This window comes from Pongo pygmaeus, chromosome 6 (assembly GCF_028885625.2).
Source record: "Pongo pygmaeus isolate AG05252 chromosome 6, NHGRI_mPonPyg2-v2.0_pri, whole genome shotgun sequence".
Lineage (NCBI taxonomy): Eukaryota > Metazoa > Chordata > Mammalia > Primates > Hominidae > Pongo > Pongo pygmaeus.
Window position 1 is genome coordinate 5,634,809 of NC_072379.2, and position 217,914 is coordinate 5,852,722.

The 217,914-nt window shown below is 48.0% G+C and overlaps 2 protein-coding genes and 1 long non-coding RNA gene across 4 annotated transcripts; 2 read left to right on the top strand and 1 right to left on the bottom strand.

Moving 5' to 3' along the window:
* Nucleotides 1–10,768: 10,768 nt before the first annotated feature.
* FSCN1 (fascin actin-bundling protein 1) lies at nt 10,769–25,138 on the top strand. Its single transcript, XM_054496085.2, has 5 exons — nt 10,769–11,775; nt 21,309–21,465; nt 21,548–21,669; nt 21,918–22,085; nt 23,747–25,138. The coding sequence occupies exons 1-5, from the start codon at nt 10,944–10,946 to the stop codon at nt 23,947–23,949; spliced, it is 1,482 nt and encodes a 493-aa protein (XP_054352060.1). The 5' UTR covers nt 10,769–10,943; the 3' UTR covers nt 23,950–25,138.
* A 14,607-nt stretch (nt 25,139–39,745) lies between these two features.
* RNF216 (ring finger protein 216) lies at nt 39,746–205,136 on the bottom strand. Of its 2 annotated transcripts, none has more exons than XM_054496092.2 (17): nt 204,956–205,136; nt 184,458–184,593; nt 172,913–173,046; nt 161,024–161,695; nt 159,339–159,415; nt 152,243–152,345; nt 150,960–151,124; nt 146,806–146,920; nt 142,559–142,698; nt 138,262–138,312; nt 136,429–136,566; nt 133,525–133,673; nt 132,705–132,783; nt 72,102–72,199; nt 60,922–61,144; nt 43,834–43,903; nt 39,746–42,898 (listed from the first exon to the last, which is right to left on the bottom strand). In XM_054496092.2, the coding sequence occupies exons 2-17, from the start codon at nt 184,522–184,524 to the stop codon at nt 42,579–42,581; spliced, it is 2,601 nt and encodes an 866-aa protein (XP_054352067.1). In that variant the 5' UTR covers nt 184,525–184,593; nt 204,956–205,136; the 3' UTR covers nt 39,746–42,578. The 2 variants fall into 2 exon arrangements, with proteins under 2 accessions (XP_054352067.1, XP_054352062.1); XM_054496087.2 differs by having other exon boundaries at nt 161,024–161,866; nt 204,956–205,134.
* LOC134739914 (uncharacterized) lies at nt 113,223–124,206 on the top strand. Its single transcript, XR_010127024.1, has 2 exons — nt 113,223–123,122; nt 123,953–124,206. It is a non-coding gene; the product is annotated as an uncharacterized LOC134739914 (long non-coding RNA).
* Nucleotides 205,137–217,914: the final 12,778 nt, after the last annotated feature.

Sequence of the window (217,914 nt, forward strand, 5' to 3'; positions counted from 1 at the left end):
TTTCTCTTTCTTGCATTTGAAGCTATCATGACTGCAAGAGGGAGTTCCTGAAGGGGTCTGGGAATGGCCTAGGGAAATAGGGGTGAGGTGAGACTCCACTGCCCTGACAGTGCCCATGTATGAATTAGAAAAAGTGGGCCAGGCGTGGTGGCTCACACCTGTAATCCCAGCACTTTGGAAGGCCGAGGCGGACGGATCACGAGGTCAGGAGTTCAAAACCAGCCTGGCCAACATGGTGAAACCCCATCTCTACTAAAAATACAAAAATTAGCTGGGCGTGGTGGCACACGTCTGTAGTCCCAGCTACTCAGGAGGCTGAGGCAGGAGAATCGCTTGAACCTGTGAGGTGGAGGTTGCAGTGAGCTGAGGTCATGCCACTGCACTCCAGCCTGGGTGACAGAGTGAGACTTTGTCTCAAAAAAAAAAAAAAAAGAAAGAAAGAAAGAAAAAGAAAAAAAGTGGGCCAGGTGTGGTGGCTCATACCTGTAATCCCAGCAATGTGGGAGGCCGAGGCGGGAGGATTACTTGCAGCCAGGAGTTTGAGATCAGGTTGGACAACACGGTGAGACCTTGTCTTTACAAAAAAACACAAAAAATTAGCTGGGCATGGTGTTGCATTCCTTTAGTCCCAGCTACTTAGGAGGCTGAGGTGGAAGGATCACTTGAGTTAAGGGAGGAGACCACCCCTCATATTGTCTTATGCCCAGTTTCCGCCTCCAAAGAAAGAAAAAGTAAAAACTAAAAGGCAGAAATGAAATCCACAGGCAGACAGCCCGGCGCCGCACCCTGGGCCTGATAGTTAAAGATCGACCCCTGATCTAATCGCTTATGTCATCTATAGATTACAGACATTGTATAGAAAAGCGCTGTGAAAATCCCTATCTTGTTTTGTTCTGATCTAATTACCAGTGCATGCAGCCCCCAGTCACGTACCCCCTGCTTGCTCAATCGATCACAACCCTCTCATGCGCACCCCCTTAGAGTTGTGAGCCCTTAAAAGGGACAGAAATTGCTCACTCGGGGAGCTCGGCTCTTGTGACAGCAGTCTTGCCAATGCCCCCGGCCAAATAAACCCCTTCCTTCTTTAACTCGGTGTCTGAGGAGTTTTGTCTGCGGGTTGTCCTGCTACAGAGTCTAGGAGGCAGAGGTTGCAGCAAGCCAAGTTCACGTCACTGCACTCCAGCCTGGGTGACAGAGCAAGACCCCACCAAAAAAAGAAAAGAGGCCAGGCGCAGTGGCTCACGCCCAGCTAATTTTTTTATTTTTAGTAGAGACGGGGTTTCACCATGTTGGCCAGGCTGGTCTCAAACTCCTGTCCTCAGGTGATCTGCCCACCTTGGCCTCCCAAAGTGCTGGGATTACAGGCGTGGAGGCTCAACTTTTTAAAGAAGAAAAGGACGAATCAGGAGAGGAGACAATTACAAGCTCTGTTCATTCGGAATTCTCATTGGTTTACAGAAATAACTTTGGCTAGTGATTGGTTATATGTTGTAGACAGACCCACAGGGTGGATGGCGTCTGTGGCCACTTGGGCATTAGCTGGTCCAGAGCCCAGAGTCCACGTAGCAAGTAGCTTCAGGAGGTAATTATTTAGCTCAATAGAAAGTGAGACGTGACTGCTGTTACTTTTTTTTTTTTTTTGAGACGGAGTTTCACTCTTATTGCCCAAGCTGGAGTGCAATGGCGCGATCTCGGCTCACTGCAACCTCTGCCTCCCGGGTTCAAGTGATTCTCCTGCCTCAGCCTCCTGAGTAGCTGGGATTACAGGCGTGCGCCACCACGCCCGGCTAATTTTTGCATTTTTAGTAGAGACGGGGTTTCACTGTGTTAGCCAGGGTGGTCTCGAACTCCTGGCCTTGTCATCCACCCGCCTCGGCCTCTCAAAGGGCTGGGATTACAGGCATGAGCCACCATGCCCGGCCTTTTGACTGCTGTTACATTTTTTTTTTTTCATTTAAAAAATAGATCAGTTTATTCTGCTAGTTCCATAAAAGCAACGTAAACACCAGTGTTCTGTACATCTTGCTGGTGAACTCACATAATGCTTAGTTCCCTGATTCTTTGACCTCCTTGTCTTCTCCAGTTATTTTCTGTTTGGACCACTGGCCACAGGAGTGGAGGAGTGGGGTTGAGCTTAAGAGAGAGCGATGTGGCTTTTTGGTATGACTTGTTTCATTGACTGCTGTTACATTTTAAATGCCTTTCTGGGCCTGATGATTTAAGGAGGCTGGCATTTCTCAGATCAAAGGGTTTTTTTGTTTGTTTCTCACTATTGCTCAAAAGCCACGTGTGTCAAGGACAGCTCTTGTTAACAGGCAGAGAAGCTTATAGAACCTTTCCAGGGCCGGCACGGTTGTTCATGTCTGGGGGACAAGAGCGAAACTCCATCTCAAAAAAAAAAAAAGAAAGAACATTTCCAGGCCAGGCACAGTGGCTCACACCCGTAAGTCCCAGCACTTTCAGAGATGGAGGTGGGAGGATCACTTGAGGCCAGGAGTTTGAGACCAGCATGGGCCACATGGCAAGAACCCAGTTTCTACGAAAACATTTTTAAAAAAAATTAGCTGGGCTCAGTGGTGCACGCTTGTGGTCCCAGCTACTCGGGAGGCTGAGGTGGGAGAAGTGCTTGAGCCTGGGAGGTGGAGGTTGCAGTGAGCTGTGATCGCACCACTGCATTTCAGCCTGGGCAACGGAGGGAGACTCTGTCTCAAAAAAATCAAATAAAGAAAAAAGAACATTTCCATTATTGCAGAATGTTCTATTGGACGGTGCTGGGCCAGATGCCTGCCCCTAGCCCTGGGACACCCAAACTTGGTGAAAGTGCCAAGCTCCCATCTGGGGGTGCTTACAGAAGGGGCCAGGAGCTGGGATTACAAGCGTGGAGGCAGGTGCCACCCCAGAGGAGGTGGGTGATGTCTGAGCCAGAGTCTTTGGGATGACCAGGGCTTTGGCAGGCAGCTTTGCTGGGCGGGCAATGGGGCACAGCAGGTGCAATGGCATCGAGGTTGGAGAGGTGGACCGGCAGGGAGAAGAGAAGGGAGGGTGGCAGGAGAGATGGGCAGAGGCCCCGAGGAGCCCAGAGCCTTCAGGGCTTTGGGCCCTGTTGGGGCACTGGGGAGCCACGGGAGACGTGTGGGGTGGAGAGGGGCACCCTGGATTTGGCCACCTTCAAGAACCCACCTTGGCTGCCCGGGTGGGTGGGATGGAGGTGATGAGGGTGGAGGTCGTAGCACTGTCACTGAGAGCGATGCTTGTTCTGATTTTTGCCCCCGTGAGCCTCAGAAATCGGTCAGAACAGTGCTCAGGCTGGGCGTGGTGGCTCACGCCTGTAATCCCAGCACTTTGGGAGGCCAAGGTGGACAGATCACCTGAGGTCAGGAGTTTGAGACCAGCTGGCCAACATGGCAAAAACCCATCTCTGCTAAAAACACAAAAATTAGCAGGGTGTAGTGGCTCATGCCTGTAATCCAGCTACTCCAGAGGCTGAGGCCTCCCTGGGAGGCGGAGTGCAGTGAGCCAAGATTGCACCACCGCCCCTCCAGCCTGGGCAACAGAGTGAGACTCTGTCTCAAAACAAAAAAAACAAAAACAAACCAAAACCAGTGCTCCAATTCACCTTGCTGAATTGGAGAAGAACAGGTGCCTGGGTCCTCTCGGCTGACGGTGACGTCACCATGAGCCACCACGCCTGGCCCGGTGGGTGTTTACAGCAGAGGTGGTTCAGGGAGGAGTGAGTGGCAGATGGTGCAGGCTCTGGGAGGAGTGAGTGGCAGGTGGGGCCTGAGGCCAGAGGCAGGAGGACAGTTCAAGACTGAGGTGTCTTGGGCACTGGTGCCGGGGCCAGGGAGAGCCCTGGCATGCCGGGCCCCGGCCCTCGGTGAAAGCAGGATGGGGTGGCGGCCAAGCGGGGAGGCCAAGGCCTGGCACCAGCCGGCAGCCCATCTCCTGGCAGGGACATCTTGGCAGGAGCCGGGCTCTGCCCAGGGCGCTAATGTCCTCTTAATTAGCCAGGCACTTGCCAAGCACTTGTCGCTGCAGCGTCACTTTGCAGAACACACTTGGGTTTGGAGCAGGACCAGCATCAGCCACCGGGTGAGTAGGGGGGATGGCCAGGTGAGCACCGTGGCCAGAAGGTGCGGCCTCTGAGTCCCCACTGAAGCCAATCCAGGCCCCCACCTCTGGTCATCATCAACAGAAGAGTGACAGAAACAGAAACCATATCAAGGAACAGGTTTTCAGGGCCAGATTCCAGATCCCCCACCTACTTTCCTTTGCTCCAGCCTTGCCTGGCTCTGCCCCCTTGAACTCTTATTCACCCAGTGTAGGCATCACCTCCTCCTGAAGGCCCTCCTGGACTGCACAGTTAACTCTGGAGCCTCCCCTGCACAGGGCAACTCATGTATGGATCCACAGGCGAGTTCCTGTCTTTGAAGGGTTACAGTTTAGGTCCTGGGTCAGTGGTAGGGAGGTCACACCTCCACCTACACCCCTCTTTGCAAATCCCATGGGAACTATGAGCCTGGGTCCCCCAAACTGCATGTTCCCCACTTAAAGCTGGGCCAAATCCTGTTTGCTGTATCCAGGCCTCAGTTTCCCTGCTTGTAACCAGAAGTCCATGCAGCCAGAAACTGGCAGGGCGCTGGGCACGGTGGCTCATACTTGTAATCCCAGTACTTTCAGAGGCTGAGGCAGGACGTTCACTTGTGACCAGGAGTTTGGGACCCCAGCCTGGGCAAGACAATGAGATCCGTGCTTCTACAAAAAAATTAAAAACAATTAGCCAGGCCTGGAGGCATACACTTGTAGTCCCAGCTATTCAAAGGAGGCTGAGGTAGGAGGATCACTTGAGCCCAGGAGTTTGAGGCTGGGGTGAGCTCTGATTGTACCACTGCACTCCAGCCTGGGTAAGAGAATTATACCTTGTTTTATTTTATTTTATTTTTATTTATTTTGAGATGGAGTCTTGCTCTGTCACCCAGGCTGGAGTGCAGTGGCGCGATCTCTGTTCACTGCAACCTCTGCTTCCCGGCTTCAAGAGATTCTCCTGCCTCAGCCTCCCAAGTAGCTGGGATTACAGGTGTGCGCCACCACACCCGGCTAATTTTTTGTATTTTTAGTAGAGACACGGTTTCACCATGTTTGCCAGGCTGGTCTTGAACTCCTGACCTCAGGTGATCCGTGCCCCCTTGGCCTCCTAAAGTGCTGGGATTATAGGCATGAGCCACCGTGCCTGGCCGAGACTCTGTTTTAAAAAAATTAATTAGGTCCGGTGCGGTGGCTCATGCCTGTAATCCCAGCACTTTGGGAGGCCAAGGAGGGCGGATCACCTGAGGTCGGGAGTTCGAGACCAGCCTGACCAACATGCAGAAACCCTAAAAACCTACTAAAAATAGAAAATTAGCAGGGCGTGGTGGCACACACCTGTAATCCCAGCTACTTGGGAGGCTGAGGCAGGAGAATCACTTGGACCTGGGAAGCAGAGGTTGTGGTGAGCCGAGATCGCACCATTGCACGCCAGCCTGGGCAAAAAGAGTGAAACTCCATCTCAAATAATAATAATAATAATAATAATAATAATAATAATAATTAGTAGAGATGTTGGTGGAGGCAGGACAGTGGGAGTGACAGCCTGGTCCTGTCCTCCTGGGCTCTGGCTGACCATGCTGGAGTGTGGCTCAGGGCCCTGGAGGGCACAGCTGTCCTGTGGCCCTGTGGTCAGCCGGGAAGCCAGGCCTGGCAGGACTCCTGCCCCAGAATCAGCTCCTCCCACTCCCCAGGGCCCCATGCAGGGCGCTGGCCGTACCAGGCTGCCTCGCGGGTGCCACAGAGTCAGCGGCTGCACAGCAACAGAGACGCCATTCACAGGCTCTACCACGAGGCCGGTCATTTACAGAGGGCTGCGCCGGTGACATCTGTGCGTTTGTAACATGGACAGCATTTCTGGTCCCATATACACGCCTGCACCAGCCACATTTATCTCCCTTTGAGAGAAGGGAAATGAGGCTTGGGAGGGAATGAGGGATTGGCTCGGGGTCACACAACTTTAATGATGACCCTGGGCAGGAAGTTCCCAGGATGGCAACAGAAACAGGGCGAGCTGGGCATGGTGGCTCACACTTGTCATCCCAGCCCTTTGGGAGGCAGAGGTGCAAGGATCACTCGAGCCCAGGAGCTCAAGGCCAGCCTAGGGAATATAGTGAGAACCCATCTCTAAAAAAAAAAAAAAAAATAGGCCGGGTGCAGCGGCTCACGCCTGTAATCCCAGCACTTTGGGAGGCTGAGGCGGGTGGATCACGAGGTCAGGAGATTGAGACCATCCTGGCTAACACAGTGAAACCCCGTCTCTACTAAAAATACCAAAAACAGGTTGGGCGCGGCGGCTCACGCTTGTAATCCCAGCACTTTGGGAGGCCGAGGTGGGCGGATCACGAGGTCAGGAGTTCGAGATCAGCCTGACCAACATGACGAAACCCTGTCTCTACTAAAAACACAAAAATTAGCCGGGCGTGGTGACATGTGCCTGTAATCCCAGCTACTCAGGAGGCTGAGGCAGGAGAATCGCTTGAATCATTGAGGTGGAGGTTGCAGTGAGCCGAGATCGCACTACTGCACTCCAGCCTGGGCAACAGAGTGAGACTCCGTCTCAAAAAAAAAAAAAAAATTAGCCAGGTGTGGTGGCGGGCACCTGTAGTCCCAGCTACTCGGGAGGCTGAGGTAGGAGAAATGGGGTGAACCCGGGAGGGGGAGCTTGCAGGGAGCCGAGATCGCGCCACTGCACTAAAGCCTGGGCAACAGAGCGAGACTCTGTCTCAGAAAAAAAAAAAAAAAAAAAATTTAGCTGGGCATATAGTGGTGCAAGTCTGTACCCCCAGCAATTTGGGAGGTTGAGGTGGGAGGATTGCTTGAGCCCAGGAGTTTGAGGCGGGAGTGAGCTGTGATCGCACCACTGCACTCCAGCCTGGGTGACAGAGTGAGACCCCGTCTCTCCCTATCCCCTGCAAAAAAAAAACAAACAAAAAAACTCAGGGCTATCTCACCACTGTCCTTGCACAGATGAAGAACCGAAACTTCTAGAAGGAGTGTATTTTGCCCCCAGGTCCCAAATCCTGGTCTTTGGACTACAGTCAAGACCTAGCACAGGGCTCAGGCTTAAAAAAAAGCTGTTGAGGAGGGTGTGAGGCTGCAAAGTTGCAGTGAGAAAGGGGGTCCCCAGGAAGGGTGCAGCAGGAAGCCCCAGGGAAGTGCCTGGGAGAGGGAGGTTGTGCAGCCAGAAGGAGCAGCCCGCAGCCTTTGGTTGTTGACTCCTGCTTTGTAAGTGGCGGTCTGGCTGGGTAGGACAGGGTCCGAGTCCTCACTCAAGGAACCGAGTCCAGGGTGAGCCGAGCAGCCCTTCCTGGTGCCCTCGCTTTCCCCTGCAGAGCCTGCTGCATGGTGTCCAGTGGCCAGCCCGGGAGCAGCTCAGGACTGGCCTCACTTCTTGCCACGCCCTTGTACCAAGGTGGCTCGGATGGCACCTGGGTTCCTGAAGGGCCCAGGAACACAGCGTCTATGTCCCCATCCTTCCCCGGAGGGACCTGGGGTGGGGTCTGCAGGAAGGATCATGTGACTGGCTCAAGGGCAGCTTGTCCTGCCCCGGACACAGAGGTGCCCATCGTAAGCGAGATGCAGGCAAGGTGAGGACAGGGCATGGCGCCGAGCAGGAATGATTTTCGAAAATGCTACTCTGTGGCCGGGCATGGTGGCTCACTCCTGTAATCCCAGCACTTTGGGAGGCCCAGGCGGGCAGATCATGAGGTCAGGAGTTCAAGACCAGCCTGGCTAATATGGTGAAATCCCGTTTCTACTAAAAATACAAAAATTAGCCAGGTGTGGTGGTGTGCACCTGTAGTCCCAGCTACTGGGAGGCTGAGGCAGGAGAATTGCTTGAACCTGGGAGGTGGAGGTTGCAGTGAGCCGAGATCGTGCCACTGCACTCCAGCCTGGGTGACAGAGCAAGACTCCATCTCAAAAAAAAAAAAAATTAGCTGCTCATGCCTGTAATCCCAGTACTTTGGGAGGCTGAGGCAGATGGATCACCTGAGTTCAGGATTTTGAGACCAGCCTGGCCAAAATGGCAAAACCCCATCTCTACTAAAAATGCAAAAATTAGCCAGGCGTGGTGGCAGGCACCTATAATCCCAGCTACTCAGGAGACTGAGGCAGGAGAATCGCTTGAACCTGGGAGATGGAGATTGCAGTGAGCCGAGATCACGCCACTCCACTCCAGCCTGGGTGAAAGAGCAAGACTCCGAAAATAAAAATAAAAATAAAAATAAATAAATAAAACAAATTAGCTGAGTGTTGTGCACCTGTTGTCCCAGCTACTCAGGAGGCTGAGGTTGGAGGATAGCTTGAGCTCAGGAGTTTGAAGCCGCAGTGAGCCATGATCATACCACTGTACTCCACCCTGGGCAACAGAGCAAGACCCCAGTCTCAAAAACAACAACAACAAAAATAACCAAAAAAACCAAAAATAATAAAAACCGAGATACTCGGCCGGGCGCGGTGGCTCATGCCTGTAATCCCACCATTTTGGGGGGCTGAGGCAGGTGGATCATCTGAGGCCAGGAGTTCGAGACCAGCCTGGCCAACATGGTGAAACCCCTTCTCTACTGAAAATACAAAAAACTACCCGGGCATGGTGGTGGATGCCTGTAATCCCAGCTACTCAGGAGGCTGAGGCAGGAGAATCGCTTGAACCCTGGAGGTGAAGGTTGCAATGAGCCAAGATTGCGCCACTGCACTCCAGCCTGGGTGACAGAGCAAGACGCCATCTCAAAAACAAAACCCCGAGATGCTCTTTTCCCCCATCCGGGGCTCTATGGCCATCTGGAGCTTGTCCTGTCCACAGGGACACATTTCCTGGCAGCAGCTGTGGACCCAGGACTCACTCACTCACATCTCTACCCAATCTAGAGCAGGACAAACACCTATCACCTGCATTGGCAATGGACAGAGGACAGTGGCAGCCCCACCACCAGAGGCATTCAAACCAAGTCGTTTTCTATCGTCTGTCTATCTATTTATCTATCTATCTATCTATCTATCTATCTATCTATCTATCTATCTATCTTAGATGAGATCTTGCTATGTTGCCCAGGCTGAACTCCTGGCCTTAAGCGATCCTCCTCCTTCAGCCTCCCAAAGTGTTGGGATTTCAGGTGTGAGCCACTGTACCTGGCTGGAGTGCAGTGGCGCTGTCATAGCTCACTACAGCCTCCACCTCCTGGGCTCAAGGGATCCTCCTTCCTCAGCCTCCTGAGTAGCTGGGACCACAGGCATGCACCACAACACCCAGCTAAACCTTGATTTTTTCCATAGTGTATGGCTCAGGGCAGAGCAAAGAAGCACAGAAACATGTTGGCTTGCAGTTGAGGGCTGATGGGAGGGGGTTCTGGCCAAAGCCCAAAATTAACAGCCACAACCTCAGTGTCTGTGGGAGGGGTTGCCAGGGGCATGTGGGTTCTGGGGCTCAAGGCCCTGCCGGTAAACCCATTTGAAGCAGGATGGCAAGAAGGTGACACCATCTTCCCCTGCTCACTGAAAGCCCCTGGCTGGGATTGCCTGGGGCAGACACAGGCTCAGACCAGCCCCAGCAATCCCAGTTTATCAGCCAGCCGGCTGAGGGCCCGGAGTTATCTCAGTTCCCGGCCTGAGACCTTGTGGGCAGCCTGTGGTCATGCTGGCATTCCAGGGGCCTTTTGGCATGTGGGGAATGTCCAGGAAAAGCCTCAGCCTTTGGTAAGGCTCAGAAAAGGGAAGTGTCCCTAGAGGGGGTGGGTGAGGGCGTGGGAGGTGGTGTCTGTAGGGAATGTCTCCTTTGGGGGAGGAGGATGGAGAGTTGGGATTCTGAGGATGGGGGGGCTGTAGCCAGCACCACGTCCCTCCTGTGTGACCAGCTCAGAGTCCCATGAAATTGGGGCTTGGGAGGGGAAGGGACACTGGCCTGGGAACCAGAGACCTGGGCTGGCCTGGCTCACAGTCGCTGGACCTCTGTGATCCGTGTCAAAAAAGAACACCAGTTCGCGTCCTGCCCACTCACCGCCAGGTGGGACCTGAACCCTGGCATCGCCAGCATTGGGAATGTTGGCCACTGACTCAGCCACTCTCCCGGAGACCTATTTGGGCCACCCGTGGCGGGTGCCTGGGCCACATGGAGGGGTCCTGGTGGTCTTCAGGGCAGTGGCTGTGGGGCTGAAGCCTCAAGGAACCACATCTCTGCACAGGAGGGCCAGGCTGCAGGGCCTCGGAGACAACCTAGTTGGGTGTGTTGGGGTCTGCGGGTCCCAGGTCCTGGCCTCACCGGGTCCCCACCGCGCTGTCAGCTCCCAGCCTCCTCCCCTCCTCTGCCTCTGGGCTTCTGCAAGGCTATGTGCTCCAAGGCCACCTCCTCCAGGCAGCCCTCGGACCCCCACCTCCGCCCAGTACCGATCTGCACAGTGGTCTCTGCAGTCTCCATCGTGACCTCAAACCTGGCTCGCCCTTGCTCCTAGCGAGGCTTGGGGTCCGGGTGTCCGAGGTGAGGGACATCCGGGGGGGTTAGGTGGCTGGCGCGGGGAGCCGGGGTTGTGAGGGGTGATGTCCCCAGGCGGCGCCGCTGCGGGGTGGGGCGATGACACCGGTGGGGTTAGAGCACCGGCGGGGCAGCAGCGGGGGCCGCAGCGCCAGGTCCCTCTGCCCGGGGCCCCTCCCGCGCGGAGCCAGGGGCGGGGCAGGGGCGTGGCCTGGTGGCGCTGGCGTCACCTCGCCTATAAAGCGGCCGGGGCGCCGCGAGCTCGGCTTTGTGGAGCGCTGCGGAGGGTGCGTGCGGGCCGCGGCCGCCGAACAAAGGAGCAGGGGCGCCGCCGCGGGGACCCGCCACCCACTTCCCGGGGCCGCGCCGCGGCCTCTCGTCCACCGCCACCATGACCGCCAACGGCACAGCCGAGGCGGTGCAGATCCAGTTCGGCCTCATCAACTGCGGCAACAAGTACCTGACGGCCGAGGCGTTTGGGTTCAAGGTGAACGCGTCGGCCAGCAGCCTGAAGAAGAAGCAGATCTGGACGCTGGAGCAGCCCCCTGACGAGGCGGGCAGCGCGGCCGTGTGCCTGCGCAGCCACCTGGGCCGCTACCTGGCGGCGGACAAGGACGGCAACGTGACCTGCGAGCGCGAGGTGCCCGGTCCAGACTGCCGCTTCCTCATCGTGGCGCACGACGACGGCCGCTGGTCGCTGCAGTCCGAGGCGCACCGGCGCTACTTCGGCGGCACCGAGGACCGCCTGTCGTGCTTCGCGCAGACGGTGTCCCCCGCCGAGAAGTGGAGCGTGCACATCGCCATGCACCCTCAGGTCAACATCTACAGCGTCACCCGTAAGCGCTACGCGCACCTGAGCGCGCGGCCGGCCGACGAGATCGCCGTGGACCGCGACGTGCCCTGGGGCGTCGACTCGCTCATCACCCTCGCCTTCCAGGACCAGCGCTACAGCGTGCAGACCGCCGACCACCGCTTCCTGCGCCACGACGGGCGCCTGGTGGCGCGCCCCGAGCCGGCCACTGGCTACACGCTGGAGTTCCGCTCCGGCAAGGTGGCCTTCCGCGACTGCGAGGGCCGTTACCTGGCGCCGTCGGGGCCCAGCGGCACGCTCAAGGCGGGCAAGGCCACCAAGGTGGGCAAAGACGAGCTATTTGCCCTGGAGCAGAGCTGCGCCCAGGTCGTGCTGCAGGCGGCCAACGAGAGGAACGTGTCCACGCGCCAGGGTGAGTGGGGACGCTGCCCCCGCCTCTCCCGGTCCGTGCACAAAGCGCACCCCACCCGCGCCCCTCCAGCCTCCCGCCCTTTCTCGCTCGCGGCGCCGCTGCGGTCCGGAGCACTGCCCAGTGCGCCCCCGCTAGGCACGCGGGCTGCCCCGCCTGGAGGGGGCAAGGAGTGGGGCTTTGCCCATCCTCCGGCGCCGCTGCCCACCTCCTACCCCGGGCTGGGGTCGTGGGCTCCCGTAGGCCCCGCGGAGTCGCAACCGTACGTGCACTCTCCTAACCCCCCCGCCCAATCTCGGCTCTCCCCACGCGCGCCGATCCCTGGGATCGGCTGTCCCAGCCCTTGGGGAGCGGGAGCCCCTCACCCATTTCCTCGTGCCCCTCCCCCCGCCGGCAGTCCTGGAGCTCGGGGGTCCGAGGCAAGGGTCGCCACCCGCAAGGGCGCGCTTCCACCCCCACCGGCAGCCTTTCGCGGGCGAGATGGGGGAGGTTAGCCAGGCCTTTGATCCCGGCAGGGCGCGCCTCCACCTCCCCGTCTGCCCGGCCTTCCTCCACCTCCTCCCGCTGCCGGGCGGGGTCGGCCTCCGCTGGGGGGGCGGCGCGCGGGGTGTCAGCCCTTCCCCCCAGCCCCTCCTCCCGCGTCTGCCCCGCGCTCGAGGCCGCGGCCTTTGTGAGCAGGGGGGCGGGTCGCCTCGACTGGGTCCTCCCTCGCCCCCTTTGTCCTGCTCCATCTCTGCAGATGGGAAAACCAGATGCGGCGGGGCGGGGGAGGGGATCGGCTTTTGCGGGTGACCCTTGCAGAGGAGCCCCTCGCGCCGCCCCCGGGCCCAGGGCTCGGGTCCCGAGATTCCCCAGGAGGCGGTCTCCCTCCTCGCGCCGCGGCCCGGGAACGGCGTGGCGCGGATGGCGGCCCTCCAGTCACCCCGCCCTTCGCCCGCCGCGCGCGTCTCCGGGCCGGTGCGCTGAGCTCCGCTCCGCTCCGCAGGCGACCGAGGGCGGCTTCAGCGCGAGCCGGGAGACCCCAGGCCAGCTCCCTCGGGAAGCCCCTACCCTCTGGTGAACCCATCCCCTAGGGCGCTCGCAGGGAACAATTGACTGCAACTCGATCCGTCCCCTCCGGGGCCTCCTGCAGGCACGGCTATTTGCGACCGGCCTGTGCGCCAGAAATGGGCCCCCACTCTTTCCCATCTTTCTCAGATTCTCCCCCAGGGGGTTTCTCTTCCTTTTGGCGTCCTCTTCCACTCCTGGCGGAGAAGCTGTTCCTTGCTTGCAGACAGAGGCCCCGCTGGAGGGAGGGGCGTGGGGGGGATCTTTTTCCCTGGATAGGAAGTCGGACCCCAGGCCTTGGAGATGGCTGGACGGGAGCCCAGTTTGTGTCCTCATCCCTCCTCTTGGGAGGAGCCCTCCTGACGGCCCCCCTCTTGGCTGTGGGCTCTGCAGAAGAGGGAAAGACCCCCCATGGCAGGGGGGGTGAGGGTGGAGGCCTGGGTGGGGTAATGGCCATTTTGTGCCTGAAGTTTGCTACCTTAAGTCCCAGAGAGGTGAAGCTGCTTGTCATGGGTCACACAGCAAGTGACCACAAGGAAGCAGCATGCAGAAGTGGGTGCATTTGGCTCCAGAAACCGCTTTTCCTGTTTTCCGCAGCGCATGGTGGGCAGAGCTCCTCAACTGATCAGCAGGCATTGAGCCCTCCTAAGGGGACCTGCTGAGCCATGAGTGAACCAGTAGGGTTCACGTTCTCTTGGGGACATTACAAAGTGTCAAGGAAAAGGCAGCGGGTACAGGTTATTAGATGGGTGAGTCCTTTCTGAGCAGGACATTTGAGCTGGCCTGAAGGATGAATAGAAGGTGGCAGGTATCAGCGGGGTGTGTGGACCAGCGTTGGAGGCAGTGGGTGTCGCCCGTGCAAAGGTCTTACGGCAGGAAGGTACAGAGAAAGCCGTGTGGCTGGGAGGAAGCTTGTGAGGTCGGGGCCACAGGATCCTCGATGAGAACTTAGTGCAGGGCTATGGTCCTTGCCTTGGGGTTGCAGCCACAACCTCCCGTGGAGAAGAAGTCGCAGAAGTAGGTGGCCCTGGCCCTGGGGGCCAGAAAGGAGCAGAGAGCCTGAGGGTGTTTTTGGCGAGCCTGGGCAGATACTCCCCTCTCCTGAGAAGCTTGCTGGGGGCATCTGGTGTGTGATTCAGGCTGATAGGGTGGGAGGAACCAGAAATTGCAGCCAGGAGAGGTGGTGGTGGCGGCTCAGCTTGGAGTTGAAAGGGATGTGGAACGGTGGGGGCGGGGTGGGGGTACTTGGGGGCCGAGGTTGCGGCTCCTCTGCCCTCAGATCTTTGGGTCCTTATCTCGTTTCTATGTCAGCCAACTCCCGGGGGGCTTTTGGGGAACTGGAGTCTGCAGGGGTGGGCGTGGGGGGCGTGTCTGCAGAGGCCATTTTGGACGGGCCTGCGTGGCAAGGGGGAGGCGTCTGCTTCTTCTTCCGACACACATGCTGGGGAACGCCAGCCAGGAAGGGGAGGATCCGGACTTAGCTGGCAGGGGGGATGTGAATCATCTCTGCAGGCCTGCACGGGCGGGCCCGGTGGGGGCAGGGTGCTCCCCTTTGAAAAACGCTGCCCCCTGCTCTTCAGCCTCAGTTTCCCCATCTGTAAAGTGTGAATTCCAGGCCTCCTTGGGCTGGCCCAGAGCTGCCCTGGGCAGGGGCTTTCAGCCCATCACACCAGAGGCTGGGTCAGCTGAGTGAGTGCTCCTTTGTCCTCCCGCCACGCACCGGGCTCCTCCCTGTTCCCCAGGATCCACACCTGCCCTGGCCCCGACCCTAGGCCATGCCTCACCACACTTCCTGTCTTCTCACACATCTGTTCGTGTCCTCTCCCGCCAGCCTCCTTGCATCTAGGGCTCCATGCCAGGTGTAGGACCTGTCCTCCCTGCTGGCTTGGGACATGCCCTCTCCCAGGCACTCTGAGGATGGCTGACTGAGGAAGGGCTCGTCAAGCTGGGCTTTGCAGGATGTGTAAGAGTTCTCCCCACGAGGCGCAGGGCATTCTGAGCCCAGGGAATGGCTTGTATAAGGATGCAGAGGCATTTGAAATGGCCAGGTAGTTGCAGGAGTCGACTGGAAAGCGGGGTGGTGAGGTGAAGCCACAGAACATTCCAGGCCCCCTCCCCTAAATGAGATGGAGGGACTGCCTGTTTTGAACAAGCCAGGGGCCTCTGGGGACTGTTAAGGCCTGGGGGTGGTGATGGGGACTGGAGGGTGTGAGGCAACCAGGGGGTGCCCCTCTCAGCCACCAGAGAGAATGGTTCAGAAGGCCAGGCGCACTGGCTCTCGCCTGTAATCCAAGCACTTTGGGAGGCCAAGGAGGGAAGATGACTTCAGCCCAGGAGTTCAAGGCCAGCCTGGAAAACACGGCAAAACCTCTGTCTACAAAAAATACAAAAAATTAGCCAGGCATGGTGATGCACGCCTGTCGTCCCAGCTACTCAGGAGGCTGAGATGGGAGGATCGCTTGAGCCGGGGAGTTTGAGGCTGCAGTGAGCCGAGATCGTTCCACTGCACTCCAGCCTGGGCAACAGAGCGAGACCCTGTCTCAAAAAAATTTTTTTGGCCGGGTGCGGTGGCTCACGCCTGTAATTCCAGCACTTTGGGAGTCCGAGGCGGGTGGATCACCTGGAGGTTGGGAGTTTGAGACCAGTCTGACCAACATGGAGAAGCCCTGTCTCTACTAAAAATAACAAAAATTAGCCGGGCGTGGTGGCGCATGCCTGTAATCCCAGCTACTCTGGAGGCTGAGGCAGGAGAATCCCTTGAACCCGGGAGGCGAAGCTGCAGTGAGCCGAGATCGCACCATTGCACTCCAGCCTGGGCAACAAGAGCAAAACTCCATCTCAAAAAAAAAAAAAAAAAAAAACAACCAAAACAAACAAACAAACAAAAAACTGTAATTAAAATAATTAAAAGAAAAAAGTTTAAAAAAAAAGAGAGAGAGGATGGCTCAAAGGCTGGAAACAGGGAAGGCCACTGTGAGGCGAGGACAGGCAGAGCTAGACCTCTCTGGAAGGAGGCGGGAGAGGTACCCATGGGCCCGGCACAGGCGACTCTTAATCTCCTGGCTCCTGGGGGCTTCTGCGGGCCTGTGACTCAGGATTTCTGTACCTCTGTTGATGGAAAGAAAAATCCTGAAGAAAACCCTGTTCCCATAGTAACACAGCTCTAATTAGAGACTCCAAGGCCAAACGAGGGCCTTGGAGCCAGGAGGGGCCCTGCTGGACTGGGGGGACGACTCCCCTTTCCCCTATCCCTCCCTGCTGGGGTGGGGCCTGATGTCTACTTGGCACCAGGCCCCTAAATCCTTTCAACATCCTGGCGGAGTGGAGAGGCTGGGCCCTTTTGACAGGTGGGGAAACTGAGGAAGGTTGCAGGGAAGGCACTCGCCCAAGGGTGCCTGGCCCCCCGCGGTGGGTGCCTCACTGGCTGGTCTAAACCTTTGCATCAAACCAGTTCCAGGATTGAACGCAACAGGCTGATGGGGACTGAGTCGTGGTACAGATGGCGGCAGTTGTGTGGCCCTGGGCCAGGAATGGCTGGGAAGCTCCCTTTCTTCTCTGGCTTGGGGGATGAGGTTAGTGTAAATTTCATGGAGTTGCCAGGAGGATTAAGGCCGATGTGCATTCACGCGTGGCCCCGTCGCTGCCCCTAGTCAAGCCCAGCACAGCCATCGGAAGTCTCATTGAGAAGGAGCCTCCCGGCTTCCTGCATTTGTTCCAGGTGGGCTGGTAAGCGCCCTGCTTATTTGCAAGGCTGTGTGAGGATGAGCCCTGTAAACCCTAGGACGAGGCTGTGCTAATGTGGTTTCTGTTCCACTGTCCCCCCCCTTCTCCTTTTACCCCTTTTTCTGGGGAACCTGGAGCCCCCGATGCCTTCTGTTTTTTTCTGCTGCTGGGGTGGACCTAGAACCTCTCCCTCCGTCCTTTCTGCTGCTGGGGTGGGCCTGCAGGAGGCTGTCCTCTTACCTGGTCCCTAACTTCCCTCCGATCAGCGGAGCCCCCACGCGTGGGACAGGTGGTGCTCTGTGGCCGGCACAGGCCAGGGCCCATGCAGTGGCTTAGAACACAGCAGGGTGCGGCCCCCGCCTGTAGACATGCAGGCCCTTCTGAGCAGAATGAGGGGGCGGTGAGGGCAGCTGTGTGGGTGTGGCTGGCCTGACGGCTCCCTGCAGCCTTGCGGCTTCTGTGCAGTGGGGGTGGAGCTGGGGGTGGAGCGGGCCAGATCTTTGCAGGGCCTCTTGGCTGGTGGAGGGCTGAGCGAGCAGAGGCCCTAGCCCTTGTTGTGTTCCCTGGGGTGTGGCCTTAGGATGGTCCTGGCACCCTGGAGACCCAGCCCCTGCTCACCTCATCCTCCTCCCGTGCTTGGCTGGGGTGTGGTGGCCGAGCCAGCCCACCCAGTGGAGTCCCAGGCAGTGGATGCTGTGGAGGAGAGGGGCTACCGGCTTGAGGGGGCCCAGGGAACCTGGATGGTGGAGCGCAAGGGGTTCCAAGAAGGGGCGGAGCCAGGGACGCATAGACAGGCGGGTGAGGCAGGGAAAGAGTGTGGCAAGAGGGCCACCAACCTCCTGTCCAGAGAGCCAGCCAGACCCTTACTTTCTCTTGCCGTGTGACCTTAGGCAAGGACACGCCACCACCAGCGTCAGTCTCCCTGTTTGTGAAGTGGGATGAAGATCCCCGCCTCTGGAGCGGATGTGGGGATGCATGGTTGGGTCAGGATGGAACAGGTTGGGGAGGCCGGGCGCGGTGGCTTACCCCTGTAATCCCAGCACTTTGGGAGGCAAAGGTGGGAAGATTGCTTGAGTCCAGGAGTTTGGGTAACATAGCGAGACCACCCCCATCTCTACAAAATAATTTTAAAGTTAGCCAGGCGTAGCGGCGAGTGCCTGTGGTCCCACCTACTGGGGAGGCTGAGGCAAGAGGATCCTCTGAGCCCAGGAGGTGGAGGCTGTAGAGAGCCATGCTTGGGCCACTTGCACTCCAGCCTGGGCAACAGAACAAGACCTTATCTCTAAAAAAAATGGAACTGAGGATGTGTCCTCTGGGTGTGGGCTCTACCACCTACCAGCCTCCCTCTCCTGTGGGTGCTGCCTGCCACCCACCGCTGAGGTCCCTGCAGCATCAAGGTGCCCAAACGAAGACACTCTCCAGCTCTGAGCCAGGCACCCATACAGAGCCTGGCAGACGCCTCTGCTGCTGCAGTTCTTAGAATCCAGAGCGCGTGGGGAATGTGAATTTGTGCTGCTGGAGCCAAACATCCCACCTCCAGGTTTTAGCTGGAGGAATCCAAGCGGATATGCAAAGCGATGTAGTTATAAGGAATAGCAATTGTGGGCCGGGCGCAGTGGCTCATACCTGTAATCCCAGCAGTTTGGGAGGCTGAGGTGGGCGGATCACCTGAGGTCAGGAGTTTGAGACCAGCCTGGCCAACATAGTGAAACTCCGTCTCTACTAAAAATACAAAAAACTTAGCCGGGCATAGTGGCGGGTGCCTGTAATCCCAGCTACTCAGGAGGCTCAGGCAGGAGAATCACTTGAACCCAGGAGGCAGAGGTTTCAGTGAGGCGAGATCGTGCCATTGCACTCCAGCCCGGGAGACAGAGCGAGACTCTCTTTCTCAAAAAAAGAATAGCAGCTGCGCTGTAGCTTAGGGGAGCAAAACCCGAAAGCCATCTTAAGTTTCCTGATGACAGAGATCCCTGGGGTCCTATTCTGAGACAGAGTCTTGCTCTGTCACCCAGGCTGCAGTGCAGTGGCAGATTTCAGCTCACTGCAGCCTCTGCCTCCTGGGTTCAAGCAATTCTCCTGTGTCAGCCTCCCAAGCAGCTGGGATTACAGGCGCCCGGCACCACACCCAGCTAATTTTTTTGTATTTTTTTTTTTTTTTGAGACAGAGTCTTGATTTATCACCCAGGCTGGAGTGCAGTGGCGCGATCTCTGCTCACTGCAAGCGCCACCTCCCGGGTTCACGCCAGTCTCCTGCCTCAGCCTCCCGAGTAGCAGGGACTACAGGCACCCGCCACCGCGCCTGGCTAATTTTTTTTTTTTTTTTTTGTATTTTTAATAGAGACGGGGTTTCACCATGTTAGCCAGGATGATCTCGTTCTCCTGACCTCGTGATCCACCCGCCTCGGACTCCCAAAGTGCTGGGATTACAGGCATGAGCCACCGCGCCTGGTCCTTTTTATTGTATTTTTAGTAGAGACAAGGTTTCACCATGTTGGCCAGGCTGGTCTCAAACTCCTGACCTCATGATCCGCCCACCTCGGCCTCCCAAAGTGCTGGGATTACAGGCGTGGGCCACTGCACCCAGCCAGTCCCATTCGACTTTTTAGGGACATGGAAACGTGAAGATGCCATACAGAAAACGGTATGCAAATCCAGAGACAGAGGACATCTGTGCATGTTTCTTTCTTTCTTTTTTTTTTTTTTTTTTTTTTTGAGATGGAGTCTTGCTCTGTCGCCCAGGTTGGAGTGCAGTGGTGCAATCTCAGCTCACTGCAACCTGTGCCTCCCGGGTTCAAGCGATTCTCCTGCCTCAGCCTTCCAAGTAGTTGGGATTACAGGAGTGCCCCACCATGCCCAGCTAATTTTTGTATTTTTAGTAGAGGCGGGGTTTCACCATGTTGGCAAGGCTGGTCTTGAACTCATGACCTCAGGTGATCCACCCGCCTCAGCTTCCCAAAGTGCTGGGATTACAGGCGTGAGCTGCTGCGGCAACCCACATGTTTCTTATGTGTAAGAAAAAAACAGCTAGAAAGTTGTGTGTTCACTGGCTGGGCACACGGTGGCTCGTGTCTGTAATCTCAGCACTTTGGGAGGCTGAGTTAGGAGGATCATGTTAGGCCAGGAGTTCAAGACCACCCTGGGCAACATAGCCAGATCCTGTCTCTACCAAATAGAAAAAAAATTAGCTTGATGTGGTGGTGTGTGCCTGTAGTCTCAGCTATTTGGGAGGCGGAGGTGGGAGGATCACTTGAGCCCAGGAATTTGAGGCTGCAGTGAGCTATGATTGTGCACTGCACTCCAACCTGGGCAATAGAGCAAGACCCTGAATCAAAAAGAAAGAAAGATGTATTTGCCAACACAGGGGTGTTCTGCAGTGGAGTGGGAAGGGGACATGTAGGACTTCATAGTTTCCTTTTTTTTTTTGTTTTAGAGAGAGGGTTTAAAAAAAAATTTTTTTTTTGTGAGGCGGAATTTCGCTCTTGTTGCCCAGGCTGGAGTGCAATGGCGTGATCTCAGCTCACTGCCACCTCCGCCTCCGAGGTTCAAGTGATTCTCCTGCCTCAGCCTCAGGCATTTTGTATTTTTAGTAGAGACGGGGTGACTCCATGTTGATCAGGCTGGTCTTGAATTCCCGACCTCAGGTGATCCGCCTGCCTTGGCCTCCCAAAGTGCTGGGATTACAGGTGTGAGCCACTGTGCCCAGGCCTTTTTTTTTTTTTTTTTTTTAGAAGTAGGGTCTTGCTAAGTTGCCCAGGCTGGTCTTGAACTCCTGGTCTCAAATGATCCTCCTGACTTGGCCTCCCAAAGTGCTGGGATTGCAGGATATACGAGCCACCGCACCCGGCCCTTTTATGAGTTTTCCAAAGGAAAGGAACATGTACCACTTTTTATTTTAACTTTTACATAGAAGCAGGAACAATAGCATGAACCCCCAGACACGGCCCCCCAAGATGCCCTGTTCCGCTGTGCTGCAGCGCCATTTGTCCTTTTCTATACCATTTTTGGTTGTATTTGAAGCAAATCCCTGACATCAGGGCATTTCATCCCAAAATACTTCCATCTGTGTTTCTAAAAAAATGAGGCCATTTTCTTATGTAACCACAACGTGGTCAACAGTAATCAATCCTTAACATCTAATTCTGGGCCACGTTAAGACCCTCCCGATTGGCTCAAGAATGTCTTTTCTGCAGTTGGTTTCTTGATTCTTTTTGTTTTTTTGAGACAGGGTCTCACTCTCTCACCCAGGCTGGAGTGCAGTGGTGCAATCACGGCTCACTGCAGCCTCAACCTCCTGCCTCAGCGATCCTCCTGCCTCAGCCTCCCAAGTAGCTGGGGCCACAGGTGTGCACCACCACTCCCAGCTAATTAAAACAAATAATTTGTAGAGACGGGGGGGTGGGGGTCTTGCTATGTTGCCCAGGCTGGTCTCAAACTCCTAGACTCAAGCAATCCTCCTGCCTTGGACTCCAGAAGTGTTGAGGTCACAGGCACGAGCCCCTGTCCCCGGCCCCTATTATTTCTCTAACTGGGGAAAGTCATATGGGAACAGATGTAGCTGCCCTTGGCCTCTGACCGGCCCTGCCTGCGTTCCTGGGTGCTCTCTGCTGCCTCTGTTGTGTGCCACTGTGGGGTCTTGGCCGCCCACCCCACCCCACCCCACCCCGTGGTGTTCCCTTGAGTGTGTAGTTCTGTGAGTTCTGGGCTGTGGTTTGCCAGAACTAGGGGGCATGGGGCCCCTGTACCAGCCCAAGGCCTCCTCTCTGCAGGTATGGACCTCTCTGCCAATCAGGACGAGGAGACCGACCAGGAGACCTTCCAGCTGGAGATCGACCGCGACACCAAAAAGTGTGCCTTCCGTACCCACACGGGCAAGTACTGGACGCTGACGGCCACCGGGGGCGTGCAGTCCACCGCCTCCACCAAGTGAGTGCCTCGCTCCCACCTGTCACCGCCCCCACCACCTTGCCTGGGCTACCCCGCCTGACCCTGTCCCGCCATCCCCCAGGAATGCCAGCTGCTACTTCGACATCGAGTGGCGTGACCGGCGCATCACACTGCGGGCGTCCAATGGCAAGTTTGTGACCTCTAAGAAGAATGGGCAGCTGGCCGCCTCGGTGGAGACAGCAGGTAACGCCGAAGCCCCAGTTCCCCGGAGCCGTCCTGGAGTCCTGGAGGGTCTGGTCATGCCGTGGTCACTTGGTAGCCCCAGCCAAGGCCTGCTCTGTGCTGGGCATCGCCCCGGACTGGCCCTGCACTGTGCTACCCTGGGGCTGACTGCTGTGTGACCCCAGCTCCTGGCCCTCCCTCTCTGGTCACCCCAGCGTCCACCCCACTCCCTGCCAGGAGGCTCACTGACTCCCCTCTTTCTGGGACAGGGGACTCAGAGCTCTTCCTCATGAAGCTCATCAACCGCCCCATCATCGTGTTCCGCGGGGAGCACGGCTTCATCGGCTGCCGCAAGGTCACGGGCACCCTGGACGCCAACCGCTCCAGCTATGACGTCTTCCAGCTGGAGTTCAACGATGGCGCCTACAACATCAAAGGCAGGTTCTCCTGCGGGCAGCTGCTGGGCAGGGAACCCCTTGGTCGGGGCTGGGGTCAGTGCTGCGGGGAGCGCCCTCTGCACCCACCCTGGACCCTGGCTTGGCTCAGGGCCATTCCGGGCCCTAAAGGGACAGGTGTCCGAAGGCCACCAGGGGCTCTGGGATGCAAGCAGCCCCTTTTCCTCTTGTCTGTGTGGTTGGGGGGACTTACCTTGCCCACCTGACAGAGAGGTGTGTGGGGGGACAGCAGGGAGGGGGAGGAGAGCGGGGGAAGGGAGAGCAGGGAGGGAGAGGAGAACGGGGGAGGGGACAGCAGGGAGGGGGAGGAGAGCGGGGGAGGGGGGAGCAGGGAGGGGGAGGAGAGCGGGGGAGGGGACAGCAGGGAGGGGGAGGAGAGCGGGGGAGGGGGAGCAGGGAGGGGGAGGAGAGCGGGGGAGGGGACAGCAGGGAGGGGGAGGAGAGCGGGGGAGGGGAGAGCGGGGAGGGGGAGAGAGCAGGGAGGGGGAGAGAGCGGGGGAGGGGAGAGCAGGGAGGGAGAGGAGAGCGGGGGAGGGGAGAGCAGGGAGGGGGAGAGAGCCGGGGAGGGGACAGCAGGGAGGGGGAGGAGAGCAGGGGAGGGGGGAGCAGGGAGGGGGAGGAGAGCGGGGGAGGGGAGAGCAGGGAGGGAGAGGAGAGCGGGGGAGGGGACAGCGGGGAGGGGAGAGCAGGGAGGGAGAGGAGAGCGGGGAGCGGGGAGGTTCTGGAAAGGGTGTGCAGGGCAGGATGCGCCTCGGTTATGGGACTGGAGCCCCTTCCCAGGAGGACCCCCAACAACCCAGAGGTGCCTGTTAGGATTCAGAACATGGTTTTTTTTGTTTGTTTTTTTGAGACTCACTCCCTCACCCAGGCTGGAGTGCAGTGGCGTTATCTCGGCTCACTGCAACCTGTGCCTCCTGGGTTCAAGTGATTGTCCTGCCTCAGCCTCCCAAGTAGCTGGGATTACAGGTGTGCGCCACCACGCCTGGCTAATTTTTATATTTTTAAAATTTATTACTTATTTATTTTGAGACAGAGTCTTGCTCTGTCACCCAGGCTGGAGTGCAGTGGCGTTATCTCAGCTCACTGCAATCTCTGCCTCCTGGGTTCAAGCGATTCTCCTGCCTCAGCCTCTCGAGTAGCTGGGACTATGTGTGGGAGCCACCATGCCTGGCTAATTTTTGTATTTTTCCTAGAGACGAGTTTCACCGTGTTGGCCAGGCTGGTCTCGAATTCATGGCCTCAAGTGATCCGCCCACCTCAGCCTCCCACAGTGCTGGGATTACAGGCGTGCGCCACCACACCCGGCTAATTTTTTTGTATTTTTAGCAGAGACGGAGCTTCACTATGTCGGCCAGGCTGGTCTCAAACTCCTGACCTCAAGTGATCCGCCCGCCTCAGCCTCCCAAAGTGCTGGGATTACAGTCGTGAGCCACTGCGGCCAAGCAGAACACGTTCTAGGACCCTCGTTCGTGCGTCCATCACGGGCAGGAGGACGTGCGGGCCATAGGGACCCTGGCTCATTCCGGAGCCCGGACTGGAGGGTGGGGCGTCACCCGTGGGAACACCCGTGCCCACCCTCCGCTGTCCAGGGTGGGGGTGGGGAGCCAGGCTTTGGGCCCCACTTGATAAAGTCCCCTCCCCAGACTCCACAGGCAAATACTGGACGGTGGGCAGTGACTCCGCGGTCACCAGCAGCGGCGACACTCCTGTGGACTTCTTCTTCGAGTTCTGCGACTACAACAAGGTGGCCATCAAGGTGGGCGGGCGCTACCTGAAGGGCGACCACGCAGGGGTCCTGAAGGCCTCGGCGGAGACCGTGGACCCCGCCTCGCTCTGGGAGTACTAGGGCCCGCCCGCCCTTCCCCGCCCCTGCCAACACGGCGGCTCCTTCCAACCCTCCCTGCTAACCCCTTCTCCTCCAGGTGCGCTCCAGGGTGGGAGGCAAGCCCCCTTGCCTTTCAAACTGGAAACCCCAGAGAAAACGGTGCCCCCACCTGTCACCCCTGTGGACTCCCCACTCTCCCCTCCGCCCGGGTTCCCTGCTCCCCTCGGGTCAGCGGCTGCGGCCTGGCCCTGGGAGGGATTTCAGATGCCCCTGCCCTCTTGTCTGCCATGGGGCGAGTCTGGCACCTCTTTCTTCTGACCTCAGACGGCTCTGAGCCTTATTTTTCTGGAAGCGGCTAAGGGACGGTTGGGGGCTGGGAGCCCTGGGCGTGTCGTGTAACTGGAATCTTTTGCCCCTCCTGGCCACCGCCTCCCAGCCCCCCAGGAGCTAGGCACGTGTCCAGCTGGGCACGTGTCCAAGCCTGTCAGTGGCCCTCCCTGGTGCACTGTCCCCGAAACCCCTGCTTGGGAAGGGAAGCTGTCGGGTGGGCTAGGACTGACCCTCGGTGTTTTTTTGGGTGGTGGCTGGAAACAGCCCCTCTCCCACGTGGCAGAGGCTCAGCCTGGCTCCCTTCCCCGGAGCGGCAGGGCGTGACGGCCACAGGGTCTGCCTGCTGCACGTTCTGCCAAGGTGGTGGGGGGCGGGTAGGGGTGTGGGGGCCGTCTTCCTTCTGTCTCTTTCCTTTCACCCTAGCCTGACTGGAAGCAGAAAATGACCAAATCAGTATTTTTTTTAATGAAATATTACTGCTGGAGGCGTCCCAGGCAAGCCTGGCTGTAGTAGCGAGTGATCTGGCGGGGAAGCGTCTCAGCACCCTCCCCCAGGGGGTGCATCTCAGCCCCCTTTCCATCCTTCCCGTCCAGCCCCAGCCCTGGGCCTGGGCTGCCTACGCCTGGGCCAGAGCCCCCGCTGTGATTGGTGCTCCCTGGGCCTCCTGGGTGGATGAAGCCAGGCATCGCCCCCTTTGGGAGCCCTGGGGTGAGCCGCCGGGGCCCCCCTGCTGCCAGCCTCCCCCATCCCCAACATGCATCTCACTCTGGGTGTCTTGGTCTTTTATTTTTTGTAAGTGTCATTTGTATAACTCTAAACGCCCATGATAGTAGCTTCAAACTGGAAATAGCGAAATAAAATAACTCAGTCTGCAGCCCCAGGCCGGCCTGTGTGTGTCTTGGGGCTAAGGTGGGTGGGAGGGCTGGCGGGACAGGTAGGCGCCCTGGCCCCCCAGCTCAGTCCTGGGAGTGTGCAGTGGGAGGGAGGCCGTGGCTCCAGTGGGGGCTCCGGAGCTCATGGGCCCAGCACACCTCCTTAAGCGGGGGATGGGGCGCTGGGAGGGGGTGGACTGTGGCCCATGGGACCCCCAGAGCCACTAGGAGGAGTTCTGTGGCGAGAAGTGGCTGCGGCTCCTCGTAGGCCACGTCCACCATGCGGGGGGCCTCGGGGGTGTCTGGGAGTGGCACACTGGATGTTTAGAAGGTGCAGCCCAGGGAACACTCAAACCAGGAGACCCCGCGTTATCCTCTAGTTGACATGTGCCCTTCGTCTAGGGGACTTGGTGGTAGGGGCAGCTCTGCCCCACACTGCGAGGATCCGGGCCTTCCACGTCCCCAGACACAGCAGGCTGGGGTGCCCCTGGGGCTGGGAGATGCTGCCCTGGGCCCCTCAAGGGGTGACCGTGGTAGGATGGACCGGGCCGAGCGTGCAGACCCTGGGCAGGTGCCTTCGTCGGAACCAGCAGCCCTGGGGATATCTGGCAGATCAGAGGCTGAGGGCTGTTTCCAGACTTTCCCAAGGCCACAATCAGGGCGACCTGGGTTCTGAGCCTCTCTTTGCATCCTAGGCTGCAGGGACAGGGGCTGGGCAGAGGCTCGCGGACCTCGTGCAGCCTCATTCACTCCCAGGTGCCCCTAGGGATAGCAGCTGCGCGAAGACTGAGGGGAGGAGCAGCAAGGCGCAGCCTGGAGCGGAGGGACCAGGTGCCCAGTCATTGTGCGCTGGGAAGGCCGTAATGGCGACGGAATTTGGGACACGCGGGGCGTCCCGGGGGCAGCCAGGGCACTGCAGGCCGGAGCCCCCTGTTCCCCCGCATCCTCCCCGCCACCGGCAGCAGAGGAAGCGCTGATTGGCTGCTGATGACGCAACTGGGAGGGCTGCGCTGTGATAGGTGGTCCCTGGGCGGGGGGGGGGGGCGGGGGCAGAAGTCTTGAGATTGGCAGGGGCAGGTGGCTGCTGCAGAGGGAAATAGGGGTCCCCTCAGCGAGGTTCCGGCGGCCACCCCTCTCCCCTCTCCCATGAAAGCCAGGCTGGAAGCCAGAAAAATCCCAGTGACTGGAAGGGACAGATTAATCCTCCGGAACCAAACTCCTTGAGACCTGGGGAGGAGGGTGGGAGGCACTGGGAAGGGGAGGGGGGGGAGCCCGGCTCATTTCCGCCCACGGAGCTGACCTAGAATGACCCTAAGGTCCCCGGAGCCACCGGCTGATTCCGAATTCCATTCATTCTGCAAAATTTGGCGCCTACCACGTGGCCGAGATTCCCGAGGCTGCAGCCAATGAGCAGCATAGTCCGATGGGGGAGGCTGGAAGGGCCGTTTACGAGATCTCTAGGGAGGAATCGGTGGGAGCTGCCCAGCTGAAAGGGACGGGGGAATAACCCGGGGCGAGGGACCTGCCCAGGCCCTGCCCTCTGGGGGAAAGCCAGGCCAGGGGCCAGGGGCATCTCTGGGGTCCCAGGTGAGATGCGGGTCGAGGGAGCCAGGCCATGATTCTCCAGACTAGCGTGGAGGCCACGAGCGTCTTCCGGAGGAGGGGGCACCGCGCGGACCGGCAGACTCTGGGGCACCCGGGCTCCCCATCTCCTGACCTTTTCCTACCTTCAGGTCCCTCCTGTCAGGACAAGTTCTGGGGCTCCCCGGGGCAGGGAGCCAGGGCAGAGGGTGCAGTTTCCGCTCCTGCCTGAGTCACCTTTGCTTTCTCAGCGATTCTTCATTCACAAGGGCGCGGCCCATCACACGCACTCACACACTTGTGAACTTGCACGCACACACACATATGGACCTATGCAAAGAGCCCCATGCACAGGCAGGTACACGTGCATGTAGGCGTGCACACAGACACGCACAGATGCAGGCAGACCAGATCCCAGGAATCTGTTTCCAGCCTACAGGGATTCAGCACTCAGGGTACCAGCCTCTGTCCCGTGCACCCCCATTCCCGGCAGTTCTCCCAGCTGGGTTGGGGGCCACCAGGGACCCCATACCCATACCCCGAGGGTGGCTCCTCCATTAAGCCTGCCATGGGGTTGGGAGTGAAAGAGTCCCACCTCCCATTGCTCAGAAGGGGACACTGAGGCTTGAGAGTCCCCAGTGAGTCAAGGCAAGTGCAGCCAGGGCTCCAAGATCCTTGTTGGGATTCACTGTGATCCCCAAAGATCATGACTTAAGGGAAAACATTCCATTAAACTTGTTAGAGCAAAGAAAGGAGAGACCGGGCTGGGCACAGCAGCTAACGCCTATAGTTCCAGCTACTCAGGAGGCCCAGGCGAGAGGACTGCTTGAGTCCGGGAGGCTGAGGCTGCAGTGAGCTATGATGGCACCACCCACTGCACTCCAGCCTGGGTGACAAAGCAAGACCCTGTCTCAAAAAAAAAAAAAAAAAAAAGGAAAAAGAGGCTGGGCACAGTGGCTCACACTTGTAATCTACTAAAAATAAAAAAATTAGCCAGACATGGTGGCGGGTGCCTGTAATCTCAGCTACTTGGGAGGCTGGGGCAGGAGAATCGCTTGAACCCAGGAGGCGGAGGTTGTGTGAGCCGAGATTACACCACTGCACTCCAGCCTGGGTGACAGAGTGAGACTCTGTCTCCAAAAAAAAAAAAAACAAACAAAAAAAAAAAAAAGAAAGAAAGGAGAGACTGAGCTATATTGCCCAGTCCAGGCATGTGGGCAGTCTGGGGGACAGTGGGGCATACTCTGTGTCTCAGGGTCCCAGTCCTGCGTGCCCCCAATGCTATCTGCTGTGACCTCCTCACTTAGGAGGCCTCATTGAGAGGGACCCTGGGTCCTGCGGGGAGCTGTGGAGCTGTGGAGCTGTCGCCAGCCCCAGGAGGACTCGGGCAGGTCCCTCTGGTGGGCGAGGCCTCTGAGCTTCCCAGTGTGTCTCCACGGGACCCCCCCTCCAGACCTTCTGCCCCAGCTCAGCCTCTTCCAATTCATTATCAGGGGTGGGGGAGGGGACAGGAAGCCCCAGACCCAGCTGGGCCCCATTTCTTCCACGGCCAAAGTGGCCTCTCCCAGAGTCACGAGGATGGGGGCTGATCTCACTCTTTTTTTTTTTTTTTTTTTTTTTTTTGGGATGGAGTCTCACTCTGTCGCTTTTTTTTTTTTTTTTTTTTGAGACGGAGTCTCACTCTGTCGCCCAGGCTGGAGCACAGTGGTGTGATCTCGGCTCACTGCAATCACCACCTCCCAGGTTCAAGCGATTCTCCTGCCTCAGCCTCCTGAGTAGCTGGGACTACAGGTGTGTGACACCACACCCAACTAATTTTTGTATTTTTTAGTAGAGATGGGGCTTCACCATATTGGCCTCCCAAAGTGCTGGGATTACAGGCATGAGCCACCGTGCCCGGCCTTGACCTCACTCTTTTTAGAAAGTCAAATACTTGGTGCTTGGAATCCCAGCACTTTGGGAGGCTGAGGCAGGAGAATTGCTTGAGTTCAGGAGTTTGAGACCAGCCTGGGCAACATGGTGAGACTCCTGTCTCTGTAAAAACTACAAAAATTCGTCAGGCATGGTGGTGCGTGTCTGTAGTCCCAGCTGCTCAGGAGGCTGAGGTGGGAGGATGGTTTGAGCCTGGAAGGTTGAGGCTGCAGTGAGCTGTGATTCCACCACTGCACTCCAGCATGGGCTGCAGAGCGAGATGCTCTCTCAAAAATAAATAAAATAAAATAAAATAAAAAGTCTAACACTTTTCTTTTCTTTTTTTTTTTTGAGACGGAGTCTCGCTCTGTCGCCCAGAGACTGGAGTGCAGTGGCATGATCTCGGCTCACTGCAAGCTCCGCCTCCCAGGTTCACGCCATTCTCCTGCCTCAACCTCCCGAGTAGCTGGGACTACAGGCACCCGCCACCACACCCGGCTATTTTTTTGTATTTTTAGTAGAGATGGGGTTTCACCGTGTTAGCCAGGATGGTCTTGATCTCCTGACCTCGTGATCCGCCCGCCTTGGCCTCCCAAAGTGCTGGGATTACAGGCGTGAGCCACCGCGCCCGGCCTAACACTTTTCTTTCAAACAACGGCTTTTGGGGCTCATAAGGTGCGTGAAGATGGAAAGGGGGCCCGGGAGTGCCCATTTCGGCTCCCTGGGGACCCCAGCTTCCCTGAAGACCCCTGAGCAATGGGTGGCTGGGTGCCTGGCCTCCCTGAACGGGCTGTGGGCAACAAGGTTGTCTGGATGGGGGAGTGGCTCTGAGACCCTTGTGGGCAGCAGAGGGAGAAGGGAACAGATGGGGTCTCCCAGACAGAGAGGCCTGGAGGGGTGGGGCGGGGCCGAGCATTTGGCTTGAAACCCAAGCCCCTTAACGGGGCCCTAGCTTAAACCGGGAGGAGGGGCCTCTGTGATGTGCAAATAATTAACACAAAAGCCTTCACTGTGCTCCCCTCCTCATCCCAGGACCCAGGTCTGACCCTCAGGAGGGGAGGAGGTGAGCAAGGGGGAAACCCACCTTCCAGGGACCCCCAGCTAGTGCCAGGCACCAGGCAAGTGCTCTAAAAGGCTTTACTAATATTATTGTTATTTGAAGAAACTAAGCTAATAAATAAATAGGGTATAAAATCAAAGGGTACCCACAGATATAAACAAAAATCCACAGCTGCCCCGGCCCCAGCCCTCTTTCCTTTGGATGTAACTGCGTTAATGGTTTTTTACACCCCTCTGGAATTTTTTTTTTTTTTTGGGACGTAGTCTGGTTCTGTCGGCCAGGCAGTGCAGTAGTGTGATCCCGGCTCACTGCCACTTCCACCTCCCGGGTTAAAACGATTCTCCTGCCTCAACCGCCTGAGTAGCTGGGACTACAGGGGGGCACCAACATGCCCGGCTAATTTTTTTTTTTTTCTTTTTTCTTTTTTTTTTTTGAGATGGAGTCTTGCTCTGTCGCCCAGGCTGGAGTGCAGTGGCACAATCTCGGCTCACTTGCAAGCTCCGCCTCCCGGGTTCACGCCATTCTGCCTCAGCCTCCTGAGTAGGTGGGACTACAGGCGCCCGCCACCACGCCCGGCTAATTTTTTGTATTTTTTTTTTCGTAGAGATAGGGTTTCACCGTGTTCGCCAGGATGGTCTCGATCTCCTGACCTCGTGATCCACCTGCCTCGGTCTCCCAGAGTGCTGGGATTACAGGCGTGAGCCACCACTCCTGGCCAAAAATTTTTAAAAATAGAGACAGGGTCAGACTGGGCACAGTGACTCACTCCTGTAACCCCAACACTTCGGAGGGCCGAGGTGGGTGGATCACCTGAGATCAGCAGTTTGAGACCAGCCTGGCGAACACGGTGAAACCCCGTCTCTACTAAAAATATAAAATTAGGCGGGCGTGGTGGTGCATGCCTATAATCCCAGCTACTCGGGAGGCTGAGGTAGGAGAATCACTTGCACCCAGGAGGTGGAGGCTGCAGTGAGCCGAGATTGCACCATTGCACTCCAGCCTGGAAAACAAGAAGGAAACTGTCTTAAAAAAAAAAAAAAATATATATATATATATATATATAGAGAGAGAGAGAGAGAGAGAGAGAGAGAGAAAGAGAGAGAGAGAGACAGGGTCTTGTTATGTTGCCCAGGCTGGTCTTGAACTTCTGGACTCAAGTGATCCTCCTCCTGCCTCGGCCTCCCAAAGTGGTGGGATTACAGATGTGAGCCGCTGTGCCCAGCCCTTCCGGAATTTTTTTTTTTTTTTTTTTTTAGAGGGAGTCTCGCTCTGTTGCCCTGGCTGGAGTGCAGTGGCGCGATCTCGGCTCATTGCAAGCTCCGCCTCCCAAGTTCACACCATTCTCCTGCCTCAGCCTCCTGAGTAGCTGGGACTTACAGGCGCCTGCCATCAGGCCCGGCTAATTTTTTTTTTTTTTTTTTTTTTTAGTGGAGACGAAGTTTCACCATGTTAGCCAGGATAGTCTCGATCTCCTGACTTCGTGATCTGCCCGCCTCAGCCTCTCAAAGTGCTGGGACTGGGATTACAGGCGTGAGTCACCGCACCTGGCCTTTTTTGTTTTGTTTTTTTTTTTTGAGACGGAGTCTCGCTCTGTCGCCCAGGCTGGAGTGCAGTGGCGTGATCTCGGCTCACTGCAACCTCTGCCTCCCGGGTTCACACCATTCTCCTGCCTCAGTCTCCCGAGCAGCTGGGACTACAGGGGCGTGACAACACGCCCGGCTAATTTTTTTGTATTTTTAGTAGAGATGGGGTTTCACCATGTTAGCCAGGATGGTCTCGATCTCCTGACCTTGTGAGCCTCCTGCCTTGGCCTCCCAAAGTGCTGGGATTACAGGTGTGAGCCACCGTGCCCGGTCTTTTTTTTTTTTTTTTTTTTAGACTTCTAAGGAAAGCAACACTAAGAAAATATCTTTTTAAGAAATTATTTGGCCAGGCACGGTGGCTCACGCCTGTAATCCCAACACTTTGGGAGGCTGAGGCGGGTGGATCACTTGAGGCCAGGAGATCGAGACCAGCCTGGCTAACATGGTGAAACCCCGTCTCTACTAAAAATACAAAAAATTAGCTGGGCACAGTGGCATGCTCCTGTAATCCCAGCTACTTGGGAGGCTGAGGCAGGAGAATCCCTTGAACCAGGGAGGCAGAGGTTTCAGTGAGCCAAGATAGAGCCACTGCACTCCAGTGTGGGTGACAGACTGAAACTGTGTCCCTTTGTTTTTGGAGATGGGATCTTGTTCTGTCACCCAGGCTGGAGTACAATGGGGTGATCTAGGCTCACTGCAACCTCAAACTCCTGGGCTCAGGTGATCTTCCTGCCTCAGCCCCTGGAGTAACTGGGACTACAGGTGCACGTCACAACACCTGGCTAATTTTTAATTTTTTTTGTGTGCAGACAGGGTCTTATACGTTGCCCAGGCTGGTCTCCACCACCTTCTTGGCTCAGCGATCCTCCTGCTTCAGCCTCCCAAAATGCTGGGATTACAGGTGTGAGCCACCATGCCCGACCCTGAGGGATACCTTAATGTTTATTTCTCACATTTCTTCTCGAACAAACATTTCCAGAGCATCCCAGACTCTGAACTATGGCTGGGGACTGCAGCACGGAGGTCTTTCCCGGAGTCAGGCACTCTGGGAAACATGCCACAAGCAGGGAATTAACCCGAGATAGTCAGTCCCTCCGATGAGAAAAAGGAGCCGAGGGACTGCGCATGCCTCAGAGCCAGATGCGGCAGAACCAGTGGGTTGAGGGGGCACTGAGTGCCTGGTGCCTCCTGCTGCCCCCCACCAGCTCCGGCAGTCCTCATCCTTGTCCTCCCCATCAGAAGGGAAGAGTGAATTGTCTGTGGGATGTGCCAGTGTCCCTGGTTCTGAGGCTGGGCAGGCTGGGGAGCCCCAGACATAGCTTGCTGCCCACTAGGGAGTCTCCTGGACTTAGTTCCAGGCTCTGCCTGATCCTCTGAGGGCGCGGCTTCAACGGCCTGCTTGGGCCTAAGGCCATCCCAGGGCAGTGACTGAGGGTAGACTGAGATGTCCCTTGGGCGCCAGTCCTAGGATACCTGGGCTGGGGGGCTTCAGCTCAGGCCCCCTAATGCCCGTCCTTTGGGCTGTGGGCGGGTTTCCACAGCACCGGCCCTTTCTGACCTTACACCTCTGTGCATCCTCACTGGGGCTCTGGGAAGGTGAAAGTCACGCTAAGGACTGTGCCTATGGTGGCCAGGGCACCCCGCCGGCAGCACACCTCAGAGGCCTTATCCTAGGTGCTGCTCACTTTTTTTTCTTTTTTTTTTCCTTTTTTGTTTTCCAGACAGAGTCTTGCTCTGTCGCCTAGGCTGGAGTGCAGTGGCATGATCTCGGCTTACTGCGACCTCCTCCTCCTGGGTTTAAGCAATTCTCTTGCCTCAGCCTCCCGAGTAGCTAGCATTACAGGTGCCCGCCACCACGCCCAGCTAATTTTTGTAGTTTTAGTAGAGACGGGGTTTCACCATGTTGGCCAGGCTGGTCTCAAACTCCTGACCTTGTGCTCTGCCCGCCTTGGCCTCTCAAAGTGCTGGGATTACAGGCGTGAGCCACCGTGCCTGGCCCTGCTTATTTTCTTACCACAGCTTTCCAGAAATAAAGTGAGGATGGAAAGAGAGAGGGAGAGATTGAGAGAGAGAGAGAGAGAGAGCACCACATTCAGATAGAGACAATAGAGTTCTCAGCAAGAGAACTCAGCTCAGAGTTGAGAATGTCTCAACTCAGCTGTCTCCCTGCTGAGACGTCCTGGGATCAAGTGTCCCCTCACCCCTGTGGGGCTGTGACTGCACACTGCACACATGGGTCACAGCAGCGCTTGGCGTTTGGAGCAGGCCGGGTTGGTGGCTTGTCCTTATCTCTTGCCTGGCGCTGTGCTGACCTGTGGTTTGCTTTGGCTGCTACCATGTGGAGGGAGAGGTGCTCGTGTCCATGCCTGGCCTCTTGGAAGGCCACCGCTGTGATGGAGAGAAGCTGGGGCCAGACCGATGAGGCATGGGGCAGGGGTTGTGGTCTTGGCCAAACCCCAGCTGGCAGCTGGGGTCCTCAGATATGGCACAGCTGCCTGGCTGAGCCTCGGCAAAGAGAAGCCTTGTGAAAAATAGCAACTCAGGGATGTTGTGAGTAGTGCACTGGCTGAGCTGTGGTTTATTTTTTAGAGACAGGGTCTTGCTCTGTCACCCAGGCTAGAGTCCAGGGGTGTAATCATAGCTCACTGCAGCCTTGACCCCCCAGGCTCAAGTGATCCTTACGTCTCGGCCTCCTGAGTAGCTAGGACTATAGGTGCTTACCACCATGCCTCGCTTGTTTTTTTTTTGATAGAGATGGGGGTCTTGCTAGGTTGCCCAGGCTGGTCTATAACTCCTGGGCTCAAGTGATCCTCCTGCTTTGGCCTCCCAAAGTGCTGGGATTACAGGCGTGAGCCACTGTGCTGGCCTTGGGGTGTGGTTTTATGTGGCCACAGATGACTGAGATGGGTGAGAAGCGGGACCTAGGGGAACATACAGGGCAGGGGGGATCCGACAGGGGGACAGGAGGGCAGACAGCTCCTGGAAGGCCTGGGAAAGAGATATCAGGGCTGGACCCTGGAGAAGTGAGGGTTTGAGGGAGGGGAGGAGATGCGGCCTGGCGGGGTGTGGGCGCTGCTCCTAGATCTGAGGGCATCGGTGGTCTGAGAGCTTGTGGGAGGGCGGGCTGCCTCCCGGTGCTCAGTGCCCTGGCTCTCCTCTTTGCTGCTGGCTGGCCTCCTCCTCCTCATGCATCTGCGTGTCCTGGAACATGGGGCACTGTCCCTCTGCCTGTCCAGAAAAGCACGTGCTCCTTGGGGCCTGGCCTGCTCGGCCCTGTGTCCCACCCGCTCCTGCTGCTATTCCCAGGCCTTCGGGCCTCACTGCCTGGGGTGGCCATGCTCAGCCCCACCCCGTGGTGCCATGGCCTCCCCACCCCTGCCCCGAAGTGCCCCTGGGACCGGTTCCTTCAGCTCCCAGGACGGGGCCTGGCCATCCGTGTGTACTCTCCCTATTCGTGGACCCCCACTGGTGCCCAGTCTCCTTGGACTGTCTTCTAAGCCTCTCTCAGATGTACCCTCAACTGTACCCTTTCACCCAGAGGCCACTTGGCACCGTCCTCCAGGACTCCTGCCCTTGGGGAAGTCTCCGCCAAGGCCAAAGCATGATTGCATCCTGAAGAGCTGATTTAAGATCTGGTTCTCAGGAACACCTGGAACTGGCCAGTCAGCGTCCCCGGCCCTGGGGTCTGCACTTGGACAAGGGTCAGGCAATGAGGATGAGGGGCAGGCGGGGCTTCTCCTGGAAGCCTTCCCAGCCTCCTGGGCCACCCCAGTGGGTCCCCTCCACGGACTCAGCCTGTTCCCTGCCACCTGGTGCCGGTTTCTCTGTGGCACCTACTAGGCGCCGAGTGCCCCGGGACTGCCCAGCTGAGCAGCGCCGTCCAGGTCTACACCCAGGTACATTCAGGGCACATGCACAGGTGAGCAGCCGGGCACGCAAGCACCTGCCAGGTGCGGGTGTGGACTAGGTGCTCCCGGGGGTCCCAGGTGGGGTTGACAGTCTCAGATGACCCTGAGAGGTTGGTCTGGTCAAAGGATTAGGCTTTTATCCACAAGGAGTCACTGGAAACGTGGGAAGGGACAGCACAGCTCTGTGGGACGGCGCAACCACCACCATCACAGCTGCTCTGCCCTCCCTGCCGTCCTCGGCCAAGCACTTTTCCCGTCTCCCCTCCTCAGTTCTCACAGCCCGAGGAAGAAGATGCTGCAGTGATTCCCGCTTTACGGCTAATGCCAGGCCCAGGCGTGCCATGCCGCTGCCAGGGCTCTCACCACCCCACCTCGGATGACTCACACCCAGCAAGATGGGGAGCATGGGACCTGACCCAGAAGCCGGTGCTCACCCGAGTCCCTTTCCTGCGGGTTTAACTGGCACCTTCTCCTGGGGAGAAGCAAAGCCAGAGGTCAGTCCTGGGCCATCTCCTCCAGACATGTGTGCGGATGAAGGGACAGGAAGCGACGACGAGTGGAACTGATGATCGGACTTCATCCTGACCAAGAGGCACACACAGCTAGTGATTGTAGAAGTGACCACGTCCCCCCCCAGGGGTCCTGAGAACAGAGCTGGTGGCCTGGCCTGCGTTAGCTTCACACCAGCCTAGATGACTGCAAGAAATTCAAAGAGAAGGCAGATGGAACCTGCTGTGAGAGGTTCTCAAAGGCAAACAGCTAATTAAAAAGCTGTTTTCAGAAGCACTTGCTCCTGTCTTGTAAATGCTCCAGAAAGGAAAAGCAAAGCAGAATGAAAACCTTCATGTCAGCTGGGTGCGGTGGCTCACGCCCGTAATCCCAGCACTTTGGGAGGCTGAGGTGGGAGGATCATGAGGTTAGGAGATCGAGACCATCCTGGCTAACACGGTGAAACCCCATCTCTACCAAAAATATAAAAAATTAGCCAGGCGTGGTGGCGGGTGCCTGTAGTCCCAGCTACTCGGGATGATGAGGCAGGAGAATGGCGTGAACCCGGGACACAGAGTTTGTAGTGAGCTGAGATCGTGCCACTGCACTCCAGCCTGGGCAACAGTGAGACTCTGTCTCAAAAAAAAAAAAAAAAAAAAGAAAACCTTCATGTCTGGTTCACTAGTTTCATGAGTACTGTATATATCACAGTAAAAGATAACACCGGGCAGAAATACATTGAGATGTGATCAGCAGTTATCTTTGGGTTACAAAGCATGTCTATTTTTGCTTTATATTTTTGTTTTCAAGATTTTCCTACTTTGCATATACATTTTCTATTTTTTGTACACTTTGATTGGCAAATGTATTTTGTTTTTAGAGGGAGTCTCGCTTTGTCGCCCAGGCTGAAGTGCAATGGCATGATCTCAGCTCACTGCAAACTCCGCCTCCCGGGTTCAAGTGATTCTCCCGCCTCAGCCTCCCGAGTAGCTGGGACTATAGGCACCCACTATTACACCCAGGTAATTTTTATATTTTTGTAGAGACAGGGTTTCACCATGTTGGCCAGACTGGTCTCGAACTCCTGACTTCAGGAGATCCGCCCACCTCGGCCTCCCAAAGTGCTGGGATTATAGGCATGAGCCACCGCGACAGGCTGGCAAACGTATTTTTTAAGATATTTTTAATTTTTTTTTCAAGACAGAGTCTCACTCTGTCACACAGGTTGGAGTGCAATGGCGTGATCTTGGTTCGCTGCAACCTCCATAAAAAAGACACTTTTTATTATTATTTTTTTGGAGATGGAGTCTCACTCTGTTGCCCAGGCTGGAGTGCAGCGGTGCAATCTCAGCTCACTGCAACCTCCGCCTCCCATGTTCAAACAATTCTCTGCCTCAGCCTCCCGAGTAGCTGGGATTACAGGCACCTGCCACCATGCCCAGCTCCATTTTGTATTTTTAGTAGAGACGGGATTTCACCATCTTGGCCAGGCTGGTCTTGAACTCCTGACCTCGTGATCCACCCGCCTCGACCTCCAAAGTACTGGGATTACAGACGTGAGCCACCGCGCCCAGCCAAAAAAGACACTTTTTCAGGATGGAAAAATAAAGGAGGTGGCTCACACCTGTAATCCAAGCACTTTGGGAGGTTGGGGTGGGCCGACTGCTTGAGCCCAAGAGTTCAAGACCAGCCTGGGTAACATGGTGAGAACCCCCTTTTATTGTTTTTTATTTTTTGAGACGGAGTCTCGCTTAGCTGCCCAGGCTGGAGTGCAGTGGTGCGATCTCAGCTCACTGCAACCACTGTCTCTTGGGTTCAAGTGATTCTCCTGTCTCAGTCTCCCGAGTAGCTGGGATTACAGGCACCCGCCATCATGCCCAGCTAATTTTTGTATTTTAGTAGAGACAGGGTTTCACCATGTTGGCCAAGCTGGTCTTGAAATCCTGACCGCATGTGATCCGCCTGCCTCGACCTCCCAAAGTGCTAGGATTACAGGAGTGAGCCACCTCGCCCGGCCGTTGAGACCCCTTCTTTACAAAAAATACAAAAATTAGCTGGGCATGGTGGCCCATGCCTGTAGTCTCAGCTACTTGGGAGGCAGAAGTGTGATCGCTTGAGCTGGGAGGTTGAGGTTGTAGTGAGACGTGACTGCACTCTGCACTACAGCCTGGGAGTGCAGTCTTAGATATTTTTCTAAGACAGAGTGAGATCTCATCTCAGAAAGATGGAAAAAAGTAGGCCAGGTGCGGTGGCTTACGCCTATAATCCCAGCACTTTGAGAGGTCGAGGCGGGAGTGGATCACTTCAAGTCAAGAGTTCAAGACCAGCCTGGCCAACATGGTGAAATCCTGTCTCTACTAAAAATACAACTGGCTGGGCGCGGTGGCTCACGCCTGTAATCCCAACACTTTGGGAGGCTGAGACGGGCAGATCACAAGGTCAGGAGTTTGAGACCAGCCTGGCCAACATGGTGAAACCCTGTCTCTACTAAAGACACAAAAAATTAGCCAGGCCTGGTGGTACACGCCTGTAATCCCAGCTACTCGGGAGGCTGAGGCAGGAGGATAGCTTGAACTTGGCAGGCAGAGGTTGCAGTGAGCCGAGATTGCGCCACTGCACTCCAGCCTGGGCAACAGAGCAAGACTCTGTCTCAAAAAAAAAAAAAAAAAAAAAAAAGTATTATGGAAGACATAAAAAGAACAAGTTGGATGCAGACAGAGCTATAGACCTGGAGGCCCAGTACATGACTGTTAAGGGACAAAAGCAAGGTACTAACTTCTTTAAAACCAAAGGCCCCCAAGTCCTGATCAGGTGTGTTGCAATGTGCTGGCCAGCGCCTGGGGAAGGTGGGATGAATACCACCCTAGTCACTTTGGATGGAAAAAGGATAGCAGCAGAACGGATACATAGCTTTTACTTATTTACTGAAATTGCAGAAAATTTTATGATGTTGTTGCAAATATAGAGGAGGAACAGGAACAAGGACTGCATGCCATGAACAAATTAAAAATAAACACAGATTGGGCCGGGTGCGGTGGCTCATGCCTGTAATCCCAGCACTTTGGGAGGCCAAGGTGGTCAGATTACCTGAGGTCAGGAGTTCGAGACCAGCCTTGCCAACATGGTGAAACCCCATCTCTACTAAAACGACAAAAAAAATTAGCAGGGTGTGGTGGCGGATGCCTGTAATCCCAGCTACTCAGGAGGCTGAGGCAGGAGAATCACCTGGGAGGCAGAGGTTGCAGTGAGCCGAGATCGTGCCACTCTACTCCAGCCTGGGTGACAAGAGCGAGACTCCCTTTCAGAAAAAACCAAAACCGTATTGTTTAGAAGCTGGGAATGTGGGTAACTTTTTGGGGGATGTAACTTTTCTCTTGAAGCTTTTAGTATACTTTTTCTCAGACATGTGAAAAACAGGTAATTGTTCCATAGAAAGTTGTATACGGCAGGAAACCCCATGTTTTATTAAAGCGAGCTGTAGTCTATCTGCATTTGGAGGTCACAGCTTCCCCTGTGCCCAGGGCCCCCTTCAGATCTAGGGTCCAGATTCCTGCCTGGCCTGGTACATGGCAGGAAGGACTCCGGAGGAGAAGAGGCTGTGCCAACAGCGACGGTAGCAGGGCCCTGGCACTGCAGCGTCTCACCAGTCAGGGAAGGGACTCAAATGCCATGGCCTCTGAGCCCGGGACTTCCTGTCCTTAGAACCTTGTCCCCTCCTCAGCTGGGCGAGGCTTCTCCTGGTTTACTTGACCTTTAGGTGGGCAGACTGAGGAAGGGCCTGCAAAAGAAACTGACTGCACCTTTCTTGCAGGGGATTCTGTGCCAAAAACAGACAGATAGACCCTTTGTGCCCAATCTGGGCCTTGGTAGCCACCCTAGCGGGATTTGCCTAGCAGATCACCTGATCTTCCTCCCTGGCAGGGGAGTGGTGGGGGATCTTACTACTGGGCCTTCCAGGCCTGCTCCTGCCAGGACCCAGTCGGGGAGGTGCGGATGCTGGTTTATTTCCAATCACTTGGAGGAATCTGTCAGCTACCCCTGTAACTTGCTGGCTGGCGGGGTGGAGAGACGAAGCTGGAGGGAGCAGAGCGCACAAACATTTATTTACAAAAGTCCCAGTTACATATGATACAGGCTTTTTACACACAGTAGTTGAAACGGAATTATTTTATCTATTTTCACTACCAGAAGGTAAAGAAAAAGTTTAATGAACTAATCGTTTTTTCTGTTTTTATACAAAGTGACAGATCATGCACATTTTTTTCAGTTTTTAAATATTTTGCTAAGTGCAAATACTAGATTCCTCTCTCCAGTTTTAAGGCAAGTAAGAGGGGGCTGTGGCTGGGGAGCCTCACGCCTTGGGGCAAGCCCTGCAGGGCAGAGAGAGGGTGCCAGCTGCCTCAGGGTTGCCTGTGGTCTGACCTGCTCTTTGGGCACTGGCACGGCCCCTTGCTGGTTGGTCAGAAGACCCCCAGTGCTTCTCTCCCCAACCCTGTCACTGGTCCAGGCAGGAGCCCGAGGTCCAGGCCCTGCCTCTGGACAGGGGGGCCTGGAGAACCAGGGTGGGTGCTCACGGCAGCCCTGTGGTCCCCCGTGCCTGGCTCGGGGAGGATCCTCAGGAATCAGGGACCCTCCAAGGAAAAAGGCAAGCAGCTCCTTCCCCACCAGCTCAATGTGGCCAGAACAGCTGGAACTCCTCTCAAACGACCCACCCTTGGGGTTTGGCCTTAGGAGAAACATCACTCTGGGCTCCCCCTCCCCTGCCAGGGTTGAGGTCAGCACCTGTCTAGGGCTGTTTCTGCAGCTGCTGCCTGCTCCCTTTGTCCTGCCTGGGCCTCTTGCTGGAGCCACGTGCCTAGGGTGCAGGGCAGAGGGAGCTGAGGCTCCCAGGGCCTGAGGTCACCTCTTCAGCTGTGATGTCTACAGCCGCCCTCTGCTCCCAGAGATCCTCCCTGGGGAAGCACAGGGAGCATATTTAAGGTACTGAAGACAATCCTGTTGCTGCCGCATGGAGCCCGCCTTTCCAAGGCACTGTCGTTCAGGCTAGTAGCAAAGTTCAGGCAGTCCAACATGTATGGGCGCCAGCAAGGACATAGCAGCAGGCTGCCCCCAAACCCGGCCTCCCTGCGCACCCTTATCCCATGCCCAGGTGACCACCTGTCTTCAAAGCCTCCATCCTGGGCAAAGGCAGAAAGAATGGGTATCTTAGATCTTTTTTTTTTTTTTTAAGATAGAGTTTTGCTCTTGTTGCTCAGGCTGGAGTGCAGTGGCACAATCTTGGCTCACTGCAACCCCCGCCTCCCAGGTTCAAGTGATTCTCCTGCCTCAGCCTCCTGAGTAGCTGGGATTACAGGCATGCGCCACCTCGTCCAGCTAATTTTGTATTTTTAGTAGAGACGGGGACTCAAACTCCTGACCTCAAGTCATCTGCCTGCCTCGGCTTCCCAAAGTGCTGGGATTACAGGCGGGAGCCACCAAACCCGGCCATCTTAGATCTTAGTGCCCACTTTAGTTCTTGAAATACATCTGAGAAGCCAATGGCAGCGAATAATGGTGCCCACCTGCCCCGGGCACCTTGGGTGGGCCAGGCCCTGCTGCAGGAGGTGGCGGGCCACTCCAGAGGCTGATGCAGCCCCACCCCAATGGCTGTTGGGCTCAGCTGTGTCTGAGGTCTGTGAACTCCCAACCTCTCGGAACCCCGTGGCAACACGACAAGGACAAGGCAGGGCACGAGGAGGAGGAGAAAGTGATGCCTGTGGCCAGGAAGGCTTCAGGCCTCTCATCTGTCAATGGGCCGGAGTGATGCCTCAGGCACGGCTAGAAACCCAGGGCTGGACAGGAGGCGAGGAGGGTGAGTGGGGACATGGCAGGGCTGAGCTGATGCTCAGCTGACTCCATGAGAAGGGAAGTGGCCCTCACATGGGGGGCACTGGACAGCACCCTCTCTCTCTACCTGCCTTCACCAACCACTGAGAACACCCGGGGCACACACGGGGCAGGGGCGGCACCCAGGGTCACCTGTCTCCCTAAAGAGGCCCACTCCTCCCCCAGAAAGCCAGGGGGGAAAAGCTGTTCATCACCCAGGGTGGCAGAAACATCTCACCCAGCAGCTGGGCTGCCCGGCACGGCAACCAGGCCTCTGTCCCAGCTACCTTAAGAGGCTCTTTCAATGGGCCAGCTTCAGAACCATCCAGTGCACCGCAGCGGCCTGGCCTGGGAAAGGATTTCTCAGCCTGACTTTCCAGAGACCGAGGGTGAGAAAGTTAGACGGCAACAGAACAAAACCCCTGCTGTGAGATGCGTCTGCTGCTGCCTCATCTGAGTAGGCGTAAAAGGGGAGGAGAGGTGCCCTCAACACTCACTGCAGTGGCACATGAGTTCTGGATGGGGGGACAGCATCTTGGCCCTCACAGCTGTGGCAGTGCCTCTGCGGGCCATGGTCCCAGCCCCCCACCCTGAGCAATGCTTCCCAGGCCCGCAGATGCAGCCCCCTCTGCCCTTGGCCCAACCGTGGGCCCCTCCAGGGAGATGCTCTCGGCTGCCTTGCTCCCCAGGGGTCGGCTCCGAGGAGAGGCCCAGGTGTGAGCAGCAGGGGCCTGGCCTATGGCCTATGCCATGGAAAAGGCAGAAGGGCTGCCGTTGGTGGCCTGGGGGATGCAAGGGGAGGGGCAGTTCACATCGCAGCTCTCTCTGAACTCCACCATTTGGGACTTCATCTTTTATTATGGATCCGTCCACTCTTCCACGAGCAGTAGCCCTTCTAGGAAAGGGGTGGGAAGAAAACCAGCCTACCCTTCAACCTGACTTAGGATGCAATGGTACAGCCACCAGCCTTGGGGGAGGGGTGAGGGAGGGTTCTCCATCCACACTCCTACCCCAAACGGGCTTTGTGCTGCTCAATGGGGATTCGGGACCATCAGAAGCGATGCCGTGGTTGGGGGCCAAAGTGCATGGGCAGGTTGTGCTCCAGGGGCATGTGGACGGGACCGAAGTCATAGTTGACCCGCACGTTGGGCAGAGGGGGCACGTACGGGGCTGGGATAGGCCCCATGTTGAGTGGGAAGTTGTTGAACACAGGCCGCACGGGAGGCAGGGGGAAGGGTGGGTGCGCAAAGGCGTAGGGTGGCATCTGTGGCTGTGGCAGGTTCTGCGGAACGGGCCTCGGGAGGGCCTCCACCCTCTGCACCTTCTCCACAGGCTTCTCCAGCGGGGGTCCAATGCGTTTGAAGGTGTTCTCTGAAAGGGATGTGGGGATTAGTGGAGAAAAACATTAAACCAACCTCAATGGAATCTAGCCTGGGACCAGGGCAGCGACCTCTTGACACAGGAGTGGCTCCACATGCTAATGAAAGCACAAAATGTGGACACCCCGCAAATGCCACTGCAAGAAACCAAGGACAAATCTGTACTTCCACCAGTGTCTTGCTCCACAGTGACGCCTTGGAAGGTGGCATGTCCACCTACCCAGCCAGACATCCTTCAGAGCCAGGGCCTTGACGGGCCACCTCAGTGACTCAGTTACTTTTTTTTTTTTTTTAAATAGATGGGGTTTTGCCATGTTGCCCGGGCTGGTGTCAAACTCCTGGGCTCAACTGATCCACCTGCCTGGCCCTCCCGGACTGCTGGGATTGCAGATGTGAGCCACTGCACTTAGCCTTTTTTTTTTTTTTTTTTTAAAGAAAAACAGATGGGGTCTTGCTATTTTGCCCAGGCTAGCCCCAACCTCCTGGGCTCCAATGATGCTCCCACCTCTGCCTCCTAAGGAGCTCGGATCGCAGATGTGTGCCAACAAGCCTGGCTTCACTGCTTTTCAGCCTCGGAAGGGTCAGCTGGGTCTACTTTTCTTTAGCCAGGTGTGGCTTGTTTGATTCCTGAGCTAAAACCCACCCCTTGGGACTTCCTCACCATCAAGGAATCAAGGAGATGCCAAAACTATATTCAAGGCGTTGAAGGCCTTTCCACAGGCCTGAGATGTGGCCGCGTGGGTGAAGTCAGGTCTATAGCCATCTGAGGGACAGCATCCCCTCCTCTCCTGTGCTGGGTTGAGTGCCAGGACACCCAGGGAGGCCAGCAGAAGCCTGCATGGCTTGTGGTCCTCTGCTCCCTCGGCAGTGCTGTGCTGCAGGGTGGGGCTGCTGCTCCATCCTGGGGGCCTGGGGAGGGGCACTTGCCTCCATTCTTTCTTTTCTGTTCCTCTTCAGCCTCCTTCTGGATTTCCTCAATAAGCTTCTCATCATCTTCCTAAAACGCAAGCAATGAGAAGGATGAACCTGTAGCTTCATGCAGTGCTGAGGCCCCGTGGGACAGTGGGGAGGCCGCCTGTTGCTGGTGGCCATGGAACAAGTCCGAAGCCTGCTGCTGGCCAGTGGGGCCTGGGCTGCACACCGTTCCTTCCTATTTCCCCGAAGACCTCCTTCCTTCATCAGCCTGATGGCGTTCCACAAGGAGGCCATCCACAAGGCTGGGCAGAGGGGTCTGAGCATGGCAGGCAGCTGCCTGGTAAGGTGGGGGGATGGAGGGCCTCCATGCACTGAGCTGCGTGCAAGTGGTGGATATGAGAAGGGTTTGGAGAGGACTGGGTCTGAGTGGGCACAGCCTGAAAAGTTTCAGATCCCAAGTCCACAAGCGCTGGGCATGGCAGCCTGTCTGCAGAGCCTGAAGAAGTCCTGCAGATGTCCTCAACTGAGATGGACAAATGTCCATTCGAGCCCTGCTTAGCCCCCAAGGCTCGCCTTGGCTCCTGGGCCAGGCCTCAGGGAGAGGAGGAAGGTGAGACAGTGAGGATGGTCCCCCCTAGATCTTGCCGTCTCTTCTCCCAAACCCCATGCTTGGTAGGCCCGAAATAACAAACACAATTCACACTTGGGTTATCCAAGCCTCAGATAGGAACCGAAGAGGCACTGTGGGTGCAGGCAGATGTGGGAGCTGTGCTGGGAAACTCACGGGCCACGCTGGGCAAGCCCCAGAGGTTTGGTTTTTGCCACATGCACCTCCCACACCCCCGCCTGCCAGCAGACACCATGGTGGGAGGACCGGGCTGCTGCCTCAGGACAGACCACCTGTGATGCCTGCTTCATGAGTGGCGCTGACCTTAACTCTCGTCCTCAGTGACCCACAAAGCAGCTGTGCAGTTTGTGGGACTGAAAGAAGACTAACTGGATTTAAAAACCCACCAAGTGGGTGCCCATCTTTCCTGGCTGGCTGCAGGGCCAAGGGGCTAAGGTGTGGGCCCGAGAGGGCTGAGGCTCACAAGCAGCAGAGTGGGAACACCGTGGCAAACCCCAAACACACCAACTGCCGGCTCAGCAAGCAGGAAAGACAGAGCTGACTATAGGAGGGCTCTGTTCCCTGAGGTCCTCCAGGAGTTAAGAGCAGCCGAGCTGGGGAGAAGGATGGGGAGGGATGGTGGTCCCTGATATCGTGAGAAGATTAGCAAGTCCCAACAATGCAAGCAGTCTAATGAAAGCACATTTATTTTCCTAGACACGGCGTCAGAGCCTAACCATCTGGCCAATTTCTTTGCTGTGGGTTGGAATATTAATAATGATCAGTTTGAATTTTTTCATGCCGGTCTGATGACACCCAGAGCAGCAACTGGAAGGAAGATAATCCTTGGCCCAGCAGAAGACGAGCAGCCCCATTGAGGGCTAAGCAACGGACAGTTTGCAGGTTTACTTACTAGGTTACTAATGTCACAGCCAAGACAGAAATGAGTGATTTCCCCACACAATTGTTTGTGAACCGCAAGGATTCTGGAATTAGGAATTTCCTTCACTAAACGTGCACTGAATGCCTACTCTGTGCTAGACACTGTTCTAAGTTTACTGGTTAAACTTCAGATCAACAATGAAACAGAAAGGCAGATGGACTGAGTAAGTAATTAGATAACACATTCCCTTGGTGTGGTATATGAAAGATGCTTAGAATAGAGTCCCCAGAGACTGGTTCTGTCTGCAACAGTGGATGACACTATTAAATTCTCCTACATTCTCTAGGCCTCAGATGCCAAGTGATGGGTTTGGACTAAAAGGTCTCATAAGCTTCTTTCCAACTCTGACACTTGGACATTCTTAAGATACTCAAGTCTGTTTTCAGCAAAAGCAGCCTCCTTGCTGCTGCCTGGCCAGGTGTTCTGAGCAAGGCATGAAGAGAGGAGAGGTGACAAAGGTTAAGTTCCCATCATGTATTTCAAGAGTTGCAAAGTGCCCAAGCATACCACAGAATCCTATGTCTGGAAGGAAACCTGAGGGAGCTGTCTCTCTCCAGGGTTAACACATAAGAATTCTCTATCAAAACCCCGAGATGAGGTCATCCAGCCTCTTTGTGAACACTCCACAAGGGGGAACTTACTACCCTCAACATAATCACTAAGTGAGTCAACATGAAGGGCTCCAGTAACTCAAGAGGGTTGGGTGGGCAGTTTGAAGGCCTCCATGTGAATATCAAGATAGATTCTACCAACTCTCTAGACTGGGAGTTGGCAAGCCTCTTCATTTTGGAGCCAATGGCAGGCCTAAGAAAAAAGATTAAAAAAAAAAAAAAAAGAAATGAACCCTAAAAACCCCAACAAATTTAAGGAAGTGATCCACAAAACTGGTGGGAGGATCACCTGGGCCCAGGAGTTTGAGACCAGCCTGGGCAACAAAGTGAGATCCCATCTCTACAAAAAATACAAAATTTAGCCAGGCATGGTGGTGTGAGCCTGTAGTCCCAGCTACTTGGCAGTGATCGTGCTACTGCACTCCACACTCCACCCTGGGCGACAGAGTGAAACTTGTGTCAAAAAAAAAAAAAAAGAAAGAAAGAAAAAAGAAAGTTGTGCAGCAGGACAGCTGTGGGCCTACACCTCTTAGATAAGTGAGCTCGGCAGGTTCCTGAGTATCCCTGCATCCAGGCAGCTCATCTGTAAATGGGCTGCTTTGTTAAGGACTGAATGAGCTCAAGTATGTAAAGGATGTAGCCCAAAGTAAATGCTCATGATTAGGACACAGGAACACTGAAAAATGACAGGTAGAGAAGTTTCATGAAGAAGTGGTGCACACTGGGAGACACCCACAGTATTTCTTTCAGGGGTCCTCACTCTGGTCCGTTATTAATCACAACCAATAGGACTGCACAACCACCACTCTGCCTCACCTCAACCTCTGCCGCATCTCCTTGATGCAGGTTACACCATCAGTCCCCGAGGGACACTTACGGCCTTCGACGGCACAAGGAGGTACCTTAGGAATCATCCATTCCAACCTCTGTAACACAGAAACTGAGGTCCCTGAGAAAGTACCTTGTTCAATGTTATGGATAGTTGGCGGTGAACTGGGACAAACGCACACACCGGGCCACTCAATGGTCCTCCTGGAGGAAATCCACAGAAAAGATATCCTGAAGGTGTCCCTGCCCCATTCAGAGCACCCACACCAGTCAGGACCGTGCTGGATGCTGCAGACACAGTGAGGAGTGTGGCAGCCCTGGCCCTCCTTGTGAGGGCCTCACATCTCTGCTATGAGCACCGTTCCAAATGGCACCTCTCTCTGAAATTCCACGTGGATAGAAGGGGCAATTTCACAGCATTAAAGACTAGACACTCGGTGGTTCACGCCTGTAACCCCAGCACTTTGGGAGGCTGACGCAGGTGGACCACGAGGTCAGCAGATCGAGATCATCCTGGCTAATACGGTGAAACCCTGTCTCTACTAAAAATACAAAAAATTAGCCGAGCATGGTGGTACGTGCCTGTAGTCCCAGCTACTCGGGAGGCTGAGGCAGGAGAATTGCTTGAACCTGGGAGGTGGAGGTTGCAGTGAGCCGAGATCGCGCCACTGCTCTCCAGCCTGGCGACAGAGGGAGACTCTGTCTTTAAAAAAAAAAAAAAAAAAGACTAGCCACTAACCCCCTTTTTTCCCTCAGACTCTCCCCTGATAAAACACCAGGGACAAGAGAGGCTCTCTTTTGGGGAGAAGAGCTCTGGCCCCCTGTGGCACTGCTGAGGCTGAGAGCATGCAGGCCACTGCCTGATTTTTATCAATAAGCTTCCGCGATAAATCCCAGTGCTCCTGAATAAATCCTATTTCAGAACTCCCTCAGAAGGGTCTGAGGCATCTGCACAGGAGCGTGAGCCCGGGTTTCTGATACAGATCGGTGTGGTCTGGAGGACAGCGCAGATAGAACCTTCCCAGGCTGCCATTCAGAGTTCTTCCTGGAGAGGAAGAGGGAGCCTCAGAGTCCCAAGAAAATAAAAGTGTCGCATCCTCACCCTCTGAAGACAGCCACTCCGGAGCCTTTCTTCCGATCCCTCCCTCTGCTCTGATCACTCTCCTGATTGGCAAGTGGAATCAAGACCATTTGCCCTTGAGTCCTGTCTTGGGAGTCAAGCCCTTATGAGTCTAAAGACAGTCTGGTTTGTATTTCACCCAAAATGATGGCACTCAGCTACAATGACCTACAATTTTATCATAAATCATGAGCCAACTGTCAGTTATACCTAGATATGGGTTAGGTGTTTCAGATTTCAACTGTCTCCAACTGGCTAGAGTCACAGGACACTGTGCTTAGTAACTTTAATAAAACTTAAAGGTTTTTTCTTTTTTAAAATAAAAAAATTATACGTTTAGCTAATATGTTAGACTCTAAGGGGAAGATTTCTTTCCTTTTCTTTGAGACAGTGTCTTGCTCTGCTGTCCAGGCTGGGTGCAGTGGCACCATCATAGCTCACTGCAGCCTCCACCTCCTGGGCTGAAGAGATCCTCCTGCCTTAGCCTCTTGGTAGCTCAGACTACAGGCGCCCACTACCACATCCGACTTTTTTTTTTTTTTGGTAGAAATGGGGTTTCACCATGTTGCTCAGGCTAGTCTTGAACTCCTGGGCTCAAGCGATGCACCCAACCTTGGTCTCCCCAAAATGCTGGGATTACAGGCATGAGCCATCACACCCGGCTGGAAGATTTCTTTCTTAATTTGGGGTGGAAGTTCCTTCCACAATCAGTTTCTCTGAAGCATTTGAAATTCCTCAAGTCAAGAGTGAAGACAGGCCAGGTGCAGTTGGCTCATGCCTGTAATCCCAGCACTTTGGGAGTTCGAGGTGGGTGGATGACTTGAGGCCAGGAGTTAGAGACCAGTGTGGCTAACACGGCGAAACCCCATCTCTACTAAAAATACAAAAAATTAGGCAGGTGTGGTAGCGTGTGCCTGTAATCCCAGCTACTCTGGAAGCTGAGGCAGAATTGCTCGAAGCTGCAGGTGGAGGTTGCAGTGAGCACAGATGGCGCCACTGCACTCCAGCTCGGGTGACAGAGCGAGACTCTGTCTCAAAAAAAAAAAAAAAAAAAAGTGAAGACAATTCCAGTGCTTTGGGAGGCTGAGGCAGCAGGATCGCTTGAGGCCAGGATTTTCAGACCAGCAAGGGCAACACAGTGAGAACCCAGCTCTACAAAATTTTAAAAATTAGCCAGGTGTGGCTATTGGGGGGCTATTTAGGGGGCTGAGGTGGGAGGATCACTTGAGCCCAGGAGGTTGAGTCTGCAGTGAGCTATGATTGTGCCATTGTACTCCAGCCTGGGCAACAGGGGAAGATCCTGTCTCAGAAAAAAAAAAGTGAAAATAACTGAATTGTAAACCTAAAAATGGCAAATTTTATCTTATGCTTCATCACAATTAAAAAGAGGGAGGGGCCAGAAGCGGTGGTTCACGCCCGTAATCCCAGCACTTTGGGAGGCCGAGGCGGGCAGATCACGAGGTCAGGAGTTTGAGACCGGCCTGGCCAATATGGTGAAACCTCGTCTCTACTAAAAATACAAAAATTAGCTGGGTGCAGTGGCAGGTGTCTGTAATCTCAACTACTCGGGAGGCTGAGGCAGGAGAATCACTTGAACCTGGGAGGCAGAGGCTGCAGTTAGCCGAGATGGTGCCACTGCACTCCAGCCTGGGCGACAGAGCGACTGTCTCAAAAAAAAAAAAAAAAAAAAAAGAGGGAGGGAGGGTTTAGGATTGATTTTGAGATTAAACATGAGGCCTAGTCCCTCATCAGATACTTCTTGGACTTGGGCTAAGTGACAGATGGGGTATTGAGTCCTTTCTGGAGTCAAGTCCCTCAGGAAACATTCCAGGCATACGAGCATCACCGTCCCGTGAAGAGGACACTTGGAAAAAGGCCACGCTGCAAATCTAGGACACACCTAGGCTGCTGGGAGAGGGGAAAAATAGAAGGAAAGAGGATGAGGAGGAGCCAGGGGCTGAGCTGGATCATAGCACAAGTGTCCTGCCCTCTTGGGGCTGAGTTACAAACAGGAAACCCTGGTGGTAGAGCTGCCTGGATGGCAGGGTGAACTCATTTTAAAGCAGTGCTGGCTTCTTCAAGAGAGGCTGCTGGCGTCACAGGAAGAACTACAACTCTGGGGCTCCAGACCTGGCTTGAGTGCATATGCAGCTCTACCCCCACTACCTAACCTGGAACCCACTCCTTTCCAAAACAGGTTAGGGTGAGAAGCCAATCATTTCTTACTTTTTTTTTTTTTTCTCGAGACAGGGTCTTGCTCAGCCCAGGGTGGAGTGCAATGGCGTGATTATAGCTCACTGCAGCCTTGAACTCCTGGGCTAAAGTGATCTTCTCACCTCAGGCTCCCCGACTAGGTGGGACTACAGGTGTGTATCACCATGCCCAGCTAATTTTTAATTTTTCTTATAGAGATGGTGGTGGAGGGGGAGTTCTCACTGTGTTGCCCAGGCAGGTCTCAAACTCCTGGCCTCAAGCCATCCTCCCGCCTCTGCCTCCCAAAGTGCAGGGATTACAGGTGTGAACCACCGCACCTGGTCTGATCACTCTTATAAAGTGCGAAGCACAGTGACAACAACAGTAGTTAACATGCACTGAGAGATTACTATGCACCAGCCCCTGTCTACACACCTCACATGGACCTCAATTTCACCACAGCTCCCTGAGTCAGGCACTATGAACTGATTACCACGTTGCAGATGAGGAAACCCTGGCACAGCAAGGTTGTGACCCAGGCAATCTAGTCTCAAAGCCTGAGCTGTTAACCACATAAACCCCCGGGTTTCTGTATTAGAACTTCTAGCAAACCTGACTGGGGGCCTGAGAACGCTGCTGTCAGGCTGGGATCATGTGCAGGGGCAACTGTTCTAAGGTGTGCTTTATTCTAGAAAGAGTGCAGAAACACAAGAGGGTTCCTTCTGAGAAGGGCAGAATTCTGAAACCTCCTTTCTCCCCTTACAAGACATAATAGGGCAAAACAAAATAAAACACTTCTACTCAAGGAAACAGCCAAAAAGCAGAGCAAGGGGCTATGTGTGTTTTGGAAATTTTTAGGGAACAATCCTCCTTTTCTCAGGCTCAGCTTACCCAGAAGTGCATGTGCCATCCCCTGAAACAGCCCACTTGTCGGTCTCTGGTTCCTGGCACTTGTCCTTTGGGATGAAAGCCAGTAGATTCCTCTTGCCCACAGCAGGAGTGGGGAGCTTGGGAAAGCTCATAACCCTCATCTCTTGAGCCAGAAATCTAAGCTGCACATGGGCACCCAGCACCGAGGTGAGAGGCTGTAGTGCCTCCCTGGGTCACTGGTCTCCAGTGGCCTCTGACCAGGTGCTGTTCTCAGCTCACTGGTTTTGGTCTATCTCAAAGGCGGAAGTGAATGCTTCACGATTTCCTTGCCTGACATGTTTTCTCCTGACGCTACCAAGTTACTTGAATCCCATGGGGGTCCCATGAAATTTTCTCTTTCTGTCCTCTTCTTGTCACAAAAATCTCAGGGATTTGGTTCTCATCAACATAAAAAAAAAATGCCATTATTTATTTTCCTTATACATACTGATTAAAACAATCTTGGGAAATGTTGAACAAAACAATACAGCTAAAATCAGCCATAATTCCTCACCAGAGATCAATTCTGGCAACATTCTGATACCTTTTCCATTGGCTGCTTTTATATCCACACTTCACTGTCAAGCCCACTCAGATTCCACTGTAGAAGGTCACGCTCTGCCCCCACGAGGTCCTGCTGCCTTGTATGGATTGCTTAGTTCACACCCCCTTCTCTACACCACGGGAGGCTGGCAAGGATTTCATAAGAGGACCCTGAGGCTCAGAAGATGCAGAGAGTGGCTGGACCACCAAGGTGGGCAGTGTGCTGAGGCCAGGGCAGGAGGTCTGGACTTGTAGGTTCCAAGGATGGCCGGCAGTTCTCAACTCTGCATGGCTCAGGCTGGGTTGCTGGGCTCACCCTGGACAGGGGTCTACAGAGGTTCACCTGAACCTACTTGAGATCTGTGTTCCTGTTCATGCCGTTTGCCCTGGCCAGTGGGGGCAGGAGGGGCTGCTGGCTGCATGTGTACTCGCTGCCACAGATCCCATGACAGACCATGGTGCATCCCCTCGAGGGCTGCAGTCTCTGTGCCTCATCCTTGGTTTCTGGCACAGGCCTTAAGAAGGACCCAGCTGGCCTGAATGAGTTCTCTCTCTGCTCTCCTTCGGGCCCCTCCTAATCCTGGTGAAAACTTTCAAACGAATCCTCAGCACAGCTCCTTTCTGATGAGCAAGGCCAGGCTGAGGTGAGAGGGAATAGATGCTGAGCAGACCAAGGTGTCCCTGGATCAGCAAGGGCTCAAAAGAACAAGCGTAATGACGCCTCAGGCCAGGGTAGAAGTGAGCCCTCCAATCACCTGATGTCAGGAGTTAGAGACCAGCCTGGCCAACATGGCGAAACCCCGTCTCTACTAAAAATACAAAAATTAGCCAGGCGTGGTGGTGGGTGCCTGTAATTCCAGCTACTCGGGAGGCTGAGGCAGCAGAATCGCTTGAACCCGGGAGGCAGAGGTTGCAGTGAGCCAAGATCACGTCACTGCATTCCAGCCTGGGCGACAAGAGCAAAACTCCATCTCCAAAAAACAAAACGAAGCCCTCCAGCGCCCCATCGCTACTCCAGAAGGTGTACCTATGGACCACAGTGGGATCCAATGAATACCATGACAAAGCACGTGAATGGCACCACAGTGGGCAGTGCACCCCAAATGCAGTGTCAAGGACAAAGGGTCAAAACAGAGAGTGAAACGGGAGTCTCACCCACCCAGCGGAACTGGAAGAGCACTTTCTGTTTTTTTTGAGACAGAGTCGCGCTCTATCGCCCAGGCTGGAGTGCAGTGGTGCGATCTCTGCTCACTGTAACCTCCGCCTCCCAAGTAGCTGGGAGTAAAGGCGTCCGCCCCACGCCCAGCTAATTTTTGTAGTTTTAGTAGAGATGGGGTTTCACCATATTGGCCAGGCTGGTCTCCAACTCCTGACCTTGTGATCTGCCTGCCTTGGCCTCCCAAAGTGCTGGGATTACAGGCGTGAGGCACCATGCCCAGCTGGAAGAGCACTTTAAAAAAAGAAGTAAGGCCGGGAGCGGTGGCCCATGCCTATAATCCCAGCAATTTGGGAGGCCTAGGCAGGTGGATCATTTGAGGTCAGGAGTTTGAGACCAGTCTGATCAACACGGTGAAACCCCATCTCTACTAAAATACGAAAATTAGCTGGGCCTGGTGGCATGCACCTGTAATCCCAGCTACTCAGGAGGCTGAGGCAGGAGAATCACTTGAACCCAGTAGGTTCAGGCTGCAGTGAGCCGACATCACATCACTGCACTCCAGCCTGGGTGACAGAGGGAGACTCCCTCTCAAAAAAAAAAAAAAAAGGAAATAAGCAGATTACATTTTAACAGGGAGGGAGAAGATTTGTTTCCTTTCCTTGAATTCCTTTGAGCTCAGCAGGGCGCAGAAAGAACTAAGCCCGACACAGAAGACTCTGGCTTGCTGCCTGCTGCATGCAGGTAGGGTGGGTGGGTAGGGGAGGAAGACGCAGCAAGAGTTTGCGGGGATGGCAAGGACCCAGCCTCTCCAGAAACGTGCTGCAGTCGAAGACGGGAAGTGAGGTAGAATTTACCAGAGAGGTTTTAATTAAGAAGAGAGAAACAAAACATACACAAAAATCCTCCCTTAGCTTGTCCCTCAACAACTAAGCCCCACAGTTCTGTCCACGCAGCAGGGTATATAGACAGGAGAAAACGAAGAAAGAGAAACTATGAGTGATTAAAAACGGAAAAAGATTCAATTTGTTTTCACAAATCAGATATGAACAGTAATCACCAGCCACAGGCTGACTGTTCCCAAAATAACCGTTTGAGTGCCTGGCACAAAATTGTTCTTGCCAAAGCCTTTACGGTCCTTTTGAGCCTGTTTTTTCAACACTTCTGGTCACCAGGGCTGGCTGTCGACGTGCCTGCTGGCCAGCCTCCTGTGACCATGGGGGAAGAATGGGTGGTTTTTCTTCTTCATTGCACTTTTCCTCCCCTTAGAAAGGTGATTGGGAATTGCAAGTCGACTGCTGCTTCCCCTCTCAGATTCTGGGGGTGGGTTGGGGCTGGGATCCAGGTCACGTGTGGCCACAGCTGTTGTTAATAAACTTGCAATGATTTCATGAAAGGCTTCCAAAGAGCTTAAGATTTAGTTTCAAATTATTCCCAGATCAGCCACAGATCGCCTGAGCAACGGCAGACCCTTAGCCCCCACCCCTTGCTGTCCCCAGCAACAGGAAGTTGGGGGAGGGAGCGGCAGAGCTTGGAGCGGCACATGCTGCGCAGCTGTGGCCGGGAAGGGCAGGGAGGCAGGAGAGTGTGCTGGGGAGGAGCAGAGACTTCACGGGCTCAGGGTTGGCCCTGGCTTCTCCAGCCACCTCCTCAGGTCAGAGAGGCCCAGCACCCAAATACCACTATCTGGAGCACTTCCCCCACAAGGACCTGGAGATGGGGGCAGAATGTGGCCATGTTTTGAGTCCCGTCAGGGTCAAGTGCTCACCCAGGGGCCTGGTGGGATCTGTTGAAGACGACATGCAGCAACAAGCACCAACAGGCCGTGTGTACTGGACTGTGCTGCCCTGCTTGGGAAAGCCCTCAGTGACATCGAAATGCTGTCTGGGACACTGTTGGGGTGGCAAAACTGCCAGGGCCCCTTTCTACTATTTGCAGCTTCATTCATCCATGGGGAAAGAGTCCGGCGAGGTCCCCACCCCTCTGCAAGGACTACCTGGTTCACGGGGCTCAGGGACCCTATGGGCACCTAACGACCACGTATGTATATGTGGCAGGAGCCAGACATTGTTCGGAAGACCTGGGCTCACATCCTGGTTTCACCAAGCTAGGGATCCTGGGCTAGTGACCTACACATCATTTCCCTCATCTGCAAAATAGGAAAGCAGTGCCTCCCGGCCCCATGCAGTAAAAATCACACTGCATAGCACGCTCACATGGTGTTGGCTGTGTGGCTATTAAGAGGAAGATGAAGAAACCGAGGTCAGTTTCGATGACAGATCAATGATCACACCCACCAACTTCACTTTTTTTTTTTTTTTTTTTAACACACAATGATATTTATGACAGTGATGAGAAATAACAAGCCAAGGCCAGCTGTGGAAGCTGGGTGATGGGACAACCTGGAGGCTCACTTTATTATTTTGTAGAATAAATTTTGAAGGTTAAGGAAAAAATTCTGAAGCCAAAAATCAATTTCCAACCTAAAAGTCTAAAATACCTTTCCTTACCAGGTTTCTTCATTTCCTCATCAATCCTCCCTTTCACAGCCTTCCTCCCTAATTCCAACAACATCACGTCCTCTCCCCCGCCACTTAAGCAAGGGTCCCAAAGGTCCCCAGGACTTGCTGCATGCCTGACCCACCAGGGAGATGCTGCGCTGGTCTGAGGGGAGAAGGCAGGCCTGGGAACACGCCAAGGACAAATGACCCGGGTGGAAACCCAGGCTACCACTTACTGGCCACAGTCTTAAGCAAGTAAAACTAGGATGATACATCTGCCTTCCAGCACTGCTACAGAACTGAATGTATTAACATCTATAAATGTTAGGCTCAGTCCACTGCTGGTTTGGAAAAACGAGTGTCTCTTAACCAAATGGCTAGGCGATAATTGTACCAAATTAAACTGGCTGTAAAAGCCCTAGGGTTTTATTTGAACTGGACAGGTTTCAAACTCTTACATTCAAAAGACAAAGACATTGTAGAAAACAATTCTCTGTAGTTTCTCGTAGCCAAAACCCAAGACAAACACGGACTTTGTTTTGTATTGAAAGAGAACATGCTGTTTTGAGTTTTGCCATACTCTCGAATCCAGACTGCCAGGTGCCTGTTCCTCTCACAATTTGCTCCCCACCTCAGCTACCACTCCTGTGGCCACGCAAGGACCAGTCAGTATATTCACGTTCAGTAAAGTTCCAGGATCACTCTTCCCCTACTGCAAAATAACGTCTGTTCACTTATGTGGCAAGAGTTGGCTTTCCATTCTGCTCCCTAATCCAGAAAACTGTGGTTTGCTGTGACTGTTCGCTTCTGGTTTTTTGCTTCCTAAAGAAGACATCTTCTTTATAAGACTCTTAGTTGAATGCTTTTGGCTTCATTTTGATAACTAACAGAGAAAGAAAGTTACTGTTCACCACTTGAGCTCTTACTGTGGAGTGGTAGTTCAGGTTCCCAAGCAATCCCTAGTCATTAAGGATGAAAACTCAACTTCTCTCCAAAACCATGACGGGACAACTCCCTCGCTGACAAATAAGAGATTCTTCCTGGCCCTGCTGGTTAATTAAGCCAGAGAACAGGCTTGTGTGACAGTGCATGCTTTGTTTCACTGAACTTCTGAATGGCTTTGTGTTCTCAGAAGCCCCAACAGATGCTGGGTTGGAATTTGATCGGTCTCCTGGTGAGAATCAAGGAAACGGGGCTGATCGCTGTTTTGATGGGAACGGGGCAAACGGAACAGAATCTCCGGCTGTGGCTATCAGAGGAAATTGGAGGGATTTGTATTTGCCTGACCTTCCTTTCGAACTTTATTTTGAGCAAATCTAGAACCTTTCTCAGGTTAGAAGATGATGATCCAACAAGAAAACAACAAGGCAGTGCATGCTATGGCACCCACACGAGGAAAAAGCACACAAGAAACCCACTCCATCAATCCCAGGCATGGGGAGCAAAGGGAGGAGGCAGCAGAAGACACAGAACAAGGAGGAGAAGAAAAAAAAAGCACTGAGAATAGGTCAGACTGTTAACACCCACCCTCACGCTAACTCCCACTCTGCCCTTTGTCTCTAGAGATGAAATACCGCCTGTGGAGCTCTTCACAGCTCCAGCTGAAAAAAAAAATATATATTTTTTCAAGATTCATGAAGTTCCTAGAGATGGCTGCCTCCCACTGTGCTAGTTGCCAGGGGGCTGAGGAGGTGAGTCAGCAGAAGGGCTGTGCCTGGGAATGTCTGTCACAAAGGGGCACGGCCTGCCTTGTGAGCACTTCCCACTGTGGGCTGCACCTCCCGATCACCCAGCAAAAGAAGGATGACTCAGGCTTGGCTTTCTATGTACAAAAAGCCTCCCTTTCTTCCACACATCTCCTCAGTGACAGGAGGGCAGGCTAGCTAAGGGTTTCACTGGGTCACAAGCTTTGTAATCTGAGTGATTTTTAGGGGTCCCTTATCCCAGCTTCCCACCCAGTGAGGAGCTTGTTCCGTGATAGAACATTCTTGAAGTAGAGAACATCTGGTTACCACAGAGGACTCACATCTTTTCAAAACCATGAGTAGCTCTCAGGACTACACATTTCTTTCCCATTTTTTGAGACATGGTCTTACTCTGTCACCCAGGCAGAAGTGTAGCGGCGCAGTCAGGGCTCACTGCATCCCTAACGTCCTGGGCTCAAGCAATCCTCTTACTTTAGCCCTGGAAGGAGCTGGGAACATAGGTGGGCATGCACCACCACCCCGGATAACTTTTGTATTTTTTGTAGAGATGGAGTTTTGCCATGTTTCCAAGGCTGGTCTTGAACTCCTGAGACTCAAGAGATCTGCCCGCCTTGGGCTCCCAAAGTGCTGGGATTACAGGCATGAGCCACTGCACCCGGCCAAATTACGCATTTCTTTTTCTTTCTTTGAGATCAAGTCTTGTTCTGCTGTCCCGGCTGGAGTGCAGTGGCGCGATCTCGGCTCACTGCAATCTCTGCTTCCCGGGTTCAAGTGATCTTGTGCCTCAGCCTCCCGAGCAGCTGGGAGGCCCTCCCCACAGCAACCTGTAGTGGCTGAGCAGCAGCCCCTTGGATGGGCCCCGCAGCCTCTCCTTTGCCACAGTCCCACTATGCCTTCCTGCCTCCTAGACCCAGATGTCTGGATGCTGCATCCAGACATCATTTCTGCTACCACCTGCCCCAGTGGTAACTTGGGTCTGTGACCCCAGCAATCCATACTGTTTGTTTTCGATGTGAAAATCTTCCTGTTTCTTTTCCTCCATGTTTTAAAGTGTAGATATATATAGAATTACTTTTTGTACTATTCTAATGTAAGCATATATAAAATTTGACATATCTCCTATTTTTGAGATATTTAAATGGTGTTTCTAAATTTATACAACTTTAAATAACTCAGTGAACAGTGTTGCAGACAGAACTTTGTGAACCTGTCCAACTGTCTCCTGAAGATAACCTTTTCTAATTAAGTGGAACTCCCAGATCAAGTACACGCACTACATCTTCTGATCTGTACACAGTAACTGCCCACTATGCCCAATTACAGTGTAGCAGATGCCAACAAATCTGAAAACTACCTACCACCAGCCAGGTACTATTTTCATTTCCATTTATTTGATTATTAGGGGTGGCTGTTAGCCAACTCCACCAGATTGTGGCCAGGTAGAAAAGCAAGCAGTTTTTTTTTTTTTTTTTTTGGGGAGACAGGGTCTTGCTCTGTCACCCAGGCTGCAGTGCAGTGGCAAGAACATGGCTCACTGCAGCCTTGACCTCCCAGGCTCAAATGATCCTCCTGCCTCAGCCTCCCAAGTAGCTATGACTACAGGTGAGCACCACCACATCTGGCTAATTTTTGATATTTTGTAAAGATGGGGGTTCTCACTATGTTGCCCAGGCTGTTCTTAAACTCCAGGATGCAAGTGATGCTCCTGCCTTGGCCTCCCAAAGCTTACAGACATGAGCCACTGCACCTGGCCAGCAAGCAGCTTTTTTCCCTACTTACAATTTTTTTAAACTTCCTCTGTCCATTTTTGAGTTGAGGTGAATAGACCATAGAGAGACTCCTCAGTATAACATCTTCCTCCACAGACATTCTGGCTGGGTCTGTGATGGCTACTCCTTCCCGTCTCACTTGCAGTTGAGGAAGCATGTCATTAAGTTCTGGCTGATGGGACTGAAGCAGAAGTGACCTGCTGCAGCTTCTGGAAGCCTAACATTCCTTAAGAGATAGGTAAGCAGGCTCTTTAGCCTCACTGCAGCCCCTTTGCTGCTTGGAATGTGGATTTATCAGCCAGAGCTCCTTTTCAGACAATGACCTCATGTGATCCTTAGCTATGATCTAGGGGTGGCAGAGTAGAATGCTGGAAGCAACTGGATCCCAGATAAGAGCTGCTAGCCCACTCCTGAGCTGTTCATCTCTGTACTTACACATAGAGGAGAAACACACTTCTGTTTTTCTTTTTTTTTGAGATCCCAAAGTGCTGGGATTACACCCATGAGCCACCATACACGGCTCCACATTTTTTTTTTTTTTGAGACAGAGTCTCACATTGTCACCCAGGCTGGAGTATAGTGGCACGATCTCAGCTCACTGCAACCTCCGCTTCCTGGGTTCAAGCAATTCTGTCTCAGTCTCCTGAGTAGCTGGTATTACAGGCATGCAGCACCATGCCCAGCTAATTTTTATATTTTTATTAGAGACAGGTTTCACCATATTGGTCAGGCTGATCTTGAACTCCTGACCTCAGGTGATACACCCGCCTTGGCTTCCCAAAGTGCTGGGATTATAGGCATGAGACACCGTGCCTAGCCTTAATTTTTTCTTTTTTTTTTGAGATAGAGTCTCGCTCTGTTGGCCCAGGCTGGAGTGCAGTGGCGTGATCTTGGCTCAATGCAAGCTCCGCCTCCTGGGTTCATGCCATTCTCCTGCCTCAACCTCCCAAGTAGCTGGGATTACAGGTGCTTGCCACCACGCCCAGCTAATTTTTTGTATTTTTAGTGAGATGGGGTTTTGCCGTGTTAGCCAGTATGGTCTCGATCTCCTGACCTTGTGATCCGCCCACCTCGGCCTCCCAAAGTGCTGGGATTACAGGTGTGAGCCACCGCGCTCGGCCAATTTTTTTTTTTTTAATGAGATGGGGATCTCGCTATGTTAACCAGGCTTGTCTTGAGCTCCTGGACTCCAGCGATCTGCCCACCTTGGCCTCCAAAAGTGCTGGCATCACAGGCGTGAGCCACCGTGCCTGACCCTCTCCCCCAGTTTTTCGTGTATCCCTAATCTTTGTTTATGATGTCGTCTGCCAGTGAGAATTTATGATTTTTTAGTCTGGCCTTGATGTAATGCTACGGAAAACCTTACCTTCTCCAAGATTATAAAAGTCATTCCCTTCATGCTGCCCTCTCTCTCCCCAACGTAGTAGCTAGTGTGACCTTGGAAACATAGCCCCCTACAATGCCCTGAAATGGCTCTCATCACACTCCAGATCTGAGGCTGGCCCCTGGGCCAATCGCTGTCACCTCCCTGTGGCTCTCCACCTGCAAACCTCACCCGCTTTCTTTCCGATCCCCAAACAGACCCTATGTGTTTGATTTCCTTGCCAGCCTTGCTCCTCCTCTAAAATACTGTATTTTTAAAGCTTCAATCAAGAAGAAATATTTGATTTGATTTCTTAAATGTCTTTTCACTATCTACAGATACCACATAATGATTTATGTTAATAGAGTTGTTAATATTAAACCATCATTGCATTTCCGGAACAAACTCACTTGGTCATGCTTTCTATTTGCTAATATTTTATTTAGATAATTTAAAATCTAGATTATAAGTGAGTCTCATAAGAAAATCTGTAGTTTTCTTTGTTAGGGATATCTCTGTCAGGCTTTGGAATCAGCGTTATGCTGGCTTTGAACAGATACATGTATAAGTTTCCTTACTTTGCTCTAGAATATTTCAGAGGGCACAGAGAGTTTTATTTCCTGAAGAATTAAAAGAATTTGCCTATAAAACTGTTAGGGCATGCTGCTTTGAGCAGCATGAGGAGTAGCTGATAATTACTTTCTCAAATTTTCTCTTTGGTTATCAGTCTATGTAATTTCCTATATTCTTCCCCTAAGTCAAATTTTGTTACGTATATTAAAAATATTTGTCATAAAAATATATTTCTATTTTCTCCCTATAAAACAATAGGCAGCCACGTGTCTACTTACAGTGGGATCGGTCCAGAGAGAGCACCTTGAACACTCCTGGCAAGGGGCTCCTGGTGAGCGGGGATGTTGGCAGAAATGGTCATATCCATTAATAGAAACTCGACAGAGGTAGCACATCTGGGCACCACAGCGGCAAGACATGCGGTTGCAGCCTTCAGATTTGATGAGGCCAGTCCCACACTTGTGGCATTTTCTAATGCGGGCAGCAGTCATTTTTTCTTCACTGAAATAAGAAAACATAATTTGGAGCTGGAGGGAAGATGAGGAGGAAAAAAATATGGCCATTAAACATTTATTTATTTTCACATAAATGATCACTTATGGCTTTTTTGTGACATTAAGCAATGAAAAGAGCCTAGGTTTTGGAGTCTGAGAACTGCTTCAAAGTTTTAATTGTATGACCTTTGGTAAATTACTCACCTGCCTGGAGTTCTGAGGATTACAGACAAAATATAAAGCACCCTGGCATAGTGCCTAGTACTTAGCATCTAGAAAAGGACTGCTCTATTTGTTACAGGAATCCCTGTAGGCTTAAAATGGAGAGAACAGGCTGAGCATGGTGGTGCACGCCTATAATCCCGGAATTTTGAGAGGCCAAAGCGGGAAGATCATTTGAGCTCAGGAGTTTGAGACCAGCCTGACCAACATGGTGAAACCGTCTCTACTAAAAATACAAAAATTTGCCAGGCGTGGTGGTGCACACCTGTAATCCCAGCTACTTGGGAGGTTGAGGCAGGACAATCGCTTAAACCCGGGAGGTGAAGGCTGCAGTGAGCTGAGACCGTGTCACTGCACCCCAGCCTATGTAACAGAGCGAGACTCCATCTTAAAAAAAAAAGGAAACATTGTCAAGGAGACGAAGTTTAGATAAAATGCATTTAGTACTATTACGTTAACGAGTCACCTTTGTAGTACATCCGTTTATGGTTTTAGTTACTCAGCAACTGTGAAGACACTACTCAACGTTCTACAACTTAAGGTTCTGTTTTTTTTTTTTTTTTTTGAGACAGAGTCTTGTTCTGTCACCTAGCCTGGGGTACAGTGGCTCCATCTCAGCTCACTGCAACCTCCGCCTCCCCGGGTTCAAGAGATTCTCCCACTTCAGTCTCCCAAGTAGCTGGGATTACAGGCGCCCAACACCATGTCCGGCTAATTTTTGTATTTTTAGTAGAAATGGGGTTTCACCATGTTGGCCAGGCTGGTCTGGAACTCCTGACCTCAGGTGACCCACCTGCCTCGGCCTCCCAAAAGTGCTAGGATTACAAGTGTGAGCCACTGTGCCTGGCCTTTTTTTTTTTGAGACTCATTGCAACCTCCATCTCCTGGGTTCAAACGATTCTCATGTCTTAGCTTCCCAAGTAGCTGGGATCACAGATGCGCGCCACCACACCTGGCTAATTTCATGCCCGGCTATTTTTTATATTTTTAGTAGAGATGAGGTTTCACCATGTTGGCCAGGCTGGTCTCAAACTCCTAACCTCAAGTGATCCGCCTGCCTCGGCCTCCCAAAGTGCTGAGATTACAAGCGTGAGCCACTGTGCCTGGCTAGACTCAAGGTTCTAATGAAAAACTTTTCAATTTGAAAAGCTATGTGCCCAAACACAACTGCAATTTTCTACAGCACAAACCTTCTCTGTAAGAGCACCCTGAGGCTGAGGTGTGGCTTTAAGGTGTGGCACTCCAGTTGCCTGGGGCTGGCTGACTTTCCCTGGGAAGCTGCTCAGGCAGAGAAGAGGCTGTAAAGAATTAAGGTTACAGTCTTTTCACGAAGGCTTGGAAAAAGGGTCTATTTGCTTGCTCATCCGATCTGTCTGGCACTGACATGAAATAATAATGGGTATGGAGGGAGAAGAAAAGGCTCTCCTAAAATGGACAGGGGAATACATAAAGCATGCCTGCAACTCAACATTGCTGAAATGTTAAACAGCTATTCAATATTGCACAAATGTCCACTCAAGTCCTTTGCTTCTGCATTTGTAAGAGTAGTACTGGATAGGGCCAGAATGGAGTTTTATTATGGGATGTGGTGACTACCTAGCCAGTAATATGAAAGTGAAAAATGGAACTGGGGAAAAATCATGGTTGATTCCTTCAGAGGAAAGGTGGTTTGGCAACTAGATTCTCAACCAGGCAGGAAACACAGCCCCGTAGGATGCGCTTCTGGGGCAGGACAGGAAGAGAAGCTGGAGCTGTGACTGTGGTTGCTGACCTTGCGCTCACACAGGAAGGCTCAGGGCCTCTTCTATGCAGCCAGCGACAGCCCACACTCCTGTAGTTATCTGTGCTCACCACCAGCCAGTGTGTGGGTAACTCCTCTCTGGGAGCCATATTCTGATGGTGGCATATGCCATGCCCTTCAGATCTCAGCCCGTCCCCTTCGTGAGTGTGAGGATGCATGTGTGTATGTATTCTTTTGCTGTGGTAAAATGCACATAAAATTGACTTTTTAAACCATTCTAACGTATACAATTCAGGGATATTTTGAGTATTCACGATGTTATACAATCAACATCACTATCTAGTTCCAAGAGACTTTTACAACCCCAAAAGGAAACCCTGTACCCATTAAGCAGGCATTCCCCATTCCTCCCTGCCCTGCAACCCACAACCTGCTCTAGGGCTCTACAGATTGCCATTCTGAGGCTAGGCAAATGCCCATATGCCTCTGATATTTCATAGGAATGGAAATCATACATGTGCTTTTGTGCCTGTCTTCTTTCACTTAGTGTGTTGTTTTCTAGGTTCACCTATGTTGTAGCATGTATCGGTACTTCATTCCTTTTTATGGTTGGATAATATTCCATTGTATGAATATATCACATTAGTTTATTCATGAGTTGATGGATTATTTTTGCTTTTTGGCTGGTGTGAAATGTGGTTAAATGAACATTCTTGCACAAGTTTTATATGGACACTTGTTTTCACTTATGTTGGGTGAGTACCTGAGAGCGGAACTGCTGGGTCATATGGTAATTCTATGTTTAACTTACTGGGGAAAGCCAACTGTTAACTATGGCGGCTACACTATTTTCTATTCCCACCTCAATGTATACTGGTGTCATTTTTTCTATATCCCTGTCAAGACTTGTTATTTTCCATTGCTTTCATTATAGTCATCCTAATAGGTGTGAAGTGGCATCTTATCATAGTTCTGATTTGCACTTGCGTAATGACTAATGACGTTCAGCATGCGTTCATGTGTTTGTTGGTCACTCATACATCTTTCTGGAGAAATATCAATTGATATTGTTTTCCCACTTTTTTTTTTTTTTTGAGACAGAGTCTCACTCTGTCATCCAGGCTGGAGTGCAGTAGTGTAATATCAGCTCACTGCAACTTCCGTCTCCTGGGCTCAAGTGATTTCCCACCTCAGCCTCCTGAGTAGCTGGGAATACAGGCTTATGCCACCACGCCCACTTAATTTTTAAATTTTTTGTAGAGATGGGTTTCACCATGTTGTCCAGGCTGGTCTTAAACTCCTGGGCTTAAGCTATCTGCCCGACCTTGGCGTCTGAAAGTGTCGGGATTACATGCATGAGCCACTGTAACTGGCTGTTTGCCTATTTTCTTTCTTTTCTTTTTTTTGAGATGGAGTCTTGCTTGTTGCCCAGGCTGGAGTGCAGTGGTGTGATCTTGGCTCACTGCAACCTCCGCCTCCTGGGTTCAAGCGATTCTCCAGCCTTAGCCTCCTGAGCAGCTGGGACTACAGGCACGTGCCACCATGCCTGGCTAATTTTTGCATTTTTAGTAGAGACGGGGTTTCACCATATTGGCCAGGCTCATCTCGAACTCCTGATCTCGTGATCCACCCGCCTCAGCCTCCCAAAGTACTGGGATTACAGGCGTGAGCCACCGTGCCCCGCCTGTTTGCCTATTTTCTGATTAGGCTGTTCTCTTACTGCTTTCAAGATTTTCTATGTCCTTGGCCTTGAACAGTTTGACTCTGATGTGTCGCGGTGTGGACTTCTTTGAGTTCATCCTACTTGGAATTCATTCAGCTTCTTGGATGTATAGATTCTCGTTCTTCATCAGATTTGGGAAGTTTTCAGCCATTATTTCTTCAATATTCTTTCTGTTCATTTTGCTCTCTGCTCTTCTTTGGGCTTCCCCTTAATGTGAATATTGGTACATCTGATGATGTTCTACAGATCCCTTAGGCTCTATTCACTTTTCTTCATTCATTTTTCTTTCTGCTCCTCCTCCAATTGCATAATTTCAACAGCCGTATCTTCAAGATCTCTGATTCTTCTGCCTGCTCAAATCTGCTATTGAATTCTTCTGGTGTATTTTTCATCTCAGCTATTGTAATTTTGGGGTACAGCATTTCTGTTGGTTTCTTAATTTTTCTTTTTTTTTTTGTGACAGAGTCTTGCTCTGTCACCAGGCTGGTGTGCGTGGCGCAATCTCAGCTCACTGTAACCTCCACCTCCCGGGTTCAAGTAATTCTCCTGCCTCAGCCTCCCAAGTAGCTGGGACTACAGGCACCCGCTACCACACCCAGCTAATTTTTGTCTTTTTAGTAGAGATAGGTTTCACCATGTTGGCCAGGCTGGTCTTGAACTCGTGACCTCAAGTGATCCGCCCACCTTGGCCTCCCAAACTGCTGGGATTACAGGCGTGAGCCACTGCGCCTGGCTGGTTTCTTAATTTCTATCTATACTCTCTACTTGTTCATATACTGTGCTCCTGGTTTCCTTTAGTTCTTTCCCCATGGTTTCACCTGGCTTTCTGAGCATATTTAAGACAGCTGATTCAAAGCATTTGTTTAGTATGCCCAATGTGTCCTCAGAGATGGTTTCTATCAACTACTTTTTTCCCTGTGAATGGGCCATACTTTCCTGTTTGCTTTATAAATTATTGTTGAAAACTGGGTGTTTTGAATATTATACTAGAAATCAGGTTGCTTTTTGTATGGTTTGAGATTGTTCAGTGACTTTTAAAAGTTATTTTTGTAAATTAGCTGGGCATGGTGGTGCATGCTTGTAATCCCAGCTACTCAGGAGGCTGAGGCATGAGAATCGCTTGAGCCCAGAGGAGGAGGTTGCAGCGAGCTGAGATCACACCATTGCCACTGCACTCCAGACTGGGTGACAGGGCGAGACTCCATCTCAAAACAAAACAAAACAAAACAAAAAAAAGGAAAAAAAAAGGGGGCCAGGTGCCGTGGCTCACACCTGTAATCCCAGCACCTTGGGAGGCAGAGGCGGGCAGATCATGAGGTCCGGAGATCGAGACTATCCTGGCTAACACGGTGAAACCCCATCTCTACTAAAAATACAAAAAATTAGCTGGGTGTAGTGGCACACATCTGTAGTCCCAGCCACTAGGGAGGCTGAGGCAGGAGAATCGCTTGAACCTGGGAGGCGGAGGTTGCAGTGAGCCAAGACTGCACCACTGTACTCCAGCCTGGCGACAGTGCGAGACTCCATCTAAAAAAAAAAAAAAAAAAAAAAAAAAAAGTTATTTTTGTAAAGACTATTCCTTGTTATGTGTGGTCACTGAAGTTTCTGTTGTATTAGCTTAGTGGTCAATGCTAGAAAAAAAAAAAATGGAAGAACCAATCCTCCCATCCTGATCTTTGCAGTTGGGGTACTCTGAGTTGACTCAGCCAGGTCATCTGTAACTTTCTTAGTTTTTGAGTTCCTGTTAATACAGAACCTAAAGCTCAGTCTGAGGTGAAAGCCTAGGGTCTTCGGTTTTTCTGAGCATGTGTTGAGCCCTAGACAGGTACGTAGTCTTCTAGATCTGTCTTGGCTTGCCCATGTGTTACTCATTGCCTTAGGCAGCTGCAGCTGGTATATGCCTCCAAATGCTTTCAACAAAATCCACTGGGAGGCTGTTTCAGCCCTGAGGAAGTTGTGAAAGGTGAAAAAAAAAAGGGGAAAAAGTTGCCTCTGGCAGTTTTTGCCAGGTTAATTCTTGCTCTGGTGGGAGACAGGAGTTTTTGGAGTTCCCTACACTGTCATTTTTTTGTAATGTCACTCCCTTGAGTGTATTTTTTGAGAAGAACTAAAGTTTGGTGAATAATGCAGCTGACTTGCCATGTCCACATCTGAAACCTTCATTTTCTTTCTTTTTTTTTTTTTTTTTTTGAGATAGGGTCTTGCTTTGTTGTCCAGGCTGCAGTACACTTGTACAGTCATGGCTCACTGCAGCCTCAAACTCCTGGGTTCAAGGGATCCTCCTGCCTCAGCCTCCCAAGTAGCTGGGACTACAGGCATGTGCCACCATGCCTGGCTAATTTTTAGATTTTCTGTACAGAGAGGGTCTCACTTTGTTGCCCAGGCTGGTGTTGAACTCCTGGGCTCAAGCAATCCTTCCACCTTGGCCTCCCAAAGTGCTGGGATTACAGGTGTCGCAGCCATTCATTTTCCTATACTTAATCTCTCCCACTCCTGGTTCTTTGGGTTAGCTCGTATAGTTTTATCACCCATGCTAGAAGCCTGAGAATCATTCTAGACTCCTTCCGCTCTTACTTCCCGTATCTATCAGCTACCAAGACCTGTTGATTTTACATCTTAAATATTTCTTAAATTTATCCCCTCTTCTCCATTTACAATACTACAAACCTATTTTGGAGCCCTATGATAGAGTGGCTTAGACTACTGTAATGGCCTTCTAAATTTTCTCCTTTATTCAAGTCTTGCTTTCTTTAAAGCTACTTGCCCTGTAGCCACCAAAATCATGTAACTTAGGCCATGACATTCATTTGCTTAGAAGTATTTCATGGTAGGCCACCCAGACACTGCACAGCTCTGGGTGTTTTGTAATGTGAGATGCACAGAGCCACCTGTGAAATGTTCTCACCAAAAACATTTGAGTAAGAACCTAATCAAGCCTTTAGATCTATTTTTTTTTTCTTGAGATGGAGTTTTGCTCTTCTTGCTCAGGCTGGAGTGCAATGGCGTGATCTCGGCTCACCACAACCTTTGCCCCACAGGTTCAAGCGATTCTCTTGCCTCAGCCTCCTGAGTAGCTGGGATTACAGGCATGCACCACCACGCCTGGCTAATTTTGTATTTTTAGTAGAGACAGGGGTTTCTCCATGTTGGTCAGGCTGGTCTCGAACTCCCGATCTCAGGTGATCCGCCTGCCTCAGCCTCCCAAAGCGCTGGGGTTACAGGCGTGAGCCACCGTGCCTGGTTAGATCTAAATTTTAATTTACAGAAAACGCAAGGGACAGGCCAGGCGCGGTGGCACACCTGTAATCCCAGCACTTTGGGAGGCCAAGGCAGGCAGATCACGAGGTCAGGAGATCCAGATCACCCTGGTTAACACGATTAAACCCCGTCTCTACTAAAAATACAAAAAAAAATTAGCCAGGCATGGTGGCGGGCACTCGTAGTCCCAGCTACTCGGGAGGCCGAGGCAGGAGAATGGCGTGAACCTGGGAGGCAGAGCTTGCAGTGAGCCGAGATAGCGCCACTGCATTCCAGCCTGGGTGACAGAGTGAGACTCCGTCTCAAATAAAAAAACAAAACAAAACAAAACCGCAGGGGACAGAAGAACAAGTTAAATGATAGCAGGAGAAACCGGCCAACTCCAGAAGACATTCTACAGGCCAATTATCAAATGCAATGAATCTCATTTGGATCCTAACCTGAACAAATTAACTGCAGTACACATATAAAGCTAATTTGAGATAATTAGCGGAACTGTGAAGTTGGTATGCGATATCAAAGACTTAAAATTTCAATTTTAGTTTTGTTAGTGGTCATAAAGGTAAGTGCTATATAAGAAAAAAAAGGTTTTATGGGTGAAATGACATGCTGTCAGGGATTTGGATTTGCTTGAAAACACTACAGCAGTTTAAAAACAAGAAAGCGATGGCCAGGTGGGCGCGGTGGCTCATGCCTGTAATCCCAGTACTTTGGGAGGCTGAGGCGGGGGGGATCACTTGAGGTCAGGAGTTCGAGACCAGCTTGGCCAACCATGGCCAACAAAGTAAAACCCTGTCTCTACTAAAAATCCAAAAATTAGCTGGGTGTGGTAGCAGGCGCCTGTAATCCCAGCTACTCGGGAGGCTGAGGCAGGAGAATCGCTTGAACCTGGGAGGCGGAGGTTGCAGTGAGCCAAGGCACTCCAACCTAGGTGACAGAGGGAGACTCCATCTCCAAAGAAAAAAAAAAAAGACAGAAAGAAAGCGAGGGACAATCATCAAGCTCGGGAGGTCAAGGCTAAGGTTAGCTGTGATTGTGCCATTGTATTCCAGCTGTGATTGTGCCATTGTATTCCAGCCTGGATGACAGAATAAGACCCTGTCTCAAGGCGAGAAAAAAAAGTTTTGACATTTGGCAGGATTCTGTGGCTCTTTGGTCCCAGAGGGGCTATACAATAAGGAAAGGCAAGTGGAAGCCCCTGGAGCACCCTCTCTCTAAAAAAAAAAAAACACACCACCAGATTCCTTTGGGCATCTTCAAGACTGGCACCACCATCAAAGACTTCTAAGATGCAGAGGCGATGATTCTCTCACATCTCTTTCTACTTCTCATTTGGCTTGTACAGAAGAACGGCTCTTGGAGGACAGTGTATTACTTTAAGCCTCAACAGATGCTGACTAAACGTGGCTGCTGTTTTAGATGTCATCTCTCACCAGAACAAACAGCCCCTGGCAACTGGTATGCTGCGACTGATATGGAAAATGCTTTTCCTGTCTGTTCGATAATCAGAGAACACCAGCAGCCAGTGAGGACCTTGACTACGTCGTTCAATAGGATAACACACCGTTCTACTACTTGAATGACATGCAGATAGAACCTGGTAAACAGGAAGCAGCAGGTATGGTAGGATGTATTAATATGCTACATGAATGCCAGAAGGTCAGAAAGAAATCCCTTGAATGTAGGAATGTGTAATCTCTATGAAGTTCTGGTGGTCTGGAGGTCAGGCATGTATATATCATGATATCCCTTCCAAAGCTAGGCTCATGACAGAAGCATCCTCTATCACTAAGGAAGAAGCCCAACATTTGGGAGGCTGTTTTTGATTTTTGGAATCAACATATGTCACATCTGGATGTTCTGCTCTTATCCACTTACTGCTGATCTAAAAGGCTGCCAGGTTTAAATAGGACCCAGTGGTGGGCTATGTGTGGCAGACCAAAATGCTGAGCGGAACCAGTGCCAGGAACTGATAGGACAATCAGAATGAAGGCTGTGCTTTGTAAGTAATTCTCCTTCTAAGAAACATCTCACAGCCTGCTACTGAGTCCTGTAGTAGTCCAGATGCCTGATCACAGGGCTGCATTCCCTCCTGGAGGCCTGAGAGTATCTTTGCTGCTCACTGGGGTTGTTTGCAGAATTCAGTTGAGGTTGTAGGACCAGGGTCTCCATTTTCTTGGTGGCTGTCAGCTGAGGGTTTTCCCAGCTTCTACAGGCTGCCTCAATCCTTGGCTCATGGCCACCTTCATCCATCTTCAAAGCCAGCAACAGGGGGGTCAAGTCCTTCTCACGCTTGTCTGACTCTTCGTCCCATACTAAGGGCTCTCTGCTTTTAAGGATTTGTAATTAGACTGGGTCTACTTGGATAATCCAGATAACCTCCCCATCTCAAGGTCCTTAACCATACAACCAAGGGCAAATCACATGGGCCTCAGTCGCCTCATCTGTAAGAGGAGAATAATGGTACCCACCTGTGCTGCATACTTGGGAAACTGCCCAAATTGCCATTGCCTACTTTATTTTCTGAGTACCAAACTCCTTCCATATCCTTCATATTTAAACTGGACATAAAGTCACCTAACTACAGGCTACATACGGTGCTTGCCTTGCCCACGTGACAATCTAGACCAATGCGGTACGAGCGGAAGTGAGATATATGTATATAATTCCTGTATCACTTATAACATAAAGAAAGGCTGCCTGCTTGGCAACTTGTCTATTTCCCACTTTCTTTGGGTTTGAGTGTAAATGTGGCCACAATCTAGTTACAATCATGCAGAAGAGAATACCACCTTCAGGGAAGGGTGAAGCAGTTAGACAACCTTCTCTCTTTTTTTTTTTTTTTTTGAGTTGGAGTCTCGCTCTGTCACCCAGGCTGTAGTGTAGTGGTGCGATTTCGGCTCACTGCAACCTCCGCCTCCCTGGTTCAAGCAATTCTCTTGCTTCAGCCTCCCGAGTAGCTGGGACTACAGGTGCATGCCCACCACTCCTGGATAATTTTATTTTTTTATTTTTTGTAGAGATGAGGTTTTACCATACTGCCCAGGCTGGTCTCAAATTCGTGAGCTCAAGCAATCCGCCTGCCTTGGCCTCCCAAAATGCCAGGATTACAGGCCTGAGCTACCATGCCCGGCTGTGAGACAATCTCTGAATAACATCAGGAGATAGATATGCACCCTCAGCTGCATGGTAAGGCTAGATTGTTACGAGAGAAGTGAAAGAGATTTCAGTATTACTTCAGTCATTGCACTCTTTTTTTCTTTTTTTTTTTGAGACAGAGTCTCGCTCCGTTGCCAGGCTGGAGTGCACTGGCGCAATCTTGGCTCACTGCCACCTCCGCCTCCCGAGTTCAACTAATTATCCTGCCTCAGCCTCCCGAGTAGCTGCGATTACAGGCAAGCGCCATCACACCCAGCCAATTTTTGTACTTTTAGTAGAGATGGGGTTTCACCATGTTGGCCAGGATGGTCTGTCTCAATCTCCTGACCTCGTGATCCGCCAGCCTCGGCCTCCCAAAGTGCTGGGATTACAGGCGTGAGCCACTGTGCCTGGCCTGCATTTTAATTAGTGAGTATTTGTAACAGGCTCAGCCACATAGTACTATACAAGTAATGGTTATTATTATCACAGGCGTATCATTTTGTATTCTGGAGGTGGGCAATTCTACTTAGGTCTCAGGCCAACAGTTTCCCATAACACAGACATAAGCAACACTAGTGCAGTCTAAGTTAATTAAAACACGTTACTTGCTTATTTAGAAAATAAGGAAAAGGGGAACCATCATTTATTGAATTCACATGTGCCAGGCATTTACATGTTAATTTGTCTTCTGAAATAACTCCATGAGGCTGCAGAGATGAGGAAACAGAGGCTCAAGGGTTAGGTTACTTCCCCAAGATCACTCCAGACTGGGGTGGCTCAAGCGTGTTCTTCCCACAACAGTATGCCCTCTCTGCCAAAAAGCAGGTTAATGGGGAAGTTGAGAATCAGCCCATAGCCCCTCTGAATTCTGTTACTCACATAGAGGTACGGTACTTGATGTCATCTTTTTCAGCCAGCTCTTCACAGGTGAGGCCATTATGTTCTTTCCAGAGTCCCTGACACTTCCTACAGGTTTCCTAGGGATAAAGGACAGACACAAAGACAACTCCTGGTGAGTGGACACCACAGAAGTTCCTGTTCAACAAAAGGGATATGAAATGAGCTTTACTTGGCTTGAATTCTCTCAGAGGATGCCTCTCCTTTTCAGGGGGGATATTTCTAAAGACATCTTTTAATAGAAGAGGTTAAGAGGTGGTAGGGCTAGGTGGCTGACGCCTGTAGTACCAGCACTTTGGAAGGCTGCGGCAGGCCAGGAGTTTGAGACCAGCCTGGGTAACAGAGTGAGACCCTGTCCCTTAAAAAAAAGAGAAAGAGTTGGGGGAGGAGAGGGGAGTGGTAGGAATCATTACAAGGATGCACAAGGAAAAACTTCTCTCCCTAGATCAAAAGGAAGTGTTGCTCCCATCACCTAATTTGCATAAGGCTTTCTAAAATGCTCTCGGCCATCTGAAAAAACCAAAGGAGACGGATCTTGGGTAATCTTGGGTTTTTAAAACACAGTAGCATGAGCTGCTTGGCAGGGCCTGTTTAGATCTTGTTAATCTCTGCAAAATCCCTGTGCCCACAAGCTGGCTTCCAAAACTCGCTTCTACCGGACTGAAGAATGGCCTACTTCAGTTCACCAGGGGCTCCTAAGGGAGACTTTCCTCCGCTGCTCATCACTCATCGGCATGGATGTCACCCTTAAAAGTTTCACTTCATATATAAACATGCATCTTAAATAATCACCACCTTTATTCTAGGATCCTTCATAGTTTATAAAATGCTTTCATATGTGCCAGAAACTATCCCACATCAGTAAGAACAATTTAAAGAGCCAGGCGCGGTGGCTCACACCTGGAATCCCAGCAATTTGGGAGGCCGAGGTGGGTGGATCACGAGGTCATGAGGTCAGGAGATTGAGACCATCCTGGCTAACGCGGTGAAACCCTGTCTCTACTAAAAATACAAAAAAAAATTAGCTGGGCGCCTGAGGCAGAAGAAAGGTGTGAACCCGGGAGGCGGAGCTTGTAGTGAGCCGAGATCGCGCCACTGCACTCCAGCCTGGGCGACAGAGCAAGACTCCGTCTCAAAAAAAAAAAAAAAAAAAGAATTAAAAAAATGTTAATCCAATGATCACAGGCATTAAGTGGAAATTATAGGTTTCCTAATAACCTAATAGGTTATAGTGAAGGAAAACATAGTGTCACTTTTAAGTGGGGCCCTGATCTAGTCTGGGGAGACAGTGAAGGCTTGAGGAAGTGAGGCCTGAGATCCAAAGGATGAGTCAACAATGAATAGGGCGGCGAAAACAGATCAACACTCCAGACAATGGACAGCAAGAGAAGACTCTGGCAGGCAAAGTCGGGCATGTTCAGTTCCTATGGCTGGACTGCAGACAGTGAGCATGGCCCTGGAGGCCTGCAAGCACCAGACCAGGCAAGGCCTTGAAGGCCATGATGAGCAGTTTGTTCTTTATCCTATGAGCACTAGGAAGCCACCAAAAGGTGCCAAGTACGGAAGTAACATGATCAGGTATGTCTTTTAAAAAAAATCATTCTGGGTGGAAAACACTGGAGGGAGGAAAGAGTGAATGTGCAAAAGACAGGAGATAGTAAAGCCACTCAGGAGAGAGGCCATGAAGGCCCAGACAAGGGTGGCGGGCAAGGTCAGGAAGAAAAGAGGACTGACTTGAGAGCAAGGGAGGAAGTAAGACTGGTGGGTGTAGAGATGAGTCGTCGTGCCTGGCCCTTTTGCACATTCTGAATTTTATACTATATGTGTACTATCTAATAAAAAGAACTTAAAAAGAGAGAAAAATGGAACAGATTGCTGAGGGAGCTGAGAACCTGACCCTTCTGGTGGGATGTCGTAAAAAGGCTCAATCAGGGTGAGCACAGTGGCTCACACCTGTAATCCCAGCACTTTGGGAGGCCAAGGCAGGCAAATCATTTGAGGTCAGAAGTTTGAGACCAGCCTGGCTAACATGGCGAAACCCCATCTCTAATAAAAATACAAAAATTAGTTGGGCTTGGTAGCTGGTGACTGTAATCCCAGCTACTCGGGAGGCTGAGGCAGGAGAATCACTTGAACCTGGCAGGTGGAGGTTGCAGTGGGCAGAGATGGCACCACTGCACTTTAGCCTGGGAAATAGAGCCAGACTCCGTCTCAAAAAAAAAAAAAAGAAAAAAGAAAAAAAAAAGGCTCAATCAATGGGCTGGGGTGGGTGGGGCAGAGAGGAGCTGACGGGACATACTACATTTAAACGCACTGCTTCCGAGGGACGCGGATATGCTCTGGTCCCCCACCTACATCCCATTCAGTAAACAAAGGTGATATATATTAGTGTGCCTATTACCCACCGAAACATACAGCAGCACGAACCCATTTTTGTAAGACCCTGTGCCTGACTATTGCAGGAAGCTGGAGGACAAACAACAGCTGGAGAATAGATGAGCTGATGTTTGGCTCCTAACCTCTAAAACAATGCCAACCCAGCCCCTTCCAGGAGTGACAGCTTGAAAACAATACATGGCATTTAGATAGTTTTTAGTATTCCTGGCAATCCCGTTATTAATTCATGGGTCTTCCTCATAAGGGAAGAAACCCCATTTTTGAGGTGAGGCACAGGCCCACCAGGGCAAAATGACCTGGCCAAGCTGGAGCCAGGTGTGTGCGAGGGCCGCTGTGAGGCCCTCTGCTCTGCTCACCCTCTACGTCACAGTGCTTCTTCTGTAGGGGAACGTGTGGGTTTTCAGGCAGGGCACTTCTTACTGAAGGGCCCAAGGGCCCCGGAGAACATACCTGAAACGTCTTTTGAAAAGACTGTGTAGCACTTTGGGAGGCCAAGATGGAGGGATCACCTGAGGCCAGAAGTTAGAGACCAGCCTGGCCAACACGGAGAAACCCCGTCTCTACTAAAAATACAAAAATTAGCCGGACGTGGTGGCAAACGCCTATAATCCCAGCTGAGGCAATCCCTGTGAGGCTGAGGCAGGAGAATCGCTTGAACCTGGGAGGCGGAGGTTGCAGTGAGCAGAGATCGCGCCACTGCACTCCAGCCTGGGCAACAGAGCGAGACTCCATCTCAAAAAAAGGGGAAAAAACAAAAAAGACAAGACAAGACTATGTAGCTAGATACAAAACCCACAATTAAAATAAGGCAAGCAAACACCAGGCTGGGGAGTTTAACATTTGGAGCTCTCTCTGTGTAGTGTCTTTAAAATGTACTCTCTCTTCTAAACAGTGTAAATTTTACTAAATTGTAATTCTCTCCTCTCAGGCACAGATAGGCTTTGCTCCTAAACTCAGCAAATGCTTACGCATATTACGAAGAAACGCTCTTGAATGTTTCTTTCTTTTTTTTTTTTGAGCCAGGGTCTCACTCTGTCACCCAGGCTGGAGTGCTGTAGTGTGATCTCCGCTTACTGCAACCTCCATCTCCTGGGCTCAAGCGATCTCTCACCTCAGCCTCCTGGGTAGCTGAGACTACCAGTGATCATGCCTGTAATCCCAGCACTTTGGAAGGCCAAGAGGAGCGGATTACCTGACGTCAGGAGTTCGAGACCAGCCTGGGCAACATGGTGAAACCCCATCTCTACTAAAAATACAAAAATTAGCCGGGCATAGTGGCGGGCTTCTGTAATCCCAGCTACTCTGGAAGCTGAGACAGGAGAATTGTTTGAACCCAGGAGGTGGAGGTTGCAGTGAGCTGAGATCGTGCCACTGCACTCCAGCCTGGGCGGCAGAGCAAGATTCAGTCACAAACAAACAAACAAAATGCTGGGATTACAGGCGTGAGCCACTGCGCCCAGACTCTTGCATGTTTAACATGATAATCACATTCTTCAATCTGTGGTTTACAAGAAAGCCCCAAAGGACCATTTTGGAAGGCAAAGTATACTTTGACAAGTAACCTCAAAACATGAAGAACAGGGTATTGTGGCCATCGCGTGGGACCACACTTTCTATCACCTTGTGCCTTTCCGATCGGGGGAAACCACGGAATTCACCATCACCCCAAATACAATAAGCAGGCAGGCAGCTCCCGCCCTCTCAGTGGGGAAGGAGCATGCATGTTGGGTAGTTTGTTAACAAGTAGCCGCCAGGCCACGTTCTTCATGTCATCAGGGAGGTTGCTGGTTAAGTTTATGATGCCCTTTTGTCCTCAAAATACATTAAGGTGTTTTGACTGTTCATGAGGTCTTCACTTTGCAATATAAAGAAAGCGCTTCTGTCTTCCTTTATTTATTTTCTGCTGCCTGAATAATGATTAATGAATAAAGCAGAAGATTAAATTTAATTTCAGATGACCCTATCATGATGGGAGCTGAAATTTCTTCACATAAACAGCTTTCTCAAGAACCAGTAGACAAATGTATCCGGCCATCACCTCCTCCAAGCCCAGCAAGTGATAATAATCTTGAGACCTTTGGGTCTGCTGGCAAAGAATCCAAAAGAAAATCTGAGCCCACAGGCCAAAGTCACCGGGTTCTGTGTTTGTTTCCTTGCAAAGCCACCTGGAAGGCGTCCGTCCCCATGTGTGCTAGATTTTAGTTGCTGACTTCCATCCAGCCTTGTCTCAGAAGCAGAACAAAGTACAAACTGCTCCCTTACTTTTAAATGGTTCCTCCAGTGAAACCTGTCAACTCACTCTCTAGGGGAGAGAAGTCATTGACATGCCACAGGGCATTAGGTTGTTGCCAATCCAGAAGTAGCTTCAGAAATTTCAGCTCTCTGTTCTGTCACCTCAAAAAATGGTGAGACTGGGCCAGGTGCAGTGGCTCAAACCTGTAATCCCAGCACTTTGGGAGGCGGAGGCGGGCGGATCACCTGAGGTCGGGAGTTCGAGACCAGCCTGACCAACAGGGAGAAACTCCACCTCTACTAAAAATACAAAATTAGCCGGGCGTGGTGGCGCATGCCTGTAATCCCAGCTACTCAGGAGGCTGAGGCAGGAGAATAGCTTGAACCCACGAGGTAGTGGTTGCGGTGAGCCGAAATCGCGCCATTGCACTCCAGCCTGGGCAACAAGAGTGAAATTCTGTCTAAAAAAATAAAATAAAATAAAATACAATGGTGAGACTATAAATCCCCAGCACTCTTGAGGTAAAAGGCCCGGACACTTGACTATTCGCAAATGCTCAGCCAGGGACCACAGGACCGTGGGCTTCCAGGCCATCTGTGTCTTCTAGTTGTCAAAGATGCTGGTCCTCCCTACCCATAGGCCCAAATGACATACAGAAGTTCCAGAAAGACACTGATTTTAAGACAGAACCCCTTAAATCTCAGGGGTTTGTGCTGGAACCCCTGAGAATCAATAAAGTTCAGCAAAGTCAAAGCTCAGGTAGATTCAGTGGACTTTCACTTTCTTTCCTTTCACTAAGGGAATCCAAGAACCTCTATTTTTCCTAGGTCAAGAATGCACATATCAGCCGAATAAGGCTTGGTCCTTGCCCTCAAGGAGTGCATTCTACCGAGACAGTTACATATTGGGCCAAATCAAGCACAGCATAATGGGGGTTCAGTGTAACGTGCACGCACACACAGCAGGGGAGCATGCATGTGCAGGCAGAGGAGAAAGAGGTGAGTCAAACAAGGATTCTTTGAGGAGCTGACATCTTCATGGGATTGACTACAGTAAGTGCCATGAGTAATCAGAACCTCCATGCAACCAATGTAGTGCTTCTCCTACTGGGATCTACATCTTAGTGTAACACTTTTCCAGCAATGATAGCCATTAAAGCCAAGTATCTGAACCTCAGAACCAGATGCTCAAACCAAGCATTTCAACAGCGAAACATAGTTCAAAAGATTCCTATTTTAATAAGCACAAAAAGTTTTCATCTCATTAAATAAAATTATTTTGGGCCGGGCATAGTGGCTCATGCCTGTAGTCTCAGCACTCTGGGAAGCCGATGAGGGCAGATCACTTAAGCCCAGGAGTTTGAGACCAGCCTGGGCAACATAGTGAGACCCCATCTCTACAAAAAATACAAGAATATAGCTGGCTGTGGTGGTATGTGCCTGTAGTCTCAGCTACTTGGGAGGCTGAGGTAGGAGGATTTCTTGAGCCTGGGAGGTGGAGGTTGCAGTGAGCTATGATCAAGCTACTGTACTCCAGTCTGGGTGACAGAGAGAGACTGTCTCAAAAAAAAAAAAAAAAAAAAAATTTTTTTTTTAACTGACTTGAATAAAGCAGTATATTTTAAAGTATGATTTATTTCATTACACCCTTTTAAATTTTCTGTATCTGTGTATGTTTTGCAGTGTTATAACAGTAGCACACATGTAATGTACAAATAAACACATACGCTGGGGGTGTCCTCTGCACAATTTTTCTGATACGGTGAGCAATAAAATCGTACATCTGCCGCTCTCAACACTGAAGGGCCATGGAGGAGGCCTGGAGAGTGCAGCAACGTGTCGGAGTTATGTTTCAGAATACTTCCATTAATTAGTGAGCTTGAGATCAAAGACAGAAAGATGGTTGAGAAGCAACTGGAAGAGTCTATGAAAGAGATGAGGGTGAGAGAGAAGCCTATAAAGACTTCTAGGTTTCTGATGTGGGACACTAGCGAGATTGGTGGAAACATGAACTTAGATCAAGTGGTGCAGAATAAGATCTGAGTGAGGGTGGGAGGCAGAGGTGAGTTTAGTGCCAGACCAGCTTACTTATTCACTCACTTACGTGCTCTTCCAATATTTGCTGAATTTCTGTCATTTGTATGAGACACTGGAGATACAGCAATAAACAAGTTAGGCTCAGTTTCTATCTTCATGACGCTTATGTTTTACTGAAAAACACAGATATTAACTGAGACTAGGGGCCAGGAGAGCCCGTCAGAGGATGTGACATTTAAGCTGAGTCCTAAAGGAGTCAGCCAGGTATAGGTACAGAGGGAAGAGCAAGGGTGAAGGCTTCAGGGCAGGAGAGGGTCTGTCTCATGCTGAGAAAGTCAGTATGGCTGGAGCCCAGTGGGGGAGAGTGGAGAATGGACCACGGTCACTGAGTAGGACTGAGGCTATAGGGAGGAGTTTGGAAAGCCAGGCTGACCAGGTGGGAAATGCAATCATCTGGTTGACATTTCAAAAGATTCCTCTGGCTGCTACTGTTAAAGGGATGGTTTGCTGGGGTTGTAGGACCTTGCAGCACCCCCTTTCTAAACTAAGGCCAAGTAAATAACTTCTAGGGGAACAGGCTCAGAGTCTGGATTTGATTCTTGCTTAGATTTCCTCAACAGTCCTCCATAAATAAGGGCACAGCTTACTTCCTGAAACAAGGTGTGCCAACACCAAGCCTGGCAGGGGCAGGTAAGGCTGACCTGTGATGGAGCAATAGCAGCACACCTGTATTTTTTTTTGTTAAGAATAAGAGAACCACATTTTCTGATATGGCTTCAGAAAGGGACTTTATTACTATTATTCTTAATATTTTAATTACATTAATTAATTTTTTTTTTTTTTTTTTTTTTTTTTTTTTTTTAGACAAGGTCTTGCTCTGTTGCCCAGGCTGGAGTGCAGTGGTGCCATTATAGCTCACTATAACCTTGACCTTCTGGGTGCAAGCAATTCTCCCGCCTCTACCTTCTGAGCAGCCGGGACTACAAACACGTGCACCACAGCTAAATTTTGTTATTTTATTTGTACAGACAGGTATTGCTATGTTTCCCAGGGTGGTCTCAAATTTTTGGGCTCAAGCGATCTGCCCACCAAGGCCTCCCAAACTGTTGGGATTATAAATGTGAGCCACAGAACCCGGCCCCGTTTTAAATTCTTTTTTTTTTTTTTTTTTTGAGATGGAGTCTCGCTTTGTTGCCAGGCTAGAGTGCAGTGGCGCAATCTCGGCTCACTGTAAGCTCTGCCTCTTGGGTTCAAGTGATTCTCCCACCTCAGCCTCTCGAGCAGCTGGGAATACAGGCACCTGCCACCACACCTGGCTAATTTTTCTATTTTTAGTAGAGACGGGGTTTCACCATGTTGGCCAGGATGGTCTCCATCTCTTGACCTCGTGATCCACCCACCTCGGCCTCCCAAAGTGCTGGGATTACAGGTGTGGAGCCCTGTTTTACTGATTGATTGAGACAGGGTCTCACTGTGTCACCCAGGCTGGAGAGCAGTGGCACAATCTTGGCTCACTGCAGTCGCGACCTCCCTGGCTCAAGTGATCCTCCTACCTCAGCCTCCCAAGTAGCTGGGACCACAGGTGTGCACCACCATGCCTGGCTAATTTTTTGTAGAGATGGGGTCTTGCCATGTTGCCCAGGATGGTTTCAAACTCCTGGAGTCAAGCAATCTGCAAGCCTCAGCCTCCCAAAGTGCTGGGATTACAGATGTGAGCCACCATGCCTGGCCTGGGGAACATCTTTAACAAAGGTCTAAAACTCCTGCTTTTCACAGTACTAGCTCAATGTTCCTGAAGTTTTAGGTTTTTTTTTGTTTTGTTTTTGAGACAGCGTCTCGCTTTGTCACCCAGGCTGGAGTAAAGTGGCGTAATTCCGACTCACTGCAACCTCCGCCTCCAGGATTCAAGATTCTCATGCCTCAGTCTCCCAAGTAGCTGGAATTACAGGTATGCACCACCATGCCCAGCTACTTTTTGTATTTTTAGTAAAGACAGGGTTTCGCCACATTGGCTAGGCTGGTCTTGAATTCCTGGCCTCAAGTGATCTGCCCACCTCGGCCTCCCAAAGTGCTGGGATTACAGGCATGAACCACTGCGCCCGGCCCCTGCAGGTTGTTTTTCAAAGGGGTGGGGTCTCACTCTATTGCCCAGTCAGTGGCACCAGCATAGCTCATGGCAGTCTCCTCAGTAGCCTGAACTTACAGGTGTGCGCCACCATGCCCAGCTTGTAGGCTTAGGTTTTTTGTTAAAGAAATGAGACCTGCTAGGACTGAAAACTTATACATCTTCACAAAGGGTGCTTTGCATACACATCTCAATCTTCACAGCAACTCTACAGGGAAGTACTGGAGAATTATTCCCATTTTTAAAAAAGTAAATACGGCCGGGTGTGGTGGTTCACTCTTGTAATCCAAGCACTTTGGGAGGCCAAGTAGGGTGGATCACTTAAGGTCAGGAGTTTGAGACCAGCCTGGCCAACATGGTGACATCCCATCTCTACAAAAAGTACAAAAATTAGCCAGGCGTGGTGGTGCATGTCTACAATCCCAGCTACTTGGGAGGCTGAGGCACGAGAATCGTTCGAACCTGGGAGGCAGAGGTTGCAGTGAGCTGAGATTGTGCCACTGTACTCCAGCCTGGGCGACACAATGAGACTCTGCTCAAACAAAAACAAAAACAAAAAAGATAAGAGAAAAAGCAGGCTCAGAGGGTCCAATTAATTTGGTCGAGGTCACAGAGCTTTAGACATGTGTCTGTCTGATCCCAAATCCACTTGCTCTTTCTACTCTAGTCCCACTGTGTGCCCACATGGTGTCTGCTAGCAAGAACAGGTCACTGTTTACTGGAGAACCCAAGGGCACGTGGCTATGAGACAAGCCGAGGTTACAATGGCATCTTGTGTGAGGAGACCACAGAGGAACAATCAGCAAATCTGGGTGTGAGCATCAGGGCATCAAAGGCATGGCCGTGCAGCTGCAGCTGTGCAGGATGCCTGCTTCCTGGAGAGCTGTGAATGGCTCAGTAAGAGGCAGGATGGGATGGAATCAGACCTCAGGATACCCTTTCTTACTGGTAATGATAGGAACCTGCTAATCACAGGGTGATCTCAGACTGGACATGTGTGAGGAAGTAGCTGTTCCTGCCACCTTTGGCCAGTTGCATGTCTGGCAGCACAGCAAAAGGAAGTCCATTTTTAGATTTCCATTACTGCCTAAACAGAGATAGGCTCCACGAAAGTGTTCCATAGTCACTCCCTCAACCAGCCCCTGGACGCTTACTGGTAAATACTTGCCACTTACCTCCTCAAAGGTGGCCAGGATCATGGCATTAAGATTTGGTAATGGCATTGCTTGAGATTATCACCATCATTGAAACTGCTCTGGGTCAGTTTTGTTCAGAGCAATGCAGGTAACAGAGACAGTTTCTGTACTGAAAGGAATGAAGACACTCTCATGTTCCCACCCTTGCCCCTTCCACCAGTGCCACTGAGAGCCTTCCATCAGTGTTGCTGAGAGCCTTCCATTAGTGCCAGAGAGAGGGATCGGTATAAAACGAAGCCCCTGTCCTCTTAGAGTCTACTCACAAACAGATAACTGTATACTCTGAGGAAGATGGTGAGTACCTCAGAGGAAACTAAAACCAGGTAGGGGGCAGGCAGTGTGAACAGGGAGGGTGCCATCTGACACTGGTTTGTCAGGGAAGGCTTGTGTAGAGCTGGCACTTCTGCTTGAGCCTGAAGGCTATCTGGTAGAGAAGCGTTCCAGGTAGAGGGAACGCAAGCAGGACAGTAGACAGAGCTGGGGCAGGACAGAGCGCTCAGAGAATCCAGCACCCACACCCCCTATGCCCTCAATGGCACAACATTTTGCTGAAGAATGTCTCTTCTCCTCTGGCAACACCTACTCACCCATTCTCCTTTCAAATACCAGTGCCTTGGGAAACCCAAATGACCCGGGAAGAGCTGGCACTTGCTCACTGGGCTCCCAGAGCACTTGGCTTATGCGTTGTTACTGCACTTTTAGTGGCGTCTTGTAATTATCTGATTATGTCACATCTCTTCCAAATGCCAGGTGCTCCTTGTGGGAAAGATGATGTCCTGCTGGTCACTACGGACAGGCTTCGCATGGAGGGCTCAATTCATCCATTAAAAAAAAAGTTCACTTGGCCAGGCGTGGTGGCTTACGCCTGTAATCCCAGCACTTTGGGAGGCCGAGGCAGGCGGATCATGAGGTCAGGAGATCGAGACCATCCTGGCTAACATGGTGAAACCCCATCTCTACTAAAAACACAAAAACAAATTAGCCAGGTGTGGTGGTGTTCGCCTGTAGTCCCAGCTACTCGGGAAGCTGAGGCAGGAGAATGGCATGAACCTGGGAGGCGGAGCTTGCAGTGAGCCGAGATCGCACCACTGCACTCCAGCCTGGGCGACAGAGCGAGACTCCACCTCAGAAAAAAAATAAAAAATAAAAAAAAAGTTCACTTGAGGCCGGGCATGGTGGTTCATGCCTGTAATCCCAGCACTTTGGAAGGCTGAGGTGGGCAGGTCACGAGGTCAGGGGTTAGAGACCAGCCTGGCCAACATAGTGAACCCCGTCTCTACTAAAAATACAAAAATTAGCCGGGTATGGTGGCTCACGCCTGCAGTCCCAGCTACTGAGGAGGCTGAGACAGAAGAATTGCTTGAACCCAGAAGGCAGAGGGTGCAATGAGCCGAGATCCTGCCACTGTACTCCAGCCTGGGCGACAGAGAGGGAGTTCGTCTCAAAAAAACAAAACAAAGCAAAAAAACCCCAAAACAAAAAAAAAGTTCACTTGAGTGCCTATTCTGTGCCACATGGAGATGTGATGGAGATGAAACCTGGAGAATTCCTGACCTGGAGGGGCTCGTAATCAACCACCGTACGTCTCAGGTATCTTTGGATTTCTAGAGCCTAGCACTAGATTTGAGCGGCACAAGGTGCTGAATGTCTGAGGTAGAGGCTGGCAAGACAAAGCACATCCTCTCCAAGCAGAGTTATAAATGTTTTTCGTACTTTCCATGCGCAAAAAAAGCATATCTATCTCCTCCCTGAAAGAACATTATTTCCTCCCTATTGGGTCTTATTCATAATTATGCCAAATACTTTATGAGAAAATGAAATTATTAATATATACGACCCTTTCAGGTTAATTCATTACAGCTTGAGCCTTAAGGATGAGTTATTGTCGTTCCTTTCTTTGCTCCCTAATGTCTTTCCCCAATTTAATGAGTTAAACTACAAACAGCAGTTATTACCAAGCGGCTAATGACCAGATGCTTGCAGATGGTGTGAGAAAGTACTGCATATATTTCAATTAGGATGTTCTTTGTTGATTTTCTCCTATAGTTTCAAGACATGGAAGTTGATCTCTCTTCAATCAGGATAAAAGGAGCTCACAAACAGTAGACCCTGAAAATGTGTGCCCAAGAGAACTTCTGGTTTAGAGGGGTCAGGACTGGAAATGCGCATTCTGCCTGTGTCCCAGCCTGGCTCTCCCCAATACCCCCAGGGGCTGTGGAAGGCCAGTTGCCGCCCAAGGGTAGGCTGCACGCTTCCCCCACTGGCCAGCATTCTCCTCTGCACTCCCAGAAACAAGATAACCCAAACTGCCTGGGTCCAGTTCTTAAAGGACAAACAAAATTCTATTTTTTTTTTTGAGACGAAGTTTTGCTCTTGTTGCCCAGGCTGGAGTGCAATGGCACAATCTTGGCTCACTGAAACCTCTGCCTCCCAGGTTCAAGCAATTCTTCCTGCCACAGCCTCCCAAGGAGCTGGGATTACAGGCGCCCGCCACCACGCTTGGCTGATTTTTGTATTTTTTAGTAGAGACGGGGTTTCACCACGTTGGCCAGGCTGGTCTTGAACTCCTGACCTCACGTGATCTGCCCGCCTCGGCCTCCCAGAGTGCTGGGATTACAGGCACGAGCCACCGCACCCAGCCAGGACACAAAAAATTCTCACATGAATTCTAACAGTGTCTTGTAATGATCTGATTATGTCACATCTAAGAAGCCAAGCTCACCATGCAGGGGATTCCTCTCTATCCTCAAAGTACAGTAAATCATCTCTCAAAGGAAGGAGAACCTTTACATTTCCCAATGCAGAAATTCAAATCTGGGAGTGGCCAAGAGAGAGCTCTGGGAACCATTACAAAGCCTCCCCCACCTCACCCCATAGTCCTGAGGAAAGGGCTTCTTTGGGCAAGATTTCATGTTGTTCTTAAATATTTTTTGTTTTCATACACACTTCACCTACCATTTCTATGTACAGAACCAGGCTTTGAAAAAAGAAATCTTGAAGTGTTATTTCTGTGGATTAGAAAAGTTCTTTCCCTGAGCCAGCAGGATTAGGTGACAAATTGGAATAGAAGCTTTATATGTGGTTTCTGTGCTAATGCTGCCCCCTAGGGATGGAAAGTTACAAGGCACCGAGACGTCAGCTTGATTGCTCTGGGAGAGACCACACATAGCTGCCGGCTTTTTACTATACTATGGGGACCACGGCTTCGAGGACAGAGTGGGATGGTAAAGTCTTTCTGGAATAAATCAAAGTTTAATTTTATCTTTATCATAGTAACTACAAACAAAACTACCAATTCCCTTAGTTATTCAAATACAGACGAGTGTTTCTCTCGAATGGCTGTTTAACAGAATCACCGAGATTATAACAGCAACGCCTAGGCAATGGCAGCATGTGGACATCTATATAAAAATTCCAAGACCAAGGCCGGGCGCGGTAGCTCACGTCTGTAATCCCAGCACTTTGGGAGGCAGAGACAGGCGGATCCCGAGGTCAGGAGATCGAGACGATCCTGGCTAACACGGTGAAACCCCGTTTCTACTAAAAATACAAAAAAATTAGCTGGACGTGGTGGCGGGCGCCTGTAGTCCCAGCTACTCAGGAGGCTGAGGCAGGATAATGGCATGAACCCAGGAGGCAGAGCTTGCAGTGAGTGGAGATCACGCCACTGCACTCCAGCCTGGGCGACAGAGTGAGACTCCGTCTCAAAAGAAAAAAAAAAATTCCAAGACCAATATGTGAGTTCCTACTAAGGACTAGGTCCGGCTCTGCAGTGGGGACACACGTTAAGTGTAATACACAGTTAAGACATGACTGTAAGTGCTGAGAAGACAAAACTAAAGGAAGAATGCACTGGGGTGGAAAGGGGGAAATAGTTCACAATTATAAACTGGTGGTCAGGGAAGGCCTCTCTGCGAAGGTACATGTAAGTGAAGACTTCAGAAAGGCGAGGGAGCGAGTCTGGTGCTATCTGGGGGAAAGAATTCCAGGCACCAGGAACAGGGAGGAGCACGGTGGGCAGAGCTGTAAAGTGGAGAGGAGGGTTGGGTTTGCAGGCTGCCTGGGGCCTGAGCCCAGAGTAAACAGATGCTGAAGAAGAGCCTCTGCAATGGCTGTGCATGAGGTTGATTCCCAAAGAACGCCACCTGCAGGGATCCCTTTCACGGGGAGCTCTCAAGCCCTCTGAGCTGCGCCTCTGAAGGTGGGGCCTCTCCCACCTTCCTGCCGAGCTTCTCACAGCTTGGAAAGGGCAGGAGGGGAGGCTGTGACTAAGCCCCTTCCAAAGGATTTGCTCCCCGTAGATGCTCCATACAATACAGGTTGTGGAACCGAAGTTACTACGCAATGACTTTTTTTTTTTTTTTTGAGACAGGGTCTCATTCTGTCACCCAGGCTGGGGTGCAGTCAGTGGTGCCATCATAGCTCAATGGGCTCAAGCCTGGGCTGAAGTGATCCTGCCACCTCAGCGCCCAGAGGAGCTGTGACCACAGGCACATGCCACCATACCTGGCTAATTTTTTGTACAGACCAAGTCTTGCTATGTTGCCCAGCCTGGTCTCAAACTCCTGGGCTCAAAGGATGCACCCGCCTCGGCCTCCCGTATGCTGGGATTACAGTTGTGAGGCACTGTGCCTGGCCAGCCATGACTTTTAAACTTTAAACTGTGGCCCTTTGGTGGGTTGTAAAGTCATTTCAGTAGATTATGACTAGTGGATTTAAAGAAAGTTAAAACAAAAATACTAGGGCACATTCCATGTGTCAAGTATTTGTTTTATAAAACTGTTTCTGTTACACCTATATTTATTTATGTTTGGATGAGGCTTATGGTAATTTATATTTCTTACTATAGGTCACAAGCAAAAAAGTTTAAAAGTCATTAATTTAGAATTCATTCAGAATTAAAGTTTATTTAAAAAGGCATCAAAAGGCTCATTCTCACAATACGAAGTCCCAAGGATCACTGCCAGGAACTGAAAACCAGCCCCATCTCTAGTTACCCTGGAGGTGACTCTGCTGATAAGGAACAATGCCCGGGAACCAGGGGAACCCCCCAGCCTTCTCCATCCTGCAGGAGCAGGGCCATGCGTAGGAAGCAGATCTAATCATTTCAAACTGTCAAATAGAAACACTGTTATCACTTGGGCAGAAACAAGCCAGGCTGACCTTGTCTTTGCTCACTGCTTGGGCTACCCCTGGGCTTCCCACGGTTTTGCTGGGAATCGTGGCCTGGCAGGAACAGCCAGCAAAACCAGCTCCTGCCTGCTGGAACTCCACTGTCAGCATGCCCTGGAAGAGAGGCTGCAGATTCCAGGAAGCCTCCTTCCAGGTAGGACGAAGGCCATCTTGACACTCCTCATGCCCAGGCTGACAACAGCTGGACTTAAAGTGACTGGACCAGATGGGGGAAAGGAGCCACTGGGGTCTGGGCACAGGGTGGGAAGGAGGAAGTGGAGGCTTCATCCTGAGTCATTCAGCAGAAGTGCTGGTTCCAGGGTACAGCTCAGCTTCAAGTTGAGCAGGTAACTTCACATTGGTATTTTAGGGCGCTGTGTAAAGATGGCAGTAATTCATGTATCCAGGGACAGAAGAATACAAAGCTGTCTGAACTTGGGGTTGACAATACCCCTTTGTGGATATCAGACAGGACATCTTGCAAAGTACTGTTTATATGGCAGGCATAGAAAAGCGGCTGCCCCTGGTAGTTTTTCACGTTCTCATAAAAATCAAATCCCTTCTCAGAGTAAATAGCAAAGCGGACTTTTTTTTTGAGATCGAGTCTCGCTCTGTTGGCCCAGGCTGGAGTGCAGTGGCGCGATCTCGGCTCACTGCAAGCTCCGCCTCCCAGGTTCCCGCCATTCTCCTGCCTCAGCCTCCCGAGTAGCTGGGACTACAGGCGCCCGCCACCACGCCCGGCTAATTTTTTGTATTTTTAGTAGAGACGGGGTTTCACCATGTTAGCCAGGATGGTTTCGATTTCCTGACCTTGTGATCCGCCCGCCTCGGCCTCCCAAAGTGCTGGGATTACAGGTTTGAGCCACCGTGCCAGGCCGCAAAGCAGACTTTTAATCTTTCCCTCCTTGCTAGTGAAATGTGACAAAAAGGGAAGCCTCTCTTGGGGACAGGAGATATGAACTGAGGATGAGGGTCAACGGAGGGAGGAAAAAAGGGTCAACTCGACACAGAAGAATGATAAAAAATATAGGTGGGAGACACCCAGAGTGGAGGGCTCAGACGCAGGGCCAGAGATCCCAGTCCTGAGGAAGAACGCTGTTAGGAAGTAGCCGGGGCCTGCTGTTGCCCTTCCAGGGCTTCATGCCCTTCATTCTCCTTGTTCACAAGATTTGGGTGTTCTAGTCACGGTCTATCTTCCCCATATCTTTACTATGGGAAATAGTGAAACACTATCTTGTTAGCAAACTATCCACCTGATGCCTCTAGATGCGACTACTCTCACACCTTCACTCATCCCCACAGGGCTCTTATCCAGCCGAAATCTAGTCATCTCCCCCAGGAATATGAGCAGGAGCGTAAGTGATTTTTATTTCTGTGGACCTAATATTATAAAGAGCACTAGAGAGTATTTCAACACAGGCAGGTGGCTACAGATGGCCCCCTTGGGGGAAACTATCCCACCCAGTCCCGTGCTATGCAGGATGGGCAGGACTGTCTGCACCTGCCAGCCTGAGAGGAGTATGGGTGGTTGGGCTCCAGCTATACCTACTAAGCAGAGTTGCATCTGACAAGATCTCTAACTGATTCCGACACATAGTAAAGTTGAGAACCTCTGACCTCTTTTGATCCAGGTCTTGGTTTTGCTGATCCTCTGATACCTCTATTTAGAAAAGAAATGATGAGATCTTTAGAAGACCAATCTTTGCCACTGGCAATCACAGGGAGGCTGACACACTCATTATACATTCTTTTCAGTGTGGCTGAAAAGACTGGCAGAGTTTACTCAATGCTTATGAAATCATCACTCCATCTTGCCTCAAGTGAAAGATTATTGACAGATTTAGCAGTAAGAGACCAAAAGATGCTAGAGAGTGAGGTGAGGGGTCTGTTCATGCTTCTAAATCAAGACCTAAACTTTGTATCAAATCTGCCAGATATCACTGTTGAAACTGAGACTGTTGGCCAGGTGCAGTGGTTCACGCCTGTAATCCCAGCACTTTGGGAGGCCAAGGTGGGCAGATCACTTGAGGTCAGGAGTTTTGAGACCAGCCTGGCCAACATGGCAAAACCCCATCTACTAAAAATACAAAAATTAGTCCGACATGGTGGTGTGCACTTGTGATCCCAGCTACTCGGGAGGCTGAGGCAGGAGAATTGCTAGAATCTGGGAGCCGGAGATTACAGCGAGCTGAGATCGCACCACTGCACTCCAGCCTGGGCAAGACTCCATCTCAAAAAAAAAGAAAGTAAGTGAGATTGTGGATGGTGCGTTTGGAAATCCTTTTTTTTTTTTTTTTTTTTTTTGAGATAGAGTCTCGCTCTGCCACCCATGCTGGAGTGCAGTGGTGCGATCTTGGCTCACTGCAACCTCTGCCTCCGAAGTTTGAGTGATTCTCCTGTCTCAGCCTCCCAATTAGCTGGGATTACAAGCACGCACCACCATGCCCAGCTATTTACTTATTTATTTATTTTTAGTAGAGATGGGGTTTCACCATGTTGGCCAGGCTGGTCTCGAACTCCTGACCTCAAGTGAGGCACCCGCCTCGGCTTCCCAAAGCACTGGGATTACAGGCGTGAGCTACCGTGCCTGGCCTGGAAATCACTTTCATAAACAACCTGGATGTGAGACTTTCAGGATGGTGCACATGTACTGCTCCTCTGAGATGACACACGCCTGACCACAGTGCTGCTGCCCGACTGCAGAGGACCCAGCCATGTGGAAGTGGGCTCCTCCGATGTGCATGGAGGGGCTGCCAAAAGGAGACACCCAGAACCAGAGGAGAGTGCTGAACTGGTGGTTGGGTAAAAAAAGTCTTTTATTTCCTTTTTTTGCTTATTCTTGGATTTAAATTTTTGGTACAGTTAATCATGTATGAAACAAACCTTAGGAGATTCCGTCATTTCACAGAAATGTTTATGAGCAAGAAATTAATGGTATGCCCCTCACCATCCTGACCCCAAAGCATGCTTAATCTCCACCCCTACTGGTTCATTAGTTTCTTCATGTCCGACAACCCTTTGGAAGCAAAAGTACAACTAAGGTGGTGTAACTGGGTCTTGTAACACAGTATGTTGAAATGTGACTTCCCCCTCATCTTTTTTGAGTTGTGTTTTCAGCCTTAATCCATAGCCCAAATTCTCAGTTCCAGTTATGTGGCCTACCCGGGAGGAACTTGTAGTGGTGGCCATATAAGGAAGCCTTCTGTAGCCTTTTTCGGGGGTGAGGGTCCACCCCAGGAAGGCAGGACTCAAGGTCTGCCCCAGACGAACCACCATGCCTCTCCCTTCCCTAGGAGGCCTAGAGTGTTTTCTGTGAACTACTTGGTTCCGGGAGAGCTGCAGGAGTGGCGGCCTGCTCTGGTGTTGCCAATATCATTTTTATTCTTTTTTCTTTACAGAAACTGCTCTAAATAACACAGATGGACAACAGGATAAAACCTCACCAGAGGCAATATGCCTTTTGCCAGGCTCCCTAAGCTGTGCTCTAGTTAGGCTCAGCAACTGCTCCATGTGCCCATGTGAAGGCTGGAAATCCTGCTGAACACAGAGGGGACGGACCCAGCTGCTCATGCTTGAATAGACTTGCCTTTGGCTCATCTCTAAGCTCAGTGGTAACTGTTCCTGCTTTCTATTGTTTTCCCAACTGAATCACACGTGCTAAAAAGACACATCATTTATCTGTGGCTGTTATGAACTGAACTGTGTCTCCCTCAAATGCATATGTGAAGCCCTCAACTCTGACACCTTGGACAATGACTGTATTTGGAGACAGGGCCTTTAAAGAGGTGATGATATTAAATGAGGCTGATAGGGTGAGTGCTATTCCAATCTAACTGATAGCCTTATAAGAAGGACAGAGAGAGCCGGGCATGGTGGCTCATGCCTGTAATCCCAGTACTTTGGGAGGCCGAGGTGGGTGGATCACGAGGTCAGCAGCTCGAGACCAGCCTGACCAACATGGTGAAATCCCGTCTCTACTAAAAATACAAAAAAATTAGCTGGGCGCGGTGGCGGGCACCTGTAATCCCAGCTACTTGGAAGGCTGAGGCAGGAGAATCTCTTCAAACTGGAAGGCGGAGGTTGCAGTGAGCCGAGATCGCGCCACTGCACTCTAGCCTGGGCAACGAGACCAAAACTCCGTCTCAAAAAAAAAAAAAAAAAAAAAAAAGGACAGAGAGAGACACCAGAGGAGTGCACAGAAAAGACCATGTGAGAACACAGCACGAAGACAGCCCTCTGCAAGCCAAGGAGAGGGGCCTCACAAGAAACGAAACCTGCTGACTTCATTTCAGATTTCTAGCTCCAAAACTGTAGGAAAACTGACGGCATATATAAGCCCCTAGTCTGGTATTTTGCTATGGCAGCTGAGCTGACCAAGACAGTGGCCACTGATGACTATCAAGGAGTAGATGGCAGTGGATCAGAGAAGTTCCCACCCCTTTGTGCACACGCTGTGCCCTCTGATCTTCTCCATACATGTTGGAGACGTTAAGTCCTGATTCTGGGGGACAGATGGAAAGCAGGCTGTAGAGACTGGGACTAAGTCCCAGAAAACCAAGAATGCCACCGATTTATTTTCCATCCAGAAGAGCACATGGCTTCCTGGAAGCAGCTGCCCCTAAATATATGTTTACTTTGGGGAATGATAATCTTGTAGTTATATCAGTTACTTTGGTCTTTACTAATGTTTATATAAAAGGATCCCACTCTACAAAAACGCCAAGTTGGAGAGTTATGTTTGTTAAATTTAATAACAAGAAGTGAAGCAACCAGACTTTAGAATGAAACTACACACACACACGATGCAGTGCTTGTAGCATCAAGACAATTTGGAGTTTAACCCATTGATGAATTTCAACAGGAGTTGGACTTTGAATTGATGTTCTGGGAATAAAAAGAGGTTTCCAGAATTCATAAAACACACGTTGAATTACATTTTTATCCACTTACATACATTGTCTTGCTGGTACCCGACAATAAATACTCATCACATAAATACTTTTGTGATCACATAAGCACACTGGTGCTGGTATGGAGCATGAGTCTGGAAGAGAGAAGGCCAGTGAGGAGGCTGCTGTGGTCTTCTTGGTGAGCAGCGCAGGGTAGAGGATGGATGTGAGGGAGGACTCGAGATAGGATGCTGTAGAGCACTGGGAGGCGAGGAGCCGGGGCTCTCTAGGACACAGGGACACAGACAGCACACTCCCAGGATAATGCTGAGGAGCCCTACTGGATTCTATCATTTGACCAAGGGGAATGTCTTGAAATTGGAAAATGTACAAAAAAAGTACTGAGATGTCCTGGCTACAGCTCAGGATCTGCGGTTTATAGACGTATTGTGTCTTAACAAGAGACACGGGGCAGGGGCAGGGTGTATCCATCTCTCCATCGACTCAGGGTGGGAGGGGGGCATATGTGCACGGTGTGGGCATTCCTACCACTCTCTGGACCTCCAGAAACCAATGTGTCCTCTACAACACCAAATGCCCCACCTGCGGGCAGTACTGCACTGGTCACCAGCGCCACCCCAAGCGGGGGAAGTCAGTGGTTACTGAGATTCTTCTAGGAAGCCACAAGGTGTACAGCATGGCCTCTGCCCGCCCACCTATCTACTCTGCCTGCTTACGGTAATTAGCGTGGCCTGTCAGTGGAGCTGCTGTTCAAGAACAGGCTCGACAGAATGGAGTGGGCTGGAGATGGCTTTGTGGGCGAAAGCATCTGCAAGAACAGGCAGGCAGGTGGGGGACTGGCCTGGTTTGCAAGAAAAGAAGGGGCCAGACTAACAAGAGTGACAAAGGCTCTAGAAGCCACTGCAGGTTCCAACTGGGGGTGATGTGAAGAACAGCAAAGCTGACCTGTCACGTGGGGCAGTATGCAGGGAAGACAGCAAGTTGCAGAATCAAGTGCAGGAGGCCAAGCCCACAGCCCAGAATGAGGGTCTGCAAGGAATTTCTCTATTTGGCTAGATCTAGAGAATAAAACACCCCATGTCATCACAGCAAATAAAAATATTAAGCCTGAGCAACACAGCACGACCTTGCCTCTACAAAAAATAAAAAAATTAGCTGGGTGCAGTGGTGTGCACCTGTAATTCCAGCACTTTGGGAGGCTGAGGCAGGAGGATCACCTGAACCCAGGAGTTTTGAGACCAGCCTAGGAAAGACAGACCTCCATCTCTCTCTCTCATTTTTTTTTGAGACAGAGTCTTGCTCTATCGCCCAGGCTGGTGTGCACTGGCATGATCTCTGCTCACTGCAACATCTGCCTCTTGGGTTCAAGTAATTCTCCCGCCTCAGCCTCCGAGTGGCTGGGATTACAGGTGTGTACCACCATGCCCGGCTAATTTTCAATTTTTCTTTTCTTTTTTTTTTTTTTACGACGGAGTCTTGCCTTGTCCCCCCAGGCTGGAGTGCAATGGTGTGATCTCGGCTCACTGCAACCTCCGCCTCCCAGGCTCAAACGATTCTCCTGCCTCAGCCTCCCGAGTAGCTGGGATTATAGGCGCCCGCCACCACGCCCAGCTAATTTTTGTATTTTTAGTAGAGATGGGGTTTCACCATGTTGGTCAGGCTGGTCTCAAACTCCTGACCTCATGATCCACCCACCTCTGCCTCCCAAAGTGTTGGGATTACAAGCGGAAGCCACTGTGCCCGACTAATTTTCAAATTTTTAGTACAGATGGGATTTCACCATGTTGGCCATGCTAGTCTCAAACTCCTGACCTCATGATCCGCCTGCCTCAGCCTCCCAAAGTGCTAGAATTACAGTAGTGAGCCACTGCACCCAGCCCTCCATCTCTTTAAAAAAAAAAAAAAAAAAAAAAAGGCCAGGTGTGGTGGCACACACCTGTAGTCCCAGCTAATCGGGAAGCCAAGGTGGGAGGATCACTTAAGCCCAGGAGGTCAAGGCTGCAGTGACCTATGATTGCACCACTGCACTCCAGCCCGGGCAACAGAGACTCTGTATCAAAACAAAACAAATGAAAAAAGTCAGCTGGGAATTCCTGGGGAGACTAGTCCAAAAAGAGGTGACACTCACTCATTTATAGTTGTGCAAAGCAGGGGGTCTTTAAAGCAAATGTGGCTCTGGGAGGCCGAGGGGGGCAGATCACCTGAGGTCAGGAGTTCGAGACCAGCCTGGCCAACATGGCAAAACCCCAACTCTACTAAAAAATACAAAAATTAGCTGGGCATAGTGGCACGTACCTGTAATCCCAGCTACTCGGGAGGCTGAGGCAAGAGAATTGCTTGAACCAGGGAGGTGGAGGTTGCAGTGAGCTGAGATAGCGCCACTGCACTCCAGCCTGGGTGACAGAGAGAGACTCTGTCTCAAAAAAAAAAAAAATATATATATATATATATAAAATATATATATTATTATATTATATATTATATATACTATATTATATATGTAATATAATATATAATATAATATATATTATATATATTATATACATTATATAGAATATATATAATATATAACATTATATATTATATATATATATAAAGCAAATATGGGTACAGAATGGCAACTGCTGAAAAGCCAGCTTCATATGTAACTACAGCAGAGCTCCCACAATTTAAAAGGTGAATTTTTTTTTTTTTTTTCCTTTGAGACGGAGTCTTGCTCTGTCGCCCAGGCTGGAGTGCAGTGGCGCGATCTCGGCTCACTGCAAGCTCCGCCTCCCGGGTTCGCGCCATTCTCCTGCCTCAGCCTCCCAAGTAGCTGGGACTACAGGTGCCCGCCACCACACCCGGCTAATTTTGTATTTTTTTTTTAGTAGAGACGGGGTTTCACCGTGTTAGCCAGGATGGTCTCGATCTCCTGACCTCGTGATCCGCCCACCTCGGCCTCCCAAAGTGCAGGGATTACAGGCGTGAGCCACCGCGCCCGGCCCTGAATTTTTTATTTTAAATAATGACAGGGAAAAATGTAGTAATTCTGGAACACTCAAATAAGGTACCAACTACTAACAGTCTGTTGTATGCTAGTTACTATGCTGGGCACTTCACGGACATCACCTCATTCAATTCTTATCCCTCTGCACAAACGCTAGGTTCTGCACAGACAAGAATTAGAGGCCCCAGAGGGGACAGGCTTTCCTGGGCCATATCCCAGGGGACAGAGGAGGTGTGAGTTTGGCATGGTGTAGTGGCTCATGCCTGTAATCCCAGCACTTTGGAACGCTGAGGCAGGAAGATCACTTGAGGCCAGGAGTTTGAGACAAGCCTGGACAACAAAGCAAGACACTCTCCACAAAAAATAAATTTAAAAAAATTAGCTGGGTGTAGTGGTGCCCATTTATAGTCCCAGCTACTCAGGAGGCTGAGGCAGGGGGATTGCTTGAGCCCAGGAGGTCGGGCTGCAGTGAGCTATGATCGCATCACTGCGCTCCAGCCTGGGTGACAGAGCAAGACCCTCTCAAAACAAACAAACAAAGGAGCAAGGTCATGAAGCCTGTAGCGCTAACTCTATTCAAATTCTTTTTTTTTTTTGAGATGGAGTTTCGCTCTTGTTGCCCAGGCTGGAACGCAATGGTGCGATCTCAGCTCACTGAAACCTCCGCCTCCTGGGTTCAAGAGATTCTCCTGCCTCAGCCTCCTGAGTAGCTGGGATTACAGGCATGCACCACCATGCCTGGCTAATTTTGTATTTTTAGTAGAGACGGGGTTTCTCTATGTTGGTCAGGCTGGTCTTGAACTCCTGACCTCAGGTGATCCACCCACCTCAGCCTTCCAAAGTGCTGGGATTACAGGCGTGAGCTACTGCGCCTAGCTGTCTTCTTCTTTTTTCTTTCTTTTTTTTTTCTTTTGAGACAGAGTCTTGCTCTGTTGCCCAGGCTAGAGTGCAATGTGATCTCGGCTCACTGTAACCTTCGTCTCCCGGGTTCAAGTGATTCTCGTGCCTCAGCCTTCCAAGTAGCTGGGACTACAGGCATATGCCACCAGACCCGGCTAATTTTTTTGTATTTTTAGGAGAGACAGGGTTTCGCCATGTTGGTCAGGCTGATCTTGAACTCCTGGTCTCAAGTTATTGGCCTGCCTTGGCTTCCCAAAGTGGGAGGCATTGACCACCGCGCCCAGCCTCAAGTTCTTACCACGCCAAAGAAATTTCTTTCTCCCCAGCTGTATACCTTATAATTTTATGCAAACTTTTAACACAAAGCTGCCCTTAAAAGTGCTGACGGCAGTTGCAAAAAGTATAATTCTGAACCAAGTCAAGCCCCATCTGTGAGAACAGTCGCTGGGGAACCCCCCCCGGAGCTGCACCTGCATTGAGTACTCGGGCCAAGCCAATGGCCTCTGCTTCCTCACAGTCTCCCGTCCGTCCTGTCTGCCTGGCTGTGTGACCAACACAGCTCTCATGGGGCTCCTGGCACACAAAAGATACCTGGACATTAGAGGGGCACCAGAGGGGAATACACACACAATTGGGAGGAGCAGCTTCCGGCTGAAAAGGCTGGGCCCCCTATGCCCCTATTCTTAAGGAATAATGGCATTTCCGGCCTAACAACTGGGAGAGAAAGAAAACTCATAAACATACAGTGCAACCTGAGCCAGGACACAGAAAAGTCACTGGCCTCAGGTTCCAAACACTTCCTCTCTGGTCATTGTCCCAGGCTAGATTCAAGGCTGGCCCTGGGTCCATGACCAGGTGTGCATCCAGCTGGGGCACTTCAAAATGGGACCAGTGAACACTGGACATAACCTCATCCAAGGCCCATTATTTCCCCTAGGGAAAGGTTATTGTTCCTTAAAAGCCAAACCAAACCAAAACCCACCAACCACATGAAACGAACCTCGTAAGAGAACTAACTAGTAGCCTGACCTAAGAGAAATACCACTACAGACCACATACATCTCCCTTGTTTTTAGGGCACTCTGACATATGGTTTACATAGTGTGGAAAACAGAAGTGATTTCATTTTTCTAATGGCATTAATTCTAAATTGTCCAGGTGTTAATTTTAGAGCAAACACACGTGACTTAGAGAATGCTCAGCACATGCTTCTGCGACATCAGCCAAGGAGTCACTACCTGCTGTTGTCTTTTGCTTCTGGACGTTACATGCTCTACTGTATGGGTGGTCTGGGCAATGCCACCTGCGTTCACTAAAGGTGGGCACTAGGTAAATTATCTCCATTGTAAGACTGGACTGCTAATCACAGAACCATATTCTTTTGGTTTTCTTGCCATTTTCTCAGGCTTTCCTCTATAAAAGGAAAAAAAAAAAAAAGGAAAACTAGAAGAAAAAATGAAATAAAAGATCCAGGCCATATCGAAAGGCCACATATATGGCTTCTGGTAAATTATAATAATAGCAAACCCTTACAAAGGGACCATCCTAAGCACTTTGTGCTTAACCATTTGTCTGTCTTTTACATTTGTGTTAGCATCCTCAGATTGGAAAGAAGTGACTAAGAACAGGTCTGGAATTACCATTCAATTGCTATGAGAGTAGGTGAATCCCCTTCCACTCCTGGCCTGACCTCATTCTCCACTTCCTGTGCAGAGTCCTGGGAGTGTTGCTCAGGAAATCCCAGGAATCAGAATCTGCCCAAGGGGAAGGGTTGTCTGTGCAGAGGCCATTAGAGTAACTAAATCAGAATCCAGTAGAAATCAGGGGAAGGGGGATACCGAAATGTAAGGGAGTTAGAAAAACAGCTCTTTGCTCTCTTCCGGGTTCCTGGTTTACATACACAGCCCCAGCCCTGTTATCACACACCCACACTCTTAACTGGAGCAGTAAGACCACAGTGATCTTTCCAGGTGGTAACCAGATTTTGCGACTGTTCTTGGTATTCTACCTTCTCCTACACACCTGTCTTCGTCTTGGTGGTACTGGGGTTTCCTCCCAGCTCAGAGATGTGCACTCCAATACCTGACGCCCCACTGTGGAGCCAAAGGGCCCCGGCTACATAAATTTGCCAATACTCAGGCATGTGCCCAAATCTAGGTTTACTTCTGAGGCTCTGGGGCCCTCTGCTGACCGCCTGCTGTAACTTTTAGCTCCTCACCAGACCAATAAGAAAACCAGTCTGAAAAATCTTCCCATTTTACTGCCATCTACAAGACTTTCAATTATGTTCTCTGAGCTTCTGCAATGTCAATATATTACCTACATTTCATAAACAGGATCAGAAGAACGTTAAGGCTGACAGGCCCTGTGCAGGAAACTAACCATCGCCAAGGACTGACCTACGTTACCACCTCCCCAAGCGCAGAGAAAAATGAGATTCAGAGATTCACGCCACCTGGCATCCCCACATGACCTGGTGGTCAGGAGACTGGCTCTGGGCCCGCCTGAGTAGTCCACCATGGCTACTTACTAAAGTGACCTCAGGTGAGTGACCTCACCTCTCCCAGCGTCAGCTTCCCTATCTACAAAAGGAGTGCCTGTAAGGAGGCTGGCACTCGTAGTGACAAATATCAGTTGCTGCTCCGCCATGGCTCCAGTTACAACTGTGCCTCCTGCGCTTGCTACCCTCCAAGCACACTTCCAGGAAACCCTGCACCGTGGGAGCTCCAGCAGTGGGACAAGCTGGAGAGGCTGCTCCTCACACAGAAGGTGACAGAGCAGATTTCTGGACACCAGTTCATCAGGGAAGACGTGAGAGCTGGACTGGATAACTTAAGAGGCAAAGGTCTGCAGACAAGCTGAGGAGGCCGAGCTCCTAGAGAGGAAGTGGGGAGCATGGCTGGTTTATCAGCTGCCTTCCAATAACCCTGATCACACAGGGACTAGAAATGGCCTCAATAGAGCAACGAGGAAATTTATGGGAGCCACAAGTGTAGAATATTTTAAAAGTTATTGAGTAAAGTTGTAAAATTTAAGAGTAGAGAGGTTAGATACAGTGGGATGAATAACAGCAGCAGCTATCATTTATTGAGTGCTTATGGATGAAACATCTTAGTTATCAAGTCATTTAATCTTTCTAACAGACTTTTCAGGAGGATCCTGTCACCCTCGGGTGGGGGGGGTGCGTTGGGTGGGGGGTGCACACAGCTAACAAGTGGTGGGACAGGCATCTGAACATGGGCATGCTGCTCCAGCCAGCCCCTGCCAAAGGCACTGGACTAAGGGCCTGTTTGTCACTGTCTAGTGACATATTTTGGGCAAATCCTTCAGCCCTAGAATGGTGCAGAACAGGGCAAGCTGTGGCCCGGCCAGCCTCACAAGGGGCTGGGTTGTGAGGATGCAGGCGCTGAGTGCACTGGTGCACACACACAGTATCAAGTATAACGAGGCTGTTGGTGAGTCCAGGGGAATGCGGTCAAGCCTCTCAGCAGCAGCAGTGCTGACCAGAGTCCCTTGAGGGTCCTCCCTGCCTCACGTTTTTGGAAGCCTAAGTGATCACCAGATGTGCAATTATTTGATAAGGCTTAGCTCCAGGCGCTATGACAACAGACACAAAATCAAAACCACTGAAATAGAGAGTGAGAATAGCCCTGCCATGGAATCTCCCATGGAATGTGCTGCTGCAAGGAGCAATTAAACAAAAAAATAAAGGCAGGCACCACTGAGAGAAGAGCGTATCTGTGTGAGTGCTTGCATTTCTAACGACTAGCCCTGTGGGAATAAGCATCTTTAGACCCTCGGCAGGAGAGACCATCATGCTCCGCCGGGTCCCTCACCCGCCTTTCCGCTAAGCGGCCAGAGTCCCTGGGCAGGTGAGCCAGGCGGCTCCACAGTCGGCTTTAAGAAGCACTATAGGGACCCTGTATGCACAGCGAGTCCCTGAGGGTCCTGGGAGTCTCTTGCTGGGATTGTTACATCCTCAGTCCTCTGCTACCAGAATAATCATGTGAGAAGCTAAATCTGATCATTTCACTACCCTGTTTAATGACCATGGACAGACTTCCTGCTGCAATCAGCAAGAAGTCCACATTCTTCACACAAGGGACATCTCCACGAGTTGGCCCTGAAGCTTCCAGCCTCCTCACTCGCCCTGGAAACACACACTCCCCTCTACTTTAACACTCTGTGTCCTCTTCCGGAAGGCTCTTCATGCTCTAATGCAGCCTTCAAGGTCCAACAGGGAAGTGGTTCCTTTGTCCCCCGCCCTGCCCCCAGCTAGCTCTGTCATCATAGAATGCGGTCCACTCCCCCAAGCCCAAGTCTCCTACCCGAGCCCTCCACATGGTGGGCTTGTCAGCTCACTGGTTACTCAAGACTTCTTTTTTTGTTGTTGTTGAGACAGAGTCTTGCCCTGTCGCCAGCCTGGAGAGCAGTGGCGCGATCTCGGCTCACTGCAATCTCTGCCTCCCGGGTTCGAGTGATTCCCCTGCTTCAGCCTCCTGAGTAGCTGGGACTACAGGCGTGCACCACCATGCCCAGCTAATTTTTTTGTATTTTACTAGAGACGGGGTTTCATCATGTTGGCCAGGATGGTCTCGATCTCCTGACCTTGTGATCCGCCTGACTTGGCCTCCCAAAGTGCTGGGATTACAGGCGTGAGCCCCCGTGCCCAGCACTCAACACTTCTACGTGGATGTCTAAAAGGCACCCCAGACAAAAGATGTCTGAAGCACCACTTCTGGCCCCTGGGCTCCCCTGCATCCCTGAAGGACACAGCCACCCCAGCCACCCACTGGCTGCTCATGCAACAAAACCCAATTCCTCCTTTCTCTTTATGCCCACTCATTCCAGCTTGTCCTTTCTGTTCCGCCTCCAAAATGCACCTCACACCTAACCCACTCCTATCTGGGTCTGGAACCCAGCCTAGATCCCCTCTGGCTGGGCCATGGCAGACAGCCTGGACTTCAGGCCATCCCACCCCTCACTCCCTCTCATCCTGCTGCCTCCAGCCATACCCCGCAGATACCCCAGACCCTTCTCACACTGGGGTCTCGGCTCCTGTGTTCTTACCTGAACAGCTTGTCCCCGGCTCTTTGAACGCCTAGCCTCTTGCTTATCATTTGGACAAGTCCTGAATCGTTTGTGGTTCTTCAGACACTGAAGAGCCACCTGAGCCTTTAGCAGTACCCTAAATGTTTCTCATACTATGCCTAATGTAGGAACCTCCCTATCTCAGGAAATCCAATCAATTATCTAGGGCCAGAATCTGAATTATCATCTGGTTTCATCTCCCATCATTTACCTGTTTTAGGAAAAAATACAAACTTTATTCTGAAAGAGAAAAGTCATCCTTGGTCCCAAACACGTCACATTTTATAGCTACACAGAAACAACTGTGGATTACCATGTCCCCAGCAGCTTCTAAGCTTCTGGGAGGAAATCTGTAGCCCTGACCCAGTGTGCCTCCCTCTCTAGTTTATTCCAAGGGGTGTTCTCAAGCCTCAAGGGCTAGGCAGGACCTGTAGCACCAAGGACAGTGTCTTCCTCCCTCCTTGATTAACCCTACCCACCGACCACACTGACAACCTTTCAATGTTGTTCTTGCTTAGGAAGTGTCAATGACGAGTCCCATTTCTCAACTGGGGATAGTTTTCTGTCTGGTATGTTGGCCCAAGCCTCACTGGTTGCAACTTACCAGACCACATTGCCAAACCACACTGCTCAGCTTCAACACTCCGGCTTACTGACTGGCCATGGCATTTAATCAACAGCCATCCCTCAATCCTGACTACATAAACAGGAAACACCCAGAAAAGGAGGATAGGAGGTGAAAAGGCCAAATTCAAAAGCAAGTTCAACATGAAGACGGGATCTGTGTAGCCCCTAAGGGTGGTAACCCCCAGTGGTCTTCTAAAGAATGCTACAAAGATGACCAATCTCCCTGTGCCACAACAACCTTAGACAATGGGTCACAGCCCACTGGCATTCTGGCTCTGTGTGTGCCGCTTCTGTGGCCGGCTGCTGCCTCTTCTCAGGGTGGGGATGATGGAGAAATGCTTGCAGACCTGTCCACTCAGCAGACACAGGCACCTGAGACCACGCGGGCCCACGCTGCTAGGAAAAACCGTTGGCTTTCTTTCCCCTTTTCTAAATTGCAAAGTTGGCAGATTCTGTACCTATGTGCTGGCCCACACTTTTTCTCAAATCTAGACTCCAAAAATCCCTATCTTGTTCTGAAATCCTTTGCAATCACCTCAGAGGCTACTTGACCAGGTTACCGTCACACCTGTCCCTCTAAAAGGGCAGCCATGGAGCACATGTCACTACTTAGCTTGGAGCAGCCAATCTCTGGCTTAAAGGAGAGATGACAGTTTTACTTTCATTTTTTTTCTTTTCTTTTTTTTTTTTGAGACAGTCTCACTCTGTTGCCTAGGCTGGAGTGCAGTGGTGCGATCTTGGCTTACTGCAACCCCTGCCTCCTGGGTTCAAGCGATTCTCCTGCCTCAGCCACCCGAGTAGCTGGGACTACAGGTGCCACCACCATGCCAGTCTATTTGTGTATTTTTAGTAGAGACAGGATTTCAACATTTTGGCCAGGCTGATCTTGAACTCCTGACCTCAAATGATCCACCCATCTCAGCCTCCCAAAGTGCTGGGATATCAGCGTGAGCCACTGCGCTCGGCTGACATTTTTACTTTTAAATAAGTACCATGTACTAGAGTTAGAATAATCACGTGCAACACTTTTGGAAAGAAATTTGAAACTGTGCTCCAAGAGTCTTAAGCAAATCAAGAGTCCTACTCTAGGGATCTATTCTAAGGAATAATTCTAAAAAAGAAAAGGCTTTACATATAAAGCTTTGCATTGCGTTAATGTAGCATCAAAACCAGAAAAAACTCTACATTTCCAACTCAGGAGCAAGTATAGGTAAACCAACATACATCTGTGTGATGGAATGACAGCCACCCATGACAGGGTCACAAACTCCTTAAGAATGGAGAAAGTGCTATGTCATGCTAAGTTAAAAAACAAAAAACAAAAACCAAAAACGCAGGGCACAACACTATATGTATGGAATGATTATAATTATGTGGTAAAAACAAACAAACAAACAAAAAACAGACACCAGACCACAAACTAGAAATGCAGCATCACATGGTAGAAGGAATGAAGACAGGGCCAATGGAATCTGTGTAGCCCTTAGCAGCTCCTGGCCTCTTTGTTTATTCATTAAAAAAAAAAGGGGGGGAAACAAAAGACCTTGCTGGATTTTGTTTTATTTTTAAAGAGACAGGGTCTCTTGTCACCCAGGCTGGAGTGCAGTGGTACAATCCACAAGTTGGAGGCTCACTGCAGCTTCCAACTCTATTTTCCTGCAACAGTGCCCAGAGGTGTCTATATCTAAGTGGTGCTGCCAGACTGCTCACCACATCCTGAGGTGGGTCCCGTATCACCCCCATCCTCCATGTGGAGAGACCAAGGCCACAGGCACATAGCATCATGACTTAACCACCTCATCAGAACTCTCTGAACAGATAAGATGTTCTCTAAGTCTCGTGATGGGAGAGAGGTGCCAGTTGCAATCCTGGCTCTACCCCTTTGAGTGCACACTTAACCTGGAGCCTCAGTGTCCCCATCGAGGAGAATGAGGACAATGTCAACACTTTCCTCTCAGGGTTACTGTGAGGATTAGGAATTGGCATTGTTTTTAAAGTGCTCAGCACAGCAGTAGATAATCAATGAGCCACACAATTATCATCAGTGTCTATGGATAAAACCTGTTAGAAGTGCACGATAAGCCGAGCAGAATTTACAGCCTAGTTGCTATGGCCATCATTACAGAAAAAAGATAAATAAGACATGAATTCTCCAGCCTGCACAGAGAATAGGGACGGGCATCACTTGTGTCTGGTGAGAAGGCTGGCTACTGCTGAGTTAAGGGCAAGATCCAGTAGGGGTCTTGTGGCAGGATGTGTGAAGACCAAGGCAGCGGCAAGTTGATTTGGTCTGGCAGTATCAGGTGCTGGTCTGTGATGGTGGGACCTGTGTTTCCACAAGCTGGGCCTTCTTTTTTTTTGGAGACGGAGTCTCGCTCTGTTGCCCAGGCTGGAGTGCAGTGGCGCGATCTTGGCTCACTGCAAGCTCCACCTTCCAGGTTCACGCCATTCTCCCACCTCAGCCTCCGGAGTAGTTAGGACTACAGGCACCTGCCACCACGTCCAGCTAATTTTTGTTTTTGTATTTTTAGTAGAGACGGGGTTTCACCGTGTTAGCCAGGATGGTCTCAATCTCCTGACCTCGTGATCCACCCGCCTTGGCCTCCCAAAGTGCTGGGATTACAGGTGTGAGCCACCGCGCCCAGCCCACAAGCTGGGCCTTCTAAGCTGAGCCTCTGCATTAAAACAAATGCTGATCTTTAAGCTCCTCTTGGAGTTTGTCAGCCCTGGCCTATTCCAGGAAGCACCAGCTGCTGGCTTCTCCTGCACCTGGCCCCATGTAGTTCGATGTTCCCTGGGGTTGCTGGAAATCAAGTCTGGCTGATGTCAGGGGCAGCAAAGCCCATCCCATGTAGCCACATAGCTTTCCCAGTTCCACTCAGGCTGTGGTGGCTGTCCCTTGCTAGTGAGAAAAAGGAACTTGACTGATACCTGAACAACACCCTAGCAGCAATTCCAGTGGGTGTTCAAGCAATGTCTTCTTCAAGGCACCTCACATATAGTTAGGAAAAACAAAACTTTACAGAGTTCTTTCCTCTAGTAAACCAAATGACATGCCTCACATTTTTAAGGTGACGAAAAGAGAGGTCAGTAAAATTTTCCCCAAGAAAGTAAGGGTGCTTGGGAGTCCTGCATGGGTGGCTGGGGGTGGGGTGGGGTGTTGGTCTGTAGCTTTGTCACCCCACAGGCTTCAGGATGTGCGGGGGGGGAGGGTATCAGATTTGAGCAGTCTTTACACAGCATAGGCGGAGGGGTGAAGAGAGTGCCCGGGATTCTTGCTGATGGTGAGCCACACTCTGGATGAGGGCAGCTTCTGCCTGCCCTCAAGTCGCCATCTTGGGTCCTGGCGGCTCACTCTTTATTCTGCCTCTCTACCTCACTGGAGGCTCATGGCCTCCAGTGATTGGGCTGCCCATGGACAATGTCCACCACGGATGGGTGGGCATGGAGGTAGCTCCCCTGGCTGTGGTAGCTGGAGACAGTGATCGTGAACAAAACCATCTCCTTCTCTTTGCTCCAGAGCCTCTTGATCTCCTCCATCTTCAGAATTCCATGAATAAAACGTGACTAATGTCAGGAGGCCCCTTTCTGGGTACATGCTCTGTTGGCCTGTGTTCTTTCCTCCTCCCCACAGAAGCCCTGGGATGGAAGCCAGGGTGTAAGGGAGGATTGTTGCGAGGGCAGGGCTATAGAAATCGTTCTGTTATATTACTTTCCTAGACACTAAGGGATGCACACTAAACATTACAACTTTGAAAACAGCGAGCTACATGGTGAACTACATCAAGGCAAATTCTATTACTTTTTCCTCTTTCCTCAGCAAACTGAAAAGACAAAGCGGTGAGCTAAAAGTGAGAGGGGAGGGGGCGTAGTGGAAAAGGAAGTAAAACACCAGAAGCCAACCTGACATCAGTCCTGGTCTCACCTCCTCTGCTCTCAAACTCCCAGCCACATGGCAAGTCACCAGCACTGCAGACGCCCATCTCAGTAGTTAAATCAAATTCATCTTGGGAAAAGAGCTTTAAATATTCAAAGCCCCATTAATCCTCATGCCTTGTAATTAAATATGTATGTTAAGAAGGCTGGACAAAAGCAAAACATTTTCAGTATGTGAATTCTTTATATTTGGAGCACTATAATGCATTTCTATGTACTGACCTTGTAGAAAACTATGTAAAAAATTCCAGCTGGGTGCGGTGGCTCACGCCTGTAATCCCAGCACTTTGGGAGGCCGAGGAGGGCGGATCACGAGGTCAGGAGATCGAGACCATCCTGGCTAACATGGTGAAACCCCGTCTCTACTAAAAATACAAAAAAATTAGCTGGGCGTTGTGGCAGGCGCCTGTAGTCCCAGCTACTTGGGAGGTTGAGGCAGGAGAATGGCATGAACCCGGGAGGTGGAGTTTGCAGTTAGCCAAGATTGCGCCACTGCACTCCAGCCTGGGTGACAGAGAGAGACTCCATCTCAAAAAAAAAAAAAAAAAAAAAAAAAAAAATCCATGAAGCTCACACTGTAAAAACATGGCAAGAAGAATGTAGATACAATCTCAGTCCTTACTGAGCTTTGAAAAATGTGTCTGCATAAACATCTTCACTTTTAAGGCTCCACATAATTTAACCAATGATAATCTCTGTTTTTTTTTTTTTTTTTTTTTTTTTGAGACGGAGTCTTGCTCTGTCACCAGGCTGGAGTGCGGTGGCTCAGTCTCGGCTCACTGCAACCTCTGCTTCCTGGGTTCAAGTGATTCTCCTGCCTCAGCCTCCCGAGTAGCTGGGACTACAGGCACCTGCCACCAAGCCCAGCTAATTTTTTGTATTTTTAGTAAAGACGGGGTTTCACCATGTTGGCCAGGATGGTCTCGATCACTTGACCTCATGATCCACCCACCTCAGCCTCCCAAAGTGCTGGGATTAAAGGCGTGAGCCACCGCGCCCGGCCTAATCTCTGTTTTTAACTCTTTCTGATCTTTGCTCCTCTGGGTTGAGGAACAGTAGCCCTCATATGCACCTTGGGAAAGTCCTTGGCTTCTGCTGCACTGCATCCTCCCTTCTATTTCTTTCCTTGTTACTGAGTGCAGCTTCGTGTCAATCTTCCAGGGATAGCTTCTCTTTGTTAATCAACCATTAAGGAGACTGGTCTCTATATGCTGTGTGTCCCACATGGAAGTTCCCCAACCTTCTTTTCTAAAATGGAGTGTGGGCCGGCTGCAGTGGCTCATGCCTGTAATCTCAGCACTTTGGCGGGCTGAGGCGGATGGATCATCTGAGGTGAGGAGTTCGAGACCAGCATGGCCAACATGGTGAAACCCTGTCTCTACTAAAAATGCAAAAATTAGCCCGGTGTGGTGTTGCACGTCTGTAATCCCAGCTACTCGGGAGGCTGAGGCAGGAGAATCGCTTGAACCCAGAAGGCAGAGGTTGCAGTGAGCCGAGATCATGCTGCTGCACTCCAGCCTGGGTTGACAGAGTGTGACTCTGTTATAAAAAAAAAAAAAAATTGGAGCGTGCTTCTCCAAACTCTCAAGAACACCACTGCTGCCACGTGGTTTCTGTGGGGGCTTCTGACACCTCTGTCAAAGAGCCCTTACCTGTTGCAGCCTCATTTGCTTCTCACAACCACCCTGAAGGGGGCTGGGACAGAAAACAGGATCCTCATTTCTCTGATGAGGAAAGTCAGAGTAAATGATGTGCGGACAGTCACACAGTGGTGGCTTAAGAGTCTGAATGTTATCTGTTCTCTGGTTAAGTGCTACTTAACCATCAGTGCCTTTAGGAAAGCTGAGGCAGGAAAGCCAAATCTGTACAATGCACGCCAGTGTTCCTAAATTGATGTTCTAAATTGTGAGGCTCACTTAGAACTGCACTTGTCAACTATTTCTTTAAATATATGTGAGCTGGGTTTGGAAGATTTGTCAAACAAGCTTTCAAAGGTAGTGCTTTTGCGGCAATAAAATATTACCTACAGAAGATCTTAAAACAGCGGTCCCCAACATTTTTGGTACTAGGAACCAGTTTCATGGAAGACCATTTTTCCACGGACAGGGCGTGGAGAGATGGCTTCAGGCATTAGACTCTCATAAGGAGTGTGCAACTCAGATCCCTTGCATGAGCAGTTCACAACAGGGTTCACGCTCCTGAGAATCTAATGCTGCTGCTGATCTGACAGGAGGCAGAGCTCAGGTGGTAATGCTCACTCACTGGCCCAGTGCTCACCTCCTGTGTGGCCTGGGGATGGGGACTGGGGACCCCCTATCTTAAAAGATAAAAGCAGAGCCCTGATTATTCTAATTGGATTCATCACCACAGTCAAGTGAATGTTATAGAAACACCAGGTTCAAAATCAAAATCTAGAAATTAAGGGAACACCGGGTACGGTGGCTCATGCCTGTAATTCCAGCACTCTGGGAGGTTGAGGTGGGCAGATCACCTGAGGTCAGGAGTTTGAGGCCAGCCTGGCCAACATGGTGAAACCCCATCTCTACTAAAAATACAAAAATAAATTGGGCATGGTGGTGGGCGCCTGTAATCTCAGCTACTTGGGAGGCTGAGGCGGGAGAATCACTTGAACCTGGGAGGCGGAGGTTGCAGTGAGCTGAGACCGCATCACTGTGCTCCATCCTGGGCAACAAGAGTGAAACTCCATCTCAAAAGAAAAGAAAAGAAAGAAAAGAAATTAAGGGGACATGATGCGGGATTCTTAGAAACCAAAGAGTCCACTCACATCTACTTTTGGACAAAGATACTGTAGAAAGACTCTCATATTGGCACTTGTGGACCTAAATGACATCTTAAGTTTCTTCTAGGTCTAAAAGGCTGTGACAAGCCCCTCTGCCCCTTGTGAAATCCTGAGATTAACAGATCTCATTACAGAGGAGGAAACCAACACAGAGAAATTAAGTGCCCCCAAATGACCAGGAAATCAAGAATGACAAAAATGCCAGTGTCTTACTTTCCAAGCATCTAAGGAAGGAGAAGATAAATGAATCCACTAGCATTTCCAAGGACCTAAAGTTTAAAGGTGCTAAGAGTTTTGCAAACATCCCCTCCTTTAATCTTTAGACAACCCAGTGGGTGAGGTAGACACCATCATCTCACCATTTTACAGATGAGGAGATCAAGTCACAAAGAGACTGAAGGAAGATTATGTAGCTTGTGTCTAGAATCCCGGACTGCCATGCCACAGTTAACATCTTGCCATATTCTTTTTTCTGTTTTCCAGGAGGGAAAAACAGCCATTCTGACAATTTTCACTTTGCTTGATGGAAGGAACTAGCGACTGCAAATGGAACCGAAGAGGTAATTAGAGCAGTAAATAAACAGCAGCTATTCCTGCTCTATGTCCTGGATTCCCACAGTTGGCTGGTGGGGACACCAGGCTTTCACTTTGCTGTTAAAAGCACAGAACTGTGTAAAACTGAAAGCATTTCAAAAATGATTAGTCTTCTTTCGATTACTTTTATATTGAGAGAAAAAGCAGAGTAGAAAGCTGTTAAAATGTAACTAGACAGTAAATTGAGCCAAGGTAAAAACTGTACATAACAAAACAGACTCACATATCTGGAAATCATAAACTAGGGGCTGCTCTATTTCAGATAAACTGCATGTCAGGGGAAAGTGCCCAGCTACACCTCTTTTCTATCCTAAAGCTTTTTTTAAAAATTTAAATGTTCATATCTCTGTTGACACTAGTGAAAAGAAGAACACATACTGCATGTGCTAAGAAATACAGAAGTTATTATAAACAAAAAGCAAAAACTCCCCTCTTGTCAAGCCTTCCTGTAGCAGTTTGTGTTTCATGCTTAGGTTTTGAAGAAAAGAGTTAAAGGTGCATGTATTTACCAGCTTTATCCTTTACGTTTATACAAAGTGAGCAGAAGGCTCACTGCACACCTTACCTTGCTTTACTCATCTGACAGTGTAACTTCTGGAGACTTCCTTATCCACACTTATTATCAGGCTTGTTTTTTTTTTTTCCCCACTGGGATATCTGTAAAACTGTGGGTGACTTAGGATTGGGCAATTCTCAGTTTATTTAGCTTTCTTATTAGTGAAAGAGTTGCTCTTAATAAGTATGATACGAATTCCCAAATGATGATAACAGCTACTAACATTACTGTGCAGAGCACTGTGTTCTTGAATATAAAATTTAAGTCTGAACTCAAATGTTGATTGAAAGAGAGAAGAGGGAAAAATATTCACAAAACTAAGTAAAGGAAATACTCCTTTTTCTTCAAGTGGATCTGAGAAGCCTGGCATCTTACTTGGTTCTGCTGTGGCTTCCTCTCTCATAAAAGAACAGGCTGCTGATTCTGTGAAACAAAATGATATCCTATTATATGGCACCACCATCAGTGCCTCGTGAGCCAATGTGGAGAACCAAAAGCACAGGAGGGAGGTGGAAGGGGGTCCTGGAGTGCAGCGCTAAGGGTCTGGGGAGGTGGATGCTTGAGGGGGGCAAAGGGCAGGCCTGGCTCCAGAAGCTGATATGGCAGCATTGTGGCTAGTTCGTGAGGTATAGGAAAAGTGAGAGAAGTTACGCTCAGTTTTTGTAACCATGACTCACTCCAAGACTTTCTCAACAATGACCATATTTGTAGTATTAAAAAAAAAAAAGAAAGAAAGAAAAAAGTGAAAGGCAAAACATCCTAAGCCGAGGAGGCAGGGCGCCTAGAAACCCACATCCCTTCTGTTGTCAAGTGATCAATAATTTCCCACTTTCTGGAGGCCATTTTCTTAAAAAAACAAAAAACAAAAAACCCTAGGCTGGTAGTCAAGTAGTTTTCCTTTTCTCTTGGACTTCCTACAAGTTTTTAAAGCATAAGAAATGTAGTTTTAGGGCTATAATTACATGACAGACTTGAGTAAAATAATTTAGATATGCAGAGTTTAATAAATAGTACAAGGGCCAGGCGTGATGGCTCGCGCCTGTAATCCTAGCACTTTGGAGAGGCCGAGGCAGGTGGATCACCTGAGGTTAGGAGTTCAAGACAAGCCTGGCCAGCATGGCAAAATCCCCTCTCTACTAAAAATGCAAAAAAATTAGCTGGGTGTTATTCCAGCTACTTGGGAGGCTGAGGCAGGAGAATCACTTGAATCCAGGAGGCGGGGGGTTGCAGTGAACCGAGATTGCACCACTGCATTCCTGCATTCCAGGCTGGGTGACTCTGTCTCAAAAAAAGAACAGAAAAGAGAAGAGAAGAGGAGGGCAGGTGGGCAGGTAACCCCCCTTGTTTGCCAAGTTCACCTGTATTATATTTTACTTACATCTTTAAAGGTTTTATGGCCAGGCGCAGTGGGTGGCTCACGCCTGTAATCCCAGTACTCTGGGAGGCTGAGGCGGGCGGATCACCTGAGGTCAGGAGTTCAAGACCAGCCTGGCCATGATGAAACCCTGTCTCTACTAAAAATACAAAAAATTAGCCAGGCATGGTGGTGCACACCTGTAATCCCAGCTACCTGGGAGGCTGAGGCAGGAGAATCTCTTGCACACGGGAAGTGGAAGTTGCAGTGAGCCAAGATCGAGCCATTGCACTCTAGCCTGGGCAACAAGAGCGAAACTCCATCTCAAAAAAAAAAAGATTTTAAAGACCCTTTTTACTTCCTGTTTCTCTAAAAACATGGTTAGCAATGCTCAGAAGCTAGGTCAGTTTTGGTGACTGACTGCTTTGTTAAGATGTCCCAGGTAGTATTAAAGACCTGGAATCTATCAGCTGCTGCCACAGAATGAAATTCTCCTCTCCCTGCACCATCTACCACTTAGACCGGGGAGGAGGCGCCACCTTCACCTCCCCTAGAAACTTCAGCAGCTCCCATCAGCAGTGCTTTCCCTGTACATCTGCAAGCATCACATAACCCTAAATAGTAAGCAGGACTGGCACTGTTATCCCATTTTACAGAAGAGCAAACGGAAGTCCACAAAGGCAGTGGGAAGTGCCCAGGGCTAGTGAGAGGCAGAGTGAAGATCTCGCCCTTCTCTGTTGATGCTCCTGCAATACAGCCCACACTAGCGCTCATGCCCCCTGACAGCCTGCAGGGATGTACACATGCATGTTCTGCCAGGACAGCTCTGCCACACCAGCCTGACACTTAATAACACATATGTACATGTGTAAAATGTACACATTCATCATGGAATTGCGATTTGGGGGCTGAAGACAACCAACAGATAAGTCAAGTCGGACCCTGTGGTTCAGGGCTTATCCAGCACACAGCCAGGAGAGGCTGAAGCTCCACCTCCACACACCCCCTGCAGCACCTTTTCTGCCTGTTGTCTCTTCCCAGCTCACACAGCCATGCAAAGAACTCTGTTCTCATGGGGTTGATCTGCCATGTTTTAAGTTCCGACAGAAGCACACCCGTTTCTCTAACCGTGTGTGTAGACGGTGAGCCTGGGTGATTAATGTGAGAGCACTTCTGCTCATGCCAACAGGGTGCTCTGCTAGGTCTACCCGTGGTGAAGGGGAGACAAGCCACCTGACACCTCACCACTCGGGCCGACAGCAGCATTTGACTGCTAGGACACTGTCTTGTGACCCACTTTACTCACTGCTCCTTACTTCTCAGTTATGAGCAGTAATTAGTAATGTCAGTGTTCCTGTTCTGGCTGGATTGCTCCAGGCCCATTAATAATACAAGAGCAGGAACAGATGAATGCGTAAGTGTACAAGAGAGGTTTCAAGGTTAAAGGCAGTAATGGAGAGAGCTATGGTGGCGGTGGGGAAGGCAGTGCTGGTGTGTGTAGAAGAGAAGGGGAGAGGGGGAATGTGTGTGTGAGAGAAACAGAGTATGTGTGTTAGTTTTAAGTCTATTCTTTAAAATGCCCATCTTCTCTTTAGGGGCAACATGTATGGCAAAGGACAACTTCTTAGTGTCCTCAATCTTCTCTTTATCTGGCATGGACACATGGTTCTGGCCACCCGGCAGGGAGTCCATCAGTACTAACTCTAGACACCGGAGAGTTACTAGTGTATGAAATTGAGGTCAGAGGAAACTACACCAATATCTTTCAAACATATTTTTGATGTTTTAAATAACTTCTCTTACAGAAGGCAATGCCTGCTTGTTCAGCAGAACTGCTACCTTCCCACTTAATGCTTTTACAGCAGAAGTCAAGACAAGTAATGAAGGACAGACCCCGGGGGCCGACAGCCAGGCCCTCCTACTCTAGTGGAAGAGATAGAATACTTTATATTGTTACAATTGCCTCTGCATCCCTACAAATCTCCATGTTTTCAAGGAGGGATTTCAAAAGGTATAATTTCCGACATTCCTACCCAGAGTTTTGCTGAAAAATAGAATGACAGCAAATAAGCCCACAAATTATGCCTGGAAAAGGCTTAGTATGGCTATTTGAAAAATATTTGCTTGGGAGCTGGAAGAGGGAACTATGAATCGAGGCTGGCAGCCAAATGTGAATTTTTTAGTTGTTTATATCTACACTGCCTTCTAAGCAGACAAGGATTTGCCACCAAGCCTTTTACTTGTTCCTCACATACCAAAAGCAAACTGTTTTACATACTAGGAAAGTAACAACTTTATTTGCTGATTTCGCAACCCAAAGCAGACATTTTTAAAAAGCGGTCATAGCAATGCTGGGTGAATCAGAACCCATCCTTGTTAGTCAGACATACTCTGTGGGAAAAGGCAGCAGTTGGAAGCAGTCTTGAATTCTAACTACTAAAAGCCGTACTAATTCCCGTGGGGCCCTGACTTCTGGTCCAAGGTTTCTCACTGGCTGCATCCTGTCCGGCAGTGCCTGAGCTTGTGCTGCAAGCAGAGCCCGTGCGGAAGGCGAGCGAGGAGAAAGGCAGAGCTGCTCAGTTCCAGCTCCTTCCACACACCACAAAACCCCATCCCTCGCCTCCAGCCCGAGGCAAGGCACTGCTTTTTAGGTGGTAAAATAAGCCTTCCAACACACCAGAAGAAATAGCTTGGAGTTTGAAAATACACAAGCATATTTTAATAATTATATTTCTATTTTTCAAGTTCTCTTAATACAAACCAAACAAAAATTCTTTTGCTCATGTTCAGACATGACTAAGTTAATGACAATGGGTGTAAAATGTGACACATGCACACTCCTCCTCCCTTAACCCTTGGTGGGCATCCTCAAAAGCGATTCACTGCTACCCATTTCTTATCTATCCTTCCAAATAGACTTTATGTCTGTGTTAGCAAGCATCTCTTCCTCCTCCCATTTACGACACAATTGTGGGCATATTGTACCCATTGTTCTACATCTTGCTTTTTTCACTTAATGTCTTGGAGACAGCTCCATATTTGCACAACGGGATTCCAACGTCATTCTTTTAAATGCTATGGTATATGCTACGGGTTGGCAAACTACAGCTCATTGGCCTATCTGGCCCTCTGCCAATTTTTGTAAATATAATTATACTGGGACAAAGCCACATTCATTTGTTTACATATTGTCTGTGGTTACTTTCACGCTATAAAGGCAGGGTTAGGTAGTGGGATAGATACCATATGGTCCACAAAGCCTGAAATATTTACTACTTTGCCTTTTACAGAAAAAGTCTGCTGACCCCTGGTAAGGATGTTTACAGAAAAAGTCTGCTGAACCTCAGTATGGATGCTGACCCCCCGGTATGGACCTCCACTGTATCGAGGTACCAAAATGTACTGAAATTTTTCCCTGCTGATGGATATTGCATTGGATTTCCTTAAGAATAAAATTAAACTCCTTTAATGCTGAGAAGCTCCAAGACATTTGAGGAAGGAAAGAGCAGGAACTAGCTAGGAAGAAGCCGGCATGAAGAAGCCAAGCTTAAAGAGGGAACTTCAGAGCAAGCTACAACCTCCCCAAGTGTCAATTCCTCTTTTTAGAGGAAGAAAGAAGGGAACTGTAGATCTTTTGATAAGAGGAAATTCCCCTTTGCTATATCAAAGCTGCTCCCTGTGCCTGTGTTGTTCTAAAGTTAGGCAAGACTGCCTGAAGCACACTGTGACCAAATTAGGAAGCAAGAAGGCTGATTTCTCTAAAGCTGGTCAGCCATGGCCAGGCCGCCCAGGCATGCAAAGACAGAGATGGACGCGGTAGAGACTCTCAGGCCAACAAGGAGATGCTATTTGCTTAAGAAACCAGCCTTAAAAATGACACTTAACGAGAATTAATAACTGTTCTATAAGATGGAATTCACTTGCTGTTGTTGACCAAAAAAACAAAGGCTTCCAACGTTTCCACAAGCAAAGAACATGAGAGAAGCACAGTGAGACGAATGCTCCCAGGCGTCATAGGTTTATTCCAAAGGCAGTAAAGGTCTTGGAAAGTGCCAAGGAAATTATACCACTTAGCTCTTTGATAGATTAAGATAGTCAGTTTTACACTATTGAGAAAAGAAGAATCCAGAAAGGTCTTACTAAAAAGGGCATTTTGTAAACTTTCCATTTTAGGACTGCCTACTAAATTTCTTTATTTGCTGCAACAGTTTTCAAACAAGTCTTTCAGCTTCAAAACAAGGTCTAGGTATGCAGTACTTGAATCATTCACACTGAGCTTGCTTCAGCCACTGCTACTCAATGATATTCTCTTTAAGGAATGACTTCTGAGTTAACTTTTGATGCAGAGCCAATGAGCTCAGAATCTATTCTGACCACCAGCACTATCTGGGTAATAACGTTTGACCTTGAAAATCCCTGCTTTCCTCCAAAACTTCCAGATCAGCAAGATTCTTGGACACAATTTTTATTCCCATGGCAATGTGCTTAGTTCAGTTCCAACATCTGCTATGAGATCAGACAGTCAGAATTAAGGTAAGTTTAAACGACAAATCAAATCTCAGTTCTTGTTTATAGGAAAACCTTCAAGGGCTCCAAGCAAAAGGATGAGGCCCACTTGTGGCTCAATTTGAGGACCTGCCTGCCCTGGAGCAGAGATTTGTGTGGTGGCCATGCCCTTCAGCCTATGGAAAGTACATTCTCTGCAGCTGCGTAGCTTGTGTTGGGCTGGTCTCCTGGTCTGCCAGGGTACATGGGGCAGAAATTTTATGGCCACTGTCTCAAAGTGTTCTAGGTGTTGTCAAAATAGCTAAGCATTTGCCTACTAACTACTCCTGTTTTGATTGTGAACATTTATTTATAATCATCTAAAGGACCCATGCATTTTATAGAAAAGACAATATACTTTCCAAAGACCCTGGTTAACTGACATACAAATCTACCAACTAAGAACTGTATTTCTATTAGTTAAGGCTTCTGTGGCTCAACTTTAACTGAGACAAAATATACACTAATGGGCCATTGGGGACACAGATGGGTTAGGGAACTACCCCTGAACCCAAAGTTCATATATAACCAAGAAGTTCAATGACTTCAAACTACACGAAGTTAGCACTTGACCTATCCACGGTTCTTCATCTGTACAACAAGCATGTCCAGGTTATATGACCTCCTGGGTCCGACTTATAAATCTAACATCTACAACTGCAAGTCAAAAGTACCAAATACCAATATACAAAACCACCTGCGCAGACCCAGTGCAGCAACTTGTACCAAGGTTTGAACCACACATTCACACGTCCAGCAGCCACAGAGACGAAAACGACACGCCAGCCTGTCCTGACCTCACACTCCCCAGTCTGAGCGCCCGGCAGAAGCGCCACATCGCCTTCCTCTCCTGTTTTTTCTTATGGCTGCTGCTGCCTCGGAGCCTGGACTAAGCAAGGCTGTAGGCACGGGGTGAGCACGGTTGCGCCTACTGCTGAGAGTGCCTCTCCCTGCCGGTCTCCTGCTCTCTCTCTGCAGAGCAGAAGACACCGTGGCTACAGACAAGTTCTATTGCCCTTTTATGGTAGAAAAATGAATTGCTTGCTAGCAGTGGTGCCGAGAGAGATGACAGAATGGAAAGTTGTCATTTGTTGTGGTTTTGGCAGCCACAGAATAGTGTTCTCCCCTAGTCATCCTCGGAAGGATGGTGCACACCAGGCATTCACAGAGGGAAAAACAAAACCCCTGGTCAAACTGTTCCCCTATGTGTTCTTCCCTTGCTTTGCCTGTAAACGGATGTGTTTGTTTATGAACAGTGTCAAGCCCCATTGTGGAAATGTACTTTTTACAAAACAAGGCATCAAAAGGCTGTTTGTGTTGCACTGAAAGACTAAGCAGAGGTGCCACAGAAAACATGTTTCCCGTCAGAACGCATCCAAGGAACAGACTTCATTTCCTCACACAACAAGGATGTAGGACTAGGCTGGGCAGGGAGGGGACACCACTTGAAGGAGCGGCTGTGGCTCTCAGCACAACCCAGCACGGCCTTGATCCCTGACTCCTGGGAGGCATGGAAGGACAAGAAAGCAGCCACCAGCTCCAGACAAATCCAGCCCAAGGGGAACCACACTGACATCCACAGTCCGTGTGGTGACGAACAGCAGTTGGTACTGCACGGCTTTAAATTGTTTGTATTTCTGTCAGGAGGCCCATGGAAAAAAAGCAGGGCTCTCAGCAGCTGGGAAAACATGTTGCAAAAGGAGAATTAAGCAATTCTCTGCATGCACATCACAGAGAAATTAAGCTGATCTGAGTGAGAGAAATTAAGCTTATTCAACATGTCTTCGGCTGGAAAACAAGCCTTTTTAAATGAGTGGGAAAAAACTTGTGAAGGTTACGTGGTTTCCTCCTTATGTAAAGCACCTGAGGACTAAAACAAATTCGCTGGCCGGTGGGAATGCAGCAAAGCAGCAACTGCCCAATGATCTACTCCAGGGCAGCCACACACACCAGAGGAAGGAAGAGCAGGCCGGGGCAGCCTCCTAGACACGCGTGCCCAAGATCGTGTCCGATGGGCTCGCATCGACCACTCTTCACCAAAGCCTCTTCCTTGGCTGCTGCCATCCTCGCTTTTGACTACTGCCCCACGTCTCCCCTCTTGCCCCCAACCTGCCCTTAGAACCAGGTTCCTTCAGGCCAAATCCCACCTAGGTCTTCTGGAAAATGGGAAAAGTAATCATAGCAAATACCTGCAACATTGTACAAACGGGCTCCGGGAGGGCTGTAGGAGGACCGCGTGTCCCCAGGTTACTAGAAATGACTTGCCATAGTAACTACATTGGCAAGGTGTTCCAATTCCCTTGATATTCTATATCTGATCTCTCTCTCCCTCCCACTCCCTTTCAAGGATCTACAAAATTCACCCTCCCACAAGCAGCATGTGATCCCACTGTGTCCCCTCCATTACACCAGCAACAGCTCCAGGGAGGGGGGTAGGGGAAGTCTCCAGAATAAAATCCACCCTCCTTGTTTTGTTTTGCATTGCAAAGCCCTCAACAGGGTCTATTTATCTTCAAAGTCCTGCTTCCTTCTGCTCTGGACACACCTGTCTACTGGCTGACCCTTCACCCAGCTTTGCTCGTGTCATTCTCTGGGCCTGGAGTAAAGTTCTCCCCATCTCCGCCAATAAGACCCCACCAAGGCCTGGTCAGGCCCAGACCCATGTCGCTCATGCAGAGCTGCGTGTTCCTCACAGCAGTCACCATCACTCTCTCATCCCACGGATGGTCAGTTAGGGCCGTGGTTGCCCTTTCTCTTTCTTACTCCCTTTGGCACAGAAATGCTCAATACATATCTGCTGAACGAATGACCAGACTTCAACCAAAGCAGAAATCAGCCCACATGTCTCCAAATAGGCAGATGACAGGCAGCTGGTAATGATCGTGTTTAGAGGAGAAGATGAAGTGTCAGGCAAGGTGAAGGGCAAAACCCTCACTGGCCTCTTCTGTACCATGGCTGGGCTAAGGCTTTTTTATTCTTTTGTTTGTTTAAAGAGATGAGGTCTTGCTATGTTGTCCAGGCTGGCCTCAGCCTCCTGTGCAGCTGGGACTACAAGTGCACACCGCCACTCCCAGCCTGGGGAAAGGTTTTGATGGAGTCCAGAGACAGAAGGTGGGGAAGGGAAGAATCTTCACAGCAGTTTGAGGTGCTCAGGATGCAAGGGTGTTTGCCTGGAGAAGACAGAAGCTAGGAGCACAACAGGTTAGGTCAGAGTAGTAGGTGCTGGCCTTGAGGGTGAAAAGTAGGTTTTTATGGGAGGCAAGAAGGCCTTGAAGCTAAGAGGGCTGTGGGAACATGAGATGTTTTTAGCAGCAAAGTCTAACAGAGCAGGGGAGAGAAGGGCAAAAGGACAAGCTGTAGTCAAAGATAAGAGAGGAAGAAATTGTGATCTATTTCACTCTCTTTGGGCTAGAATCTGGATCAGCTTCTCAGACATAGGCAGCTTTTGAAACTTAAAATGCTTTTCATACAAGCTTCTGATGGGAAATAAAACTGAAAAAAAAAAGTACTTTTATGAGGCTACGGGGATTTCATCTGAGAAACTCTCTTAGCCTGTTTATTTTTGAAAAGCAAATGCCAATCCTAGTTTTAAAATCTTCGGTTTTCTAGAAATCACAGTGTTTGGACTAGAGGGACACTCAAAAGGTCATGTGGGCTCTCTTCTGGTTGCAGCTGGACTGCATGTAAGCAGTTGTCCTGGAGCAAGGAGGGTCTGTTACAGGCTGTACAATGCTCTCAACACAGAACCCCAGGCTTCCTGGGAACCCAATTCATCGGTTACAATGAAGTCCAGTGAGCTGTCTTAGATTCTTTTATACACACACACACACACACACACACACACGCATGCATGCATGCTGGAGTACAGTGGCACAATCATGGTTCACAGCGGCCTCGATCTTCTGGGCTCAGGTGATCTTCCCACCTCAGCCTCCCGAGTAGCTGGGACTACAGATGCACAGCACCATGCCTTACTAATTTTTTTTCTATTTTGTGTAGAGACGAGGTGGTGCTTTGTTGCCCAGGCTGGTTTTGAACTCATAACCTCAAGCAATCCTCCTGCCTCATTCTCCCAAAGTGCTGGAATTATAGGCATGAGCCACCACTCCGGCCTCTTGGATTCTTCATAGGTAGTTTAAGTCTGTTTTCCCAGAGAAGCTGGAAAACACCAGGTCCCTACCACTTATATAGAAGAATCTTGTGCAGAGAAACTACACAGGAAGTCTTCCCTCCTCTAGGATGAAGAGCCCTTTAACCTTCCCCCAAAAAGCTGTTAACATTTTCCTGTTATGTTACACATTTTCTCATCTCTTAAAAAAGTGAACAAGCCACAAAACAGAACATTCGAATAAGGGTCTTTCCAGTCCCCAAGAGTGAACTGGAAAGCAGCAAAGCAAACCAAAACAATGAGAGCACAGATAAAGCTAACACTGAAGACAACTAGAGTTTTTGACTTGTTTTTTTTAAACTAACTTTTTATTGTAGAAAATTTTAAACATATACAAAGGCAGAGGATGTAATGAACCCTATGCACCCATTATCGTGTTTAATAATGATCGACTCATAACTAATCTCAGCTTATCTATACCCTACCTGTTCACTCATCCCCTCTCCTTCAGTATAATTTTGAAGCAAATCCCAGATTACAAATCTTTTCATTTATAAATATTTCAGTTTGTATCTGCAAAAGATAAAGACTCTTGAAACTAATGCAGCATATCAAAATTACACCTAAAAACACAAATAACAATGAGAAACCCAAGATTTGACTCCTGATGCTGTCACTTACTAGCTGTGTGACTTTGAGCAGATAAGGAGTAAAAAGCCCCTAAAACCCAGGAAGTTTTATTAGCAAATACCTAGACCTCAGCCTGTTTTAACTATGATGCCAAACTCCCTGCTCAAGCTACTCTTCCCATACTGACCCTGATGACCTGACAGAATTGCACACTAGCTTTTTGTTGTGTTCCTCACCCACAACCTCAGCAGATTGGTTTTTGTTTCTCATCACTACTCTGCATTACCAAGGATATTCAGAGTCCATCTTCTCAGGGGAATTGTACAGAAACAGAGCACGAACTGTTATTCAGTTTCAGAAGAGATGGCAGGGACTGCTGCCTTAGCCTGTTACACTGGACATGAAGGGCAGCAGGCTTTCTGGGGCTGGGTGGTTGATTCCACTTGCAGTGATGTACTGGCCACAGATACAGACACATATTTTCTAACTGTGGTCTGTGGGAAGGCTATGTGGCCTCTGGGGACTGGAGATGTGACAGAGACCCTCTGTATTCTTTATCTTTGTCTCAAAGTCAGGGAAGACACTGAGGAATAAAAGGCCTTTTACGTTCTCAGCTACCACATTGCAACTGGAATCTGACCTTGAATTCAAGAATAAACACAAGAAATTCCACCCAACAGCAGCTTCAGCTTAGGCTTTGCTCTCATCTTGCTCGATGCGCTGAACACTCCTCTTTGCTACTGTTCCCCTTCTCACATTCCCCGCCCTGACACAGACACCCACGGGGACAGGGGGTGTTTTCATGCTTGTGGTATTACCATAGCAACAATTTCTCTTCTACCTGGAAGGCTGGAAACCCTGCAGTGCTCTGTGCTGAGAATGCAAAGAGGGAACACTATCACTTTGCACCTCAGCACACACCACAAGTTGCACACGTGCACTCACACACAGCCCCTTCTCAAGGACATCACAATAAGATCATGACAACAAATCAGGATGCTGACACCTAGCAACACAAAATCAGTGCAATGACAAAAAGGAGGTAAAACATTTCTTCTAAAAAGATATTTTGTAGGTATCAATTCTTGAGGGATTTTTAATGTGAGATTTCTAACATGCATCTCTCCTTTGATGAGGCCACAGGCACAGAAAAACGTCATTAAATTATTTTAGTAAAATATACAAAGGAACTTAATAGGTGGTGTGTGGTTTCTAGAAAGAGGGCCACTCCAAGCTTCCGATCCCCACAGGCTGTGACAAGCCTGAGAAGCAATGGCTAACTAGTACACAAAACCACAAAAAAGAGCCACTATATTTTAATTAAGTACCCACAGAAACTCGTTAAAAATCCACAGAGAATCTTTTTCTATGAGTACTACAGACAGTGTGTTTTAGTAGAGACCAAAAATAACAACAACAAAGAGACAAGTAGGTGTGTCCTTCCACAAGGATAGTCCAAGGTGAGCAGCCCTGGCATCCAAGCCTGCCCGCTGCTGTGGGTGGCAGGATGACCAGTGCCCTCCCAGTAGGACAAAAACTCATGCCCAATGCACCAAGAAGACAAAGCCTGGATTCCCACCTCTCCACTGCCACTAATTCGGAGTTCTCTAGCATAGTGTATCGCCGTCTTTGTTTCTAGGCCCTTCCTATACTCATTTCTTTTGAATGTCATCCCTGAGATTCTAAACCTTCTGGGTAGGAATAAGAAATCAACATGAAACCTGAGAGAAGGAGCACAGCAGTGCTGTGGACAGACAGTGCAGACCCTGAGAGTGGGAGCGCACACAAGACGGCCTCCCCCAGCACATGGCTCTCCCCAGGTTGCACAGGGCCTTTCTCTGAACTTGAATAACGTGGACTAAAGGAGAGCTGTCATTTCTTATAGAATGTATCGGTTAGCAAAAAAATCAGCTTTAAAAATCTACCCCTTTACATGGCAGAACACGGGGGAGCTGGTAGAAATGAGCTGAGTGGTGAGTGATGAGTCATCTTCTGCTCCCTGATGGGATTTTCCACCTGCCCACTTTAGGGGAACTCCATGCTCTTGTGGCAGCAGGTTCACAAAACTGGAGGCAGTTCCCCCTTTCTAGGATCTTCGTTCATCTCCTGAGGCCGCACATCTGCACACACTATCCTCACTGGGCAGCTACTACTTCGTGACACAAAGTGCCAGGCACTGCACTTGACGCTTTACCCATGCTGTTTCCATTGGTTTTGCACAAAAGCTCTACGAGGTAGGTGCAACCGTTCTTATTGTACAGGGAAAGGAAATGTGGCTTAGGGAGATCAAGTATTCACCCTATGTCACAAAGCTAGTGAGTGGAGGAGCTAGAATTAAAGCATAAGTGGGTTTAGTATCAAAATCCCTTGTCTTAACCACTGAGCTATACCGTTTCCCTCACTGTGATGCAGCAACAGCCACGCATTTCACTGCCATTCACAGCCTCACAGCACCCAGTGCTGTGCAGAGTTGCACATCAATCAACACTTCTCACGTAAGGGCTTCAAAAGAACTCTTGAAACAGACAACTTACTATGAAAGCCCAGCAAAAGACGTGTCCCAAACAATGCCTCTTCATGTGAATGGAACAGGAGGTTCGTGAGTGGTCTCCTGAGAAGGTGGAAACACTAACCGACGAAAGCAGCTCAGGACCAGAAGAGAGCACCAGGATGTTGTCTGGGACAAGGAAGAGCCAGGCCCATTTCCTAGGGATCAGGGAGGTCGGCAACATCTGAGGCCCCAGGTCGCTGCCGGGTCCTCGGAGCCCACGCTGACTCTAGACTTCCTTGGCTCTGAAATGCAGGTGGGTGTGGGCTCTGCCACCTGCCGGGGGGTCAGCAGTTGCCTCTGCGAGTTTCGAGGGGAGAAACCTGAGGGGCTACAGCAGCCTGCAGTGGGAGTGGGAGTGGCAGCATAGTCCATGTTCACTCACAGCTCCCAGCCTCCTCCAAGGCGGGCCAAGGGGAGAGGCAGGTGCTTCTACCATTAGCGTCTGACATGAGGGATAAAGTAGCTGAAATACAGGGGTAAAAAACTATTTCTGTAGGGCCAAGCAGAAACAAAAATAAATTTTTTATTCATATTGGCGTTTTGGTTTAATGCATATGTATTTTTACCTTTCCCTACTTCGGGTTGTCAGCTCTCTCCCTTCTGAATAATCACTGAAACAGCAAACATGGTATTTGACTCTTAATGGGAAGGCAGGGTGGGAAGAGAGGCAAGCAACATTTGCCTTTTATTATTTTTCTTCTTCTTTAAAAGAATCTAACAAACACATCTACTCTATACTGTATTTACTGTGCTTCAATAGCAGGCAAGGGAAGAGGATGTACTTGTGTGTGTAATTAACCAAAATCTTCCCAGGATCAACAAGTCTGTGATGAACAGATTCACTATGCTTTTAAATTTTAAAAAGTGAAAACTGACAAAAGTACTCAGACACAAGTAGAGTTAAAAATCCTGAAGCCTCCTTGCTATGACGCCAGCCCTGCTCAGTACTTTATGGAAGGAAGGCTCACAGGGATGGTGTCTGCGACCCACTCTGAGGTTGTTTTAAGGCAAGGAGGCTTCCCTTTGAGTTCTCAGCTCTCCCATTTACCGTCACCTGACTTTAAGCCAGTGTCTATTTTGTAGGGCTGCTGCGGGGACCAATATGAGCTGAAAGCTCTACCAGGCACCCTATATGATATACCTGTAAGGGAGCATCCTTCTGTGGCCTGAACCTGAAGCTCTTCAGAGGGACCCATGCTGGGCTCTGAAGGAAGTGACTCACCTTGGAGGAGCAACGGCAGGTCACATTCCATGATAAGAAATTCTCACACCACCCTCCTTCATATTTGACTCACATTATGCAGCATGGACTTCCACTCCAGTAAATGAGTCCTCATTCGTGGGCTTAAAAATCTTTTTGTTACCCAGATATTTGGTTCTTGTCAACGCTACTTCCTGAATAAAGGTCTTGCCTGATAGTAGGAACAAGTGGCCCAAGCTTCATTCATCTCTAGATAAATGTGAAGGCCTGTGCTCAGCACAGGAGTCAGCTGACTGGCTGGGCCCCAAATTAGAGTGCTGTTATTAAGTGCCAACCACCCGCCATCACAGCTGGAGCAGCCCTGGCACTGATAGCTGGTCCACACTCATTTACATTCTCTTCACGCAGCCATGCAGCTACTGTAGGCTGCAGATGCCTGTTTTTTAACCAGCAAACTGGTTCACTGCAGATGTGAATTTTGGTTGTATTTCACGGCTGTAAAGTTAAAAACAGCAAATGCTACAAAGAATAGGATGGGAACCTAGAAAGGGCAGAAAAACAAGCAGAGAAGAAAGCTGGCAGGTGAGAAAGGATAAATAAATACAAGTGACATTGGGAAAAGATGGGTGGTTACACAACTACACACACATTTGCAGTTTCCACGAAAAGACTACACCAGATGTTCTTCAGTTATTCTGATTAAACTCTCACCACCTGATGGTCTCTCCTCGTTAGCGCTTGCTTCATGAGTGTGCCTAAACCTCCACCTCGTGGCCCTAAGTTTCTGGAAAACTTGACTTACATAGCTCTGGGTTTATAAAGCAAAGTTATGGCTGTGGCAAGGCAGAAAAGACTCAACAGTGAAACTTCTGACCCTAAGAATACATATTCCAGAAGCATCACCTTCAAATCTCCTTTTATGTAACACTCTTCAGTCTCACACCAAACACACCCAATTCATTCCTAAAAGCAGCACGCTGAAAACAAACTAATGAATTCTTTATCTGAGAACACACAAGGGAGCTGAGAGCCTTGACAAAAGCATTCCATCATATCAATGAAACAAAGACTCTCTCCATTTCATCAAAGATACAGTGTCTTATTCTTCAGGGATTCCAGAGGAATGATTCCAGCCATTCAAGTTCTCCTCCAGAAAGCGCATTAATATAAACGCCTCATTTCAGAGCGACAAGTTCCTGAAAAGCCAACTGGAATTTATACTACTGGCAAAGACACCGCAATGACAAAGCAGGTGCCCTTAGTCTCACACGGGTCAAAATTAGCTTGTGGCTCATGTCTTAAATATTGGGAATCCTCAAGGATTAGCGACTGCTTTAGCCATCTTGCTAGAAAGAATGGCATAAGGAGAATTTGCACAATTGAGAAAGGTAAAAGCGTATGTGCTAATAACATGGACATCTTAGATAAAGTCTAAATGCATGTAGTGGTTTGCTTTAGTACTGAGCCTAAAAGAACTGTGTCAATTCTGCTTACAAAACAGTGTTTTGCTGACACATACTTTTCAAACACCCAAGAGGAAGAAAACCCTTTCCTCATGGATCATCTGTGCCACCTAGTGGCAGCTCGTTCCACAGCCCACAAATAAGGACAGAAGATTTAGGCATAAACTCTCCTTTCTCATCCAAAGGACAAGGTGGGGACTTCTCTCATTCCACTGGTGGTCACTGAGCCAGCTCCACCAGGCTGTCACTGCCTCAGGTCCCCATATAACATTTTTCACTTTATTTTCCATGATGGGCCAAACACCTACAACCCTTACCCTAACATTAGAAACTAAATGTGAATGCTATTATCCGTAGGTGAAAGTCATGTTCTGAAGCATACTGTAATCCATCATGTAATCATAACACACATTCTCTCCACTGCAAAACATTGCTGAGGGGCATAAAAAGATGTGAATAAATGAAAAGACATACTTTAAACTTAGCATGGCCCAGCATTTCTACGCTAATAATCTCCCTGATGGGCACCTTACCCCTCTCCTCCTCTCTCCTCCTTTTGCTGCTCATTTCAGACTCCAAAATCTTTTTCCAGCCTAGATCTCTCCCTGTGTTACTGACCCGGGTTCACTGATCTAGGGTCACTGATTTATGGAGCACCTACTATGTGCCAGGCATCGTAAAAACACGTACACACTGGATGTCTCCCCTAAAAACTCAACATGTCCAAAACAAAAGTAATCTCTCCTGAATCTTTTGGATTCCATTTCCAGTTTTGTAAACAGCATCATCAACTACATAGTGGTCCACACCAGACAAGCCTGTGAGGCCTCTGGCTTTCTCCCCACCTTCACATGCAACACATCACCTTCTAATCCTCTACCTCTCAAATCTGCCCCTGTTCTCCAACTCCAAGGGCAGTTATGGTCCTTATGATCCTTATCAGTCAGGATGTGCTAGGTTATGCTGCTGGAACAAACTCAAACCTCAGTAGCTCAAAACAGACTTTGTTCTCACTCATGTTGCACATCCCTCTTGGCAGAGGGAGAAAAAAACGAACCATATGCCCTTTAAAAAAAACTGTGGTAGGCTGGGCGCGGTGGCTCAACCTGTAATCCCAGCACTTTGGGAGGCCAAGGTGGGCGGATCACCTGAGGTCGGGAGTTCGAGACCAGACGGACCAACATGGAGAAACCCTGTCTCTACAAAAATACAACATTAGCCGGGGGTGGTGGCACATGCATGTAATCCCAGCTACTCGGGAGGCTGGGGCAGGAGAATTGCTTGAACCCGGGAGGCGGAGGTTATGGTGAGCTAAGATCATGCCATTGCACTCCAGCCTGGGCAAGAAGAGCAAAACTCCATCTCAACAAAAACAAAAACAAAAACAAAACAAAACAAAACACCACTTTGGGAGGCCGAAGCAGGTGGAGGATCACGAGGTCAGGAGATCAAGATCATCCTGGCTAACATGGTGAAACCCCGTCTCTACTAAAAATGCAAAAAATTAGCCGGGCGTGGTGGCATGTGCCTGTAGTCCCAGCTATTCAGGAGGCTGAGGCAGGAGAATCGCTTGAACCCGGGAGGTGGAGGTTGCAGTGAGCCGAGATTGCACCACTGCACTCCAGCCTGAGCAACAGAGCGATATTCCAGATTAAAAAAAAAAAAAAAAATTGTGGTAAAAACACACAATACAAAAACTACCCAATTAACACATTTTTAAGTGTACAGGGTCTGTTAGCAAAATGTTGTACAGCTGATCTCTAAACAACTTCATCTGGCATGACCGAAACTTCCCACTGCACAGTGACTCCCCACTTTGCCTTCTCCCAGCCTCTGGCACCCAGGGTTCTACTTTGTGTTTCTATGAGTCTGACTACTTTAGATCCTGCATTTAAGTGGAATCGTGCAGTATTTGTCCTTCTATGACTGGCTAATTGCACTGAGCATGATATCCCTCAAGGTTTATCTGTGTTGTAGTATGTGCCAGGAGTTCCTTCTTTTCAAAGGCTGCATAATATACCACATTTTAACCATTCATCTGTTGACGAACATATCAGTAAGTTGTTTCCATCTCGTGGCCACTGTGAATAATGCTGCAATGAACACAGGAACATGCTGAGATCCTTTCTCAAAGGATCTCAATTCCTTTCCACTGGCTGCCTTTTCACTCTGTTGATGGTTTCCTTTGCTGAAAGCATCTTAGAAGTCACTTGCTTATTTTTTGCTTTTGTCACCTTGTTTTTGGCATTATACCCAGGAAATTATTGCCAAGACTGATGTCATGAAGCTTTCCACCTATGTTTTCTTCTAGTTTTTATAGTTTCAGGTCTTACACTTAAGTCTTTAATCCAGTTAAAGAGTTGATTTTTGTGTTATGGTATGAGATATGGTATCAGGGTCTAATTTCATTCTTCTGCATGTGGATATTCAGTTTACAGAGCACCATTAATCAGAGACTAACTTTTCCCCCGGTGGGTGTTCTTTGCACCCTTGTTGAGGATCAGCTGATCATAAATGTGTGGATTTATTTCTGAGCACTGTATTATGTTCCATTGGTCTACATGTCTGCCTGTTTCAATTACTGTAGCTTTGTAATATGTTTTGAAGTCAGGAAGTGTGAGGCTTCCAGCTTTGTTCTTCTTTCTTAAGACTGTCTAGGATATTTGGGATCCTTTGTGGTTCCATATGCATTTTAGGGATGTCTTTCCATTTATTTATGTCTTCTTTAATTATGTCAGTAGTTTTTTATAGTTTTCAGTGTATAAGTCTTTCCCCACTCCTTGGTTAAGTTGTTCCTAAGTATTCCAACTTTTTTGATGTATTATAAATTAGATTTTCTTAATTTCTCTTTTTGGAGTGTTTGTTAGTGTACAGAAACGAAACTGATTTTTATGTGCTGATTTTGTATCCTGCACCTTTACTGAATGTATTAATTCTAACAAGTTTTTTGTGGAAATTGCAGATTTTTCTATGTATAAGATCATATTACCTGTGAACTTGCATGGATATAGATGCTTTTGCTTTTTCCTGCCAAATAGCTCTAGCTAGGGCTTCCAGTGTTATGTAGCATGGAAGTGGTGAGAGTGATATCCTTGCCTTGTTCCTGATCTTAGTAAAAAAAAAGCTTTTCAGTGTGTGTGTGTGGTTTTTTTTTTTTTTTGAGACAGACTCTCACTCTGTCGCCCAGGCTGGAGTACAGCGGCACAATCTCCGCTCACTGCAACCTCCATCTCCCTGGTTCAAGTGATTCTCTCCTGCCTCAGCCTCCCAAGTAGCTGGGATTACAGGCGCACGCAACCACACCCAGCTCAATTTTTGCATTTTTAGTAGAGACAGAGTTCTGCCATGTTGGCCAGGCTGGTCTCGAACTCCAGAATTCAGGTGATCCACTTGCCTCGGCCTCCCACAGTGCCAGGATGACAGGTGGGAGCCACCATGCCCGGACAGTGTGTTCTTTAGTTCTCATACTTTGTGAATTTTCCTGCTGTTTGTGATTTCTAAGTTTATCGCCTTGTGGCTGGAAAAGATATTTGGAATGATTTTGATCATAAATTTGTTAAGACCTGTATTATGATCTAATATTCTCCATCCTGGAAAATGCTCCACGTGCAACAGAGGAGAAAAAGTGTTTTCTGTGCCTGTTGGCTAGAATGTTTTGTATGTGTCTGTTAGGTCTATAGTGTTGTTCAAGTCAGCTGTTTCCTTACTAATCTTCTGCCTGGTGGTGCTAACAATGATTGAAAGTGAGGTATTGCAATCTCCTACTATTTTTGTGTTATTTTTCCCTTTGGTTGTCAATATTTGCTTCACGTATTTGGGTGCACTGATGTCGGGTGCATATACAGGTGGTCTCCAACTTACAATGGTTTAATTTACACTTTTTGACTTTACTGTGGTGTGAAAGTGATACACATTCAATAGAAACTGTAATTCAAGTACCCATACAATCATTCTCTTTTTCACTTTCAGTACAGTATTCAATAAATTACATGAGATACTCATACTTTATTCTAAAATAGGCTTCCTGCGAGAAGATTTTGCTAAATTGTAGGCTAATGTAAGTGCTCAGGCTTTTGTTTTCCTTTTTTCAGGAGCTTGCAAGCTCTTGCTTCTTCTGGTGCCTGTCTGAGGTACCACAGGCCCTCTGGAGCTGCTGTAAGCTGCCCAGCTCTTTTTTGGCCTCAGCAGCTCCAAGGCATCTAGAGTAGGTTGGGTTCTGCCAGCAGTGAGTTGGGTGAGACAGAAGCCAGTCCCTCAGGCAGCCCCTTGAGAAGCCCAAATGCTGAACACATGCTCTACTCTTCCCCTGGACCCAAAAAGCAGCCTTCGAGGTGCACTGGACTCTGCCTACTGTACCGTGGGTCCTCTGGGGCAGTACAAACCACCCAGCTTTCTCTTGTTCTCAGCAGCCCCCAGGGACCTAGACCATGCCAGGTCCCATCAGTGCTTCATCAAGTGAGACAGAAACCAGAAGTCTTGGGCGGGCTCCAGAAAACCTAGAATGCTGGACCCATGTTCCAACTCCTTCCCTCCAGAGAAAAGCAGGGAGAGGGCAATGAGAAGTCAGTACGTTCTAGTTTCACCATCCCATTTGTCCTCAGTGGTCCCCAACCTGGTGCCCTTTCCTGTGAGACAAGACAGGAACTAGTCCCTTGAGCAGCCTCCTGAAAGGCCTGAATATCAGATATATGTTCCAGTCTTCTTTTTCCTCCCCAGAAAGATGCCAGGAGTTGGGAGTTTCCTCCCAATAACACGGTGCTGTGCCAGGGGGAGGAGCTGTGGAGAGCCAGCGTCACAAACTCCCCAGCCTTTGATGCAACTGGTTTCTGGATTTCTCACAGAGAGAAATTGGTCCTTCCAATGTTGTTGAACTGGTATCTCTATGGGAAAAAGAGGGTCTGGGGCTTTCTCTTCTGTCATCTTGACATTACCCCACACCACATGCCTTTATGGCTTTTTCTGCAAGTGATCTAACTACTCACGTTTCACTGACCACAAGAAGCTACATGGCTACCTCCAAGTTCAGCAGGCCATGTATATTCCTCCCATAGACAGAAACTAAAACATATGTGGTGTTCCTATTTGGGATCTTAAGAGCCCCTGGGAAGCTCCCACCAACATCCCAAGTTGATGTTCACTAGATGCTGTTCCAGACGCATGTGTGCCCTCAGGCTTTTATTTTTTAAATTTCTTTCTTTTAAAGACAGAGTCTTAGTCTGTTGTCCAGGCTAGAGTGCAGTGGTGCAATCATGGCTCAGTGCACCCTCAATCTCCTGGGCTCAAGTGATTGTCCTGCCTCAGTCTCTTAAGTAGCTAGGACTATGGGCACACATCACCATGCCCAGCTGAGTTTTAAAATTTTTTTTGTAGAGATAGGGTCTATGTTGCTCAGGCTGGTCTCGAACTCCTGGTCTCAAGAGATCCTCCTGCCTCAGCCTCTCAAAGTGAGATTACAGGCATGAGCCACTGGGCAACAAATGCAGCTGCTTTTAAATGTCCTCAGGCTGGTGGTGGTGGCTTACACCTGTAATACCAGCACTTTGGGAGGCTGAGGTGGGCAGATCACTGGAGGCCAGGAGTTCAGGACCAGCCTGGCCAACATGGTGAAACCTCATCTCTACTAAAAATATAAAAATCAGTCAGGCGTGGTGGTGCATACCTGTGATGCCAGCTACTTGGGAGGCTGAGGCAGGAGAATTGCTTGAAGCCAGGAGGAGGTTGCAGTGAGCTGAGATCATGCCACTGCACTCCAGCCTGGGCGACAGAGTGAGACCCTGTCTCAAAATTAAAAAAAAAAAAAAAAAAAAAAAAAGTCCTCAGAGAATAATGGTCTCTCCTCTTCTTTGGCCTTCCCAATTGTACATAAGCACTTTCACTGGCAGACCTTCTTTGAAACCTTACCAGGAAATGTAGTTCCCAGCTCCTTCTAAGCAACTCATGAAGACCCAAGAGGCTGTGCAGTACTGTACGTTTCTCACCTGGACTACGCGATAGGCAAGTAGACTTTCCTTATATTTTACCTCTCCTCACCTCAGGACAGTGTGCTGCATAGGCCTGCCCCTACTCAGCTTATGAGCCTCCTTCACACTCCTAGCACCAGTAAGCGTCCACATTGCTGCCACTCCTGGGGCCTAGAACATTTCTCCATCTCCACTCCACTCCCACCCTTTCCATCCTTTGGCTACTTCCTCCTTATCTGCTGCATCTTAGCGCAGGCATCACCTCCCCAGGCAGTCCAGCACCTGACCCATTGGAAGCACACAAGGGACAGGCTGGCACTCTGCTTTCTTAAGAGCTGCAAGATGCCAGTGACTGTTGTGACAATTGTTATAGCAACAGCCTGGGGTGCAAACATATAAAATGGCCAGAAATATTAATGCTGAAAACAAAAGAAATAAAGTTTTGATCCATTAGTTTAGTTTATTCTTCCTTTTCTTATCTCTACCTTAATTTCTTTACTTTCCCCAAGGCAAAGATATCGCAGTGTTCAACTCAAATCATGCAATTTTAGAAAAATGGCTTAGAACGTATTTGTCTAGGTGGATGCTAATATTCACTAAAAACTCTAAGTGGCTTCTAAATAGCTGACAAATTTTAAGACATTCTTAGTTCACAGGGCGCCAAGTTAAAGAGAACAAAGATCTGCAACAGTAATGCGCCTAGACAGCTCTGCTCCCACATAATATAGTCAGTTCTTATGAGGAGAAACAGTCAAATAAATAACCTACCAGATGTGAGGGAGATGCCACTATGATGCCCAGTTCTTTAATCAAAGAAGCGTCATTTGGACTTTGAAAATGGCAAAAGGTGTATGTGTGGGGAGGGAGGGGTATTTCAGCACAGGTGGTGAAGAGAGCAAGCAAGAAAAATGTTGACACAGTGGAAGAAAAACTAAACACTTCCCACTTTACATTATAGTATCTGTCCTAAAGAAGATGATATAAAACAGGAATCCAGAGCTTTGTAACTAGAGTGGCAAGAGTGGCTGCCATCTCAGTAAGCATGTCAACCGTCACTCACAAAGTACTCATCCTCATTTGCTTATGAAAAGGAAAGCACTCAAATCCTTCTTATACATCACCAGTCTGGTAAACAGCAGATATTTGGGCCATGAGGGCAGCCCATAATACCATAATTCAATATACATCTAGAAAAAAATGTGCCTCCCTACCTTTCGGCAGTGAGGATTAGGACAGCTGAACCTCTTCACATCACTGTCCAACAGGGCCGGAAAGCTACAGGACGGGCACCTAAAGTCAGAACAGCAGAAGTGACATTACTCCAAACATGAAAGCCTGATCTGGCTGCAGCTCCACGTGGCTGTTCATATGAAGATGGAGTTTTGAGCTGGACATTCACATCCCCTTTATACTCCTTAGTTTTCCTTAAAACACAGATTGAGTCTCTTCTTTGTGCTGGCTCTTATCAGGAAACATAAGCACCACTTGAGGTCCTGACTCAATATAAACCACTCAATAAACATGTCCCAACCTTAATGAGAACTCCTTGCATATACCGATTTCCCTCCAGCCCAGGGCACCATGATTGTATCTACGGGCCAGAAGAAGATTAGGGGGTGCCAAGATATGTAGACAGAAGTTTGAGCTGCATGCTGGGCACGGTGGCTCATGCCTGTAGTCCCAGCACTTTGGGAGGCCGAGGTGGGCGGATCATTTGAGGTCAGGAGTTGGAGACCAGCCTGGCCAACATGGCCTGGGCGACAGAGCAAGAATCCACCTCAAAAAAAAAAAAAAAAAAAAAAGAAGTTTGAGCTGCAGATTTTTCCATTAATAGAATTACTGGTTACTGAATGGTTCTGAGGTGTAAAAAATAAAAATAAGTATGTAAAATTATTGATAATCTTATTTCTCAGCAAGAAATGCCAAAAAACCTGGAAGATAAACACAATTTTCATCATCTGATGCAAGTGCCCAGGTAGTTTTCACAATGGGGAAGTGTTGGCAGATGGCACGCTCTGCCTGAGAACGAACCTGACAAGCTCGTCGGCGTAGGCTGCCGCAACCTCCTCCTCGGCTTTTCGCTCATAGTACTTATACAGGATGGTCTGGGGGAGCACCTTCTCCAGCTCACTGGTTGGGAACGAACACGTGCAGCTGCCTTCCATGCAGCTGAGCTCCAACTAGAAAAAGGCGAACAGGCAAAGAAAAAAAAAATCAACACCATTTATAGAAAAATAAAAAGCGTCAGTGGTTAAAAATATAGATCCTGAGACAACCGAGCAAAGATCTCTCTGCCTGTTCGTCTCTGAGAAACCACACTTAAATCATGGAAACCATGAAACAAAAATCCAGTACATCTTTGATATCACTAGAGGACCTCTATTAGCACAAATCACAATCCACAAAGACTGAAAGTGGAGGAAGGGTAAATGGCTTAGCAGACCACACACAGAAGCCCATAGCTTAGGGTCTGAAAAGGAGATGCTGGGGAGAAGTTGTTCCCCTCTACAGATATTACAAAGCTGAAGACCCTCTGGAAAGCAGAGCTGAGTGGTGGGGAGGGGCAGGGACTCAAAGTAATGAACTGAAAACAGGGACATGGGTGGAGCCTCTAGTTCCTACACCCTTCAGAAGGAACAGGCTGACTCTGAGAGAAATGAGGAAGATCTGAACAGCTGAACCACAAGGCTCTGGCCTGGGAACCAGTCATAGAGGAGAGCAGAGCTGAGGGGTGGCCTGAAGTCAGAGTCTGAAATGGAGTCTGCATAATGAACAGAGAATTCTCCAGACCCTTCCTCCCCGCCAGTTTCAGAATGTTGGAAAATGGACTCACACCCACCAGGCAGGAGGCAGACTGAATCACCCCAGGGAAGACTTAAGGGCCATTCAGGTTCATAATATAAAAGCTAACTGGCTCCTAGGCACCTAGAGTCAAACTCACTGGTCTATAAGCCCCACTACTCACACAGCTTTCAAACAGCTCTTTAACATGAACAAAAAGTGTCAGACATGAGGAATGCTTCCCACATGAAAGACAAACACCAAAGAAAACAAATGGAAAAAGAAAACATCTTAAAAATAACTAGCTAAAATTTATGAGGCATTTACCATGTGTCAAACAATAAGTTCATTAAACTCATTACCTCATTTAGCTTTCAAAACAATGCTATGATTATTTCCATTTTACAGAGGAAGAAACTGAGGCTTAAGGAATTTAATTTGCTCAAGATCACAGGGCTGGTATGGCTGATGGGGGCATGGCCCAATGCATTCTGCTTGACTCCAAAGGTCATGCTCTTCGAAAAAACATAAACTTTATTTATTTATTTATTTTTCTGAGACAGAGGCTCGCCCTGTCACCAAGGCTGGAGTGCAGTGGTGCGATCTCAGCTCACTCAGCCTCCCGAGTAGCTGGATTACAGGCACCTACCACCACACCTGGCTAATTCTTGTATTTTTAGCAGAGATGGGGTTTCACCATGTTGGCCAGGCTGGTCTCGAACTCCTGATCTCGTGATCCACCCAACTCAGCCTCCCAAAGTGCTGGGATTACAGGCAATGAGCCACCGCACCTGGCCTATTTTTCTTTTTTTGAGACGGAGTTTCACTCTTGTTGCCCAGGCTGGAGTGCAATGGCGCGATCTCAGCTCACCACAACCTATGCCTCCCAGATTCAACCAATTCTCCTGCCTCAGCCTCCCTGGTAGCTGAGATTATAGGCACGCGCCACCAGGCCTGGCTACTCTTGTATTTTTAGTAGAGATCGGGTTTCTCCATGTTGGTCAGGCTGGTCTTGAACTCCTGACCTCAGGTGATCCACCCACCTCGGCCTCCCAAAGTGCTGGGATTACAGGCGTGAGCCACTGTGCCCGGCCCCTAATGTTAACATCTTATGTCAAAACCAGAAAGTTGACAGTGGTCTGCTACCATTAATGGGACCAGTCTTTCCACTCATGTCTTCTTTTCTGGCCCAGGATCCCACAAGACAGCTAGTCGTCATGTCTCCCTAGTCTCTTCCAACCTGAGATTCTCAGAATTTCTTGGTCTTTTACAACCCTGACAGTTTTGAAAAGTACTGGCCAGTAACTTTGTAGAAAGTCTCTCAATTTGATTTGTCTCATGATTAGACCTAAGTTAGGCACTTTTTGGCAAGTTCTCAGCATACCGCCAGACAGATGTCAACGTGTCCTATGTATGGCTGGGGATGTAAAAAGGCCCCCCGCTTTTTGAGATGGGGTCTTACTCTGTTGCCCAGGTTGGAATGCAGTGGCTCCCACCTCAGCCTCCTGAGGAGCTTGACTACAGCTGTGCGCCACCATGCCCAGGTAATTTTTGTATTTTTTGTAGAGACAGGGTTTCACCATGTTGGCCAGGCTGGTCTCAAACTCCTGACCTCAGGTGATCCGCCTGCCTCAGCCTCCTAAAGTGCTGGGATTACAGGCGCGAGCCACCTGGGCAAAAAGTCATCTTCTTAATCACTGTGTTAGTTTTCTATTGCTGCTGGAACAAAATACCACAAACTTAGTGGTGTAAAACAATGTAAAATTCCCATACTGTGTTTGTTATGCTGGTGTCCAGAGAAACTGACTTTGGAGAGAGAAATATGATCTTGTGTAAAGTAAGTTATGTTATTTTAATATATATTTAATCAAACAGGCTGCAAGGTTCTCTCTTTGTGAGGTAGCCTTCCCTCTGGTCACGAGTGAGATGAATGGAGCAGGTGCTCCTCTGCGGCTAGGCATGGGAGCGTGGAAGAATTCTACTGTGCCCTGTGCTCAGAGAGCCCACATAATCACATGCATCAGGTGATGCACACATTGGCACACCAGCAGAACTCCACCTCACCCTAAAAGAGGCACTTACACTTATCAACACGGTCTCCTTACACTCCACGAATGTGTCCTATATACATGGGACATATTACACAGTTCTTACCTTTCCAGATCCAAAGACTGCCTCTTGGGCATATCTGATGAGACACTCTTTGCAGAACAAGTGAGCATCTGCGCACTGCGTCAGCTCCTCGAATGGAAATTCCCCATAGCAGCAGCGACACTCAATCAGCTGGCCATCCTGCAGGCAGTCAAGAAACACACATGAAATGTCCTGCACTTAAGCAGAGGGGGAGCCTTGTCTCCCATCCTCATCTCTCTCCCACCCCCCACACAAATTCTGAGGTAAAGCAACCCATTTTAGGGGCCATAAAACAATGATATGCTGTTTCGTGCTATATAAAATCTAGCTCAAGATACTAGCACAATATTAATCCATACCTAAAACAGCGAGGTTTTCATGTTTTTTTTCTGGTATTCTTTAGAGTAATTCTTTGTATAAAGTTATCATATTCAATCCCATGGTGCAAAGGGAACTAGAACATCTGTACTCAGATGCTAATGTGATTATAAAAAGTAAGGATAAGGAGTACGAGAGATGTTACCCAAAAAACTTTCAGAAGTTGAATTTTGTTCTTATCATAAGGAGTGTGAATGGGTCGTATCGAAGTCTGAGCTTTATTTTAAGGGACTATTGAAGCTATAACTAAAGCAGCAACCTCAAGTAATGTACCAGGTTATTGACTCCTTTTATTAACTAAAGCAACTGATCCAATCACCAACTCATTCTTTTTTTTTTTGAGATGGAGTCTCACTCTGTTGCCCGGACTGGAGTGCAGTGGCATGATCTTGGCTCACTGCAACCTCCACCCACCAGGTTCAAGCGATTCTCCTGCTTCAGCCTCCCAAGTAGTGGGGATCACAGGTGCCCGCCACTATGCCCTGCTAATTTTTTGTATTTTAGTAGAGACGGGGTTTCACCATGTTGGCCAGGCTGGTCTCAAACCCCTGACCTTGTGATGTGCCCGCCTCGGCCTCCCAAAGTGCTGGGATTACAGGCGTGAGCCACTGCATCCAGCCCCATTCTTTTATTTATTTATTTTTAATTTTTATTAGAAATGGGGTATTGCTATGTTGACCAGGTTAATCTCAAACTCCTGGGCTCAAGCAATCCTCCCATCTTGGCCTCTCAAAGTGCTGGAATTACAGGCACGAGCCACAATGCCCGGCCACCAACCCATTCTTAATACTACATTAGAAAAGGTCAGTAGCTGGGTGTAGTGGCTCACACCTTCCCAGCACTTTGGGAGGTTGAGATGGGTGGATCACCTGAGGTCAGGAGTTCGAGACCAGCCTGGCCAACATGGCGAAACCCCGTCTCTACTAAAATTACAAAAATTAGCTGGGCATGGTGGCACACGCCTGTAGTTCCAGGTACTCGGGAGGCTGAGACAGGAGAATCGCTTGAACCCAGGAGGCAGAGGCCGTAGTGAGCCAAGACTGCGTCACTGCACTTCAGCCTCGCTGACAGAGCAAGATACCGTTTGGAAAAAAAAAAAAAAAAAAAGAAAACCTCATTGTATGAGCAGCAGACACCATACAGAAACCCATCTTGCCCTGAGGTTAGACATATCTCTTTCTTTTAACTCTAAAGTGATATCTAAGTTGTAAACTTTCCTTTATGAGTCTATCTGATGAATGTCAGGTAATGATTTTTAACAGGAACATCTATTAACTTCCCTTCAATTCTGATTCAGTGTGGTATAAGAGTGACTATACTGGATCACGTATCTGACTATAACTTGGCTGAACTGCAAACTCAACAAACAGGAGGTTACCCAAAAACAAATTTGCCATCAAAAATGCTGACAAAACATGGTAAGAGAAAACAGCCCATGAAAATGCCCAGAATAAACAAGGTGAGATTTCAAACTACCTTTTGATACTGTTCTTCATTCATCTGTAGGGCAAGCAAAAAGTCTTCATGCTGAAGAATAAAAAAAGCACACATTCAGACACAAATTTAGTAAAAATGACACTAACCATTTAGTATTTATTTCCATAAACATAACTCCAGTATTGTGATCTCTTCAATTACACAGTTTAGCAGTTCAAAAAGGTTACCTGTGAATAAATTTTAAGTGGATCAGAGAGCTATAAAATACAGGACAATATTTCTTAAGTATGACTCAAAATGTAGAATAAAGGAAAAGGCTGACACATAAAACACTTTGAACAGCAAAGAACAGCATCAACAAAAACAAACTGAACAAATAAAAACTAAGTTTGGCCGGGTGTGACGGCTCATGCCTGTAATCCCAGCACTTTGGAAGGCCGAGGTGGGCAGATCACCTGAGATCAGGAGTTTGAGACCAGCCTGACCAACAGGGAGAAACCCCATCTCTACTAAAAATACAAAATTAGCTGGGCGTGGTGGCATGCACCTGTAATCCCAGCTACTTGGGAGGCTGAGGCAGGAAGATTACTTGAACCTGGGAGGCAGAGGTTGCAGTGAGCCGAGATCGCGCCATCGCACTCTAGCCTGGGCAACAAGAGTGAAACTCCATCTCAAAAAACAAACGTACAAAAACTAAGCTTAACAACAGACTTCGTTGGCGAGGCTGTGTGGTAGTGGGCACTCTCACACATTACTGGTGAGAATGCAAAACAAGACAACCACACCGGTGGGGCACTGGCACAGAGTCATCAATGCCACTTCCAAGAGTCTAGCCCAAAGATGCACCTGGGCAGAAACAGGGACTGATGTATGCACAAACTTATCATGGCACTATTTATAACAGCGAAAACCTGGAAACAACCCTAAACGTCCATCAATAGGGGAATGACTGAATAAACTGTGGTATTACATAAAATGGTATACCAGCCAGTTTCAAAAAGGAAAGACAAAAATCCCTATGAATTGCTGCAGAGTGACTGCCAGGATGCATGGTTAAATGAAAAATGCAGTCGCAGAAGAGTCTGCCACCATTTGGGATTACATTAAATTATTTATGAGACAGAGTCTCACTCTGTTGCCCAGGCTGGAGTGCAGTGGTGCGATCTCACCTCACTGCAGCCTCAACCTCCCAGGCTCAAGAGATCCTCCCACCTCAGCTTCCCGAGTAGCTGGGACTACAGGTGTGAGCTACTACACATGGTGGCACACACCTGTAATCCCAGCTACTTGGTCTGCTACTATATGGATAAGAAAGATGAGTCAATAAAAATACGTATACATATTTGCTTTTCCATAAAATAAGGAAAGATAAACCAAAGACTAACAATAATGGTTATATATAAACAAAGTGGGGGGGCCAGGTGCGGTGGCTCATGCCTATAATCCCAGCACTTTGGGAGGCCAAGGTGGGGGGATCGCTTGAGGTTAGGAGTTTGAGACCAGCCTGGTCAACATGGCGAAACTTCATCTCTATTAAAAATACAAAAATTAGCCAGGCATGGTGGCGCACACCTGTAATCCCAGCTACTCAAGTGGCTGAGGCAGGAGAAGCCCTTGAACCCGGGAGTCAGAGGTTGCAGTGAGCCGAGATCCTGCCACTGCACTCCAGCCTGGGTGACAGAGCGAGACTCCGTCTCAAAAAACAAACAAAGTGCGAGAAAGGGACAGAACAAAAGCTAGATATTTCTGAATATTCCTTGTTTTATAGTTTTTATTTCAGAACTAAAATTTTTACAATATTAGACAAAAAAACAAAACCAATTCTCTAAAAGTTCAAAATAAACAGAAAGAAATAACCCACCTTTTTTTTTTTTTTGAAATAGAGTCTTGCTTTGTTGCCCAGGCGGGAGTACAGTGGCATGATTTTGGTTCACTGCAACCAACCTTGACCTCCCAGGTTCAAGCAATTCTCATGTCTCAGCCTCCCAAGCAGCTGGGATTACAGGTGTGTGCCACCATGCCCAGCTAATTTATTTTTAGTAGAGACAGAGTTTTGCCATGTTGGTCAGGCTGGTCTCGAACTCCTGATCTCAGGTGATCTGCCCACCTCGGCCTTCCAAAGTGCTGGGATTACAGGCATGAGCCATCCCACCCAGCCAAACTTAGTTTTTTTAGTCTTGAACTCCTGGCCTCAAGTGATTGCCTGCCTCCCAAAGTGCTGGGATTACATGCATAAGCCACCGTGCCTGGCCAGAAACAAATAAACTTGTTTATCAAGTTAATGGCATAAGCACCAAGATTTATTTCAAGTGACTTTAAAATATTTTAAATATTGAATAATGTTATTAATGTTATTAAGAACCAAGACTTTTAGCATCAGAGAAAAGAAAATAAAGCTGGCAGGGCATGGTGGTGCGTGCCTGTAACCCCAACAATTTGGGCGGCTGAGTTGGGAGGACGGCTTGAGGCCAGAAGTTCAAGACCAGCTTGGACAACATGGGGAAACCCAGGCTCCACAAAAAAAGTTAGCCAGGTGTGGTGGTGCACACCTGCAGTCCCAGCTACTCAGGAGGCTGAGGTGGAAGGACTGCTTGAGCCCCGGAGGTTGAAACAGTAAGCCATAATTGCATCACTGCACTCCAGCCTAGGTAACACATGGAGCTCCTCTGTCAAAAAAGAAAAGAAAAAAGCAAAGAAGCCACTTTGGAGAAATTGTTGAGTCCAGGTCTGAGAAAGCAGAAGCTGAAACGGGGTCATCTGGCTGTGCCCAAAAGCAAAGATGTTGTCAGAGACTACAGGGGTCAGGTTAAGAGAGACTAACTTGAAGGGGCAGCCAATAGTCAGAGATGGGACAATGTGAATATCACCAAGAATAAATGACTACAATGAACTACATTCATCAATTTGCCAATACTTTAAATACTTATCTGATAAGATTGGTGATATCAATGAATGTCATTCTACAACAGATGGATCAAGACAATAAATTCTAATTTCTGCTTAAAATCTAGAATTTTGGTCAAAAATAATCACTTCATTCATTTTTGAGAAAATGCCTGCCAAATACCTATTTTGAATAATCATAGTTTTTCTGTCACTTTTTTCCAAGTAAAAAGTGGCAAATGCAGCTGCTTTGTGGCTCAATTGCATAAGCGCTTTCCTCATACCTGGATATAAGACAAGCTTCATATCCTGGTATGTGGCAGAAGCACTTTATGAAGACTTCATTTTATTACATAGAATATTGGAAAAGATGTTTTCAAGGGCCAAAATTTGGTAAAACAATTTTTACTGCTTTATCAAAGACATTTTCAGGTGAAACTGGCGTGTCTTAAAAACGTAAGTGCATGGTGGTGAAGAAAACAATGATTATGAGGATGGCTCTATGCCACTGCCCTGATTCATGCCAAGGCACCACTGCTTTTGTTCTGCGGGTACAAATTCAATACAGTGAAAAAGCAAATACAGCTGACCTTGATCAACAGAGATGTGAACTGTGGGGACCCACTTATGTGCTGATTTTCTTCTGCTTCTGCCACCCTGAGACAGCAAAACCAACACACCCCTCCTCCTCAGCCTACTCAACGTGAAGACCATGAAGATAAAGACCTTCTCATGCTGATCCACACTTCCATTTAACGAATACTAAATATATTTTCCTTATCATTTTCTTAATAAAGTTTTCTTTTCTCTAGCTTACCTTCTTCTAAGAATACAGCATGTAATACACAAAACATACCAAACGTGTTCATCGACTGTTATGGGTAAGGCTTCCTGTCAATGATAGGCTGTTCACAGTGAAGTTTTGGGACAGTCAAACATTATATGCTGACTTTCAACTGCGCAGGGGGAAGCACTCCTAACTTTCATGTTGTTCAAGGGTCACTGTAATGTCTTAGCATAGTTATAAGAGGTTTGACCTCGCAGACCCCCAAGAGAGTCTTGGGAAACCCAGGAATCTCTGGGTCACACTTTGAGAGCCACTGGTTTAGAAGATACTTATTAAACAACCAGTATATACATTCTAGCTGACTTGCACATTTGATACTATATTTAGAAAAATTAAAGAGCGAAATGGAACCGAGGCTGAGGGAGGAGGTGAAATAGATACATTAAGCTCCAATTAAAATTTTCTAACATGAATCTGATTTATGAAACCACAAACATAAGTATTATGACAAAACCCAGGTTTTTTCTTTTAAAAACTTTGCATATATCCAAATTTATCACTCTGAAGAAAAGGGAAATCTTAAAAGACAGTTTTGTACTAACTAAAACCCTAAGAGCAAACCAGAATCCCAGAAACACACCCCAAGACCAGAGCACATCTTCCTACCTCTGCCATCTCTTTGATTTTCTGCTCATAGAACTCCTGCTCTTGTTGCACAGCTGGAAGGAGAGCACGTCGGTCATAGGACCTACAATGTCGTCGCTTATTTTCAAGAAAGAACATCCTCTTTTCTATTTTTATGTCACCTAGAAGATATACGACAATGCAAAAGCATGCAGACAACTATGTGTTAGGAACCTGGGCCAGCCATGTCCATTCTTCCCGGCCTCATCCTCTGCCTTCTCTCTGATGGTACGTTTCATGACTTCTCTATCACATTCTACCATTTGGGAAGACTGGGCTTCGTACCATTTGCCAACCTACCATCCATTTTTTGACCCGATTCCTTCCCTCTGTTTATGCTCCAATTGCAAGGTGTCCCCTATCCTGTCACTAGTGTACTATGTGAATATACCACAATTTATTATCTATTTCACTACTGAGGACATTTGCATTTGCTGTTTTGGGTTAATCTGAATAGAGCTGCTTATAGCCATTTATTGGTGAATGTATGTCCGCAATTTAGCTGGGAATTGCTAGATCATGGGATAGGCTTACTTCCAGCTTTAGAAAATAATGCCAGTTTTCCAAAGTGGTTGTACCAGTTTACACCCTTCCTCCATCAGCAATGCATGTGAGTTCCAGTCTCTCCATGTCCTTACCAACACGTATCATCGGTTTTTAATTTTAGCCATTCTGGTGGGTGCAAGTGTGCTGTATGATTTTCAACCATTTTTATTTTCAAAGCATTCAAATATACAAGGGGCCGAAGGAATAGTACCTAGATTCACCACAATATATTATAACATGAGAATAAAAGAGAGCAGAATGACAAATATCAGACATGTAAATGATCTGTTTAGGTTTTGTACTTCTTTCACTGATTTGGCAATTTATGATTTTCTTTTTGGAGACAGAGCCTTGCTCTGTTGCTCAGGCTGGAGTGCAGTGGCACATTCACAGATCACTGCAGCCTCAACTCCTGGGCTCAGGTGATCCTCCCGCCTCAGCCTCCTGAGGAGCTGGGACTATACAGACAGATGCCACCACACCCAGCTAATTTTTTTGTATTTTCTTAGAGATGGGATTTTGCCATGTTGTCCAGGATGGTCTTGAAGTCCTGGGCTAAAATGATCCATCAGCCTGGGCCTCCCAAAGTGCTGGGATTACAGGTATGAGCCACAACGCCTGGCCAATTTATGTTTTTCTAGAAAACTTTATCTCATTCAGATTTTCAATTTACTCTTGTCCGTTCTTGGTAATCTCTTGATTTTAATATTTACTATCTGGTTCCTAATACATTTTATTTTGATTCTCCTTTTCTCTTGCTCATTCTCATGTTTTTTTTTTTTTTTTTGAGACAAGAGTCTCACTCCGTCGCCCAGGCTAGAGTGCAGTGGTGCGATCTCGGCTCATTGTCAGCTCCGCCTCCCAGGTTTACGCCATTCTCCTGCCTCAGCCTCCCGAGTAGCTGGGACTACAGGCGCCCGCCACCATGCCTGGCTAATTTTTTGTATTTTTAATAAACATGGGGTTTCACTGTGTTAGGCAGGATGGTCTTGATCTCCTGACCTTGTGATCCGCCCGCCTTGGCCTCCCAAAGTGCCAGGATTACAGGCGTGAGCCACCGCGCCCGGCCTCTCATGTTTTTTAAAATTCAAACCTTTTCTTCAGAAAACCAGTTTTTGGGGCCAGGTGCAGTGGCTCACGCCTGTAATCCCAGCACTTTTGGAGGCTGAGAAGGGCACATCATCTAAGGTTAGGAGTTTGAGACCAACCTGTCCAACATGGTAAAACCCCCAGTCGTGATGGCGCACACCTATAATTAATCCCAGCTACTTGCGAGGCTGAGGCAGGAGAAACGCTTGAGCTTGGGAAGCGGACTCCGTCTCAAAATTAAAAAAAACCAACAAAAAAAACAAAACCAGTTTTTGGTATTATGAGAATAGAAAAGCACATGATTAGAGAGTAAGCTTTGAAGCCAGATTCCCAGCTCGGCTACTCGCTAGCTGTGTAACATCTGCCTCTCTGTGCTTCACTTTTTTTCTATAAAATGATAATAATGGCACATACATATTATAAGGCTATTTGAAACATAAATGAATTAATCCATTAAAGCACTTAGAAAAGTGACTGGTACATATTAAGTGCTCAATAAATGTTAATTACTGTAATTATCAACGCTACAAATTAAAAAATTTTTCACCTTCTATTATTTCTTTCGTCTTTACTCAGTTCTTTTTGTAGTTTATCATGTTAAAGTAATAAGATTTTCAGTCCTTTATTTTTAAAAATAAATGCGATTGGCCGGGTGCGCTGGCTCACGCCTGTAATCCCAGCACTTTGGGAGGCCGAGGCGGGCGGATCACAAGGTCAGGAGATCAAGACTATCCTGGCTAACATGGTGAAACCCCGTCTCTACTAAAAACACAAAAAATTAGCTGGGCTTGGTGGCGGGCACCTGTAGTCCCAGCTACTCGGGAGGCTGAGGTAGGAGAATGGTGTGAACCCAGGACGCGGAGCTTGCATTGAGCTGAGATTGCGCCACTGCACTCTAGCCTGGGAGACAGAGCGAGACTCTGTCTCAAAAAAAAAAAAATGCAATTAAGTCTACAAACTTCCCTCTAATGTAATTTCCTGCATGACCATAAAAAGGACAGAGGAGGGAGAACCCTGTCTCACTGTTTGAGTCAAGCAATTATAGCCCAAACAGCAGTGCTTAGATGGAAAACAAACTGAAAAGGAGAAAAATGGGATCCCTGGAACAGATGAGGGATTCTTAGCCTGTGTCCTTATAAAAAGTTGTCAAAAAAGGCTAAGTGTGAGTCATAAACATTAAACTACTAATGTAAATCAAGTGTATTTTCTATCTCATACTTCCAGGGTCCTTAAAGATTATCTGATAAGTAAAATTAAAGAATCAGCATCTAAATTAAAGTGCTATACCTAAAACAAGAGGCTGAATCAAATAAAATGAAGTTAACAGGAGAAAATGTGAGATGCAGCAGAACTGAGACAGGTTTATGACCTGACAGCAATGTGGGTGAAAAGAGCAAGGCTGAATGTGAGCAGACCTCATGTGAAGTATGATGTGCAGTCTTCTATACCCCAACTTTCAAAGAGGCCTGACAAGCTAGAGAAGGGCACACAGGGAAGAGGAGAAGGGCAGTCAGGCTGACGAAGGGGCAACAGCCAGAATCTCTCTCCACAGGCAAGAACTACAACCATGGCAGGACATTTCAGGAAGTACATGCTGACAAATATAAAGGAAGAACTGTCTAAAACACAGAGCTGACCAACAAGGGAGTCAACTATCTTGCAAAGTAGCACTTTCTCCACCACTGAAGTCAGAAACAAACGCTGTATGGCTATGTACAAGGATGCCTGTTCTGAACTCTGGGTAAATTTGGCTGAATGAAAAACCACCTGCACACTGTCCCTAGTTCTACATTCTGCCACAGGTCAGGGCGAATGTCATGTCAGCAGAGCACTGCTCCACAGACTGGCTTAGGAACCTCAGGAGTCATAGCCTGAGGGATTTTCTTTTAGATCCTGAAAAGTTCATAGTAAATACAAATACTTTCCAGCTTTACAGTTACCTGAGTTTCCACTTAGTCATACCTGAAATCAAATGTGGTAATTAAGTACACATGTAACAAAAAGGGATGATCTCTAGAAAAGTTGTAGTAAACTCCTTTACTGGGTGGAAGCAACTCAGATAAAATCTGAGTTGTTATAAAACTCAAGTTCACATTTTTGGGGATCAGACCTGAAGTAACCTCTTCAAAAGGGTTTTCAGCAGTTATTTCATCAATAAGAATGACAGAATTTTGGAGAAACGTGGCTATTAGCCATTCTCTCAGTTGCATAAGCGACCCTCTGCAGTAAGCCCTCATTCATAAGTCTGGGTAGTTTTTACCTAATAACACAGCCAATTCTCATCAAACCTTCAAGACCAGTTTTTTCCCCCAAGCTTAACAGCACACTCAAATACCTTCTCACACATGAATTTTCTAACACCACACAAAATTTTCCTATCATGGTTTATCTTAAGTAGGAAGAAGGAAGCCAACAAGTGCAGCCACTTTCTAAAAATTTTGATGTGCTGAGAAAATAGTTCCTGTCAGTCACTCCTTGGACTGTCCTGGCCAGATGCTCGGCAGACACCTGTAGCACGGCTTCCTTCACTGACTGTGAAGAAGAAAAGGTACAGTGTTGCAGCTACACACTGCAAGCAACACAGTTTGCATTACCTTGTTCAAACTTGAAATCAATGTAAGAATACTGGTTCATTTGTTTTCTCTTCTTCCTTTTTCCACTGGTTTCTGGTGATAGCTCCTGCCATTTTTTAATGGCATCAGACAAGGCCTAAAAATTGAGAAAAGGAAAGGTTACTTCTGTAAATGGAAAATAAGAATACGTGAGACAGGCAATCCCCGAATGCCATTTTAACACAATTTCAGCTTTCTTCCCAGCATGGCTAACAATTGGTAGTGGCGGCTGGGTGCAGTGGCTCACGCCTGTAAGCCCAACACTTTGGGAGGCCAAGTTGGGTGGATCCCTTGAGGTCAGGAGTTCGAGACCAGTCTGGCCAACATGGTGAAACCCTGTCTATACTAAAAATACAAAAATTAGCCGGGCATTGTGGCACACGTCTGTAATCCCAGCTACTCAGGAGGCTGCGGCAGGAGAATCGCTTGAACCCAGGAGGCGGAGGTCGCAGTGAGCCGAGCCGAGACTGCACCACTGCACTCCAGCCTGGGCGACAGAGTGAGACTGTGTCTCAAAAGAAAAAAAAAAAAAAAAAAAAATATATATATATATATATATATACAGGCAGTGGTAAAATAAATAGGCAGCATTTCTTTATTTTCATTTTCTGACTTTCATAAACTGGTACGGTGGTGGAAGCAAAACACTTACTGATAGATTAAAGAGTAACTAGGGAAAAGAAAAACTGCTGGCTGGGTGCAGCTGCTCACACCTGTAATCCTAGCACTGTAGGAGGCTGAGGGGGGTGGATCACTTGAGCTTAGGTGTTCAAGGCTTGCCTGGGCAACATGGGGACACCCCACCTCTACTAAAAATACAAAAAAATAGCTGGGCGCTGTGGTCCACAGCTGTGGTCCCAGGTACTCGGAGGCTAAGATAGGACAATCACTTGAGCCTGAGAGGCAGGGTTGCAGTGAGCCATGATTGCGCCACTGCACTCCATCCTGGGTAACACATCCTGTCTCAAACAAAACAAAACTGTCCAAGCTGTCCTTGAATAAATACAGGTTAAATTACACGACAATGGGCTGGTGAGTCCCATTCTGTAGGCAAATCTTCCATGTTGTTTGTCTGGTCAATGCTCCTCTTTACTCTCCCCTAACCTGCTTCCCCCACGCTCTTCTCTGCGTGCACCTATATCCACCCCACCCTTCGACAGGATGCTGGAGTTCAAAATCCTTCCACTGGTGAGGATCCCTTTTCTTTCCTACCTTCAGCTTCTCCCTGTTAGATTTTCCTTATCAGGATTTAAATGTGTTCAAAGTCAGGGCGGGGGCGGCGGCTCATGCCTGTAATCCCAGCACTTTGGGAGGCCGAGGCAGGTGGACCACCTGAGGTCAGGAGTTCGAGACCAGCCTGGACAACATGGCAAAACCCCGTCTCTACTAAAAATACAAAAAATTAGCTGGACGTGGTGGCATGCGCCTGTAATCCCAGCTACTTGGGAGGCTGAGGCAGGAGAATCGGTGAACCTGGAAAGTGGAGGTTGCAGTGAGCTGAGATAGCGCCACTGCACTCCAGCCTAGGCAACAGAGCCTGACTCTGTCTAAAAAAAAAAAAAAAAAAAAAAGTGCTCAAGTCTGACATCTTAAAAAAAGGAGGGAGAAGGGGTACCTGATCTGAAACGGAAGGAAGGGTGTGTGAGGTAGGGCCATTCTGCCTGGAAGAGAAGAAGGAAGAGTAGGGAGCCTTTCAGGGAGACTGGGTGGGACTCCTGACTGTGGTAGGGGATAGGAGGCCTTGGGGCTCATGTCCTGTGGCTACGCTGTTAGGGTGCAGGGAAGGCTGGGGTCCCAGTCTGGGTGGCAATGAGAAAGGGGGTGGCTATGATGCAGTGTTTGTCTGAAACTCCTGCTGAAACTTAATCCCCAGTGTGGCAGTGTTGAGAAGGGGATCTCATCTCTTTCAATGCCTGCACCTCTTTCTTCTTACCCTCTTTGTAGAGAAACTTATCAAAGGACCTGTTTATCTGCTGTTTCACCACCTCACCCTTATGACCACAAGCTTTCCAGCTGTCTCTAATTTGGCATCTACCCTGCCTTTGCACTTACTAATCTATGCTTATTATTGAGTGGCCAAGTCTACAAGCCTACCATCTACATTTTAGTCCTCATCTTGCACAAACTCTTAGCAGCATTTAATAACATAGGCTGGGCATGGTGGCAACCCAGTGCTTTAGGAGGTTGAGGTGGGAGGATAGCCTGAGGCCAGGAGTTCAAGACCAGCCTGCACAATCTAGCAAGACCCCATTTCTACAAAAAATAAAAAGATCATCCAGGTGTGGTGGCGCACACCCGTGGTCCGAGCTACATGGGAAGCTGAGGCAGGAGGATGGCTTGAGCCCAGAAGGCCAAGGTTGCAATAAGCCATGATGGGGCCACTGTACTCCAGCCTGGGTGACAGAGAGAGACCCTGTTTCTAAACAAGAAGAACCATGATGATGAGATTAATAATACAGACTGCTCCAGTCTCCCAACTTCCTCCTTCCTGTCTGCCCGCTTCCTCCGCTTGGTCTTTGCATGTCAGGAGTCCTCTCTTCTCACCTGGTATCTCTGGGTACCTCATCCTGGCTGGTGAGATTTTCCATAAGCTGATGACTCTCAAAGTCCTATCACCATAAAACCCAAGGAGATTAAAAAAAAAAAAAATCCTATCTACAGTCTGTATTTTCCAAACTTTCTAGTCCATTCAACCTCCCAATGAATTATTTTTACTCAGATGTCTCACAGGCCCTTCTCAGCACATTGGCAACCGACGTTTCCCAGACTGAATTCATGATTATTTCGCTCCAAAGAAGATGTTTATACTAGTTCTCACCCCAATAAATGACACTAACATCTCCCATGACCCCTTTCACCAAACTCCTACTTGGGTCTGTGATTAAATGTCCCTTGCTCAGGGAGGCCCTTCTGGAGACCCTTGGTCTACCTTAGGTTGCCTCCTGTTTTACCCTTTCAAAGCCCCTCTATTTTTCTTTCAGTCTTTTTTTTGGCCGGGTGCAGTGGCTCATGAGGTTATCCCAGCACTTTGGGAGGCTGAGGTGGGCGGATCATCTGAGGTCAGGAGTTGCTGACCAGCTTGGCCGAAATGGTGAAACCCCATCTTTACTAAAAATACGAAAATCAGCCAGGCGTGGTGGTGAGCATCTATAGTCCCAGCTACTCAGGAGGCTGAGGCAGAAGAATTGCTTGAACTGGGGAGGCAGAGGCTGCAGTGAGCCGAGATCACGCCATTGCACTCCAGCCTGGGCAACAGAGCGAGACTCCGTCTCAAAAAAGGAAAAAAAAAAAAAAAAAGAAAAAGAAAAGGCGGAAGGCGCTTGGCCTAGACCTCAGCATGTGAGAATGAGCCACAATCCTTGGCTTGGTTCTTCCCTTCCTACAGGTAAGATCCAATGAGTATTTTAACCACTACGATAACTCCACGTTTGTCCTTTGGATAAAAGAAACATCACAGTGTTTTCTGAGAATCACAAGAATTTCAGTAGAACAGAATTTAATGGCAGTAAGAGCGACCAAGAGGAGTAAGCCAAGGTCTCTGCTGGTGCATGCGCTCCTGCTTTGGCCACAGCTACAAAGCAGGTACCGTGTGCTGTCCTTCATGGAAGACGTCTGTGTTACCCACCACAAACCAGCACCCTTCTCACCTTTAACCAAGGACTTTAAGTGCTATCTATTTTAGGATCCTGGGGGGAGAACGCTGGGAGCTGTCAGTAGCTGCCCATTCTCTTCTGAGGGGGCACTGCTGTGTTCCTGGATTCTCTACAGACCTTATCTCCTATCCCTGATAACTGAGCCACCTGGGGGATGGATTGTCGTGTGACCTGTCCCAGGTCGGAAAGCAAATCAGGAAGGAGCAGGATTAGAACGCATCTTTCATACTCCTGCATTCCACAGTAGAATGTATTACCCTCCATGTTTTTACGGTCAAACCAGAACTTCTCTGCTTCTCATCTATCATTTCTTTTCTTTTAGTCCGTCACTATCAGCAAATACCTATCTATTTATCTTCGCCCTAATAAATTCTTTAGCAATCATAAACCATCCCAATTTCCACAAGCTGAACTGTTCATTCTGTTATCATAGGAAGATGTAGTCAAGAGGTGTGACCCCAACAGGAAGACCAAGTAGAGTACCTTTCGGGTGATTGCATAGTGTCCTTTGAGTTCGTGCAGGGCCCACTTGATGTCCTGACTACTGAGCACTTTGAAGTCGGCCATGAGGAGGTCAGCAGCTTGGATGAAGCAGCGCTGGTCAAGAGGAGTCAATTTAGAATAGTCAAAAAAGTCTATTTTAGGCAACTGAAACGAGACAGAAGCATAAAATCAGAGGCCAGGCAGTACATTTCCCATGTAGGGGAAATCATTTTAAGAATTACATGTGTAGAAAAGAATAACATTTGTTCTAATTACTCTATAAGGAATTTACCAGCCCTATAAGAGAGATGAGAAAATGGTGGCTCAGAGAGGTTAAACAAACCTGTCTGGAGCCAACAGACTAGTTTTACTAGTAAAGAAGTATAGTTGGGGATTTAAAACAATCTTACAGACATCTTCTTTCCATAACATATTTACAAACAACTATTTTTTTTCTATTATAAAATATGTAAGAGAGATAGTCAAAAAATCTATGGGGAGTTGGAAGATCAAGCAACAGATCTTAATAAAGTTAGTTCTCAACCATACTTTATCACATAACAAACTAAATGCCAGTTTAGATCACAAATAATGACAATGGTTAAAGTTTTTAAAAACTAAACTGTTTACATCTTGATATGAGATCTGGTTAAACAGATGTATAGTATACACTGTATACAAATCTCACATGAAAAGAAAAAAGATATTCCACTCTGGGTAATGATCTGCAGGCTGAAGTATTTACAGGGAAGTGTACTGATGTTTTTGCAATTTACTTTGAAATGCATTATCACGAAATGAAACATAACAAAGATGTGCTGATGGACAGACAGAGGACATATGTATGATAAAGAGGATACAGTAAACTGTTAACTTTTTAGTAGCACCAGTGGTAGGTATATAGGTGATCAATGTAAAATATTTCCATTTTTCTGTAGGTTTGAAAATTTTCATAATAAAATGTTAAGAGTTTTGGCCAATTCTTGTTTTGCTTTAGGAATTTGCTTTGTAGGATTAAAGATATGGAGGATTCGTTCAATTCTTTGTGGGAAAAGGAAGATAAGAATTACAAAGAAAGATAGAAGTTAAAGACAGAATTCAAAGTGGCTCAGACTGGGAGACTGCACTGAAGTATAGACATATTCTGAAATCCTATGTCCCTCGGCTACTCTTTAAAAACTTGTCCCAACAAAGCACTTTCTTCCCACAGAGATAACAACAACAACAACAAAAAAGCAGAGCATTTCCAGGCAGCGACTGCAAAACAAGAACATGACACTTGCCTTTGTCTCATCTTGGCTGGCCAGCAGACTGCTACTGGGATTTATAATGATTCTATCTTCTCTCTTTGGATAATCTGGGTTTTCCAGAAGAAAATTACAAAGTCTGCAAAAACAAATGATGTTACTTTCATACTGCTTCCAAATTCCACACCTGCCCATTGCTTCAAATGCAATGTGTGAAGAATATAGTCCTTAGTCACACATTACAACTGGCCTATCAAGAAATTAAGATGTTTGTAGCCCAGAAAAACTAAATAAACAAACAACTGCACTGAATTCCTATCTTTGTGAAAGATAAAAAATTTAAAAAGCAATGAACATACCGATTAAGGCAAACTCCTCTGAAGTTTATGTATCAATTGGGTGTTAATGTAATGAAGTCACTGAAACTATTATTGGTTAAACTACGAAATTGGAAAATTTATAAGAAAAGTAGCTACTCTTTGTCAAGAAAACTATGAACCAGTAAGAAGTGGAAAACTGTGTATTCACATTTACAATAAAAAATAGTCTGCTAAGAGATGTAATAAATAAATGAAATATAAAAAACCTTCTGTTAATTCATTAACACTTTTTATACCCCTCTGGTAACATAAATCTCTATGGTAATATAAAGCTCTATGAGCCATAGAGTTACACTTGGTTTATTTAGCTAGCTGCTAAGCTAGACTGATGAATAGATCATGTTTTCCTATGAACAGAGTCTCTTCACACCAAACCCATTAGCTTTGTCTATTATCAGCATGAAATACTTCCAAAGTAAGGATATATAGAGTGAGATAACACACATTGATGTATCACCACCTAGACCCAACAGATGTTAACTATCCAAGCTCTTCACAGTCAAATCAGACAACCACCTTGGAACGACTGCACAGCAGTGAAAAGAGTGGGTGGGGTACAGCTCTAGCCACATTCAGTAGCAAGGAAGCTTCTTTGCTCGGAGGGTAATAGGGCCTTCCCCTTTTCTCTGTTCTTTCTCTTGCTCCAGTGGATTTCTAAGATGACCTCCTAGGTGCTATACCTGCAGTTCTCACACACTTCCCTTTCTACTGGTTTTCTTTTGCCAGATGTCAGTAGTAAGGCCTGTAATAGTATAACAGGAGGTCTGGCAGAAAGAGGGCAGAGAAAAAGTGCCCAGCTCTGGCTCCTTTTCTCACCCAGGTGCCAGTGTTTGGGGACTGGTTTGGAGAGGTTCGTTTATTCTGCAGCCCCTGCCAGGGACCCAGGTCAAAGCCTTCCCCCTCCTCCAGACATCTCAATGCAATTTCCCTTTGCCGTTACTTCAGGAGTCCCATATACTCTTCATCTCTAAGCTCTCCACTTCCCTACCACCACAGCCTGCCCAGTCCACGGAACACAACGCCAGAGGCCCAAAGAGAGGAAAAAAAGCAGGAAACTCCTCCTATTACAGAGGGCAACAAGAATTCAGAGTACATTTTCCTTTAAAACCATTGTCATCAGTGGTAATTCTCCGTCTTAGAATTCACTGGTGTGCACTGAGGTTATGCAAACCTTTGAAGGCTAACCTGAGAATTAACCACCAGCAAAAATCCCATCTGTAAGGAAAGGCCTGAGTTCCAGACAACTCATTACATGTGCATATTTGACGTGGTGACAAACCAGACACAGACTAGCTTTAAAATGGTCTGTTTTTACGTGTTTTCTCAAGTAAGTGATACATAAATATACCTCTACATGAAATACAGATGGAACAGTAGATATGATTTCTTGAAAAAACAAGTTTGAGAGGTTCATCTCTCCCCAATTCATTTTATATTTTCAACAATATTAAGAACTTCAAATACTGAAATGCTATAGATATGAAGTTCCACATGACAGAAATCAGAAGCTCTCACTATAAACTGTCAAAATTCATTTCTAGTTTAATCCCTTCATTATGCTTACCAACAGAACTCTTCAGGAGGTTAAGTGACATTTGGAGGCACAGAAAATGAAGGACAATGTTTTTCTTCTACAGAAACAAGTGGTAGCCTCTGTTCTAATATCTGCACCCTGGAGCAAAAGCAGTGGGGAAGCCTGTCGGACTTCAATCTGCCCACCTCTTCATATGACCTCAAGCTTGATCTGATCTGACATGCTAGCGGTTCTAGAGAAGGCACTCCTGCAAAGTAAGCCAGGCTAGTACTCCAACCTTTCAACCCTTAGATAGTTGTTGCTGCCTTCATCCAACTGAAGTTGACCACGTGTGAGTGAAAGGTCTAAGTTAACCAGCCAGAGTAGATTACCTGCCATGCGGTTCTCTAATGAATAGGCCCTTCCTGCTTAAAATGGCCAGACGGTCCCATCTGAAGGCCATTTAAAGACACACATAAAGCAACTGAGACTGAGCTACAACAAAATCCCAGCCTGCTCAACTCAGCTTTGGGCCTTATTTCCAGTTTCCATTAACATTTTGGCTTAGTTGTGGAGTTAACATTGTCCTAGGAGTCCAGAGACTAATGGAAAGGAAAGCAGTGTCAGGAAAACAAGATTGGCTTGAAAAGATGCAATACAATGACTGTACATTCCCTTGCTTTTTGGATTTCACGATAATTTTAATGTGTTTAAGGATCAATGTTTGTTTCTGAGTGACACAAAAGGTCAGCAAGTCCCTAAAAATAAGTACACGTGTGAGACTCAGGAAGTAGGAGAACAGAACTGTAAGAGGTGTCAATTTGATTACATTTTAGTGATTTTTATAGACAATCTTGAAGATATATTTAAATGTGATGTTCATTTGTAGAAGGAGACAAAAACATTGACGTATACTCAATTTCTATGAGGTTAAATTGTTAAAAAATACTAAAACATGGTATCTGGTATTCAAACCATTGTTCTATAAACGAGCTAAGTTTATACTTTTCTCTATCATTTACATTTTCTGTAATGAACAAACCTGTATTACATTTCATAACCAGGAAAACATTAACCAAAAAAAAAAAAAGAACAGGAATTCAAAGAGAAGAGAGAAGTAAACAATTTACACACAAGGGAAATACAATTACTAAACAAATATATGAAAAACACAGCCAATTAGCAAAGAAATGTCACTTATGCTACTTCATGCCTACCCTAGTTAACTACAAAAAATAACATCATAACTCAGTATTGTCGAAGAGTTGTTAAAGCAATTCACACATATGAATTGCTTTTTAGATGAGTAGAAGCCTACAAGAAAGTTTTCATTGTAAAAATGTAGTCATTGCTGCTCAATTTTCCTGTAAACCTAAAACTGCTCTAAAAAATAAAGCTTAGTAATTAAAAAAAAATGTAGTTATTATCACGCCACTTAGAAACCTAAAAACAAAGTATGTTAAAAGCTTAGGAGGGGAAAAAAATCTCCAACAAACAATTCTGCTGGAAGACACAAACACAGCCAACAGGAAGGTGGATGCCAGGGTGTGGCGCAAGTAGAGTTCAGGAGACAAGCAGGAGAATGTTCACAGCTACATTATTTGTGACAGTCAGAACTCAAATGCCTACCAAAAGTACATGGAAAATTTCATTGCTAAGTGGTATAAATGGAATACCACTTAACAATGAAAAATATATAAACTGTGGTTCTACCCCACATGAATAAACCTAACATAATGCTGAGTGAAAAGAAATCAGACTCAAAAGACTATAGACTATACAAAATCTTTATGTAGTGTTTAAAGAGGATGGCAGCGTTCTATTTCTTGAAGATTTCTGGGTTGTGGTTCCATAAATGTTTGGTTTGTGATAAATTATTGAGCTGTGCATCTTTATTTTGTTCATTTTTCTTTATGTATATTATATACACATTGGTATGCAATAACCAAGTTTAAAAACTATACACAATAAAGAGTATGTGGAAAGGCTTGAGAAGAGTGAGTAACTGGCATGTAAATAACAAAATGGCTTTCTTTCCTCACTGTACCAAAGGTTAAATACCCAAGTAGAGTCTGTCGTTGAAAAATAAAAAATGCTTTAAGAGTTTGGGTAATCCAAGCCGGGTAAGGTAACACATGCCTATAATCCCAGCTATTCGGGAGACTGAGGCAGGAGAATCACCTGAACCTGGGAGGCGAAGGTTGCAGTGAGCTGAGATCATGCCATTGCACTCCAGCTTGGGCGACAAGGGCAAAACTCTCTCTCAAAAAAAAAAATAAATAAATAAATAAAAGGTTTGCCGGGCACGGTGCCTCACGTCTCCCAGCACTTTGGGAGGCTGAGGCGGGGGAATAACTTGAGGTCAGGAGTTTGAGACCAGCCTGGCCAACATGGTGAAACCCCATCTCTACTAAAAATACAAAAATTAGCTGGGCTGTGGGCACCTGTAATCCAAGCTACTCAGGAGGCTGAGGCAGAAGAATAGCTTGAACCCAGGAGACAGAGGCTGCAGTGAGCCAGGATCACGCCACTGCACTCCAGCCTGGACAAGAGAGTGAGACTTCGTCTCAAAAAAAAAAAAATAGTTTGTGTAATCCAAAAACTTCAAGACAGGAATCTAAACTCGTTTCAAACTGACACTGCCCTTGGGGACTTGAAAGAAGCAAAAGCAATAATCTCTAAAGAAACCAACTCTATCAAGAACTCAAGACATGATCTTAGAGTCAAATTTAGAAAATAAACAAGAAAACTAGGCACCATGGGAGCCGGCAGGAAGAACAGAATATGATTCCCAAGAACTTAACACATCAGAACAATCAAACTCACAAAGAAGCTATGTTTATTGTTTAAAGAAATTAAAAAAAGATTAAAAATATAGGCAAAGAGCAAAACTCTAGGAAAATAACCAAGAGAATTAAAAGCTAAAATTTCATAACTGAAAACCAGTAACACAGTGGGTGAGTTAAAAGGAGATTACACTCTATTGAAGAGAAATTTGTGGGCTAGAAGAACACCTCTGAAGAAATCATCCAGAATGCATCTCAGAGACAAAGAGGTGGACTTAGAGACAAGGAGATTGTAGGAGAAGAGTTACAGAAGACAGGAAACAGCTACAAAATTTCCAGAACTGACCAACACCACCAATCTATGGCCTGGTAGTGTACACTCTTAACGGTTTTGCCTTACTGAGAAGCATGTTAAGTAAAATTGATAAAGATTAAGGGAAGGCCAGGTGCAGTGGCTCACACCTGTAATCCTAGCACTTTGGGAGGCCGAGGTAGGTGGATCACCTGAGGTCAGGAGTTCAAGACCAGCCTGGCCAACATAGGGAAACTCTGTCTCTACTAAACACACAAAAATTAGCCAGACGTGATGGCGCATGCCTGTAATCCCAGCTACTTGGGAGGCTGAGGCAGGAGAATCACTTGAACCTGGGAGGCGGAGGCTGCAGTGAGCTGAGATCGCACCACTGCACTCTAGCCTAGGTGACAGAGTGAGACTCCGTCTCAAAAATAAATAAATAAATATAAATCTGATGACAGTGGTTGCCTCTGTACAGAGGTGGGATCAGACAAGGCCACTAATGGCTCCAACAGTGTCACTGTACAAATTAGAAAAAAGTACCTACATTGGGCTAAGCACCTGGAAAGGGGCCCTTCCTTCTCAGCCTTGGCAGGGAAGAAACCCACCTGTACCCCTGACTGAGAACTACAGTATAAGATAGGAACTTTGAGGAAAGGTGTTTAGTGAACTGTCTATTTTGTTTAAATTTACCACCAGGCTGGGCACAGTGGCTCATGGCTGTAATCCCAGCACTTTGGGAGGCCGAGGCAAGCAGATCACGAGGTCAGGGTTTCAAGACCAGCCTGACCAACATGGTGAAACCCTGTCTCTACTAAAAATACAAAAATTAGCCGAACATGGTGGAGTACGCCTGTAATGCCAGCTACTCAGGAGACTGAGGCAGGAGAATCGCTTGAACCCGGGAGGCGGAGATTGCTATGAGCCAAGATCGCACCACTGCACTCTAGCCTGGGCAACAGAATAAGACTCTGTCTCCAAAAAAAAAAAAAAAAAAAATTTACAATTATTTCACCTCTGCAGATCAGAAGGAGGGGAAAGACTATATTTTTCATTTTATATTCTTCAGGAAAACTTCTTTTTTTAAAAAGCATATTTACCACTTATAAAAATTTTTTTAAAAATAGAGACAAGGTCCCACTCTGTCTCCCAGGCTGGAGTGCAGTAGCATAACACAGCTCACTGTAGCCTTGAATTCCTGGATTCAGGCAATCCTCTTGCCTCAGCCTCCCAAAGTGCCAGAATTAAAGGTGTGAACCATATGTCTGGCCCATATTTATCCCTTTTATAATGAAAATTAAGAAATATGGCTGGGAGTGGTGGCTCACGCCTGTAATCCCAGCACTTTGGGAGGCTGAGGCGGGCGGATCACGAGGTCAGGAGATCGAGACCATCCTGGCTAACATGGTGAAACCCCGTCTCTACCAAAAATACACAAAATTAGCCAGGCGTGGTGGTGGGCGCCTGTAGTCCCAGCTACTCGGGAGGCTGAGGCAGGAGAATGGCGTGAACCTGGGAGGCGGAGCTTGCAGTGAGCCGAGAAAGCACCACTGGACTCCAGCCTGGGCGACAGAGCGAGACTCCATCTCAAGAAAAAAAAAAATGCTGCCATGTATTTCTCCAAACAGACAGAGTGGTTGCAGAACATTTTGTTACAATTGTAGGGAAGAAAATGTCTTAACATCTTGACTAAAACACAGGTAGTATCAATGCTTAGAAACAACTCAGTATCATAATTCTATAACCATGCAGTATTCCATAAAATCCAGAAAACAGTCTGTGTATCACTAATGTCAGAACAAACAAGGTCATTAAAAAAGACATAATGCCAAGTGAAATAAGCCAGTCAGAAAAGAACAAACACATGAGGTCCCTGATAGTAGCCAAATCCATATAGAAAGAAAGTAGGATGGTGTGTGCCACTGGCTTGGGAAGGGGATGGGGAGTGAGTGTTTAATGCAGACAGAGTTTCAGTTTGAGAAGATGAAAGAGTTCTGAAGATGGATGGTGGTGATAGTTGCATAATAATGTGAATTTACTTAACAACACCGAATTGTATATTTAAAAATGATTAAACTGGTAAATTTTTTATTACATATATTTTACCACCACCCCCACCACCACCACCACCACAAAAAAAGCATGGTAGTATACTTACACATTCAGATCATAATAATTCTTAAAATGAATTATTTCCTCAATAAACCCATTTGCTACATCTGGAAATCTTGCTTCCTAGAAACAAATAAGAACATAATTTATATTTCATTCACTAGAATGGCTTCAAATGGCAATACAAGACAGATGGCAAAAAGTATAATAAAATGACTAAAGACTAGAAAAGGGCCGTGAAGCAGGTCTGTGTGTGTCTTCAAATTCAACACTAGTTCCCAGATTCATCTGCCTACATAGAAGATGAGGTCTAGAAAGGTCTTGAGAGATCTGGTTCTCTGTCCCCATTTTACAGATCCATTCTTCATTGCTTCAACAAATATTGAGCATCTCTGTCTAGACAAAGGGAATCCAAACACAAATAAGTTACAATCTCATGCCAGCCCTCAAGCAGCACACAACCTAGTGGCTAGATAAAAACACCTGGGTGGCCGGGTGCAGTGACTCATGCCTATAATCGAAGCACTTTGGGAGGTCGAGGCAGGTGGATCACCTGAGGTCAGGAGTTCAAAACCAGCCTGGCCAACATGGTGAAACCCCGTCTTTACTAAAAAAATACAAAAATTAGCCAGACGTGGTGGTATGCGCCTGTGATCCCAACTACTTGGGAGGCTGAGACAGAAGAATCGCTTGAACCCAGGAGGCGGAGGTTGCAGTGAGCTGAGATCGCACCACTGTACCCCAGCCTGGGTGACAGAGTGAGACTTGGTCTCAAAAAAAAAAAAAAAAAAAAAACCGAAAACCAAAAACCAAACAAAAAAACCCCACCTGGGTAAAGTAGGGTTAACGTACTTGTTTGAAGGCAAACAGTGGCTACCAGATCTAACACCTTTTTTTTTTTTTGTGAGACAGAGTCTCACTCTGTCGCCCAGGCTGGAGTGCGTTGGTGCGATCTCGACTCACTGCAAGCTCCGCCTCCCGGGTTCACGCCATTCTCCTGCCTCAGTCTCCCAAGTAGCTGGGACTACAGGCGCCCACCACCACGCCCGGCTAATTTTTTATTTTTTTAGTAGAGACAGGGTTTCACCGTGTTAGCCAGGATGGTCTTGATCTCCTAACCTTGTGATCCACCTGCCTCAGCCTCCCAAAGTGCTGGGATTACAGGTGTGAGCCAGCACGCCCGGCCCTTGTGTTACTCTTAAAATCACCACTAATAGAGCTTTGTAGGATGACAGAAACATTGTCCTCCATGCTTGATGATGAGGTAAGCTGTTAGCCTCATGTGGCTACTAAGGCTAAGATGTGACTGACGCCACTGGAAAATTTTATTTAACTGTAAGACATTTAAACGTAAACAGCCACAAGGAGCTAGTAAGTGCCATATTGGACAGCATAGGTCTAGGAATTCAATAACCCTGCTTTAAGAGTTTCCATTTGGAGTGAACTCGAGGAGTTTGAAACAAACGAGGGATTGCAGGTATGACAGCACCAGGCCACCATGATATGCAGTTAGAATCCCAGAGAGCTGCCCGAAGGGTTAAGTATAGTAAAGGAACCCAGATTCCATTTTCACGTCTTCAGAGTGTCTCTTCTATTCTGTACATCTAGATATATACTTCTTAGGAAAATAAAATCCACGCATATCAACAACTTTTTTTTTTTGCAATGAAAAAAAAAGAAAGAAACTCATTATATGTAGTGTCTACATTTACTTGATAAAATAAAACTTACCGTTTCTTTCACTAATAGTTCAACGAGTTCTTGATCTACCTCTGCAGCTTCTTGCCCCCAAATGTTTTCCAAATTGGGCTCTTGAGATTCTTGCATTGGAAAGGCTGGACCTGGCTCTTCATCATCAATTGCTAACTGTTGGTCTTCAAACTCTCCTAGAGGTTGGGCAGGCTGAGGAGAAGAGGGGCCTGAAATCCCACCTTGCTGGGGTTCTGGCCTTGGAAAAGCGGGCCCTGGGAATTCATGCTGAAACAACAAGCGGCCCAGTTCTGCTTCAGGCTGCCGTTCCTGAGGAACAACCTGGTTTGTTATTTCACGGGGCTGTTGGTTCAGAGACTGGAAGTAAGGATGATCTAACCAGCAGTCTTCTTCGATGGCCTGATCATCTGCTAGAGCAGATGACTCTCCTAGATTTGATAACAGCTCTGTCTCTGAGTCTTCGGATGACTGGTTCTGAGTTTCCAAAGGATCGCTTTCTGTGTAAAGAAGGCTACCTTCTTCCAAGATGATGACTTTCTGCTCTGATCTGGGGTTGACAATGTCATTTGCTGCTTGGTTACGACTCGGTCCAGGCTTGGGTTCTCTTTCTGTTTGGCCACTTGGCTTAGTGAATTCAGAGATTCCAGGAGGCCCAAGATCCAGAAATTCACCGTAGTCATCCTCAGAATCATCCTGTGCCCCAGAATTAAACAATGGGTTGTTACACACTGAAAAATAGCTGCTCTTATCTGATTCAAATGCTGCTCTAGACTTTTTAGGCCTTTCTTCTCCCAACCTTTTCAGATCTTGCCACTGGGCAGCTGGTTTGATGAGATTGGGTCGTGATCTCTGAGGTTTATTTGTCTAAGAAAAAATGAAATTTTAATAATTCAATTTCTTTCCTATGCCTATCCCTCCTTATGTACTTATATTGAGCTTCTGAGATAGGACAGGAAAGAAACAAAAACACCCTCTCCCTTAACAATACCTATTCTTTACATTTATCTTAACACTGAAATTTGATTACACTATATACTATCTGTAAGAATCAAAATAGTTATTCATAAAGCTTGAGATACAGTTTGAATTATAATTTATTTTTATTTTTGAGACAGAGTTTTCCTCTGTTACCCAGGCTGGAGTGCAATGGTGCGATCTCAGCTCACTGCAACCTCTGCCTTCCGGGCTCAAGCAACTCTTGTGCCTCAGCCTCCCAAGTAGCTGGGATTACAAGCATGTGCCAACATGTCCAGCTAATTTTTGTGTTTCTAATAGAGATGGGGTTTTGCCATGTTGGCCATGCTGGTCTCAAACTCCTGGCCTCAAGTGATCCGCCTCCCTCGGCCTCCCAATGTGCTGGGATTACAGGCATGAGCCACTGAACCCAGCCCTGAATTATAATTTAACCTGAGACCACTAAAACAAAAATAACTCCACAGCAGATAAAACAATGAAAGAATGCCAACACATCAGAAGAATAAGAAATGTTCAAAAAACCTATAAAAACAATCTAAATCTCATTAGTAACTAGCAAAACGAAAAATTAAAACAAGACAGTATTTTTTTCCCTGTAAGACTGGCAAACTTTTAAATTAGATAATACCAAGCATTGGTGAGGATGGTGAAAAATCTTTTTTTTTTTTTTTTTTTTTGAGACAGAGTCTCGCTCTGTCGCCCAGGCTGGAGTGCAATGGCATGATCTCAGCTCACTCCAACTGCTGCCTCCCAGGTTCAAGCAATTATCCTGCCTCAGCCTCCCGAGTAGCTGGGATTACAGGCGCACACCTCCACATCCAGCTAATTTTTGTATTTTTGTTAGAGACAGGGTTTCGCCATGTTGGCCAGGCTGGTCTTGAACTCCTGACCTTAGATGACTGGCCCACCTCAGCCTCCCAAAGTGCTGGGATTACAGGTGTGGGGCACCGCGCTTGGCCAATGTGTGAAAATTTTTATACTATCATTTACTGCTGGTGAATTTAGGAGAGAAATTTGGCACTATTTATTAAAATAAAAAACGTAGGCCAGGCGTGGTGGCTCATGCCTGTAATCCCAGCATTCAGGGAGGCCAAGGCAGGCGGATCACGAGGTCAGGAGATCAAGACCATCCTGGCCAACATGGTGAAACCCCGTCTCTACTAAAAATACGAACATCAGCTGGGCGTGGTGGCGTGTGCCTGTAATCCCAGCTACTCGGGAGGCTGACATAGCAGAATTGCTTGAACTAGGGAGTCAAGAGGTTGCAGTGAGCCAAGATGGTAACATAGCACTCCAGCCTGGAGACAGAGTGAGACTCCGTCTCAAATAAATACATAAATACATAAATATAAATAAAAAACGTGTATCTGTCATCATTTTTTCATACTGTTCTATAAACTCTATCTAAAAAGGGCATATACAAGAATATTCAGCATAAACAGAAAAAAGCCTAGAGACATTGTGAAGTTTGTCCCTTAGTGAATGGTTAAATAAACTATTACTTATTTGTTCTACAAAATACTCTACAACTGACCCCTACCAAAAAAGAGGTAGCTCAATCTGTACTGAAATGGAAAGCTTCACTAAGAAATGCCATTAAGTGAAGAAAAGCAAGCTGCAAAATCATAGGCAGAATGATTCCATTTACTTAAAATATGTCAATAAGACACAAACAAAATCATTTCTAAAAGTATGTGTATGTACACACATGCATATACACATGGATACATACAAATGCAAAGAAAAGACCTGGAAGGATACATGCTAAACTGGTAACAACAGTTCCTCTGAGAAGTCCCTAGAAGAAAGGAGATAGTGAATCTCAGGCTTTAGGGTGGGTCCCTGAGGACTATGCCAATGAAGTAAGGGGCAAGCTGGAAATACCCTGGACCTCCCAGGAACTGAATCCCAGCGTGGAGAGTTTAACTCCCTGAATGTGAGGTGCTGCTGCTCTTACTCTTCTTCAAGAAACCAATTAAGATCCTCTATAGAGAAACGTAACATCATACAGAATCCCAAAATTTTCGTATACAATGACTTACACTCAATCAAAAATAACTAGGCATACAAGAACTGAATGCAGCAACAGAAAATCAAAACAAGAGAAGTAACAGACAACAGAAACAAATATACAGGGGTTTCACACAGTGAAATTATCAACATGAATTCTAAAGTAACAGTTAGCATGTTTAGGGAAATCAAAGACTAGATTGAGAACTGCAGCCAAGAAGAAGAAGAATCAAATGCAAATTCCAGAATGGCAAAATACAATAACTAATACAATAACTAAAAATACAATAACTAATGCTATATATGGATATACAGCATTTTAAGCAAATATAGTTGAAGAGAGAAATTAGTGCATTGAAAGCCAGGTCAGAACAGCCATAGTAAGGCATAGACGAAATGGAAAACTAGATAAGAGAACACGTCAAGAACAAAAAGGTCTTCAAAACATGTAACTGGAGTTGTAGAAGAGAAGAAGCTGTTTCTTTGGTAGAGGAGGAGGAACGAAAACAAGGGAGGGAAGGGAAGGAGGGGGACACATAATGGTTAGTTCAAATAACCATTCGAACTAAAAAAGGGAAAAAACAAAAGGAGTCACAGATTAAGAGGAAGTAAAACTACAGTCTGTTTTAATTCTATAGAATATATTCAAAACCTCAAAGAATACACTGGTTCTGAAGACTCTAAAAAACAAACAAACAAACAAAAAACAACCCTCAAAAAAATAAAGAAAACTTCTGGCTGGGCACGGTTGGCTTATGCCTATAATCCCAGCACTTTGGGGGGCTGAGGCAGGTGGATCACCTGAGGTCAGAAGTTTGAGACCAGCCTGACCAACATGGTGAAACCCCATCTCTACTAAAAATACAAAATTAGCTGGCAGTGGTAGCACATGCCTGTAATCCCAGTTACTTGGGAGGCTGAGGCAGCAGAATCACTTGAACCTGGGAGGCAGAGGTTGCAGTGAGCCAAGATCGCGCCATTGCACTCCAGCCTGGGCGACAGAGGAAAACTCCCATCTCCAAAATGGAAAAAAAAAAAAAAAAAGAAAACTTCTAAACTTTTTATGAAGTCAGAATCATGCTTATTAAAAAAAAATATGTCAAGGATATCATACGTACACACAAACCTACAGGCCAATCTCCACTTACGAGATCTACGGAGAAAACACTAATATTAGCAAATGGAATCCCCAGCAGCACATTACTACTACATTACAATGCCACAACCAAGGGGAGTCTTTTCAAAGACAGTAACTTACCAACTAAGAGGTCAAGGAAGAAAAACCACATGACACCACATGACAATCTCTGTAAGATGCTGAAATTGAATGTAACAGAATCCTACATTCACTGCTAAAAAAAAATTTTTAAGTAAATGACTAGTTCCTTAACATAACTAAAGAAATGGTATCTAAAGCAAAAAGGCACCATCACACTTAATGAAGAAACATTAAAACTATTCCCATTTATGTCTGTGGCCATTTGTGTTCTTCTCTATCAACACTATTAAAATTTTTGAGAAGTATCATAACATAATTAGACAAGTGAAAAAAGTATAAAAATTGGAAAGACAGATCAGATGCAAGTTTTCAAGAAATTAAGAGTCAACTGAAAAAATCACTACAGATAATAATGGTAAGGTGATTGAGTATAAAATTAATATAAAAAGCAACAAGGGCCGGGCATGGTGGCTCACGCCTGTAATCTCAGCACTTTGGGAGGCTGAGGTGGGCGGATAACTTGAGGTCAGGAGTTAGAGACCAGCCTGACCAACATGGTGAAACCCCATCTCTACTAAAAACACAAAAATCAGCCGAGTGTGGTGGCATACACCTGTAATCCCAGCTACTCAGGAGGCTGAGGCAGGATAATCACTTAAACTTGGGAGGTTGCAGTGAGCCGAGATCGGACCACTGCACTCCAGCCTGGGTGACAGATCCAGACTGTCTTAAAAAACAAACAAACAAAAAAAAACACAGCAACAAGAACACTTACTCTCCATTTTGGAATGAAGCATCGCCTGATGCTAGAGTCACAATAAAGACAATTGAGATCCTTACACTAAATTTGTTGTAATTTTGTCCTTTGACAGGTCTGGCAACCCAAAGGGACAGAGACTGCTGATATCTTGAGGTAACTCAAGGAACACAGGAAAAACGGCTAACTCCCTTTTTTGGGGAGTAACGTTTTCCTCATGGAGCTGCAAGTGTTGGAAGTCCTTCTCAGGTCTGAGCTCTGCTGTCTTTTTAGGACCTGATCTCTTTGACTTTGAGGGTACCAGGGTTAGGCTGCACTGTGAGAGAGCATTTGACTTTGCAGTACCTAGGGTTAATCTGGGCTATGGCAGGGCACATGACTTTTGGGAATGAGGGGCTCACAAATCACTGGCAAGAACTGTATTTTTTATTCCCTCTTTGCAGAGGTCTTTACGGCTTGAGTCAAGCCCCCAAGATTATGGCCAGACAGAAATGTGGGTGCAACTCCATTTGCTGCTAGCATACAGGGGTGCAGTTTTAAAGCTAACTGATACCAGCTGTGTCGAGTGCAGGGAGGGTATAAACTCAGGCTTTTGGAATCTGTGGGTATGTGGATTCCTTTTCTTGCAGGCTTAGGTGAGGGAGGTCTCAGGTGTCTTGACTGAGGCAGATGGAAACTGGAAAGTTATTGGCTATGCTGGACATCTTGGAGCCAAAGTCATCCCGGTCCTGAGATATACAAGGTCCAACATAAAAACAGCATCCCTAATTTCTAAAAATTGGAGTACTCTGCCTTCTGGTAGTCCTGCCTTTTCATGTATAAAACTTCTGGCTCCAGAAGCTACAAATAGTTACAAAAGTGGCAAAACTTTACCAAAAATTATTCAGAATTATGATGACCATGATGTGGAATGTTCCAGATGAAAAAGAGTGTTCATCCAAGAAATTCACTTGAATCCTAAGCCTCCAAATTACACGGAGAGAACGAGATTCTTACTGGCATTCAGAAGCCTCAAAGAGACAACCGGATTCTAAAATAGCTTTTTTGAAAGATTCACTGCAAAAAGCTAATGAAAAACTAGAAACGCAAGATTACCTCCCACACCAAAGACAGAGAAACTAATGTAACTCCTACTGCTCCCATTTTACCTGAATACTGCATCTACTCCTGAATATTCACAGTCTACTAACTCTGAGTTGCCTTTCTTCTCTGAAAAAAACAGTTCAACTGTTTCCTTATAAAACAGAACAACCTGAAAATGTAGCATGTAATTCCTGACTTACATGCTATGGATAAAAACAGGCCATAGTTTAAAAATGTCCTAAACCTGGGGAAGACTTTCAAACATTTTTTAAAGAATTCAGAGTCTTAATTATAACTTATGATCCTAGGATACCTGACTTACTACCAGCTAACACATGGTGGGACCAGAGGAAGGAGAGGGAATAAAAACGAATAAAAGTAGCAGAAGCAGAATGTTATTATCCTGAGGATGATATTCAGGACCTGACAAGTACCATCCAGTCTACCTATGGACCAGGCAAAGCCTGAAATATCAGACGTGACCTTTAGAAAGCCATTTCCAAAATGTTTCAGCTCTATGGTGTTATCTGAAAGCAAAATAGATGCCCCTTTATAAACTAAGACAGATCCTAAGGTTTTGTCTGTTTTTTAAAAATTAGAGACAAAGGTCATGCATGGTGGCACACAACTGTAATCCTAGCTACCCCGGAGGCTGAGGCACAAGAATCACTGAACATGGGACGTGGATGTTGCAGTGAGTCAAGATTGCACCACTGCACCCCGGCCTGGGCAACAGGAGACTCCATCTCAAAAAAAGGAAAAAAAAAAGAAAAAAAAAATAATAATTAGATACAGGGTCCCAGGCTGAAGCATAGTGGCACAATCATAGCTCACTACAGCCTTGAATTCCTGGGCTCAAGTGATCTTCCTGCTAGGCCTCTCAAAGCACTGAGATTACAGGTTTTGAGCCACTGTGTCTGGCCAGGCCCTTAAGGTTAAGGAAACAAAAATCACCTATGAGGTCAGGGTTCAGGGTGACTGGTATAGCAACTCCCTAAATTCCCATGCTCCAAGAAAAACCAAACTGTTGCTAAGCTTCCTACCAATAGGGGGTATCAGGCAAATATCAGACCCCTCCCTAACTCTGATTTACAACCCAGAAACCCACTACAACTCTTACATGGACAGAGGACTGGCCTTACAAACATCGTTTTCTGATAAACTACTACATATAGATCTTAAACCAGTTTCTGCCAGCTTATAGAGGCAGTACACAAACTGTCTTTGTGCCCTACCGTTCACCTTTTGAAGGAAAAAGCCAAATTCCACCCCATTTTAATGCTGAAACTCTATCCCAGGGAAGCTCTGGTTAGTCTTTGGCAGCCCTGAAGTCAGTAACTCATTAAGAAATAAGCTAAATTCCGAGTACCTGAGATTATAGGTGCTCACCACCATGCCCAGCTAATTTTTCTATTTTTAGTAGAGACGGGGTTTCACCATATTGGCCAGGCTGGTCTTGAACTCTTGGTCTTGGCCTCCCAAAGTGCTGGGATTATAGGCATGAGCCACTGTGTCCAGTTTCTTTATAATTTTCTTAAACTTTCCTCAGCTTACTTTAAGAATGCAGTACATTTTATACACACACACACACACACACACACACACACACACACACAATATACTAACTAAAGCATGTTAACCATGTTATTGGTCAATAGTATGCTGTTAGTAGTTAAGTAGTTATTAAGTAGTATTAAGTAGTTAAGGCTTTGGTCAACAGTATGCTATTAGTACTTAAGTTTTTGGGGAGTCAAAAGTTATATGCAGATTTTAAACTGCACAGGGGTTGGCACCCCTAACCACCATGTTGTTCAAGTGTAAACTGTATTTGAAAACTGGCAAATAAAGAATTTTAATGAAGGCTATAAGATCTGCTTCTCTGTGTCTCCGTGTCTATATATGTGTTATGTGTGTGTGGTATTTCTCTACCAAAAAATATGAGAGAACTCTGATAATTGGTTTAAGGAAAAAGCAAGCAATTCAATCTTTTATCAGAAAAATAGGACCTAACTCCAATGCCTTTTAGTTCACATGACTTAGGTATTTTTGTTAAGTAAGACCATTTGGAAAACAGCTGTGTGTCTTCGGGTCAGCAAAAATGCCCATGTATTTATCTTTTTTTTTTTTTTTTTTGAGACAGGGTCTCCCTCTGTCATACAGGCTAGAGTGCAGTGGTGTGATCTTGGCTCACTGCAACCTCCATCTCCTGGGTTTAAGCGATTCTACTGCCTCAGCCTCCTGAGTAGCTGGAATTATAGGCACATGCCACCATGCCTGGCTAATTTCTGTATTTTTAGTAGAGACGAGGTTTCGCCATGTTGGTCCGGCTGGTCTCGAACTCCTGACCTCAAGTGATCCACTCGCCTCGGCCTCCCAAAGTGCTGGGATTACAGGCGTGAGCCACCGCGCTGGGCCTATATGGATGTTTTTTATATTCCAAGATTATATAAAGTTCCTAGAAATCTGATATGTCTTGGTATAAATGCTATCAGTCATAATTTTGGTTCAGAAATAACTAAATTTCCTTGTCAACTGTGTCATTATAATGAACTCTCATCGGGTTTTAAACCACAGCCATTTTAAGTCTTGCTGTCCATAGTTATTTTGTTCTGACACTTTCTGAAAGCTCTTTGCAAGCAATTATAATCCTAAACTGCTGTGTGTTCAAAGATGTATATGCAAAAAATGAAATGAACTCTGACAAATACAAGTTTGAGTTCGTACTATCGGACTAAATATCCAAAATTCTAATGAAGAAACTAATGGATTTGTGTAACTGCTAACCAAGATCAAACAGCAAGAATTAATTACATGAGACTGAATTGATAAAAGAAGAATCATGGGTTTTTATGGCTTCTTTATTTGAAACACTGCTGGTTCTTTTAATGTTTTATTTTCTAGATTTAAGGAAACTTTTTTCTTTTAAGGTTATTATAGCTTATAGCAATTTGGTATATTTTTATAATAAAAATAGAAATATTTGCTTTTCCTCCCAACAGGATCCCTCCAGAATTTGCAAACTATTCATGAGTATTCTTATTTTTATGGCAACATCATTATTTGCATATCTGTCCTTCTAATAAAAGGACACAACTGGAAACTGGTTATGTTACCAAGGCTTTGACTGGAATGCCATATTTCAAAATGTGCAAACAATGCCTGGCTTTAAGCGTTCCCTGCCTTACAGTGAGTAAATCTGTCTCTTCCTGGCAGGCTCAGGAACCTCCAGATGCTGGATACAGCAGGCAAAGACTAATGTCTGCCCTGGTTTGGTTTCCTAGCAGAGACATTTTTTAAAGACCAATTTGAGATTCCTCATCAAAATTTCCAGCAAAGCAAATTTAAATATGTGCTTTCAAATATGTGGTTAGTCAGGCAAACTGGTCTTACTGTGATTATCTTTGGTAGAAATGGGAGTGACTTAGGAAAATTACATTTCAAAAGAAAACTCCAGTATGCCTGTTATTTAGATTGTAGCACTGTTCATTGAGTTTTTATTATCTACCTGTACATTGCACTGAATTCTGAATTTTGAGTTTTCTCTAATATCTGGCTACAACTATCCAATGAAGGAGAATTGCTCAGTTCCTGAAGCCCTATAAGCTGAAGCTGGACAAATCTATGTAAATTGCAAGGAATAAGTCTCATGCCTAATGCATGGGCCACACAGAGTTCACTAGGATGGCCAAGGCCACAACCAGAGACATTCACAACAGCAAACCACATCAGAGCAAGACTCCCTCTCATAATAAGACTCTTACTCTCCTTAATCTTTCCTTACTTATGCCTAACTCTCACGTGGCAGGACAACGTTGCAGTGAAAATTTCACCATCAGTAGCCTCTGCAGGTAACTTGCACTCCCTGCTTTAATTTAACTCAGTCATGGGATGCGAGATTACCTACTAACAGAGAAGAATCTGTGCAGCTGATGGCGCTTCATGTTGCACACAGATAAACACAGCAGGTATTGCAGAGCAGACTACTTGGTTAAAACAAGGTAGACTCCTTGTCTAGCTATTGGTTTTAGTTGGGGCCCTAGCCGAGGAGCATACTCCACCCAAACTCTTGGTATTATCCTCCTTAGAGTCATAACAGCAGTCTCCCTGGTGTGCTGTATGCCCTCAAAAAGTTTTAAATGTTTCCATACAGCTACCTATCAAATGCCAAATGGTCTTTCTCTAGCTGGAACAAAAACAAAAACAAAAACAAAAAAAAAAAAAGTGTGATAATGAGGACACCAGAACCTATGAGTGTATGCTGGGACCAGAAACCCAAAATGATGGTAACTGAGAGTGGCACTGATGCTCGAAGGTTTGGTTACGCCCTGGGTGAAAGCCTAACAAAAAGGGAGGAATTGTTAAATAAAAATTATAGGAGGCCACTGTTTTGGACTAAGTGTCTGCACTAGACCCCAAAAGACCAGACTAAAACTCAAAACGGAATCATCCACTAAGTTTCATACTACCAAACCTAAACCTGGGAAGTTCATTTGATCTTCCTAGAAATTGAGAGAAAGAGTGAACAACCAGTTTCTTAAACAGGGAAGTTTAAATCTTCACTGGGAATCATAATGAATTTCCCTCTGCTTTAATCCTTATACAGGAAAGGTGGCCTGAAGCAGCCTGATGTTAACTCATCAGCTATTTTTCTCTTTTCTGTCTCCCTGTCCCAGCCTGACAAGATAAGTAACTTTGAAAGGACTTTGCTTCTGCTCTCTTCAGCCCTTCTTTGTCTATAAAGCCAACCACTTCTGCTCAGCTCAGTGGAACACCTACTGAATTTTATGGAAGGAAGTGTTGCTTGGTTCTAGAACCACAATAAAACCAACTGGGATCTTTAAACTAAAAAAAAAAAAAAAAAAAGCAACAGATTTGTAGTTTTAAAAAAACAGTTTAAAAGCACAATGAAAGGGCCGGGCATGGTGGCTCACGCCTATAATCCCAGCACTTTGGGAGGCCGAGAGGGGGGCAGATCACGACGTCAGGAGTTCAAGACCAGCCTGGCCAAGACGGTTAAACCCGTCTCTACTAAAAATACAAAAATTAGCCAGGCATGGTGGCGGGCGCCTGTAATCCCAGCTACTCGGGAGGCTGAGGCAGGAGAACTGCTTGAAACCAGAAGGCGGAGGTTACAGTGAGCCGAGATCACGCCACTGCACTCCAGTCTGGGCAAAAGAGCGAAACTCTGTCTCAAAAAAAAAATAAAAAAAATAAAAGTACAATGAAAGAAAAGATGCCAGTCACAAAAGCAACAGAAAATATAAAATAACCAAGAAAAACAAAGAATGCTTAAGATCTATATTAAGAAAAATTCAAAATGCTTTCTGGCTGAGGAATATAAAAGAAGTCTTGACTACATGAAAAGACAAAATTTGTTCTTGGTTAGAAGGAGCACAGTACCATAAAAATTGCTCTATAAATGTAACAGGAAGATTTGTTTTGGATTAGGCAAACTGATTATATATATATATCTCTCTATTTATATTTTGGAACTAAAAAAGTTGATTGTAAAATCCATATAAAAATTTAAGTGCAAGAATATCCAGGATGATTCTGAAAAATGTGGGATAATATGGAAAGAATAAGGCCAATCCAACAGTAAGATACACTATAATGTTGTAGCAATGACAACAGTGCAATTTGGTGCATTAATAGTCAGATGGAACAATGGTGCAGATATTCAGTCCAGAAACAGACTGAAACATACAGCTTCTAACTCTAAGGGTACATGAGGTAGAATGGAAAAGGGGCTGTTCTCAGAACGAGTACAAGAGGTGCTGTTCTACAACAAGGCCCACAAGAGTGGCTGAAAAATCAGATCACCAACTTGCAATAATGTCTCATTGTAAGTTTAAAGGAAACTCACTTCTGTCAGGATGACATCATCATCCAGGTCCTCCTCTTCATGCTGCTGAGGAGCTGGGGTGACCAGCATTGGAATCCTTTCCTCATCTGAGGAGTCAGATATGGTGATGGGCCCATCTCTGAGATTGATCCACTCTACAGGAAAGCAGAGAACACTGTTACTGGGAGGTTGGCACTATCACATCCAACCCTTTAAGTTTGTCCTGACAGGGGTACAGCCTAAAGCCAACTTCATGGCTACTAGAGTAACGTACCTCCTCAAGCAGCCCATGCACTTAAACACTAAGAGCCATGTTTCTATGCTGACTTTTGCCAATAACACATTTTAGGAACTGCTAGAGAACATCTGACAATTACTATGCTCAAGATTATCAACTTTTTCTCATACTAGGTTGGAGAAATCTGTTCATAAAATTTTCTTGACTGCCAATTTCTTTAAAGTGAAATAATGGTCTCCCAACCCATCTCTATTCCTCCTGGGAATAAATGTCTATTTTATTTAAATTGTTTGGTCTGAAAAAATTATCACTCAAAAAATAGTAAAATTTTAATTGTTTAAAATATTGAAATTTGCTCATCTTAAACACAAACTTTAAGAATCATTTAAGCAAACCTATTTCAATGCTTTAGTCAAGCACCCATTTAGCATCTATGACAGTCAGCTATTTAACTTTCCAAGTTTCCTTTAAAATATATAATCTAACCATCTAGATGTAGTAATTCTATTCAAGGTTTTTACTTCCTTTTATCAATTTGAAAACAGGCCATGTTTGATATGAATTACTGGGTAACACAAACTGGTATTTTTTCCTGTCTAGTTCCATGGGAATATCAAAGGTTAAGATGGAAAATTTAAAAAAAAGCATTGGCTGGGAGCAGTGGCTCACACCTGTAATCCCAGCACTTTGGGAGGCCGAGGTGGGTGGATCATGAGGTCAGGAGTTTGAGACCAGCCTGACCAACACAGTGAAACACCATCTCTACTAAAAATACAAAAATTAGCTAGGCGTGGTGGCGCATGCCGGTAATCCCAGCTACTCAGGAGGCTGAGGCAGGAGAATCGTTTGAACTCGGGAGGCAGAGGTTGCAGTGAGCTGAGATCGCAACACTGCACTCTAGCCTGAGTGACAGAGTGAGACCCCATCTCAAATTAAAAAAAAAAAAATGCATCAAGTGACCTAAAAGAATGGAAGAAGAAAGAGGAAGAAATGAAATGAGGCATCTCATCACTGCAATTTTTGAAATTCTTCCATTAAAGCTGTAATGTTTTTCTTTTGTGTGTGTCGTGTGTGTGTGTGTGTGCCGGTGTGTTTGTCTGGGACAGGGTCTTGCTCTATTGCCCAGGCTGGAGTACAATGGTGTGATCATAGCTCACTGCAGCTTCAACCTCCTAGGCTCAAGCAATCCTCCCACCTCAGCTTCCCAAGTAGCTAGGACAACAGGTGCACACTACGTTGAACAGTTAATTTAAAAAAAATTTTTTTTTTTTGTAGAGATGGAGTCTCACGATGTTCCTATGCTGGCCTTGAACTCCTGGCCTCAAGTGATCCTCCCACCTCGGCCTCCCAAGAAGTCACTGGGATGACAGGCATGAGCCACCATGCCTGACTTAATTGTGGATTTTTAAGGATGAGGAGTTGCCAAGCTCCTCACTCAGCCATTTCAGAAGACACATGCTATGGGGGATCATTCTGAGGAGATACTGAGCCAAGAAAAGCTCTAGCCATTGGTACATGAGGCACAGGAGTCAAGAGAGAAAAGGTACACCACTGAAAATGGCCATAGTGAATAAGACCCCTCCATCCGCAGGAAATTGTAGATTCCTCTCTTGAAGAACTGACCCAAGAAAAAGACACACAATCTTGGTGTACCCAGTGAAAAAGTTGGTTTAGGCTGGGCACGGTGGCTCACGCCTCTAATCCCAGAACTTTGGGAGGCCTAGACAGGCAGATCACTTCAGGCCAGGAGTTTGAGACCAGCCTGGCCAACATGGTGAAACCCCATCTCTACTACAAATACAAAAATTAGCCGGGTGTGGTGGCATGCAACAACTGTAACCCCAGCTACCTGGGAGACTGAGGCAGGAGAATCCCTTGAACCTGGGAGGTGGAGGCTGCAGTAAGCCAAGATCATGCCACTGCACTCCAGCCTGGGTGCTAGAGCAAGACCCTATCTCAGGCTAAAAAAAAAAAAAAAAAAAAGGAAAGAAGGGAGGGAGGGAGGGAACTGAAGGAAAGGAAGGAAAGAAAGAAGAGAGGAGGAGCAAAGGAAGGAAAGGAAGGAAAGGAGGGAAAGGAAAGGAAAGAGGGAGGGAGGAAGGAAAGAAGGAAGGAGAAAGGAAGGAAAGAGAGGAAAGGAAGAAGGAAGGGAGGGAAGGAAGTGAGGGAGGGAGAGAAGGAAGGAAGGAAGGAAGGAAGGAAGGAAGGAACATACCACCTTATAATAAAGTCCAGTGTTTGACAAGATACCACACAACACACCACATGTAAGGTTCCAATTAGCTTTTCAAAGTATACTTAAAAAAAATTTAAAAGAATAACACAGCATGGTCTATAAATCAAGTGTACAAGCTCTATGAATTAATACAAAAGGGCCATCTGCGTATAATCACCACCACAAGCTCAGGAAATATTTCTAGCACATTAGTAGCCTCCCTGTGCTTTCTCCCAATTTCTGCTCTCCTTCGTCCCCAAAGGGAGGATTTCTAATTGCGCAGATAAGTTTTGCATGTTTTTGAGTATATAATATATTCTTCTCTGTCTTTCTTGCAAATAATGTTTGAGATACATCCATACTGCATGCTGTTATAATTCTTTGTTGTATATAATCCACTATATGAATATAACATAAATTATTCCTTCTTCTGTTGATAGACATTTGAGTATGTGGCAGTTTAGGCTACTGTGGATAATGCTATTGAGAACATTCTTGTGCAAGTCTTTGGTGTACTCATTTTAGTTGGATACATTCTAGGAGTGGAAATGCTGAGTCATGGGGTAAGCATATGCTCCATTTTGACAGATAACACTAAACAAATTTTCCAAATTGTACCAATTTACACTCCCATCTGCAGTGTAGGATAGTATGTTGCTTCACGTCCTTATGGGAACACAATCACGCTCATTCATTTATATACTGTCTATAGATTCTGATATGGTTTGGCTGTGTCCCCACCAAAAATCTTATCTTGAATTGTAATCCCATAATCCCCACATGTCAACAGTGGGACAGGTGGAGGTAATCGGATCATGGGGGCAGTTTCCCCCATTCTGCTCTCCTGATAGTGAATGAGTCTTGAGGTGTCTGATAGTTTTATAAGCACTGGCATTTCCCCTGCTTGCACTCACTCCATCCTGCCTCCTGAGAAGGTGTCTGCTTCTCCTTTGCCTTTTGCCATGACAGTAATTTTCCTGAGGCCTTCCCAGCAATGTGGAACTGTGAGTCAATTAAACCTCTTTCCTGCATAAATTACCCAGTCTCAGGCATTTCTTCCTAGCAGTGTGAAAGCAGACTAATACAGTTGCTTTCATGCTACAATGGTATAGCTGAATAGTTGCAACAGAAACCACATGGCCTGCAAGACTAAAATATTAACTACTTAGCTCTTTAAATTTGCTGAGCCCTAGTTATCCTGGCTCACTGCAACCTCTGCCTCCTGGGTTCAAGCGATTCTCAGGCCTCAGCCTCCTAAGTAGCTGGCATTACAGGCTTGCAACACCATGCCCGGCTAATTTTTGTATTTTTAGTAGAGATGGGGTTTCCCCATGTTGGCTAGGCTGGATTTGTTTTTGTTTTGTTTTTTGTTTTTGCGACAGGGTCGCTCTCTGTTGCCCAGGCTGGAGTACAATAGCATGAACACAGTTCTCTGCAGCCTTGACCTACGGGGTTCAAGTGATCCTCCCATCTTGGTATCCCAAGTACCTGGGACCTGGTAAACCCAAGACCACCATACCCAGCTAATTTTTTTATATTTAATTTTTTGCAGAGATGAGAATCTCACCATGTTGCCCAGGCTGGTCTCGAAATCCTAGGCTCAAGTTATCCTCCCACTTTGGCCTTCCAAAGTGCTGGCATTACAAGCATGAGCCACTGCGCCTGGCTGAGCTTTTTACTTCTTGTCTAATGTATTTTAGGCCATAAGTTTTCCTCAAAACATGGCATTACATGTATCTCATAAATATAATAGGCTATATTTTCATTATCATGTAATTCAAAATATCTTCTAATTTTCACTGTGATTTCTTCTTACACTGGGTACAGAATCCCACCCATGTTTATTACATTTGTTGACCATGTTCTTCCAATCTTCTATATTCATACAAGCGTGTGTATGTGCTTGCTCTTTCAGTTACTGAAACAAGTCTTAAAAATCCCCACTACAATGGTGGATTTGTCCAATTCTGTTTTTAGATCTGCCAATTTTTGCTTTGTATATTTTTCTATCATGTTACTAAGTATACAGGGATTAGCACTATTTTATCTTCTCAGCGCACTGAATCTTTTATCATTATGAACTCTATCAACGAGTTTCTATCAGTTTTATTTGATATTACACAGATATATCAGGGGTGTGTGTGTGTGTGTGTGTGTGTGTGTGTGTGTGTGTGTCTATTTGCATGATGTACCTTTTTTCCTTCCTGACAAAATTTTTTTAAATCTTTATTTTACCTTCATTTTTAAGCCTATTTCCACTAGGTATAGAATCATAGATGAGTAGGTAAAAACACTATTTAGCAATTAAAAAGGAATGAATTACTGACATATGCAACAACAGGGATGAATCTCAAACACGTTACCTTTCACAAAAGAATTCCGGTACAAAGAATATATACAGTATGTATAATTCCATTTATATGAAATGACAGAGTCAAAAAAAGCAGATTAGTGGTTTCCTTAGGCCTGGAGTGGGGTAAGGACTGACTGCAAAGAGGCACAAGGGAATCTTTTTGGAGTGATAGAAAATGTTCTATATCATAATTCAGGTGGTATATTCATTTGTCAAAACTCACTGAACTATACACTTTAAAAAAAACTACAGAGGTTGATGCATAATAAAAATTATTAATGTTGGCCAGGAGCAGTGGCTCACGCCTGTAATCCTAGCACTTCGTGAGGCAGAGGCAATTGGATCACTTGAGCCCAGCAATTCAAGACCAGCCTTGCCAGGCAACATTGTGAGACCCTCTCTTGATTAAAGAAAAAAAAAATTAATGCAGCTAATAAAAACAGAACTCTATATACCTGAAAAAAGTTCTCATGATGGGTGCAGAGTATACATACTAGTCTAACAAAATATATCTCCAAAGTCAGTAATTTTCCAAAAGGAATTAGTTGTTCTTAAAGAAACTGTTCAAGTATATTTAAGAACCAATTAAAAAGCAACTATAACATTAATTGGATACACATGTACAGAAAATTTTGAAATGATCGTAAATACAAGTTATAACTAAGATTTAAAATTGCCTGAATCTAATAAATTATGGCTACAATCACTACCAAGTTAGAATACATTATTAATAAAATCCTAAAAATTAGTCCTTCTTTTGCACTCATAATTTGCATAGCTTGAGCAATTTTATTACTCTTGATTTGACCTAATAAAATGTGCTCAATTTTAAATGCTCTGAAAGCCAAATACACAGTTGACTATTGAGCAACACTGATTTGAACAGTGTGGGTCCACTTATTTGCAGATTTTCTTCCACTTGTGTCACTTCTGAGACAGCAGGACTGCACGAGGCTTTTAGGAGCCTATCCCTTGCACCAGTGTGCCATGAATGTGGGATGTGGAGTCAAAGGAGATTATTTTGGACCTTTAAGATTTAATGACTGGCTCTCCCTCTCCCTCTCCCTCTCCCTCTCCCTCTCCCTCTCCCTCTCCCTCTCCCCTTTTTTCGGTCTCCCTCTGTTATCGAAGCTGGACTGTACTGCCGTGATCTCGGCTCGCTGCAACCTCCCTGCCTCGGGCTCCTGTGATTCTCCTGCCTCGGCCTGCCGAGTGCCTGGGATTGCAGGCGCGCGCCGCCACGCCTGAATGGTTTTTGTATTTTTGGTGGAGACGGGGTTTCGCCGTGTTGACCGGGCTGGTCTCCAGCTCCTGGCCTCGAGTGATCTGCCCGCCTCAGCCTCCCGAGGTGCTGGGATTGCAGACGGAGTCTCGCTAACTCAACGCTCAATGGTGCTCAGGCTGGAGTGCAGTGGTGTGATCTCGGCTCGCTGCAACCTCCACCTACCAGCCTCCTGCCTTGGCCTCTTAAAGTGCTAAGATTACAGCCTCTGCCCCGCCGCCACCCCGTCTAGGAAGTGAGGAGCGTCTCTGCCTGGCCGCCCATCGTCTGGGATATGAGGAGCCCCTCTGCCCGGCCGCCCTATCTGGGAAGTGAGGAGCGCCTCTGCCCGGCCGCCCATCGTCTGGGAGGTGAGGAGCGCCTCTGCCCGGCTGCCACCCCGTCTGGGAGGAAGTGAGGAGCGCCTCTGCCCGGCTGCCCCGTCTGGGAGATGAGGAGCACCTCTGCCCGGCCGCCCCGTCTGGGAGGTGAGGAGCGCCTCTGCCCGGCCGCCACCCCGTCTGGGAGGAAGTGAGGAGCGCCTCTGCCCGGCTGCCCCGTCTGGGAGATGAGGAGCACCTCTGCCCGGCCGCCCCGTCTGGGAGGTGAGGAGCGCCTCTGCCCGGCCGCCACCCCGTCTGGGAGGAAGTGAGGAGCGCCTCTGCCCGGCCGCCCCGTCTGGGAAGTGAGGAGCGCCTCTGCCTGGCCTCCACCCCGTCTGGGAGGAAGTGAGGAGCGCCTCTGCCCGGTTGCCCCATCTGGGAAGTGAGGAGCGCCTCTGCCTGGCCGCCACCCCGTCTGGGAAGTGAGGAGCGCCTCTGCCCGGCTGCCACCCCATGTGGGAAGTGAGGAGCGCCTCTGCCCAGCCACCCCTTCTGGGAGGTGAGGAGCGCCTCTGCCCGGCCGCCCCGCCTGGGAGGTGAGGAGCGCCTCTGCCCGGCCGCCCCGCCTGGGAGGTGAGGAGCGCCTCTGCCTGGCCACCACCCCGTCTGGGAGGAAGTGAGGAGCACCTCTGCCCAGCTGCCCCATCTGGGAAGTGAGGAGCGCCTCTGCCCGGCTGCCACCCCCTATGGGAAGTGATGAGCGCCTCTGCCCGGCCGCCCACTCTGGGAAGTGAGGAGCGCCTCTGCCCGGCCACCCACTCTGGGAGGTGAGGAGTGCCTCTGCCCGGCCGCCCCGTCAGGGAGGTGAGGAGCGCCTCTGCCTGGCCGCCACCCCATCTGGGAGGAAGTGAGGAGCATCTCTGCCCAGCTGCCCCATCTGGGAAGTGAGGAGCGCCTCTGCCCGGCTGCCACCCCCTATGGGAAGTGAGGAGCGCCTCTGCCCGGCCGCCCACTCTGGGAGGTGAGGAGTGCCTCTGCCCGGCCGCCCCGTCTGGGAGGTGAGGAGCGCCTCTGCCTGGCCGCCACCCCGTCTGGGAGGAAGTGAGGAGCGCCTCTGCCCGGCCGCCCACTCTGGGAAGTGAGGAGCGCCTCTGCCCGGCCGCCCACTCTGGGAAGTGAGGAGCGCCTCTGCCCGGCCGCCCACTCTGGGAGGTGAGGAGCGCCTCTGCCTGGCCACTCCGTCTGGGAAGGGAGGAGCGCCTCTGCCTGGCCGCCCCGTCTGGGAGGTGAGGAGCACCTCTGCCCGGCCGCCACCCCGTCTGGGAGGAAGTGAGGAGCACCTCTGCCCGGCCGCCCCGTCTGGGAAGTGAGGAGCGCCTCTGCCTGGCCGCCACCCCGTCTGGGAGGAAGTGAGGAGCGCCTCTGCCCGGCTGCCCCATCTGGGAAGTGAGGAGCGCCTCTGCCCGGCCGCCACCCCATATGGGAAGTGAGGAGCGCCTCTGCCTGACCACTCCGTCTGGGAGGTGAGGAGCGCCTCTGCCCGGCCGCCCCGTCTGGGAGGTGAGGAGTGCCTCTGCCCGGCCGTCACCCCGTCTGGGAGGAAGTGTGGAGCACCTCTGCCCGGCTGCCCCGTCTGGGAGATGAGGAGCACCTCTGCCCGGCCGCCCCGTCTGGGAGATGAGGAGCACCTCTGCCCGGCCGCCCCGTCTGGGAGATGAGGAACACCTCTGCCCGGCTGCCCCGTCTGGGAGGTGAGGAGTGCCTCTGCCCGGCTGCCACCCCGTCTGGGAGGAAGTGAGGAGCACCTCTGCCCGGCCGCCCCCTCTGGGAAGTGAGGAGCGCCTCTGCCTGGCCGCCACCCCGTCTGGGAGGAAGTGGGGAGCGCCTCTGCCTGGCTGCCCCATCTGGGAAGGGAGGAGCGCCTCTGCCCAGCCGCCACACCGTCTGGGAAGTGAGGAGCGCCTCTGCCCGGCCGCCCCCTCTGGGAGGTGAGGAGCGCCTCTGCCCGGCCGCCCCGTCTGGGAGGTGAGGAGCACCTCTGCCCGGCTGCCACCCGGTCTGGGAGGAAGTGAGGAGCGCCTCTGCCCGGGCGGCCCCGTCTGGGAAGCGAGGAGCGCCTCTGCCCGGGCGGCCCCTTCTGGGAAGCGAGGAGCGCCTCTGCCCGGGCGGCCCCGTCGGGGAAGTGAGGAGCGCCTCTGCCCGGCCGCCCCGTCTGGGATGTGAGGAGCGCCTCTACCCGGCTGCCCATCGTCTGGGATGTGAGGAGAGCCTCTGCCCGGCCGCCCCGTCTGGGAGGAGAGGAGCGCCTCTGCCCGGCCGCCCTGTCTGGGACGTGAGGAGCGCCTCTGCCTGGCTGCCCTGTCTGGGAGGTGTACCCAACAGCTCCAAAGAGACAGCGACCATCGGGAGCGGGCCATGAGGACGATGGCGGTTTTGTTGAAGAGAAGGGGAGGAAGTGTGGGGAAAGGAAGGAGAGATCAGATTGTTGCTGTGTCTGTGTAGAATGGGGTGGGCATAGGAGACTCCATTTTGTTCTGACTAGGAGAAATTCTTCTGCCTTGGGGTGCTGTTGATCTATGGCCTTTCCCCCAGCCCCATGCTCTCTGAAACATATGCTGTGTCAACTTAGGGTTAAATCGATTAAGGGCGGTGCAAGATGTGCTTTGTTAAACAGATGCTTGAAGGCAGCATGCCCTTTAAGAGTCATCACCACTCCCTAATCTCAAGTACCCAGGGGCACAAACACTGCAGAAGGCCGCAGGGACCTCTGCCTAGGAAAACCAGAGACCTTTGTTCATGTGTTTATCTCCTGACCTTCTCTCCACTATTATCCTATGACCCTCCCATATCCCCCTCTCCGAGAAACACCCAAGAACGATCAATAAATACTTCATAAATTTAAAAAAAAAAAAAAAAGAAAAAAAAAAAAAAAAAAAAGATTTAATGACTGACCTGCTGGGTTCTGGACTTGCGTGGTACCTCTCGCGTCTTTCTTTTGGCCAATTTCTCCCTTTTGGAACAGGAGTATATACCCAATGCGTGTACCCTCATTGTATCTTGGGAATAATTAACTTGTTTTTTGACTTTACAGGCTCATAGGTGGAAGGGACTAGACTTGTCTCAGATAAGACTGGACTTTTGAGTTAATGCTGGAATGAGTTAAGACTTTGGGGCCTGGTGGGAGGTAATTGGATCATGGGGGTGGTATTTCATAAATGATTTAGCACAATCCCCTCTGGTTGCAACAGTGAGTTCTTGTGAGATCTGGTTGTTTAAAAGTGTGTGGCACCTCTTCCCCAACTCCTCTTGTTCCTGCTCCAGCCATGTGAGACAAACCTGCTTCCCCTTCTCCTTCTGTCATGATTATAAGTTTCCTAAGGCCTCCCCAGAAGCAGAGGCCGCTATGTTTCCTATACAGCCTACAGAATTGTGAACCAATTAAACCTCTTTTCTTTCTTTACAAATTACCCAGTCTTGGGCATTTCTTTACAGCCAGTGGAGAACGAACTAATACAAGAACCAACCCCTCTTCCTCCTCCTCTTCAGCCTACTCAATGTAAGGATGATGAAGATGAAAGACCTTTAGAATGGTCCACTTCCACTTAAGGAACAGTAAATATATTCTTTCTCTTCCTTATGATTTTCTTAATAACACTTCTTTTCTGTAGCTCACTTTATTGTAAGAATACAGTATACAAAACATACAATATATAACACAATGTGTTGACTGTTTATGTTATCAGTAAGGCTTCCAGTCAACAGTAGGCTATTTGTACTTAAGTTTTGGTGGAGTCATTTTTCTTTTTTTTTTTTTTTTTGAGACAGAGTCTTGCCCTGTCGCCCAGGCTGGAGTGCAGTGGCGCAATCTCGGCTCACTACAATCTCTGCCTCCCAGGTTCAAGTGATTCTCCTGCCTCAGCCTCCCAAGTAGCTGGGACTACAGGCATGCACCACCACACCCAGCTAATTTTTGTATTTTTTTAGTAGAAACGGGGTTTCACCATGTTGGTCAGGCTGGTCTCAAACTCCTGACCTCGTGATCCACCCGCCTCGGCCTCCCAAAGTGCTGGGATTACAGGAATGAGCCACCACGCCTGGCCTGGGGGAGTCATTTTTGTAAGGTCAAATGTAATTTACTCTCTACCAGAAAAATCATCTTTGTAAACACAAAATATTATCAATGGGAGAAAACAAAACCAGTATAACCTCTTCCATGGAATTTATAATTGCAAAAAATGAACATAAGGATTCTACACCTCAGCATGATTTTTTTCCTTTTAGCCCAAGTGTAAATGTGAATTCGAATTTAACAGGAAATTTCATAAACATTTAAGAATGTTACAGAAATGCAAGCACTATTCCCTTTACAAATCAATAAAATTCCCCAAAACTTTAAAAGCTGTAGAACAGGCCGGGCGCAGTGTCTCACGCCTGTAATCCCAGCACTTTGGCAGGCTGAGGCGGGCGGATCACCTGAGGTCGGGAGATCAAGACCAGCCTGACCAACGTGGAGAAACCCCATCTCTACTAAAAATACAAAATTAGCAGGGCGTAGTGGTACATGCCTGTAATCCCAGCTACTCGGGAGGCTGAGACGGGAGAATCGTTTGAACCCAGGAGGCGGAACTTGTGGTGAGCCAAGATTACGCCATTGCACTCCAGCCTGGGCAATGAGCGAAATTCTATCTCAAAAAAAGAAAAAAAAACAAAACAAAACTGTAGAACAAAAAAATACATGTTCCAAAATTCCCCTCAAGGCTAAGCCAGAATCTTCCGGCAAAAAAGAAATTAAGCATCATGGGAGGACAAGACTGGTTCAGCATCACCTGTAGTATTTCAGATCATAAAGGCCTAGTGGAGCACTCCTTTATAATCACCACGCCTTCAAAAACTGATGATGACACTGTCTCTTAAGATTCAATGACTGCATATTAACAGTGTCTTGCCAGTAAATTAATAGCTTATTAATTTAGTTGTAATGAATGAGTCTTACACTTCATTCACGCCAGCAATATCATTATCTGATACAATTCTAGTCTAACTAGTCTTTTTATGTCAAAAATGAAATGTCCCTGGATTCTAAATGGTCCAAAATAGGTTCATTTCAAAAGATATAGCTGTGATACTGAAAGAAAAAGCCACAGGGAAAGGGATGAAGTGAGAGCAAACAACTCACCTTGTCCCCGATGGCAGTGAAAGTTGTTCAAGTGAATTACCTCTTCATTGTTGTTTCCCTCTTCCATTTTCAAATGCAGACATGCACATACGGGACTGCTAATATCTAAACATGGTGACCATCTGTTTCAAAAGGGCTGAAAAGGAAGCAAAGAGCAACAGTAAGAATGAGGGAGTATCAAAACTCTTGCCATGTATCTGGTCAGGGGAACATCTGAAGCTCATGCTGAAAACACTCCTTAAGAAAACATATCCAAGGAGGTGGGTCAAAAAAAAAAACCACATAAACTCAAAACGTATGACATTAAAACAAATTTTTAAAATACACATACTAAAGAGACAAAGTACTGACAGAGAATTCACATCTTGATACAAATATGCTAACAAAGAAATGGGATAAGGGTATTAATAGGCAATTCAATTCACAAAAAAGGAAACACAGAAGATGCTCAATCTCTGTGCATCTGTGTGTGTAATAATCAGGGAAAGGCAAATCAGAAAATGAATTATGTTTCAGCCAGACGCAGTCGCTCACGCCTACAATCCCAGCACTTTGGGAGGCCGAGGGGGGCAGGTCACGAGGTTAGGAGTTCGAGACCAGCCTGACCAACATGGTGAAACCCCAACTCTACTAAAAATAGAAAAATTAGCCGGGCGTGGTGGCACGCGCCTGTAATCCCAGCTACTCCGGACACTGCCACAGGAGAATCGCTTGAACCCGGGAGGCTGAAGTTGCAGTGAGCCAAGATTGTGGCACTGCACTCCAGCCTGGGCAACAGAGTGAGACTCCGTCTCAAAAAAAAAAAAAAAAAAAAAAAAAATTATGTTATGTTTCAAACCACTAGGGCGGCAAAAAAGGCAAGTATGTAAGACATGGGAAATCTTATACATTGCTGGTTTGGAGAGTAACTTGGAAAAGATATTCTGAATAGCAATTGGCAATACGCCCTAAATTACAAATGTACATTCCCTGTAACTTAGCAATTCCACTTCCAGGTATATCAGCTAAAGAAACCTCTGTGTGTTCTCCAAGAAATATGCATAACAGAATATACGGACAGCGATGGTCATTACAGCAAATACATAATAAAAGCAATTGGAAATGACCTTACTGGACATCAGTAAAGGAATAAATAAAATTCATATGATACAACACACTTAAATTAACTAATGTTAAATGAAAATAAGTGCGATACCATTTATGTAAGTTCATACACAAATTTAAAATACATTATATTTAAATATTAAATTAAAAAATACAGCCAGGCGTGGTGGCTCACACCTGTAATCCCAGCTCTTAGGGAGGCTGAGGTGGATGGATCACCTAAGGTCAGGAGTTCGAGACCAGCCTGGCCAACATGGTGAAACCCCATCTCTATTAAAAACACACACACAAGCTGGGTGCAGTGGCTCACGCCTGTAATCCCAGCACTTTGGGAGGCCGAGGTAGGCAGATCATGAGGTCAGGAGATTGAGACCATCCTGGCCAACACGGTGAAACCCTGTCTCTACTAAAAATTTAAAAAATAATAATAAATAAATAATAAAAATACAAAAATTAGCAGGGTGTGGTGACGGGCGCCTGATATCCCAGCTAGTCGGGAAGCTAAGGCAGGAGAATGGCATGAACCCGGGAGGCAGACGTTGCAGTGAGCCGAGATCACACCACTGCACTCCAGCTTGCATGACAGAGCGAGACTCTGTCTCAAAAAAAAAAAAATTAAAAATACAGTATGCGTAAGAATGACCTCGGCAACTTCAGGACAGTGACTATTTCTGGGTAAGGGAGAATGAAAAGGAACTTGAACTTGAGCTACATATAACATCTTTTTTCTTTCTTTTAAAGATATTTAAAGCAAACAAGGCAAAACATGAACATATGTTAAATCTGGGTAGCAGACTTGGGTAGTAGACTTGTATTTTTGAAATCCATCCCTCTCTTCCTTTAAAAAGAAGTATCATGGTGTTAAAGCCAAGACATTACATCTCCATGGACCAGCAACAGAACAGAAACACAGAAGTTAGTGATGGGGCCAAAGCTGCAGAACTATTGAACTCTGGGGATAGGAAAAAGAGAAATATTTGGGAAATGGACTCATATGAGAGTAATGGGGACAAAAAAACAACAACCCATGTCTACTATGGAAGGAGAAAAGGTGGGTACCAATGAGGGAGGGGGTAGATTAACTGTTAAGTGACATGAGGGAACCTTTCCGGGTTAAGTCATGCTCCACATATTGATTGTGGTGGTAGTCACCTGGGTATATGCATTTGTCAAAACTCACTTATCTATATACTAAAATGGATAGATTTTATTTTAATTATATATCAATAAAGATTTCTTTGAGGGCTGGGAGCGATGGCTCACAGCTGTAATCCCAGCACTTTGAGAGGCTGAGGCGGGCACATCACTTGAGGTCAGGAGTTCGATACCAGCTGGGCCAACGTGGTGAAACCTCATTTCTACGAAAAATATAAAAATTAGCCAGGCGTGGTGGCAGGCACCTGTAATCCCAGCTACTTGGAAGGCTGAGGCAGGAGAATAGCTTGAACTCAGTCGGTGGAGGTTGTAGTCTTTTTTATTTCTTTTTGAGCCAGAGTCTCTCTCTGTCATCCCGGCTGGAGAGCAGCCGCACGATCACGGCTCACTACAGCCTTGAACCCCTGGGCTCAAGCAATCCTCCTGCCTCAGCCTCAGAGTAGCTGGGACTACAGGCATGCACCACCATGCCTAACTGAATTTTTAAAAATTTTTTGTAGAGACAGGGTCTCACTGTGCTGCCCAGGCCGGTTTGGATATCCCGGTCTCAAGCATTCCTTCTGCGTTTGCTTCCCAAAGTGCTGGGATTACAGGTGTGAACCACCAAGCCCAGCCTGTATCAATAAAGATTTAAAAAAATAAAACAGACGGCAGGGCACGACGGCTCATGCCTGTAATCTCAGCACTTTGGGAGGCCGAGGCAGGTGGATCACTCGAGGTCAGGAGTTTGAGACCAGCCTGGCCAACATGGCGAAACCCTGCTTCTACTAAAAATACGAGAAATTAGCCAGGTGTGGTGGCAGGTGCCTCTAATCCCAGCTACTTGGGAGGCTGAGGCAGGAGAATTGCTTCAACCCGGGAGGCAGAGGTTGTAGAGTAAGCTGAGATCGCGCCATTGCACTCCAGGTTGGGAGACAAGAGTAAAACTCTGTCTCAAAAGAATAAATAAATTAAAAAAAAAAACAACAACAGATAAGTATCCATTCAAGCCAGCAATGGTGTGGTGAAACTATACTGGCTATTGGACAGTAGTAAAAATAAAACCACACATAAATATGTCATAAGGTAAAACATTAAAATTGCAAAAACTGCCAGAGGTAAAACAAAGATAAAAATAGACTCTTCAGGCTGGGCGCAGTGACTCACACCTGTAATCCCAGCACTTTGGGAGGCTGAGGAGGGCAGATCACTTGAAGTCAGGAGTTCGAGACCAGCCTGGTCAATATGGCAAAACGCCATCTCTACTAAAAATACAAAAATCAGCTTGGTGTGGTGGCATGCGCCTGTAATCCCAGCTATTCAGGAGGTTGAGATATGAGAATCGCTTGAACCCGGGAGGCGGAGGCTGCAGTAGGCCAAGATTGTGCCACTGCACTCCAGCCTGGGCAACAGAGCAAGACACCGTTTCAAAAAAAAAAAAAAAAAAAAAAAAAGACTCTTCATAAGAAGCAATTAACACTAAAGTAATAAAATATGATCTTTAAGTAGTAGAGAAAAAATAATTGTAAACTTCAAATTCTATGATCTCTTAAATTATTTTTCAAGAGTAAGGATAGGGGCTGGGTGCAGTGGCTCATGCCTATAATCCCACCACTTTGGGAAGCCAAAGCAGGACAATCACTGGAGGTCAGAAATTTGAGACCAGCCTGAGCAAACTTGGTGAGACCACATCTCTACAAAAAACTGAAAAAAATTAGTTGGGCATGGTGGCACGCATCTGTGATCCCAGCTACTCCGGAGGCTGAGGCTAGAGGATTGCTTGAGCCCATGAGTTCCAAGGGTACAGTGAGCTATGATCAACCCACTGCATTCCAGCCTAGGAAACAGAGCAAGACTCTCTTAAAAAAAAAAAACAAAAAACAAGAAAGGACAGGATAAAACAATTTTTACACATTCAAAGACTAAGAGAGTTTACCTCCCACAGATACTCAAAGAGCTATTAAAAAAATAAACTTCAAGACCGGGCACGGTGGCTCACGCCTGTAATCCCAGGACTTCAGGAGGTCAAGGCCAGTGGATTGCTTAAGGTCAGGAGTTGAGACCAGCCTGGGAAACATAGTGAGGACTATCTATACTAAAAATACAAAAATTAGCTGGGTGTGTAGCAGGTGGGAACCTGTAATCCCAGCTACTTGGGAGGCTGAGGTAAGAGAATTGCTTGAGCTTGGAAGGTGGAGGTTGCAGTGAGCTGAGATCGTGCCACTGCACTCCAGCCTAGGCAACAGGGTGAGACTCCATCTCAAAAAATAAAAAAATAAAAAATAAGGCATGGTGGTGCATGCCCGTAGTCCCAGCTACTCAGGAAGCTGAAGCAGGAGGACTGCTTGAGCCCAGGAGTTCAACACTGCAGTGTGCCACCACCATGCCACTGCACTCCAGCCAGGGTGAGAGCGAGACCCTGCCTCTGAAACAAACAAAAAGCATGAAAAAGAAACATGGGGCTGGCATGGTGGCTCACACCTGTAATCCCAGCACTTCGAGAGGCTGAGGCAGGCAGACTGCCTGAGCTCAGGAGTTTGCGACCAGCCTGGGCAACACAATGAAACCGTCTCTACTAAAATACAAAAAAAAAAAAAAAAAAAAAATTAGCCAGCCGTGGCAGTATGTGCCTATAATCCCAGCTACTCAGGAGGCTGAGGCAGGAGAATTGCTTGAACCCAGGAGGCAGAGGTTGCAGTGAGCTGAGATCGCACCATTGCAGTCCAGCCTGAGCAACAGAGCAAGACTCCGTCTCAAAAAAAAAAAAGAAAGAAAGAAATAGAAACATGAATCCAGGCTGGGCACAATGGCTCACACTTGTAATCCAGGAAACCAGTCCTTGGGAGACCAAGGTGGGAGAATCGCTTGATGCTAGAGGTTCAAGACCAGCCTGGGCAATATAGCTAGACCCTGTTTCTACAAAAAATGAAAATTAAAAAATTAGCTGCGCGGGGTGGCATGTACCTATAGTTCTAGCTACTCAGGAGTCTGAAGCAGGAGGATCTCCTGAACCCAGGAGTTTGATGTTGCAGTGAGCCATGAGTGTGCCACTGCATTACAGCCTGGGTGAGAGTGAGACACTGCCTCAAAAAACTAAAACAAAAACAAACAAAAAAAATCCTTGAGTCTAGAGAGATGTGTGGTGCTCTAAACTGTGTCACGCCTGGCCTCCAAATTCCTATATTGAAGCTCTGACCTCCAATATAATGGTATTTGGAGATGAAGTCTGTGGGAGGTGATTAGAATTAGATGAAGTTGTGGAGGCTGGGCCCTCATGATGGCTGGGCACTCTGAGAAGAAGAGATCTAGAGAGCTTGCTTTTTCTCTCCATCATGTGAGAACACAGGGAGAAGGCAGTTGTCTGAGATCCAGGAAGAGAGAAATAACCAGAATCCAACAATGCTGAAATTCTATTCTCAGACTTCCAAATTCCAGAACTGTGAGAAAATAAATTTGTCTTAAATGTCACCCAGCTGATGCTATTTTGTTAGTCTATGGTATCAGTCAGCTTGAGCTGACTAATACAGGTGGAATTACAGAAACAACACATATAGCACAGAAAATAAGGAAACAGGGTCTTAATTTCAGGTAACAAATGTCTGTGGCACAACTTTTTAAAAATGTTTAAAAGGTGAAACTAAAATTCTATATAATTATAAAGGGTGCACGTGTATGTTTAGAGATTGATATTCACCAGATAGTTGTACAATGATAATGTCCTTGGGTCCTGTTCCAGAGGCTAACAGAGAGGATAAACTTACAAGCCAAAATGAGGATGCTACTATGTATGAACCATTTTTCTTATCACTTCACATGCATAACACATCTAATCCTAACAAGAACCCTATAATCCTGGCATGATTATTAACCTTATTTTACAGAGACTTTGGTTCTGGCCATGACAAAGTATTAATAGCCTATAGTAGACCAACACTTTGCCTCTTCTTATAAATCTACTACAAAAAGACCAAATATATAAAACACATCTTTGAAGGCAATGGTGAAAAACCAGCTGGCAGGATTTCAGGGACTCTGATCCATGAAAAATGAGAAGCACATCAGGAGAGGACATATCAATCCTAAATTTTTTGTCTCCTGAAGGCATTTCCCAAATCTTAAGTGTGAAAAAATGGACCTGAGGTAGAAGCAGCAATTTCAATGGGCTAAGGAGTTGAAGGTCAGAGTTTGGGGCTTGCCAAAGTAGCTGAGACTTAAGGGACAAAATTCCAGCAAGGAAGAATCCACTGAGAAAGAACTCTCCAAAAACCAGAATAATAACCTCCTCACCCCCCACCAAGTTGTTGACCTATGCTACATACATGCAGGACTAGACTCCCCAAAATCCAATAGCAGAGAAGCTAAAGAGCTGAGCAGAGATCTCAGCAAACACGTACTGTTGAGAGGGATTTTTTTTTTTTTTTTTTTTTTGAGAGGGAGTTTTGCTCTGCCACCCAGGCTGAAGTAATGGTGCGATCTTGGCTCACTGCAACCTCTGCCTCCTGGGTTCAAGCCATTTTCCTGCCTCAGCCTCCCGAGTAGTGGGGACTACAAGCACGCACCACCATGCCCAGCTAATTTTTGTATTTTTAGTAGAGGGGATTTTGTCATGTTGGCCAAGGTGGTCTCGAATTCCTGACCTCAGGTGATGCACTTGCTTTGGCCTCCCAAAGTACTGGGATTACAGGCATGAACCACCACTCCCAGCCTGTTGAGAGAGATTAAAGGGCAAGCCCAACCAAAGTAGAGGAATGCTGGTAAACACTGAGCTTTCATCTGAGATCCTAGGAGAGCCAAATCTTAAGGGTTAAGAGCAAAATGAAAACAGACTTAATAAAGACCAAACCATGACAGGATCAAGATGATTTGCCGGTACTCTAGTTTGCACACCTAAAAAACTTAAACCACAATGGAGGAGTATCATTTGGAACTTTCAGTTTTTTCATTCATAATGTCCAGACTTTGATTTAAAAAAAAATTACCAGGTGCGGTAGCTCATGCCTTGTAATCCTAGCACTTTGGGAGGCTGAAGCAGGAGGATCACTTGAGCCCCGGAGTTTAAGACCAGCCTGGGAAACACAGTGAGATCTTGGCTCTATTGGGGGGGGCGGAAAAAAGGCTGGGCCCAGTAGCTCATGCCTGTAATCTCAGCACTTTGGGAGGCTGAGGCAGACACAGACACAGACACAGACACACACACACACACACACACACACACACACACACACACACACCCCCTACACCTTAAACTGACACACACCTACACCTTAAACTGACAGACCTTAAGGAAACAAGATGAATCCACTTACAGCTGGATAGGCTTGAACAGTACTATCAAAGAGCTTGACCTAACTGACACTTTATCGAGTAACTGCAGAATACACGTTCCTTTCAAGTGTGTAAGAACATTCACAAAACAGACTGTATGCCGTGCCATAACAAATTTCGAAGGCTTGAAATCATACAGCATGTTCTCTGACAACAGTCAATAAAAGATAATTAGGAAATTCTGAAATGTGAGAAATAAAGCAACCTTTTTTTTTTTTTGAGACAGAGTCTTGCTCTGTCACCCAGGCTGGAGTGCAGTGGCTCGATCTCGGCTCACTGCAAGCTCCGCCTCCCGGGTTTACGCCATTCTCCTGCCTCACCCTCCCGAGTAACTGGGACTACAGGCACCCACCACCACACCCGGCTAATTTTTTGTATTTTTAGTACAGACGGGGTTTCACCATGTTAGCCAGGATGGTCTCGATCTCCTGACCTTGTGATCCACCCGCCTCGACCTCCCAAAGTGCTGGGATTACAGGCATGAGCCACTGTGCCCAGCCGAAGCAACTTTTAAAATCCACACATTAAAGAAGAAATTACAATGAAAAGTATTTAACTATTTTGACTAAATAAACTGAAAGATAATGAAAACAAAATATATCAAAATTTATGGGAAGGAGGTAAAATAGTTTATTAGACAGCAATTTACAGTTCCAAATGCCCTTTTTTTTTTTTTGACGGAGTTCCCCTCTGTTGCCAGACTGGAGTGCAGCGGCATGATCTCAGCTCACTGCAGACTCCCGAAGTATTGGGATTACAGGCGTAAGCCACCGCGTCCGGCCACAAATGCCTTATTTTAAAGAAAGAGGCTGGGCGTGGTGGCTCATGCCTGTAATCCCAGCACTTTGGGAGTCTGAGGTGGGCAGACTGCTTGAGCTCAGGAGTTCAAGACCAGCCTGGGCAACATGGTGAAACGCTGTCTCTACCAACAAACAAACAAACAAATTAGATGGGCATGGTGGCATGCACCTGTGGTACCAGCTACATGGGAGGCCGGGGAGGGAGGACTGCCTGAGCCTAAGAGGCAGAAGTTGCAGTAACCTAAGATCACTCCACTGTACTCCAACCTGGGAGACAGTGAGAGCCGTCTCAAAAAAAAGAAAAAAAGAAAAAAGACTGAAAATCAGCCAGGCGTGGTGACTCACGCCTATAATCCCAGCACTTTGGGAGGCCAAGACGGACGGATCACTTGAGGTCAGGAGTTTGAGACCAGCCTGGCCAACATGGTGAAAACCTGTCTCTATTAAAAATACAAAAATTAGCCAGGCTTGGTGTAGTCAGGAGGCTGAGGCAGAGGAATCACTTGAACCCAGGAGGCCAAGGTTGCAGTGAGCTGAGATTGTGCCACTGTACCCCAACCTGGGTGACAGAGTGAGACCCATCTCAAAAAAAAAAAAACTGAAAATCGGCTGCGTGTGGTGGCTCACGCCTGTAGTCCCAGCACTTTGGGAGGCTGAGGCAAGCAGATTGCTTGAGCACATAAGTTTAAGGCCAGCGAAACCCCGTCAAAAAAGATTACTGGGGCTGGGCGCCGTGGCTCACGTCTGTAACCCTAGCACTTTCGGAGGCCAAGATGGGCGGATCACCTGAGGTTGGGAGTTTGAGACCGGCCTGACCAACATGGAGAAACCCCATCTCTACTAAAAATACAAAATCACCAGGCATGGTGGCACATGCCTGTAATCCCAGCTACTTAGGAGGCTGAGGCAGGAGAATCACTTGAACCTGGGAGGCGGAGGTTGCGGTGAGCCGAGATCACGCCAATGCACTCCAGCCTGGGCAACAAGAGCAAAATTCTGTCTCAAAAAAAAAAAAAAAAAAAAAAAAAAGATTACTGGGAGAAATTAAGTATCAAATAAATGTAGAGACATACCATATTCACGGGTGGGAAAGCTCAATTTTGCAAAGATGTCCATTCACTCTAAATTGACGTGTAGATTTAATACAAACTTTATCAGGTTTTAAGAATAGATATATACTAGATGACTTTAGAATTTACGGGAAAACAGCCAAGAATAACCAAAGCATTCATGGAGAAAAACAAAAGGAGGATTTACAGTAGGAGATATTGTATTAAGTTACACTAATTAAGACAATATTGTATTGACAAAAGAAAGTCCAATGGAACAGAGTGCAGAACAGATTCTTTTTTTTTTCTTTCACCTCGAAACACTGTATTGCTCTGTCGCCCAGGCCGGAGTGCAGTGGTGTGATCTCGGCTCACTGCAACCTCCGCCTCCTGGGTTCAAGCGATTCTCCTGCCTCAGCCTCCAGAGTTGCTGGGATTACAAGCATGCACCCACCACGCCCCGCTAATTTTTGTGTTGTTGGTAGAGACAGGGTTTCACCATGTTGGCCAGGCTGGTCTCGAACTCTTGACCTTGTGATTCGCCCGCCTTGGCCTCCCAAAGTGCTGGGATTACAGGCGTGAGCCACCACACCTGGCCCCAGATTCAATCTTATACGAATGTTTATGACAAAAGTAGTACTGCAGAGCAGTGGAAAACATGACCTTTCTACTATATGACGCTGTACTCAAAAGCCATATATGGGGTGGGAGTAGGGGGTAACAACCCTTCCTCATGCCTTACACAAAAACAATTTTAGATAACTACACATTTAAACAGAAAGGTAAAATAAGTTTCTAGAAGTTAACACAAAATCTCCACAATCTTAGAGGTGCAAAAGATACCCTAAACAGGACATAAACAGTACTATCCATAAAAGAAAAAACTGAAACACTATATATTAAAATTAAGCATGTCTACTCACCAAAGAAATTAAGAATGAAAAGGCAAGCCACCAGGAGAAAATATAAAAATTCTTGCATGTTAACTGAAAAGAAAAAGAATCCAGGCGGGGTGCAGCGGCTCATGCGTGTAATTCCTGCACTTTGGAAGGCCGAGGCAGGCAGATCACGTGAGCTCAGGAGTTTGAGACCAGCCTGGACAACATGGCAAAACCCCATTTCTACAAAAAAACCAAAAAAATTAGCCAGGCACAGTAGCGGGCACCTAGTCCCAGCTACTCAGGAGGCTGAGATGGGAAGATCTCTTGAGCTCAAGAGGTGGAGGTTGCAGTAAGCTGTGATCCCGCCACTGCATTCCAGCGTGGGCAATAGGGGAGAAACCCTGTTCCCCCACCAAAAAAAATCTGCCCAAAGGAAAAATGGGGCAAACAATTTGAATTAACAATGGCTGAGTACCCTGAGGAAATGCAAAAGGCCAATAAATAAATGAAAAAGTGTCCAACATTATGAGACATCAGAGAAATGTAAACTAAAACCACAAGGGGCCAGGCGCAGTGGCTCACGCCTGTAATCCCAGCACTTTGGGAGGCCGAGGCGGGTGGATCACCTGAGCTCAGGAGTTCGAGACCAGCCTGACCAACATGGAGAAACCCTGTCTCTACTAAAAATACAAAATTAGCTGGGCATGGTGGCCCACGCCTGTAATCCCAGCTCCTTGGGAGGCTGAGGCAGGAGAATCGCTTGAACCGGGGAGGTGGAGGTTGCGGTGAGCCGAGATTGAGCCATTGCACTCCAGCCTGGGCAACAAGAGTGAAACTCCGTCCCAATAAAATAAAGTAAAATAAAACCACAAGGAAATTCTGGGAAGACAGTAGTAGTAACAGCAGAATAGTCTTTGAATCTCCTCGAATTCTCACACAGTAACAGAAAAAATTCCATGGACAACAGTTACAAAAACACTAGACAAGAAAGAATCTCCACAAACACCACATTACTATAAACACAAGATTTACATGTGCTTCTTGCTCTGTCACCCAGGCTGGAGTGCAGTGGTTCGATCTCGGCTTACTGCAACTTCCATCTCCCAGGTTTAAGCGATTCAATTCTTTCCTTCCTCTCTGAGAAAATCTCAATTTTCTTTGCCTTCCTGGGAGAAACCACTGTGCCTCAGAGGCAGTAAGCCCCAGATCGGGGCTTCTCATTAAATGTTACAAAGAGTTAATAGTCAAATAATATCAGTATTTTCTCAACTTATAGAATGTGAAGTTATAGATACTATCAAAATAGACAAATATCAAAACCAGGTTAGCAAAGTTTTACAACAGAAATTTCTCGCATTGATAACTGAACAAAGGTATTCCTTTTTTTTTTTTTTTTTGAGACAGAGTTTCGCTCTTGTCACCCAGGCTAGAGCGCAATGGCACGATCTCGGCTCACTGCAACCCTCTGCATCCCGGGTTCAAGCAATTCTCCTGCCTCACCCTCCCAAGTAGCTGGGATTACAGGCATGTGCCACCACGTCTGGCTAATTTTTGTATTTTTAGTAGACACAGGGTTTCACCATGTTGGCCAGGCTAGTCTCGAACTCCTGACCTCTGGTGATCCACACGCCTCAGCCTCTCAAAGCGGTGGGATTACAGGCATGAGCCACCGTGCCTGGCCCCAGGTATTCCCACTTTTAAAACTGACATATACCAGCGTTAAGTTTGGGTCTCTCATTTGAAATAATGATATTGATGTTATTTATAAGCAGCATGGTATTTAAAAGAACAGCTCTGGTATCAAATGTGAACTGCATCTAATCAAGTCCTTTTTTTCCCCAAATAAGATTTTTTTTTTTTTTTTGAGACGGAGTCTCCCACTGTCACCTGGGCTGGAGTGCAGTGGTGCAATCTCAGCTCACTGCAACCTCTGCCTCCTGGGTTCAAGCGATTCTCCTGCCTCAGCCTCCTGAGTAGCTGGGATTAAAGGTGCCCGCCACCACACAAGCTAGTTTGTTGTATTTTTAGTAGAGACGATGTTTCACCATGTTGGCCAGGCTGGTTTCAAACTCCTGACCTCATGATCTGCCCGCCTTGGCCTCCCAAAGTGCTGAGATTACAGGAGTGAGCCACCGCACCCAGCCAGATTTTTAAAAAGTATTTTGAACACTATTTTCAAGCCAAATTTTGAGACAGAGTCTTGCTTGGTCACCCAGGCTGGAGTGCAGTAGCATGATCTCAGCTCACTGCAACCTCCGTCTCCCAGGTTCAAGCGATTCTCCTGCCTCAGCCTCCCTGGGTAGCTGGGACAACACATGCGTGCCACCATGCTGGTTAATTTTTGTATTTTTAGTAGAGAAGTGGTTTTGTCATGTTGGTCAGGCTGATCTTGAACTCCTGACTTCAGGTGATCTGCCTGCCTCAGCCTCCCAAAGTCCTGGGATAACAGGCGTGGAGTCACCGTGCCTGGCCCCAAGCCAAATTTCTTATTTTTTCTTTGACCACAACTGGCTTCCTTCAATTTTACACTGAAAATCAAAGGGAGATTTGAGTCATTTTACAGCTAATTTAGTTGAAATGTCAGGCTTGTAGTTAAGCAGATTGCTAGTAACGGTTTAAAAAATTCCTCATGAGTGGCACACCAGTGGCCCCAACCTGTGAGAAGAAAAGAATTCTGATGATGGAATTTCTACTCTTAACTAAATGTAAGTCTCTGTATCAGGTCATTTAACTCTCTGACACCCAGTCTCTTAATCTGGGCTTCGGATAATACTGCCTATGTTTAAATCTTGGTTTCACCATTTAGTCAATCGGTGGCTCCAGATAAATTGTTCAATCTCCTAGGCCAATTTCCTCATTTGTAAAATGAGAATACAGTTGTTTTAAAATTAGTTGCGGGTAGGTAGAGTGGCAAGTGCCCAAGTCCCAGCTTTACTGTGGATGCTGAGGCAAGAGGACCCTTTGAGCCCAGGAGTTCAATGCTGCAAGTAAGCTATGATAGCACCACTGCACTCCAGCATAGGCGGCAGAGGGAGAACCTACCTCCAAAAAAATTCATTAATTTTAAAAAATAAAAACTTTTTAAAAACTAAATCAGTTGAATTACATAAAGTTTTAGCACAGTGCCTGACATATACTGTGACATGATGCTATTTTTATTAACTGTTACCTGCGAAACAGAAAAATGAAAATAGCTATTCTTACATTATAACGCTATGTTGAAAAATAAGAGAAGCCACTTTGTGTATGGTAAATACCATCAAAATAAGAGCATTGTAATCACAAGTACACACGAAATGCAGTGCTTATTAATAAAATACAGTTCAAGGGGGGAAAAATCTTTATTTTCCCATTCCAAGTTACTTTTTTTTTTTTTGAGATGAAGTTTTGCTCTTGTTGCCCAGGCTGGAGTGCAATGGTGGCAATCTCAGTTCACTGCAACTTCCCCGTCCAGGGTTCAAGTGATTCTCCTGTCTCAGCCTCCCAAGTTACAGGCATGTTGCCACCATGCCCAGCTAATTTTATATTTTTAGTAGAGATGGGGTTTCACCATCTTAGGCTGGTCTTGAACTCCCGACCTCAGGTGATCCACCCCCCTGACACTCACCAAAGTGGTGAGATTACAGGCGTAAGTCACCGTGCCTGGCCTCTTATTTATAGTTGTATTTCCAATGCCTAGCACAGTTGTTGAATGAGTGGCTCCAAAAACTTCTTCCTCTGTCAAAGACTGGAGCTGTTATTCATCATGGCCATAGAACCAGAGTCAGGAAACATGGCCTAGGCAAAAACAATTAGGATTTTCTTCAGTTATCAAGCATTGCCCATTACAGAAAATATGGGAAACAAAGGAAGTCAGGAAGAAAAGAGAATCACTCACGGTTCTCTCACCCAATTTTCTGGTTTTCAAAATCTGACCTTCACTTCCTCGTGACCAGAATGCTTGAGTCTGTCTTCTACAAATCATTTTTTTCTCCTTGTTCTATTCATGCTGCTTCTCCATTTTTCCTTATGTATATGCTCCTAAACTACTACTGCATGATCCTGGGGCTCTGTAGGGCCCCTGGCTCTCCAGAATACTTTCTGTAAATATGCCTGCCACTTCTGCAACAGATTTGGGGGTCATTATAGACTTTCAAATTTAATGCGTTAATCCCTTTGACTTCCCAGCAAAAAGTGGACAAAGCAGGCCAGGCGCAGTGGCTCACACCTGTAATCCCAAAACTTTGAGAGGCCGAAGTGGGTGGATTATTTGAGGTCAGGAGTTCAAGACCAGCTTGGCCAACATGGTAAAACCCATCTCTACTAAAAATACAAAAACTAGCCAATTGTGGTTGCGGGCGCCTGTAGTCCCAGCTACTTGGGAGGCTGAAGCAGGAGAAATGCTTGAACCCAGGATGCAGAGCTTCCAGTGAGCCTAGAATGCGCCACTGCACTCCTACCTGGGTGACAGAGTGAGACTCCATCTCAAAAAAAAAAAAGAAAAAAGAAAAAAGAAAAAGTGGGCAAAGCAGAGCTAGGCACAGGCTGGAAGAAGATGACATGCCCATGTCACACCAGGCCTCCACAATACCTCTTCCTAGCATATTTTTAAAAATGTCTATAAACGACTGTTTTTCATTCAAATACCAGTTGCTCATCCTAACCATTCTTTGGATATCCATCCTTTTGTAAGTCTGTACTAACATAATCAATATTAAATCAATACAGAAAAAGTTTACCGTCAGCTCTCCATATCCATATGTGAAAGCTGTGGATACGGACAGCTGACTGTACTACAGCATTTTATATAACAAGAATTGGTTATGCATCATCGGGAATACATCAAAAGAAACTCTCACATGGATTTTGTCTCAAAGAACTCAGAGTCCCATCAATCAGAGAATAAAGTCACTAGTGCAATAAAGAGACTATAGCTGGGCACGGTGGCTCAAGCCCGTAATCCCAGCACTTTGGGAGGCCAAGGCCGGCGGATCATGAGGTCAGGAGATGGAGACCATCCTGACTAACACGGTGAAACCCCGTCCCTACTAAAAAAAAATACAAAAAAAATTAGCCGGGCGTGGTGGCGGGCGCTTGTAGTCCTAGCTACTCAGGAGGCTGAGGCAGGAGAATGGCGATAACTCGGGAGGTGGAGCTTGCAGTGAGCCGAGATCGCGCCACTGGACTACAGCCTGGGTGACAGAGCAAGACTCTGTCTCAAAAAAAAAAAAAAAAAGAGACTATAGGGGAAGGGCAGGTAGTCAGGGAAGGTTTCGCAGGAATAGCCATATCAAGCTAAAGTGAGAGCCGTGTCAGATCTGGGTTTATCCTTTAAAAGCACAGCAGCCCCTGACTCTACTAAAAAAATACAAAAATTAGCTGGGTGTGGTGGCACGTGCCTGTAATCCCAGTTACTCTGGAGGCTGAGGCACAAGAATGGCTTGAACCCGGGAGGCGGAGGTTGCAGTGAGCTGATATTGTGCCACTGCACTCCAGCCTGTGTGACAGAGTGAGACTCTGTCAAAAAAAAATAGAGAGAGAGAGAAAGAAAGAGAGAAAGAGAGAAAAAGAAAGAAAGGAAGAAGAAAAGAAAGAAAGAAAGAAAGAAAAAGAGAGAGCGAGCGAGCACAACAGCTTTCATTTAGGGCTCCTGGGCCGACAGTCATCAGGTGAAGTCTGAATACCCTGCTGAGAGATCACACAGGAAGACCTGACACTACACGTGGAGGGAAAGAGCCAGTGGAGCCCGGCCTTCCAGTAGTCTTTGACAAGGCATGTGAACGAAGAAGCCATTGTGGAAGCGGATGCTCCAGCACTGGCCACCTCTGCTAACAACATGTGGACCAGAGAAAAATGGCCCAGGTGAGCACTTCTCAATTCTCCTGACTCATAAAACTGTCAACAAACAAAATTACTCTATGAAGCCAGTAAGTATTGGGGTGGTTTGTTATACATCAACAGATAACTGAAACAGAGCTCAGATTTTATTTTCTAGCCAATGGGAAGCAATGCAATGACAGCTGTGCTTCAGAAAAATCAACCTGGCTGCGATGTATAAGATGGCCTGTAGGAGACAACCAGTGCCAGGAAACCCAGGAAACAAGAGCCAACAGTACCTAGGGGGAGGAGAAGAATACAAGACACTGACTGCAGAGTTAGAGTCGATGGGATCTGTGTATATCACTGGCCATCAGGGCAAGAAGAAAGGAATCAAAGTTGACCTAGACGCTGAGATCAGGTGACCACAGGATGGTGATGCTATTAAGAACAAAGCAGATGATGAGTTCAGAGAAAGAAAATGAAAATTGTGTTAACTTTAATATGTGGACAAAATAACTATGGAAAAATAACATCCATCATTATGGATATAAATATGCAAACAATTAGTCTAGAGTTTAACAGCTTTAAGAATCCTATTATTGGTGTATTTTTACAATAGGAAAGGTTTTAAATCAAAAATTAAACTCAAAATCTTCAGTGGGCGGGCTAAATAGTTTAACATAAAACATCAAGATTTTCTTCAACTGTCCAATGAAAATTGGTTTAGAAACTAGGACAGATAAGTAAGTACATCCTCATGTGTGGAGGGTAAAATCAATGTTTTCAACGATCTTTTTAGAACTGAAATCTTCTGTGACCAAAGGACATGCTTCTACTTCTAGCCCAAGTACTGCTTTGCAGGCTCCATCCCTTGACATATTTTCATACGGCACTGAGTTATTTCTTTTAAACCACAAATCTCACCATGGTGGAACCAAAATCCTTACCATGGCCTACAAAACGCTACCATCACCTGACCTTGCTGACACAGCGGGCCTTACCTCGTACCTTTTCCCCCCGCATTCACCATTCAGTAGTAACGATGGTTCAGTTCCATGACTTGCTCCTTCCTGCCACTGCAGGTTCTTCCCCAGCTGAACTACTCTTCTTCACTGCCTCTTGGACCAAATTAACTCTATTCATTGTTCGGTTCTTTGCTTTCTCCTCAGAGAAAAATTGTTCCTGATTATCCCCTAGATGTTCCTCCCTGGTTCAATCACACAACATACCTCATTTCTTCAAAGTACTTACAACAATAATTTAATATACTTATTTAGGAAACTACGTGTAATTTTGGTTTCCTCTGCTAAAACTTAAGTTCCAAGAAGGCAGAACCAAAGTGTCACTTGATCCGAAAGCCCCAGGACATAGCATCCTGGATGGCACATAGTAGGTGATCTTCAATAGTAGATGTACTTTCAGAATAAATAGCACTCACTAATTATAGCAGGATAATTAGTGGCATGAACTCTGGGCCCAAACTGAGTTCAAGTTCCACGTTGACCCTTGCAAGTTTTGGGACTAGATATTTTTCAGCACCTCAGTTTCTTTTTTTAAAATTATTTTTGAGATGGAGTCTCGCTTTGTCACCCAGGCTGGAGTGCAGTGGCACAATCTCGGATCACTGCAACCTTCGCCTCCCGGGTTCATGCGATTCTCCTGCCTCAGCCTCCCGAGTAGCTGGGATTACAGGCGCACGCCACCACGCCTGGCTAATTTTTGTATTTTTAGTAGAGACAGGGTTTCAGCATGTTGGCCAGGCTGGTCTCCAGCTCCTGACCTCAGGTGATCTGCCCGCCTCGGCCTCCCAAAGTGCTGGGATTACAGGAGTGAGCCACACCATGCCCGGCTATGTTCTATTATCTTTAACAATAATGCAAATATAATGATGACATCAAGTATGAGAATGAATTATGTCTCTAAAGAGCTAGAATATAGTAATGCTTAGAATTTTGTAAACACATTAAATAGTAGCTCATAGTAGAGTCAGCAAATACCAGCTCTCTCAACTATCCTATTCATTAACTTTGAATCTGCCTCACTCATACCTAACCCTTCTCTATCAGATTTCTCCACAGGGGCTTCAGGAGTTCTCTTTTATTAGCTGCTGCTACTCTAATCAGGGTAAAAATCTAAAGCCTCGAATGAGGTTTGCCAGGGGGTCCAAAATCTGGCCCAGACTCTCCAGGCATTTCCTCAAATCCACCACTACTCCCCACACTCCAGGCGCAATAAATTATTAAATACAAAACCAAGGCAACGCCAGGCCATTTATTAGCCTTCTCCCTTAAAGCAAGCAGACTAAATTGAGATGTTTCATAGAATCTTTCCGCTTCTCTCTCCCTTCTCAGCGCGTAAAGAATGTTCCGGCAGAGCGCGGTGGCTAAAGCCTGTAATTCTTGCGCTTTGGGAGGCTGAGGGTCACTTAAACCCAGGAGTTGGGCAGCACAGCTAGACTCTTGTCTCTTAAATTAAAAAAAAAAAAAAAAAAAAAAAAAAAAAGGTTAGCCGAGCGTGGTGGCACGCGCCTGTAATTCCAGCTACTCGGGAGGCTGAGGCAGGAGAATCACTTGAACCTGGCAGGTGGAGGTTGCAGTGGGCAGAGATGGCACCACTGCACTTTAGCCTGGGCAACAGAGCCAGACTCCGTCTCAAAAAAAAAAAAAAAAAAAAAAAAAAAGGCTCAATCAATGGGCTGGGGTGGGTGGGGCAGAGAGGAGCTGACGGGACATACTACATTTAAACGCACTGCTTCCGAGGGACGCGGATATGCTCTGGTCCCCCCCCTACATCCCATTCAGTAAACAAAGGTGATATATATTAGTGTGCCTATTACCCACCGAAACATACAGCAGCACAAACCCATTTTTGTAAGACCCTGTGCCTGACTATTGCAGGAAGCTGGAGGACAAACAACAGCTGGAGAATAGATGAGCTGATGTTTGGCTCCTAACCTCTAAAACAATGCCAACCCAGCCCCTTCCAGGAGTAACAGCTTGAAAACAATACATGGCATTTAGATAGTTTTTAACATTCCTGGCAATCCCGTTATTAATTCATGGGTCTTCCTCATAAGGGAAGAAACCCCATTTTTGAGGTGAGGCACAGGCCCACCAGGGCAAAATCACCTGGCCAAGCTGGAGCCAGGTGTGTGCGAGGGCCGCTGTGAGGCCCTCTGCTCTGCTCACCCTCTACGTCACAGTGCTTCTTCTGTAGGGGAACGTGTGGGTTTTCAGCCAGGGCGCTTCTTACTGAAGGGCCCAAGGGCCCGGGAGAACATATCTGAAACGTCTTTTGAAAAGACTGTGTAGCACTTTGGGAGGCCGAGGCGGAGGGATTACCTGAGGCCAGAAGTTAGAGACCAGCCTGGCCAACACGGAGAAACCCCGTCTCTACTAAAAATACAAAAATTAGCCGGACGTGGTGGCAAACGCCTGTAATCCCAGCTGAGGCAATCCCTGTGAGGCTGAGGCAGGAGAATCGCTTGAACCTGGGAGGCGGAGGTTGCAGTGAGCAGAGATCGCGCCACTGCACTCCAGCCTGGGCAACAGAGCGAGACTCCATCTCAAAAAAAAGGAAAAAGAAGAAAAAGAAAAAGAAAAAAGAACGTTCTCTTTGCACAATCAAAGTACCTAGGACAACTGCTACCCAGGCCCTTAGGGATTCACAGAGCCCTGGCGGATTTGTCAGAAATTTCTGTAACCCGCACGCCGCGCACGCTCCAGGGTTGGTTGCAAGTGGCCCAGAGTCTTGGATCCCTGGTCCCGTTCCACTGGGAGCAGAGCCACCTCGACGCGGGGACAGCGGCCTCGCTCCCTGCCCAGCGCCCGGACACCCGAGCCGGGCCAGCCCCCAGCGCCCCGCAGAAGGGTTTGACGCACTTGCTGCGCCCTCGCGAGTGCCGGGTGACAGTCGCCAACTTTCGCGGAACAACAGGCGCTCCAGATGTGAGAGGAGAGGAGAGAAAACGCCCCCCGCCTGGGCTGCGGTTCACAGGCACGGGCCGCCCCCCGCCGCTCCTCCAGGCCGCGCTCGGGTGCACGGACACCGCCTCCGCGGCGGCCTCGGGCCCGGGGGAGGGAAGCGCGGTCTCCCGGGCTGTCGCTCTCGCGCAGCAGACCCGAGGGGCCGGCCCGCGAAACTTCGCGAAGTGGCAGGAGGGGGCCGCCCGGCCGCTCAGCGCCTTTGTCGCTCCCGCCTCGCCACCGCAGCGGGCTCGAGACGCCCAGCCCAGCCCCTTGGCCCGATCCCGCCCGGGCCTCGGCCCGCGCCCCTCAGCTCCGCGGCCCTCACGGCCCGCGCCCCCGCCCCCACCCCCGGAGCTCCACAGAGGCGTCCCTCAGAGAGGCCGCCTCGCCTCACAGACCCGCCCAGAAGCTCGAGCGCGCCCCGCAGCCGACACTCACTCGCCACTCAAGTCGCCGGCTAGCCAGGCGGGTTCGGCGGCCTTCGCTACCGCGCCGCTTACTCCTCAGAAGCCGCAGCTGCGAGCTCCGTGGCAGCCGCTGCACTCCTTCCGGCCCTGCCGCGGCGTCACCTCGCGCCTGCGCACAGCGCCCCCTCCCGACTAAGGACAGGAAGAACCATAGAGGCACTCCGGGTGCTGCGGAGGAGGGACCCGGGGGCTCACCATAGAGAGGGCCGCCTAGCCGCGCCTGCATCCGGGCTCTCTGCCTGTGGAGACTTGACTCCCCCACGAGGCGGGAGGATGAAAGGATCGGAGACCCCCATATCCGACCCCACAAGGAGCCACTATCTCCCCAGAGCTGAAAAGGGTATGGGGCAGGTGGTTGTGGATGTTTACTCGATATCTACTTATTTGCCCTAATTCCTTTGGCAAGTCATTCATTCATTCTGCAATTATATTCTGTGGATTTTCTGTGGGCCACGCAGTGTTCTAGGAATTGGGGAAATTAAGAGTAAAGTGGGTCCCATGGCTGGGCACAGTGGCTCACGCCTGTAATCCCAGCACTTTGGGAGGCCGAGGCGGGTGGATCACTTGAACTCAGACGTTGAGGACCAGCCTGGCCAACATGGTGAAACCCCGTCTCTACCAAAAATAAAAAAATTAGCCAGGCATGGTGGCGGGTGCCTGTAATCCCAGCTACTCAGGAGGCTGAGGCAGGAAAATCGCTTGAACCTGGGAGGCGGAAGTTGTAGTGAGCCAAGATGGCGCCACTACACTCCAGCCTGGGCAACAGAGCAACACTCCATCTCAAAAAAAAAAAAAAAAAAAAAGTAAAATGTGTTCCTGGCCTCAGGAAGTTTAGGTTTTAGTGAGCAAGTGAATAACTGACTAAAATACTGCTCCTGCTGGGCACAGTGGCTCATGTCCATAATCCCCGCACTTTGGGAGGCCAAGGCAGGAGGATCGCTTGAGGCCAGGGGTTCAAGACCAGCCTTAGCAACATAGCAAGACCCCAACTCTTAAAATAATTGCTGGCTAGGTGCGGTGGTTCACGCCTGTAATCCCAGCACTTTGGGAGGCCGAGGCAGGCAGATCACTTGAGGTCAGGAGTTCGAGCCCAGCCTGGCCACCATGGTGAAACCCCGTCTCTACTAAAAATACAAAAATTAGCTGGGCATGGTGGCGTGTGCCTGTAATCCGAGCTACGCGGGAGGCCGAGGCACAAGAATTGCTTGAACCCAGGAGGGGAGGTTGTAGTGCAGTGATCATGCCACTGCACTCCAGCCTGGGTGACAGAGTGAGACTTCGTGTCTCAAAAAAAAAAAAAAAAATGCCAAGTACCCCTTCAAGTAGAGATGTCAAGTCAGTAATTAGATAAATGAGTCTGGGCTGGGCACAGTGGCTTATACCTGGAATCCCAACACTTTGGGAAATGGAGGTGGGAGGATGGCTTGAAGGCAGGAGTTTGAGACCATCCTGGGCAATAGAGTAAGACCCCATCTTTACAAAAATAAAAATTAGCCGGGCAAGGTGGTGTGCACCTATAGTCCCAGCTACTTAGGAGGCTGAGGTGGGAGGATTTTTGTTTTGTTTTGTTTTTTTGGACAGAGTCTCGCTCTGTCAGCCAGGCTGGAGTGCAGTGGCACGATCTTGGCTCACTGCAACCTCCACCTCCTGGGCTCAAGCGATTCTCCTGCCTCAGCCTCCTGAGTAGCTGGGATTACAAGCATGTGCCACCAAGCCCGTCTAATTTTCGTATTTTCAGTAGAGACAGGGTTTCACCATGTTGGCCAGGCTGGTCTCGAACTCCTGACCTCAGGTAATCTACCCACCTCGGCCTCCCAAGGTGCTGGGATTACAGGAGTGAGCCACCGCGCCCGGCGGGAGGATTGTTTGAGCCCAGGAGTCCGAGGCTGCTGTGAGCTATGATCGCACTGCTGCTCTCCAGCCTGGATGACAGAACAACAGCCTGTCTCAAAAGGAGCAAACAAAAACAAAACAGGGAAATGAGAGGAACAATAGTCTTGATGCGGCAATGAGTGTTCCTTCTCTAAGACAGTAGAGCGTGGCTTATAGGGGCTTGCATGGGACAGAAAAAGACCGCTACTCATAGTGCTTTGGGGAAGCAGTGTCCTGAGGGAACAGTCATGTTTCTGTGAAGTAGAAATTGAAGGGCTGCTTACAGAACAGGACGAGGATCTAGGGATCTTACAGATGTCAGGCCCTGAGTTAGAGGGTGCACTGCATGGGAGACATTAGAGGGTGAACAGGAGAGAGAGCTCAAGATAGACACTTACCCGGGATGAGATCCTGGAATCACCTGGAAGGTAAAACAAAGGCGTTGGCCTTGATGAGCTTATCCTCCATGCTGGTCCTCTTGGGGGAGGTGGATAATCGCTGTCAGTTACAGCCGCCTTCTTAGGATGGTCCTCATAAGCCCTTTGAGACGTTGGAAGAAAGCAGTATTGGAAGGAGAGCTTGGTGATCTTAGCAGGAGTGCAAGGTTCTTTCCGGACCACTGAACCCCTCTGTGGTTGGTGTCACATCCAAGGCAGGTACGATCGAGTAACCTCTCTGAGTCTGGCTTTTTTTTTTTTTTTTTTTTTTTTGAGATGAAGTCTTGCTGTGCTACCCAGTCTGGAGTGCAGTGGCACGATCTCGGTTCACTGCAAGCTCCGCCTCCCGGGTTCATGCCATTCTCCTGCCTCAGCCTCCCGAGTAGCTGGGACTACAGCCGCCCGCCACCAACGGCTAATTTTTTTTTTGTATTTTTAGTAGAGACGGGGTTTCGCTGTGTTAGCCAGGATGGTCTCGATTTCCTGACCTCGTGATCCGCCCGCCTTGGCCTCCCAAAGTGCTGGCTTTACAGGCGTGAGCCACCGCGCCTGGCCTGGGTCTGGAATTTTTTATTTGTTCAGGCTTTTTGGAGACTCTGACTCAGACATGATGGCAATGAGAAGAGAGACTTTATTTTTATCTGTATTTATTTATTTTTGAGACGGGGTCTCCTTCCATTGCCCAGGCTGGAGTGCAGTGGCACGATCTTGACTCACTGCCACCTCTGCCTCCCAGGTTCAAGCGATTCTCCTGGCTCAGTCTCCCGACTAGCTGGGACTACAGGCACCCACCACCACACCCGGCTAATTTTTTAAATATTTTTTGTAGAGACGGGGTTTCACCATGTTGGCCATGCTGGTCTCAAACTCCGCACCTCAGGTGATCTGCCTGCCTCAGCCCAAAGTGCTGGGATTACAGGTGTAAGCCACCGTGCCAGGCCTTTATTTTGAAGTTTAATTTAAAAAAACATTAATAGATAGCCAGGTGTGGTGACACATGCCTCTAGTCCCAGCTACACAGGAGGCTGAGGCAGGAAAATCACTTTAACCCAGGAGGCAGAGGTTACAGTGAGCCGAGATTGCACCACTGCACCCCAGCCTGGGTAACACAGCAAGACTTCGCCTCAAAAAAAAAAAAAAAAAAAAAGTTTATAGAAACAGAGTCTTGCTTTGTTGCCCAGGGTGGTCTCGAACTCCTGGCTCCAAGTGATCCTTCCGTCTTGCTCTCCTAAAGTGGTGGGATGGCAGATGTGAACTGCCATGTCTGGCTGGGAATTTTTTATTTGTAAAATGGGAATTTTAAGATATTATCTATTGCCCGGTGTTCTTGCAAGGATGAAATGGGATCATGTGTGAATTCACAAGCTCTCATAGGAGTTATTTGTTTACATGTTGTTCTTGTCTTAAGCATTTTCAGAGTCATAAAGTCAATTATCATATCTCTGCATTTCTCCCAGTGAGGGCGAGAGGAAGCTACTCCCTCCTTCTAGGTTGTCTGGAATCATTCCGGTTATTTTTGAAGCCTCTGGCCTTTTTTTTTTTTTTTTTTTTTTTTTTGAGACGGAGTTTCACTCTTGTGCCCATGCTGGAGTGCAATGGCATGATCTTGGCTCACTGCAACCTCTGCCTCCCGGATTCAAGTGATTCTCGAGTCTCAGCCTCCCAAGTAGCTGAGATTACAGGTGCCCGCCACCACATCTGCCTAATTTTTGTATTTTCAGTAGAGGCAGGGTTTCACCACGTTGGCCAAGCTAGTCTTGAACTTCTGACTTCAGGTGATCTGCCTGCTTTGGCCTCCCAAAGTGTTGGCACTACAGGCGTGAGCCACTGTGCCCGGCCCTGTTTTTTTTTTTTGGGGGGGGTGGGGTGGGGTTGGGGTCTCACTCTGTCACCGAGGCTAGAGTGCAGTGACTCAGTCAATCATAGTTCACTGCAGCCTTGACCTCCCAGGCTCAAGTGACCCTCCCACCCCAGCCTCTTGAGTAGCTGGGACTACAGGTGTGTGCCACCACGCCCGACTAATTTTTTAATTTTTTTGTATAGATGGGGTCTCGCTGTGTTTCTCAGGCTGGTCTCAAACTCCTGGCCTCAAGTGATCCTCCTGCCTCGGCCTCCCAAAGTGCTGAGATTATAGGCTTGAGCCACACCGCACCTGGCCTGTTTTTGTTTGTTTGTTTGTTTGTTTGAGATGGAGTTTTGCTCTTGTTTCCCAGGCTGGAGTGCAATGGTGTGATCTTGGCTCACTGCAACCTCTGCCTCCCAGGTTCAAGCGATTCTCCTGCCTCAGCCTCCCGAGTAGCTGGGATTACAGGCATGCGCCACCACTCCTGGCTAATTTTGTATTTTTAGTAGAGACACGGTTTCTCAATGTTGGTCAGGCTGATCTCGAACTCCCGACCTCAGGTGATCCACCCGCCTTGGCCTCCCAAAGTGCTGGGATTACAGGCATGAGCCACCGAGCCCGGCCTGTTTTCTTTGTCTTAATGTTAACCAGCACCATGAATCAGAAAGGGCAAGATAGCTACCTGCAGACTAAACTATTGTCAACAAGTAATGTTTTGCTGTTTTCCTGGGAAGACGCATGGAAGTTCTGTCTATGAAAATCCGTATCATCCATGCTGGCTGTAATTCCATGTAGTTACGGCCAAAGGCCCCCGTGAGCCTGCCAGAGAGCTGAGGCTGTAACTTCCCCGCCCCGTGAGTCATCACGGCACGGCTTCATTGCATTTTCTGGTTACAGTTAGTTTAATGTGCATCTGACCTGTGAAATCATTGACAGTAGTGGGGGACCGCCATTATTCACAATTTGCCCATCATCATTTTGTTCCCAAGAAGTGTCATCAGCCGTATCTAAATGAAGGTGTGCTGGTGTTGTCATAAAGGACATTATTCCCGAACTCAGTCTGCTTTCAGAAGCAGTAATTTCCTGCCATTTTGGCCCATTACTTGTAAAAAAAAAAATCACTGTTATTGAGGTGTACTTTATACATGGTACAAGGCACCCCGTTTAAGTGTACCTTTCTATCAGTTTTGACAAATTTATACACCCTCATAACCCCCCACAATCAAGATAGAGATCATTTCCATCACCACAAACTATTCCGTCCTGTTCCTTCCAGTCCATCCGTAACCCTCATCCCTGGCGCTAGGCAACTACCTGCTTTTGGACACCTGCTTTTTGTCACTTTTTAATTTATTTATTTATTTTGAGATGGAGTCTTGCTCTGTCACCCAGGCTGGAGTGCACTGGTTCAATCTCGGCTCACCGCAACCTCTGCCTCCTGGGTTCAAACGATTCTTCTGCCTCAGCCTCCTGAGTAGCTGGGATTACAGGCACCCCCCAACACACCCAGCTAATTCTTTGTATTTTTGTTTTATTTTATTTTTGTTATGGAGTCTCACTCTGTCGCCCAGGCTGGAGTGCAGTGGTGTGATTTTGGCTCACTGCAACCTCCGCCTCCCAGGTCCAAGCGATTCTCTTGCCTCATCCTCTCAAGTAGCTGGGATTACAGACATCCACCACCATGTCCAGCTAATTTTTGTATTTTTAGTAGAGATGAGGTTTTGCCATCTCTACTAAAAAGATGGCCAACTAAAGTTGGCCAGGCTGGTCTCGAACTCCTGACCTCAGGTGATCTGCCTGCCTTGGCCTCCCAAAGTGCTTGGCCTCCCAAAGGGATTACAGGTGTGAGCTACCACACCCGGCCCTTTTTCTCATTTTAGACTAGAATTTCTCTTTCTGTAGTTTCACATACGTGGGATCATATGGTATGTACTCTAGTGTCTGGTTTCTTTTGCTCAGCATGTTTTTTGTTTTTTGAGACAGGGTCTCACTCTGTTGCCCAGGCTGAAGTGCAGTGGTATGATCTTAGCTCACTGCAGCCTTGATCTCCCAGACTCAAGCCATCTTCCTGCCTCAGCTTACTGAGGAGCTGGGACTACAGGCACGCATCACCATGCCTGGCTAATTTTTTTGATTTATTTATTTATTTATTTTTGAGACGGAGTCTCGCTCTGTCACCCAGGCTGGAGTGCAGTGGTGCGATCCTGGCTCACTGCAGGCTCCGCCCCCCAGGTTCACACCATTCTCCTGCCTCAGCCTCCCGAGTAGCTGGGACTACAGGCGCCCACCACCTCACCCAGCTAATTTCTTGTATTTTCAGTAGAGACAGGGATTCACCGTGTTAGCCAGGATGGTCTTGATCTCCTGACCTTGTGATCCACCCGCCTCGGCCTCCCAAAGTGCTGGGATTACAGGCGTGAGCCACCGCGCCCAGCATTTTTTTGATTTTTCATAGGGACGAGGCCTTGCTATGTTGCCCAGTCTGATCTCGAACTCCTGAGCTCAAGTGATCCTCCCACCTCAGCCTCCCAAAGTGCTGGGATTACAGGTGTGAGCCCCCGTGCCTGGCCTCCGCATGTTTCTGAGATTCTTCTATGTTACATGTATCAGTAGTTCATTCCTTTTTACTGTTGAGTAGTATTCGACCGCAAGGATATGACACAATTCGTTCATCCGTTCACCGGCCGATGCACACTGAGTTTCTTTTATTTTGGGGCAATTATGAATAAAACTGCTATCTATGCACATTCATGTAAAAGTTGTTGGGTGAATACATGTTCATTCTCTAAGTGTGGAATTGCTAAATCATATAGTAAGAACCAAACTGTTGCCCAAACTGGTACATCATTTTACTTTCCCACTGGCACTGAAGGAGAGGTCCAGTTGCCATTCTTGGTATCGCTAGTCTTTAATTTCAGCTGTTGTAATGGGTATGTAATGGTATATCATTGTGGTTTTGATTTGCATTTCCCTGGTGGCTAATATGTTGAGCATCTTTTCTTGTGCTAATTGGCCTTTTAAATATCTTCCTTTTTTTTTTTTTTTTTTTAGACACAGCATTGTCTAAGCTGGACTGCAGTGGCATGATCATAGCTCACTGCAGCCTTGAATTCGTGGGCTCAAGCGATCCTCCCACCTCAGCCTCCTTAGTAGCTGGGACTACAGGCACATGCCACCACTCCTGGCTGATTTATATGATTTTTTTTTTTGTAGAGATGGGGTCTCGCTATGTTGCCCAGGCTGGTCTTGAACTTCTGGCCTCAAGTGATGCTCCCACCTTGACCTCCTAAAGTGCTGGGATTACAAGTGTGAGCCGCTGTGCCCAGCCCTGGCCTTCTGTAGGTTTTCTTTCGTGAAATTTCTGTTCAAATTTTTTAAATCCCATTTTAAAAATGGGATTTGTTTTTGTCTTCTCATAGTTGACTTGTAAGCGTTCTTTTTATAGTTTGGATATAAGGTTTTAGTATTGCATACATTTCCTCTTTGTCTCTGGCTTACTTTTCATTTCCTTTTTTAATTTTGTTTTTTATTTTTTATTTTCCAAGGCTGTCTTATGCCACCGTTTTCTTTTATTTTCTTTCTTTCTTTCTTTTTTTTTTTTTTTTGAGACATGGTCTCATTCTGTTGTCCAGGCTGGAGTGCAGTCTCGGCTCACCACAGCCTCAACCTCCCAGGCTCAAGTAATCCTCCCACCTAGGCCTCTCAAGTAGCTGGGACCACAGGCGCGCACCACCACACCCAGTTAATTTTTGTATTTTTGATAGAGATGGAGTCTCTTGATCTTGATGAGAGCAACATAGTGAGTCCTGGGATTACAGGCATGAGTCACCGCACCCGGCCGAATTGTACATTTAAAAATAACTGAAAGAGGCTGGGCGCGGTGGCTCATGCCTGTAATCCCAGCACTTTGGGAAGCCGAGGAGGGCAGATCACAGGTCAGGAGTTCGAGACCAGCCTGGCCAACATGGTGAAATCTCGTCTCTACTAAAGATACAAAAAATTAGCAAGTTGTGGTGGTGGGTGGAGGGCGCCTGTAATCCCAGCTACTCGGGAGGCTGGGGCAGGAGAATCGCTTGAACCCGAGAGGCAGAGGTTGCAGTGAGCTGAGATCACACCATTGCACTCCAGCCTGGGCCACAGGGTGAGACTCCGTCTCTAAATAAATAAATAAATAAATAAATAAATAAATAAAAGAGGCTGGGCATGGTGGCTCATGTCTGTAATCCTAGCATTTTGGGAGGCGGAGATGGGTAGATCACCTGAGGTCAGGAGTTCGAGAGCAGTCTGGCGAACATGATGAAATCCTGTCTCTACTAAAAATACAAAAATTAGCCAGATGGTGGCGTGTATCTGTTAATCCCAGCTACTTGGGAGGCTGAAGCAGGAGAATTACTTGAACCAGGGAGGCGGAGGTTGCAGGGAGCTGAGATTGCACCACTGCACTCCAGCCTGGGTGACAGAGCAAGACTATGCCTCAAAAAAAAAGTTATTATTGACTATAGTCACCCGGTTGTGCTTTCAAATACTAGGTCTTATTCATTCTTTCTATTTTTTTTGTACCCTTTAACCATCCCCACCTCCCCCACCCATCCTCGCACTACCCTTCCCAGCCTGTGATAACCGTCCTTCTACTCTCTATGCCCATAAGGTCAATTGTTTTGATTTTTAGGTCCCACAAATAAGTGAGAACATTCAATGTTAGTCTTGCTCTGTCGCCCAGGCTGGAGTGCAGTGGGGCGATCTCAAGGCAAGCTCCGCCTCCCGGGTTGACGGCATTCTCCTGCCTCAGCCTCCCGAGTAGTTGGGATGTGCCTGGCTTATTTCACTTAACATAATAATCTCCAGTTCCATCCATGTTGTTGCAAATGACAGGATCTCAATCTTTTTCATGGCTGAATAGTACTCCGTTGTGTATATGCAGCACATTTTCTTTATCCACTGATCATTGATGAACACTTAGGTTGCTTCCAAATCTTGACTATTGTAAATAGCACTGCAATAAATATGGAAACGAAGACATCTCTTTGATATACTGATTTCCTTTCTTTTGGGTATATACCCAGCATTGGGATTACTGGATCTTATGGTAGCTCTACGTTTAGTTTTTTGAGGAACCTTCAAACTGTTCTACATGCTGGTTGTACTGTTACATTTCTACCAACAGTGTCTGAAGATTCCCTTTTCTCCACATCCTCGCCAGTGTTTGTTATTACCTGTCTTTGGATAGAAGCCATTTTAACTGTGGTCAGATAATCTCTCATTGTAGTTTTGATTTGCATTGCTCTGATGATCGATGATGCTGCATACCTTTAATTAAACCTGTCCGTCATTTGTATGTCTTCTTTTAAGAAATGTGTATTCAAATCTTTTGCCCATTTTTATTTTTTTGTTTTTGTTTAGACAGAGTCTTGCTCTGTCTCCCAGGCTGGAGTGCAATGGCACGATCTCGGCTCACTGTAACCTCCACTTCCCACATTCAAGCGATTCTCCTGTCTCAGCCTCCTGAGTAGCTGGGATTACAGGCGTGTGCCACCACGCCCAGCGAATTTTTGTATTTTTAGTAGAGATGGGGTTTCGCCATGTTGGCCAGGCTGGTCTAGAGCTCCTGACCTCAAGTGGTCTGCCCTCCTTGGCCTCTCAAAGTGCTAGGATTACAGGCGTGAGCCACTGCACCCAGCCAAATTCTGGTTCTTATTACTCCACCAGTATAGGAAGAGGAAGGCCCAACACTGTTACTTAAGCAATAGTGGTTAAGTAGAATTGCTGGATCATATAGTGAGGACCAAATTGTTTTCCAAAGTGGTCGTAGCTTCTCCTGAGCAATAGTGTTTTTAAAATAATGCACTTTATATGATACTTGTATTATTTGCATTCCTGTGAAAATAGATAATTACTGAAATGTGCCAGGCATGGTGGCTCACGCCTGTAATGCCGGCACTTTGGGAGGTTGAGGCGGGTGGATCACCTGAGGTCGGGAGTTCAAGACCAGCCTGGCCAACATGGTGAAACCCCGTCTCTACTAAAAATACAAAAATTATCAGGGCATGGTGACACGTGCCTGTAACCCCAGTTACTCGGGGGGCTGAGGCAGGAGAATCGCATGAACCCGGGAGGTGGAGGTTCCAGTGAGCCGAGATTGTGCCATTGCATTCCAGCCTGGGTGTCAGAGGGAGACTCCATCTTAAAAAAAAAAAAAAAAAAAAAGCCTGGCGTGGTGGCTCATGCCTGTAATCCCAGCACTTTGGGAGGCCGATGTGGGTGGATCACGAGATCAGGAGCTCAAGACCGTCCTGGCTAACACAGTGAAACCCTGTCTCTACTAAAAATACAAAAAATTAGGTGGGTGTGGTGGCGGGCGCCTGTAGTCCCAGCTACTCGGGAGGCTGAGGCAGGAGAATGGCCTGAACCCGGGAGGCAGAGCTTGCAGTGAGCTAAGATTGCGCCACTGCACTCTAGCCTGGGCGACAGAGCAAGACTCCGTCTCAAAACAACAACAACAACAAAAAACAAAAAAAAAGAATGTACCCCAATCAGCAGTAAAATTTCTTAATTTTATTCAATCTAGATCTGTGAGTGCCTGACTTAAATAGTCTGAATGATGAGATGGGCCTGGTGCGATTATTCGTGTTTGGGGCTGCACTGGCCACTTTCTTTCTAGGACATCATCTTGATAGAATGACTGAGAAACTGGGATAATTCAGATTTGGGGACTTCGCAGACACTTTCTCAAAATTGAACAAACTGAAACTATCACTTCAAGGAAAATAACTGTATTTGCTGCCGATGATAACATTTGAGCTCTCAAGAGATGATTAGAATTTTAGAAGATTTATATCTGCCCCTGGGAGCTTCACAATTTCCCATTACTGGAAAACTTTTCTGGTGTGATGGGTGATGATAGTAATGAACATGATTTTCTGATATTTTATGAAATGCGTCAACATTTGAAAAAGCTGCTGTGATCTTGTGATATAATAAGAAATATGCATTTTGGTCTTTACTCCAGGCCAGAGCTCCTAAAACACGGGTAATTTCCTAAGTGATAAGAGCGATAGGATCATCTTTCATCATAAATTTGGTTTTTGTCCCAGGCTCTTGCAATAGCTCCAGGGAAGGCCAGGTGTGGTGGCTCATGCCTGTAATCTCAGCACTTTGGAAGGCTGAAGCTAGCAAATCACTTGAGGTCAGGAGTTCAAGACTATCCTGGCCAACACGGTGAAACCCTGTCTTTACTAAAAATACAAAAATTAGCCGGGCATGGTGGTGTGCCCCTGTAATCTCAGCTACTCGGGAGGCTGAGGCAGGAGAATCGTTTTAACCCAAGAGGCAGAGGCTGCAGCGAGCCGAGACTGTGTTCCAGATTGGGCCACAGAGCAAGACTCTGTCTCACCAAAAAAAAAAAAAGAAAAAAAGAAAAGAAATAGCCCCAGGGAGATGAAAGTGAAATTAGTGTCTTTTGTTATTCATAACAAGCCCCTTTCAACCACATTTGAGGTTATGCTGATTGCTGGGGGACCCAACCATGTCATTAGAGGGCTGGAGGTCGGGCTAATCACAAATGCCCCAATGATTTAACCAATCATGCCCAGGAAATGAAGCCACCATAAGAAAAAAAAAAATCGAGGGGCAGGGAATTCAGAGAGCTTCTGAGTTGGTGAACATGCCAAGGTGCTGGGGCGGGGGGTGGTGGTGTACCCAGATATTGCTGTGAGCTATGATGGTGCCACTGCACTCCAGGCTGGGTGACAGAGCGAGATCCTCTGTCTACAAAAAATAAAAGGCGGCAGGAGGTCTGTTTTCACTTTATTTCACTCTATTAAATCTTGCAACTGCAAAATAAATAAATAAATAAATAAAAGAAGGCATGTAATGTCAGCACTTTGGGAGGCCAAAGCAGGAGGATTGCTTGAAGCCCGGAGTTCAAGTACAACCCGGCCAACATAGTGATGAGAGGTGACAGCGTGCTGGCAGCCCTGGCAGCCGTTGCTCGCTCTTGGCGCCTCCTTGCCCTCGGCGCCCACTCTGGCCGTGCTTGAGGAGCCCTTCAGCCCTCCGCTGCACTGTGGGAGCCCATTCCTGGGATGACCGAGGCCGGAGCTGGCTCCTTCAGCCTGCGGGGAGGCGTGGAGGGAGTGGCACCGGCGGGAACCCTGGCTGCGCACAGTGCTTGCGGGCTAGTTGGAGTTCTGGGTGGGCGTGGGCTTGGCGGGCCCCGCACTCCGAGCAGTCTGCCCAACCCTGCGGACCCCAGACAGTGAGGGGCTTAGCCCCCGGGGCTGGCAGCTGCGGAGGGTGTGCCAGGTACCCCAGCAGTGCTGGCCCACCGGCACTGTGGGCTTCTGTGCAGCCTGAGCCTCCCGGAGGAGTGCCGCCCTCTGCTCCAGGGCGCCGGATACCACTGACCGCCCAAAGGCTGAGAAGTGCAGGCGCACAGCAGCGTGGGACTGGCAGGCAGCTCCACCTGCGGCCCCAGTGCGGGATCCACTGGGTGAAGCCAGGTGGGTTCCTGAGTCTAGTGGGGACTTGGAGAAACTTTATGTCTAGCTAAGGGATTGTAAATACACCAATCAGCACTCTGTATCTAGCTCAAGGTTTGTAAACACACCAATCAGCACCCTGTGACTAGCTCAGGGTTTGTGGATGCACCAATGGGCAGTCTGTATCTAGCTAATCTGGTGGGGACTTGAAGAATCTTTATGTCTAGCTAAGGGATTGTGAATACGCCAATCAGCACTCTGTATCTAGCTCAAGGTTTGTAAATGCACCAATCAGCAATCT

Bases quoted from the DNA above. Each gene is read 5' to 3' on its own strand.
- RNF216 (XM_054496087.2), bottom strand. From the start codon at position 184,524: ATGGAAGAGGGAAACAACAATGAAGAGGTAATTCACTTGAACAACTTT. The intron at 159,416-161,023 runs GTAAGTTTTATT...ATTTGTTTCTAG, and splicing joins AACTATTAGTGAAAGAAACG to GAAGCAAGATTTCCAGATGT. The intron at 132,784-133,524 runs GTTCGTTCTCAG...TTCTGACTTTAG, and splicing joins TACGCCGACGAGCTTGTCAG to GTGCCCGTCCTGTAGCTTTC.
- FSCN1 (XM_054496085.2), top strand. From the start codon at position 10,944: ATGACCGCCAACGGCACAGCCGAGGCGGTGCAGATCCAGTTCGGCCTC. The intron at 21,670-21,917 runs GTAACGCCGAAG...TTTCTGGGACAG, and splicing joins CGCCTCGGTGGAGACAGCAG to GGGACTCAGAGCTCTTCCTC. The intron at 22,086-23,746 runs GCAGGTTCTCCT...TCCCCTCCCCAG, and splicing joins TGGCGCCTACAACATCAAAG to ACTCCACAGGCAAATACTGG.